Below are 206,040 nucleotides of genomic sequence, written 5' to 3'. Positions count from 1 at the left end.
TTTGCAAGAGTGTGTAAATAGTCGTTCATGATTGGTCGGAAAAGTTACGTCATCACCATAGACACCTTCACCTCGAGGTTCTGCATCCATTTGTTGCAACGAAGATATACCCGTTCAAAATTACCCGTAGCTTTTCGTACATATATTTATATATGTTTGGAATTTGTTAGACATATTTAGCACATAGTATCATATGATCTACTTTGATCGAAGTTTTCTGTGAAGGCATTAATCGATAACATCGCACAGTGAAAGTTTCGTACATAGTGCATCACTGTAGGCCTTTATGTATTATAACGCTGTACACAGTGCAGTGACGGAAATATATCATACTATACACTATACTGTTTTGCGTATATTCACCCAAGACTCGTGAACTCGCGTCGTGAAGCTGCTTTTAGTGTAGGCCTACCCATTCCACGAAACGAATTCTGATTTCAATAGAGCGGCTCACGAATCGTGGATAACGTAAATACGAACCAAAAGAATGTAGCGTATGTATTATAAGTGAGGTCAACATGTAATCCAAGCATTAAAAGTAAAGTTAGGGCGTTTGAAGGGAAACCCCTTAACTAGACTCAATCAAGTGTCAGTGTGTAACTCAGTATATGTCTTCGAACTTCCAAGCGATGGTCATTATTGATGCTGACGTCACGAGCAATCTGATTGGCTGAAAACTCCGTAATTGCAAACCTGTTTGGGAAAAACATTCGCATCCCGGGTCCCGTGAATAACAATACAACAAATTAGCAGACGGCACTAGTAAATTATTACTATGTAATTGCTTCTACTATCGCTTCCTAAGAATTACTAAGTGAAACTACAGTCCACTGCGACATTTTCGACGATTTTGCACCCAAATGCGGGACGCGATATATCACCATTTCGAGTAATTTATGTCAACTTTATCACTTTAGTTTAGTCAAACACGATATAGTGTTTGTATTACGCGTCGGTATATTCTTGCCATACACAGAAAGCGCCACCACTTTATGAGTGGCTTCAGTATGTGTCGCATGACGCAGTGACGGAGCTAGGGGTATTGGCCAGAGGGGCGAGAACGGGGCGCTTTCGACACTATATAAGCGGAGCGCCACCACATGTTGGCGCGGAGCGTACAGAAATTGTTGGATTAAAGATACTCCCTAGATCGCCGGAAATGACCCTTTCCGGGCCTTGCTAATTTGCAGATAAACGAAGAATTAATAAGTGGCATTCGTACAACGAAAGTGCCGATAAATTAAAGACCGCCGTTAGAGCATTTTGTCAGAAAATTACACCAACAAAATGTGACAAATGTCAATAGGTAGATGAGAGCGCAATAAAATAGTCAATAATCGCAAATAAGTAAAAAGTGGTAAAAAGCTGAAAAGGGCGCCAGCAGTCCATTTGAGTCCGTCAGGGGGGAGGGGCATCCGCCCCTCTAACTATATGGCCGCTCCGCCACTTGCATGACGTTATTCTATCCTATCAATTTATATGCATCAAACACAGAACTTTGAAAGTCACATGCATGCATTGAACTGAAATATCATATACAGATTCTCAGATCTTATGCAAATGGCCGCCTTAAAACATATGTCAACTAGCTCTGTGCTACAATTTACAAGTTGTAAGCGTCGATATATACTTAAATCTGGAAGTCACGCTACACAGTAAGAAACGTACCAATCACGAAGTGTCATATGACGTGCTCCCAGGCGATACTAACATACTATTTCACCATCTGTAAGTTCGAATTGATGAGTTCCGTAGAAAACAGAACGCCATGATCACCTTAACGGACATTTACGGCAAATTTGAGAATAATTGCTTATAGGTTGGACGATAATGATGTTGAGATTTAATTGATCTGTGTCAGAAATGCATGGACCCTGGCTACCATTCGAACATTGTCAGGTTCTTATAGATTTCGTACGGCGGTCACTCCTATCATGTTATCTTGTCGCGTGAAACAACGGCAAGGAGACTTTTGTTGCTAAGGAACAACGATCCTGTCGTCGGCTTCTCCTGTATGGTAGACCATACGGGAAATAATTGCTGATTTAATGTCCAAACGAATTAAAATCATTACCGTACCGGTATTAATTTGATTTAATACCGGCATTAATTCTCAGCCAATCACCATGCAGCTACATATGCCGGTATTAAATATAATTAATACCGGCATTAAATATAAGTAATACCGGCATTAAATAGAATTAATACTGGTAAGAATTTTAATTCGTACGGACCTTTAATCAGCAATTATTTCTCGTATGGCCTACCATACTCGTGTCTATGTACAATTTGTACAGTTCTGATGAGCTATTTGCAGTTCGATTGTTTGAAAGAAAATGTTGACAGTTGCAATTTCGGCATTGCGGTAAACATTGCAAAAATGTACCACTTGGCTACACTCCGTAACAACTTCACCGGGAAGGGTAGCTATAAGATCATAACGTTAGTTGTTATATAATACACATACAATGAGTACTATAAGAGATGAGTGACATGTGTAGCCCTGGGTCGGGGTCGCGGAAGGCGGGGGGGGGGGGTGTCTGACTCGATTTTATTACCACTGAAGCTTGTTCATTATTGTTTTTCATGATGTGCATCTCCCTAACCACAAGTGAACTATTCAGATTAATCCACATCGCACTTCATAGTCAAGTAGATAAAGGAAACAATATGAAATGATCTTATCAAATTTATAATAGGCTTATTGATTTAACCTTTATAACGAGTACAAAGATCAAGTTGACAGCCAATGCTAACCAGCAGCAGAATATAGCTTGTAGAACATTCAAGTTATCATGCTGATACTAAGTATACAGGTTGGATGGGAATGCCATGCTCTATTCCTGCTGGTAGCTGGATCTGTAACCAGTAGGTGTTAAGACATCAGACCTGTTCAGCTAGCTTGGTTCAACCATACCCTTCAGCCTAGGAGTCGATTGAAGGTGAGTAAAGCAAGTATAGAAGATACGTATCGCAATGTTCCATGTTTTAAGGTAGGCTATCTAGCTGCACACTTAAAATACAATCATTTGAATATAACCATATATAGTCGACTCCACATTCACTGAAGTCTGAGAATAATGAGCGACGAAGTACCGTCACTGATTTGACTCGATCTGTACCGTTCCGTAGGCAACACTCATCTTCGTAGTATATATACGTACATATATATTTATATATATATATATATATATATATATATATATATATATATATATATATATATATATATATATATATATATATATATATATATTTGTATTGTATTGAATTTGACGTCATTTCTTTGTTCGAGCCAAATGATAAAGCGTCTCTAAAACTGAAAGCACCATCTGCCCTTGGCAAATATAGTCTAGAACAAAGTAGCATAATGCTAACACAGTGAATAGTCTTTTGAGCTGCTTCTGATATGAAAACCGAATTCTTGGTATATGTTCTTTAATGCCGAATAATTCTGCCATGTGTATGAGCTTTCCATCTTTAAAGTGTAATTTCTCTCAAATTACGGTATCGACGAATGAAATTGAAATATAACGATGCAGTTCGGGTAGACGACACTCGTGCAGTAGTTATACCTATACACAAGGCTGAATGCTTGAACAAGTCTTAATATAGAGCTGCATATGTTTGTATTATCAATGCTTGCCTTCATTTATTACAATGCTTATTTTTGAAAAAGATATGGGTTTTCTGAATGCTGAAAGCACCTAGTATGACCTAACAGTGGCTCCAGTGTCAAAGTTGCTTACACTTTCACCTTGAAAAGTTACCAGTACCTCGAAATCGTATTGCCTTCGTTAAATGCCATCATTACGTCGCATATTGACGAAATGGCAGTCCCCACAGATCTTCCAAAGTGAAGCAAGTTTTTCCTACGGTACGGTACGGTTAAAACAAGGGGAAGTTTTACATCACAAAAAATATTTATCACTGAAGGTAACTATAGTTTACTTCTCGGTTAAAGGATAGACAGAATTTAGTGTTGCCATGTAGTAGTCTAAAACAGAAAGAACAACGAAAGATAACAGAAGCAGTGTTCCTATAGAGATGTGTATTACATCTGAGAAATTGACCTAAATTAAGGTATGTCTATAATTACTCCAACCACTTTAATTGATGAGCCTTAGATGTTCAAATGGTTATTATTCAAAATGGTCGTGTAGATTTACACCCTAGGCTGATAACAATTTTGTTAATGTTCTAGAAAGTATAAAAATTAAGTGCATAATGACACCCTTTAAAAGTTGCACTTTGATCGTTCATAGACATGGCTAGGCTTCAAATGTCAATATGATTTCGGATATTCATTTTCGATGTACACAATAACAAACTATAGACGGTATATGTCATCATTTATGAGCGATTTGTTTGATCGTATCGAATTATATGTGCATTAATAACTTTGTAAACATTCTCAACTGTCTATAATTTTATGTTTTCTATTCTGAATCCTTGCTTATTTGCTTTATATAAACTCCAGTTTTACAGCCTTAGTAGCGCCGAACACATCTAACTTGTCACGCGATCACTCAACAGACTTTTAAAGGTTAGACAGAGTCATGAATCGCACTAAGACACATCATTGACAGTTCCAAGCAAGGGCCAGATTCCGTAATTAATAATGACAAACTTTTGACAAAATATATTAAGAATGTACGAACAGTTAGATGAAACATTACTTAAGTTAAAGCACGTTGCTATATATATAGGCTTTGTAACCTTTTGGTACCAAAAATTCATTTATTTCCTAGTTTCGGTCACAAATACATGTACACCTCTGCTGTAACATACAATACACGAATATTTATTTGTTTATTTAAAAGTTACGAATATTGATAAATACTACCATGTTATGGGAAATTTGAAATCAAAGTTTGAATTTTGCAAGAGGTATTCCAGACATTGCAACACTTACCTTAAAGAGGAAATAAACTACATCAGTAACACCACTGTCGATGTTGTGTCGAAGTTGCGCAAAAGCATAAGTACCAACAAAAAGATGATTATCCTCGACATGAGTACAAACACAAAAATGATTATCCTCGGGATGAGTACCAACACAAGATGATTATCCGCGGTAGGAGTACCAACATAAATGTGATTATCCTCGGTGGGAGTACCAACACAAATATGATTTACCTCTGTAGAGAGTACCAACACGAGATGATTATCCTCGGTATGAGTTCCAACACAAAGATGATTATCCTCGGTATGAGTACCAACACACAGATGATTTTACTCGGTATGAGTACCAACACACAGATGATTTTACTCGGTATGAGTACCAACACAAGATGATTATCCTCGGTATGAGTACCAACACAAAGATGGTTATCCTCGGTATGAGTAAAAACACAAATGTGATTATCCTCGGTATGAGTACCAACACAAAGATGATTATCCTCGGTATGAGTACCAACACAAAGATGATTATCTTCGGTATGAGTACCAACACACAGATGATTTTACTCGGTATGAGTACCAACACAAGATGATTATCCTCGGTATGAGTACCAACACACAGATGATTTTACTCGGTATGAGTACCAACACAAGATGATTATCCTCGGTATGAATATCAACACAAATGTAATTATGCTCGTAATTATGCACGTCTATGGAACGCCCTGGCACCAGCACTTTGTCTTTTGCCCACCTTTGATTGTTTTAAATCCCAACTTGAAACTAATCTATACATCATGTACTTAAATGACTGATCTTGTTTATATATATTTTAACATTGTTTATATTGGTTTCAGTAACTAAATGATTTATTGATTTATTTTCTGATTTTGCTTTGACTATACTTTATAATTCTGTATGAATCTTATATTTGTACTTCTTAATATTTACAATAGTCTATGTAAAGTGCTTTGAGATATTCTTTAATGGTATTCCGTCGGCCTTTTGGATAAGATCATGTGTAGTACCTGTTCCCTTTCGAGGGGAACCTGACGATGATCACACAGTCACAGTCCCGATGCAAGGGGACTGTTGCTGAGAGCGGATCAGTCCTTTGGTAGTTTGGTTGTCGTGCCCAGGTTCTTTCCTGGGCGACTTTTCCTTAAAAAAGTATTCCCTCTGCAGGTGTAATTGTACTCGAACTTTGGGCTTTGTAGTTTCGTACTTGTACTCGGGGCTTCGTACTCCTGCTCAGGACTGTTTACTTTTGTATAATCAGGATATTGTACTCACACTACAATTCTGATCCACTCTATTTATGTAGTTATCAATATAATCATCTTCCACTTGAATGTGTAAACATTTTGGAATACTCATTTAATACAAATTATATATCATTAGTCCCAGCCGCCTAACAGCGGCACTGTGATCATGTTATCGTGACAATGGTATTCATTTGCGCAGTATCTCAATATATAGGCCAACGTGTGCATATTTTAGGCATTTGCTTAGCACCAATACATATAAGGGCAAAATGCAGAAATCTAATACTAAGGGTGCTATAGAAGCCTAGCAACCAATTAATTTACTAATATCGAATATATGATCATCTTACTATTTCCGTCTCATCAGACTCAAGTTACGGGTATCCATTACAATGTTACACTTTCCTTAAAGTTTGAGTTATCTAGATATCGACCAATTCTAAATTGCTATGGTCAGCTAATAGATACGGTATACGTAACAAAAATTGTTTGTATACGTGAACACATAGAATGTTTACCAGTCTATATGGATCTATGCTCATAAATTGACTGAACAAAATAAACATAGTATGACATGAAGTTATGGACAGTTCAATGTGGTCTCCCTTAGAATTGATTCTTAGATCACTTTCAATACCCTTCTTGAAATCTCATCTAAGCAAGTTTGTTGCAATTATCTTAGCTAAGAGGAAAGACCGTAAACCACTTTCTCTTTAGCAATGTTGTCCTTCGAATATGTCTTCTCTCAAAACTGAGTGGACCACTTTATGAAGTCATTTCTGTTTGATGTGTACATGAGTTTAGTTTAACACGTTCATATTGTGGCCTTGTAAATTATAGAATATATTTGTGTGATGTCTAAAGGAGTTTAGTTTAACACGTACATAGTGTGCACTTGTAAATTAAAGAATATTTCTGTTTGATGCCTACAGGAGTGTAGTTTAACACGTACATAGTGTGCACTTGTTTGTGTTTGATATGTACAGGAGTGTAGTTTAACACGTACATAGTGTGGCCTTGTAAATTATAGAATATTTTTGTGTGATGTCTAAAGGAGTTTCGTGAAGAGCATTGCACGAGTAGATTCTTTTGTGATCAGCTTCTTTTTGACCAACTTTGTTGAAAACAAAAGGCAGACTTCGGAAAGTTTGAGCAAATCAAAAAGTAGCCAGATTTGTTTCAAATGACGAGATCATTATTGAATTCTTACATATTTTCTGTTTGATTTATTAGTTAACAGCGACATGAATATTTGTAACTCGTTTCTTTTTTACACCATCAAAGAGTGCAGCCAGGATCTACGAGTATTGTCATGAATGACCGTGGCCGTTCTGTGCCAATGACGAATAATTTAAAATGTCAGTTAAAGGCATTTTGCGTTGATTCCATTATGTGACCACGGTGTTTATACCACAGAATGACTTTCTGCCTCATAAGATCTTGCCGAATTAATACCCCTTTCAACGCGTAATTGACTACAAACAAAATATTGGATGCAATTAATTTTACATTGCTTGTTTTCTATCTGATGAAGTGACCTATACTAGTTGTAGAATAGACGTAGAAGCTCAGCCACTTTTACGATTACTATAAACTATAAAGGGGGTATTGACATTATACCTGATCTAATAGCTGTTTTCAAAATTGGATTTGTGTCAAAAGTCACCTTTGAACTATTTGATGCTATATGGTCATAATTTCCATTGTTCATATTAAACATACATATTGCGTGAGTTGTCAATAAGGATATGATTAATACCTTTACATTAGTTTATGTAATGTATTTACTTTTCTTACCCAAATTTCAGACAGAAAGAAAGATAACTGCTCAGAGGATAATTTATGGTGGAAATATCATTTCAAGACGACTATTTTCAGGACATTAGATCTACCACAGAGCTCGCCTTGCCCGAAGGTAACGACGCAAAGATGTCAGACCAAACGGCATACGAAGATACCGGAAACAATGACAGCTATTCACCTTTACACAATAACAACGAGATCGCTCCGACGGAAACTTCTCGGGACGATGTAATAGACGAGGGACAAAAACGTCAAAATGAAGACGACAACATATCTGTCTCGTCCGGTGTTGACGTCACTGGTTCGTCTGGCGAATCATTACTCTGTGTTCATTCAAAAAATGAAAGAAATCAGGAAATATTGCAAAGTGGATCCTGTGATTCGTTGCTGAGCGCAGGTAACTCTTCCGAAGAACAACTCCAAAAACATGATCACGCCATCACTAGTCCAAGGGATTCATCCCCGCTGTCTCAGTTTCATCTTGCTACATCAACAGTACGTAGCGCAGACAATTCTAAAGAAAGTCAGGAAGACAACAATCCGAAACACGACGAGATCTTGTTTCGACCAACGAGGAATGCCGCTGAGCGTGATGATCGACTCGTCTCTGAAGCTTCTACACATTACAGCTCACGTGACTCCCTACTAAGTTGCGATTCTCATGAGGTTAGCCGCATAAATAGCGCCAGTGCGCGGGAAACTTTGAGTGGGATTGACAATCTCGCTGCAGCACAAGTTAGTTCTCGTGAATCTCTTCTGAGCGATGATTCCTTATGCTTTGTGAAGGATACCCGTACCGACGGTCATGATGATATCACGCATGCGCAAACATTTGTGAAGACCCCGGATTGTTCGCCCAAAATACGACGAAGGAGCTACGATGATTTGATGATGAAATCAACCTACTTTACAAGAGACGCACAATTCACCAAGAGACGCAAGGAACGATGGAGCAGAACTAAGCGGCCATTGTCACTGCAGTTATCAAGTTCTTATGGAGCGCCCTCGTCTTGTCTGCTGTACTCCGAGATCTACTTCCATTCGCCAGCGGATAATGACGCGTGTCGAAGCGTGCAAGACTCACCGAAATGCTGTGACGGCCATTTACTGGACGTGAAAACACTATTTGGATTAACCAAGGGAAACCCTGACGGACACAATTTACTAGCGCTGCAAATACACTTAGCACGCGGTATCATCGGTAAGAAGGAAGTTATCCGCGAATTTCTCAGATTAGGCGGATTAAAGCTTATTTTCACTATACTGGAAGATATTCATAATGGCAAAGCTCACGAGAGTTTGTGCAAGGATTTAGCTTCCCATCTACACAATGAATGTCACTTGACGCCGAATCAAGAAATCTTTCTCCGTGGGAACTCGTGTGATTGTATCATTCGGATCGTAATGGATTCTAAAGGTGGACTGGATTATATCGCAGAGGACCCAGAGTTTGCGGAGAAATTGAGTACCGGTGAGTATAATGTGAATTAATGTAACAGGATCGAAATATTGCAGTTTACTGGATGTAGACAAGTCGGTCCTTTACTTAAACTGGATTCCTGACATCTTATTGCTTTGGATGTGTATCTAGAAAGACAGAGTATCTGAATGTTTGGGTTTACTTTTTGTTGCGTAGAGGGGGGTATGGTGTGAGTGTGGGGGGGGGTGGTGGTTGGCCACGTGACTCTGGAGGACAAATGGCAATTTTATTAAGAGTAAAGGACATGTATTTGCACTGTGCATGTGGAATTTCGGACAGGTATGCATATGAGACATGTATGAAAGTGATAGGATTCGAGTGTGTAGAGGGGGGGGGGGGTGGGGGGGGGGGTGGGGGTGGGTATGAGGTGGGATAAATTCCCAATCATTTCTGTTATAAGAATACCGCAAACAATCAAGTGATCACGTTAATATCCTTTCCCCAATCATATCTTTACTTCTCGCGTCTCCTCCGAACAGGGAGCTGTTCCAGCCCCATGCTCCAAAGAATCTTAACGAGAAAACATGTCCCATTCCAAAATGGTTTGGTGTTAGTCAACCATGTCATATTAGTGCCAAATGTTCAAATACAACGCGGGACAATATTCTTGTTGTATCATGTAATAGTACCACACATTGTATGCGATCTATCACAATATCCACACCCCGGATAATGATATCATGGTGAACGACAACCCGTACCTTATTGTTCTACTGACAATTATCTAAACGCATAAGTTCTTATCAAGAGGCTCTTTAAGCTGCCGCTGTTTTTTTAACATGTACCATGCATGTACTTGATTAGGTATATTTTAATTTAGGCCGATGACGTCATAAATGAAGTCATCAGCGGGTAAGTAACGGGAATACCTGTATTTGCTGTTGGTGTTGTTCAGTAAAGGACCATTGTAAATAAATCGTGGGAAATATCTCCAAAAATCAGTGAAGTCCCCGAATATGCTATAAACTCAAATAATGGTCACCCAAGTTTAAACTTTTTCGTGGCACCCTCACACCATGATGGCACCCTCACACCATTTTCCGACAAAAAGTATTTAATCGTCCTTCAAAATTTCTCTAATCGGGAATAAATTGAAGGACCAGGATCTTCAGGAATGTTAGCATGCAAATGTGGGTAAGGATATAGGGGTTAGGGAGCGTAGAGGAGGTTGAGGCGATGGGCAATACTAATGCACTTAAATATGCGTCACGGTGGATCGGAATAGTCGACCTAACTTTGGCCAGTAGCATGATGGTATCAAGAACATACTGTAAAAGGTCATTTCATTTGATATACATTTATGTAGGTATGTTTCTTGAAAATAACAGAGGCTGAATTAACAGTTTACTGATCAGGACAAGAAGCGAACTTTAGTTGTGAAAGGTGTAGTTGCGTATTACATAATGTTATTACCCATTCTTTTTGACGAGTACTGTTGTGGAAATAAAGAAAATGAAGAAGTGTCAACTTCTTTACAATTGAAGTTTATCTTCATTTGGGCAGGGGGGGGGGGGGGGTGGTGTACTTAGGAACTGGACGAACCACATTTTCGGCGGGTGCAAGACAGACACATATATGTCTAACCCCACAATATCCTCTCACATCTTCCTCTTAATTCCTCTGCCTTTCATCTTTTATGGTAAAATGTCATTTAGAATTGTAATTACAGCAGGAAATTTCATCTGTATGACCAGCAATTAAAATAATCAGACAGATATTGAGTTCCGTGAAATAATAATCTGGTATTTAAATAGCTGATAAAACAAGCGACAGTAGACAAATATAATTATAATAATAATCCGTTTTATCATTAATTTTAGTATTCAGTCTTTCAATTCAGGGGCGTGCATGTAAATAACAATGAGTTATACATACATTGTGAAGCTAATCCATACACACACATAAGGCGGGATATATAGCGTATCCATACACACATATAAGGCTGGGATATATAGCGTATCCATACACACATATAAGGCGGGGACATATAGCGTATCCATACACACACATAAGGCGGGATATATAGCGTATCCTTACACACATATAAGGCGGGGATATATAGCGTATCCATACACACATATAAGGCGGTGATATATAGCGTATCCATACACACATATAAGGCGGGGATATATAGCTAATCCATACACACACATAAGGCGGGATATATAGCGTATCCATACACACACATAAGGCGGGATATATAGCGTATCCATACACACACATAAGGCGGGATATATAGCGGCTCCATACACACATATAAGGCGGGGATATATAGCGTATCCATACACATACATAAGGCTGGGATATATAGCGTATCCATACACACATATAAGGCTGGGATATATAGCGTATCCATACACACATATAAGGCTGGGATATATAGCGTATCCATACACACATATAAGGCGGGGATATATAGCGTATCCATACACACATATAAGGCGGGGATATATAGCTAATCCATACACACATATAAGGCGGGGATATATAGCTAATCCATGCACACACATAAGGCGGTGATATATAGCGTATCCATACACACACATAAGGCTGGGATATATAGCGTATCCATACACACACATAAGGCTGGGATATATAGCGTATCCATACACACATATAAGGCGGGATATATAGCATATCCATACACACACATAAGGCGGGGATATATAGCGTATCCATACACACATATAAGGCGGGGATATATAGCGTATCCATACACACATATAAGGCGGGGATATATAGCGTATCCATACACACATATAAGGCGGTGATATATAGCTAATCCATACACACATATAAGGCGGGGATATATAGCGTATCCATACACACATATAAGGCGGATATATAGCGTATCCATACACACATATAAGGCGGGGATATAAAGCGTATCCATACACACATATAAGGCGGGGATATATAGCTAATCCATACACACATATAAGGCGGGATATATAGCGTATCCATACACACACATAAGGCGGGGATATATAGCGTATCCATACACACATATAAGGCGGGGATATATAGCGTATCCATACACACATATAAGGCGGGGATATATAGCGTATCCATACACACATATAAGGCGGGGATATATAGCGTATCCATACACACATATAAGGCTGGGATATATAGCGTATCCATACACACATATAAGGCGGGGATATATAGCGTATCCATACACACATATAAGGCGGGGATATATAGCGTATCCATACACACATATAAGGCGGGGATATATAGCTAATCCATACACACATATAAGGCGGGGATATATAACGTATCCTTACACACATATAAGGCGGTGATATATAGCTAATCCATACACACACATAAGGCGGTGATATATAGCGTATCCATACACACACATAAGGCTGGGATATATAGCTAATCCATACACACACATAAGGCGGTGATATATAGCGTATCCATACACACACATAAGGCTGGGATATATAGCGTATCCATACACACACATAAGGCTGGGATATATAGCGTATCCATACACACATATAAGGCTGGGATATATAGCTAATCCATACACACATATAAGGCGGGATATATAGCTAATCCATACACACACATAAGGCGGGATATATAGCGTATCCATACACACATATAAGGCGGGGATATATAGCGTATCCATACACACACATAAGGCGGGATATATAGCGTACCTTTAAAGCAGCATTTTGCGTCCTTTTCTATGATTTTTCTCAACCTCACTGATTCCACTTTGCCATAACGACATGCATAACTAGCTAATCTATTTATATTTTACTTCAAATGGTGGCATAAAAGTCGAAAAAATTGCAACTTTCAACTTTGTTGTTCTCCAAGATATTTTCCGTTGGGAACCCAATAAACCTCGCCCATAATATGAATATTTAAACACTACGAACGTCATTGACAGATACGTAATATAACACCACGCTTGATTTGTGTACAGTCTATATGGCAGTTGTACCAGGGAGTTGCATAACAACTCCCTGGTACAACCAACGCGAAGTCTTGAATCTATTTTTAGCAACGGCTCATAACTAAACCTGCATCTCTGATTGGTTGAATTCAAACTAGTGGGTTTGGCGGAATTGTATGCGATTAATTTTAACTGTGAAATTTGTCGAGGACACTCTTCTCATTTATCGACATAAATCGTTAATTACTCGCTAATTAACGCTCTTGGCAGGGTGAAACTTGGATGGTATCTTAGATTGCTGTTTTATGATTGATACATGTAAAAAAATCGATGCACATGTTAAAAAAGTGGAAAAAAGCGACCCAACGCAAAATGCTGCTTTAAAGGTAGACAATGGATATAATGAACACAGATCAATACGGTAATTATAGACCGATGTTAGTAAATAGCCTAACACAGAAGTGTAAACGTCCTATACTGTAGGTAGTTTTCGATTACATTGTTACCTCGAGTATTCCCAGCTGAAGGTTAATAACCTGATACAAACCAGTCCTCATGGAATGTGTAGGCCTATATAGCTAACTGGATTATTGTAAATTGTTCTCAACAACTGTACTTAGTGGAAATTCGACTAGTGGCAAGTGTGTTTTGTGCAGTGTGGACCGCTCATTTTGAGAGTGGCTGGTAAAAAGTTGTAAACTTTTAAGGTTCACGGAACCAACCGATGGGACAGGTTGGTGTGATGTAGGGAGACGAAGAAAGGGGTGGGCACTCTTCTTCAGCTAAGGTATCATTAGACTCTTGACTCCACAAATTCCCACTGTTAACGACCTTCTGAGAACATGTCGCTGTTCTTTAAGATTCGAATCACTCTCTATTTTAGGTTCCCGGACAATTCCCCCCTGGACGATTTCCCCCCGGACGATTACCCCCCGGACGATTCCCCCTCGGACAATTGCCCCCCGGACAATTCCCAACCCTGACAATTGCCCCCCGGACAATTCCCACCCGGACGATTCCCCCTCGGACAATTGCCCCCCGGACAATTCCCAACCCTGACAATTGCCCCCCGGACAATTCCCACCCGGACAATTGCCAACCCTGACAATTGCCCCCCGGACAATTCCCACTCCGGACAATTCCCACCCATGACAATTGCCCCCCGGACAATTTCCCCCCGGACAATTTCCCCCCGGACAATCCCCTTCCTCGGAAACTTGGACGATTGATTGACAGCCGATGTAGGCGGGGTTAAGGCTATTATTCCAGTAAAAATGAGGGTGTGCAACAAGAGATTTCAGTTTTGGTTTCGATGACAATCGTAACCTATGCATTCCTGCGGGCGGAGAGTGCGTATGCGTGTGTTGGGGGGGGGGGGGTGTAACGCCTCGCTTGTAAATACGATATCTCAGGAAGTGAAGCTTTGACCAATCTAATATTGGTGTATATGAGTAACACATTGGGTAGAAGAACCCTTTTGTTTTGTGGGTAGGTCAAAGATCATTTTGAGTCACCAGGGGCCAAATAGTAAAAACCTTGTAAAGACGATATCTCAAGGATGTAAGCTTAAACCAATATCATATTTAAGTTCGTGAGTAGGGGACCACATTTAGGAGCAAAAGCCTCTAGTTTAATGTGGAGGTCAAAGGTCATTTGGGTTCACCAGGGGTCAAATAGTGTAAACCTTGTAAACACGATATCTCAAGAAGGGAATGTTGAACGAATCTCATATTTAGTATGTAGTTGTTACACGTTCAGTACAATATTTTATTGAGATCAAAGGTCATTTTGAGTCGCCAGACGCCAAGTTGTGGAAACCTTGTTTACAAGCTACAGTATCTCCCACCGACCAGCCTATCAGATAACATGTGCGTTACGCCTCGTACGAATAGGGGGCTATTGGCATTGGAAATGAGCTTATGGGCATCCGTAGAATCTAAAACTCAAAAACTGTAAACTCCAACATACTTGCATTTGCTTAAACCTGCCGCTTGGAAGCCTTACTTTGCGTGCAAAAGGTGTACCATTACTTTAAATAATTCAGACAACAGAGGATAGTTGTGGCCTTCCTGGATTACAAGCTGGGATAGGGGACCAAATGGAATATTTTTGCCACTGACTTGAGACTTGAGTTGAGCCCACTCTTTTTGAATTTCCTCCTTTATTTTTTCAAGCCATCTGGGTTGTTCTGATCATTTAGCAGCAAAGTACTACAATGATCAGCCACCCTCCCAATTTCTTCAACACCCCCGATGAATTCAAAGTTTCGTCTTTTCTTGCTGGCCATAATAAGGGTCAACAATTTGGTAACAGAACTGAAAGTTTGTGGACAAAAGCCGAAGCTATGCCTCATATTACTGACTTGTGAATTAGGATACAATGTTTTATTGACATGTCAGGTAGGCCTTTCTATTCTGTGCAAAATATATATTCTGTAAGAAATATATATATGCTGAACAAAGTACGGAGCTCTGTAAGTGCCAACTGAGATGTTGGTGTTTCAGTAACTTCAGTGAACAGCTTATTCACTATATTGGCAATAAGTGTGCAAGTACAATGCACTTTCTTGCTCAGAACCGAAATGCAGTTCAAAGTTAGTGGTTTTGCGACATCACATTGCATATGATATTAGATTACTGTATCTAGCCGGCTTAACAGTCCCATTAACATATCATATAACCAGGGAGCTGTTAGAGTAGCAGCTCCCTGGTATAACATAGGTAACATATACGTATAACAGCAGTACTGCAATCATGGCGTCCAGATATAGCGCGTTAGTAGGATAGTTGGTAGTGTGATGTTAACGTTAGACTACTCTAAACAGCATACTTATTACTTACACTAGGCTAAGACTTAGCATATATTCCACTATTTACTCTTCTCTAACCACAGTCTTTCAATAATTTGTTGCACTTCTGCAAGGACTCTATACATCAACGGAAAGAAAGTGGATGTGAAGAAAACAGCAATATGATGAATAAGCTGGTCACTGAAGTTACTGAACAGCAAAACATCTCAGTTGGCACTTACAGAGCACCGTACTTTGTTTAGCATATATATTTTTCTTAAAGAATATATATTTTTTGCACAGAATAGAACTTTGTTATTAGAGAAAATATTTCCTACAAAGAATAAAAATTTATTTTTGTACAGACAAAAACTTTTTCTATAGAATATATATATTTTCTGTCACAGAATTTATATATTTTGTTAGTGAAAAATATTTTTCGGTCAGAGAATTGACATACTTTTTGAAAAGGATATATATATTTCTTTAGAGAATACCTTTTTTTTCTCTTAGAGAATAAATATATTCTTGGCAGAGAAAAAATATTTTTTGTGTTAGAGAATATATATTTTTGACAGAATATTTACTATAAGAGAATATATATTTTTGCACAGAATACATATTTGTTATTAAGAAAATACTTTCTGTACGCCTGGAGAATATATAAATATATACTTTAAGGGAATAAATATAATTTTCAGGGAATATATATGTGTAAACAAATATGTCTAAAATGTATTTTTGAAGTTAACCATGTATGTATTTCGCAAGTACAGCATATATATATTTGTACGTATATATTCCGCTTTCTCGCGCCATAGCAATTGTCCGGAGGGGGGGGGGGGGGGGAATCGTCCGGGGGGAAATTGTCCGGGAGGGTTATTGACCGGGGGGTAATTGTCCGGGGGGAAGTCGTCCGGGATGGGAATTGTCCGGGGGGGAATTGTCTGGGGTGGGAACTGTCCGGGGTGGGAATTGTCTGGGTGGGAATTGTCCGGGGGGTAATTGTCCAGGGGGGAGTTGTCTGGGGGGTAATTGTCCGGGGGGTAATTGTCCAGGGGGGAGTTGTCCGGTCACCCTATTTTAATGTCCTTCACAGAGAGCAGGCATGAAGAGGGTGTGGTTGTACGGTTTCCACTTATTGAATACTGAACGTTTTGAAGTAGTGATTGAAAGAGCATGGGTTTGCGAACTGTATAGCTTCATGCGAATGTGAGAGGATCCTTGGACATTGTACAGTAGGCTATGGTTATGTATACGTTCAGTACGTTCTATAGCTGCGTACGTCTGTGATAGGATCCTTTGACAGTATACAGGACAGGCTATAGTTGTGTAGACGTTGAATACGGCGTTCTGTAAAGCTACGTACGTATGTGAGAGCATCCTTTGGGTGGGTAGGGAGACATTGGGACAATACAGGTTAAATGGTTTGCAACTTAGCTGTGTTTAATTAATAGTCGGAACATGTTTATCGTAAAACCGGGGAGCTGTTTACACTCCGCATGGGCATAGCCGTACTGACTCTAGCTGATGAGGCTACGTGACTTATGGTCACATTGTATTCGGAAACATACGAGAAATCGTTATTGATCGTTGTAACTGAGGGATTATCACCTGCACTGAATCATGTTTTACAAACCATGTCAACGTCACATACGATGAAACTTAAGGCAAGACGACTATTAAATTTATCAACAAATCCCTATGTTTGCCCCATGAAAAGATAATATATTGTTTCAAAGATTTTACAATTTCGGCGCTTTATGGGTACTGGTAAATAAAGAGGAATGCAAAAGGGAGAAAAATACCCAAACGGATTTTAATTTGCTTCAAAAATCTAAAATGGCAGTTTTTAACACCTGCGGGAATTCTTTTACAATTAAGCTGTCCTCGTGAAATGTTTTGCCCATGCAAAACATTTATAGATGAGAATATGTGGCTTATACTACAATCATTGTGATATTCTTAGTATAATGAGGGAAATAGCCTAAACTATGTACGGTACAATGGGTGAAGCTAGGACAAGGTTAGCATGGATGGGGTTATATGGTTTACTATAAAGAAGATCCAGAGTCGCATTTACTTAAACTAAATGATTGTCAGGACTAGTGTTACCATATTGTACCGATTTTAAAGGTAAAGTTGTGTTCGGTTTATTCAAAATGAAAACTCTTTTGAATAAGTGTATTATTCCTTTGGGACATCATAAGTTTGAGCCAGTTCGCTGGTAAGATCAGTGGACCTGCTGCATGATCGCCCGTCCCTATAATTGATGTCAGCCGTAGACGTTGGCATGCATATTGTTTTTATTGTGCAGCGAATCAGTTTGTACAAATGAAAGGTTTAGTTTTTCGGAACATGTCTTGAATGTAATATATTTTAAAATATTGCCTAATATATTTAATTATCTCAAATGTTGAATTTTGATATGCTAGACAATGGTAGGGGAATTGAAAAAGGGATACACATGTTATTGGAAGATGTTACGCTTTCAACCAGCATATCTAAGATATACATTCGCACGCTAACAATTTGGTCGGTAAAATGACAACAATGGAGTTTCTCAGTTAAAGCGTGTAACCTTTGGACATATAATCACAGCACACCATGTTAAGTGAGCGAGTAGCGAAATACACCAGTTGTGTGTCAGCCTCAGAACAATGGTTTGTTGTTCTTTCTGGTTTCATAATCATCAGTTGTTTTATAGAATCTCCCAAGTACAATTTATGTGTCATAGTTATGCAAACAGAACGACGATTGAACGAATCAAGTGTGATATTAGAAGCTGAATTCTTATGTTCATAACTAACATTATATAATACAACAAACTTACAAATTATTTTCTATTCACGATATTGAAAGGGCATACTATAGACTTCATTGCGGGAGACACTACACGTATTCATGTTGCAAACGTTAAAAAATCAAGTATTTACGTCACGAGATAAAGAAACTAAAGAAACTATGATATCCATTTGGTTTTTCTTTAAATAGGCCTAATTTTTCTTCTTCTTACCAAATGGTCACCATCCACTCCTTAATTGTGAAGACAGGACACAAGCAACCGATAACAAATTACCAGAAGTATTTGAAATTATTTATTAATTGTCGGTTGGTTAATATTCACTTTTTCATATTTCACTTGAAACTGTTACAGTTTTGTTCGCCTTAAGGATAACCCACCGTCCTAGTCAGACTGTCCAAATTCGTTTCCGCTATTTTTATTGTAACTCTCTCTTTAGCTTTCTTCTCGATGACCTTTTGTCGTTCATATTTTCCAAAGAATGACAAAGTTAACTGAAAGCTATGCTATTTAACACAATTGGAACTTCCATGCAAGCTTTGTGTTAAGAATTGTGTTACAGTTCTAAACGCCGAAAAATCCAAAACCTAATCTGACCTCCTTCGGGAGTGGATGCTTTAGAGTGCATTCATCTCTCCCTGTTAGTTTTGAATCCGTTCCCAGGCGGGCTAATATTCTGTTAAACGTGCAGATAATACACAATTAAAGACTGCATGTACGTAAGGTTAACTTTTTCAGTAATTGTTTATGGAAAGAGTAATTTGGTTATGGGTGTTTGACTAAGTAAATGCTGTTTTCTGTTCATTTAAATATAGGCTACGGCAATCTTGCATGTTACGAAGAAGTCAGTAGCCTGACACTCAACGAGTAGGGGTAAAAACTGAATCAATTTTGAATCCGTTAATATAACATCGTTTAGTTACACTTAATAAACTTCATTGTGAATCAAACTCCTGTTCCGATGAACTATGTGGTATATATGACATACTCCTTGATTGGACTATGTATACGTGGCTCGATTAACTACGGTTTCATGTTTGAAATGTTTACGGAATATATAATACTATCTGGCAACATTATTTGCCAAATAGCAACGGTAATGAAATAAAAATAATACTAAAGAAACCATTAATACCATTAACAAAGAAACCATTGTCCGGGATAGCACATGGTTGCTCTTATACCGATGGCAGCCACTGGCGGATCCAGGGCCTTTGTTTGGGAGGGGCCAAAGTGGCATTAGAGTGATATGGGGGAGGGTTCTAAGGGGAGGCGGTGCCCCCCCTCCCCTTTGGAAAATTTTCTATTGCTGAACGCCCTTAGATGCAATTTGGTGCGATAAAAGTGTACAATGGTGATGTTAATTTACTTCTAAAAAAAATGTTTCCCAGGTGCAATTTTCTAAAATATTTATAAAACAAAGTTGGGATCATCTTTCTCAAGAAATTTTATTTCTCATAGGTTATAAATTTCTTACAACCAGCCTGTAACTGCAAAATGGTGTTAAACTGTAAATCCTCATGCTCATACATTTACATAGCTCCCAACTCTTGAGAAGGCAAATGCTGGTCCATGCCACGAATCCATGCCCCCTCCCCCTTTTGAATTATTTGGAATCCTGGTGATGCCTACATGTAAAATGGTGGCACTTAGAAAAGCTTTTGTCACCCAAAATTTTCTGAGAAATATGCATTTTTTTGTGTGTAACATCAATAAATTGAATAGTAGGTGATAATTCATTTTTTCCCGTGGCATGAAAATGTTCGCTGCTCGCCCCAATGAAAAGAAATATAGGCTAATTTGAGGTTCAAATGATGCTGTAAAGGAGGTTTTATACTCTATTATGCTAAATGCTAAAGATATGATGGTTGCTCAGTCAAAATTTGATGCAATTTTTTTTATGTATATACTTGACAATTACAATGCGGTTTTTTCGGACGCTTGTGCGGGTCAGCGGGTTTGGGTGTTAGTATGCGGGTCTAATTCCCGCGAATTGCGGGTCAGTTGGGAGCTCTGCATTTAATTTTAAACCAGAAAACGAAAAGGTTTAGACTAGTCTACCACTGCTATTCCTCCCGATGTTTTTAATTTCCAATCATATGATTTAGCGGATATTCGGAAACACTTTTTGGCTCACCTTTGGGGGGGGGGCATGGCCCCCCTTGCCCCCCCCCCTTGGATCCGCCAGTGATGGCAGCATGTCAGTGTTAATAAGCTTCAAGGTGAAGGTAACGAATGCAGATATAGAGTTGAGTTCCATACAAATGGTGTCAGCACTGCGACCATAGACAATCATGATTCTAGAAAGCCGATCTTTCTACTTGATTATCGTTCGTTTTATTTCAGTACGTTTCAGAATTATTTCTGAAGGTACACTGGAGCCAGTCTGGTTTTTTGACCTCCATGTAAACATGGGTGTGTGTCTGCGATATGAGCAAACGTAGAAGGTATGAAGAGGTACGTAGAGGAATGGAGAGGTATGGAGAGGTACGGAGAAGAATGGAGAGGTATGGAGAGGAATGGAGAGTTATGGAGCGGTATGGAGCGGTATGGAGAGGAATGGAGAGGTACGGAGAAGAATGGAGGGGTATGGAGAGGTATGGAGAGGACGTTTAAGTCTATACTGGATGATAACCACATATCTCCATGGTAACGGTGCATGATCATAGATCAGCTCGATCGTTGCATGGTAGAAAGGTTTCAGTTCCAATCGCCTTTATACAACTCTAGTACTTTATCAGGTCAGCGCAATAGAAGTTTTATTTTCAATGACCTTAGTTACTTACGATGAATGACTCGGCTGCTAGAATAAATTACTAGAAAGTTTAAACATTCATGTATTAGCCCCATACACTATCAGCTTCACTGGTTACGTGTGGAGCAGAGTGTTATCTTTAAGGTACACTACTTATTTTCAAGCACTTACTTCTGACTCTCCTCCCATCAGTGAGCTCGTGCATCCACATGAACCGTCCAAAGTCTCTGTAGTAACCTCCTCGGCATTCCTGAAATAACTCGATTGCTCTTTCAGTAAATTTTGCCCACTTCACTGGAATTCCCTGCCTTTTTCTACTTGTAACATATGACTCTGATGCAGCTTTAAATCCAAATTGAAGAAATTCGTTTTTATCCAGGTGTTTTATTACTTTGCAGGTTCATGTTTTGTCTTCGTGAATCGAATTGTATTTAGAACTCAACACTTGAAGTGTATTTGTATTATTATTATTATTGTAACTGTCGCTGTTGCTATAAATGTTGCCATCACCACTACCACTACAACTACCACCATCGCCACCATCACTTCCACCACTACCATTACTACCACTACCGCTACCACAACCACGACTACCACCATCACTTACACTACCACTACCGCTACCGCTAACACCACCACTACCATCACTACCACTACCATCACTACCACTACCGCTATCACAACCACCAACACCACTGCCATTACTACCACTACCCATACCACCACCTACCACTAACACTTCCGCTACTACCACTACCACTATCACCACTACCAATACCACCACAACCACCAGCCCCGCCATCACCACTACCATCACCACCAACAATACCACCACCGCTACCACCACCGCTACCACTGCCACGACCGCACCACTACTCTCCTACACATAAAGGGGTTAAGTACTATCCGTTGTGTACTATCTCCCGTACCCGATTGCTCCTTATTACAGAAAACATTTAAAAAATAATATTTACTCGTGTCCTGCAAGGCGTTTCCCAAAACTGCTCCAGCTCCCTGCCCAAATGAAGGAAACGACTGAATTACAGCTTCCGTCGAGGTTTGTGCCTTATTGTTTCAACGTATTCATAATCGCAAATTACGTAACATGTTCTTAAAGTAAAACTCAATCATTTAAATTTTCTGTGTAATTAAGTATTCCTGTTCTGACTGATCGAGATCGTATACAGCAAATACAAAAACATATATTTATATAAATAGGTGATAGGACTGCATTCCAAGGGAGAACATTGATTGAGGGCGTTGTGGTCAAGTGGTTAAGGCAGTGGACTTGTGATCTAAGGATTACAGGTTCGAGCCCTGGCCAGATCATTGCGTTGTGTCCTTGGGCAAGGCGCTTTATCTCCATTGCCTCTCTTCACCCAGGTGTATAAATGGGGACCTGCGAGGTAACTTGTAAATATAGTTGTTTGCGCCGGTTTGTGGCTGCACCCTATGGGAAGTCCCCCGGGGGACACGTGGCTGTGGTGCACTGTGGTGCCCCAGGAGAGATTGATTGAATTGTGCACACTTTGGTGTGTGGGTGTGACAAGTTACCAATGACCAGGGGTTAATAATAATCAGTTGCGCCTTGAGCACCCTGTAGGGTGGATATGTGCGCATTATAAATCTCTGTTATTATTATTATTATTATTATTATTATTATTAAATTCATCGAAATTTCGACTTTATAAATTTCGGCTATAATCTGGAATATTTCAAAGTTTGTCTCAGATCTTTCCACTATTTTACAAAACAAACTATCTTTTGACTCCAAAATCGAAATTTCTACTTCTTATCCCATCAGTTTCGACTAAGTTATGTCAAATTAACTATCGCCAAAAATATTTGTTTCTGGAACATTTCGACTGTTTGTGTCAAAGTATCGACGTTGTTCGTTGAAATGTCAGTGGCGATGTTTTCTCGAAATTTCGACTTTTTATCTTCAAAATGATATCCTTTTTTAGTTGCATATTTTACTTAAATTGTTACTTTTTTACGATGAAATTCCCGCATAAACTACACAAATTCTTGAGGCTTAGAGGTATATGACAATTGATAAGTCATAGACCATGTATGAAGAAAGTTGATTGCAGTATACCTTACAGGATTGGATTACTTATTCTTGTAACAGAAAAAAGGATAAAAATGTCAGTATTTCAATATAGCAACACACTGTAAAGTTCCCCTGGTATCTAGTGTAAATCAATTGGTGATTCGAAATCTCCATTGGAACGAAAGACCCGGGAGTTACCCTAAAGGTAGGATTTAGGTTCATTGTGCTTACACAGAATCATCAAAGGAGGTCGAAAAATAATGTAGGTCGAGAGATTATGAGGAGATTATCATAAGTTCTTTCAAAATATTTAAAGAATAGACGTGGAAAGCAAAGTGGTTAAAACTTGGCGGGATGGGAATAAGTACCTGTATCTATTGCTTTATAAACTGCTGATGTCAATTATTTCAGCTCTTGAGTTCTTCTTATGTCCTTGGATTATGAAGTGGATGATATCGGTGACTTGTATGGTCTTTCCATTCTCCCTGTGTGTGGTATTGTTTATATTGTTTGAACGATGAATCAGGCTGACCAAAACCACTATTGTGTAAACTTCCATTAGTTATACTGCTATATCGGTCAACCGTAACCAGTGGGACTGTCACGCTACCCTCTATTTTACTAAGTGCTATATTGAACACCATTTAACCTTCCCGTGACCTACATGTATGAAAACATTCTATCGATAGTTAATCTGCTAATTGTTTTTGAAATAATATTGTACTGCCTTCAAACTGGTTGTACAAGTTCGAATTGAGAACACCGGGTGTGCTATCGATCTACTTACTGTACCCAACGAACGCCGTACCAAAATGTCACCTTCTGGATTTGATGCCGACATCACTTCCTTTGTAGAATATATGAAGGGCTCATATGATTGTGCAATATCTCCACACCCTCATCACTCCCAAACTCCTCCTTACGATATTTAGACAATCTGATTCCCTGGTTGACAAGATAGAAATAGCAAAGACATAACTTTAATTATTAATCCTTATGGCTGTCACATGGCTACCACATACCTGCACTTTACATAGCCACTTGAATCCGGGGCTTGATGTGACGTAGTAACAGATCGCTTAACTACCTATTACTTCGATTATCCTAATTTACTTCGAAGAAAACCAGAAACGATTGGCCACTTGCGCGCTAATGCACAGCACTGCACACACAGCGAGTGTCAGCTGTCCTGTAGTAGTGAATATTAAGGCCTATGCATAACGTATATTACATCAGATATTAATGCATGCTTGGCGAATTGCTTTTCTGTTTATAGCCTACGTGCGGTATAGCTATATGGTTCATAGTCCTGGCAACATGAAAACGTTTTCCAGATTGTTATACTTTCAGGATAATTTATGAAACACAGATAATATCCACATCGTTCCCTTGTTGATTATAAATTTCGAATCTTCCCAACAGGCAATCAAAATTGAAAACTTTCGTAGAATCCTCTCTCACATTTGTTACATCGCAAAAGGTTGTGCTGAACATGTTTGCTTTTACCTTGATAATTAGACTTCACAATTTACTGGAGTTGGTAGAGGGAAAACAGAGAGAGAGAGAGAGAGAGAAAGAATTATTACTTCAAGAAATGTTCCTCTTTAAGATCCTTTAAGCTACAGTCACGAAATCTCTTCTCGTATATACCGGTGTACCTATAGCTGTAACCATGATGTAATCACACATCCCTGCTGTAACATTTCAGCTATTTCCTACTCACATCGTGGATTTATTCTTCAAGATACATACGATTGACAGACAGGTTTTTTCATATCATGTAACCATGATGCCACAATCAACAGAGTCCAGGATTGCTAACGTGTCTCATTTATACTTTCCAATACAAAGTATTAAAAACCAAATGGTAGCTTATAGCAAGTTGCTTCCATCAAACATCAACTTAATTATTGTGATATTTGCGGAGCTTAGATAGAGTTTTTGAAACATCTCTTGTCAGCTCTCTTCTGTCACGGAAAGACTGAAACTAACTCGCAATTTGATCTTTGGGGAATATCATGCAAATCGAAATTCGAAGATAAATTGTTTTTCTTAATTGACACCGACACAGCGACAGACCGTTGAGAAAATCGAAGGAAAACATTGCTACATGACATTAGGGAAAGGACAACATGCTACATGACAATAAGGAAAGGACGACATTGCTACATGACAATAGGGAAAGGACGACATTGCTACACGAAAATACAGAAAGGACGGCATTGCTACATGGCAATAGGGGAAGGACAACATTGCTACATGACAATAGGGAAAGGGCGACATTGCTACATGACAATAGGGAAAGGACGACATTGCTACACGAAAATACAGAAAGGACGACATTGCTACATGACAATAGGGAAACGACGACGACATTGCTACACGACAATAGGGAAAGGACGACTTTGCTATATGACAATAAGGAATGGACGACATTGCTACACGACAATACCGAAAGGACGACATTGCTACACGACAATACCGAAAGGACAACATTGCTACATGACATTAAGAAAGGACGACATTGCTACATGACAATACCGAAAGGACGACATTGCTACATGACAATAGGGAAACGACGACGACATTGCTACATGACAATAAGGAATAGACGACATTGCTACACGACAATAAGGAAAGGACGGCATTGCTACATGACATTAGGGAAAGGACGACATTGCTACATGACAATACCGAAAGGACGACATTGCTACATGACAATAGGGAAACGACGACGACTTTGCTATATGACAATAAGGAATGGACGACATTGCTACATGACAATAAGGAAAGGACGGCATTGCTATACATGACAATAAGGAAAGGACGGCATTGCTACATGACAATAGGGAAAGGACGACATTGCTACATGACAATAGGGAAAGGACAACGACATTATTGATTGATATTTTACCGATAAGACGATAAAGGGAGATTCAAAGCTACGTGAAAGCTCTTTAGTGTAATACGAAATATACGAAATATACGAAATATATATAATTGAAGGTGAAAAATGTAACACAGAATGAATGATATATCTAAATATTTATTCTGAAGGTCATAATTTTCTGTGCTTCTTCCTGGAGTGATACCACTAAGAGTGTATATAGGGGCAGGAGTAACACTTATAGTATACAAGGCTATAGACGTATGGGTGAGGTAGGGAGAATGGCTTCTGCTTCACTTAGAACTCAAAACATTGAGAGTATTAAACCTATAATAAGATACCCACAAATAGCGATTGTTGTACATATTGAGGCAAAGTACACAACTGTTAGTATGTGTTTTTGACATGTAATGGCACTGTGTTCAATGAGTAAATGCACATTTCCACTATTTTGTTGTTGTTGACTAAATAGATTTGGGAAATATTATCATAATCATTTCGAAATTTGATAGTGTTATCAGTTGAGTCAAGTTTATTTACAGAGCCTGTTTACACTTGACCCACATCGCACTCGGAGCTCCGAGTTCACTGCGTGAAACTTCCCTAGTGTGAACGCTCTTATGCCAGATCTAAATATAATCCATCACCATTTAGCAGCACTGAAAACTACAATGTAGCTTTTCGTTTTCTTCTTGTCTCTCTGTCTGGTTATTTGTCTGTATGTTTGTCTGCCAGTTTCTATGTCCGTCTATCTCAATATGAAGTTTATTCGAACACAATACACGAATAGTAAAAATATACGCATGCAGATATAGTTCATATGTACCAAACAGTAAAAACAAACAGCCCTGTCTCCATATTGGTGTACTTTCTCTGCGGGACCTCACATTGGCCTGTTCAGTGAGTTAGAAGTCTGCGTAATGTGCCAGCTATATTGATGGCAATATGGGTTCCAATTTCCTTCATCAGTGACGGAACCTCGTCTCATCGTTTATAATTTCTCTAAGGCTATCCCGTCGACACCCTTATCATTTCACCAGAGACAGGCCGCTGTCTAGTCTCGCAAATGTGTTTTTGAGACGAGTATCTGAAAGAAAGTGTATACGGATTAAGCAAGTCATGCGTGCTGTTAGGTGTATTGGAAACGAGACATATAGTGGAAGAAAATCTAATTCAACATTTCTTTGTGGTTATAATTATCTTTCTTGTCAGATTTAAGTATGCATAGATGATTTCGAAATATTAAACACAAACACGATTATGTTTAACCTTCTAATAGAATAATGCACTGGACAAAGGAAAGTTCCAAATAGTCAAGCAGTCGTATTATTCAGTTGAATGAATGGTTTCAACATTATCATATCTGATAGAATCTTAACTCATAAAGAAAATGTGTTTGTGTTTGAATTAGTGTTCGTTTCGTTGGATTTACATGCATGTGCCACATAGCAGTTACGGAACTTACCGTGCATGCATGTGTTTAACCAGGGAGTTATCATAACAACTCCCTGGTTTAACTGTTACATAATTACATGTATGCCTTTCATAGTCACGTACCTTGCATGTATGTGTTTAACTGTTACATAATTACATGTAAGCCTTAAGCAGTCGCATACCTTGCTTGCATGAGTTTAATTGTTACATAATTACATGTATGCATTAAGTAGTTACGTACCTTGCATGCATGTTTTTAACTGTTACATAATTACATGTATGCCTTTAATAGTCACGTACCTTGCATGCAAGTGTTTACCTTGCATGCAAGTGCTTAATTGTTACATAATTGCATGTAAGCTTTAGTAGTCGCGTACCTTGCATGCAAGTGTTTAACTGTTACATAATTACATGTATGCCTTTAATAGTCACGTACCTTGCATGTAAGTGTGTAACTGTTACATAATTACTTGTATATGCTTTTAGCAGTCGCGTACCTTGCTTGTATGTGTTTAACTGTTACATAATTGCATGTATGCCTTTAGTAGTCGCGTACCTTGCATGCAAGTGTTTAACTGTTACATAATTACATGTATGCCTTTAATAGTCACGTACCTTGCATGTAAGTGTGTAACTGTTACATAATTACTTGTATATGCTTTTAGCAGTCGCGTACCTTGCTTGCATGTGTTTAACTGTTACATAATTACATGTATGCCTTTAGTAGTTACGTACCTTGCTTGCATGTGTTTAACAGATACATAATTACATTTATGCCTTTAATAGTTACGTCTCAAAATGTCCCGGCCTGTCGATAGAATAGGCAACGTAAATGTTCCGCGACACAACAATATTTGTACACTTTACATACCACAAGCAATCGAGGGAGTAAATTTATTCGAAATACACATTAGTCAGTAGTGAACAGATAACATTAGGCAGGAGGGTCGTTTAAAACATACTTTCTTGTCTAAACCTACTTATTTTTTTTTGTATCTAATTGGAAACATCTTAAGTGAGAAAGATACCCTCCTTGATTTAAGCTACTGGCAATATTGTGCGGTGGTATTACATTGCAGTGACTGGTTACCGATTAACCTGTACAGTATGGTCACAGACAGGAACAACGCATGCGCAGATGCTATCTCCGATCTAGGTTATTGTTTAGGCACTGTGGCAATTAACAGAAGCCTGCATAGGAGGAGTTGAAGAAAATTCAAAATTTCCCCTACTGATTTAGTTACGACCGGAACCCTTGTAGTGGAAGGGTCAATGGTGAATAAATGATATTTTTGCAGCCATGGGTATTCCACTCCCAAATAGGGGGTTCTTGGGGTGCATACCCTTATTAGCGGTCTTGTTTTCTCGGCTGAGTTTACAAACCCCCAACTAAAACATTTTCCCCGACTGAACCATACCCCAAGACTGAACCATTTCCCCAGACTGACGATGGGAGGTGGGGCCATGCCCCCCTCCCCAACCCTATACGCACGCCATATAGGGAATTAACCAAATGTCTATCTATATTGAAATATTCCCTAACGTCCCTTTAAAGCCACTCTGATAAAAGGGAGGAAAGGAAAATGATAAGGAGTTCAGCGCGCCACCTGCCATGCTTTTAGGAAGCACAACTAATCTTTAGGGACCATTAATATTAAACTCGAGACACTGGATAGGACAAAGAGAAGGAATACTAGTGACTTGCAAGGATGCTATGTCGATAGAGAGGTGTGCAATATATATTATGTGCTGCCTTCATTAACAATGCATGGTTGAAGTACTGCTGCTATCGAGTTCCAGACGATGCGATCATGTTTGTGATATGTATTCAGGTCGTTATCACATTCAGCTTTGAAGGGAACTTCCTTGGAATCGTGAATAATTAATAGGTGGAACATATATCAGAAAATCAAATAAACTAGATCTCTGTGCGATGGTATTGTAGTTTGGTCCGACTTGGTTCGTCTAACGAGAGAAATTGACCAGAATAATTGTCACTATTTATACAAGATAAAACAAATTGCTCACCTCATCAGCGAGGCGCGTAATCCCCAGTAGGATTAACATAGTTGTGTCCGAGGATTGCGACAAATTAGGAATATCTCAAGTGAAATGTGAAAACGGCTGATTGGCTAAGAACAAAGAACCTTCCGTTAATTCTAAAACATGCAAGTGTTTGAGTTTTTTCGCAATTTTTTTAAACGTGCAGAGTATTACTCCAAACAAGACTACAATTTATCAACTCCACGACACCCGAGATTTCTAAGGTACATCTTAGACTTATTCACCAAAAATGAAGCGATAATGCATGAATTTGAATAAAAGGTGAAATTAGCTGATCATTATTATCTTTAACAGTTAATGAAAATAAATGCTTCAGCCCTGATCCTCAAATGTAAAGTATGCACAGTTATGTGTACATCTAGTTATAGGCCTACGGTCGGAATTTGCTGCTATGGGGTATGGTTCCTTTCAAGGTGTAATATAACCATTTGTTGCAATTTAATGTAACAAATTAGAATGAACTATACGACGATGACGATCGAGGGGAAATATTTTACGTGCATAAATAATGCAAATGAGGTGTCTTTTGTTGTGTCCTGCATGGAGAGTATAGGAAGGTGGTCGGTAAAACAGGAATTAAGTGAGCTGGTATTTGATTGGCATAAGGATATATCCCTATCCGTTTCACTCCACAAACATGGAGGAAAGGTTTCATTTGCCTTCCCTCTCCCTTTATTTAGGAAGACAGGGAATTTAATGTTTGGTCTTGTATTGTTTGAAAGCAATGTTTTTCCATCCTGAAAAGTTCTGACACAATATGAAAACATTTCATTTAAATTTAGAATTCAGACAATGGACTATGTGCTGTCTATGAAATACCGAACTATTTATTGTTATTATATCGAACGTATACTTAATTTTGTACAAATTATTGCTTGGCACATTTTCATGTTATTCTCAAATCGTTCGATAGAGAGACAGTAGTTGTTGGGTTATTTGGAAGAAAACAAACAACGTGCCCTTCATTGGCATGAATGCTGTCTGCAGAAACTCGGGATGAATATTAACAAGCGTCATTTTTAAAGGTTATATGCAAGGTCTGTGACGTCACATTACTTGCCTAATGAAACAGTCAAAATAATGCTCATACTACAGAAGGAATTCAACACAACAAACCAACTGGAAATTTAATGAGACAAATTTTGTTCGTCGAAGGACACCTATATGCTGACTCGGTAAATATAACTCATAGTTAAATGATATGCGCTGCACAACCTGTCCAAATGTGGGAAACGAAAAGAAGAAGGATAAAAATAGTAAAGGAAGAAAGAACGAAAAGAGACATAGTGGAAGACAGAGAAAGAGACAGGGACGCGAGATGGAGTTTTGTAAGATGCAGTGCACGGGGTTTCAAGTCATTTGTAAACTGATTAACCGACTTTATGACACTTGTTAGGCTTATTAAGATTGGTTATTCATGTTAGCGCGCCGGTGTAGGTTAAACGCTAAACGTCATGGAAATACCTTTCTACTGGACTTACCAATCTAAAGACAAGTGCACGAAGGAGGGGTGGGTAGATTCTCAGTATATTTAGAAGTAAACATCACCCTGCATCCACACATGACTGATCATTTGCACACATACCAAACATAACAAACATATACAGGATTATAACTTCTAGCACCATAAGCAAGACACTAGTAAACTCAGAAACATATATCTAAGGGATGTTTCAAAAGAGAAAAGAAAATCAACCCGAGCAAATAAACTAAGAGATACAACACCACGCCAAACATAATCCATTAAAGGTATATTCCGATGGCTGAGGTTGGTTGCTTAAAACCATTTTCTTAATGACATTTGCAGCATCTGTAGGTCAAAATCAAACCGTCATAGCTTTATGTCTGGCGAGGATATGATTGTTGATATTACATCTGACAAGAACAGAGTGAATTGTCATTCATGGCAATTCAGCTGGAAATGTTTTTGTTCCCTTTATAAACTTGAAATCATTTATCCACAGTGGAAATTAATATTTTTGATGAAATTCTAAATTGGTTGGGGAGCATTCCACATGGATTTCAAGGGTTACTGTACAAGAATACTATAACATTTACTAGCATATACGTTTATGATATCATAGACCACCTACTGTAGGGAAGAACGAAGGGTTTAGCCTGCAGGCAAATAAGGTTACATTTAATAAATCACATCTCGAGTTAGGGACAAGGTATGATAAAGATAGGTCACATATAAGAAATCACACAGACCACCTACTGTAGGGAAGAACGAAGGGCTTAGCCTGCAGGCAAATAAGGTTACATGTAAGAAATCACATCTCGAGTTAGGGACAAGGTATGATAAAGATAGGTCACATATAAGAAATCACACAGACCACCTACTGTAGGGAAGAACGAAGGGTTTAGCCTGCAGGCAAAATAGGTTACATTTAATAAATCACATCTCGAGTTAGGGACAAGGTATGATAAAGATAGGTCACATATAAGAAATCACACAGACCACCTACTGTAGGGAAGAACGAAGGGTTTAGCCTGCAGGCAAAATAGGTTACATTTAATAAATCACATCTCGAGTTAGGGACAAGGTATGATAAAGATAGGTCACATATAAGAAATCACACAGACCACCTACTGTAGGGAAGAACGAAGGGTTTAGCCTGCAGGCAAAATAGGTTACATTTAATAAATCACATCTCGAGTTAGGGACAAGGTATGATAAAGATAGGTCACATATAAGAAATCACACAGACCACCTACTATAGGGAACAACGAAGGGTTTAGCATGCAGGCAAAATAGGTTACATTTAAGAAATCACATCTCGAGTTAGGGACAAGGTATGATAAAGATAGGTTACATGTAAGAAATCCCATCTCGAGTTAGGGACAAGGTATGATAAAGATAGGTCACATATAAGAAATCACACAGACCACCTACTGTAGGGAAGAACGAAGGGTTTAGCCTCCAGGCAAGTAAGGTTACATTTAAGAAATCACTCCCGAGTTAGGGACAAGGTATGATAAAGATAGGTCACATATAAGAAATCACACAGACCACCTACTGTAGGGAACAACGAAGGGTTTAGCATGCAGGCAAAATAGGTTACATTTAAGAAATCACATCTCGAGTTAGGGACAAGGTATGATAAAGATAGGTTACATGTAAGAAATCACATCTCTAGTTTAGGACAAGGTATGATAAAGATAGGTTACATTTAAGAAATCACATCTCTAGTTTAGGACAAGGTATGATAAAGATAGGTTACATGTAAGAAATCACATCTCTAGTTTAGGACAAGGTAAGATAAAGATAGGTTACATGTAAGAAATCACATCTCTAGTTAAGGGCAAAGTATGATAAAGATAGGTTACATTTAAGAAATCACATCTCTAGTTTAGGACAAGGTATGATACAGGGGAATTCCAGTAGCATTGTAGTATCTTAGATTGTCCGCCACAGCCTGATAACCTTTTAAAACTAATCTTTATTATCAGGATTTACATCGTGTGAACAAGCATGAAAACCTCGATATTAAGCTGAAAAAATTTAATTACTTATCTTATGATATGAGGTCAATTAATTGGTCACAGCGTAAAGTTCAAGTTAGCAAATTTCCTTTACAAGAGGTGCACACTGTATGCAGTGTCTGCCCGTTATAACAATGTAATGATGTAATACATGCAAACGTATCCGTAACTTGCACACATAATTAAATAAAAAAGGCACCATAAATTGTTTTACAAAGCCGTCTAATTTTATGTTTTGGTATAAGATGCCTTACCTACCCTCCATATACCCTCCATAGTATACACAGTGGTTCGGTATATGATGCCTCACCCACCCTCCATATGATATCTGGTGGTTTGGTCTATGATGCCTCACCTACCCTCCATATGCTATCTGGTAGGTTGGTATGATGCCTCACCTACCCTTCATATGATATATGGTGGTTTGGTCTATGATGCCTCACCTACCCTCCATATGATATCTGGTAGTTTGGTATGATGCCTCACCTACCCTTCATATGATATCTGGTGGTTTGGTCTATGATGCCTCACCTACCCTCCATATTATATCCAGTGGTTTGGTATATGGATGCCTCACCTACCCTCCATATGATATCCAGTGGTTTGGTATATGATGCCTCACCTACCCTTCATATGATATATGGTGGTTTGGTATATGATGCCTCACCTACCCTCCATATGATATCTGGTAGTTTGGTACATGATGCCTCACCTACCCTCCATATTATATCCAGTGGTTTGGTATATGGATGCCTCACCTACCCTCCATAGGATATCCAGTGGTTTGGTCTATGATGCCTCACCTATCCTCCATATGATATCTGGTGGTTTGGTATATGATGCCTCACCTCCCCTCCATATGATTTATGGTGGCTTGGTATGATGCCTCACCTACCCTCCATAGGATTTACAGTGGTTTGGTATATGATGCCTCACCTACCCTCCATATGATATCTGGTATTTTGGTATATGATGCCTCACCTCCCCTCCATATGATTTATGGTGGCTTGGTATGATGCCTCACCTACCCTCCAGAGGATATACAGTGGTTTGGTCTATGATGCCTCACCTACCCTCCATATGATATACAGTGGTTTGGTATATGATGCCTTACCTACCCTCCATATGATATCTGGTGGTTTGGTATATGATGCCTCACCTACCCTCCATATGATTTATGGTGGCTTGGTATGATGCCTCACCTACCCTCCATAGGATTTACAGTGGTTTGGTATATGATGCCTCACCTACCCTCCATATGATATCTGGTATTTTGGTATATGATGCCTCACCTCCCCTCCATATGATTTATGGTGGCTTGGTATGATGCCTCACCTACCCTCCAGAGGATATCCAGTGGTTTGGTCTATGATGCCTCACCTACCCTCCATATGATATACAGTGGTTTGGTATATGATGCCTCACCTACCCTCCATATGCTATCTGGTAGTTTGGTATATGATGCCTTACCTACCCTCCATATGATATCTGGTGGTTTGGTATATGATGCCTTACCTACCCTTCATATGATATCTGGTAGTTTGGTATATGATGCCTCACCTACCCTCCATATGCTATCTGGTAGTTTGGTATATGATGCCTCACCTACCCTTCATATGATATCTGAAGGTTTGGTATATGATGCCTTAAATACCCTCCATATGCTATCTGGTGGTTTGGTATATGATGCCTTACCTACCCTCCATATGCTATCTGGAAGTTTGGTATATGATGCCTCACCTACCCTTCATATGATATCTGGTGGTTTGGTTTATGATGCCTCACCTACCCTCCATATTATATCCAGTGGTTTGGTATATGATGCCTCACCTACCCTCCATATGATATACAGTGGTTTGGTATATGATGCCTCACCTACCCTCCATATGATATCTGGTGGTTTGGTATGATGCCTCACCTACCCTCCATATTATATCCAGTGGTTTGGTATATGATGCCTCACCTCCTCTCCATATGATATCTGGTAGTTTGGTATATGATGCCTCACCTACCCTCCATAGGATATACAGTGGTTTGGTCTATGATGCCTCACCCACCCTCCATATTATATCCAGTGGTTTGGTATATGATGCCTCACCTCCTCTCCATATGATATCTGGTGGTTTGGTATATGATGCCTCACCTCCTCTCCATATGATATCTGGTAGTTTGGTATATGATGCCTCACCCCCCCCCCTCCATATGATATCTGGTGGTTTGGTCTATGATGCATTACCTACCCTCCATATGATATCTGGTGGTTTGGTATATGATGCCTCACCTACCCTCCATAGGATATACAGTGGTTTGGTCTATGATGCCTCACCCACCCTCCATATTATATCCAGTGGTTTGGTATATGATGCCTCACCTCCTCTCCATATGATATCTGGTGGTTTGGTATATGATGCCTCACCTCCTCTCCATATGATATCTGGTAGTTTGGTATATGATGCCTCACCCCCCCCCCCCCCCCTCCATATGATATCTGGTGGTTTGGTCTATGATGCATTACCTACCCTCCATATGCTATCTGGTGGTTTGGTATATGATGCCTTAATTACCCTCCATATGCTATCTGGTGGTTTGGTCTATGATGCCTCACCTCCTCTCCATATGCTATCTGGTGGTTTGGTATATGATGCCTCACCTACCCTCCATAGGATATACAGTGGTTTGGTCTATGATGCCTCACCCACCCTCCATATTATATCCAGTGGTTTGGTATATGATGCCTCACCTCCTCTCCATATGATATCTGGTGGTTTGGTATATGATGCCTCACCTCCTCTCCATATGATATCTGGTAGTTTGGTATATGATGCCTCACCCCCCCCCTCCATATGATATCTGGTGGTTTGGTCTATGATGCATTACCTACCCTCCATATGATATCTGGTGGTTTGGTATATGATGCCTCACCTACCCTCCATAGGATATACAGTGGTTTGGTCTATGATGCCTCACCCACCCTCCATATTATATCCAGTGGTTTGGTATATGATGCCTCACCTCCTCTCCATATGATATCTGGTGGTTTGGTATATGATGCCTCACCTCCTCTCCATATGATATCTGGTAGTTTGGTATATGATGCCTCACCCCCCCCCCCCTCCATATGATATCTGGTGGTTTGGTCTATGATGCATTACCTACCCTCCATATGATATCTGGTGGTTTGGTATATGATGCCTCACCTACCCTCCATATGATATCTGGTGGTTTGGTATATGATGCCTCACCTCCTCTCCATATGCTATCTGGTAGTTTGGTATATGATGCCTCACCTACCCTCCATATGATATCTGGTGGTTTGGTCTATGATGCCTCACCTACCCTTCAAAATGATATCTGGTGGTTTGGTCTATGATGCCTCACCTATACCCTCCATATTATATCCAGTGGTTTGGTATATGATGCCTCACCTACCCTCCATATGATTTCCATTGTCTGGTATATCATCATATTTGCAAGTTTACCCAACATAACAGTTTAAAATTGACCAGTCACCTCTTTGTGAACCGTAGGCTTCGTTATGTTAGATGGGAATATTGCCCTTTGAATAATTATTTGTATTAAAATGAACAGTCTTCTTTCTCATAAATAAAAGTAGACTCAGTCCCATCATTACTGTAAGCCTGTAATATGCCTAAATAGAGTTGCTTATGATGAACAAATGCCCCTAAACAACTGAACAAATGATCTTATTCCATTTGGGACATATGTTCTTATGATCGTTCATATACAGGCACGACTGAAGATTTTATTCTTGAATATTATTGTTTTTCTTTATTCATGACACTATTTTTGGTTTCCTTGATAGAGAAAATAAATACCCATTTTATTTCATTATACAAGCCTATACAAGTAATAAATCATATTATGGGGTACAAGGGTTGAACTTAAAAAGTTGGACAAATGGCTGCCCTGACATCATTTCCTAAATGATCTCCAAATTCCTTGTTCTTGCTCACAAGTTTTTATGCACTGCTTGGCAGACTGTCATAAGTATGGTTTGGTTTGCTATGACTTTAAGCGATGCGTCTTGTTTCTTACATATTCGTTACAGTAATGACATCATTACTTGCGTTGCCCATCGTCATTTCTTCAATCGAAAGCAGGTTACATTATTTACAAATCTATCCGTATTTTACTCGTAAGCACGATTAAGTTATCTTTGACTATGTAATGTATAGAGCAGGCATTCAGAAAAGTCAATATCTCACTATGCCTAGAAGTTGAGCTATAGGCATATACAGGGTAGGCGGGTAGGGTCAGTGCTGAAAGGGTTAACATACCCGATTAATGCAAAGCTGGGCCGGAATGAAGTCTATCGCGGGCGGCATTAGACCAACAACCCGCTTATTGAGAACCCATTGTTTATGGAAGCATTTATGTATCGGCATGTATTCAGATAAGACACAAGGTTCAGATGTCATATTAATACATATCCCTTAAAAACATATCCAAGCATAAGATAGCAACTCTCTGGTATATCATTCTCAACCAAACGTCTTGTTTCAGGCGGAAAGACATTAAAAAGCTTGATTTGAGATGAATGTCTTCAACCAAATCTACAACAAGTTCATACACCGTATTCCAGTACCACCAAAAACAATAACGAATATTTTATTGATGGCAACACAGCCGATTACTGCAGTTTAATGGCGTTCAATTTGAATTCTTAATTTAATTTTATATTGAAATTCTGTATTCCTGACAGTATCCCAGTAGTATATATTGCATGCATGCTACAATACGGCAAATCCTACCCTCATATTATCTGATGATTTCTTTGCGATACTACTTACTGTACTGTGTAAATTTAGAAACACTACCGCATCGTTTGCAGACAAGCAGTTAAAATTTCAAACACACACTACTAGTTAATATTCGCGGATTGGCGTTCCATAACCAATGAATACCTGTACAATTATAACTGCACGTTTCTTCGAAACAAGTATTTATTCAACTCATACTTAATGACTTCAGGCAACATTTCAGTTCTTATTTGTCATAATAGAAGAGTAAACAGTCGTGTGGTATTTTTGTATAACTATTCTGGTTTTCAAGTATACTAAATATCTGGAATGATCCTTTTATGACTATGTTGGTGATGCCGTGTATTAATGCCAGTGTTAATTGGTTCTAATAACTCAACCAAACTATGTTCATATACAGGTTATAATGCCACTGTTATAATTGATTATAATAACTCAACAAAACTATGTTCGTGTACAGGTAATACTGCCACTGTTAATTGATTCTCCACTCTAAAAACAACCAGGTGAAATTTCACCAGGAGCTGCGTTTATATCATCCTTCATATCCTGCTTGTTTTCACAAGGTTTCCTGGTGAAGGAGATGTTAACAATGTCCTTGTAGAAATAACCAGGAAATACTGGTTAAATTTCTTGGTTAGATTTTACCATTTATCTGAAAAATATCAATGGGTATTTCACCTCATTCCTGGTTAAATTTTAACATTCAAACATTCAAATTGTGGACAAGGCAAACATAGATTATGACAAAACATAACTAATGTTAGTGAAATTTTATTTGTGTCTCCTTACTTTGGAATTTTTAGTAAATGAACATTCGCAAATAGTTAAATTTATTCCTCAAATATTTATAAGATGAATTTCTATAAGAATTGCAAATACTGAAGTCAACATTTCGAGGCTCTGATTGCTTGAAGTATCACAGGGACTACCAAGACCTTGTTCAGAACTTTTGAACAAGAAAACAAACTCACATGAACAGTTTTTACTACGGAACAAGAATTGAACAAAGTTGACTTAATTATAGGTCACGTGCTATGATTGTACTAGGGCAAATGGACCCTTTATCTGTCTCCTAAACAAACATGATGAAAGCCTCTCTCTCAATTACCTTTATGTTACGACAAAAGCCAGCCCTGTAGCAGTAGCTACTTTTCTTTAAACTAGATAGGATGTCTTATAAGATCTCAATTCACATTGTTGTTGATAAGGATGACCTATTACCAAATTTTTTCTTTAAATTTAATTATTTATTACCAAAAGTTTTTAAATTCCTTTTTTTCATCAGTTCCGGTTGTAGAAAAGGAATAAATTGCATTAGTCTGTCTTTTATAGCAAGTGCAGTAACAGGCTTTGTTGTCAGCCAATAAAACATCACGATTTTCATGGTGGTTTTCCTCTGATATTTTCCGACGAACATGGAGACTTTCGTTTACACAGCCTGTGTTCATGAACTTGACATACCAATTGCATAAAAGGCGAAGGTCAAATGAGTAAAAGTGCAGTACACGATAGTCGCTTGGAGCAAAATGAGTAAATAGTGTTACTTAAACCACTTCAAACACCAAAGGGTATGATATCGGTTCAAACGTTGCTTTGTTTCTTGTCATTTTACAGTACATAAAGTTATGACCACTATAAGATCTCTGTCAAAGCGATTTCTCTTCATTTTAGACAAGTTTGTTTTGCTCTGCAAAGTCCTGTCACTTCTATCTAACACCCCAGTAAATTAATTGTTCAATTTACCAACATATCCCAACTGGTTCCAATTTACCAATAATCAGTGGGCTATCAGGGAACGAGAATGCCCGCCGTATCGTGTTTCACTATGATTTATATTTGTCGTCATCACCCCATCCGATGGTTATATTAAGGGAACGAGAATGCCTCTCGTATTGTGTTTGACTATTTTTTTTTTTTTTTTATATCTGTCGTCATCACCCCATCCGATGGTTATATTAAGGGAACAAGAATGCCTCTCGTATTGTGTTTGACTATTTTTTTTTTATATCTGTCGTCATCACCCCATCCGATGGCTATAGCACTAAGGTAACGAGGATACCCCCTCTTATCGTATTTGACTAGTTTTATATCTGTCGTCATCACCCCATCCGATGGCTATACCACTAAGGTAACGAGGATACCCCCTCTTATCGTGTTTGACTATGTTTTATATATGTTGTGATCACCCCATCCGATGGCTATACCACTAAGGGAACGAGAATGCCCCTCGTATCGTGTTTGACTATTTTTTATATATGTTGTGATCACACCATCCGATGGCTATACCAAACTAAGGGAACGAGAATGCCTCTCGTATTGTGCTTGACTATTTTTTATATATGTTGTGATCACACCATCCGATGGCTATACCACTAAGGGAACGAGAATGCCTCTCGTATTGTGCTTGACTATTTTTTATATATGTTGTGATCACACCATCCGATGGCTATACCACTAAGGGAACGAGAATGCCCCTCGTATCGTGTTTGACTATTTTTTATATATGTTGTGATCACACCATCCGATGGCTATACCAAACTAAGGGAACGAGAATGCCTCTCGTATTGTGCTTGACTATTTTTTATATATGTTGTGATCACACCATCCGATGGCTATACCACTAAGGGAACGAGAATGCCCCTCGTATCGTGTTTGACTATTTTTTATATATGTTGTGATCACACCATCCGATGGCTATACCAAACTAAGGGAACGAGAATGCCTCTCGTATTGTGCTTGACTATTTTTTATATATGTTGTGATCACACCATCCGATGGCTATACCACTAAGGGAACGAGAATGCCCCTCGTATCGTGTTTGACTATTTTTTATATATGTTGTCATCACACCATCCGATGGCTATACCAAACTAAGGGAACGAGAATGCCTCTCGTATTGTGCTTGACTTTTTTTTATATATGTTGTGATCACACCATCCGATGGCTATACCACTAAGGGAACGAGAATGCCCCTCTTATCGTGTTTGACTATGTTTTATATCTGTCGTCATCAACCCATCCGATGGCTATACCAAACTAAGGGAACGAGAATGCCCCTCGTATTGTGTTTGACTATTTTTTATATATGTTGTGATCACACCATCCGATGGCTATACCACTAAGGGAACGAGAATGCCCCTCGTATCGTGTTTGACTATTTTTTATATATGTTGTGATCACACCATCCGATGGCTATACCACTAAGGGAACGAGAATGCCCCTCGTATCGTGTATGACTATTTTTTATATCTGTCGTCATCACACCATCCGATGGCTATACCACTAAGGGAACGAGAATGCCCCTCGTATTGTGCTTGACTATTTTTTATATATGTTGTGATCACACCATCCGATGGCTATACCAAACTAAGGGAACGAGAATGCCTCTCGTATTGTGTTTTTATTATGTTTTATATCTGTCTACTCTTGATTCTCTTTCACAACTGTATGATTTCATGCTTAATCATCATTTCATAGTTTAGCATTTGTTGCAGGGCGGCAAACTTTTATTATTTGAACAGTTGGGTAAACAAAGAGAAAAGACCTTTAAACTTCCTCATCTATCCTCGACTACTTCAGAACGTTGAACTCTACCAAAAACATATAACCGGAAATATTGAATATGCACTTTATTCTGTACTCATATGATATATCTATGATATTTAAAAGGCTAAACGCAATACAATATTTTGTTCTAATGGCAATTGACAGGGGATTATGTAGCTACTGCCTACGGTGTTCTGGCAAGTTTTGATGACAAACACGCACGTTTTTAAACAAGGCACATAACTCCCATTCTGCTTGGGTTGTTTTACATGTATGTGTCTAGCAGTAGTTGTCATAACTCCCGCCCTGCACTTGACGATGTGTCAAATTATTTTTATCCATAGTAAATTATTAAATATCTCTGTACCCATTACCTTTACCATGCTTTGAATATGAACATGATTGCCCTGAAAAAAAATAGTGCAAACAAAATGACTGGTCATAAGGTGGACAAACCATTAACGAAATTCTCTGTAATTGTTAGGAACCAAAGTCTTGCTACGCCATTAGTCATTTTACTTTTTGCCTTGATTCTCTTCAGTTTTGTTTTGTGGCTCACATTATGTATGCAGTACTTCACAAGCACGGTCTTACATACCTAATACCTATATCACAGTCACATAACAAAAGGCGCTGGCTAAAATAGTTAGACATTGTTTCAGTTAAGTGACAAAATGAGTTGTTCTTCATGTTCCTTTTAATGCCCAACTATTTTATTGAGTAATATAGTATGTATCTTCACTTGAAAGTATATACGTATTGTTTGAATAAATCAATCTAGCCGTCGTGTTATTTGTTCTAATATCACTATTAAAGCACAGTGGAGATACGTAATAATTGTTCCAAGAAAGGTACTAAACAAACACTCAAACAATGCAACCTATATATTGTTTCTTTCAATTTTGAAATGATCAGATATTCCGTTATACTGATTTACATAGTTACCCTTTATGACAAGATAGCTCTAGTCTTTTGGCGTTTTTTGATTTCCTTTTTTAAGTTCCTTCAAGTCAACAAAAGTTACAAACTGTTTTGATATTTTTTCATATAATATGTTGATATCATGTATGTATTCATTTGATTAATGATCTCCGGCATTGCGAGAATGGCTGTCAACACGAAACATATTATGTAGTCATGCACCTAATAGGACCAACAGTCCCAACTTTATCTCCGGAAAAGGAGTTATGCAAATACATCTGCTGAACATTTGTGACCAACATTGTGCCAAGATTAATTATCTCGTTACACCCTCCCTCCTCTTCTTTAATGGATATCGAGCTTTTATTCTACTGATGATCATTTGTGTTACGTTATCTTATAATGCGGTCATTCGTATTCATTGTTACCAAATAATTTGTTGATAGAAACTCAACAAAAACAAAAATGAAAGAAATATGGGAGAGAAATGGATATAAAGTGAGTAAACTGGAATATCTGTAAAGCTTTACAGGTTGAGTTCCGCTGGTTATGTTTTGAGGGCGTCTGGTCGGGTATACAGGCCACGGAGTCGTCCAGTTTAATCATCTATCGAAAAATCATTAGTATAACTTACCTAACCTTTCGATATTCACAAAATAATATCTTGGTTTGAGAGCATAGAAACTTTGTGACTGAGATCTGATCTGCCTGAAAACCTGACCAGTGAACCTCCCACGGAAACATAAACGCCACTAATTGCGTCCGACTCACGTTCATAGCTGACTTGGGATGGCCCTGTCGGTGTCGGAAAATGCCAGAGGCGGAAAGAACGCAAGGACTAGGAAGCAGTTTGAGCTTGAGAACACGTAGGAACGAAATGTATATGGACACCTTGGTATATAATAGAAGATCAAGTCTATTGTGTTTTCTGTTAGGTTAAACCTTTTATTGTGTTACTGCATTGCAAGTTATTCCTTGTTGCGTGCGTATTGATTTGTGATACTAACGATTAACACCCAAGGGAAGCCAATGCGTATTTGCGAAATTTAAATCCCTCACGTATGGGAACTTGGATTAAAGCAAGTACTGTAGTTGGATGTCGTTCCTCATAAACACTTTACATTTGATGTGTTGTTGTTATTCGATATTTAAATTAATATATCTAGTTTTAATATAATAACTAGTGAATTTGGTTGGATGCTACAGAGTGCGCCCATGAACCATACTCCGCTACTTTTTATCACGGCATTAAACCTATACTTTGCCATGTATTTTAACTATAGTTCCACTGTATCATAGCATGGAGGTAACCTCCATGATCATATGAAGTAAACTACTCCTTGCATACCAAGGAGTCTCAATTAATTTTCTAAACTATAGTTCAAGTGAACCAAACTTGAAGTAAAATGCACACCAATATAGATTGAGGAATGGATAGGGTAGGTCGTTAGGGTGCTCAATCCACATACATTGGGGACGGGATCCGACGGAAGGTAGTTCGTCATATATTCGTATTATTTTCTCAATTCCCCATTTCAAATGCACGGAGGCAGGGGGTGGGGAGCCGGGGAGGGGTAGATGTGGCGGAGGATTTCTTAGCGGTGACTGTAACCGCCATTTTAAATCCCACTGCCCATTCCCTGCATCCCTCAGTTCTGGGCACTTAGAATTCCAAGTTACAATGACTGTAGGCTTATGTGCAGCATGTCTCTATGACTCTTGTATATGTCTATATGTAGAATCGAGTCCATCGTACGGTTTACCATGGAAATATCATACAGAAGTATGTTTCTATAGACAAGCAGTCATTTATCTTTTGATGAATTATATATCAATGCTTTCCTCCTAATGGTGTACGAACACATTATCTGTTTAAGTTTCCTTATCTACCAATTTTTCATTAATGTCATTTGGGCATGGAAGGTTCAAGGACCAAAAACGTGAGGGGGCAAAGTTTGAGAAACAAAGCCATTTCAACCACGCCCTCTATTTGAACTGGATTGTTGAATACATACTAGGTCTGGTATTAAGACTAACAATAAATAAACGAGTATAATACTCACAGTGTTTAATTTGAAGATGAGATTCTGGAGGGTCTGGTACTGCACATGTCTGTATCTAGAACACGTATTTCTATAGGCAAACAGTCATTAATCTTGTTATCATGTATGCTCATGTTAATATACTTTGAGAAAATATGTCAACCCAGGGACAATGATGTCCTTCCTCTCCACGGCCCTGCTTCTGTGCTGCATTGGTAATCCTATATTAATATTGTCGTTCTATTGCTCATGTCCCCTTCCCGTGATCCTTCATTCCATGTAAGGTAAACTGCATGGGACCAATAAAATAATGACATGTGAGAGAGATGGAAGTGGATACAAGACTGACTGCAGATATAGAGGAAACAAAATAATGTTTTGTGCCCTCGTATTTGCCATTTTCGACAGCATTTATCCTTTTTACATCTTTTCCTAATATATGTGATATTAAAGAAAGAAAACACGGTTGTTATAGTTTACACCAGTGAGTGTGTTTTTTGGTGTCTTCATTTTAAAAGTAAAGCAGAAGGGAAACCAACCATAATTCGTAGCTTATTTAAATATTTTCAAGGTGAAAGTAAACATTGCTGAGTGTTTACAATGAACCAATGCCAGCATATGGTCACCATACATTTTAACCCCCTATTATAGAAAACAAACATTTGAATACACAGAGTGACCATTAATCATGCAAAATTGTCTCCCAAATTAGAATAAGATTTTCCTTAGATGGTTGAGAAAGTGTTTCATCGCAAATATTTCTATCATGTAGACACTGGCAATGGTCGGGTTTTCTTCTCGTGGTTGTTTCGTATTGTGTTTCCTAACATTGGCCACTAGTGACGGGTGTTCCAGTCCTCATAGCTCACCACTCATCACTTATTTAATTCCAGCCTCGCTTTTACCTGTTAAAAAGTCTTCATAACATCGCTTTTAGAAAGCGTTCCAAGCCAGAGGTCAAAACCATTTTTCATGGATGGGAACACACATGATCTGAAATTGTTTAGTTCCTTTCTTTGGTGGGTAAACATATATCAATGGTGAGAGCAAAAGATCACTTTAGTTTACGTCCCTTGGGCGATCAGTCTATTCATGTAGCTGGAATAGAACGAACAATGTCGGTTCGTAGTCCCCTAACACATCAATTTATTTTGTTGTAGACATAGGCTAATGGCTTGGCAGTACTTTTGGAGTTACGTTTAAGGTGGATCAGTATTTACCTTCATTATAGTTACATGTAAAGTGGTTTATGGAACGCCAAAAGGTTTACCAAATTGACCTTAGAAAATATATGTTAACAATAATTTACATACTTAAAGATTTAGTAATGGATGTGGCATGCTGTTTCTGTAGCATGCTACTCTGTGTTTGTATATGTACAGTGCGCTATACGAACATGCCTTATCACAGACAGGTTTGGCATTGGAGGGGCGGGTAGGTGGGTGTGGTGGAATCATAACCAACATTCAATAATGTTGAAATTACCGATGTGGGCCACGGGGGTGGGGTGGGCCACGGTTGGTCCTTTGTGTCGCGTGTGCAATACATAGGATGCACTCCTTACGAGTGAAGTCGTAGTCTCTTCCATTGAAGATCCTTAATATAGGGAAGTAATACGGTAGTTAGGGTTGGCAGAAAGGCTAATTTTGCTGTTTCTGTATTCTTTGGTGACAGTTTATGCACGGGAAGGGGTGTGAAATTGTGCGTGTGTGTGTGTTTTTTTTTTTGGGGGGGGGGAGGATTAAACGTATAACATATATAATTTTTACGTTTTTATTGAATAAACAAAATTGCAATAAAAATGTATTAATTTTAACGACCCAAGCTGTCCTTGCACACAAACAGTATGGTTGGGTGTATAGGCACCTTTGGGTGTATAGGCACACCTTTTGTCTACCTAAAGAGTTTGCTTGCAAACATGTTAGCTACACCGAACTTTGCTAGTCGTTATGAAATATAGACAAACACGATTTTTGTGTTTCTTTAGAGTTGTTTTACATATTTTTATCTTACGATTTTTTTTATCAACTCTGCAGGTTTAGATACCGATTGTGAGGCCGTGAAACGACAAGTATTTGAATTGCTATCTGCTCTGTGCCTTTATTCTACGAAAGGATTACACCGTGCACTGGAGTTACTTGCTCAATATAAGGTTAGTTCTCATCAAGTGTTGTACACAACTTCATAATCTACATGTCTTTCCTGACAGGACGTCTTTTCTATTCCGAAGAAATAAAGAAATCGTTTTTATTTTTATTTTTATGGGAACTCGGAAAATACTTTTATGTACTAACTCATCATTACACTATTGACATGATCACATAAAGGGATATGCATTTAGTGGAGTATTTCAGTTGTAACGTTGGTTATTCGTACAATGGTCAATAAACATGACTTTCACATCGTCACACAGTGTCGAAATCAAAAGTGACATTTCTTAAAAAGTAAGCTTTTACTTTTCGCCGAAGTCGTGCTGTGTTAAAGAGAATGGCAACGCTCCACGTGTGTGTTGGGATTGACAAGTTTACCAAACTGCATGCAAAAAAGTTGAATGCTGAATGAAAATATTTTAAGCAACAACGTGTGTCTCAAATATACACTTGTTCAGAAACTGAGCTAAGATTTTAGCCTGGGCAGGAAAACTAAACACGTTGATCCCACCTCGACCTCAGTGCCCTAACAGGGATGCGCCCACGCTGGGCGGCACTGGGCGGCCCCGCCCAGCACTAAAAATTACCGCCCAGCACTGTCTTAAAAATCGTGAATCCCGAACAGCACTAGTTTCATCTAAATTCCCGACATTTCTAACAATATATTTCACTACAAAAAGCTAGCAAAACTAATGTATGCACTTATAAAGCTACACAAGTGCCAGCATTTGGCATCTGAGCACCTTCCAAAATCGAAAAATTTCTCAAAGGGGAGGGGGACACCCCCTCCCCTTAGATCCCTCCCCAGGACGGCGATCAGAATACCCGGCACTCATGAAATCCTGGCCACATCCGTGCCCTTATAAATGGTATACTGAATTCTTGCTATTCCTCTGTATACACACCAGTCCCATTATATATGGTGTGCTGAATTCATGCTGTTCCTCTCTATACATTGATCCACTCTCAACTCCAGTCCTCAAGATGATGTTATGTAGCTTAAAATTAACCTTCATCACAAATACGTACATAGAGCTGTTATCTTATTTCATGTCCCTATACGCCCTGCATCTTCCCGTTCGACCTTATTTTAGACTCAGTGCTAAAAAGACGAATAACACAGGTGTGCAACATTTGATACTTTAAAGTGTAAAAAGTCTCCCGTGTACTTCCCGGTGTTCCAAACGAAAATATTTCCAGGCTTGAAGAGGATTAAATTTCGGAAGACGATTTCCTGTATCGCATACCGGCGTAAAGTGTCTTTAAAGTGACATTTACAACGCGGCTATATATGTACATGCAATCATAATGTTCTGACTAAGCCTGTACATATATTCTGATTTCGGCATTCATTCTTGTTCTATACAGTTTTACTATAACTAACAAACTCTATTCATACCGGAAATAAACATTACTTGGTAAAATATTGCTTAAGCTCTTCCACCTTCTTCTGCCAAATATGGAGAGAAAATAATTACAGGTGGCGGATAGTGTGGGCTTTAAGCTTTAAATAAATCATTAATGAATGAGATATTTTCTTCACAAACACCTCATCTTGTGCGGTTTATTTCGCTAGTTACTCCATCCAGATAGCTGAAAATGATTATTTTCATGATATGGGCTAGTTTGACGGATTGATTTCAAGCATGACAGGTATGTCTTTTATTCAGGGATATCGAGGCCAGGTCGGACCCAGCCCTGGGACAAATATCTTTAGTTTCTTCTTAAGCACATTAAGAAAATTAGAATACATACTTCTACATTCCATACTACCTCGGGCCCCAAGCCCTGCGGGAGATCGGCTGAAGATAGCAAATATTCATACCATGATCGTTTATATTGAATCTAGACGCTTAAATGTCAGTCTAGTATATACTGTCCCAGCCTTGTGTCCGTTAGGCTCATTGTGTAATATTTCCATGATTTCACATGTGAATTTACAACATGCTTATAACTCACATTCTCAGCTGTACACGCAGCATACATCAACAGGTTATTTCATACTCTATATTAACCCAACTTATACAAAACCATGATCACAAATTGAAACGTGCAAGAAAAGTTACATCATTATGTATATTTAAAACACTCAAAACAATTTAAAATACATTCTAGAAAGATTAAATGAATCAATGAATGTTTGTTAGTATTGCATAATGATATCCATTATCTAGTTTTGCACACGATCCGGAATTGAATTGAAGTAATCTTCTGTTCGTCTGTTAATTTCCACTAATTAAATATTGTCACATACGAACTGCGAACAATACAGAATCTCGTCAAGACTAGTTGACCACATAACATTTCACATATCTACTTCTAATTATTGTTATTAATACATCGATCTCACGATCTTTTCGTATGCAATATATCAAGGGAAATAATCGTGGCAAGTTATCCGACGCCAAAACCTTCAGGGTATTTTTTAGCGATTTTCGTTGACGCGTTTGGTGAAAGCTGAAACGGATTTTAGTTATTTAAACTGGCGGGAAGTCTATATTCATTGGAATGAACTGCAAGATATAAAAATTCGATACAAATCATTACACATGATTATATCTTATTGGTTGAAACTTAAAACTCTGCATCTTAATTGACGTGCCGAAGGAGACAATCAAGTTTGGAAGCGTTACAGTGGTACAGGCTGTTGAAACGTCGAACCGGATATTTCTAATATCGTGAAAAGAACGAACGATTCTGATTAAAATGTTTTTGAGACTGTTTCCTGTAACATTTGCATATATTATTTCGTGCATAAAAATACTGCTTTATAGGTAAACAAGTGAACAAGGAGGTAAACCAGATTTAATGTTTATTCTTTATATAAACGATGTTACTATGTTCAACATAACTGAACTAAATTTTCATTAAAGTCCTGAAATTGGAGACCTATCTTAAACGATTACGCTGAATGAAAGTACTCGAAATGAGATTCCCAACGTATTATCTTTGTAGACAGTTTGTGGAGGAAAGAGAAGGGCAGTTTGATCATTTAAAGTTTTTATCATTTGTTCATTTAAAGGTTAAGAGACATTTGTCAGTTATGACGTCAGAGTACTCTTCGTAGAAATATTCCAATCTTTATGTTATTATTGTATCGCCCATACTGATATATGTATAATGAGATCCATGTACGCGCGCAATTGCCATAATAATTCTTGTATATGATTTTACTTGTTCATGAAATACTTGGTACGGTATTAAACATTCCTGCAAACGATAGTATTACTGTTTCTACTTCACATCAATTCACCTTGCCATGTTACATGTATTACATTTAAGCATAGTAATGAAGTAATATCTTGGCAAGGTACATTGAAATGGTGTAGTGGACTATATCAATTGAAGGTACATTAAAATGGTGTGGTGGACTAGATCAATTGAAGGTACATTGAAATGGTGTGGTGGACTAGATCAATTGAAGGTACATTGAAATGGTGTGGTGGACTATATCTATTGAAGGTACATTGAAATGGTGTGATGGGCTATATCTATTGAAGGTACATTGAAATGGTGTGGTGGGCTAGATCAATTGAAGGTACATTTAAATGATGTGGTGGGCTATATCTATTGAAGGTATATGAAATGGTGTGGTGGACTATATCAATTGAAGGTACATTGAAATGGTGTGGTAGACTATATCTATTGAAGGTACATTGAAATGGTGTGGTGAACTATATCAATTGAAGGTACATTGAAATGGTGTGATGGGCTAGATCAATTGAAGGTACATTGAAATGGTGTGGTGGACTAGATCTATTGGCTGACATCCAGACAGTCATTCAGACGTTTCAATTCGTCTTAATGACATTGAACATTTACCAAAATACATACGGCTAAATTTATCAATAGCGCCAACACTTCCTTGTGCGGCTTCTCGATAATAAATGCAGGTACATATGATGTAACATGTATGTTTTTTTTTTCCTGGCACGCTTTGGAGGTCATAATAAATAAAATATAGTTTCTGTTAAACGTTTTTGTCCAGTTTTGTCAAGCCTTCTCCACGATGTAGTACTTCCGCACCTTTGTTAACAGTATCAATCTTGTTTATTAATGCGCGCACGACGGGTTAAAGTTAACAATTATGAAGACCTGTTCTGCTTAAATCATGTGGTAAATAGGCAGAACAATAACCTATAATGCCTGGTTTCGCCATTAGAACATCTTGACTCTTAGATAGAATATCTCTCCGGATCCTCCCCCTAATTTGACGATATTAGTCATGTTCTTGTTTCAGTTAAATGGTCTTAAATGTTTATTGCACTTTTAAGAATGATATTTCAACTTTAAAGGCCACCAGTATTGACCCAATAATTAAGCATGCTAAAATTTGTTAATAGTCTAGAAAAGTTCATAGGTGGTTCTGAATATCGAAATAATTTTCAGAAGTTGGGGAGTGGCGTTGGGGAGTGGCTAATTAGACTATATAATGTTTCGGTGATGAAAATACTTGAAAGTGTATGGTTAAATGCTTGTCGAAGTTGGAGCTTGATTGGCTGTTAATTGGCTTTCTAGCTTTAAATGTGACGTCATACACTATGAACAGAAGTACAAACTAACAATAGCTGCCTCGCACAATATGGTCAGTTTTATCACTTACTTTTACTTGGAACAAGAAACGTAATTTCAACCCATTTGTCTCTAGCTTGATTGCATGTTAATTGCAATTCCAGCAAAACAATTCCTTTGCTCTCTGTCACGCTGTTCTCATTATAGTATTGGTGACTTATTTATAGATAAGCACATTCATGCCACACTTTGCTCTCTGTCACGCTGTTCTCATTCTAGTATTGGTCACTTATTCATAGATAAGCACATTCATGCCACACTTTGCTCTCTGTCACGCTGTTCTCATTCTAGTATTGGTGACTTATTTATAGATAAGCACATTCATGCCACACTTTGCTCTCTGTCACGCTGTTCTCATTCTAGTATTGGTGACTTATTCATAGATAAGCACATTCATGCCACACTTTGCTCTCTGTCACGCTGTTCTCATTCTAGTATTGGTGACTTATTCATAGATAAGCACATTCATGCCACACTTTGCTCTCTGTCACGCTGTTCTCATTCTAGTATTGGTGACTTATTCATAGATAAGCACATTCATGCCACACTTTGCTCTCTGTCACGCTGTTTTCACTCTAGTATTGGTCACTTATTCATAGATAAGCACATTCATGCCACACTTTGCTCTCTGTCACGCTGTTCTCATTCTAGTATTGGTGACTTATTCATAGATATCACGCTGTTCTCATTCTAGTGTTGGTGACTTATTCATAGATAAGCACATTCATGCCACACTTTGCTCTCTGTCACGCTGTTCTCATTCTAGTGTTGGTGACTTATTCATAGATAAGCACATTCATGCCACACTTTGCTCTCTGTCACGCTGTTCTCACTCTAGTGTTGGTGACTTATTCATAGATAAGCACATTCATGCCACACTTTGCTCTCTGTCAAGCTGTTCTCACTCTAGTGTTGGTGACTTATTCATAGATAAGCACATTCATGCCACACTTTGCTCTCTGTCAAGCTGTTCTCATTCTAGTGTTGGTGACTTATTCATAGATAAGCACATTCATGCCACACTTTGCTCTCTGTCACGCTGTTCTCATTCTAGTCTTGGTGACTTATTCATAGATAAGCACATTCATGCCACACTTTGCTCTCTGTCACGCTGTTCTCATTCTAGTCTTGGTGACTTATTCATAGATAAGCACATTCATGCCACACTTTGCTCTCTGTCACGCTGTTCTCATTCTAGTGTTGGTGACTTATTCATAGATAAGCACATTCATGCCACACTTTGCTCTCTGTCACGCTGTTCCCACTCTAGTATTGGTGACTTATTCATAGATAAGCACATTCATGCCACACTTTGCTCTCTGTCACGCTGTTCCCACTCTAGTATTGGTGACTTATTCATAGATAAGCACATTGATGCCACACTTTGCTCTCTGTCACGCTGTTCTCACTCTAGTATTGGTGACTTATTCATAGATAAGCACATCCATGCCACACTTTGCTCTCTGTCACGCTGTTCCCACTCTAGTGTTGGTGACTTATTCATAGATAAGCACATCCATGCCACACGTTGCTCTCTGTAACGCTGTTCCCACTCTAGTGTTGGTGACTTATTCATAGATAAGCACATCCATGCCACACTTTGCTCTCTGTCACGCTGTTCTCATTCTAGTGTTGGTGACTTATTCATAGATAAGCACATTCATGCCACACTTTGCTCTCTGTCACGCTGTTCTCATCCTAGTGTTGGTGACTTATTCATAGATAAGCACATTCATGCCACACTTTGCTCTCTGTCACGCTGTTCTCATTCTAGTGTTGGTGACTTATTCATAGATAAGCACATTCATGCCACACTTTGCTCTCTGTCACGCTGTTTTCACTCTAGTGTTGGTCACTTATTTATAGATAAGCACATTCATGCCACACTTTGCTCTCTGTCACGCTGTTCTCATTCTAGTGTTGGTGACTTATTCATAGATAAGCACATTCATGCCACACTTTGCTCTCTGCCACGCTGTTCTCATTCTAGTGTTGGTGACTTATTCATAGATAAGCACATTCATGCCACACTTTGCTCTCTGTAACGCTGTTCTCATTCTAGTGTTGGTGACTTATTCATAGATAAGCACATTCATGCCACACTTTGCTCTCTGTAACGCTGTTCTCATTCTAGTGTTGGTGACTTATTCATAGATAAGCACATTCATGCCACACTTTGCTCTCTGTCACGCTGTTCTCATTCTAGTGTTGGTGACTTATTCATAGATAAGCACATTCATGCCACACTTTGCTCTCTGTCACGCTGTTCTCATTCTAGTATTGGTGACTTATTCATAGATAAGCACATTCATGCCACACTTTGCTCTCTGTCACGCTGTTCTCATTCTAGTGTTGGTGACTTATTCATAGATAAGCACATTCATGCCACACTTTGCTCTCTGTCAAGCTGTTCTCACTCTAGTATTGGTCACTTATTTATAGATAAGCACATTCATGCCACACTTTGCTCTCTGTCACGCTGTTCTCATTCTAGTATTGGTGACTTATTCATAGATAAACACATTCATGCCACACTTTGCTCTCTGTAACGCTGTTCTCATTCTAGTGTTGGTGACTTATTCATAGATAAGCACATTCATGCCACACTTTGCTCTCTGTAACGCTGTTCTCATTCTAGTGTTGGTGACTTATTCATAGATAAGCACATTCATGCCACACTTTGCTCTCTGCCACGCTGTTCTCATTCTAGTCTTGGTGACTTATTCATAGATAAGCACATTCATGCCACACTTTGCTCTCTGTCACGCTGTTCTCATTCTAGTGTTGGTGACTTATTCATAGATAAGCACATTCATGCCACACTTTGCTCTCTGTAACGCTGTTCTCATTCTAGTATTGGTGACTTATTCATAGATAAGCACATTCATGCCACACTTTGCTCTCTGTCACGCTGTTCTCATTCTAGTGTTGGTGACTTATTCATAGATAAGCACATTCATGCCACACTTTGCTCTCTGTCACGCTGTTCTCATTCTAGTGTTGGTGACTTATTCATAGATAAGCACATTCATGCCACACTTTGCTCTCTGTCAAGCTGTTCTCACTCTAGTATTGGTCACTTATTTATAGATAAGCACATTCATGCCACACTTTGCTCTCTGTCACGCTGTTCTCATTCTAGTATTGGTGACTTATTCATAGATAAACACATTCATGCCACACTTTGCTCTCTGTAACGCTGTTCTCATTCTAGTGTTGGTGACTTATTCATAGATAAGCACATTCATGCCACACTTTGCTCTCTGTAACGCTGTTCTCATTCTAGTATTGGTGACTTATTCATAGATAAGCACATTCATGCTACACTTTGCTCTCTGTCACGCTGTTCTCATTCTAGTATTGGTGACTTATTCATAGATAAGCACATTCATGCCACACTTTGCTCTCTGTCACGCTGTTCTCATTCTAGTCTTGGTGACTTATTCATAGATAAGCACATTCATGCCACACTTTGCTCTCTGTCACGCTGTTCTCATTCTAGTCTTGGTGACTTATTCATAGATAAGCACATTCATGCCACACTTTGCTCTCTGTCACGCTGTTCTCATTCTAGTCTTGGTGACTTATTCATAGATAAGCACATTCATGCCACACTTTGCTCTCTGCCACGCTGTTCTCATTCTAGTCTTGGTGACTTATTCATAGATAAGCACATTCATGCCACACTTTGCTCTCTGTCACGCTGTTCTCATTCTAGTGTTGGTGACTTATTCATAGATAAGCACATTCATGCCACACTTTGCTCTCTGTAACGCTGTTCTCATTCTAGTATTGGTGACTTATTCATAGATAAGCACATTCATGCCACACTTTGCTCTCTGTCACGCTGTTCTCATTCTAGTGTTGGTGACTTATTCATAGATAAGCACATTCATGCCACACTTTGCTCTCTGTCACGCTGTTCTCATTCTAGTGTTGGTGACTTATTCATAGATAAGCACATTCATGCCACACTTTGCTCTCTGTCAAGCTGTTCTCACTCTAGTATTGGTCACTTATTTATAGATAAGCACATTCATGCCACACTTTGCTCTCTGTCACGCTGTTCTCATTCTAGTATTGGTGACTTATTCATAGATAAACACATTCATGCCACACTTTGCTCTCTGTAACGCTGTTCTCATTCTAGTGTTGGTGACTTATTCATAGATAAGCACATTCATGCCACACTTTGCTCTCTGTAACGCTGTTCTCATTCTAGTATTGGTGACTTATTCATAGATAAGCACATTCATGCTACACTTTGCTCTCTGTCACGCTGTTCTCATTCTAGTATTGGTGACTTATTCATAGATAAGCACATTCATGCCACACTTTGCTCTCTGTCACGCTGTTCTCATTCTAGTCTTGGTGACTTATTCATAGATAAGCACATTCATGCCACACTTTGCTCTCTGTCAAGCTGTTCTCATTCTAGTATTGGTCACTTATTTATAGATAAGCACATTCATGCCACACTTTGCTCTCTGTCACGCTGTTCTCATTCTAGTATTGGTCACTTATTCATAGATAAACACATTCATGCCACACTTTGCTCTCTGTCACGCTGTTCTCATTCTAGTGTTGGTGACTTATTCATAGATAAGCACATTCATGCCACACTTTGCTCTCTGTCACGCTGTTCTCATTCTAGTATTGGTCACTTATTCATAGATAAGCACATTCATGCCACACTTTGCTCTCTGTCACGCTGTTCTCATTCTAGTATTGGTGACTTATTCATAGATAAGCACATTCATGCCACACTTTGCTCTCTGTCACGCTGTTTTCACTCTAGTATTGGTCACTTATTCATAGATAAGCACATTCATGCCACACTTTGCTCTCTGTCACGCTGTTCTCACTCTAGTATTGGTGACTTATTCCTAGATAAGCACATTCATGACACACTTTGCTTTTCAACACGACGAAGAGGTTCAACTCACTAATTGTAGTAGAAACTGCTTTACTCTTCTTGACAGAAAGCTATACTATACTGCCTATTATCGGCAACCGAGTTGAGATATAAGGTATAGGATTATTTCGTGTGTATATAGTGCCATACCTTAAACAATACGCTACAAGTGATCCTTGTAATCATACGCCCCTCTTCTAAACCCCTAATCATTTCAACATACCCCCGGGTTACTTCTTAATAAGAAGGAAACCTTCCGCCCCTCGAAATGGAAAGCAACTTATGTTATATATTATATGAAATGTTGAGCAAAGCGTGAATAATTCGCCACATTTTGTATCCCCAAAGGACAAGGATTTGCCGACCCACCTGTCTTGCGTCTGCTGGATAGGATACTGACAGGCCTATACTATATGATATTATTGAATAGATGACATATTTTAAAGTTGAACATTTTACGAAGGATCAGTCGGTAGGTCTATTCGATCATGGTTCGTTATTTACGGCGGCAGATAAAGCAGCTTTAGAGAAAGACATGCGGGGATAGAGGAGAATTTAAAGAAATGCGGGGATAGAGAGAATTAAACAGACGGACGAGTGAACGAGCTTTGTCCAGGTTTATATTAAAAATGGAAGGGCTATGTTATGTGTTTTATGTTCTTTATTCCGTCTAAAGGATAAATATTAATGGTCATAACAGTTTTATTAAAGGATAACATAAGGCAGCCTACTTTAATTATGGACATGTCCAACAAAACATTGAAAAACCTAGAGCGTGCCGGCTGGAGGGGGGGGGGGGGGTGGAAGGGGTATAGGGGTCAAGTTTTCTATATATATTCCGTATTTCAAACTATTCAACTATTAAACTTACGAGATGTTCGGAAATTAATGCTCCTTAGCGACTACAGTGATGATGATGTCCGCTCTTCAGCCCAGGGCGAAATGTTAATGGTAATCCATTGTTTATGAATTATAGTTCTAAATTGTTAATAACCCAACCTAAAACAAGTTCAGTTATCTTCGTACAACAACGGAACGCAAACTTTGAATGCATTGTAAACATGTCGTGCTCTGTGTTGCTTCTGCAAAACTCGTCTAATAATCTGATATGTAAGCTCCTGCATGTGATTCATGAGCCTGCGATGCTTCAATCATTTCTCAATTTAAAAACATAAATGTAAAACTTGTGGCAGCTATGGTTCAAACGATCTACACACCATTATAAACAGCTATCATTCAAATCATATTGTAACCGCAAAAGGTTTTTGATGAATCTAATTATATTACAAAATCGTTATATTTATCTAGAATATGTACTAATAAATCAAAACACTTTCACATATTCAGTTTGTTTTAGTTGTTATCCCTATGACCTATCCCTTTGACCAATTGTGACGTCATAGAACTAGTAGCTGAAAGTGCCAGTTATATTGAAGTTGATAAAAGAAACATTACAAAAGAAAATATATAGATATACAGCAGAGCTTTAAAATATTCTCCATGACGACGATCATGATGTATAATAAATTACTGATGAAGTTTGATCCGAAAATTGATTTCATTTGCCTGCTTTGTATTGATTCTAACATTTCATCTAAAGCCTTTCCAACTAGAAACTTCTTTTAAGCTACTTTTTGACCTTTGCTAAGAACACAATTTTGATGGTAATGTATTGTTAGATTGATGCTCACGCAGCTTGAAGAGCGATTTTCTCTGATGAGAGTTGGAGGTGTTTCCAAAAGTGCCGAGAGAAATGAGATGGCTGCAAAAGCGTTCTGTTTTCCTAACCTCTAACAATAATCAAAACAGATTTTAAATTCCATGTACAATGCCCATACATTTAAACTTGTTAGAGCTGCTTCAATCTTTCCAAAGTATTCACATGCAAGTTGAAACCAGACAGGTACATCACTTAGTGAGATTAATAAAATTTATGTCTTGGAGGTTTGATTGACTTATCGTGATATCGGATGATAATTGGCTGTTTCCTTTAGTATATTTGGTGTTGGTGTGTAGTGTATTCTATGGAGGGTGTGGGAGAGGGGGGGGGGGTTGGGGTGGGAGGTGGTATTGTAAACTGATGTAAAGTCTCTGCGGGTATTCTATACCAGTGAATGTCTCTAGTTTGATTGACTTATCGTGATATCGGATGATAATTGGCTGTTTCCTTTAGTATATTTGGTGTTGGTGTGTAGTGTATTCTATGGAGGGTGTGGGAGAGGGGGGGGGGGTTGGGGTGGGAGGTGGGATTGTAAACTGATGTAAAGTCTCTGCGGGTATTCTATACCAGTGAATGTCTCTAGTTTGATTGACTTATCGTGATATCGGATGATAATTTGCTGGCTTCTTTAGTATATTTGGTGCTGGTGTGTAGTGTATTTCTATGGAGGGGTGGGTGGGGGGGGGGGTAGAGGTGATATTATAAACTATTGTAGAACCTCTCCGGGTATTCTATACCAGTGAATGTCTCTAGTTTGATTGACTTATTATGATAACGGATGGTAATTTGGTGGTTTCTTTAGTATATTTGGTGCTGGTGTGTAGTGCATTCTATGGAGGGGTGTGGAAGGGTGGGGGTTGGGGGGAGGGGTGTGAGGGGTGGTATTTTAAACTGATGTAAAATCTCTGCGGGTAAATGTGAATGTCTCTAGTTTGATTGACTTATCGTGATATCGGATGATAATTTGCTGGCTTCTTTAGTATATTTGTTGCTGGTGTGTAGTGTATTTCTATGGAGGGTGCGTGGGGGGGGGGGGGGGGAGGTGGTATTGTAAACTAGTGGAAAACTTCTGCGGGTATTCTATAACAGTGAATGTCTCTAATGTTTTCTATGGAGGGTGGAGGGGGTGGTATTGTAAACTAGTTGGACACTTCTGCAGGTATCCTATACCAGTGAATCTCTCTAGCCGTCAGAAACAAAAACCCAGAATGTCGCAATAGCACTTAACTTTGAAAGTATCTTTCATTATAAGAAATTTTTCAACAGAAAATATTACTAGTGTAGTTTCCAAATTCAAAAATTAAAGCATAACTAGGTGATTACTTACCATAATTGTTGGGAAAACCTGCATATGTTGTAATTGGATTATGGAATTATGAAATGGAAGACTATTTAGATGCCATCACCAACAAGATATAATAACAAATATATATATATTGTGTATTGTCGCTAAAAATGTCCTCTCTTTAGACAGACGGTTTTTTACATTAAATGCATTTCAATGTGTTACCGTACTTTATGCGTAGTCTTATTGTTAATTTAAAGAAGAACTATGGCGTAGGCCCTCAACAAGGCAGAAAGAAAAACACCAACAACCATCAAAGGATTATCCCATAAAGACGGATAAATTCTCTATTCTGCTCTATTCGTAAGCAATAATATGGCCACCCACTGCTTTAGTAACAGTAGTTGCGTATAAGCTAGGAGCCAGAGTTACATGTTTAGAGTAGTTTAAGGAAAACTGTGGCTCGTGCGATAGATTGTTGCAACTAGTATGTACATCATTTTTAACTCAAACAAATGACTTTAAAAGTTTGATGAATGTATCTGGTAACATATAATTGAGTGACGTCATTATATTGCATTAAAAGTCAAGAGACACATATGAACAACATTGTCCTAATCACTCTAATAGGTATTAGAAATTATGAAAATAGCTGCGAATTATGCACATTGATGATGTAAAGGGAGTTACTGCCTAATTTTCTGTTAGGTTATTCCTTTGTTCTTACAACCTTCGTTTTAAGGACACTGAACACAGGTTTGTTGCCTAAGGCGATATTTTGAAATATATTATTATCTCATTGAAAAGAGGAACATCACATTATTTATGTGATATATGTGGGCTTGTAACGAGGGATTAACTTATTAAGGGCTAAAATAAGAAATTGTGATGAGCGCAACACTACACGTCATTGTTTGCACACATTTTGATGGGTTTCCCGGATTTATTAAAACTTCAAAATTTCAACAGATTTTGAATGAGATTATCACACTCAATAACTGTACTGAATATGGGGCAGATTGGCTAGGTGTCTGTAGAACTTTAACGTTGAAGTATTAACGTTTTACTAATACTCATTCATTGATAGGCAATAATAAATTACCACAAAATAAACCACTATACTAAACTGGAATACTACTGGATGATTCATACGGCATATCCCTTCACGGGACAAATATATACATGACAACTTACTCCTGGATGGTATTTACTGATTCATTATAGACTGACATGCTTAGTTCATGTCACCGTGAAATCTTGTTAAACCAAAGGTTGTCATATAATCATAATGTTGTGGTACACGCATAGGTGGTCATCCAATTGTACTTGACCATTAGTTACAACAAATGACCTCTGATCTACACAGAAACATAGGGTATGTGTACTCAGTAAAGTGGACTTACTGGAGGTATCGTAAATAGCCGTTTACAAGCTTTTTAAGTGACTTTAAATGACCTCAAATAACCTTTGACCTCCACAGAAAATGTGTCAAAGAATCCATAAACCTGTTAGCATTCTGGTGAGTACCGTAATAATTGGTATGCAGGTACTAAATTGTCAAGCAACTGACGCGGCAAGCTACTGTCATAAACTCCAGAAGGTGGATTTACACTTCGAGCGCTGCACTCGATGACGAATGAGTTTCACACAGCAGACAACTGACATCATGATACTACATTTAAAAAGAATCTAGGCAACAGAGAATTTGTAAGCATTCCCGCACTGTTAAGTTTTCTTATATTCGGTGTTTGGCCAGGTAGACCCTCCCCTATTTATACACACATCAATCGCAAAAGTAAGACCTTTTCTTAAGTTTGTGGTTGAGGAAATCATGAGTTTTCCTGTCGCATTAATCTTGTTTCCAATTGTTGAATTTTAATGAAATAGCAGAGATTTCGGCTTAATACCCATTTTGAAGGACGTGTTGTCGGAAAGTTTACTTTTCAGTATAATATAGCCTACAAAGTCAGCGCTGGGTTTGCTTTGATCTATTCTGTAGTTCGAAGGACATTAGTAACCAGCTCCTAATTAATACGATGATCTGAAAATTCGGTTTCCTTATAACTTGTCACTCGTGACAGAAGAATGACTTCTGGGGAATCGCTGAAGGATTTCATTCGAGCTTTTGTTAAGATTCAGATGAGCCAACAGTTGTTGAGATTTTTGGCCGATTCACCAACTCATGCTATCACATTTGATTGACTTTACTTTCGAAAATATTAGCAAAAAAAAAAACAAAACAAACAAGCAGTCTAACGCTTTAAAAGGAAGAATGAGGAAAGGGGATTACCTTAAAAACGAAAAGGAAAGAAAAGAATAAAGAGGAACAGGAGGGTTGGTTAAGTCTCAATTGAAGAGTTCTTAAAGAATAGAAGTAATTACCGATCGGCGAATTGAAAGTCATGATGTGATTACGAGAGAGTTAAACGAGCTTTGGATGATTGGTTGAATAGTGAATCGATTGGATGATTCTGAGTGTCCTCAATCTGAGTGTCCTCTGAGATGATTCTGAGATGATTCTGAGTGTCCTCAATCTGTTATTAGATTGACGTCTCATTTCTCGGCACCAATTTAATGGTCTTTGAAAGTAAATTGTCAACACTATGTTGTTGTGTTCCTTCTTGTTGTGTGGTTTTTATTTGAAGAAAAATATTTTTCTTGAACAAAACTGTTTGGGAGTTAGGTGGAAATGTCAAAATGTCTGTATAGGGTAAGGAGTACCTTCAGTCAATCGCTTCTGTCTATGAAAGATCTCTTGAAGAGGATCAATTTAACTATATTTGCTTGATTGCTAACGTGTCTGCATCGGTTAACGCTATTTGGTTCACCTTAATTGGTATTTAGATCAGTCGAGCTATAGCAGATGATGGCATGATGCTGCTATACAGACAACGGCTTTACTATGATAGAAACCCCTCCCCAATATGGAAGAGGGGGTGGGGTGGGTGAGGGGTGGGAGGGGTGGGAGGGGTGGGGGAGGCGGGTTATATAGCTTTAGGACATGACGGTCGTGCTTGAGATAACTTGAACAGCTACAAAGTTAATGTTTACATCCTTACACAGTAAGAATACATATAAGTGCAGTTCGCATTCTATCTTGCTGTATGTATATTAAAGCTTTCAATCTTTCTATCTTAGCTGTATGTATATTAAAGCTTTCAATCTTAGATAAGAAGATAATTTTACACAACAACTGTACGACTTTGAGAATTAGAATGTGAAGGAATCTCCGATAACGTAATTCTTCATCTCAGACACATCTCATCCGGGAGAGCAATCCTGTAACCTAGCAATTTTCAATCTAGTTAGATTGGTCATTGATTGGAACATCGATTTAAAATATAATTGATAATATTGACAATTTTAAATCCATCAGAGTGATAGAGGTCCGATAACGATTTTTCGTTGATCAATAGACGGCGCCATTGAAAAGGTTCGACCAAGCGAAATCACAATGAAAATCTCAACATATGCGTAACTCAGCTGTACAGCTGCACGCCGAACTATAGACAGTTGGCAAGGGTTGAAATATTAAAATTGATCTCAAATTGAGGAAACGAACAAGCGTCTAAAATAATAGAAAGTCACAACGGTATTGTATTAGTCGTTGCTTTACACATGAAGTACATTTCAAAAAACAAACCATTTTTTTCTCTCTTTAGTTGTAGATCAAATAATTTTCGTTCTGTTCGTCTCGAAATATATATTTAGCTAGATCTTTATTTATAGTGATATTTTATTCGGTCACGTTTCGAATAAAAAAATCAAGACACAAATTGACAACTCTTTATTGACCTACTGAGTTACAACACGAGACATCCTAAGAGGCAACGAGCACAGTGTGGACAGGCATAAATTCCATATATTGAAAATTTAAATCAATTAAGTTTATAGGAGAAATGTTTATGTATAACTCAATTCTTGTTTGTTTTATCTGGTGTTTATCTGTGTTTATCTGGCATATTTGAAGAAGTTTAATCTGACTTTACCTCCCATTATTCGAAAAACAATTTTTTAGTATTCTAGAAATGCGATATTAACAATGCAATAACGACATATATACGCAGAGCTAAGAGCTAATTGTAACCAAGTATTTTATTTCGTCTTTTGTGTATAGGCTAAGCAGCCTACCATTCAGTTGTAAACAATTGAACATACCATACTGAATAAGCGTGCTTTAGCCTTTTATTAGAGGTTAGAACTAGTCAAGTAGACCTCACAGATTGGAATAAATTGTGTCACTTAACACTATGTAGAGCTAAGAAAAAAATGAATCATATCCCACTCCTGTGGCAGGAAAATGTGTACCCACTAACTCTAATGAAATATTAAAATAAATTATTTCTAGATCAAATGAAAATCACAAAGTATCTATTTGCCAGCATTTTGACCTAGAGCTTTATGAAGGCTGCTTCGGTCTGTATATACCTTCGATTCTTTGTTGTAGACTTTAATTATAATTCTGGTTCATTTCATTCCCTGGGGGGGCTAATCTGGAAAACTTTCTTGCAATGTTTGACAGATCTAGATCAAGAAATCTGTACAATTCCTCTTCGTAATATGATTCATTCAATTTGTATTTTTATAAAAAAATAATAAAAAAATAATAATAATAAAAAACACTGTCGTTAATTTCGTGGAATAGATAATATTTCATTGAATTGTGTTTAAGGAGTCTGGTATAAGATAAAATGTTTTTTATTCTTTTAAGCCCAGAAGACAAGTACTTAACTTAATGTGTCTTTTAAGATATTTCTTTGAGGTCAATGAAATTAAAGTTTGGATGAGCTTATTGCAGACTATGACAAACCTCGACAGTCACGTGGCCGGTAGGTCTGAGTACACGCCATTATCTTATCATAGACGACTGTTGTCCTATTGATCGACTCAGTTAAAAACATGTTCTTGTTTTAGCTGATTCGTATTATTGTTGACAATTGAATATATATATTATTTTTAAAATATCAGAGATATTTGTGATTACGATTGAGTGGAACTATGGTTGATTGAGCTGTTTATGTGCAGAATAATGTCAGTGAATGCGGACATTTTGTGGTAAACCACGGTTCATTACAGATTGCATTACAGATGCTGAATGTCTTGCACTAAAGTATAGTATTGTTATTGTTACAAAATCAATGTAAGAGATGAACACTCAGACCACTTATAATAGTAAAGTATACTGGATGATTAACTGACGATTGCTTTACGATTACTTGACAATTAACGGATGATTAATTAAGGTTTACCTGACGATGTATTTAGTATAATTAACGATTGATTCAAGACTTATTAACGATTAAAATAACCATTACCTGGCAATGTATTGACGATTACATTAGTTGATATAGCACAAGTAAATAAAAAAAATAAAAAACACACTAATACCAGAGAATCTTTTGCATCGTCCGAATTGAAACTTCATTAGTTGTGTTAAGGATCTTCAGTATATCTTGGGATTATCAGGGGCCCGACCCCGGGGTGAGACCATGTCACCCAGTAATTCGTGATCCCTCATTATAGTGACCTAGTATAAACTAATCAGAGTTTTTTTAATGGAACAATTGAAGATCATACTCGTGTTCAGACCACATCACTTCCCCTACTTGACGTATAGCAATGGCCACGTGATCATAATGGAGCTAGCGTATGTCAAGTACACTATCACATGTTTCAAGTGTATTATTGAAAACTTCTTTTTGCATAATGCAAATATGTAAATGAAACATAGACGTCCAAAGAACATTCATCCGCTCATGTTATCTTCCTTAGACGTAATCGAGATATCAAACTAATTCAATCATGGATTGTGAATGATCAATTATTTTAAGTTTTTTGCTTTGCCATTTACCACTAAACACGCACCTCTATCCCCATAGGCAAATTTAATCAAGTTCTTTCTATGTTTGTAAGCGTCCGGTTATGGGAAAGCTGCGGTGAGTTATTTTATTTGCTTACACGAAAGCTTAGAATGCAAGGGAATGAATATATACGTGAATTGTGAGAGCATAGTGATATAGAACGTCAAACTACAAAGGGCCTTGCCTGAAGTACATGAATAATGGCTTAGCTGATGGGGGGGGGGGGGGGGGAGAGGGGCGTTGGGGTGTTGTCTCCACTGCTTAATATATTTACCTATATTTGTCTCCGTATTCGTCTGGCATAGTTTAGTACGTGACTTATGTAACATCATTCTTTAGTTACCGACCTTGTTAGTCGTCCGACATGATAGTACGTGACTTATGTAACTATATTCCTTAGTTACAGAGCTTGGTATTCGTCTGACTTGGTAGTACGTGACTTCATGTAACCCCATCCCTTAGTTACAGAGCTTGGTAGTCGTCTGACATGATAGTACGTGACTTATGTAACTATATTCCTTAGTTACCGAGCTTGGTATTCGTCTGACTTGGTAGTACGTGACTTCATGTAACCCCATCCCTTAGTTACAGAGCTTGGTAGTCGTCTGACATGATAGTACGTGACTTATGTAACTATATTCCTTAGTTACCGAGCTTGGTATTCGTCTGACTTGGTAGTACGTGACTTCATGTAACCCCATCCCTTAGTTACAGAGCTTGGTAGTCGTCTGACATGATAGTACGTGACTTCATGTATAACCTCATCCCTTAGTTACAGAGCTTGGTATTCGTCTGACATGGTAGTATACCAAATTATCAGTTCACATCTGTCTTTTTATTTGGAAAGATCTTGAATACTTATATGTGCATATATTTACGTACTTAGCAGATAATGGTGTCTTTGATAGGACAGTTAGGCCTATACATCATTACGAAGCCAAGGGAATGTCTTGAACGTTCCTATACGTCCTTTGTAAAAATCGTCATCTACCTGGAATGAAAGTAGTTACAATGATTATAGTCTAGCCAAATAGACTGGCTTCAAAGACGAGAGAAGAATTGACGATGCATTTCAACTGCTTTGTATACAATGCAATGACCTTGCGTTTAGTTGGGAAAGAAGAGGGCAAATGAAGAAGAGAAGAATCTAAAGAATAGAAAAGAAAAGAGAAGTAAGGTTTACATCAATGTAGTCATTAACAATATTAACGTATATGAAAATTGATGTTCCATTAGTTTCATGGTTATTTTAAAGCAGGTGGCCTATTAAGGTTCTTATTCTGGTCAATTTCCTATGACATAGGCTAATGCGATTTTTTTTTCCTTTACAAATTCTTATCGACTTCCATAACCAACTGCACAAAATCCATCCCCGCTGGCTTTCGTTTCAGCATCTCCGCACCTAGAACCAAGTCAGGTCATTAAATGTATGTCCCCGAGCTCCATCCACTCTCATTTGAGGTCTTAAGAATACCCTCTTGAGAATACACTTCTTCCATGTCCCCTTATTCATACTGGTTTCAGGTGCTGTATCCCCGCCCACCTCCTCGTCATATCTGTGTCGTCTTAAAAGTCTCACAACTTTGTGGCGATTGATATTGTTAGTAGCTACACTCGCACTCGTAGATCGGTACTCGCACTCGTGGATTTGTACTCGACATATTCATACTAATCGCATTAGTTCTCGGGGCATTTGTAATCTATAAACTAGTACAAGTTTAACTATTTGTTCTCGCGCACGGAAGTCCTAAATGCTGCTTTAACCCAGGGAGTGTTTGTTTATATTTTTCATCTGATCAATGTTGTGTTGTCTTTTTGTGTGACATTTGATACTGAATGAAACCACGATCGCTGATTAGAAAAAAAAAGAGAAACATTTTGCAAGTGACAACTAACAGCACGTTTCTGCCATGGAAGTATTACTTCCATACTAAGGCCATGGAAGTACTACTGCCATACTGAGACCATGGAAGTATTTCTTCCATACTGAGACCATGGAAGTATTATTCCCATACTGAGACCATGGAAATATTACTTTCATACAGCCATGGACGTATTACTTTCATACTGATACCATGGAAGTATTACTTCCATACTAAGGCCATGGAAGTACTACTGCCATACTGAGACCATGGAAGTATTACTTCCATACTGAGACCATGGAAGTATTATTCCCATACTGAGACCATGGAAGTATTACTTCCATACTGAGACCATGGAAGTATTACTTCCATCTGAGACCATGGAAGCATTATTCCCATACTGAGACCATGGAAGTATTACTTTCATACAGCCATGGACGTATTACTTTCATACTGATACCATGGCAGCATTACTTCCATACTGATACCATGGAAGTATTACTTTCATACAGCCATGGAAGTATTACTTCCATACTGAGACCATGGAAGTACTACTCCCATTCTGAGACCATGGAAGTATTACTTCCATACTGAGACAAGAGGAAGTATTACTTACATACTGGGACCATGGAAGTATTACTTCCATACTGCCATGGTCGTATTACTTCCACACTGAGACCATGGAAGTATTACTTCCATACTGGGACCATGGAAGTTTTACTTCCATACGGCGACCATGGAAGTATTATTCCCATACTGAGACCATGGAAGTATTACTTCCATACTGAGACAAGAGGAAGTATTACTTACATACTGGGACCATGGAAGTATTACTTCCATACTGCCATGGTCGTATTACTTCCACACTGAGACCATGGAAGTATTACTTCCATACTGAGACCATGGAAGTATTACTTCCATGCTGAGACCATGGAAGTATTACTTCCATACTGGGACCATGGAAGTATTTCTTCCATACCGAGAACATTAATCTACATCCATGATGCTGATACATTCGAGTCGATGTATAACTTTCCGCTTTCGTAAGCAGTCTGTGACGTAAAGACGCCTGAAGTCATATTACCATTAAATGATTACATTGTCTGGCATATTCTTAATCTATGCTAGTTACTGCTTGGCACAACTCTTGCATGATACAGTGTATGGCTAATTACCCACCATCACCGGCAGATGATGTAGGCCTATATATACTTCTGTTGAATTTAACGCAAAACAAATGTGATCCTTGTATACGCGAAGTCAATTCAGCATGTAAACTAATTGGTCAAACCCAAACTTCCCCACACGGAGGACCTATGGCAAAAGATTCGGGGCATGAATGGATTATTTTAATGCCTTCTTCTACACACCAGAAAAAAACCCCAAAGAGATGTGAAAGTAATTGCGCATTGATTCTTGCTGAATATTGTAGCTACATCGCTCGGAAAAATCTCTACCACTCCCCAGACAAGGGCGGCGGAACCGGGGGGGGGGGCACAGGGCTCACGTGCCCCCCCACTTTTCCTCAGGTTAAAAATGTGCCCTTTTTCTACATAAAAATTGAGGTGTCTCAAGTTAGCAAGAGGCCAGGGAACCAGAATGAACACTCGGGAAGGGCCGTTTCCAGCCATCTGAGGGGTTTGTAAAACCAAAAAATTGGGGTCGTTGATGGAGTGATGTGTATACGCAAATAAGATAATACAATAAGAGTTAAAAAGGCTACTAAATATAAGGCTGCATCAGTCCAATCGAATTTCTGCAAAGTGCCCTTTGATGTCGGTGCCCCCCCCCCCAGATTAAAAGTGCTTCCGCCGCCCTTGTCCCCAGAGGTGCAGCGTCTGCCACCCTAAAATGTTTGCAGAAAATCAAGTGTTACTTTTCATCTGATAGGTAAACATATGTAATGTCGGAACCGCTTTCCTTTCAACAGGTTTAGTAGAATAATTAACAACTATTCAAGAGAAAACATGTTTTACTTACATTCATGTATTTGTTATCCTTGCACAATTCTACGCTCTATAAGTTAAGTTTACATTTCTGCACATTGGCTTTTATGTAATCATTTCACTTCATTTCTACTTTTTGTTTTGTTATGGCAAACAGGAATCGTGCAAGAAAAGCAACCGATTTGATCTTATTGTAGAAGAATTAGGAAAAGCCGAAGATGCTACTTATAAATCCAGCTTAGTTGCCTTTACGAATCATATTTTACAAGCTACAGAAGACATCCAGGAACGGATCAAGCTGAGGAACGAGTTAACAGGTAAGGAAAAACAAGACTTAACAGGTAAGGATATCTAAGTTGAGGAACGAGTTAACAGCTGAGGATATCTTGATTGGCTTCAGCTGTTATACCTGATATGACGTCATAATCTAGCACTTAGCCAACCCCATGCAGCTTGTTCAAGCTCTTGAAACTTTGTATTCCTTTCTCTCAAATGAGTTGTTGATTATTTATTGCAAGGAGATTATTGTAAGAAATCCAACAAAAATACGGTCGCTGTATTCTCTATTAAGATAAACGTACAGCGCCATATATTAAACGTATATAGCGCCATCCACTAAACAGGCGCTTTGAATACTCTAATTCCATGGAATTGCTGAAGTATTCTCAATAAAACATTGCATAAGCAATTTAATCCTGAAATATGGGGAGAAAACAGTACCAGGTAGATAAATAAATGGATTAAATTCCATCAGCGATTCGCACAACCGCGAAGGTTAAAACCAAACAACATACTATATCCCACACATGCTTCACTAGCCCCGGGTGAATGATTGGTCTCCTCAATAAAACTCCCATCCCCACACATGCTTCACTAGCCCCGGGTGAATGATTGGTCTCCTCAATAAAACTCCCATCCCCACACATGCTTCACTAGCCCCGGGTGAATGATTGGTCTCCTCAATAAAACTCCCATCCCCACACATGCTTCACTAGCCCCGGGTGAATGATTGGTCTCCTCAATAAAACTCCCATCCCCACACATGCTTCACTAGCCCCGGGTGAATGATTGGTCTCCTCAATAAAACTCCCATCCCCACACATGCTTCACTAGCCCCGGGTGAATGATTGGTCTCCTCAATAAAACTCCCATCCTGCGTTAGGAAGAACCATTTTAGTCGACGAGAGTACATCAATACGCCAAACCTTCTAGCATACCTTGCGTGTTATCGTCGATCGTTTACAAACACTTCTTTCTCGCTGTTTTAATTCCGTTAACCATACTCTATAACGATACTCATAAAGAAGCTTGATAGAGAATAGGATGTACGTGATATTTACACTGCTCGTAAATGCTTTTCTCCCCACAAAAATGTCTGTCCGTGTTCGTTACTGACTACATTCATTTGGGTTCAATAGGGTTCGATTTAGGGATGGGTTTTGCTCTGTTTGTTTTCACTTCTTCTTTTTCTGGAAGTTTCAATCTAATTTTGTTCTTTTGTTGACAGGTTTGAGTCTTCTGGACATATTTTCTAAATTGCGGTAAGTCAACGTATTTACGTTATTACTCTCTTAAATAGGGTCATAATCGACCATAATCGGATCATAAAGGGTCATAATCGACCAAAGTAACCACAAAACGTCTTTTAACGAAAACCTGCTCGGGCTATGAGTTGTGGTACGCAATCTTGTAAATAAACAGTTTGCGAATTTATGGCTAAAGTTATATCCATGGATTCTATAGAGGGGGACATAACATGAACACTTTAAGTTTGTTGCTTGTCCTTAGTCTTATGCTCCGATAATTTATGAGGGGTAGATTGACAACTTATCTCGTATCGCCTTGGCACTTTTAATTTTTTTTACGGTATTCCTCCAACCTAGAGATTTGATACCTGGTGCCTGCCCCCCTAACCTTACTCTCCTTCTCACACGTAACGGTAGAACATCCACTTAAAGTATGACTTTAGTCACACTATTTGTCTTGCTATGTTATAGTTAAAAAAAAACACACAAATGAGTGCTGGTAATGTTTCGATATTTATTCCGACTTGCAAGATATTCACTTACCCTAATCTCTGAAATAATCCTTCAAGACTAATTAATGATGACGTCAGTTCTTCAATGTAGGCATTAATTTTATGTTAATCTCTTGTTTTATAAAGTATAATAACTCAACCAAAACATGTTCTGTTAACTTTATTTGAGTAACATGGCATCCTTGGATGACATTAAACACCATTTGCTTTCGACAAACCTGTACTACTCTGCAAATATATCATTAAATGTTTTTGTCGCATCTGAAGAACTGACCTAAATTGGTTTCTGTAGTTAGAGGGCATGATGTTTCGATTCTAGCAGGATCTTCTTCACAGGCTGACCGTAGCCTCTGAAGAAGATATGTTAGAATCGAAACGTCAGGCCCTGTAACTTGTACATATTTGCCAACATAGGCTTTTTCCAGTAGATTTTTCACTTTTTGCTAATAGTCTTTGTATTTGACTATGTAGTCCAGTCACTTTTTTTGATGAACCTCAGATGATTAAAGGGTCATGGATTTGTGCAGAGTGTTTCATGATTCCATGAATTGTTAATATTTTTTTGCTGTTGGGGTATAGGGGTGATAAGAAATATAGAGAATTACTAGATATTCATGAAATGCAATTATTTCTTTTTTTATTGCTTATATGTGCATATATTTACGTATTAAGCAGATAATGGTGTCTTTGTTGGGATAGTTAGGCCTATTCATCATTACTAAGCAAAGGAAGTGCCTTTAACACTCCTCTATGTCCTTTGTAAAAAATCTTCATACATGGAGTGAAAGTAGTTACAATGAATCACAGTCTGGCTTCAAAAACGAGAGAAGAATTGATGATGCATTTCAACTGCTTTGTATACAATGAAGTGACCTTGCGTTTAGTTGGGAAAGAAGAGGGCAAAGGAAAAAGAGAAGAATCTAAAGAATAGAAAAGAAAAGAGAAGAAAAGGTTAACATTAATGTAGTCATTAACAATATTAACGTATATGAAAATTGATGTTCCATTAGTTTCATGGTTATTTTAAAAGCAGTATAGGCTTATTTCGGTTCTTATTCTGGTCAATTAAACAATTGCGCTTTACACAAAGGTCCGCGGTCGCTTAAAATATGTTAACTTACGAATAATTTACCGCGAACTAACCTACATGGATGCGTGTTGGGTAACCATGGTAACGTAATTGCCTAGTGTATGTTATTAAATAGGTTGTATTGCAGAGACCACAAGACAGTTACAACCTATAAGACGTCGGAAAGAGATTTCAATAGAAACTCGATAATTCCATAACTTGAACATATCATGAAAATGAAAATTGTATTTGATTTTATTGGAGGAGCATAAGAACTATTGGGAAGAACCGAATTCGGATTATGAATTTCAAGATTACAAGTCCTGCTTTATTTCCAGGAATAAAACACAGAAGCACAAATACTTGTTTGAATCCCGTTTTAGCCGTAGTTGCTCTTTCGTAAAGACCTTTGGAAACTTTCAATGGATTAATGAACCTAATTTGTCGGGAAGTACAGATGAACATTTTTAATTAAGCATCCTTTAATTGCTTTATCATCCCCGCACAGTGGCTTTGTTTTATTCTTACGAAGGCTGAAACTGAACTTTGATTTATACAAGAGAGCAGTAGCTTTCCATATTGTTTCAAATCTTCCATTGACCTATATAGATCTATGGGTTCCTTTTTTTCTCAAGAAATCAAAGCTTTTGTGTAGCCTATGCACACAGGCGGATCCTGCAAAGGGAAGCAACTTCAATTACACTCTTGTCATAGGACATTTGTTGCATTTCTCATAAACCATGAGGATATAGGAAACAATTGATTTGACTTCTTGCTAATGGTTATAGATTGACATTGACAGACATGGACGCATTCATTGGATTAACATGAAACATATGGGAACATGATGCCCTGCTGTGATTAAGTTCAACCGAATCAGTGCAAAAAGTATTCATAATTCTAATCTTTTTCGGCAAAATCGTTCAGATCTTATTTTTGTACAACCAACGCGACCATATTTTCCGTAATTTGGTAGGGCTGCTGCGGTTTTGAGTTGCGGAGTTAATGTCATCGTTCAGAGCCGTATATAGAGAGAGTTTGGCCAACCATGTAACCGATTTGGATTGGTCGAGAGGGAAAACGCCCACACAGGGTGGTAAAATAGGTCCACTTGAAAACTTTATAGCAGACGACACGCATACTCACAGTGTATAGACTATCGTTTGTGTACACGAAAAAAGTACGAAATTATGAAAGAAATGGTGCTGGGGATGCTGCGATCGGTCAGAACATGGATATTGTTGTTTGATTATCCGACTGACCATAAAAGAAGAGGAATTTTTTGGAAGTAGAAAGAACAAGATGGAGATCTAATGAAAAAAAGTCTGTGTAGCCTAGGCCCATACTACTACTAGCCATAGGCCCTAGTGTAATACGAGTAATGTACAAGCAATGCGAGAATTTTACGTTCAGACTGGTTTCTGTAATTACATGCAAGGCTATTCTCTCTCGTTTTACGATCCACAAATTCGATTTCATTATGCCAGCTCTCCTAATCATAGGCATGGCAGTTTCAGTCGCACATACAGTTATCCTAATTCCTAGTTATTGTATGCCTAGGCTATGCCTAGCCTAAAAAAGTATCACTTTTAGTTTAATGTAAAAGGGTGGGCTAGCCTCTAGGCATCACGTAAAGCCCTAATCCTTAGTTAAGCCCGAAGCATAAGTTAAGCCTGGGCTAAGTTAGACCTGGACCATTCTTGCTATAACTACAACTGTTATAGCACATTACATAATATGGCACAGTATAAGGCCCAATTAAACTAGGTCTAAGGAAAACAAAGTAGCCTAGGCCTAAACTAGTTAGGCTAGGTCTATACTCATTGGCAACTTATGGGTTGTGTACACATACAGGCCTAATTATAGAGACCCTTTTAGTATGCCATAAACAAGTGCCCAAATGGTTAAATGATCTTGGTTTGTGTTAATTGTCAGCATTCACCTAGCCTTTTTAGGCTAACATGAATTCAGCCTAATTTTTTCTTCTTCAAAAGTATAGCCTAGGCCTTGGTTTAATTTGGATGCAGTCAACTATCATTTATCAAAGTTGCGACAGTACCTCCTTATTCCCTTAATTGACACCCACATTGACGATTGAAGTTAAAAAAATCTTTTTAAATTATCTTTAGACAGTAAATTTTAACTCCCTGAATTTCAGGACTTTTTTTACAAATCAAAGGTGACATGTGCTCTGAAGAAAAACTCCTAACATAAAAAGCCACAGTTAGCAGACTGTGATAATGACAAACCTGGTGAGTGACTACTAGACTGAAATCCAGTTCCTGCAACCACAGCAATAAAGTCTTTGTTTTAATCAATGCACTTGTGTGTTTGAAACTTTCAAATGGACACTCATTGGCAGTTGGTTAAGATATAAGGTTTTACCTTCATCATGGAGAGTTGAAGGGAATCTGCCTCATCATCTGAATAATGGACTCAAGGATAGCAACAAATCATGATTGGATAATGATTTTGAACAAGTAAATATCTGGCAATTTGAAAGTTTGTATTATTTTTTTACATATTATTTAAGCTGTTTAGCTCACACACAAGCAAATGATCAAGTGACAACAACCGATGCAGTATATTTAAAGGTATTGAAGACTTGCCCTAAACCGCATGCCGCGCTCTGAAAAAGTTTACTTTCCGTTGCTTGCAAGTGAAGTTTTTTTGTGTCGCTACAAAAGGCAGGTCTACAGTAATGAAACCTGATACCTTGTTATCTTTTATCTAGACCTGAGATGTCCACGCTGCTATATGCACTGTGTTGTGGGTATTGACTGTGATGTTTGTATTGACTGTACACTAATGTCTATTTACAGATGGTAGCAAGCTGTATGTGTATTTTCTGGGATCAATGGTGGTCTCTAACACTTCTGTTACACCGCATTCGAAACTAGGTCAGATAACCGGCATGAGACGTTTCTTTGTGCGGGAGTCTCCACACCCTTTAAGGAGAAGTATTTATATCCCATTAATAGAGAAAGAATTATGTTTCAATTGGTAGCATGCAACTTAAAATTTTGCAAACATTAGATACAATCAAACAATAACAAGGTTCATTTACAAGGTAATCTACTGCCCTTTATTTCACATTAGTCTGTCACATCAGAAGGTCACAGCTTTCAATAATTATACAAACAAATTCCCTTGATGGGTGCTTCGTTAGATTCCTGCAATTTTCAAGTTTATCAATGTAATAAGTTCTGAATGTGGCAATGTGGAGAAGCTTTGGGATAATCTGTGGATAAAACTGCCAGACTATCAACAAGATTCCACATCCATGCAACTCCAACTGCTTCCTTCACCTCCTTGCAGATGTACCACATGTCCCAAAAAAAGTCAGCATTGGTTAATGTAATTAAAATCTGGCTTCCTCCTGAGCTGGCAAATACACATGAATTGTCAAGTACAGAGGTCAGTGTGAAACCACTGAAAGATCTTCTCAGCTTTCAAGAAAACAAAGACTTGAAGCCAAATTGACAGAGGCCACACTGATACCATTCCACTCTCATAAGATGAAGGTATCACACACACTTCATTTTGCTTCTGCGATGCAGTGCCTGGTAGCCTGTGAGGGTCACCCAATGGATGTTTTAACAACTGCCTGGTTTATAGAGCTCTGCAACAAATAATTCATCCTGATGTCTAGTCGTCATCCTGTCATGGCCTTGAGCAAGTTGAACCCACTTCAACACAAAGCAGCTATTGAATTCTGGTCTAGGTACTGTCAAATCCACATCACCATCATTGCTGGTTCCAGCTATGCTGACCACGATAAAAGAGTACAATGAGGGTTTTTTAATTCACCCAACAGAGCTTGCATTCCAGTACCTTTGGGCAGCTGAAAAGATATTCAGAAATTGTTATATATGAGTGTGTTTGTATGCATGCATATGTGTGATTTTCTTGCTTTACAGAACAGCTCCATTTTGATAAGCTATGTAACGTGGAAACCTGCCAATCATATGTTTGAAATAGGACAGGCTGAAACGATTCTTAAATGAAAAGCTTAACGACTTCTTGCATTTTTATACATCACTGTTCAGGTAAGGCCAGTAAGGGCAGTATGAAGAATAAGTAACAATTAATAATTATCATTATGGCCATTTGCTGTCTGCATAATAACAAACTGAATGATGTCATCAGCCCTGTGCTCAGTTGACAACACTGACAAGTAGGCACACTATGTCAGTGTGATCCATGAAACCTTATTAAGGACATGACCATATAGTATATATGTTAATGGAAAATACATAAGCTACAACATACACCAGTATTCAGTTGTTGCGGGGTTTTTTTTCTCGACAGACCCATTCAATCTGTTGCACCTACTATAGCCTAGTACTACATTCCTGAGAAATTAACACCACAATATCAGTCTTAGGTTTGCCCACAGACTCCCAACTATTGCTAACTCCTACACTCAAGTATATAGTTTAGTTTAGTAGAAAAAAAGACCAGGAGAGACATTCAAGTCCCCATTAAGGACCCTAAGGCTATATGAGAGGAATAAAACCGCAGACATCAAATGTCATACCCAATTACAATGCTTAATGTACTCATCCAAAGTATTCTTAAACCCATTCACGCTACTTGCAATTCAACCTTCTCAGGCAAACCATTCCATCCATTCACAACCCTTGCATAAGTTGTATTAGACTTTAGAGAAAAAGTTATGCTGAATATTAATCCTACTATGTAACTTCTGGAGTTTAATACAATGACCTCTGGTACAACTACTTTTTGGCAAACCTGAAAAGATCAGTGAAGCATAAATTGTCATTTTATGTGTAGGCCTACTTTATTTAATTGAAGGATCTATTAATGTAGGCCTGATGCTATAGTTGTGCGTCTGTAATCTAGCCTAGCCAGGACTGTGATGTGTGCTTTTCGTTTGTATGACCAAAGTAGGACTAGTAGTATGAGGCGTAAAATAAAACAAGTGTAATGACAGGTTTTCAGCTAGTTTTCTATGCATTTCAGGTGTGAAGATAAACGTTAATGTCATTAACTAACGCATACTCTAATTCATTACCTGATATCCATTTTGCTCCTCGTATGCCTGTCAAAATCTGACATTCTGAGTCGCTTCGTTTGTTCGCAACGAGCACAGTGTGCAAAGCTGCTATATATTGTGTGTGGTGTTTTTCGTGTTTCGCGCAACTGGTAACGACAACTGGACCTATTTTGATGCCCATGGTTTGCGTGTGACGTCACAAATCGCCAGTTGGCCAAACTCTCTCTATATACGGCTCTGTCATCGTTCATATAACAGCCCCCTCTATATACAAACAACGTCACATCGATACTTGCAGGGAAGTTCCAAACACCTGAAAAGAAAACTGTTGCCTGCAGACTTAACACTTGTGAAGTCAAATTAAATGACTTTCTTAAACTTTACACCTCATTGGACTTGGGAATTTACCAAGTACGCTGCACTTGTCAAGGTGTTTTCCTTCTTAATAACCTACAAAGTTCTTTTTCGAGTGAGCGAAAAGCAGCAAGTTTAATGTTTGCAGACGGTCATAGAATACAACAGACTTTATATACCCTACTGCATTGGAGGTTCATGATGGGTAGTGTATGGAATGGGGGGATAGAAGTAGGAGGGAAGAATAAGGGGGAAGCTATGGTGACGTCAGAGAGACTTTATGCTAAGTCGATCTTGCCCTGCGTAGTGTCGTCGCTGTGAGGTACTGCTTATATAAAACCCATTTTTTCAACTTGTATAAGTTAATAATATGTATAATGTGTAATATATGAAAATGTACAGACACATTCAATTTGCCGAAGACTTTTGTATCATTCAACGGTCACTCTGCAAATGGTAACAAATCTCGCGTTAGACATCAATGATTGGTCAAGGAATTTATCTAGTGAAATTTCATGGCCTTTATACTGTAATCATTCAGCATCCAGCTCTAATTTCAGCATGTTTTAAAATGTCACTTCTAGGAGCAGTAAATCACTCTATTGGGACCAGACAGCACGATTTATTAATGTAAAATTGCTATAGGCTACATCAAATATCTATTAAATATATCCAGCTTAGATTTCAAATATTGTGTGAAAATGAAGATTGTTAAATATTCGAAAGTTAATTTAGGATTTCATATAGGCCTACATTCAGATGGTGAGATACATGAATTTTCTTTTGACAATTCTGGTTTTATTCAATTAAGAATACATAGTCTCAATTATCAAGGTATCAATTTGCGATTAATTACTTGTGTATATTGCGAAAGGATTTTTGCGTTTGTAAGTGTCTTCCATTTACCATCAGATTGGAGGGGTTCTGCGCTATGTATATATGTAGTTGATATTAAGTCCATGGGTTCGAAAGCAGTCAAGATAGATCACTGTTATTCCTCGTCCCAATCGAACATTTCTACTATTGCTTGCTGATGTATTTAAATTACCTTAGCAGTCAGTGAAGATATAAAACATATAAACTGAAAGCATTTACGAACCTGACTGGTTTCGGAACGAAACTCTACTAGTATTCGAACCCGAACGGTCGCTCTATGCCGATTTATATTATATAAGTTATTTCACCGGAAGTATTGTACCAAAGGAATATTGATGTCAGTGCCCGTCACTATGAGCTTATAACTTTGTTGTCCCCGAGCAAAATGATTTTCATGGATAGTTATAAATTCTCAAATGAAAACAAGCACGGCGGAGGAAAGTGACTTTGCTTACGTGCAAGTTTTAGTTTGGCTATTCAAAGGCAATTCAGGTTTCACTTTTAACCCAGTAACCATTCGTATTGGGTCTTTAAATATCTCCAGATATTAAGTGATTTGATTAGCTAACCTTGAATGATAACCATGGCGACAGTGTAATACTAAACAGTGAGGTAAACATAGGTAGAAGATAGGTACTGCCACCATTTTCATTGTGTATGGTGCGCCCATACAAATAGGTGACCTAAGGTACATAAGAATGTCAACATGGTAACAATTAATCGACAAATTGACACTTAATCAAATTCAGCGTAAGTAAATGAAAAACAAGTTAGGTGAGCCATATTTGTATTTGTTAGACGGCCGTCTATCAAACGTGTCAAACACAGAGGGTCGAGTGTGCTTGAGTTCATCGGACCCAGCATGCAGAAAGTTGTGGTTGTAGAAGGTGTTACCCTGACGTATAAAGTGATAGAAATCGCGTCTTGTGAACTTTCAATAGAAACCTATAAACAGAAAGGAGGGGAGGGGGTTCTGACATGCTCAGTTTTAAACAGAACGTAAATCACCTATAACATCTACAACTTTCATTGTTTAGCTTATATTTATAAGTGTTGTACTTGTTCTGTTTTGTCCGTTTTGGGAAATTAAGAAAATCAACAGCAATAAACCGACAGAAAAAGTACAGACAATTTGAAGAGAGCAGCGAACGCTTTGGTTAGAACGTGATAATGATTGACACTTTGTTGGTTGTGATAATATAACCATTATCTTGCTGGGGGATGGGGGGGGGGTGTTCCGGTCAGCGGCCATTGTAGTCCGCGAAGTCAGAGATCACACCCAGTTTCAATCGATGCAATCCAGAAATAGATAGGGAAGGTATTCTCGCTTTTTTCACTTAAAGTGTAGACCTGTTAGTAAATCAACAACAAACTGACATGGAAGTTGTAAACGATTTGAATTAAGCCCGGCAAAAACCAAAATCGTTTGTCACGAACTACGGAGTACATACATTATGATGACATGATAATGAATGTAACATTCTGGTGGAAGAGAGTGTAAGGGGCTGGGGGGGGGTGGGGTGGGAGGTAAGAGTTGGATCAGCTGTTCGACACTGCATGGAGATGTAACGTTTAGTTTACCAGCTTTATTTCTCTTTTGTGTGACTTTTCTTAGCAAACTACTTCCGCATTAGGATAGGCCCAGTTATATATTCCATGCTTTTGATGTTTTGTGTCTAGCCCCCATGCTTTTGATGTTTTGTATCTAGCCTTTTACAATGCAATCCACAGGGATGGTATAGGTGCAGGGAGTCGTTATGTTCCATAACAACTCCCTGGTAGGTGGAGGAAGTGAAATATCCCCACTTGCTTGTGATGGGTTCCCATCTTTAATTAATCCCTTGCTGAAACACTCTGTAGGCTAGCTACGTATGACCAGGGAGTTGCCAGGGCCCCTGGTATAACAAAATATAGTGTTTGTACCCTGTTTAGCGGCATGTATTACACGGCGTTTGCATTGTGTCCAAAAAAAATTCTCTTTCACCATACTCATAGTTTACATATTTATATTAGGTTCGTAAGACTCAATATGGATTATTTGAATAATCCCCATTTTCGTGACTTGTAGATGCTGACGGTAGGCTTTTGTGTATATTATAATGCATACGTGATGTTAACATTGTACCCGATTAAATATTAACAGAGAGCTGTTTATTTAACAGCAATAACCATATGGAAATGTCAACTATAGTCTATCCTTTGTATGTCAAATTAGCAGCTGCCACCTCTACACGTGTCAACACGTATCATTATTCTTTGGGCTTCTCAATTACCGTGTTAGGATTTCGATTGGAGCCGAGTTGCCAATCCTAACTTTAAGTCAATTGTAACACTGTGGCAAAGGTATCATTGCAATATCAAAGGAAAGTCGGAGCCAAGACTAGGGACATGGGTGAGAGGGTGGAATCATTACTAAATCTAGGCTTTTACGATTCTGACTAGGTATATCCCTCTCATGACTGAAAATAAAGCAATTTCACTTAACATTTATAACACTTTGACAGAACCCCCCCCCCCTGCCCTATAAACAGGGTAACCCCCAATACAGAGGTCATTATAGCATTTGAAGAAACCTGCTCGTAAGTCCAAAAGTGGTGAGCAATGAACAAGCTTAAGTATATTTGCTGTCCAGCATGCTGTAAACAATTCATCTGTGGGGTACTTCGAGTAAAGGAGGAATCCCTGTACTGGTCTGTGCTTCACAATACGCCTCACTACGTCGACTCTTATTTCCTCTTTTCAAATACGCCTCACTATGCCAGGTCCACTAATATTTGCTCCTGTTAAATACCCTGATTTAAATATAAGGAAGAGTGGGGTTCCCTACCGGCATACTATCGGCAATATCATGGAATCGAGGAAACGTGAAATATCATAAAAGATCAGCGAAACTGAACCTCGATTTAAGTATGCTGTGATCGTGTGGATAAGGGCAGTGACGTCAGCAGTTGAATAAACATCACCAGAGGGAGATCAAACCCTCGCTGGATTAAAGGCATCGGTTTGATCAGGCCGATATAATTGTTAGTTTCAAAACGAATTTCTACCGCGTATACCTGGTACCTTTCCTTCCATGTACCTTCGAAGTCAGGAAGCTCTAGGAGATTATACATAAGAGGGAGAGGCAGGGGAGGGTGAGGGGGAGGGGCGGGTGGGGTTTGAGGGATCATCAGGTAAATCACTATTGCATTAGCATGCATATACTGGATTGGAAATAACTTTATCAAACTAAGGTTTATGATCCCTCCCATGTTATCATAATTGCCCGATAGACAAAGGTTTATGATCCCTCCGATGTTACCATGATTTAACGATAGACTAAGGTTTATGATCCCTCCCATATTACTATAATTGCCCGACAGACAAAGGTTTATGATCCCTCCCATATTACCATGATTTCCCGATAGACTAAGGTTTATGATCCCTCCCATATTACTATGATTGCCCGATAGATTAAGGTTTATGATCCCTGCCATGTTATTGTGATTGCCCGATAGACTAAGGTTCATGATCCCTCCGATGTTACCATGATTTCCCGATAGACTAATATTTATGATCCCACCCATATTACTATGATTTACCGATAGACTAAGATTTATGATCCCTCCCATATTACTATGATTGCTTGATATACAAAGGTTTATGATCCCTCCGATGTTACCATGATTTCCCGATAGACTAATATTTATGATCCCACCCATATTACTATGATTTACCGATAGACTAAGATTTATGATCCCTCCCATATTACTATGATTGCTTGATATACAAAGGTTTATGATCCCTCCGATGTTACCATGATTTACCGATAGACTAAGGTTAATGATCACTCCCATATTACTATGATTGCCCGATAGACTAAAATTTATGATCCCTCCGATGTTACCATGATTTACCGATAGACTAAGGTTTATGATCCCTCCCATATTACTATGATTTACCGATAGACTAAGATTTATGATCCCTCCCATATTACTATGATTGCTTGATATACAAAGGTTTATGATCCCTCCGATGTTACCGTGATTTACCGATAGACTAAGGTTAATGATCACTCCCATATTACTATGATTGCCCGATAGACTAAAATTTATGATCCCTCCGATGTTACCATGATTTACCGATAGACTAAGGTTTATGATCCCTCCCATATTACTATGATTGCCCGATAGACTAAGATTTATGACCCCTCACATATTACTAAGATTACCCGATAGACAAAGGTTTATGATCCCTCCGATGTTACCAAGATTTCCCGAAGGACTAAGGTTTATGATCCCTCCCATATTACTATGATTGCCCGATAGACTAAGATTTATGATCCCTCACATATTACTAAGATTGCCCGATAGACAAAGGTTTATGATCCCTCCGATGTTATCATGATTTTCCGATAGACTAAGGTTTATGATCCCTCCCATATTACTATGATTGCCCAATAGACTAAAATTTATGATCCCTCCCATGTTACCATGATTTCCCGATAGACTAAGGTTTTTGATCCCTCCCATATTACTATGATTACCCGATAGACTAAGATTTATGATCCCTCACATATTACTAAGATTACCCGATAGACAAAGGTTTATGATCCCTTCGATGTTACCATGATTTACCGATAGACTAAGGTTTATGATCCCTCCCATATTACTATGATTGCCCGATATACTAAGATTTATGATCCCTCCCATATTACTATGATTGCCCGACACACTAAAATTTATGATCCCTCACATATTACTATGATTGCCCGACAAAGGTTTATGATCCCTCCGATGTTACCATGATTTCCCGATAGACAAAGGTTTATGATCCCTCCGATGTTACCATGATGTACCGATAGACTAAGGTTTTTGATCCCTCCCATATTACTAAGATTGCCCGACAAAGGTTTATGATCCCTCCGACGTTACCATGATTTCCCGATAGACAAAGGTTTATGATCCCTCCGATGTTACCATGATGTACCGATAGACTAAAATTTATGATCCCTCCCATATCACTATGATTGCCCGACAAAGGTTTATGATCCCTCCGATGTTACCATGATTTCCCGATAGACAAAGGTTTATGATCCCTCCGATGTTACCATGATGTACCGATAGACTAAAATTTATGATCCCTCCCATATCACTATGATTGCCCGACAAAGGTTTATGATCCCTCCGATGTTACCATGATTTCCCGATAGACTAAGGTTAATGATTCCTACCATATTACTATGATTGCCCGATAGACTAAGGTTTATGATCCCTCCCATATTACTATGATTGCCCGATAGACTAAGGTTAATGATCCCTCCCATATTACTATGATTGCCCGATAGATTAAGGTTGATGATCCCTGCCATGTTATTGTGATTGCCCGATAGATTAAGGTTGATGATCCCTCCGATGTTACCATGATTTCCCGATAGACTAAGGTTAATGATCCCTCCCATATTACTATGATTTCCCGATAGACTAAGGTTTTTGATCCCTCAAATATTATAGCATATACCATATATATGATATTATATACACAGAAACGAACCGTAACTCTCGCATATAGTTCAATTCCCTAACATTATGCATACATACTTACAAAGGCCAGTATACTCTTGTGGATGCTCCGGTCCTATATCACTGTATGCTTACAGGTTTTCAAACTCCGAGCATACATGTTTTGTTTTTAAATTGTATTATCTTTATTATATAAGGAATCCATTTTCGTTCCTGCATTCCCAGCCTATTTAACTCCCTCATCAACACATGTCGGGACATTCATTGGTTTTATACTCTATGAAATCCATGATTAACAACAAAGTAAGGACAAACGTATCACTATTTATCTGTTTTTAGAATCAATCGAAAGTTACTCATCCATAGCTCAACTGATTTCGTTAATTTTCTATTGTTTCACAGTGTGATTCATAGAAAGTAACATTTGGTGATGAGAGCGTAAATCAATTATTAACTCTCGTATGCGATGATAAATTTCATTAACAAAATCACGCTTTGTCTAGAGTTTCAATCAAAAGTTTTAGGCTTTTTATAACATACATATACTCATAGCTGGTATAATATGCTGTATATATAATTATGATCAAATTAATTTCCGCGGGTTTTGTTGTTAACTAGGTGGGTTAGACTAAAGAAAGAATCTACCCGCGAAAACGGAAAAAGAGGGCTTGTCGTGTTTGAATATATGAACACAACGATGCAGTGAACTGCTAGACCATTGGTGAGTCATACATGCGTAGGCGCTCCAGACGAACTGTATCGAAATGATATATACATAGCCCTCAAAGAAAATTACTTGCGGTTATTACAAATAATATCAAAGAATGTTCTTAATGTGAATATACCAAGCTACCTATCAGGTTACCCACTAAGTAAACCATCGTAGCGTCAAGCATTATTCGATGTTCAGAGTAAGCAAGACGGGGTACGAGCAAAGTTTCAATTTAATGTAAGTTCACGCTGTTCTAATATTTGGTCGAAGAAACAGTTTTTTTCGTGAGTAATATTGTATACGCTTGCGCGTGAAACTCGAAAAGTTGTTTTCATAAGTGAATGTATCGGAGACAACAATTTAATGTAAGAGAGAAAAGGGAGTTAAAAGGGAGGGAAGCAAGTGAGAAAATTCGCACATGAAATCAAGCAAACTGTGCTAAAAACAAGTTTAGTAACGGGTTGAGTTTATACGCGGTGCTAGGTAACCATATAGGCATGTGCACTCCATATACAAGTTATTATATTCTGCAGTCTAGTGAACCCCTTACACAAATATTTGAAGATTACGAGTTTCCCTGCTGTGTCTGTGAAGTTTGACAGTTCAAGTTTATCACCACCTCCCACAAACAGTATGAACGCGTGTGAGCTTGTCACGCAGTATTGACGTATACGTCAACCAAATATCAGCGTTCGGGAAGAAAATATGCAATATTACTAAATGCATCGTAAAACTATTACTATGTTATCTAAATGCATCGTTTAAATATTATTTTGATTAACACTCCTAAGGGTTTATAAACCTACTGGAATTTTGGTATACCAAATGCAAACTGGTATTTACCCTGTGTCTTTATTAATTCCGACAGCGAGGGAGGGGGGAGGGGGGTAGCCCCTAAACATTTTTATTGCAGTGATATTCATGCTGGCGTGGTGCCGCAACATGGGACGGTTTTTCAACACCCTTGAACATTTATAGGCCTCCCCATATTATTCCAAGACACTGAGGATTGTTCAAAGAGGCAATTAAATGTATCAATATGGGAGGTTGAAATTTGATTATTAGTAACCATTATTTGAGTTCTAGCATATAATTTAATCCTGCCATGTACATGAAGTTCTTTCTGTACAGCTCGTTGTCTAAATATTATTATCATAAGTTCAGTGGGTAATATTTTGATCTGAAGTTCTTTCTGTACAGCTCGTTGTCTAAATATTATTATCATAAGTTCAGAGGGTAATATTCTGTGGGTTCAGTGGGTAAAGTTCAGTGGGTAATATTTTGATCTGTTCAAGGTGCTGCTGTAAAGGCTTCTCAAGACGATACACTGCGAATTCACCTTCTTACCATAAATAACAAATATAAACAACCGCTACACTGATGCGCTTACTGAAATACGGGTACGAGAAAAGCAAGTATGATAATTTTAACAAGTTAAGAGACCCTGGTCTCTGTATTAAATTTAAATCACCTATATTTCTCATAGGCGTACGGGACCATTTCAGTTTGGAGGGTCAGAAACTTTTGTGCCCGAAAGTTCCCGTGACACTATCTAAGCGGAGCGCCACCATCAGTTGGCGCGTAGCCTACAAGAATTTTTTTGGCAAAAAATGCCTCCCAGATTGCCGGAAATGGCACTTCTGAGGCCTTGCAAGTTGAAAAAGATTCGGGCAAATATATATATATATATATATATATATATTTTTTTTTCCTCTTAGGCTGCCCGAATTTTTCAGAACTTTTGCCCGAATTTCTTGTCCTCTGGAAATTTGGGGGCAGTCTACCCCCTGCCCCCCTTCAACCCGCCTCGTAGCCCTATGGACTTGTTCTCCTCCACTTTCCCATCGGTCCCACTTCCGCCACCCATCTATCATGGAGATATACTAGTGCAATGGCCAACAACAATACCACGAACAATTTGATGGGGCTACCTGCGACCCATTTTTCATGCTGCTTATTATAGACGTTCGAATTGAGACTTCTCCGTGTATACGATTATTGCTTTCAAAGCTTACTTTATTTTAGCATCTCATTTTACCATCTAGCAATATGGAAGCAGTGCACCCTTTCAAAGTCCCTGCAGTATATACCTGAATCCATACAGGCCCACATAGATCATGTGAGATGGCTTTATACATGATGAACGTTTAGATACCATATAAGCAAACATTTACAGTTAGGAACAGAAATCCACAACTATGGTAGAGAATTTCAATGAAAACGCTGAGTGCTTTTCCAGGAGCCACTAAAACTACAGTCAACATTGAAGGTTTGAAAGGCATAAATGCGTTTAATATTCATATTTGTTTTGCTGACAATCAATAAACAGAGTTACTATTCGTCCATACTTCCAGTTATGTATATCTATGAGTCATAATTCGAAATGCATTTGATAGGCGAACAAAATCGATTACATATTACAGCATAATTGTCATCATATTACGTCACATCACCAGCTTACCGTCAGCATAGGTTGCTACATGGTGTTTGTAGATCAAACCTATACAAAACACGCGCAAACGATGCAGTGGCAATTTTCTCTGTACATTTTCCAATTGTATGCGTTAATTCATTCATAATATATATTTACGTACATGTTTATATAGTCTCATATGTTATTACTGATTTCGGTTGAAACAGTTTGTAGTGTAGTTCTGTATACAACTGAACGTGGCTGTTGAAGCTTTTATCCGCCCTTCTAATTCTTTGACTGAATTCAATGAAGCATGTACGGTACTGTTAAGGGTCGTGAACCTTCGTGACGTCACACATATAAGTTGAGTTGGCGCCAGCCGCCATTCACCTTTAGGTTGAATATTAAAAGCATGAGTGGTTGCAGACAAAATTCTTGACAATGGATAATCCGGAGAAATCTTAACCGTCATTTTTCTGAACTAACAACTGACTCACTGCCTATACTTGAACACACAGAAGAGTGATTTTATAGCAGCGGTTTGCTTGCCTAAGACTTCTGTCTGTTTGGACCTTGGAATCTTGAAATTCAAGAGAGACTGCCTACATTGTCATGCTAATTCTAACTCAATGAATCATTGATACACAAAAGAGGTGGTATTCTGCATGAAAGAGTAATTAATTAGGTCGGTAAATAACGGTGGTTTAGATTATTTAGACAACTGAGGAAGTTTCCTCAGAAATGACCCAACTAAGACGATGACTTTATTTACGTTGGCTTTAAAACTTTACCGGTTTCTTTTTTAATTGAAACGGTATTTTTTAAGACAGGTGCTTATAACAGGGATGTGTGACTTTAGGTGCGTTAATAGCACATCCCCGCTTAAAACCACCCACCAACGACTTTCGTCAAAATTGTGTGCTCTACAGTGATGGGAAAAGCACTGCCATGCAACTTCTGGTGACCGCGGAGGTAACCGCAACCATACCAGGACGCTGTCACGGAATCCAATACTTGAAATGTAAAACAGTGACAGCATTGAACTGTCACGGAACTTCCTGATCTCACATAGTTGTCTATGGTGATATAACTGAAATATTAAAATATTATAAATATTAATATATAATATTAATATAATATTAATTTTAAAGGAATTGTCTGGTGGAAGATTTTGATACATTGTCTTTGTAGTTATTATTTTTCTCTTTCTAACCATGTAAAAATTGTCCCCATTCGACGTTTTCTTCTTGTAGAAATCTGGTTTTCAAATTCACCAGTTTCTCACCAAAAGTACCGTTTGTTCGAACGCTTCAATATGGTGATTGACGTAGTGGTTGCAGATAGGCAAAACAGGCGACTTGAAGTTAGCACTCCCAATTCCGCAGCAAATAAACTCACGTGTAAGCACATTGGATTGCCTCATATATATAACGTACATACTCGCGAACGTATATACTACGATGCTCAGTTGGTGTACTTGTATAGCGTTACACATAGTACACTCACAATCAAACCACAGTTCATTAACTGTTCTTCGAAATCGCTGAAATAAAATTCACGGATCAAATTAACAGTAAAAGGAAACTTGTAAAGTATTCGTTAAACCGAAAGATGAAACTTGGCGGAATCGATGTCATCGCAGAACTGTCCGATTGTAAACGTTAGAGTAGGCTATACACGCGAACATTCTTCGCGCTGGAGCTGGATACCGCGATGTGTAAACAACGAAGAGCCTGCTGTTAAAACTTATCTTGTGTTTCACAAAGACCACGAAACCACCGATCTACTACATATATGGCGGCTTAAGGAGTTTTTTAAATCTTATCTAATTTATAAGAAATTTCACCGGAAATTATTGAAGAAATTGATCGAATCGTTGTCAGAGCAGAATGTAGCACTGAGAAGCTTAGGCTTCGCAGAACTGTCCGATTGTCAACGTTTGAGTATAGCCTACATGCGAACATTTTTCGCGTTGGAGCTGGATAGCGCGATGTATAGCCTGAACAACTCAGAGTCTGCTGTTAAATTTACCTTGTGTTACACAAAGACCACGGAACCACCGATCAAGTACATGGCGGCTTAAGGAGTTTTTGAAAACATATCTAATTTTAAAGAAATTTCACCGGAAATTAAGGAAGAAATTTATCTGTATACAAACGCTGTTTTTGTTGTGATTACCGTATAGGTACTGTGCGGAGGGTGGGTTATGACGCAATCTGCTATGGCAGAGCTGACGTCACGTATTGTACTGTTCAAATCATTTTTGAAATGTCTATCCATAACGATTAAAAAATCGTTTCTCTGTCAAACGCAACATTAGCGTTCTCATACTTTGACAACATGTTTGGAAAATTATTTACTATTTTTTAAGCTAACTTCTTTGGGCCACCAGACAATCCTTTTAAGTGAGCATATAGTATCAGCAGGATGTCATAGGATCAGACATGCCACATAAAGTCATGTGTTCAACTTAGCAGGAAATGTCCGAGCACTGCTATATGTGTATATATATATATATATATATATATATATATATATATATATATATATATATATATATATATATATATATAAATATATATATATATATATATATATATATATATATATATATATATATATATATATATATATATATACATATATATATATATATATATACGATTCATTCATAAGCGGGGATGTGCTATTAACGCATTTTCGATTTTATACCCAGCTGTACACGGTGTGTACTTCTATGCAGTGTGTACTAGGCCATAATATCCAACTGATGCACGGACAACCCTACATAATATATTTACGTTAACACACACACAGCCTGAAGTCAATACACCAAACAGTAAGTTCAGGGTTCAAGTACAGTGTACTGGTAGATGAGGATATTTCGTGAAACACGAACGTAAACAGTCGCTGTTATTTTATTAGTTTTAGAAGGTACTTCAGCGACCCTTCAATAATATGGTCGATATCATCATTTTGTATCCTCAAGGTATTTTCCTAGAGATTTCACATTCCGTCATAGTCATGTACACGTCTGTACTATAGGTACTCATGTCGTCAAATCACTAGTGTAACATTCCTTTACATAACACCTTAAATGATCACTCGTGGTACACTTGATTCATTTCTCAGTGAGGGAAAGAAGAAGAGCCATTAGATATTGTGCACGTGTTCAGAGGGTTTACGATGCAGTAATAATGGACTGACATAGTCAATTACAACACACATACAAGGGGTCGTGTTCTATTACCTCTCCACTGAAAATAATGTATTGTTGTTGAGCTTAACAAAGCCCACAACGATTTGGGTATGTAATAGATTCAACACCTGATACTACCAATCATGTGATATATCATTTGACAATCTTTCAGCCTCATCCATCTTTGAATCATGAAAAAGTGACAATAATCGACAAACCGTCAATACTATGAGTAATATATCACATACCAACCTGTTGACTAGGTGTAGCTAAATCATAACAGTGAAACAGCAGTGGAGAATGAAAACCCCATGGTACGCGCAGAATGCAGTGAGCATATTCTGTATGTCGTCGTCATCAACAGCCCCTCTAGCGGTGTAACAACAACTACCTGCTTATGTGGTAGCTCGTGCGCGCTCATGAACTAATTTGTACGAGTGAAATTGCAGGGGGAGGGTAGGGAGAAGGTGGGGAGGAGAGAGGTGGACGGGAGGGATGAAGAACAGAAAGAAAGGTGTTGATAGAGTTAAAGTTTGCTTGTTTGAGGTTAAATAAAGAGTTGTTGATTCACCTTACAATAAGTGTGTTGCCAACTAAGTAGTAATGCTATACGTCAATAAAGAATCGCTATATTGTATTGTTATCTGCACATTGTTTTCTGATTCTGGGCGTATAAATATGCGTCCGACTGGAGAGAGGTAGGGTGGGAAAGGGAGAAGGATAGTTTAAATGGAGAATTGTGAACAAGAAGGTATTTGTTAACTATTTATATTCCATTTGAAAATACTAACTGTCCCGATTCTTTTCCTTTTACCCGTTATATTAGTCATGATTTTATGATACGATAATACAGCAGGCTCTCATGTCTTTCGGAAAGTGTCGCATTTTAAGCTATTTTTTTTTTTTTGCATTGGAACCTGAATTTCGGGATTGGGGAGGATATGATTTGAAACTACTTTGAACTACGCTGGTTAATGTTTGAGACATGAATAAAACATATTAATGTAAGCTTGCTCCATTGTGTCATGTTTCGCCATAATCTGGCATAATGTTACATGCGTAGTGCAGTTAAAGGGTTTACTGTATTCATGTATAGGTTATTTGAATCAGGCATAATCTGGCATAATGTTACATGCGTAGTGCAGTTGAAGGGTTCACTGTATTCATATAGGTTATCTGAATCAGGCATAATCTGGCATAATGTTACATGCGTAGTGCAGTTAAAGGCTTTACTGTATTCAAGTATACGTTATTTGAATCAGGCCACCGAAATCGTGCCTACGAAATGTTGTAAAAAAAGCTTGACAATGAATAATTATAGTATTACATTAGATATGTGATACATATCGCGCCGATAGTGACTGGAATATATTTTATAGTAAGCGTTGCCATGACGTAATGTTTGAAATGTATCCCGAGTAGCTCCTTCATTTAACCCAATATATCTTGATCCACTGTTGCAACCCAGGGTCCCCTACACTTAGAAGAGGAGGGGTTGAATGGCCCCACTAAAATTTTCCCACCAACGACATTCATATGAGCGTGTGCCGTCTGTGTCTTCCACAAATTAGACCTTCGTTAAATAGACCTTGATAATGTAGGCCTCCATAATAGAGGGCTTCCTTAGGAAGGCGTTATGGAGACGAGAATTCGCATTTCTCACGCATAATTTTCCAGACTCCCTCGTCGCCTGCCTTAATCTCACCAGTCCTAATTTTCGTGCGCAGAGTCTGACAGACAGTGTTGTAGGCCAATCGGCAGATAGCTGAAATCTCTTTTGTTGAAATCGATGATTAAGGTATACTTCATTCCCTTTAATTGAATAAAACGTTAGCTGTTACTCCCAAATAAAAAGTACGTTCAATTCCAAAAACTGGTCAAGGACTCAAAAACCATAAAAAGGTTATGTTCTCTATATTGGAATTACCCACTCGAGTTGTCTCAATTTGATTTTGTTGAAGCAGTAGTTTTAACACCATGGGATTACTTTAATTAAGAGGTAAATCTAAGTTGTGGTTTGTGGTTCTTTGCATTAGTCGTTTTCACTACCTTGGCTTTATCAATGATCGTGAGTGCGACCACTTCAAACAACAAATGACAAGAAAGCCAGATCTTAATATTTTGGTCTTTAATTACAAAAATGCAGTTTTCTTAAATTTATTATTTTGATAAAAGTTTAATTAATACACTGATTTGAGGTATACAACTTCTAATCATAGACCCGTTATAATCTCAGTAGAACAAAGTAACCACATGCTATGGCTGAAAAATTGAGTCAGCATTTGTAAGGGTGATTCTAGTTCGGTTTATAAAACATTTAAATTATTCCGTTATACATTTCCAATCATTATCAATCCCGATTTGCATAATGGTATGGCTTCATCACTGATGCTCCAATCGTACTTGGTGGTGTTGAATGCAGTTGGATGGAGTTTGATGGGTGGGTAAAGGAGTTCCTTTCTCCTTCCAGGGGTGAATGGAACTAAAGAAACATCAACACCATCCATATACCACTTTCTATTGCTCTAGATGTACGTACCATTCAAGTTCCCCTGTGTATTACATTGTATACAACTTATTCATAAATAAATAAAGCCCCCCCCCCACGGGAAATGGTATTGGTCGAAGATTTGTCCAAACTGAAATAGCCCAATCATTTAAATTTCGTTAATTTAATTAGTTTGATAGCAAATATCATAAGCATTGAGGTTGTGGGGGGCCATCTAATCTGTAGATTCGAATAAATTGAACACGATGCTCCGAAGCAATTCACAGGTGTTAGCTTTTTTTATATTTTTATTCCAATAGGAAAAGCTCATAAAGCAGGGTTTCCCTAAACTTATCCCCCCACGAAGGCCCCTGTGCATGTCAGAGTTGTCCACGAACCCCCAACTTTTCGTCATTATTATACTATAATACGCATAACAATGCTTCGTAAAAGGTCAAGTTCATAGTGTAATACTGTAATGGAAAAAAGGGGTCTGTCCATAGGTACGACTTTTGTAGATCACTAAATTATATGATATATCAGATTTTAGTTAAACAAAAAGTACTCCAGTTTTGACTTTCAGAAACGTCTCACGAACCCCATGGGATGGACTCACGCACCCCTGGGGGTTCATGCTTCCCAGTTATGGAACCCCTGCCCTAAAGCTTATCCACCCGATGAACCTTGATCTGTACATGGGTTATTTCAAATTGCGGCAGAAACTAGCACCATTTAAACCTTGGCTTGGAACCAAGTAATATGTCACACAGTATGTAGCAGTACTGGGTGTAGTGGACCGGATCGGGTGCAGGGGTACTGGCAGTTTGAAGCAGTACTGAATGTAGTGGCCAGGGTCGGTTGCAGGTGTATTGGACGGTGGATAAAGATAGTTTAAATATAATTTTCATTTTCCTTCCCTTGCCACTAGTTACACCATTCGGTGGAAGCGAATTCGTACTACAAAGCGCTATAGCGCCAAGCTTCAAATAGAGACGTGCATTTTGCATTTTGTGACCGTTGTCTGTTTGTTCAATGAATAACGCGCAGGCGTTGACTGTGTATATTCTATGCATAGAAATTGAACTAGGGTTCTATGGAATGAAGACAATACGTTTGGTTCGATTGAGTCTAACTCACTATAGAATACAACACCGCGAGGAGAGAGCCGTCAATTAGAGCGCCCTGCGTGGAAATAATAATCGGAATATTCACAGAATATCGTGAGTATGTTATTAACTTTTTTTCAAGACAGAATAGTCAATTACGTCTTTTCATAAAGAGAGAAGAGTTTCAAGAGAGAACATCAATACAGTAATGAGTGTTCAAAGATGCTTCACTTACAGTTCAATTTACAAATTTAAGGCAACGTTGTATGTATATTAGATCCTCCTGCAAGCAGGAACTCGCGAAGAAGCCTCATAGGCTTATCAAAGCCTCAAGCTGACCGAAGTCAGTCTCTTACATTCATATTTAACGTCCATAATTATGAATTGTTAATTGTCAACAACTCTGTAACTGGACGACATAGCCTACATTAATCTGGGAGTGACTCGAACCGGGGACCTTATGACTGAAAGGCACCGGCGTTGGGAAATATGTTTTGCAATCTTTATATTTTCAAACATTCATAAATTTGTATTTGGTTCTTTTTGCTCATGGCTTATGGTGTATAGTTGAGATAATTATGTTTTCCTTTTATATCGCAGTTTGTGAAATATGAAGGTACATACTTTGTGACGACTGCTGTTAATTTAAGTTTAAAGTATAAGTAATCAACAGTTTATCTAAGTTCATTTCAGTTTTACATAATATCTTAATGAGTAGATTTATAGAAATAAGTACAACTTATTGCCAAGAGCGTTGTGAGATTGGTTTCACGATTTCCGTCTTTGGCCTACAGCTACTTACCCTTTGTACCATACACAGGGAGTGAATGCACCTGTGTACTGCTATGTACATATGTACAGTATAAACCAAACAGTAAAGGGATAGCATCTTTTGTGAACGATTCAATTGTGTTTCTTTTCATGCACAATAGTATATTATACTGCGGAGCTTAACTGCTGTCGTGTTAGGGTCTGTATGTACTACTTTATTCATGGTACGACAATCGCTTGTGTGTTGTTAGTTGATGGTCAGGCGAGGACCGCTTAAACTGAGCTAGGTCTCCCAACATATTTATATTAATTCAATGCATAGCTGGGCTTTCGAGCAAATTGAATAATATTACATGATATTCACGTTTGATGTAGTTGTAAGTAGAAAGTTCCTTCTTTTGGCCAGAAGTATTTGGCCACTGACCGATCAATTCACAAATGACAGGTCAATTGGTTTATGCATAACAATGTAACTGTGGTATAGAGAAAGAAATAGAATAATAGATAATCCTTAAGCTCTATGTTTAGAGCTTCTAGAGCTGATATATCTTTTGTTATGTTCGGTCTGTTAACTTGGTTAAGTACATGAGGTCTTAAACCTTCACTCACTCAGACAGGAAAAAAGTCAAGTCTGCGTTAAGTGTCAGGCAAAGTTTATCACCCAAACACATCAGTATATAGTTCGCGCTGAATCAGTATTCGTAACCAAGGTAACCGATTCTCAGCAAACCTCTAGCTATTCATTCTTATCATACAAGTTATCTATGATCTTAATGCTTCATCCGTTTTGTCAATTCAATGAATATAAATATTTCGTTTGAGAAATCTACTGGTAAAGTTTATGTATTTAGACTTTACTTCTATGTAATAGTGTCGGAAATCTCAGCAGCTTAAACAAGTTCAATTATCTCGTACTATCATATCACAAACACTTCCCGCCCACACCGTCAGACAATAGTAAAGGAAGTAAACGTGTGTCTACCGATAACAGAACGCATTTCTAGGGGAGGGGGTTGCTGGTCCCTATATAATTCGAAGACTCACTAGTCAGCCTACAGTAATTAAGAAGCGGTTACCTGCTTCGACCTTAAACTCACATGGTGTTTTCATATAGAACACAAAAACAGTAATCGTTGTGCACAATACTTCTCTTTATGGCCTGGCATCATATGTCACGTAGCCTATATGATGCAAGTATCAAACATTCACTATTGCAGGATGGTGTATATATAACACTAATCGAAGAACGAATGGACAAACTAGTTTGATTTGTGGGAATGAATACTGCCTGTGATTACGGTATCGCAAGGAAAATGGAAGCATTGTTCAAACCATACATTTGATCCTTGATAGTACGGTTATGAGCAGACATTTGTCTCTATATCGTATTTTATGGGTCATGGCTCCTACAGAACAGCGCCTTTTAACGATAATTATGTAACACGTGATAGTTGGTTTATTATGAGCAATTAGTTGATGCAAGGGTTCCCTATACAATTATACCACCGATCTTTAGAGTGTTCTAACGTTGTAGTTGCTTCTAACGTTGTAGGTATAGTTCTAACGTTGAATGTAGTTCTAACGTTGCAAGTGGTTCCAACGGTAGTTCTAACGTCGTAGGTGGTTCTATAACGTTGTAGGTAGTTCTAACGTTGTAGGTAGTTCTAACGTTGTAGGTGGTTCTAACGTTGTAGGTGGTTCTAACGTTGTAGGTGGTTCTAACGTTGTAGGTGGTTCTAACGTTGTAGGTGGTTCTAACGTTGTAGGTGGTTCTAACGTCTAAGCTGCAATTATTGACCATTGAGGAGTCTAAAATTTCTCAGAAAATTTCGGAGAATGTGAAATTATTATTATATAACTTTTCACATGAGGACCATTAGTTGACAACTTATATGAAGTGGTGATTACGGTGTTCTTTTTAGGGGTGGGGGGGGCATAAACGTTGAAGAGAACGATACATTTGAATCGGGTTCCGGTTGAAAGAACGTTTTTTTTCTATTTATTCTCTGTGTGGTGATGAATAAGACAAATAAGACAGGTCAGTTATTCATCGGGACAGAACTGAGAATGTCAAACTTACAAATACTAGAGAAAGTCTACCAGTCTCATTGAATCGACCTCGTGACCTATCCTTGTTAGGTAACTTTATCATTGTTGTTACGTAGACATTGTACTAAACGTATATTATTATTATCCTCGTCTTATACATGTTTTATGTGATGAAGTAATCAACAGCCTACATCGTGTTTCATAACTGATCATTTGTTCGTTCGAGTTTATTGTACAACTTTCAGGAATTTTTGAGGGCTTCTTAATGGATCACATATACTCATAGTTTAAAAGAACCGTCTGTTTGGTAAATTTGCTGCTATGAGTAGGGAGCAAACGAACACCGGCGTTGCATGTTATAGGAATGAAAGGGGAAGTATTTCATTCATTAGGCAGTTTAAAGGGGATTCCCTATCGTTGGTAAACATGACCCATACAGTAACACGTATAGTAACTTAACAGTACTGTAGCAGCGTATAGTGTATGACTGCTCGTAGGCACGCCAAGCAGGACTCGGAACTACTGTAAGTGGTTGGTGTGTTTTCTTCCCCTCATTAATGCGTCATACTTCCTACATTTATATCGCAACCGTCAATGAAGAAAAGAGAAAGGTAAACAAAAATCGTAGTATTCCTAATTAATATGAGCCATTATATTTGTCCTCATCGTACACAATGCATGGAAGTAAAACATCTGTTTACCTCCATGACAATACACGCATACAATGACCTCGTGTAGCCAACGATCTAAATATAGATCATGACATCAAGTTTACTTTGTAAATATTGTTAGATAACGCTGGTTTATTGTGGACTGAATGACTAGCGTCGAGTTGGGCGTTCACATATATTCACCTTTTCATATTAAATTGTCCATTTTCGCTCCTCTAGACTGGAAGATGATGACTCATTTTGCTGTTATAACTAAATGAAAAAGAAAATGATAAGATTAAAATGAATCTAGCATTGAGATATGGTTTCGTGTAGAGAACTCGCTTTGGCATTGTATATGTTCTGTACGTATATATCATACATGGTTTTTCGACTATTATAATATGGTAGGTGTGGTAAATAGGTTGGTAGGTAGCAAATCGTCTGCTGCTGTGATGTTAGACTTAGGTATATTGCTGGTAATAGTGGAGACATTTAAGTATTACGTAATCAGCACCTACATAATGAAAGGCCTTAACATTATATTTGGTAATATTCGTTTTTTAATATATATTGTCTGCTGTGATTTACCGAGTCACCTTACTACGATAGTATAGATGCATAGGCTTGATAAGAACTTTGGAATGCATTAGTAAAACGCATACAATATACGTTACTGGATTGATACTGTGTGTACATGGTCACATGATCTTATTATTAGTGCATTGCAAATTTATTCTTAATTACATTATATAAAAATACACAGATCATCCAGCACGAAATACAAATGAACAAGCAACGAAAACGGTGTAAAACTAATGTCATATTGGTATCGTCCTGGATAAAACTGAACCATGTAGCGACTCCTTTATGTGCAAACCAAATCTCTCTACATCTGTCAATATCGTGTATTGAATCACAATAAACCTACAGGCCTCTAAACTTTCTTTTGGACTTATAAGTTGAACCGGTGCTTAGTTTTTTTTTGTTTAACCCAAATAGTGAAAATCACTTCATGCACAGACGATCCTATCCTTATGCTGAGGTTTTGGTATATCATGGAGGTAAAAACTGTTTTTACCTCCATGGTTATACACTCGCTTGATTTCGTTAAATCTCAGCTGGATAATGTTGATATAGGCCTTAGGGATCTTAATACCGAACAGACACATGTGAGGCATGCTGCATGTTTGCGAAAAGACATACAACAGACCCCCCCCCCCCACCTCCCCACTTCGTTGAGTGAAACTGAGCCTTCAATTAACAAAAGGTAGTGTTATTAAATCTATTATATATATATATATATATATATATATATACATATTCATATACATACATAAATTATTAGTATCATCATCATTAGTATTACAAGTATCATCATCATTTACATATGAATCGCCGCTCATATGGATGCATAATGATAATACATCTCTATAACAATATTTATAGAAAGCAAAGATTCCTTTGATTCAGCAGTGTCCTTTCATATTCCTACTTCTAAAACTGGAACAAGTATCAGGTGCATACGAATCCTGTAGTTGGTAGTTTTAGACCCCTTCTTGGCTTCTAGTCTCCCTGTAGGCTGTTCTAATTTTGTCACCACGAGCAACTAGCAGCTAGTGCACCTGGGCTCTCTACCAACATCATGTAGATTGTAAGCACACAATTGAATGCACCTGTATGGCTGTTTATATAGGAACACATGTTGGGGTGCTGTGGGAAATCCTCTACTTACAAATTGACGTAACAGTTTAAGTATTATAACTGCTCATACCATTACCAACGCCCAAGGGCTCTTGTCGATAACGAATTAAGAACGCCTGCGAATCAAGTTTGTGTGAAAAATAATTTGACATTTGTGTCAGCTCCCTGCTCCGACAAAGCCCTGGGCCCGCTACAGGCGCATGGGTTTCTCAGTTTGCCAGTCTATTTAAAGCTTTTCTATTTCAAGTGTGTCTTGTTTCTGCACGGGATACAAATGACCAGAAGATTAAGCCCAAACAAGGGACCCTGCAGGAATATATGAAGAAAATTAAAAATAACATACTGTAAGTCTCTCTGACTCTTTCGTCTGTAATGATAGGGCCTATATGCACTATAAGTTTCAAGGCATATTCTAGTGAGGTCATTTCATTGAGTTCATTGGTGAAAAATGTCCTTGTTTTCATTGTCAACGATTGCAGCAGTACTGTTGTTGGTGTGGATATTGTTTATATTATTGTTGTTGTTATAAGGTGACGTAACACAATAATGGACTCTTCATAGTATATATATGATACTCAACTGCATCTGCAGTAAAATGTACAGCCTCCGCGTGTATGGCAAGCCATGTGGGACAAACACTGCATAATATATCCGCGTATTAATTCGAATATATACGCGTATTAATTCGAATATATGTGTTATAGCCTACATGTGTAAAGTTTCGCTTTTTGAAGCGATCTCGCGAGCCCGCCAAAACATTTATCGTTGGCATATGTACACAGCAAGAGCGGAAATGGGTTTTTTTTTCGTGTAACTCTAATTAATCCGTGCATATATTGGATTTAATCCCCATATTTATTTTATTTAATACGTGTATATATTCGAATTAATACGTGTATATATTCGAATCAATACGTGTATATATTCGAATTAATACGTGTATATATTCGAATTAATACGTGTATATATTCGAATTAATACGCGGATATATTTAAGCCATATGATTGGCTAATAATATATACGCTTATATATTCGAATTAATACGCGTATATATATATATTCGAATTAATACGCGGATATATTATGCAGTGTTTGTCCCACATGGCTTGCCATACGCATGTGCACAGTGTAGGGATGCACCGGATCCAAATTTTTGGATCCGGCCGGAACCGGATTTTGCCGGATAGTATACATGAAATCCGGCCGGATTTTATCCGGCCGGAACCGGATTTTTTCATTACACAAAAGAAAATCATTAATAAGAAGTAGAAGTATGAAACAAGGAGCAAATCTAAGGTGAGGTATACGCATATTATAAAAAAGGTGAAATTAAGACCCCATAAATGAGATTAAATATGACTTGAAGTGGTGAAATCTACATTCTTTAATAAAATAACTACAATATAATTGTTGACAAGCTTGATAGAGAATGTAAATTTGTTTGCTGGAAAAATACTGTAACTACCTATGAAGTTTGTTTTAAAATGGGAAGCGACATTTCACAAATCTCATACTTTATACTGAATAAAAAGATTTTTTAATTGTTGTAGTAACACTACTATCAGGATTTAGAATTGTTTTTTATTATTCATTATTGGGTAACAAATTTTTACACTGCAATGTTATCTGTAAAAAAAAGAAGAAAAGCATTGTATCTTTCCAGAAGTGGAAGAAACTTCTTATCTATCTTTTATCTATCCTTTTAAATGGAATTGAATGTTCATTAGAACACTTAATGATTTAGGTTTTTCATGAACTTTTAGGAACTTTCATGGTGACAAGAGATATCTTTTTCTGTGAGAAAATTAGATACTGTTTTTTCTGTGACTGGCACCCCATTTGGTGGAAACTCTTCTAGTCCATTGCTTCATCTATTTATAAAAGTGCCAAGATTACAATTTGCATATTGCCATGACCACAAACAATGAGTAACAATTGACAGCTTTCTAGACAGGAAATGGACTGTAGTGGTCCACAAAAAGATCCATTGTTTTGACTTCTTAAGGTCCTAATGCACATGTTTGGATTTTGGACATTTCATTTCATGCAAGTGTTTCTCTCTGACCATATAAGAGATTGTTTCACACATAAAAATTCAGAGAAAACATGAATGCCAACAATAATGGGAAAGTAAAGATTCAATGGAACAGTATTTTGACTGATAAGTATATGGTCTATTTTAACTGCACAATATTAAACTGATGAAGGCTGCAAGAAATGATTTCACTGCAAACTGTATTTGTTGTGTATAGCTTCATGTTGTATTATAACAGCAGTCGTATTATTTTGGTTGATCTTTAGAAACAGTGGGTCAGACCATTGAGAAAATTAAATTAAACATGTTAAACCTAATTTTTCCTTACTTTGAATGTTTTTATTAATTTTTGGAAATAGTTTACATTGATTTAAGTAAATACCAACACTATTTAAGGCATAATTCAGGCCAGATTTTGAAAAAGATCCGGCCGGATTTTGAAAAATATCCGGCCGGAACCGGAACCGGATAATTTCTCACTATCCGGCCGGATAGTCCGGCCGGACTGGATATCCGGTGCATCCCTAGCACAGTGAATTCGTACAGTCAATGTACAGCCTCCGCGTGTGCACAGTGAATTCGTACAATCAATGTACAGCCTCCGCGTGTGCCAAGTGAATTCGTACAGTCAATGTACAGCCTCCGCGTGTGCACAGTGAATTCGTACAGTCAATGTACAGCCTCCGCGTGTGCACAGTGAATTCGTACAGTCACTGTACAACAGGGTTGTCCAACCTTTTGCAGAGGAGGGCCACATGGAATGATTATGATGAAGGAGGGGTCCGCATGAACCCTACGCTCGATTTTTTGCCCAAAGCCCAAGGCAACAAAATGTGAGCACTGCGCGCGGAGCGCACTGAAATATTATCCTTCCTGATAAAACAGATGAATAAAGTTCAGCCGCCCCCGCCCCCCCCCCCGTCCGCTGAGAGAGTGTTACACAAACTGACCTGTATGCAGTTTTTTGGACCCAGAAGGTTCGAATGATTGATTATGTAGCTTCAAATTGTTATCTATAAATCTGCTCACTAAAATTTTGCACCGTAGAGCATCTCTGGCGGGCCGGACGCAACCCTGCGGCGGGCCGGACTGTGGCCCGCGGGCCGTAGGTTGGACAACCCTGATGTACAACCTCCGCGTGTGCACAGTGAATTCGTACAGTCAATGTACAGCCTCCGCGTGTGCACAGTGAATTCGTACAGTCAATGTACAACCTCCGCGTGTGCACAGTGAATTCGTACAGTCAATGTACAACCTCCGCGTGTGCACAGTGAATTCGTGCAGTAAGTGTACAGCCTCCACGTGTGCACAGTGAATTCGTACAGTTAATGTATAGCCTCTGCTTGTGCACAGTGAATTCATTAGTGATCATATTTGATCGAACGACATGAATTGCGAAAGAAAATGACGCCATGCTTCCCTTTGTTGATTCCATTAGTGTAACATAGCACATGGTACATATTGTCTTTCAATCCAACCCAACTTACAAACATGGTTACGATAAATATGGGGAGCTGGAATCCTTGTAGCTCCCAGTGATCACAGACTGAAAGATATCCTACGTGTGTCGTGTTACCAGTTCAATGCGAGGCTCTGTTCTCGTCTGTTCGTTGCCTTGGGGGAAAACAAATGAGAAGTACCCCTTATCGGGGGGGGGGGCTGTCAGAATATAATTCTATATTCTCTCATTTCCGCCACGCGCACACATATACATAAAGCGATAACTTGAAAAAACGAAGAGTCAAATTAATAACAACAAAAACGATAGAACACAACCACTGTTCGCAAACGATGTGCCTTCTTAAGGAAATGAGGAAGTGCTTTAAAATCACACTTTTCATAACAACCATATTTGCCATATACTTCAGTTTCATGCCTTGTCCTTCAAGTAACACCACGAATAGAGTATGTCTAACAGCCATGGGCCAAAGAAAATAATAACTGCGGGTCAAAATGTTAACATATAGAAACAGTGGGTCAATATACACTCCATAAGTTGAATGTCTCGAGTTTTGATAGAAAGTAGAAATTTATACTACTTGGTGTCACCGTCATCTTAGTTTCTGTGACGTAAAGTATCTTCGAGCATTTTCCTAGTGCAAAGATCTGTCTCGTTCTATAGATGTCTGGAATAATTCAGAGACAGAGAGAAAGAGAACATACGATTCATCCGAACAGAATTTGAATAAAGATTGAATCTTGTATGAATTGAAACAGCTGTATGTACATTAGTACAGCGTGCGCACGGGATTTGGTTCCTACCGTCTATAGCTTATGATCAGCCAGTTACGCTGTATACATATTGAATTATATTCCATATTAGTTGTGGGATAATGGTGGGGATAAGAAAGGGATGGGGGGAATAGTGGGATGTGGAAAGAGTAAAACAAGATCGATGGTGCCATTGGATAAGGTATCGGAACAGAGTATTCGTCGTACAGGCGTATATTATTAATTTTTCGTGTATGTTGTGATGAGTGTAGGCCTATGCTAGATGGGGAATGCTAATAAATTGTACCGACAGTAACTTTGATAGGATCATATATAAAAAACTCAACAAAACGTATGGAAAGAAACAATTACTCGGATTTAAGGGAATAAAGTAGAATGCTTTCTTGAATATTGACTAACTCCACAGCATGTTTATATACTTCGCGAGGGAAGGTGTAAAAGAGAGTTGACTATTAAACCTGTTAAGTAGACCCAAGAGTATAATACAGATTGTAGTACATTGTACTAAACAAGAGGGCCTGCCAGGAGTAAAAGAATGTCTTATTGTCTTTACTGTACAGTTCGGTACTTACTAGAGCTCAAAAATATCCTTATAAGAATTTGGTTTCTTTAATAATACCTTTCCATGGTCATTCAAGAAGATGTTGGTTCGCCATTCCATCTATTTGATCAAATCAGGAAGATGCTTGTAGGCTTTCTTCACCAATCAAGATAATAGCTTGATCTCTTTCGTCCCAAACTACGATTTCATATACGTATACGACATCCAGAAACCATCTCGGCATTGACCGTTTAATCATTGAAATAAGACTTCCAAGAAACTTCTGTGACAAACGCAGACATGAAACTACGAATTCATATTTTATACTGTATTTTGCATATATTCCGAAACAACCTTACGAGAAAATCTGTACCAACATATTTTGCAATATGTATTAGTCTTTATTAGAGTGGGTAAATTGTCTGTTTATCATCTTCGTGCCCTTTAGTAGGGAACTGTGGGGTCACCGGGGTGTTTGTCTCGATTTTTGATATGCCCCGATTCCTCTCTAAATCTCCTCGCGGTTTATTTCCATATTCACAAAGGTTTGTCACTTGTCAGTTGAAAATAGAAATTAGGTTTGCTTCCCAAGTGCCAATGTGATGGTAGTATTCGTCTGTAATACTCATAAAATATTTATGCAAGAAGCAAGAATGGTATCGTTCATTTTACTTTAGAGGTGTGTTTAAAGAGAAAACTTAGAAACCGAACTAAACCTATCCTTTGAGTTTTGCACATTCCAATATAAAGTAGCTCAGTATGTTTATAGCCTACTAGGTATTGGAATGCCTTGACTGAGCCATTTCATGTGTTTTCCATTGTTTGTTTTAAACAGGGTATGTTCCTGTTTAATAACGCTGCTTTTTGGTTTAAAAACCGGCCTCTTGCTTTCATCTTCTTTCTATCACGTTCTTCAAATTTGACACAAATAAAGCACGCAGTATCGGAAATGCCCATAGGATAAAACCGGAAATGCCCATAGGATAAAAAACTGAAGAACAAGACGAGGAGGGTGTGCTTTTTAAGATCTAAATATTTTCACGATCCTTCGATGTTGATCGTTTTTTCTCGTCGCTTTTCTCAACAGAAAAGACGATTCCATCGACGAAGAACTAATCAGCCAGCTCGATAATTTCCTGGAGCAGAAATTAGCAGATGAGGAACAGTATTCATCCGATTTGAATAACCCGGTGGATGTGTTTAACTGCGTCTGGAAACAGGTGAGAACTATGATCTATGGGACGCCGAACTGAACATTTGCACTGAATCGTGCGGCATGGCGTTATTGTTAATCATCTCACGTCTCATTGCATAATATGGTAATGTGATACGCAACAGCCAATAGAACGTCAGCATTGACGTTTCAGCGATAGTTAAGAGCTCTATATGAATCTGTTCTGAGGACAAACAGAACTTTAAGGCGTTTTATTAGATACACTCGATAGACTGCAGCATATCTTGTACATCGTAGAACAATATTATATGGACATTGCGCCCACCCCCCTCCCCCCATCTTTCCTAACCATCCTTTCATTCCGAAATGGATGTAGAAATAACTCTAAAACATTGCTAATTTGAAGGATTTTTATTTTCAAATGCAGCAAAATGCTCGACTTCTTTTTATATTCTTGCTATCTAAAACACCAAATGTGATTAAAATGGCTCGTGTTTGACGATTAAGCGAAGAAATGATAATTGCAAAATCTTGTCAAAATGTTAAATTGTTGCGTGTAGTAATTAATGTTAACCAGATTTCATCTTGGAGATATGTTTCATTGGTTATTTTTCAAACTCTCCCGCCAGTGCAGCATATATCATAGCCTGCAGCTTTATAGTCCCAATTGTAAGACTGGGTGCGTAATGTAGTAGATTTAAATATTCATATACTGTAGCTATAGTCACCAAGGTCTTTGCTCGCAGCTAAACTAAGTGTAGGACTTCCGAGGTTGAACTAAATTCACTTTACCAAAGGTTGAGTGGGGAAACATGTGCAATTACCCTTAAAAGACGGGCACTTGAATGAAGAGGAACCTCTTCATTTAGGCCATACAAATTATAATATACTTTACCATCAATGAAGCATTTAACCAATTTAAAGATGGGTTATATGTCTACATTGAAGCTATAGTGGCTTTTGAAAGTATTTCCATATATACTGGTATATACTTCTTATACTACGTATAGTAAATATGATTCTCTATGTTACTATAATTGAACAATATATTAGTTTGATACTTATTTGGTAAAATATTTAAACAACATCCATCAGTATCGCGTGAACATTTCTGGAACTTTCGAAATACTCGTAACCGGGAAGCTGCTATTTAGCTAGACAGCTTCCATAGGTCAAGCACACAGACCAAGTACCTCCTCAAAAACAACTAAAACTAAAACGTGAAAAGGGTATTTCTTCTAAAAAAGTTGAACTTTGTTGGGGAGTTCTTTCTCCTATAGTCACGGGAGATAACCCATCAAACTTTTCGTTCACTGTGGATTTTCGACAAAGTCTATAGTTGTATACTTTCTCTCAGTCGCACAATAGGTATTAACTGGCCTTCCAGGAATACCATATCCCATTCGTAACGTTGGCATTTCTGTTATAATAGACTCCTTGTGAAGTATGAAACAGGATCCTCTATGAATGTTGTAGACTGCAAAGGTCATAAACAGATTTTCGTTTTTGGCCTCGGGTACTCCTGATTTATTTTCTCACCTTTTAGAATTGCTTTGCCCTTTTTTGTCAATACTCTCTCTCATATTTGCTTAGCAATCTTTAGTTAAGCTTTATATGATGGTATGGCCGGCCGTTTGTAACTATAAACAGAGTATTGTTGCCGGTCTTTATTCACACATGTAATTGTATTGTTAAGTCTAATTGACCAGAATGGGATATATTTGTCCTTTGATGAAGGTGTTTGCGTTTGACAGCTCTGTCAATCGTTATGTCATTCTAGGTCATATTTTTGCATTCTTTCTCTATTTGTGGCTAATGCTAGACCACAGGTGTAGAATTCCGCAACCGTTATCCCCTGATTGTATCTGTACGGCATTGCTATATGACGAAATATTGACCATAGAAACCTAGAAAACTACCACCCTTGTACCATCACTTTCAAGTTAGATTTTAGGTAACAAAGCTCTTTCATTTTTTTATAACGTGGTCTCTCATTTATAATCCAAAAATCAGTGTATTACTGATTTAATGGCGGCGTTTTGAAGGTGTGGTAAGGAGTGCATACAGACGTTTCGAGGGTATAGGATTGTAAATGTTACCCATTACAAATATTACTGTAACACTGCAGTTCGTTATAGTTTAAACTTGTTCATTGTCTTTCAAAAAAAGGAGCAAATGTTTCTGAATAACATTGTCCATGGTGACGTCATCGGGGAGTGGATAGGTCTTGGGAAGGATTGGGTACTTGCGGGAAGGGAAATGGTAGAGGTAATGTCGAATTGATAAACGGATTTCAGTATTTGCAATCTCAGTTCTTTATACTCACGCAGTTAGACTATTTTAGATTTTTTCTTCTCGGTCAAAAAAGGTAAAAACCGTGGTTGTGAGAGGAGTTTGTGAAACACAAACCACTGCTTTACTGGCATTTGCGTGGTATATAATGGAACTAATTTAATGACACATAAAATGTGATAGATATGCCAAAATGACCACAAAGGGTCGAAAGAAAAACAGGGAAGGAACAATATCTCTTAGTACGGTATTGATAATGTTGTAGCAATCATTGATTTCATTAGTTTTTCATACATAAACTGAGCAAAACAATTCTCAATTAAATTTGGTATCATTAAGTGATGCATTCTTCTGCTGTAACTTTAATGTCCCTTTAGCACACTTTTCATCAATGTAAATTTCAGTTAAAAGTAAACCGCGGTAGTAGCACAAGTCCAAACAACATGTGTACCCCATTGGATTAAAGAAAGCAGCTCAGTGCAACAGAAACTGCGTGGAACCCACTGTTTTGTTGTTTTATCTGACCCGCAAATATTGTAACTTCCTTTCCTACCAAGTTGGGTTTAGATTCGTTATCATTTCCTTCGTTCTATTGTGACCGCTCTTAAAAAATAGGGAGTTCCCTGATTCAAGCATATATACGTAGCTGCAAACTTTAACCACAGGAAGTCTACCAGCAAATAATAGAGGCGAATTTCAAGTAAATAATTTGTATTAACCGTTTGTTCAGTCGAAGCCGTAAACCCTTGCATGAAGGTTATGTATTTGCGCAACAAAGGTTTGCGTGGTTAGCTGCTCAATGAAGAACAGGTGCGGACAGTATCTCCATGGTACTGTGCAAGGTTCCTCGTGTCTCGCAGAACACGCAGAACTTCTGAGCAACATCTCTTGTAATGTAACCCACCCGGGACCCTGGACAGGTTTGAAATGAGATGGGTAGAGTGGGTGTGGGGGAATCTGACTTGCATTCAGTGACGTTGCCCGTTTGATAATCACTGTTGTAAATGTCCATTTGTCCCGGTGTCAGGGGTTTTATTTCTATGAGAGAATCAATAATGAATACGTCACTGCTGGAACTATTCGATTCCGGCGATAACGAGCCCATTGACTCGATGATTTTACCGTGGTCTCATTAATATATCTGTTGCCACAATGATGATTTGTTAGAAATTCAATGTTATTTGCGATGGAAGGGGACAGAGTGTTAGTCAACATTGATATAAAAAAAAATTCAATTTAAGGTTGCGTATTATGTTTCCCTAAGCATCATGCATTTTTTTCAAAGTAATCCTGTTTATTTATTTAACAGATTTGTGAAACTCCATTCGCCGCAACTTTCTTAGCGATACTTCAGCATCTGCTTGTGATCGATCCGAAGGACCCCCTCAGTGACGTCATTTGGAAGACAAGTGAAAAACTCGTGCACCAGTGCGTCCTCATAGAGAGACGGGATACCGTTGAGCGTTTGATGCTATTAGGAGATCGAGAATTGTCAAAAAGTCTTGCCGCATCAAGTCGGACAGGGTTGTCAAGTCGGACAGGGTTGTCAAGGTCACACAGTTTAAACGAGCATCGTAGCTCAGAACAAAATGGCGCTGAACCTCGTTCTCGTCGTCGCAGAGCCTCCAGAGTTAACAGTCTCAAATTGAAAAAGAATCCAACAGCGTTGCAGATGAGCCATGGAGGTGATACAGTAAAGAACAATGAAGGTGCAATAAACAATAACAATAATAACATGGGAGCTACTGACGCACAACAACATGTTCCTGAGACTACTATGACGTCACATTCAGCACTGTCTACTGGTCCAATACCCGTGGATGAAAACGATGAAAATCATGACATACCAACCACTTCTAAACCTGCAGCAAATTCTACTCCAGTACTAACACCTTCAGTGCCAGCATCTTTGCCTCCACCTTCGTTACCCGGACCTGCGAGTTTAAATGGACCGATTCCTCTACCATTAGCAGGCATACCACCACCCCCACCACCACCCCCACCACCACCTCCTCCCCCCGGGTCAGGTCCTCCTCCACCTCCTCCACCCCCTCCTCTCCCAGGTGGTCCACCTCCTCCCCCTCCTGCGCCAGGCATGCCACCGCCACCAGGGGTGACGAAACCAGCATTCGGTGATTCGGCAGCAATTCCAAAAGTAAAACCAAAGTCGCGAATGAAGACGTTAAATTGGAGCAAACTTTCCGCGCAGAAGGTAATGCAGAACAGAGATAACATCTGGAGTAAAGTACATCAGGTAAGTCCAAGTCATTTTGGACATGAAACAAGAGTTCAGTAAAACTGACAATATTCTATATGATATGTGGCAGATTTAACATAATAAATGTTGCCAATGTTCCTTAATAGCATATACTTATGTAATTGAGGAATTTCAGACTTTCAGAGCACCTTCGTACTGTATGCTTTGCCTTTTTCGCGAATGTAAACGTCAAATGACCAACCACATATGATGATCATCTGAGAGAATCTACAAAAATGCTGCTTAGTGCTGTCGTACGCATGGATGTAGGCTACCTCTTACTAGTAATACATTTTAAGTGAACCTTTTGGCGTTCCATAAACAAATATACATATTTTGATGGATAATTATTTTCCTAGGTACACACAGGAAATCTTGAGAGCGGCGGTGGTTGTCAACAAGGTTGCTTATCCATCGATCTGTTATTTTACTTCTTTATATAAACTATTATGAGGTTTAGAACATGCGGTACTAGAAGGGGAACTTGAAAGCAGTGTATACGTTGTAGATATCAAAGGACACAGTACTAATATTATTACTTTGATTACTTTATTAATAGGCGTACAATTCCATAACCGTTTGAGGAATCTTTCACACCGTCTAAATTCTAACCATCTTTATAACACCTCATTCGAACGCGGTCATTTTTGTTCGTATTTTGAGATTGATCCATGGAAGAAACATCGTCTATCTACTCCCTCCACTCGCCCCACTCCCTTCCCCACCCCACCAAAACGACGTTTATGTGCATTGTGCACGTTACATACATCATAAGCATATTAGTCTTGTTTTGCTTGCACGCATGTAACTATCCACTGATCTGTTATCGATAACAGCTCCCTGCTGTATCAACGTACCTGCTCTATACAGACGTATTTCTATTGCATACCTTAATGTTCTTCAATAATTTATGTCGCGTTGTGTAATCCGTCCTTGAGGAAGCTTTCAACAGTTCGTCTGTCTTGAATTTGTCTGTCACTATGAGCTCAAGCCAGTTAATAACACATTTACAAATCTAAAACAGTGACATGCGTAGGTTCATGTTTTATTTATAACTTTCTGTTTACCTATAGGAATAATAACCGGCTGCCTTCGTATGTGAATCTCGTTTGGTATATTTTTTCCAACTGCTTTGTCAGATTGCACTGTGATTACAAAAATAAAATGTTTGAATAATATATTACTGTGACCAATAAGGTCATGATCGTTAACGTTTAACCATTACTTACTATAAACACTGTATAATTTGTTTCTAACAACTTAATTCTTTTAGTACGGTGTGACTTAGCATGAACCGAGAGGGTCTCGATTTCTCTTACACAATAACTCAGGATTTAGGCCTGAGCCAAGAATTTCCACCGATAATTCAAATGATAAAATATTATTCAAAATCTTTTCAAAGGTGGTACGGGAATGGATAAGGATGGGATTGAGGGAGAAATGTTAAGTCCGCAATACGCCTCGTTTTTGTCATTCTATTCATTGACCGTGTTAGTCTGTATTGACAACGGCATATTTTAGTAAAATAATATCTCTTGTGAAAGACATGAGACTAGAACTTTATACATGGGATGGGCTAAATAATGGTCGCTTCTAAGCCGATTCGAAAACGGAAATCAGACCGAAGAATATACATACATGTCATTTCCGGAAGGCATTTCTGTTTATCTAATTCTCCAATGTTGACGGTCTGTTAACAAGTACAACCATGGAGGTGAAACAGATCGTGTGACGTTACCTTACAGTGTTGCCATGACTCAGCTCAAATACTATTCCGCGTCATGTACCATTCCCAGCCTATATGCGTGCTATGGTGCTGCATCATCCCGTACACATTGTGTTGTTCTGTCCTCACTTCATATAGCATGCAACTATCGTGTGGTAATACTGTCAAATAAGGGGGGGGGGGGTGGAAGATATGGATGCCAATAATTTCAGAAGCATAGTTCAACAAAACTCAACAAAAGTCTGACTCCTACCTCCCCTCCGCTTCGCTAGCCGATCTCAAACCTATTCGAGATCACTAAGAAAGAAAAAGAAAGAGAGATAATACTCTCCTAGCCTACATTTGTCAATCATGAGTGACTTTATCAAAAAATATCCAAAAGATTCTACCGACGGTCGTTATTTCTTAACTAAATGTAAAAGTTAGCATACTGTGGCACAATGCATGTGATAGCCTACATGTGACACTTCCAGATGAAATGGAGATGGTGGGGTATCGGTGGAGAGGAATGGAACAGTGATGGTGGTACGACGGAAAGTGTTTAATTCAAGTAGAATGGAGTCAATGGACCAACTACTTTGCATTGATAAATTTAAAAGCGTCCCTTACCCCCGACCCATGCTGTATACTATAGTAGTCAGTGCTAACCACCAGCTGTATGGAAACATATATATATATATAAATACATACACACACACACATATATATATATATATATATATATATATATATATATATATATATATACGATAATTCGTAGGCAGCATTTTTATTTCTCCTTTAACGAATCTGTTCGAAAAAATGTATGGGATGTGAAACGCAAATAAGTCAAACACATACTGTAGTTACTTGATGATGAAACACAATCCCTTTGTCAATCACACAACAAATAAGGGTGACGAATCACCCATAGCAACCATCTGCGCACGTGATACAGCTGCCTCATGTCAGGGTTTCATTGGAGAAGCTTCAAGTTAATGCTCTTCTATAGTATAGCATAAAACTTCATTTCACGCTTTGGTCATTTCGTCGTAGTCCTAGCGCGGTTTTAAAGAAATGTCACGTGACTGGAACATCCGTTACTATTGGTTTCCGTGTTTGATGATTAGTTATTCCGACACCATTCAGACTGACACATTGACACAAAGTAAGAAAACCTCTTCAAACCATGTTCATGTTTGTCTGAAAGACTAACCAATGACGGACCTCGAGCAGTTATTCGCTCTTTGGAGAACACTGCGGTGCCACATTAGAGCAAAGCACTAAGTTATTCATACTCAAAAGTTAACGTCAGTCACTTAGTGTATGCATGGAGCTATAGCTCCATGGTTTGTGTAAGCATGGAAGTTCCATATTGTTAGCAACTGCAATTGTTACCTGTACGGAAAATACCATGAGACGAATATACAGTACCAAGTTGAACATAACTGTGTCCTCCACTGAGTGGCTAGGGTGCTTGCATGATGTTGATACAGAAGGCGTCGAGAATGGATGGATACTAAAACAATAAACACAGCCTAATTATGCTTTACCTATCTATGTATTACCTATCTATGTATTAAATCCGCTTCAAGATATCCTGACATTCTTACTATTCCTCCGCCATGCATTCCGCTTCTGCATCGAAACCACAGCAAATTATTGACATTTTAAGCGGACGCTTGTTAGCTTAATCTCTCTACAATAACCTTTACTTAGCTATATATTTATATTTTACTAAATACAAATACAAATGCTTTTAAAAACCTTCTTCGACTGTATAACCAATACGGTCCGAAATGAATGATGTTTTCATTCATCGTTTGAAAAAAAAACTCACTAAGAATTCGAACTTTTGCTGAAGGACTGTTAATTACATACCCTTGACCGGCGACGATGGGACTTTCTTAGACGAGTCTTATTCTAGCTAACCCGGTGTCATTTTAGCAAGAGATCAATATCATGACCATCTGACTCTATGATCGTAGAGTTGGTACTTTATATTATTGATTGAGATGTTGGCTGGCCAAAGTCATTTATATGTTCGTAATTTTTGGGAGTCAATGAAGGCTGAGGGTTGTCGGAGTGGAAGTGGGGGAGAGTGGTCATATACGTCATTCGTAAAAAATTGTAGACAGTGTTGAACTCGAAAGAAGTCCAGACAAAAACAGGTTTACATTAACAACGCATAATGAGCTTACATGATTTGCTGGTTTGTTCTTTTAACACTTTAACAGGTTAAAGCAGCATTTTGCGTCCTTTTCTATGATTTTCTCAACCTCACTGACCCACTATGCCATAACGACATACATAACTAGCTTATCTATTTAAATCGTACTTCAAATGGTGGCATCAAAGTCGAAAAATTTGCAACTTTCAACTTTGTTTTTCTCCAAGATATTATCCGTTGGGATCCCAATAAACCTCGCCCACAATATGAATATTTTAACACTACAACGTCATTGACCAATACGTAATACAACACCATTCTTGAGTTGTGTACAGTCTATATGCAGTTGTACCAAGGAGTTCCATAACAACTCCCTGGTTGTACCAACGCAAAGTCTTGAATCTATTTTTAGCAACGGCTCATAACTAAACCTGCATCTCTGATTGGTTGAATTCAAACTAGTGGGTTTGGGGGAACTGTATGCGATTAATTTAAATGTGGAATTTGTCGTGGACACTTTTCTCATTATCTGCAAATATCCTTAATTACTCGCCAATTAACGTTGTTGGCAGGGAAAAACTTGGCTAATATCTTAATGTGCTGTTTTGTGATCGATATATGTAAAAAACTCGATAGACATGTCAAAAAAGTAGAAAACGGCGACCAAACGCAAAATGCTGCTTTAAGGTGTACCAATAGGGATGAGAAGGGGCAGAGGAGAAAACGAGCAATTTGGAGAAATGACCCGTTTCCCCGCTCCCTTCATCTTATGCTTTTATCTCCCTTTCATCGCAACTTCCTTTCATCTTCCTCTCGCCTTTCTCCAATCATTGCCTCTCCCCCTTACTTCTTTACACTTTCCCCTTACACTAACCTTCCTCACACCTCCCCTCTCTCATAGCTCCCCTCCCTCAAAACTCCCTTACCCTGTACCCCTCACGCTCTTAACCGACGCGGTATTTTAGTCATCATTTTGGTATACACAATGAATGTTCAGCACGACAAAGATCTTTTCATGACTGCAGTGTGATGTCACTTTTAAATGTCAAGAGCCGAGTGAAAGATCGAATACTTATTTGTTATCCAATTCGGTTCAGTCTCGACGAAGATATATACCGACTAAGCTGCATCGACTGTTTCTCTAGATTTCCGTGATTAATGTACACACACATAATGTAGTTTCCTCTACGGATTGCAATTCATCCATGATTCATCTGAAGGCTAATTAAATCTATCTAAAATAACATTCATTGAAACTGAAGTTAAAGGCCACAAAAACGCCGAAAAGAACAATTGTTACATCATTTGAAATGTTAAAAACATCTATAATGGATTAAAAATTGTAATGAGCTACAAAAGTCTCCGATCCATAGGAATGGAGGAATGCTTACTTTTTGAGTAATACCTGAAGAAAACAAGGATTGTCTCTCGTCTGTCTGTTTGTACACTGATATGGAAATATAAATTACATTTGAAGGAGCAGAATCACTTTAACCTAAGTGAGTTCAACTGCCAGCATGTCGCAAAATCATGAGAATTATATGAACATTTCTCGAGTAAAACCTCGGAGAACGCCAGCAATAATTAACCGATGACTTTATCCTGAATCTACATTGAACCAATTTGTATCGTGTTGTCAATTCTCTCTTTCTCAGATTTCAAGTAAATTTGACGCAAACTGGGACGAGATGGAGCAAATGTTTTGTCAACAGAATCTGGCACAGAGCAAACGGAAGCAGGGTAAGAAGGACGAATCCAAAAAGAAGAGGGACTCGCAAGAGGTAAACAACACTTCCATAAACAAATATAAATTTACCAATGACGTCATAGAGGAGCAAACTGTAAATCAATCAAATCAGAAGTTAAATTGCTTACACTTGGCCAATGTGCGTTGGTCAAATTGTCTGTTTTGCGTCAAATTGTTTATACGTAAGATATTCGCTTTGAAGGTTCAATCTTAATAATTTTCTCGATGAGGTTTAAACCATAGATTTGATGTTCAAAACGTTCTTTGGCTGGCCATAAAAAGAGGTGAGATAATTCAAGTGTATGTGACTATTTTTGGGCTTTTTAGCATATTTATGCTAATAAATATGACCTGTAGAGACTGCGTAGTGTGTGGGATAACAGTGTTTCGTTTACTAAACGCGGGAATTAAATGCATTAGCACATGCGTAAATACACGTATCAACTTGTGTGTTGCTTCAGTCAATACAATTATCAAATTAAAGTTTGTAATTTGTCCTTCAAATGTTAATCAATTTACCAAATCGTTGTCCAATTTTAATATTATTTTAGCATTGAACTCAAATTTCACCAGCATAATATTAACAAACGCTGTTTCATATTATGGTCGTCCCACTAATAATCATGGAGAAATACGGAATTCATGTTACCTTAGGTGATACTATGTCCTTCCTTAAACAAGGGAATATGTTTTGAATAACATTTCCCTATTCTAGTAAGCTAAATAAGCTAATTTGCTAACTTAAGAATAAAATGGAAATATTCTATATCACTAATACGTTTTCAATCCAACAGTCTAACCTGATTGGTAAGTTCTAGCTGTAGACCGGAACATTTGAACATATTTATTGGATTTAACATGCCAAATAGATGAGGCAGCCAGCCTGTTGGTTTTAAACCTGGAAATAGTCAACACTTTTCTAATATGTGTCACAGAAAAATCGACATGCTACAATTCTTTCGACTGAGGAAAGATTGAAGTAATTAATGCATAGAAAACTCAGTATTGTAATGATGAATTTTAAACCAAGCTTTAATTTCGAGATAAACTAGGCCAAACACGCATACTCGAAGTGTATTGACTGAGGCAATGATACACGTGATCATATCTTTGGCACGTGGTCTGACACCATTGTTACTAAACAGCTGACTGGTCCCATATCTATTGATTGACTGGCTATTTGACAGAGAACCATACTTTCATGCATTCTCTGAGGAGACCTATTCGCTCATCCTCCACACCATCGTGCATTCTATGCGGAGACCTATTCTCTCATCCTCCATACCGCCGTGCATACTCCGAGGAGACCTATTCGCTCATCCTCCATACCACTATGAGGAGACCTATTCTCTCATCCTCCATACCACTCTGAGGAGACCTATTCTCTCATCCTCCATACCGCCGTGCATACTCTGAGGAGACCTATTCTCTCATCCTCCATACCGCCGTGCATACTCCGAGGAGACCTATTCGCTCATCCTCCATACCACTATGAGGAGACCTATTCTCTCATCCTCCATACCACTATGAGGAGACCTATTCTCTCATCCTCCATACCACTTTGAAGAGACCTATTCCCTCATCCTCCATACCGCCGTGCATACTCTGAGGAGACCTATTCTCTCATCCTCCATACCGCCGTGCATACTCTGAGGAGACCTACAATGTTTTCTAATTGCTGAGTCATACTAGACACACCCGCTTGCAATCTTTCTATCTTCATCTTTACATATTAGTTACCGTTCATATTCGGATTTGCGTGTATAGAGAAATTGTCATTATTAAAGCAAAGACAGACATGTGTCGAATTCCTAGTAAATGCATTGACACGGACGACTCGACATGGGTGTGGTGTTGTGAAGTATTAAACAATGTATCATCATATCAAATTAAAATATAAACCTCTTGAAGAGCTGACTTTTTAATACTTGTTTTGAGTATACCAACATACTGAACGACATTATTATTAGTAATGAACTAGAGCAAGCAATTCGCACGATAAAAGCATATAATGCGGTACCTTTTTGGATATTTTCTATGGAGATATGAGCTGGACTTGCAAACAGACGATACAAAATAAATAGGCTTACAATCGTTTTAATTCCATTCGCTATGCTTGAACGTGTACCATGTCAGTGTAAAAGATAGTTTGTCTGCCTCAGCCTATACATAGACGACAACACCATTATATATTGTATATATACATTTACCAAGTCACGCTATACATATACACGCTAGTCATTTTAATTGCCATTGTGATGATAGTCCACACAATTTACGTTATCGTGCTTTTACGCATGATTGATCCTTAATAAATAATTGGTTGTATTGCGGTTTTCCTTCTCCAAGGTTATTGTAGGTTTCTTGTTTTCGACGACTTATACAAGGGTTAGAATAAAGGACGACTTTAGGTAGAATTATTTAACTGATATGTTTGTTATATTAAAAAAAACGAAAAAACAAAGGGGAACCTTTGAGTAACAGTAGCCTAATGTTTCTATAGCTGTTCAACTTTTCAAGATAATCACCTTTAAAATATGCTTAACCTCTGAAATACTCCGTTAAAGCTACATAATGTTAATCCATTGTTTAATCAATTCTAATAACTCAAACCAAACCATATTCTTTTAACTTCATACAAACAGCAGAGCATCCTTGGCTGACATTTAATACCATTTGTCCTTAATCAATATGAAACATATTATAAAACACACCATTGTCCTAGATAAATATGTAACATATCATAAAACACACCATTGTCCTAGATAAATATGTAACATATTATAAATCATACCATTTGAGGACATTAGAGTCTTTTCCTTTCCCCGTTGACTTTTGTGTTGCGTCTGAGGAACTGACCTAATGTTCTTTGTATTGGACTAATGTGCCATCTGGCTGAGTGCTTTAACATGCCAGGGTCTTTAAGGCTCTTTATAAAAACTCTAACCTCAACCAATAGAGGGCGTTGCTCCGTTTCGTCACGAAATCGAACCAATAGCACTTTCTTTTACTGCGGAGTATTGTTCAAGATAATGAACACCAAACGCTGTTCTTTTTCTCCGGTGGTTTCAATGGATATATTTATCATCTACAATGTCGATGGAAAGGGGGACTGGGGTTGAGATTGGATCAAGTTTGGTTTTCGTAAACAGACTCTATCCTATTTGTCTTCTTAAAAGATATCATGTACATTATCGAGGAGGTGCTGTCTGCACAATCAGGACGTAATAAATCGATCTATCGGTTCTCCCAACCCTCTATATGTTTAACTAAAAACCAACAATAAAAATCATTGCAACGTGTTATATCAAAAGAAGTACATTGGTTGATCATCGATAAAATAATATATAGATGTATAGATGTTTTTATTTTAAAGAAGAATACAATTCTCCTCGTAAATAGATACTTCAGGGTGCGTATCATGCATATATTATCATGAATCGGCCATTAAGGGCTCCTTGTATAAATTGTATTCCATTTATAGCATGATACATTTCAAGCTCTCAAATTAAAATACATTAATTGATTTGTTTCGCCTTAGTTTCTAGTTTATTTCAAGGTATTCGAGATTAAATATACACAATTTTAATCCTTCCATTATTTTTGTTTTTCTCCGCAGTTGAATCTTCTGGATAGCCGGAGAAGCCTCAACGTTTCTATTTTGTTAAATCAGTTTAAAGGTGGAAATGTAGTTACACTTATCCAGGATATGAAGAGCCATGATATTGGTCTTGAAAATCTCAAAAGTCTGTTAAAGGCTTTACCAACAACAGATGAGGTAACTTAAAATAATTTCACTGTTTTATAATGTTTTAATGTTTTTTCTTTGGAACTAAGCTCTTGGTCTTCGTAAACTAAGTTTGATAATTTTACCACTCGATTAGCCTGTGATATCATACTTAAAAGAGAAAGCAAACACGCAATAAACCCAATCCAAAGAAGCACTGAACAAAACATAGGGTATTTCATTTCATTTAAAAAAATGGTATAGCAATATGGCTGATTGTAGTTTTCAATAGACATTGTATATTCATTTGTATGCTAGCACATGCATAAGTAATGCGGGCATTCAAGGTATTATAATGAATCATCACGCCACATAGCCAACAAACCAGCAACTTTTATCACTTGTAATACATTACTTGGTTTGGAAAGTAAATCCAGTTACTGTTATTTTGTAATAAACTTAAACTGTGTTTTGATAAAATTAGACAATTTCTCTAACCACTCTTCAGTGTACTCCTGCTTTATCGAGTGTCCATACAATAGTTACATGTATGGTAGAACAACTATTGTATTTTTGCTTTGCGCCAGTTAACAGTAAAACAAAAAGACCCTGCTAAGAACTATCTATATATCTTAAAGGCCATCAGTACTGGCCCAAGCATCCTTGAAGTCCTCAGTTTGAACAACGAAAGCATTCTCAGACATTAGAAATGAGTTAAAGCAAAATGTTTTGAGAATGTCATATAACACCTTTGAGTTTTGAACATGTAGAACCAATACTCGTCTTTCCAGTCTTTCCAATGGGGTAGGGGTGCAAGGGTGAGTGTCAATGTCAATTCCAATGACAATTCCAATGTCTACATTTATGTATAGGAGAGGAAGTGGTTAGACAATCTGTTTCAGAAGGGCAAACTGATAGTTAAAAACTCACAATAAGTCGCAGCCACACAGTGGAATGTTACTATGGATTGGTAATTAGCACTTTATATAAAGCCGTGGTCGATAACACGTAATCTTTTCAACTCTTTTGGTTTGTTTTGGTCAAAGGGTCAACTTAATTCGTGTCTATAAACACGATATTGTTCGCAAAGATGAACATATAAAGAAACAGAAACATGGTGTTGCTGCGTCAGGATGATAAAGTATATATATGAAGAAAGCCGGAGAGCTTGAGCCGTGACCCCCCCCCCCCCAACATTACATTTATTTTCCTTTTGTTTTATCATATACTTCATGAATAGATCGACGCCTTACAGTCATTTGATGGTGACAAGGACAAGCTTGGTCAAGCGGAGAGATTTTATCTTCAACTTATTCAAATACCAGAGTAAGTTTAAGCCTCATCCTTGAGGGATGATATCCCATAGATATTCATCCTTCTGACATTTTCTAAAATAATTTGTAGCTAGTATCCTTTAACAAAACTGACATTTTACTTACTATTAATAACAGTTGGCTCATTTCGAATGGATTGCTCCCCATGCATCCGGACATCAAACCACATGGGGTATTTTGAGGGAAGAAATTGATTAACTTCGTTTTTGCGTCTCCTCTGTTATTTTTGTGTTCGGTCAATTTTGACGATCGTTGTGTTATCTTGGTAGAAAATATGGTATGCTTGGAGAAGCTTTAGCTATTGAAATCAATAATGTTGTTTTAACATTTTCTACTTCATTCGCGAAGAAGCTGACAAGGTAATCTCCACTATTTCACGACGATTTGTTTCTTTCAAGGATAGATCCTGCTGAAGATTCTCTTCAAATTATGTTAAAGGAACATTACGTTTCACCAGATGTTATTTAAGATTGAATCGAACAGCAGTCATGATTCGCAGTGTGTCTTGAATGGAAACAAAAGTGACATTTTAAAAATGCGGTTCGATATTAAAATCCCTTGATAATATACGTCATTTATTAGGCTGCATGGTAAAGTTTCAATTCAAAGTGAAAATATGAAATGTCATTACTACTAGATATATCGAATAATTTCCGAAATTAATGCAGTCAATTTTTATCCGAAACAAGTTTTTCTCTTTTAATTATATGTAGTTTTATCATTCAACCACATGCGGATACGTCAATCTATACTTCGATTTGAATTAATGTTTATTATATAGTTGGTAACATGCTTAGTGTACAACATCTTGGCATGTCAAATTCCTAAACTTGCAAAGGTTAACCCATATTCCACTTGCCATCAGTTCACTTGCCATCTTGCCATTCCACTTGCCATGCCACATTCCACTTGCCATCAGTTAAATAACTAATGCAAAGTATGATATCCTTCAAGAACCTTAAAATAAATTAAAGATAAGCTTTTTCAGCTAATTGTATAATCACAACTCCTTTTCGATTCTAGTATGCAAATTGGGATATATGCTAAGATACATATGTCAATGAATTATTTTTATACAAGTCTAATAACCTATAGTTATATAGTTTGTGCTTATGTATTTGCTTTTGCCGGAGACGTTGCCAGCTCAACCAGTTAATTAATTCGCACAGATATTAATATCAAGGTCCTCGCCTCAATTGAAATATAATACTTATTAATTCACACAGATATTAATATCTGGCACTCGCCTTAATTGAAATATAATACTAATTAATTAGCCCATATATTAATATCAAGGCCCTAGCCTCAATTGAAATATAATACTAATTAATTCACACAGATATTAATATCTGGCACTCGCCTCAATTTAAATATAATACTAATTAATTAGCCCATATATTAATATCAAGGCCCTCGCCTCAATTGAAATATAATACTAATTAAGTTTCACATGTATTTGTATCTAGGCCCTCGCCTCAATTTAAATATAATCTAACAAATTCGCACAGATATTAGTATCTAAGCCCTCACCTCAATTCAAATATAATCTAATTCGCACAGATTATAGTATTTAAGCCCTCGCCTCAAATAAAATATAATCTAACTAATTCGCACAGATTATAGTATCTAAGCCCTCACCTCAATTAAAATATAATCTAATAAATTCGCATTTATATTAGTAACCAGGCCCCCACCTCAATTTAAATATAATCCAAATTTACTTCACGACGAGTGAAACGACATAGATCAATTTTATGTGAACATACCGGTATTTGAAAACCGAAGATATGTGAAAATATAATATTTATTTAAATAAATTCTAACTTAATATAACTCTCTGATTATGGCCAATTTCTCCTTCCGAAAACTAATATAATAATACAACCTTGCTAATTTAGCCATCAAGGTACTATGTTGACTGTTATTTTTATGAATACAGTTTAATTTTCATGAATTATATTTTGCATTGACAGCTACAAACTCAGAGTGGAGAGCATGTGTCTGAAACAAGAGTTTTCTGACTCGATGGAATACGTTGTCCCTAATCTGGAATGCCTTATCCATGCAGCCTCTGGTAGGTATATGCCATATTCACTTTATTCTTTTAAGTACAAACATTTCATTGAGTTTAGGCGTTTGTACCTTTTGACTTTCTTCCTGAACCCGAGAACTTTACCAAACAAAACCTAATGTGCACCTGATTACGCATACACAGTAGACTTGTTTACTCATTTCAGGTAATTGATTTAAACGAACACGACAAGACAAAAGGAAATTATCCTTAACTATTGAAGTAATCATTTCCACAATTCCTGTCTGTTTTTATGTAAGGAAGGAAGCATCCCCATGTCAACAATGACTTAGTTCCAACGGTAACCAATAGCTTGGAGCGGACATAACTGTTAACTTGGAATGTTGTTATTATAGAAATGTTTTTGATCATCTCATGTATAAGTTGTATGATAGAACTGTATACAGGACATGTCTGTTGTATTGCTGTTATATACCGGTTACTGTTCTTTTTACCATCACTACAAGGTTGTAGAGTTAATGCGGACATTTACTATCTCTTTTTTTATTGTTGCGTAACTTTTAGTAATATTGTACTGTTGTAGTACTTAAATGCAGCGATCTGCGACTCAGTAAAGATATATATGCTAAAAGCAGATATATCTACTCTACACAAAGCATACATTATGCAATGGTTACTTTATGTTTAAATCATACATTGGCCTCACTACCGTAAGAGGGATATAATTCCAAGAGTTTGATTATTCAATGGCCTCTAATTATTCTCAAGTGTCTTGCTAGAAGTCATGAATTCCTATCGAGACTGAGTACTTGTATGGAAGGAGCGAATATATTGAAAGGAAGAAACATTATGAGGAATCACCCAATAACGGGAAGGCAAACCAATTGTAATCTAACAAGACATTTCCACAGGATAAATTATATAATTACTCTATATTCGTGAAAGGTAGAGTCATACCACCATCAACCGCATTGGTAATAAATAAACGCATTTACATATTAAGATATACAGACACATTATATATATATATATGTACACACATATATATATATATACACACATATATATACACACACACACACACATATATATATATATATATATATATATATATATATATATATATATATAAACCATGATTGGTCTCTAGAGTAAGGTAAAATGTTTATCTATATCTTAATGTGTAATTGCATTTATTTATTATTAAAATATTTACATATGTAACAACTCAAATTACTGTTTATCTTATTTAACAGAAATCTTAAAATCCTCCTCTCTGAAAGAAATCCTTTACCTTGTTCTACTCGCGGGAAATTTTCTGAATGCAGTAAGTATAACATTCCTAGGTCACTTCAGTTGTTTTTTAAGCCTCCTCTTAGAAGTCAAAGGTCAAGAATGAATGTGGTATAATATAATTATGACCATCATTTTGTGCGGAGGTGGTAAAGTGGACTCCGTCGTGCATGCTGAAAGAAGGATTACCTTAATTAGACCAGTAACACTTTTTTGAAAACATCCAGTACACTTTCAATTTGCATGTAGCGACTAAGATAAGGTCATTTGAAGGCTTTATATCTCCAAACAGTATGTACGTTTGCTCAACATGTAGATGCAGGTGAAATAACACTAGTCCACATTTTATTTGTAGAATGTTGTTCAAATATTTTGTAATTAAATGCAGAGAAACCGAGAAAAGAAGAGCAAATCCTCCCCGTTAGTGTCCGATATAAGGACGTATAGACAAATATGATACATATTTAATAATTATTTTGCATTTGTACATTTTCCAGGGTGGATACGCAGGGAACGCGATTGGTTTCAAGTTAAACTCCCTTTTAAAGCTGGCAGAAACCAGGGCAAATAAACCACGAATGACTTTGCTTCATTATGTAGTGACGGTAAGAATGTCTATTTCGATGTTTTACTGTTTACATTTAAAGTCAACAGTACTGACCCCTAATATGCTAGAAAGTCACATAATGGTATACCTGTAGTTTTCGTAAAGAATGAAGTAAACAAATATTTTAGCTTGGTTAAAAGTGGAATTGCCTCAGGTTTCGACAACATCTCGTGGTGGGTTTTCAAATATTGTTCTGATGAACTGTCAAGTATTTTTGCAACTATTTTTAATAGAAGCATTAATGAGAGTCTGATTCCATCTTCGTGGAAACATGCTAAAACAACGCCTGTTCCTAAAACAGGTAATCCCATTTCAGTTAAAGACTATAGACCTATAGATATTTCAAGTATTGGTTTTAACTGCATGCAGAAAATTCTACCCCCATACGTAATGCAGTCTATCATTGAACATGGAGACAAAAATCAATTTGCCTACAAAAAGGGAGTTTCATGCACTGATGCCATACTTACTCTTGTACATGACATCGTTTCGGGGCTTAATCAGAAAGACACAACACTGTCAAAAGTCCTTTTCTTAGATTTTTCTAGCGCATTTAATACGGTATTGCCTAATCGCCTAATTCAAGATCTATGTAGCTTTATTGAAGAACCATGGCTTATTCATTGGCTTGCAAACTTTGTACAAGGCTGGTCTAGGCAAGTTAAATTACAGAAGGGATTTTCTTCTAAGTCGAGTATTGAAATTGGCGTTCCTCAAGGGGGTCCTTTATCGGCTCTACTTTTCACCATTTACACGGATGAGATACGCTCAGGTTCCAACTGCAATGTTATTAAATATGCAGATGATACTGCTGTTTCCTGCAGAATCAGTAAAAGCACACACAGTAAAGATCAAGATGAATATCAGAACTTTATTTCTAGAATTGTTAGCTTGTGTGAGCAGAAAAATCTAATTTTGAATCCAAATAAATCAAAAGAAATCTTGTTTGAAAATATAAATGTTAAGCACAATGTTAAAGAACAGAGAACTATAATTCAGGGCTCGTGCGTTGAACGTACCTCTTGCACTATGTATCTAGGAGTGTGCATTGACGATAAGTTAACTTTTACAAATCATATCTCGAAAATGTTAGCTAAAGTGTATTATATTGTTTCGACATTAGCATTCACTGTTCCATACTTTTCCAGTTTTACAATAGAAAGGGTGTTCGCGGCGTCTGTCTTGCCGATCCTAGTATATGCGGTTCCAGTATGGTACCATTTTGTGCACGTTAAAGATAAGAGAAGAATAAGAAGTTTTCTTAAATTTTGTTCAAAAGTTTTCAGGCTTAATTATGAGAATCTTGTACATAAAGTCAATGAATCTGCTAGGAATGAATTTATACGAGTTGTCAAAAATATTCAAACTTCTAACGAACATCCTCTACATTACAAGCTCAACTCTCTGTGCAATAGGACTAATTTTTACAATTTGAGAAATCCAAATATTACGCCATCTTTTAGAATTATACTCTTTAAGAACTCGTTTATTTACAGAGCAGCCATTTTTGTACAAAACGGCTCCTTAGATCCTTTATTGTAGCTTTTTGATAATGTTTTAGAATTTTACTATTTAAGAACTCGTTTTATGTACAGAGCAGCCTTTTTTGTAAACTGGTAAAGACAGCTTCCTAGATCCTTTGTTGTAGCTTCTTGATAATTTTGATAACTTTTAAAACGCTTTTTATGTTTTCACTATTAACTTAGTCTCATAAACTTTTATGTGTCTTAACCTGTATTTTGATGTTTGTATATTGTTATATTTTTATCCTATTTATAAATTTCTCTGTAAATTTATACTGGAATAAAGAAATGAATGAATGAATGAATGGTCACCCATGTTGCCCCATAATATGCTACAAAGTCAGATATTGAACACCCACGTCGGCCCATAATATTCTACAAAGTCTGCTATTGAACCACCCGAACCGAATTGTACAGTTGCTTATAATAGCGGTTTCGATTTGAATATATTGCGCATTTATATGCATCTGTGTTATAACATGCTAACACGTGTTATGCTAGAGGCACATTTTATTGCGGCCTGTGTTAAAAAATATATATATATATATAAAAAAATAAAAAAATATAAAAATATTTTATATTATATAAATATATAAAAAATATAATATCACTACGATTTACTGTATTGTATCTTTAACATATGTAGCACTCGCATGCTCCCAAAACATAACACGTGTTAGTGTGTTATAACACCCTGGCATATAAATGCATAATATGCTACACGTTAAGAACAAATATAAGCTCACACCTTTTCGGATTGAACACCCAAGTTGGCCTCTAATATGCTACAAAGTCAGATATTGATCACCAATGTTGGCCCATAATATGCTAGAAAGTCAGATATTGATAACCCATGTTTGCCTCTAATATGCTAGAAAGTCAGATATTGATCACCCATGCTGGCCCGTAATATGCTAGATTAATTTCAGTTAATCGATTAGTATAAGATGTAATGTAACGACACTGTAGGATAGGTACAGTTTAGATACACCTAAACCACACGTCACACATGAACACACGTGTAGAACTGCTCTTGAGACGTGAAAGATTTTGTTGGAAACCAGTTCAGACATTAGTTTAAGTACAACCGTCAACTCAAAACACTGTTCAATTCTTAGATTATTGATAATGATCAAATGGTTTCAAACGCCGTGTATAGTACGTTTTCTTTGGCTGGAGGGAAGTCTTTCCAAACTTAATCGTCAGTTTGTTCATTATTTGCACTCAACTAAACAGCATAAGTAGAGGGCGCCATATGGAGAGTGCGGCATGAACTGAACATTGAAATGAAGCTGCAGAAAGAAAGAAATAATAAAGAAAAAATTTCATATGAATTATGTAACTTTCGTAATAGTAAATGAAAAAATGACAAAAATCTTGGAAAACTTACGAAAGTACCGAATAGCGAAACACGATGCTTCTGTTGCTTCATTTGTTTTTGACAGGAAAGTATAGTAAAGTATATTACTTATAATGTTTATAACCAGAATATGATCTAATGTGAATACACTACTTAGGTTACGAATCAGCAAATACAATTTACTTGAATTAAAGTTCTCTCGTGGCAATGGCATGCATAAGATCCAACATGTGAGGTAAACGACCGGTATACTTCTAGTAAGCTGACTAATGACACCGACAGGAATGCAATATTGTTGAATATTTCAATAGTAATTACGGCAGGCTGTATTCTACGTAGGTTTACATGGTCATGACATCGAACTAGAAGACTCTGTGGTATTTGTGTCAGATCTAGGGATTAATGCAAGTGAAAACTGTGTGTCCGGATAGGGCCGAGAGAAGGGCTGCAATATTTTTGGAACATCGATAATTTTCTGCAACCTGTGTTTATCTATCTACTTTTTTTTGCAAGGCACGTCATTGCTGCCGGATCAAATAGCGCATCCTCGAAGTCTCGTCCTCTCATTGATACGATAAATGTATATAGATCAGATATCTGTTTTATATCGACATTGATGTGATACGTTTTCTTCTATTAATTATCTAGATGGCGAAAGAGAAAGATAAATCTCTGACGAAGTTCACTGATGAACTCGTCCATTTAGACGAATCAGTAAGGTAACTTATTTGATAATATTTTGTCGTAACACTTTATGTTATTTGTAAAATATTCTACCGCTATTGGCAGAATGATTCGATTTTAATAAAGTTTGCCTGGAAAATTACTTTGCATAGGGTCTAAGAAGTATTTCCAAGGCAGCCGATCATTGGTTTGATCATGTGTAGGTAGTATCATGGTTCGGACTCCCTCAAAGGAAGTATGCTACATGCAAGCAAATATCTTAATATAAGTCTAAATATAATAAAACTGTTAGCAAGCTGCTTATCCACTAGAGAGCCTGTGTAAGAGAATATATAAAAGTAAGTTGGCCTGACCTTTCGATCCCAACAGGATCTTCTTCAAAGGCTAAATGGCAAGCCTTTGAAGAAGATCTTGCTAGGATCGAAACGTCAGGCTAACTTACGTTTACACATTAATATAAGTTTTTCTAAAATCCAATCCTGGTCACGAATAATGCGTATTTAATAGTTTTAAAGTTATAGAAGGAGAAGCAAATCTAACCGTTTTCATATTAATGTGTGATAAAGATGCACGTAATTGAAAAGGAACGTCCCTCAGGGACTACAAATAATTAGTTTTGAGTTGATGTTTGTTGAAAAGAAAAGAAAGCAAATTTAAGAGATGTCATTTCCTGATTGCAACTATGGCAACACAAGTTTAAAGAAATATCAGCTCCCCTGAAAAGAGGGTTGAAACAAGGTATTTCAAAAAAGAAACAGTGGTCGACGAATGCAAAAATGGATTTGGCACTTTACAGTGATTGCTTTATTTCGCGTTTTTAAAGCTTTACATGTGTTTTTACCATTCCTGCAGATATTCAATTGATCAGCTGAAAGAGGATGTAGCTGTACTGGAAGAAAAAGTGAAAAGCATCTCGGTAGCTGCAGAGAACATTGATAGTGAATTCAAGGTTGAGGTTGAAAGAATAGCACAGGTACATATTATCCATATAAAGGAAATGTCGACAAACTAATTCGAGCAACTTATGTGGTATTGTAGGCTTTGAAGAAGACAATCCAAAGAGGTGTATGTGTGTGAAGGGTGGGGCAGTGGAGAGGGTGTGGGAGTAGGGGGTTCTTATCCCTTCTGAGTGTCCCCTTAAACAAAACATAAACACACGCAAACAGCAAAACAAAAACCCGTCTTGTTTCAAGAATCGTGATAATTTTATAAAAAGTTGTTGATACTTGAAATCCAGTTTTGTTAAATTAAGTAATAATAAATTTATGTTTTCTAATTCATGATAAAACTCCTTCCTTCTTCATACCTGTAAAATGTCTTGCTGTTCCATAGTTGTCAATTGCCAATGACACTTGTCGTAGTACTTGTTCTGACTGTTCTGACTGGCAAGTTGCACACATAGACTGAGATGCTCTTTCGTTTCATGTTTCCTGCAGGCTGCGAAGGATGACCTGTCTGACGTGAAAGAAATGTTTAATGATGTTGAAAAGCTCCGTACTCAACTAGCCGATTACTTCTGCGAAGATTCGTCTACATTTCAACTAGAAGAATGTCTTCTCATCTTCAGATCTTTTTGTGAAAAATTTAAATGTGCTACGAAGGTACTTTTTGTTGCCCCGTTTTATTTTTCGTTTACAAGACATTTTATAAAACAAAGAAGGTCTGACAGATGTTCTGCGAAGATGAAATCATTATGATGAGTGCTAACTAATATCACCTACAATATTTCGCATTGACCAAACAATAGTCTAATGGGCCCTAGCCAATTTGCCCCATATTCAGTACAATTTTTGTGTGTGATAATCTCATTCAAAATCTTTAAATTTTTTTCGAAATTATCTTGTCGTTTTCAAGATATACAAATTTGACGTTTTGATAAATCTGAGGCAACTCATTAAATATGTACAAACTATGACGTAGAGTGTTACACTCATCAAAATTTCTTATTTTTAGCCCTAAATAAGTTAACCTCTAAATACAATTGTTGTCCGTAGGCCCTTAAGAATCATGCTATCAAGGCATATAATGCAGTAACCGAATCAAACAAGAACTTCATCTGTATTCTTCTGATACACATGACCAGAATAGTATCAAATTTGATCATGTTTTAAACAAGAAATGTTCAAATAATATATTATATATTAGCAAGTCATGTCTTATTTTCTACATATCTATTTGTTGCTAGGAAAATGAAGATAGGCGTAAACAGGAAGAGAAAATGGAATTGCGTCGTCAACAACGTGAACAAAACCGTTCCTTCCGTTTAAGAGATTCTGAAGCCAATGCTCAATTCCACCGACGGAATAGCATGCCATCTCATTTAATTACCAAAGATAAATCCGAGATCGAAAGATTAGTCGTGAACTATCACACTGGATTTCAAGGTACTGACAAGGATGGTAATATGGAATCAATCCCATCTCAACGGGAAGATGCTACAGGGTCGAGCTTACAAAGGACTTCACATAACTTTGATAAAAGCCTTGACGCTATTACTGAGGATCACCGTAAATTAAATGACAATAGTGGAGAAGTCAGTGACAGTGGCAGGAATTCCCCATCAACACCAACTCACCGACAAGGAAGCTTCGTTAGTTCTCATGATCAAGCTGGATTAATGGAAATACTGAACGCCACTGCAGACGGCGAGCAATCAATGTTCAAGAGATCAGGCCTTCGCAAAAGTGGCAGCAGAAGATCTAACAACATGGGAAAGAAGTTACTCTTGTCAAACAGTACTCGGGAGCGTTCCGAGCCTAATACACCCGTGGCCTCCCGGTCTAACTCACCTGTTCAATCTCCACTACCCAGTCCCTCCCACAACGCGTCCAAGGGTAACTTTGACTTCCTAAAAAGAGGATCATTGCCGCATGGGCGGAAAGTCAAAATGGACGAAAGAAAGAGACATTCTTATGGAGGAAAAGCTACTGTCATTTCACCATTAGCGAATGAATTGCTTGAAAGGAATGAACAGAAAGATAATTCAGGTAAAATGCCATCCCCTTTACAGTTGTCTGTATCTCCGCCTGGTGAAATGAAAATAGAAAGAGACTCTATCCAAGAACATCATAAGCCTACATCCCTCATGGAAATACCTGCATCTCCGAGCATTAGGCCTGAAGTACAGATAAGAGATAACGACGACCTTTGTCGATATAGTAGCACAGTATCTCTCTCCAACAGACCTGAACAAATTGTTGTGCAAGATGAGAATTCTCCAGTAAGTACAGCGTTACCTGTTCTATCGCCAAAAATGATCACTGAAAAGCCCACCAGTGTTGAGCTATCTAGCTACAGTGAAAGCGTGGACAACAATTATAACTTAACTACTGAAAATAAAGATGGACGAAATTCTCGGAGGAGAAATGATACCGTTTATCAAGATCGACCATCTAATATATTCTTGGATCAATCGTTTCTATTTGGTGCCGTGAAGGGCGAGGACTGGGAAACATTTGAAGAAAAGTTGGATCATGATAGGAAGGTTATCGAAACCATAATGGTTGGAACTCCCCCGAGGGGACGGAAACGTGGTTTGGCTGGTTTAGCAGACCTCAAGGTAAGTAACTGGATGAACTTTGTTGCACTCTTAAATATCATGACTATTGAAAGAAGGTAAGCATTTGTCGTGTCGTTAGCTGTCAGAATTAAAACAAATTGTATTGATTCCGAATCAATTACAACCTGTAACATCCAGTGATAATACAAGGTATAACCAAACCATTGTTTAGTAGATGTTACGATGCCTTCACCAAACATAAAGTTGGTCGATAATCACCAGTGTAAATTCTTATTGTGAGGAAAAGCCTTACTGTCAATAAATCGAATTAGACCGGCACGTGTCGTTGGACGTATCGTTGGACGTGTCGTTGAACTCAGAATCAGGTGTTGTCGCATAATTATGTTCTTCTCATTGAAATAGACATAACCCCTGGATTCGTTATAATTGAGCTGAACAGGGTGCAATAAACAGTTCAATACTTGTAATACGCTCAAACTGCTCAAGAAAAAGTATATATTGTAACTTTCGATAATCATTTTTGTCACTATTTGACATTGATTGATTTTGCTACATTTTATAGTTAACTGGGCGTCTGTTTATCTATTGTACACTCCATCTGTTTTCAGGTCTTGTCATGCATTTCCCCTAAATTGTTACTTTGTCAGTTGTTCGTTTGTTTTTTTCGAGGGCCTTGTGCTAGACTAACTACGGCTAAGCAAGTAACCATATTTCAAATAAAATAAATAAGCAGGTTCAAATGAAGATTTTTTTATATTTTCAAATTCAACTGCCAAGCTGTATCTCAGACTTTCCTATAGAGAATTCTGTACTATATGTATTCGTTTTTCTGCACTAATTAATTTCTTGCTTCCTTTCTTCTAGGAACGTCAGCTATCAATTGACAATGAAAATGAAGATGAAGATAATATGTGGGAATCCATCGATGTGCAGAATATCCGTACACGAGGGACAATTGTGGACATGAAAAGTGACATGCAAAAGAGGCACGAATCTGTAACGCAAGTAGACGACATTAACAGCCCGGATATATTAGAAGATTTAGAAGGCCAAGAAAACTTAGAGGAGTTTGGTGAAAGAAGTGAGAAAAGAAGCAATGTAGATGAGCTAACTGAAAGTACAATGCCTTTAGATACAAACAGCTGTGAAAAGAATGATGCAATCATGAATGGAGACGATGAAACTGAAGCAAATTACGGTATCGATTCTAATGTCACCTTAGACGAAGACGAAATCGAACTGGAAGCATGTCAATCTTCAGATATGGATGTTTCTGTTGAGGAAACTACCGTTCATGTTCCTCAACCTTCTTCTCTAAATGTTAACGATATACATGAACAATCATCTTCATCAATTGAACCAACCGAACAAAAGGAGCTTGCAACAGCCGAGGAAGGAGACAGTGGTGAAAAAGTTCGTAAAATTTCTTCTCATAAAATGCCAACTAGAGGGAAAGCAGTTCAGGCTAAAGTATCAGGGGAAAGACGAACAGTAAATGATCCTCAGCGACCTCGCGGTGTGAAAGCAGTTTCTGGAATTTCTGCGTCAGCTAAGAAAGATCCAAAGTCTACAGGAAAGACACGCGGTGCTCTTAATTCCCCTAAATCCATGCGGCATGGTGTTCTGTCCAAATCTTTTTCTTCTGGCAATGTGAACTCAAGAGATCGTAGTGGATCGTCTGCTAGTAGTGCCTCGACAGTATCTCAGAAAAGTATGTCTTCATCTGCATCACAACGCAGTGAATCTAAAGTTGCGAGCAAAACGACACTTAATAATCCCAAGAAAGGTTCAAGCAAAGGACTTAAGTCTACCAAATCTGTCAAACCTAATAATTCTTCAAAACCGACACCGAATGGGACTAATTCATCTAAGACGATCGGCTTGCGTCGTTCTTTATCCAACGTTAGCTCAAATTCGAAAGGTCCTTCACAAAATGGAGAGAGTAATTTCAAACGTAACACTCCGTCACGAAATACTATTGCTACGACCGGGAAGACTCGTGAAACATTGTCACACAGAGCTCCTGCTACTAAATCGTCAAGTAAACCGTCCAATGCCTCCCAGAGACAAGTCTTTAATGGATCGATGAAGAAGTCGCAAACGAGACCACAGCAAGGCAAACTCTATTCCAAGTCTTCTCAGAGTTCAGATACAAACAGTCTCGAATCAGAAGCAAGCATTGACAAATCAGTAAAGAATAAAAAAACTTCGTCGTATGTTCGTACGAGGAAGACACCAACATCGAACACTTCACGAAATTTCGAACCTAGTCCAAAAGGGTCTGCAACATCTGTGAAGTCAGTAAGCAAACAAATGGCAAATATTTCTTCCGTCAGCAAACAAAGAGAAACAAAGTTACGTAACATTACAGGCAAAAAGAAAACCCCTCGTTTACCCGGGAAAACTTTACCCTCTAACAATCCAATTAAAGATTCTAAACAGGGAACGAACGGTTTAAGCAAACCGGGAGAACCCATTTTAAAATCTAATGAGGACAACTCTGATGAGAAAACTCCAAAAGTTTCCATGCATTCTGCAACGCATGAGGTACACTCCACTCCAAATGAAACTACTCCAGTAAAGCGGGCAACCAAATCTGGTCCCGTACATACTGCGTCAGAAACGCCTAAGAAAATGCCTCTTGGGGGAACCATTGACAAACACGACACACGACAAGAAGAAAGTGTATTTAACAGATCAAGGATTGGTAACTTATCGTTGCCTTCAGAATCCCGCAGTGCCTCGAGAAGGAAGGGAAGCACGCCCTCCATTCCAACAACAAGTAACCCAATCTTTAGCCGTTCTAGAAATGCGTCTCTGCCTGCTGAGTATCGAAAGACCGATGGCGTCACTCTCAGAAAAAAAGGGGAAAAGAAAGGTGCCTTGAGCAAGATATACAAACGGTTTAGTTGGAGGGGATCTTCAGATCACGGTCTCAAAAGCTCACCAATTAGAGAAGAAACTGTCACTGAAAGTCAACGAACCGTTGTTAAGAAAACAAAAAAAGTGACAAAAACACACAAAGATCCAAAATCAGGAAAGACCGTTCCCAGTAAAAGCAGTAGTTTAGAGGAAACTAAACCCCAAAAGACCACTTCATCGAGATTGAAACTATTTGGTAAGAGTAAATGAAGCTTCAAAACAATCAACCAATTGTATGACATTACAGTTGTTAATGATTGCATGTTAATGAGCAGAAGGCTATAGTGTTTCCTCGCTTCAAATAGAGTGATGTGATTCTTACAGTCATTGATTGTTTCCTGGTGAGTGCCTTACAGGTAACAGTTGTCTACAAGAAGTCATGACAGTTTTATGAGGCGATCGCTAACGGCAATGTTGATCATAATAGTTTGACTACCAGTGTCTTTTAAGTATTTAAAAGCCTCAGCTTTAAATGTTGCAATAATTATTCTTTTGCTAAAAATATCCGAACCAAACACCATTTAGTAAAATATTATGGCGATGATTGAGTTAATCAGCTAATATTCTGCAAGGCTAAGTAATAGTAAGCAATAATTCCTTTCCATGTGTGAATTTTCAATAATTAACTAATGCGCCTTCATCAAGTCCGTTGAAACCTTGTCTGAATTGCGTTTTTAATATAATGTTTGCATTCCACTCTTTGTACGTTCCAAAAAGTGATGCAGTCGTTGCTTAAATTCTTGCTGCTGAAGTAAGTAAATAAGAGACTACTTTGAATAACAAAGAGCTAGCCTGCACTGGTATGATGGTTGTTCTTTATCCGACTTGACACGTGTATCCACTTCCGAGGAAAGGTGGGTTGGGGAAGGGGCGGGGGTGTTCGTAAGCGGATAGCTAGCGTTTGCTTTTCCATATTGATACTTGCGAACTTGTCCAGGAAGAATATTTTTGCGCAATTTTGGCAATAAATTGTATCCTGGACACACGTATCTGGTGTGACAAGTAATAGGAACTTTTTGAAAAGATTGTGTATTACTATTACATATCCTGTATGTTTTATTTTTCTTTGACCTTTGGTAACGTTTCTGTTCACATGGTGTAAAGTGTCAATTCTACAAATTGTTAGCTGAGAAGCCATTCGGCCATCTATTCATTATCTATTTATTTGGTTGAAGAGTTTAGTTGTGGTACATACGGTACTGCAAATAAAGCAAGTCATTCTTAATGATCAATACTGTTATTAGCTTAAACAACTAATACGATTAAACAAAAGTTTTACTTGTTATATTTTGTTAATTCTTTGACAAATACGTATTTTTAACTTTTATGTATCCTTAAAAACTATAATGATGAATTTGACAAGTCGGTGGATTTTTAAAAACGTAGGATGTCTAACTTTCAGTTAAGTCCGTCGATGTTTTTGGAGGAGAGTGAAGGTGGCATCCTAAATATGCCAAAGGAGAGCTATCCTGTTCTGAAACGTTTCAATTTGTGCAATGACAAAGAAGGTATTACACACATTTCATCGATCCATTATTACAATAACTTGCAATTGTGATTGCAGTAATTCTCTGTTTAGTGTCTTTGGAAGGATTTGAACAGCACGGTGTGAAATCTGTCGGAAAAGATACTATGGAGTAACACTTACAGATACACCAACTACAGTTACTTAATATGATGAATTTAAGTAGGTTAGGTTTCCAGAATATTTGCAGTATAATGATCACTGTTTATATTCACTTTTTAACCATACGTTGGAATCCTGAGTGAGTTAGTCTACGGGTGTGAGTTAGTCTACCGGTGTGAGTTAGTCAACTGGTGTAAGTTAGTCTTTGTTTGCATCCGTTTGGAATGATTGTAGTCTCAGAAGAGAGTTCAATCAGTCATCAGAGGGTTAACAAATTGGAAACAGTACAGTGCGTTGCCAGGACCGGCAGATAGGTGACGATTCCTCGCCCGTTATAATGGCAAAAAAACCCCATCTTCGGCCAACATGACCAAACATTAAAGAGATATATCTAGCATTTACAGGTATAAAGGTTTGTATAGCATGTATTTTCTTCCTAAAACTGCTTAAGTAGTGTAAACGCGATGGACATAACATTCACTTTGCTGAATATCTGGCCTAGCTAATTTTGACACATTGATTTGTATTTCCCCGACGTGTGCATATGTCTGTTGAATCCGAAATCTATCTCATCTCTTGGTATATAGGATATGAGATATCTGTTGCCCTTTCATTACTATATTTGTGATATTTTTAATTTAAAATACGAATACGTTGCGTTTGATTGCTTTGCACAATGTGTAAAGATACAGGTTGAGTAATGCTCTGTGTACGAACTTGGTTTAACCTTATATAAGATAATCTGGATTCATTTTCAGGAGTGTTGTTTTATGATCATCTGTTTTAAATTGCACAGTTCGAAAGAGCTCTTATGTGATTGAGTAAAATCTTACTACGTCATCTAGCTTTCATGTTTGTACTGCTTTTGAGTTTCTTAAATTTTATTTTGTACTTAACTTTTCTTTTAGTTTTACAGTCAATAACCGTTCTTTCTGTTATAATCATTGTATTCTAAGTTAACAACATTTTCCTTTTCTTATCACAAAATATATTTCAATTTAGTTGTTGCATTGTCATGTAAGGATCCTATCGTTCTTGTATGTCTCATTTTTGTACAGTCATTCATAATATGCTCCTAGTAGTTATCATGTGATATAGGTTATATTGAGAACTGGACGGCTCAAAAAGTGGAGTTCATATGTACCGCACTGTTTGTAACATTTAGGTACATAGACTCATAGAAAAAATTATAGGTAATTGACCATTGTATTTGTGAGTCACTACATAGCTACTACTATAAGACATAGTATGTTGAGAGACCTAGTGCTTCCACTGTATTTGTGAGTCACTACATAGCTACTACTAAGACATAGTAAGTAAAGAAACCCACTACTTCTATTGTATTTGTGAGCTATTACATAGCTACTTCTAAGACATAGTATGTAGCGAGACCTAGTACTTCCACTGTATTTGTGAGTCACTACATAGCTACTACCAAGACATAGTATGTAGAGAGACATAGTACTTCCACTGTATTAAAAGGTATGTGCGTTATAAAACATTACCTGTATATTGTATAGAACTGTCTATTGTAATATATAATGCTTATCTTTAGAATGGACTCAGCTCATTTGGTCAGAAGTTGGAATTGGATAGATATGTGATGTCATAATTCGACTTTGATACTAGTTTTGACATGTAGTGCCCCATATGAAAGAAATCAGGGAACCGATAACATCAACATACCAGCTTCTGTAACTACAAATATATACTAAAACATATTGATAGTGAAGAACAGTTGAGGAATCTTTGTATCTGCGGTACATTATATTTACGATTTAATCTAATTAGCTTTGCGTTATAAAAGTTCAGTTATTAATACAAAATTACATTTATCCAAATATCTTACTGTGAAGTCAGATGTGCATATAGATATTTCTTACAACTACTGCCATAATGTTTTAATATGACAATGTTTTGTTTTTAGAAGATTTTCAATATATTACTGTAGAGCTGTCGATTCTGTTTCGTAAGATATTCTGAAATGTACATTGTATTTATAAAGTCATCTTTTTTATGAAAAAAATATTTTAAGTACAAAAATATATACCCACGACAAATCAAAAAAACTTCTCCAGAATGTTGTTTTATGTGTTGAGACTTTTCATATGTAAGTATATCTTCTTTGGGAGGCTGGTGCGACCTTAGGTTATAAAAAACTAGGCATTTCTGAAGATTCCCGCTCATACCCCGGCCATCATTGTTTGCTATTATGAAGCTATGGCAAAGGTTTTGCTTGTAACATTTCCGTCTATTAAAGAACGATACGAGAGAGACGAGAGACTAGTCAATGCATTGCAATCAAGTCGGGAATGGTAGCAACGAGAGCGAGGGGGAACGTGGACGGGGAAGACATTTTATTACTGGGAGGGAAACTTCAACATTCGGGTGAGCAAACTTTCTGTATGAAGGGTAGACTACATACGTTGATTATTCACTAACATGGAACGAATTATATGAGATATGAAGAATAAAGGAGAAAGGGGAAGGGGGGGGGGAGGGAGAAAGGGAGTTGTTTTCGTGAATGAAGAAGTTTGGAGATCACTCTAGCTAAGATTCAATCCTTTTGTATGAAATTCTGGTTACGACAATTGTCAATTGTCAAGCTAACATATTGAATGCATCCATGCGTAGCAAAACACGTTTACAAAGAAAATACTTCTTACCCGAAAACGATGGAGAAAACGTGGACTTCACTGGAGTAAATTCCAGTGCTACCTGTTTTTCATAAAAAGGTTCTTTGAGATGTAGTGAAGCATGGACGTTCAAATTTTGCACTGATGACGAAGCACGGCCAGACAATTATATCGATAATTGTTTACCAAAGGGCATCCAAATTGAACCTGCCTCAAAAGTGTGCAAAACAATTGATATATTTACAACACCTTACGTTCATATTTTTTGTTTTACGCTTCAACAGTTAAACAGTTTTCCGTCTATTTCAACTTCAAACTAAATCTGTATTCATACGGTATGTTTGTGCAGAAGGTTTAAAACCTAAAAGCTGTACTTTATCAGACGATATGTTGGAAGCCAATATCAAATCTCTTTTGATCCTTATGTGGATTTTGCTTGTATGTTTCGTAATCGCTTCAGAAGGTAAGGTGCTTGTTCCATCGATATTTGTGTACTATATTTATATATGTATATCGTGTATTAATGAAGTATAAATGTGTTTATGTCATCTTACATATATGGTAGTGGATTGGGAAGAGACGCAAAAGGAATACCATCAACTGACTTATCATTGACTATTATTGAGAAATGGATGTTCCTTCATTGGATAATCATTGTGTGCAGACGTGTATAAATACGACTGTATATATCCGAATACCAAACACTTTGAATAGTAAGTAGTATTGATTACCACGTACTGTCCGGTGTTTTGGGGGACTGGGGTGGGGAGTGGATTAAGTTGTTTCGTTTTCCTGCACAAGCTGTTAGGTGACTTTTTTTTTCTCAAAACTACTGAGTTGTGATGAGTATCACATATTACCAAGAACAGAGTAGGCTACCACCTATACCTGGTTCGGAGTACCGTACTACATATGTGTACGAGTGTTTGAGGATCCGAGTAACGAATAGATACGGTGCTTTCAGTCGAACATTTTCTGCGTACCTTTCCCTCGAGAAATAAATAGCATTTTTAATTAGCAGCCAATGTATGACAATTTTTAAGAAAGTCATCTGAAAAATAGCTACGGCAAAGAAAATAAAACAACCCCAGTCGCCTTGTATCGAGATTGTGACCGCGTGATCATGACGATACTGTGCAAAGGGAAGGGAATATATACTACTCCATAGCTAATGGTTACATAAATGCAGTTTCCCTTTTATAGCGTCATTAGATCTAGAACAGCATTCTTTTCTTTCAAAGTCTTGCGGAAAGAATTGCCAAGGTATCTAATATATACCGTTATTATACATTAATGGATAATTTATACATGGTGGACTTTTCAGGTCCATCTGGGGAGGCTCGATATCGTTCACTGTCGTTGCACAATGTTTGACCACATATTCTGGTGTGTTTTCATATGCTAATTACAATTCTCGGTTTTGGAGGTTCGGGAAGTGTTATGTTAAGAGTAAACAGCAGTTTAAGGCGGACTCATTTAGTCCGCTTTGCGTTGTTAGGACTTCTCCCGCCGCAGCGATTTTTCATTAAAGAGCTAATCAAAATCCTTATTGTGTATCATGTGATATGTCAGCTGATACAGAAACTGCTCGGCTCCGCGTGATGTATATGCACAGACTGTATGTAGGTAACGTTTGTACGTGTTTACAATTCGTCTGCATAACATACTGCATAACAAGAGAACGATGAGCTGAAAGTCTATCGAAATTTACAGCCAACAGTTGGCAAACCGAAGTCAAATGTGCCGAGATATGAAGCAGTATTAAAGGTGACAACTTTCCATGCCTAGACGGTGCTTCAGTGATTCAATACACGAACGATGAAGGTAAGTCTAGGCCTGTTACTACTACTCATATTAGAGCATCACTGCAATACTGTGACAAGAAATATACATAACTTCCTCAAGTGATATGAATGCCAATTATGATAATTAAGGACAAGGCTCTTCAATACCATAATACTAGTTTGCCTTAGACTAGAAGTGATTTACGTAGTACCCGTGAAGGATAGATCGACAGCTACTATATACTGGTATATGCTATTTTTAATACCATTTATTTCATGTTTTACTTGTCATGAAACAAAGAAAAGAAATCAACACCAGTGTAGGTTCGATAGGCAGACTAACGTTAGGCCTATCAATATTCAATGTCGGCCTAGGCCTATGGTCTAGCCTCGAGTCTTGGATTAATTTGTCGAAACAGGGCCTAACTAAGTATGTATCTATGGCTGCTGGTAGTACACGGCACACTTCTTCTTCTTCTTACGGTTGCAGAAGCCCATAGGGCATAAGCGCAACGGGGAGATAGACAGCACTAGCGGCACGCCAGACGACACCTAAATGTGTCGATGCTCTGCGCGCACACCTGCTCATCATGTAGCTTATTCCAGCCAACAATGACAGAGGAGAAAAAAAGAATGCTTATACTGGGGGGGGGGGGGGGGTCTTACAATGAATGTACTTAAGGGCTTTACTATTATTGTTGACTTGATTCCTAATTATGTTATCCGCCGCACAATCTTTAAACTGCGTAGGCTTGATCGTCTCCTAGTGGGAAGGGCATTGAGGTATTGATCCTGTTGAATAGCTTGGAATTGGTCATTCATAATCTTGTCGAGAGTACATAGTTTATCAGTTTTCCTACGGTTTTCAAGTGTTCTAGTTCTAGTTATTCGAGTAGTCTAGTCATAAACCCTTCCTCTCGGGAAGACACGAACAAATGTAGCGTGTAATGTAGCTCGTATACAGGCCACTAAGTATAAAGGCCTAGGCATTGCTACAGTATTGCCTAGTCTCAGATCCCTTCTTGTATTTTGTACACCAACAAAGCGAGTTAGCATTTGTAAGTTTCCAGCTATTTAGCATCAGTATGGCACTCAATTTAGTACCACCTATTATTACAGCTCTTTAAAAATTTGGAAAAAATATTTTATATCAAAGCATCTTGCTTGGTTAATTTTACTCTGATGCATGTATGGTCAGAACTTCTTTTAGTATGGAAAATCCTGTCAAGTAGGGATGCAAGTGTTCTCAAACCTTTGTAGTGTGTGGGTTTGTAACTATGCCCTACGAAGCTCATGGCACCAGACTTACATTGAAATAAATGGAATATCAGATGGCTTATTAGTCAGTTGAGTTCCAGTGTAGACAATTAATGTGAACCACAGTGTGATCGACAAGACAATTCAAACTACTGTATCAACCAAACAAATTTGGTTTTAATTTGTTGCAGATAAAAGTGCAGGCCCATCGGCGCCAAAGAAAAAGATATTTACGGTGCTTCCTCTCCAGAGATTTCTCTGACACAACAAAAACTTGTGGAAAATCAGGACTCAAGTTTTCGAAAGGAAGAAGATCTGGTAGCGGGCAGACAGAACAGCTGTCTCAGTGTCTAACACAAGGTGCTGGAAAACGGCTCAAAGAAGCTGCTGAACAGAGATGTGATGAAAGGATGAAAATGCTATTGGCCAAGACATTCTGTTTACACATTACAGAGGAAGACTACTTCTTCTTAAGCAAGTGGCAATGAGTGTTGGTCATGTTGACAGTGACGAGGAAGTCATATAACTCAGAAAGGATTGTTTGTGTAACCAAAGCATAACCTGGTTAATGTTTTGTTGTTTTTATGTTGATCATTTTTTTCATTTTCCAATTTTGTTTTATTCATTTGACAATGAATAAATTACTTTGGTTGATTGAGGTTTTCCCCAAAGTTTTACTTTTTGCTACTTCTACAGGGCAACAGTTTGTGGTCAGGTGGCCCTGTGTGACCTTTGCCTTTTTTAAACATAGCAAATGTCTTTTGTTGTCCTTGTTTTCTAGGAATACATGTACTGGCTCCAGCCTCTATCAATTTTGAGAACTGTGGGAAAAATAAACAGTTTAATAGCTATTTTGTTTTGGTAGGAATATTCTTGGTGATGGATGTGTATCTACAAATTTATTTAAGGACACTGATGGGACCCATTTATAAGTTTAGATTCGGGTTAAGTTATGTGTCTGGTAATTCCTTAGGAACTTAATTGACAGCTGATAGGTCAATGGACCCCGAATACCAAGGAGTGAAGAGCAAGCTGTTCTAGAGCCGTCCAGAGAGCCAACCTACCTCAGAGACGTCCCCCAACAGAGTGAACCTGCCCCGGAAGTAACCCAAGGAAGCAATTATATTTCGCGACTTTGTATTTGGTTGACCCGCGCAGCGATTGTGTTTTTATTTCGTTTGGACTTTTAAGCATTTTATTTTCCAATAAGTTCAGGGGATTTCTTATTAGACGTAACAGCTCTGATAAGATCTTTAAGTTACCCATTTATATAATTTAAATTTTTCTTTAAGTTTAAGGCCCCATTGGTTTTAATACAAGATTCATGTGCATTGTAAACCTTCTATTTTCTTTATGTTTATTTGTGTGAGCGTTACGCCTTTTCAAGTTGTTCACACGATCTCAGAGTCATCCGTTCCTACTCTCATGGGAAGGTGATACTTGTAATTTTCCAAAACCTAAAAATATATATTTTTGCCTGGTCACTGCGTTTTTGACCAGCTAATTTGCGTTAAAGGTGAGTCTCGAGGCAGACTTCAGGAGACGGACAGTGTTTAAAAATGCAATTATTCAGATTATGTTTAACACAACATAAATTTGTTGTTTTCGAAAAATAACACTGCTTTAAGAATCAAACAACTCTTAAAATATTCTTCGGACATTCCTCTATTACTTCAGCCAACACATCCAGGTTTAATTATTTTATCATCTTGCTGTGACAAGGAACTGCTCTGTTTAATTGTCGTACAGTACAACGTATAAGAATGAAATTTTTTTTATTTTATTGTTTACTCTTTTCATGAAACCTCTCTTAGCACCCAACAACCGTAAAATGTCTTCAGACGTTCCTATATAGCTTTCAACCAACATTACCTGGTCCTAAATACTGTTAGTGCAAGAACATTTAAATTATGTTATTATCTTGCTGTGACAAGAAACTGCTCTTTTTTCATTATCGTACACGTATAAGAGTGACGTCATGTGTATATTGTTTACTCGTAAAATAACACCTCTCCTAGCACCCAACAACTCTTTACATATCATTTTGATATCCCTCCATTACTTGAAACCAACACATCCTGTTTCTAAATAAGTGCAAGAACATTTAAATTGTGTCGTTTGATGTTGCTGTTACAAGGAACTCCTGAGTTTAATTGTCAGTGACATCATTTGTTTGTTGTTTACTTGAAAAATAACACCTCTCCAAACATCCAATATCGCGAAAAATGTTTCCAGGACATCCATTTACAACTTCCAACCAACAAACCTTGGTACTAAATATGTGCAACGAACTCGTTTTTATTAAGCCTGCCCAGATGGACTATGACGACATATGTTTATTGTTTACTCGTAAAGTATTGCCTCTTTTAGCATCCAACAACTCTTCCAGTATTCTTAGGACATTTCTCCACATCATTCAACCAACAAACCTGGTTCCAAATAGGTCTAGTAAAATTTTAAAACTATTACCATGTTGCTGTGAATAGTCGTTGATGATTTTTAGTTTAGCCCACACTTCATAGTGAGGTAATTTGTTGTTTACCCGCAAGATAACATCTCTCCAAGCATCCAGCAACTCCTAAGATAATCTCAGGACATCCCTCTATACCTGTCAACAAAAACATCTTGGTTCTTATAAGTTCAAATGCATTTTAATGCCATTTTCATGTTGCTGTGACAAGGAATTGCTTTGTTGTAGTTGTCGTACACCGTATAAGAGTGACGTCATTTGTTTGTTGTTTACTCGAAAAATAACACCTCTCCAATCATTCAAGATCGCGAAAAATGTTCACAGGACATCCCTCTACAACTTCCAACCAAGAAACCTTGGTACTAAAAATGTGCAACGAAACTAGTATTTTTTAAGCACTTTTTGAAGCCTGCTCGATGGACTAGACATATACTTTGAAAGTCATTTTTGGAATGCCCTCTTATGTTAAAAGTTAAAGTGTAAAGAAATTAGTATCATGCAAAAGATATTTCGCTTACCGTGTAAATACCGAAAAGTTAGCGCTAACATTTGTAGCCTTGAATTTGTGTTGCTGTTTTGTGTAAATTTGACATCTGTAACCTTTTAGTGTAAAGAAGTGATAGATACGGTACGTGTAAGACGAGATACCGTACATATATTTCTTGTGCGAGTTGAAGAGGTTCGTTGCGAGATTGCTGGCTTCCCTTATAACATAGCCTAACTGAACACAAACAGAAAAGTCCACGCTGCTATCACGAGGACCACAAAGCGAGTACATTTCTAGTGCAATATTCACTTCATAGTCAAGGAGTTACCATTTTCGCCCGGCACTACAAAATCGTCACTATATGTATTGTAGGCCAATTGTCAAAATCCGCCCACCCAGTAGCTCCTCCCCTCTTCTTACCGACCTCCCTTAGAAGCTACCTTAGGGAATTAAGACTAGATATTGCAGACGAATCTAGTATGAAGTTATGGCCAAGGTTTTGCTTGTGTCATTTCCATCTGGTAATAACCAACATTTCTTTAGATGCGAAAAACAGAGGAAGAATAAGAATAAGAAAAACAAGTTAATATAAGGACGGAGAAGACGAGACGCTAGTCAATTAAATACAATACAGGGAAAATGTCAGCATTCAGGGTGAGCAAACTTTTCGTAAGAAGGGTAGACTATATACGTTGAATATTCACTTACATGGAACGAATTATATGGGATATGAAGAATAAAGTAGATGTTGACCAGTAACTTGAGCAGAGGAAGGGTGTTATGGCTGGGTGAACAAGTTTTATATGTATGTTAGTGGATTGGGAATACCATCAACTGACTTTTGTTGACTATTATTGAGAAATGGATGTTCGTTCATTGGGACTAACCATTGTGTGCAGATTTGTATAAAGTCGAAAATGTTAGTATTACTATCACAATATGCAAATATATACTGCACATGAAAATTAGCTAACCAAAATGTGTATGTAATAGAAATGGTTTTGAAATGAATTTTCACGAAGGTTCTTATTCCGCGATCTTTGCAGATAATGTGGGCTTTGGTCAAATTGGGTAGAAATAAATTGTTCTGCTGTTTGTAAGACAAGATTTGGAGTTTTAGTATATCTTTACACAGGCAAAAACAAATAACTTTTATTCATTCAAATATCTTCTCGGCTTATTTCCATCATGTAAGGGCTACCACCCCACCTTTGTTTAGTTATGATTTCAAATATCTCCAAACATTTCGTAATTAAACAACACTTTTCGTAATTAACACAAACACTTGCACATATGTTAGTTGTTTCTCCCACCCAGTTAATTTAGCTTGCCCATTACCCACCGAGTAAATTACTTGCCCACAAATTCTCGTTTTAATATCAGAGATATGCATAGAAACCAGAATTAAGATATTCCAAACCATCTCAAGTATGGGAATTAGTAAATAGTCCAATGCATGTCAAGTTATCGTTAACATTTTCGCGATAAGTGAAGTTGACGGTAACTATAGCTATGATATCAGGGGCGTTAATGCTAAGGGGCAGAGGTCAATACCCCGCAACAGCTAAAATAGTGGTTAAAAGTGTGTTGCCCTCACCCAGGATGCATAAACAAAACAATAAATACGATACTTCGAATAGTTGCTTCAAATTGAAAAGCAGTAAGCCTACATGTTAAACAAAACTAATACATCAGTAGAGAAAAACACTTCGAATCAGCTTGTACAAAGGTAATATACCTTGTGCCGCTGGCAAAACGTGACTTTGTGTTTATTGTTTACAAATACATATTTGATCGTATTCATGAAATCAAGGAGGGCAAGGCAATCATATGATCAATGTCTCACTTCACCTACCTCATAATCCGTTTAATTTAAGATGAACGCCAACATTTTGCCAGAAAACCCAGAAAAGGTATAGAGACAATAGACAGAAGTATAAAATGGGGGAAATTATGAGTTAAACACTGTCGAAATTTACATGTAAAGGAGGCCAATATCCATATTTTTCTTACATTCTTACATTTCTTACACCAAAATTCTACATTTGATTTCACACGAATCCAAGAAAAAAGTTGAAGAAATCAGAATTCTTGTACTCAAATGTTGAGAAAATCATAACAAATTTCAGGAAAACGTTTAAGTAAAATTGTCTACATTTGGAGGTAAAATGTTGAATTTACATCTCTAATCTGAGCTACAGTAGCATCTAAAACTGTTGAGTCCTGCTGGGAAAGCCCCAAACTGGCTAGGATTTCACTCCCAAACTTTGTGGTTGCTTCCTACGCCATTGAGTGGTTTTTCTTTCTTGAAATATGCGGTAGTACAGAAATTGCCATTGAGTTGTTTTTCTTCCTTGAAATATACGGTAGTACAGAAAGAGCGACTACACAACCAACTTATGTATGTGTTTGATGACGTATATATGCATGCATTTATGGTGTTTGCGTTGGTATGTTTGCTTCTCCAATTCTGAAAACGGATCGACACCCTGTTTGATACAGCATTATTTTTTAAATTTATAATATATTACAAATTAAATGGAAATATTAGTCGAAAAAGGACCTGATTTCCCCATTTTTGTCGATATAAATAGAATATAAGTTGTGCTTCTATGAACGTTGTTGCAATCCCTATTATATGTTTTATCGAACATAAATAAGAAAAAAAATCAATGTTGTTCATCCCGTTAATTAGAAAATATCCACTGGATGGGCAAAAAACACCCGGTAAAGTATTCATATTTACTTCACTGACTTTTACAAACTGTGTTAATAAGCCGATTTCTCCAACACGATGAAAATAACTTGTAACAGGGTAGAAAAACGTTGACCAGGTAATTACAAAAGAAAAGGAAAAAGTCATGACTTCCGGATAGAGTACAGTCCTATGTTTTTTATTTTGTATGTATAGAATGTGGTCGACGCAGACGGCGTAGCCCACCCCCTGACACAACCGGTCCGACTGCTGACAGATGCCCTTCTTCACAGCGTTCGATCATAGCTGACTGGCGGCAGACTAGCAAACGTGTTTTTTGGGAAAATCCTCAAGTAAGCGACCCCTCGGGGATATCAAGGTGGGTATATTATGCTTAGGTTTTACACATTCCTTCAAGTGACTTCAAACAGTTGGGGACAGGCATGGACATCTTGGGTTTTAATGATGATGCGTAGTCAAATAAGAAAATTATGTAACTTATTTACATATCTATATGTAATGATGTATGGGGGGGGGGGGGTAAAGGCATGGGGAACGTATTATGTATCATTACCACATGTATAGGGTCAAACTACTTCAAACATTGTGCCTTTTTTGTAGCACATATGCTGGTGCGATGCAAGACTGCTTGATTCGATGAAATATAGTCGGATAATTCTTATCACGGGGTGTACTTATGCTGGGAGAAGATCACATCTTGGTGTCATCATTTCTTCGAATATAAAGTTTGTTCCGTTTGGCCAATTGGTATGAATGTATCTGGTGAAAACACAGTGCACGAGTTAAATCATGATACCATCATCTTGATGTGAAGCTTTAACCCACAGAGGCAAAATCTTCTTACAAAAATACATTTTGAAGGAGTTTATTATGTACAAAATGAATTATTGTGTGTAATCTGATTCGTCATGGGCTGTCAATCATTGCAATGTTTTACAATTTTATTCGTTTATAACCTATTTTGATCAATTTCGCATGGAGTAGTAATTAAGTACTGATGAAGATCTATAACTTTTATGTCATATGAAATCTTCATCAATATTTTAAATATTTCGATTATATTGTTTTATTTATGATATTTTGTCCACTCATTGATGCTTGCATCGTGCAACGTGCACTGTTCCATTACATTAGAAAGTATATTGCAATCAAAAAGTGATATTCATCTCTTGCTGAAAACGAAATAAATACATTTCTTATTTATTTATTTATTTATTTATTTATTTATTTATTTATTTATTTATTTATTTATTTATTTATTTATTTATTTATAGTCTTGTAATAACCCGTGGACAAGCTTCTGGCAGTGAATTCACCTGCGACGGATCGTCAACCTACGTGACTTACGACGCAACTGATACACGAGGAAACCGAAGAACCAATATTTGTTGTTTCTACATCAGGTGTAAAAGTAAGTTACTTGAAAGCTTCGCATATGTATATTCTGATGCAATGAATTTTCGCTAATATTCTAACTAACAATTAGTCGTATTTGAATTCAACCTGGTTACAGTGTGAGCCAAGCACGGACTGACAGGTAGATTGACCATTTAAAATAGGTTATAAAATAATAAAAGTAACTAGGGTCTGGAGGAATCAATAACGTCGCCAAAAATGTCCTAACTAGAAACATTGAGAGAGAGAGAGAGAGGGGGGGGGGAGGGTTGGCTGGGAAAAGGGAAACTTACCACTTGGCAGGTAACGATTTCATAGATGAAGAATCCCTTGAGGTATGTAGGGGACAAGCAGTGTCAAAGTTAGATATCTGAACATTTGCAAACTTCTCTCATTGACACATAGTGTCGTTGTGAATGATACAGGTTGTTCAAGGGATTTCACCCCAAAGCTTGCTGAGGGAAGGGGAGGCGGTGCAAGCTTCTTCAGAAGCACGCAAGTTGTTGACACGCGCTGATAAAATGGAACATAATGATATGCTTATGTTGATGTTTCCAATGGTTGCCATGCCCACCAATCGTTCAACGATAAAGGCATTAGTACCAAGTTGAATCCGACACACCAGTTTATTTTGTTGTTTCGTAATATTCATGCCTTTGTGTGTGTCTTCACTAGGATTGACATATGATAACTCTTTCCATTCCCTCTCCTTTGTTCGTCACTGCCTATTGAATCATCGGAAAACATTTAACTGTCAAAGCTGAAAAAATCGAAAGAAGTCGAATTAATATAAATGTTCACCATTTATAACCTTTTTTCATACACAGCTACCACATGTGGCGCAATCACCGCTATAGCCAACGGCAATGTAGCTTGTTCCCATGATAATATTTACGGCTCCATTTGTTCATTTGAATGTTCGAATGGGTACGAATTAAGTGGCGCTACCTCCATCGTATGCGATCGTGAAGGAGACTCTAGCATCAACGGATTTTGGAGCGCGAACCCTCCAAGTTGCAGACGTAAGCTTATTATTTTACTATACATCATAATCCTGCCAGTCCCGAGTTCATTTCCATAATCAGTCAATCCCGCAATTCCTTTTTTTGTCGTTGGAATTTTTGGGGTGTAGGTGGGGTATAATTAATCTGAAACAGAAACAAAGAAATCAATTGTTTTACATTTTTGCCTGTAAGCCTCCTGCTTTCCCTTTTAATTGGCACAATACGTTTTGTGCCGTTAAAATTGCTCGTTCCATGCGTTCCATAAATATTAAACCCTCTCCGAATATTCAATGGAGATAATGATAATGCTCCAATTTTTACAAACTCTATGAAGTGTTTCGTTTCTTGCACGAAGAAGCATCTAATTAGGTACACTACAAAACACACTACAAACTTGGCTATAGCAGGGACAAGGTTCAACATTGGTAAGGAACATGTGCCATAGGACCTAGTATGGCGCTGTAAGAGCCGTTTTCTGATTTTCTAATATCATTAAAAAGCCAACATTTTTTTTCACAAAAGTAGCGTCTCAACATGTTGAATTTCGGATAACATGCATAACACGTGTAGTACGTTTTATAATGTAAGGTTACTATATACGTCAGCACTGTGAAGAATGACAACAAGTAGAATGGGTCACGGTACATAGGGTGAAAATGTGATTGGAAACGTCCGTTGTGACATGGATGTAGCAAGGTTCTCGAGCCAAAGTGATGGTGATAAGAGTAACGCTCAACGCAACCATTTGCCTGATCTATTGTATTATGATTAACAAGCGTTATTCCTTGATAACAAAAAAGAGAAAGGAAAGGTTCTTTCAGAATATGTGAACAGTAAGTTGTGAACAGTTAGCTTCAGCATTCAATACGTCCATAGCATGCACCTGGTATGTACACTTTACTACCATGTTGTTAATGAACTAGTCGGGCATTCTCATGTACTAAATGTTCGGGAAAGCTTATTTTAACTGGCCAAATTATAAGAGAAACTGAAATTTAACTAACGAAGAGGTACAAAAATGCAGTCGAATTAATCTTGTGGGCCCTGAAATATTGGCACAGGGCTAAATATTAGTGATACCCCATTAAAAAAAATATGCATTCCAAAAACCATGTTAGAAGCGTCACTTGACAGGTAGTTCAAGTTGCTGCTTGAGTTTGAATCGTCGACATGATATGTTACTACGGCCATTGTACCTGCCTATTCGGCTTCTCATACTTATCAAAGTCCTATTGGTCTCAAGCTTCCATTGGCATATTTTTCACTGAAGGGTTATATATAAACGTATATTAAGTTGCAAATAAAGCTCGTTAAGGTTGAATAAAATTTAAGGCCTATTGACCTGCGCTGCCAGATTCGTTTCCAATTTGTCAGCAAATGGAAACCTTCAATCTGAAACAACGTGGGTAACCAATTTACCCAACACTATCCAGCCACTTTCGGGTTAAGGATTGCACCAAAACAAGCACGAAACTTTCACCAATTAACTGCCAAAAAGTAATACGTATCCAGAATTGGGCAAAATATTTCTCCAAGTGTCCAGTATTGTAAAGAATTTGTATAATATTCAGTATGTCTTACTTCACATTATGTGTGTTATGTATACCATCCTTTCTATTTTATGAAATTTATATCAGCTGTTCTCTGTCCGATGCTGGAGGAATTGGTCAACGGTAGAATTGAATGCACCAATAGAAACGAGTACCAGAGCAGATGTTACTACATTTGTGATAATGACTACAAGATAGCTGGAGGCAACTCTGGCATAAGAGTATGCTTGTGGCAAGACTTCTGGAGTGTAGAAGCACCTGCATGTGTGGGTAAGCTTGTAACTCTTTCCTTCGATCACGTGAGAAACGGGCGACATGCAATAACCGCCAAAACATGTCTACATGTCCTTCACTTTCGTTGTAATATCTGAAACTTGGAAGGACGAAAAACAAGATGAAAAATGTCATCGACATTTATAAATAATTTGGTGTTCATTTGGGAGGAGCCATGATCAGGCATTACCATATATATGTGGATTTTTGTCTCGTTGCAATCAACGATCATAATCAAAACACCTCAACATTATTGGTGTTGCTTTTAATATAGTTCAGGTTGGTCATTGCTTTCAACAACACCATATTTACTTCATCGTGAGAACATCAACATTCAAGTCTAATCAGAGAACGAATTGAGATATGTTGTGTATCCTTAAAGTAGCCACAAAACCTTAGAAACAAGAATAGAAAATATAATAAATCTTTCCTTTGCTGAGGCAGAAGGTTGATCCCACATATCTGTCAGTATCTTTGTACACCACATAAATCAATGTATACGATGGCCAATGCATATGTGTAGTATATGCATACTGTCTTTTACAGACGCCTTACCGCCTGAAATAACCTGTCCCGAGCCACTGATAATAATATCAGACGGAACCGGAATGGCTAGATATGTGACTTGGGCAGATGCTACCGCAGTGGATAACACAGAGGGTGCTGTAACAGTCGAACAGTTCGAAGGACCTACTCTCGGTACAGACTTGACTGTAGGCTTTTACACAATCATGTATAAGGCCAGTGATTCATTCAGCAATGAGGCGACATGCTCTTTTTTGTTAACAGTGAAACGTAAGTATTTGATATTGAGTAAGTATATTTTCAATGGTCAAATGTCTGTTCATCAATTTATAGAACTTAATGTGTTAGTGTCACGCCTGCATTGTATTTTAGCATTCCTTGTGGGTGGAAATTTCCACCGGGCAGCCTAGGCCTTTGCAAATTGTTCATTTCTGCTTTCGAGTAATGTATGCAAATTCCAGGAGGTGAACAATGGGGAGACGGGTTCTTCTCGGGTAATGTATGTAGATCCGAGCAAGTGCATAATGGGAAACGGGTCCATCGGAATTCGTAGATTGTGCTTTGGCGGGTAAGGGCAGGGGTCAACTTAAGGTCGCTATATAAGGATTGGGGTGTGGTTGGATGAGGCATTCTGTGTGAGTCTCACCACCGTCCGGTCTTCGCCGTCTTATCCCTCGGCTTCTGTGTGTTAGCCGTTATCCAGGCTTCTTTGTATGAGCCTAGGCTTCTTTGTATGAGCCTAAAGACTGGGAACGTTGATATTTTGTGGCGTTGCGTTTTAGCCTGAGCCATATCAGCGTATCCTGAGGATTACTGTGTGTATCCGTTCTTGTCTTATTCGACGAAATCATTTTGGACACATTTCTGTGTATATGTACACCGCAAAGGGCCGTTTTACTGTGTGTTACGTCCCTGGCCGTTTGACCAAGTTAATCCGGGATTTACTAATAGGACGATCCCGTAAGTTGATTTTTTGTCCGTATTACGCATTTAAGTGGTATCTGTATTTTTGATCGCACAGTAGGGTTTGTGCAGAAATTAATGTATTGTATTTGAAGGAGTCCTCGATCTATGGCTCGCAATTCAGTCAGTTTGTTAAAATGTTTATCCATGCTTAGGCATACGAATTTGTAATTGTTTAGGGTCAAATGCGTTTAAAGCATTTAAGGTATTTTTGGGTCGTATAAGTGTGTGCGAATTATAAGTTCGCCTTAGTGCCTTTGGTTGGGTTGATTGATTTTGTATATTATCATATGTAGTGGAACGGGTAGTTATCGCCAATTTGAGGGCGTTCTAACCATGCTATGTTTCCAAACATCGGGCTGCCGCCATTTTGTTATTGTGATATGTAGTATCGAGTAGCTATTATGTGTTTCATTGTAAGGGTTGACACGGAGGTTCTTGGTATTATTTGGTAAATAGTGACACCATATTGGTTGTGTGTTGCTTGCTGACTTTACGTCAGATAGGGGCTTTTGACGTCATAGTTTGACAATATTCGGTGGTGTAGATATAAGTATAGCCATGTGTTTGCCATTTGGCGCATGCCTGAGAGTAGTTTTGTTGTGTTTTTGTCATATAGGGTTGCAGTGTTGGGGCCCGACGGCTACGCTGGTGTGAGGGGCTCGCCGTACCGTCTGGAGCTTCCTGCAGGGTACCAGCCGGAAGAAATCTAAGCGATAGAGAAGAAATCTAAGCGATAGGGAAAAATTAAGCGATAGGGCAAATCCTTAGTAGAGTTGTTTGGAAGGGTTGGTCGGGTTAGCGAATGCTAACCGACGTGTGTATTTTTGTGTTGGGTATTTATATGTTTCTTTTGTCGAGACCAAAAAGTCATTGGTCGTGTTGTAAATAAATTGTATGTATCATTTCGCAAAATTCTTGGTGGTCTGTCATTTATTTATGTCATTCGTCTCGGGTGTCGAACGCTAAGCAGATTGAGACGTGTCCAGGTGGGGGATTACTCCTTTACTTGTGACAGTTAGTAACATGAATATATCTTGCTATGTAATATACTCGAACACAACATTCGATGCTATTTTCTTGCAATATTTTTGCATGAGAGATGGTATTTCTCCACAAGCTAGCAGGCTCATGATGTGATGTATACGCAAGGCAAAAATTTCACGAGAAGTACAATTGATGGTTATACAAGTTTGGTATAATTTGAAATCAGCGTTTGTTCCTCCCGATGTTCGCAGAAATTGAAACATGTCAAATTGCAGAACCCTATTTTTTTTTGTTATTTAGTCATACGTTGCCCACCCATTTACGGAACCGACGCTCAGACCGTTCGATGTACCAATGAGTTCAATTTAGACTCTGAGTGTCGATTTACTTGTGCCATTGGTTACTTTTTGACCAACTCAAACACCGTACGTTGTCAAAACGATGAATCCGTTGCCATATGGGACACAGAGAGACCGTCCTGCGAAGGTGAGTCATAAATATACATGTTGATTTTATTTTGATTGACTGTTGGTTTGCTGTATTGGTACTTTTATATTAGTTTACGATAACGTAAAAAAGACATTGGCTTAGCTTATCTTAGGATACAAATCATTCCCAGCCTTGATATTTATGATTGATTCCGGTAGAAGTGGCATCCTCACAATAATTCTCCGCAGATTTGAATTGCAATCAAGAGCGTTATAGCAAATCCCTGCATATGCATTGTGTTGTTTCTCACAGTGCGCTTCTAAGCCATGAAGCGCTTCCTGGAGTAATGTTACATCATGATCAGGATGTTAGCTGTACTGAATAGCATTAATATTTCTAACGGCAACGATCGAGTGCACTATTTTTGTTTATTTATCAGTGAGATGTTAGAGACGGAGAAGCAACGTTCTCTCCAGATATAACAAATTAATTACGTCTGCTTGAGAGTTAGTTAATTTCTAGCATTTTTTAGTTGTGTGATTGTGAGCTCTTATCGTTTCCCTAGAAACAATCTATGGTTACCCTTCCCAAAAGATGCTGAAGTTTCTAAGTCTAGAATATCCTCAAATAATGACATGGTATTCAACAATTCTGGGAAGTGATGTCCATAGTAAAGAATCTAGATAACTATGTGACTGCGGCACTTTACGGCACAACCTTCAAATTAATGGGGTGGTTCTAATCCGGTTATATTAGTATTGTATCAGTATAGAATCAAGGCAATAGCAAAATTATTTTATGTTAACTCATTTATTTGTTTCTGATTACAGGCGGCAACGAACCTTCCTTCAAAAGGCTATATATACACATGCATTTTGCTTTAATTTTTTTTTTGTAGTTCAAGCACATCAAAATTAACTCAGTTGTTCATGCTAACATTGACGTAAGAAGTATAAGATACATTACAAATGTGTATCATCCGATGAACTGTCTATGAACATTTATCTCTCATTGATGTTTTCTTGCTGTTCGTTTGTTCTTACGCTTTCCAATTCAACTTATCTCTGCAGTGATAACTTGCCCTTCACTGCCTGTCCCGGTGAACGGACGTTTTCGAGACCAGATTTCTGAGTGCCCTGTGTCCTATGGATCGTGGTGTTTCTTTGAGTGTAATGACGGATACAATTTGATTGGAAGCAGAGCAAGGCGGTGCTTGGTTCAACCAGGAGAAATGACTGGTTTCTGGGACGGAGATGAAACACTGTGCATGAGTACGAGTTTATGTTCTTCAAAGAAGCTCAGTAGCTTAGGGACGGCGAAGAGAAAGGTGGCTATGTAGAAAAAAAAGTTGTCGGCGCAGTAGGCCAGGATAGTTTGATACTTTAGTGCCAATACATAAGTTCAAAGTGAGCGAGATATCCTGACTCACGAACAGCTCACATGGCTCTAATGTGAACATGCTATTAAACAACACTCACAATTTTACATGCAAAAAGGGGTTTGATAATAAGCATCAACATACCATCATTTAGTCCGTGTTTCTGTACTACGTATGTATTTTTGAACTGACAAGGTGGGGGAGGGGTGTGTAAATGCACTTTGACACCTGCGTGTACCCAAAATACTTTGAGAGCATTAAACGTTTTAGAGAATTAAATCATCTGACACTTTTTATGATGTTATTCCCTATAACTTTTACACATTTTCGATTTCACACCTAAAGCGGTTACGTGCCCTAATCCTTTTGTGGCAGCAGCTGCATTTATCACAAACGAAGAAGAATGTCAGAAAACTGCACAGGTTCCGGCAGGAACCATTTGTATGTACGACTGTATAGAGGGATATCTCGTGGTGGGATCACCTGCCATAGAATGCACAGATCGTGGATTTTGGAACGAAAGTGCACCTAGATGTGATAGTAAGTTATACTCAAATTGTATTGCTTCTTCTTTGAAATTGATGGATACATTCCACTTTTTACATTTTGGTGAGATGATTGTGGAAACAGGTACGAGGAAAATAAGAGTCTTCTTGTTTAGGTGAATTCAATCATTATTCGGAGGGATATTTGATGATGCAGATAATTGCGCCAGTAGGTTCGGTTTGCAATTTCTTTTACAACAAATATTGTGTTGTTGCTCATATTCACACATTACACATAGTAAAAATATTAACTTGCAAGTCAAGACTATTAGACTGCTCTCCGTATTTAAAGTGATACTGACTACACCGTTGAAAATCCCAACTTGGTAAGACAATTGGTTATCACTAAAACGATGCGATGGGAAATAGTTTTACCTTTAAAGTAACTAGATAGGGAAGAAGAACAGGGCGCGTGAGAAGGCCAGTTAGGACGAAGAAGCTGTGCCGGGAGATTAAACGTTCTCTAAACGTGATATCACGGAGTCCGGACAACAGCACTAACAAAGATAAAGTCATTGGTTGAGTATCTATAGAATGACACAGTGTATGATAAGAGAAACGGACGCAAAAATGAACGGTAAGACAAAAGCAAAATAAAGGGTATTACATAGTTAATTTCTGTCATATCCGCACAGAATTGGTAGCCAACATCCACATAGTGTGGAAGTTTCTGGAGGAGAGTTGAGTTGGAAAGGGTGCACGGAGAGGATAATGTAGTCAAAGAAGTGTTTAAATCAAACTGTGAATTGTTACGTTTGTACAGTTTTGAGATGCAGTGGTGCTAATCTTCCAGCCCCAGAAAACGGTTATAAGAGTGGATGTCCTCATTCAGAGGAGGCTTATGGCACAGAGTGTATTCTCGGGTGTGACGTAGGTTTCTCACCAATGGAGAGCACACGTGTAACGTGCCTTGGAGATTCAAATGGTACAGTTTACTGGAGTGACACAACACCAACATGCGAGAGTAAGTGGTAAAATTCTCAAGCCAGGTAGATTTGTGCTATAGAAACCTATTGAGGGTATCAATAACATGAAGTGGAAACTGAAATTTCACAGCGGTGTAATGTGACTTGAATTGGTTAACGACACTTAAGGGACGCTAAATGCCGGTCTCGGGAACATGAATTTGCGCGACCACTTCATGCCTGCCTCGTAATTCTCTGAGCAATCATCGCAATAAGAAGATTTGATTTAAGCCGGTGTTCATTCACGATCATTATATGGATATTGTTTCAATAAGTTAGCATTGGCTTCCTAACCATTGAGATATACAGTACTAAACTAAGTATCATAGACTATGAAGGTTATATTATAAAACATCTGATTCAACCAGACAGAATGATATATCATGATATGATATTTTTTGGGTTTGCTTAATAAGTAGTTCAATATAAAAAATGACCCCAAAAAAAAGTGAGACGGGAGTAGCGCAGGGAAACCTTAACACGACATCGTGGTTTTACCCTTTAAACATGCCTCTCATATGAAATGTCGCTTGTGAATATTGGAGGATGGGGGCAGGTGTGTTAGCGAAAATGTCATCACCAGGAACCACGTGCGAGAAACGATGGCAACATGTGTTAGAACTTACATTAGTCTTGCATACGTTATCGTGAAAGGTTCGGTGTCGGTCACTTTTATTGTTGTTTTCCCCTTCTCATATCTGATTACTTTATCGCTGCAAAATGACCATTTTATTTTTTTCATGAAGCATAGAATGAATAATTGATACTTGGCTTGCATATTTTCAGCTTTCAAACATTTCAAGAGTAACAATGAAGTATTACTTCTCCCTGCAGACATTACATGTCCACCGATAGACCCTCCTGATAATGGCAACTATACCATTTGCTCACTGAGAGATCAACCTGTTACCTCGCCAGACCAACCCCAAAATTACCAAACAATCTGCACAACTACCTGCACTAATGGCTTTACTGCATCAGGATCACACAGTCGAGTTTGCCAGATTAATGGGCAGTGGGACGGTGTTCCCTTGGTGTGTGTGGGTAAGATTAGCATAAGTGTTGTGTAAAGAAAACGTGCATTTTCACATAATCATCTATGTACTCTGTAATGTCAATTCCAGTTCGAATGGTCACTCAACCTAGAGGAGACTCGGTCGAAGAGAAGTATATATTTTAAAGTTGCACTGAGGTCATACACATTTCATTCTATACTTACTGATATGTTAGTGTGTTATTGTACTTACTGTAATTTCTTGGACGTCTCTCCTTGCAGATGAAGACCCACCTATTATCGTTGTTCCGCCTGATCCTGTGAAATTTGCTGGGCCCTTGGAGTTAAATGTGGTCGTCGACTATAGTGAATGGGAAGACGATATTGTTAGTATATTATCTATATATATATATATCTATCTATCTATATATATATATATATATATATATATATATATATATATATATATATATATATATATATATATATATATATGAGCTCTATCATTTACCAATTATTACTGCTTTTACCAATTACACTATCACGGCAATCACCCATTAATATAAACAAAAACCGCTAACATTCAACATGTCACCACGTTACATATGTTGCACCTTATTCTATTTTTAATCGGACTTTATGCAAGACCAAAGCCATTAAGCTTTCTATATTTTTACCGAATTGTAACCAAAACGTCTTCCAGTAATGGGGTGCATTTTAACCCCAAACATCAAAAGTTTGTTAGCATGTTTGTTTTATTAACCAAAGGAGAGTGCGTATTGTTAATCACTACAATATGGGAAATTATCAAAGAAACAAAACATAAGCAAATTATGCAAAACGAGTAACAGAAAGCAGCAAACTTTGATATTCTTGGAGATCAAACTTTTACATATTAAAATCAATGGGATTAACCTTTGCACGTATTTGTTACTCAAAATAGATTGAGAGTGCGATTGATGCTAGTCCCCCAGTTGTGCTGCACCTGTCAAGTATTAATGGTGTCGCTGTCACTGGAGGCAGGACAACCGTCTTCCAAGAAGGTAACCATGTTCTGGGGTATACTTCCACAGATCAAGCAGGCAACGAAAACAGATTTTCTCTTCAGTTAACTGTGAAAGGTAGTTATTGGTACATTCGAATTGTGTTCTCTTGTTTTTAAAAATGCAGTCCCAAAAAGTGGATAAACATAACATTTTACTGCCACTATAATATGATATTTTAGTTTTGAACAAAGACATCAACAGAAAATAGGTTCTATTTAATAATATTTAATTATAAAATAAGTAATCTTCAGCCTTTTGACAGAGGGCGCTGTCGTATCGATCCTAACAGTGCCGTAAATACGGCCCTGGTTCCGAATGCGCAGTTTCTATTCCTACTACAGATATCGAAGTAGTGTGTATATCGCTGCAACATATCTCACTCTATGTGCTAGTTAAAAAAAAAAATATGTTACCAAAAGATCTCATCTTCACCAGTACGAGAAGAATCGCAGGTATAAGTCAAGTTTATTTCAGTTCAGAGACTTGCATACAATATTATGGAGACACTCAAACTCAGAATTCAGTTTAGCGGACTTGATTTAAATTATCAAAAAGGAGAGGTATTCTGATAGTTTGACGACCAAATGTGTGTAACATTGTTCAACGAACGGTGCTCGACATTTCGTTTCCAAATTGTGTCAATCGAATATGTCACACCATGTGTGAATTAGGAAATGAGCCCAGAATTGTCCGTCTGAGATTCCGTAAAAAATTCTCAGTGATTTCAGAGACTGTCGCTAGAGAAGTTTCTCGGAACAAGGAAGAAATGATATAACAGCGCCCTGTTGATTTACGGCGTGGTTGGATCCCAATTGATGTGTCATCTCAATGACCTTTCGCATTGCCCCTATAAGAACAATAAAACTGATGGTGTGAATGTTATTTAGTTACACGGTAATGATTTTGTACGGGTGTACATGCAGTCAATATCCAAGTGGTAGAGTAATGTTTTCTTACAAAAGTGGCAATTTACTAGACAATCTTACAAACGATTTGATAAGGTTTAAAAATGTAATTTTCTAACGATCTGATTATCAATTGTAAAAGCATAACAGAGTGACCTGGTACAAAGTAAGCCAAGTATTTTCTCTAACTTTACCCAGTGTAGACTTACAAATATCAAATGTACTATTGATAATAGCGAGAACACACATGTTTATGTGTTAACATGATGTGATATGATATTGCTTCAGTACGTACAAAGGGTCTGTAAAGTCTCCTCAAATCGCATTTATTTAGAAACAAAAAACTGTTGCCATATTGTGTTTATTAATACAATTGATATATCCAGACACATGGATAGGTTGGAATGTTTCTTGTACATTCTTGTTCAACTCACATTATCATGGTAACTACACTCCTTTGTCTTGTTTTTGTTCAGTAATACGTTGTCAAGCACTACCTCTGCCACATGAGGGTGTAGCGGACCCTGTAGTAGGTTCTGACGATTGTAATGTAGGTGCAGTTCTCGGTTCCACCTGTAAAATCTCTTGCGACGATGGTTTCCATCTTTCATCTGATGAAGCGTATTTCACCTGTATGGCTCGGAGTGCTTTCAATACGCTAGGCGAGTGGGTCGGGGAAAGCTCTCAGATTGAGTGTTTTCGTAAGTATGCATCATTAGCTATTTTATAAATGTTGTATTTGATAAGAAGGCAAAATGTTACACATCATACGTTGTTTGATCAACAGCCAATCAGTGTAATCTGACTACGGTCATCAATGGCTATATTTCTGGCTGTTCTGGAGTCACTGTCGATTTTGATACCACCTGTCAGTTCATCTGCCAGGAAGGATACAAAGATGAAGATGGTAGGAAACGACAAGCGAGGAGATGCTTAGAGGATGGGTCATGGACCGAAAAGGAACTTCAATGTCAGGGTCAGTAGCCTTTACTAACTATGTTTAATATAGCCTTAATTGTTACAAAGGATGAAGAAGCAATTGATCGGATGACATTGTAAACAGGTTGCAAATATCTTACACAATGAAACCACTTTTTTTCCCGTTACAGTCACCCAGTGTCCAGGACCATTAGATTTGGCGGATGGGGTGGTCATTCCTTCGGAAGTCTGTGAAAATGACGTGTTTATTCCATTTAATACCAGATGTTCCTTCCTGTGTGTTTCGGGATTTGTAAAAGAAGGCCCTTCATCTAGCGTTTGTCTTGACGATGGTTCATGGTCTACGAGGAATGCTTCCACCAATTGTGAAGGTAAAAATCCATCCGCTACCTGAATTGTTAACATTAAGATGGCATACCAAAAAAAAAAAGATTCTCAAAGAAATAACAAGTAAATTGCAATGCAATTGCTTAATGTAGGAAATGAAAAAGGCTAATTCTACACACACATGTAACTTTCACATGATATAATTTGGAAAGTATCACATATTCTTCTAGAAGTACTAAACACTTGATAAATCCATCAAATATGCAAGAATGTTTACGAATTACTAGTTAGAACATATTTTAAGCAGCATTACCAACTCCTTAAGCTTTCTTTCACAGATATTCAAGCTCCATATTTCACATCGGATTGCCCTCAATATATTGAGGAAATTGCAGAGGAAGATCAAAGGTCAAAGGTTATTAATTATCTCCCTCCATCAGCAACGGACAATTCTGGGAACGTTACTGTAACGAGGTACACATTGAAACAGTAAATGAAGTGATTAGTCATATTTGCAAAGCTGAGAATGGACATATACACTGCGAAAATACACTCTACGTGAAATGTCTCTTCTACTTCTATATAAACTTGTGTGAAAGTAAGTTGGCCTAACGTTTCGATCCTAGCAGGATCTTCTTCAAAGGCTAAATGACAAGCTGACACATTCTCCTACACAGGTTCCATAGTGGATAAGCAGTTTGCTAACAGTTTTAATTTATTTCCATTTCTGTCTAGCTTGTCATCTCTTTTATACCGCAGGAGAAGATAATATGTTAGTTGGGGATAAGGTTACCGAAATGTGGATAGGATATTTGATGGTTATTCAGAAGGGACTCATAGGTCTTTGGTTAATACATAGGAAAGAAGAGGGTGATTAATGGTTGTTCTAAATGGACCCCATGCTAAAACATCATTAGATGGATAACCTCAAGGAGGTCTTTACAGAACAAATTGCCTAGATGTGTTTACGCATAACAAGTTGCTGTTATACATACCAATTAGTTTAATGTTAAATAATCAGCCAACTATTATTGCAAGGGCTAATGATATTAATTCTCTAAAGATTGCGAAAGCCATGCCCAGGCTGTTTGTTATTATTTTCTGCCATAATTCCAGATTCAGAGGGCCGGAGCCTAATACTCTGTTTTCTGAAGGACATCATGTATCGACCTATAGAGCAGTGGATTTGTCCGGTAATGCTGCTCAATGCGACGTCAATATAATTTTGACAGGTAAATATGCCTACTTTGGACTGATAGGTGCGGATTTACGATAATGCATTTCGCGTTCAGCCTTTCAAAACGTTGTTGGTATCATTCTGCTCAATAAAGTGAAAATTTCTCAGACTCGATTCGTCCCCATCATAAGTGATATCTTACATGGGCTGACTATATCTGTGGTTAGTATGGATGTTTTGTTGGCCCTACCGGAACAACTATTGTGAAATAACCATAACACTGAAAACACTGAAGATTGTATTCAGAACCAGTCTATGAGAGATCTGTTTTCGTAACCTTGACAACTGTTGAAGTAATCGTGTTTTACTTTTCGCGTGGACATTAAAGTGTGAACGGAGAAGGGAAGTCCGATTACTTGCGCTAGAAAGTATCCCTGGGCCTAAAGTCCAAAACCTCTCATTATTATTACTTATCATTCACTTAACATAACTTGACGCTGCAAATGTAATAAGGCAATTCGTGTTCCACTTTATTTGTTACTAACCATCTCCGCGTTAGTTCTGTATCTGGTTTGCGGTTGCTTGAAAAGCATGTGTCGGTTCTCCGTGTTTGATTCGGTTTTAGTCAACTGTATCTTAAAGGTTTATGAATGTTAACGAGCATTGAGTCATTGGAGTCAATGCTGTATTTCTGAAGTAATTAGAGCCCATTACAAGCAGTCGCATATTTATCATAGCTTTTCTGTTTTATTACTCGACAGTTAAAAGATGCACAGTTCCTCAGGCACCGATTAGCGGTTCCCTGGTTCAATGTGACTGGATTTATGGTGCCACTTGTGAATATCAATGTAATAGTGGTTATGAACTATTCGGATCTTCTCAAAGACGTTGCGAAATTGATGACAATCTTTTGCCATATTGGGATGTACCTTCACCGACATGTGAAGGTAGGCAAGTGACAGTGTGTGTAAAATTGTTTACTTAAGAGCAAAACCAAATGTATACTTTAACTACACAATTGGATGTGGGTCTTAGTTTTCTTGATAAGAGAGGATGGCAGCTGATGCAAACTCAGGTCAGACCAATTGGCTGATTTGAATCACAGCTTAACATGAGAACAACGACCTGATGGTACTTGCTATGCACATGTCAGGCTATATTTTCACGGTGTTTTAGCATGTAATTTTACGAGTGAAACTTAATTTTGTTCTTTGTCAGCTGTCAAGTGTCCGGCATTGAATACCAATGATAACGTCATTAAGTCGGGGTGCGTTGATGACGTGGAGGAAGGTTTCGGCACAGTCTGCTCTCTTTACTGCCCATTTGGTTTCAGTTCTAACGGGAGCAGTATTTCAAGATGTCAGTCAGATGGAACCTGGGATGTAAACGATTTCACCTGTCAGGGTCAGTAGACTCCACGCAACCCTTTAAATATTGAGTGGAAATAGGAGAGGAGTGAAGTAAATTCGCCACACTCGGTTCAGGGTTTCCTGGGAATCGGCAAGGGTTTTGCGTTGTTTTCGGTCATCATATAGATATCGCCCATCCTAGTGCACTATGAGCGCATCTGTAGGATTTTAGGTATATTGGGAAAGACGAGCAAGTAGGCATTGACCTTGAATTAGGTCAGTGGAGGTGCAGTACTAACCTGTTACAACTTTTGTAAGTCGGTTGATGTGAGTGCAAGTATAGAATGGAAAACAGTTAAGCATCGTCAATGGCGGTAAATACCAAAACCAGTAAGTTTTGGAGTGTTTAAAGATTTGAGCCATATTGCTATTTTAGTAGAGAGGTAAAGGCTAAAATATTACTTTTTGGTTCGTTTCAGGGAACATCCGTCGTTCTTATGGTTAATGAGTAGTTTGCAAACTTAACGCCTTTTTCTTACAAAATTAGGCAAGCTTGAGCTTTAAGCTCCTTTGGTTACGTGACGTTGGCGTTTTAAATAAATAAATTAATGCATTGCACACATATAATCTTTGCCATCTTACTTGTGTCTGAAGTTATACTACCCCACCAGGTTTCAGTTCAGTGCTTCATGGGGCGTGAGGAGGGCAACAATTTTCCACTAATTTTCCACTAATTTTGCGAAATCTGGTCGACGGAGTACAATATATCTTCCCCAAAACACTACGTGTAGAGAAGAGATAATAATGCAAAATTGTCTGGTCCCAACTCTTACATCTGATATTAGTATGGGTGCTAGCAGGCCATGGTCACGTGACTGCTTATTTCTTATATAGTCCATGTTCATCTGGTTTTCTATCACTTTAGAAAGCAGATGCCCACGACTTCAGGTTCCTGACGATGCTACGGTCATACCGCCCAGCTGTCAAGATGACCCTTCGTTCGGAGACTGGTGTGTGTTTAGTTGTCCTCAAGGTTTCCAAATATTTCCTTTGAACCTTGAATCTGTATTTTGTAGAGCTGACGGTTCATGGACCAGCGATGTATCTGGTGCATCATGCAAAGGTATTGTATATCATAAGTTCACGTCGCTTCACGTCACGTCTCTTCGTTCGGATAAGGAAACGTATGATCGACGAAAAATAAACTAAATAAAAATAATATAAAAATATATAAAAATAATCAAATTAATGATTATGAAACGGGTTCTACACACGAAATAAATCAATAAAAACATTAGACTATTATTAAGCTGTCGTTATTAGTCAGACAATATTTATGAATGCTTTTGTACACAGATTATCAACCTCCGCATTTCACAAATTGTCCTAAGGACCACACAATCTACTTAGAAATTGCGGCGTCGAATACTTACGTCAACTGGAATCTAAACGTCACTGACAACTCAGGAGTTACCACCAACAGCAACTGCGACATTGACCATCAACGTTTGCCAATTGGTTTCTACCTGGTGACGTGTTCAGCTTCTGATGAAGCAGGGAATTATGCTTACTGCTCATTTGCTGTGACAGTAAAAGGTAAGAGAAATCACAGAGACATTCATGGAAAATACAGAATTACGACATCCGCGGAAATGTCGCACTGAATTGGTGTACAAATACAGTACTGAACTCGACATAATGAAAATGGATATTAAATTCTTTCCCAACTTTCCCAAGCCATTTACTTCAGTAACCCGTTGCCAATAGTTTTTCTTTGTAATTCTGAGATACTAACTATAACACGGAGAAGTATTCATGTTTATGTACCGATAAATCTTGAGTGAACATGGCATATTGATTTTCACGTGCTGGTTTGAGGAAATGTTCCCATGATCGGAAGTGTACTAGCTGTTTCCTGTCTGTAACTTAGTCAAGCATATTCAAGTTCCTTACCTTCTTATTTGATTCTATTTTAGCATACAGATGTCCTGTGTTACTGCCTCCTCCATTGGCACAAATCATTGGACCTTGTGTCAATTTCTACGGAGTGACTTGTACCATCGAATGTCTCTCTGGCTTCACAATTGAAGGCTCAGAAATAGCTACATGTCAGAGAAATGAGCTCACTGGTGAAATGTACTGGGAATACAGTGAAGCTGCTCCTTATTGCAGAGGTAGGCCGACGGGAGACTTTGTGCAGTTACGGCTGAGCTCGGCTGGAGGTGGGGTCGGTGCGGTTGGGGGGGGGGTTAAAATGTTATGTCCTGGGTTCCAATATCTTTTCATAACTAGGGAAAAGCTAAAAGCAACATAGAGTGAAAATGTGAAGAAACGCTTCAAGCGCTCAAGTTTTCATAGACAATTTAAAATATTTGGCACTTTTTCTTCGACTTGGAATTTTCATAGAAGCTGAAGTTAGGTGTCGCATTGTGTCATTAGGATTAATTGTAATAGTATCATAGACATTTAGTGAAATATATGGTTTTTAAATGAAAGTAAGGCAGTGTATAGTCTCGAAAATGATATAGAATTTGTTTTTTAGGTCCCATTTGTTAGTGATATAAGTTTTTTTGTCTGATTCGAGATTCATGACATCATTTTTATCAAAATTATTGCACTTTCTTTCGCTTTATATCTTTATTTCAAGTAATTACCTGCCCGCCAATAACTGATGCACATATAGGAACAGAGTTTGGTAGCGTGTATCCAAGCATTTGCCAACAACCAGATGTCATACCACCAGGAAGTACATGCACCTTATACTGCACCCATCAATTTACCCTGCAATCTGCAATTACGGTATTGACATGCCTACCCGACGAAACCTGGGATCATGATTTGGACAATCTTAACATGCAATGCATAGGTAAGACGCATTCCTCTATAGACACTGTCGTCTTAAATAAGGATGTTGTCATGCTTACAATCTGGATTTGCTGTCATCAGCATCAATGGCATCTTCTATAGATTTTACCTTCATAAATAATGGACATATCTGGGAAATTTTAGAAAATGGAAAATAGCAAAGACATTTATAGCTAGCACGGGATTTGAACTTCTGGGCTACAAGCTACAGGCCCAGCGCTCTGCCAACTGAACTATTCAGCTGGGGAAGCCAGTCAGAATCAACAGTACCATACAGTTCTGGATATAAATTTCTTTGCTATCTTTCCATCGATTTTATGTTCACAAACCCTTCGAGTATTCATTTCAAGTGGCTGAATAGCTTGTTTGCGATCATTTGAAGGAAAAAAAGGATTGTTAACCGGAGAACCTCTGCGACAAACACCCATTAGCTTGCTTCAACTGACAAGTACAATGTGTGGCCCTGGAACTATTGACAGGGTATGCTTCGCTCAAGGGAGATATGCATCATATTCTATCGCATATGAGTAATTTAAGATTTCGCGGGTCCCACCACAAGAGAGAAAAATGAAATTGCTTTGCTTTGTCAATTAACAGATGACATCAGTCCTGTAATTGTGTCTTGTCCGCCCGACTTCCATGTGGTCTTGACTCAGGAAAGCCCCTTGGCGGTTGTTACTTTCATTGAACCAACTGCAACGGATAACTCCAATGAGCCTCTCCGAAAGGAGACGTCGCCGCCAAATCTTCAATCTCCATATACCAGCAGAACTGATACAGTCCTTTCTTGTACATTCTATGACGGAGCGAATAATCATGTCACTTGCACATTTAGGATCATTGTTGAAGGTAACACTCAATTGCTTTACAAAGTATTTTAGTTACTATCAACATCAAATCAACATTACATCCTATCGGCTGAAAGCTCAAATCAGAAAGAATAATAGGGACCAAGCAAATTCTTTATATTGTTCATTTCAGAATTCAATCATTATGATTATGATGATTTCTCATGAAGGAAATTGCATATCTTTAGAGACATATGTGTTCATTAGTACAAACACAATGAAGCCATATCTTAATCAGCTGGAATTAAAGATTTTGCGTTAACCAATTTATTTATTGTTTGTCCCTCTTCATATGCTAAAATATAAAACCTCACTCCAACAAGAACTTCTGGAAACAATTTCAAACCAAATGTGTTCTATAGAACCCTGTTGGTTAGAGACATTATCCCATAGAATTAACAACTTTCATCACCGTCTGTCGTCTGCATTAAACAAATAACACATGTTCCCTGAATAAAGTAATAACGTTCTACCCATGTTTGGCAGATAATATCTACCCGGTGTTAGAATACTGTCCAGATGACATCGACATTGTGACCTCAACATCCAAAACAGTCGTGGAGTGGTTGCAGCCGAACTTCACTGTGCCATCAAATGACGATCTGGAGACTCATTGTAACTTTCAATCTGGGGATGAGTTCTCTTTTGGAACTTATCATGTCCAGTGCGTTGCCACTAATCCAACGAATTCAAAGTCGACAACATGCAATTTTGACGTCTCTTTGGAGCGTAAGTTGTCTGGTGTTTTAAATATTGTTAAAGAGTCTGATAAATGGTAGCAAAACGTTCCAATGATGTTTAAGAATGTTATAAGTAGACATACACCGCTTTATCACAAAGTAAAGATGGATAAAAAAAAATGGTTACATGACTTATATTGTGAAGGTTTTAATTTACAAACATAAACATGTACTCAGTAAAGATATTTAAACTTAATTCCTTTAGCTATATAGGGGCAACTAGTATAGATGCAGCAAATATGAAGAATGAAAACTACATTGGAAGTATTACAACGGAAGAGAGTATAAAATATTATGCTCTACTCCATCACTTTAGGCCTTAATTCAGTAATTTTAGGATAGGTTTCACAGAATTCAAATGTTAAACCAGAATTAGACAGAAGAACGGACATTCTACATTTGGATTCTTTCTTTGACAAATTTCTTGAGGACTAAATAAGACAATAAGTTAAAGAAGATTGTTTAATACCATTTTAATCTCATCATATAGCGGTAACCTGTGTGGATTTGCGTCCTCCTGATAATGGAGGTCTTGCTTGTGATCTGTGGTTGTATAGTACACTTTGTATTCAGTTCTGTCTCGAAGGATGGGATATACCAAGAACTATGGAACGAGGATACGATGGTGAATTCTTGTGTGGCTTATCCGGAATGTGGATCCCACCGAAAGTCTATGACTGTTCAGGTAAACAATTGAGATTGTTGGTACTACCGCAGCAAGCATTGTTCAATAAAAGTTTAATTAGTTTATCAACATGAACATTTTATATTTTATATTCAAATATTATCATTTTTTATGAATAAGTTTGATATATTCTGAAAATGTGTGGTTTACCGGTCATATGATCAATGAACATTACATGCAGTATTAAGAAGATAGACGTTTCATGGTTCAAATTTAAACCGCAATGTGTCATCTTAGATGATAGCATACTGTACCATGAACAACCAAACAACTTAATGTTACTTTTTTTAAACTATCTTTCATAAATCTTGAAGAATGGGTGAATTTAGCGTCGGGTTTACTTTTACTAAATCATATACGAAGTAATATTATAGCAAATATATAACCTGCTTCTGTATGACTTTATATACTTGAAACAAACACTTGGATGGAAACATGAAGAACGAGCTATTATGTTATAATTTGCAAGAATTATCATCAGTCTATGTTTCTATTTCTTTTGTAGAAACGGCCCGTCCTGGTAGGATGCGACTACCCAACGAGCTTCACTATGTTTCTGGTAATTGTGAGAGTTCAGAGACACAGCAACAAATTGCTATCAACTTCCTAGAACTGATTGAAATGGACGTACCACTTTTTGACACCTTTTGTCGTACTAATCAAAACTGCACGGTTTCGAACGTTGAGGTTATCTGCGGAAACGTAACTGAAGGATCAAGAAGAATACGTTCTGCAGCTCCCATCTCCAAATATCGAGAATGGAAGAGGAATAGTACTGGTTTCAAACAACGACAACTGAGAATACTTTCTCGAGAGCAAAACACAGTTTTTAAAAGACACCGCAGAAGTTTAGAACAGTTCGAAATCAAAATTAAATTTGATCTTCTGCTGGACATATTGGAGGTGGAATCGGATGAGGAATTTAACGAGGAAGTGTACACTGCGGAAGATTCGCTATATGGTTTGTCTGACGAAATAGCTTATCGGGCAGAATCTGGAGAGCTCTCACCAGAGGTGAATATGAATTTAAGTAATGCTATAGAAGAAATAATAACCACTTTGGTCAATATTGCGGAACACTTTTTTTGCCTTGTTTGTGCAGTAACCTTGGTGTGAGTGGTAGGGCCGATTGACTGCACGACGTCTCAGAAGATGACGACGACGACGATGATGACGACGATGACGACGACGATGACGACGACGATGACGACGACGATGACGACGATGATGACGACGATGGCGACGATGATGGCGACGACGACGACGACGACGACGAGGATGACGATGACGATATTATTATTATTATTATTATTATCATTATTATCTTTATTATGATTATCATTATCATCATTATTATCATTATTATCATTATTATCGTTATTATCATTATTATCGTTATTATCGTTATTTTCGTTATTTTCGTTATTTTCGTTACAATCTTTATTATCTTTAATATCGTTATTATCGTTTTTATCGTTTGTATCGTTATTATCGTCATTATCGTCATTATCGTTATTATCGTCATTATCGTCATTATCGTCATTATCGTCACTATCGTCATTATCGTTATTATCGTCATAATCGTTATTTTCGTTATTATCGTTATTTTCGTTATTTTCGCTTTTTTCGTTACTATCGTTATTATCGTTACTATCATTATTATCATTTTTATCATTACTTTCATTATTATTCACATGTTCATTATGTTCATAATTATTTTTATTATTATTGTTATTATTACTATTATTATTATCATTATGTTCTCAGGTTGATGGGTTGGATCTCACAATACATGACGTGGTATACTACTATATCAGTGCCGTTTGCGAAACAGGGTTTGCCAGTGATCCTTTGTACCTTACATGTGGTACGTAAATAAATTGTTAGTCCTCGGAACAGCTAAGTGACCATCGTCTTGAGAAACTTTGGACTGGAATGATTTGGAATAATAATATATATCATGCTCCGAAGTTTTAATACAGTAGTCCAATACTCCTCTCCTATCCCACCGCCATTATCCTTTCGATCATTGCATGTATTCAATTAATCAAGACACATTCCGCTGACATTTTTAGTAGCATTGTCTTGTTGATATTGAATTAATCCATCAGTATTTTGCCAAACGTCATACAATTCCTAAGCTTCTTTCTTTGAAACTGAATGATAGGCGGTTAAATTAGCCATCTCTGTGAAGAAGAATTCTCGGAAAATGTTACATTTCGTGATAAACTCTTTCTAGTTGTGATCTTTTTCTTCTTAATGATACTTGGAGCTACATTAGTCATCATCGCATATTAATTTACTTCATTTTTGTAGGTGCTTGCCCGAGAGGAACATTTGATAACGAGGAAGAAGACATCTGCACACCTTGCCCAATCGGCACTTATCAAAACGAAACTGAGCAGACCAGCTGTACATTCTGCCCAGAGGGAATGTCTACTTTGCATGAAGGCTCCATAAATATCACAGAATGCCTTGGTAGTTACTTTTTAATCTCTTTAGGTGTTTCCGATGTAGTTCGCTGGAATTGACATCTCGACTGTCAGTTGTTAGCTTTTCCCTTGCTGTATTTTGCCATGTGCCTTGAAATGTGCCCATAAATGACATTTGGTTTGTCCTAATTTATTTATATCATATCTTTACGGTAAGCCCCTTACATGGGGCATCTTCCAATCATCTCATTCAACCAATACGTTCAAGTGATCAACCAAATCAAGAACTTCGCCGTCACACGTTTCTAAGAAGTATAGAGTCAGTGATTGTGCACCTTCGGTACTTTACAAAATGAATGATTTATTCACAAGATTGGCGATTGAGACTCAGCTTCTGACTTTGACCTTAGCTACCATGCAAACAACAACATAGTTAATTAAGTACTTGAAATACTCATTCTTTATGGCTGTGAAAGTTACAAGTCAATTCAATGTTTCCCTCTTGGTGCTATAGCAAAAAATCCCTTCTTATTTTGACCTTTGAATTCTTCCCTCTCACCCGTGTAACGAAGGCAACATCATACTAGATATACTTACTGTACCTGCGATGGTTGCAAGTCAGTTCAATCGTTCTCTTTGGAGTTATAGCAGAAATTCTTAACTCAGGTACAAGTGTATGCTTAATCTGTTTACTATTAAATACGCGCATAGTGAACGCATGCACGCGTTCACTGCACACATACAGGTGTATAGTCTCACGCGCATAGGTGTCCCCTGTTCCAAATGGAAGGATTCGTGAAGTGTCTTTTGCATTGTGATAGAAATGGGCTTGTCTAAGCAAGGTTTCTTTCATTTGGGCATAGTCCTTATATTGGGGAGTGTTCGGAAATCAAGAAAAAAGTTACGGTCGGTTAGTTTACACTATGAAGATTACATACATGTATATGTACTTTGCCGATCGAAGCTTGCTGTTAGCGGTTCATTTCTATAATCCTATTGTTTTTTCAACAGCCAAACATGCCTTAGAAAACCATCACGTTCTCTATGAATGACTTTGTTTCTTTCACTTAAGTTAAAGTTCATTCATATTAAGAAGACAGTTTTAGAAACATACAAACGAATGTACTTGTCACGCCTGCATTGTATTTTAGCATTCCTTGTGGTTGGAAATTTCCACCGGGCAGCCTAGGCCTTTGCAAATTGTTCATTTCTGCTTTCGAGTAATGTATGCAAATTCCAGGAGGTGAACAATGGGGAGACGGGTTCTTCTCGGGTAATGTATGTAGATCCGAGCAAGTGCATAATGGGAAACGGGTCCATCGGAATTCGTAGATTGTGCTTTGGCGGGTAAGGGCAGGGGTCAACTTAAGGTCGCTATATAAGGATTGGGGTGTGGTTGGATGAGGCATTCTGTGTGAGTCTCACCACCGTCCGGTCTTCGCCGTCTTATTCCTCGGCTTCTGTGTGTTAGCCGTTATCCAGGCTTCTTTGCATGAGCCTAGGCTTCTTTGTATGAGCCTAACGACTGGGAACGTTGATATTTTGTGGCGTTGCGTTTTAGCCTAAGCCATATCAGCGTATCCTGAGGATTACTGTGTGTATCCGTTCTTGTCTTATTCGACGAAATCATTTTGGACACATTTCTGTGTATATGTACACCGCAAAGGGCCGTTTTACTGTGTGTTACGTCCCTGGCCGTTTGACCAAGTTAATCCGGGATTTACTAATAGGACGATCCCGATTTTTTTTGTCCGTATTACGCATTTAATTGGTATCTGTATTGTTGATCGCACAGTAGGGTTGTGGAGAAATGAATGTATTGTATTTCGAAGAGTCCTCGATCTATGGCTCGCAATTCAGTCAGTTTTGTAAAATGTTTATCCATGCTTAGGCATACGAATTTGTAATTGTTTAGGGTCAAATGCGTTGAAAGCATTTAAGGTATTTTGAGGTCGTATAAGTGTGTACGAATTATAAGTTCGCCTTAGTGCCTTTGGTTGGGTTGATTGATTTTGTATATTATCATATGTAGTGGAACGGGTAGTTATCGTCAATTTGAGGGCGTTCTAACCATGTTCTGTTTCCAAACATCGGGCTGCCGCCATTTTGTTGTTGTGTCATATAGTATCGAGTAGCTATTATGTGTTTCATGGTAAGGGTTGACCCGGAGGTTCTTGGTATTATTTGGTAAATAGTGACACCATATTGGTTGTGTGTTGCTTGCTGACTTTACGTCAGATAGGGGCTCTTGACGTCATAGTTTGACAATATTCGTTGGTATAGATATAAGTATAGCCATGTGTTTGCCATTTGGCGCATGCCTGTGAGTAGTTTTGTTGTGTTTTTGTCATATAGGGTTGCAGTGTTGGGGCCCGACGGCTACGCTGGTGTGAGGGGCTCGCCGTACCGTCTGGAGCTTCCTGCAGGGTACCAGCCGGAAGAAATCTAGCGATAGAGAAGAAATCTAAGCGATAGAGAAGAAATCTAAGCGATAGAGAAGAAGTCTAAGCGATAGGGAAGAATTAAGCGATAGGGTAGATCCTTAGTAGAGTTATTTGGAAGGGTTGGTCGGGTTAGCGAATGCTAACCGACGTGTGTATTTTTTGTGTTGGGTATTTATGTTTCTTTTGTCGAGACCAAAAAGTCATTGGTCGAGTTGTAAATAAATTATATGTTTCATTTCGCAAAATTCTTGGTGGTCTGTCATTTATTTATGTCATTCGTCTCGGGTGTCGAACGCTAAGCAGATTGAGACGTGTCCAGGTGGGGGATTACTCCTTTACTTGTGACACTACTGTATAATATTACTGCTACAGTACAATAAACAAGCGCTGTAAAGTTCATGTCTGTACTGTAATATTTCGTCCTCTATATAGGAGAGATTAGATAATAATGAAGGGAAGTTGTAAATGGCACAACATTATGCAGGTAATGATGTTAAACGTGTACAATCACAGATGTTTGATAATTTGGTTATATTGTTCTATATGAACCAATTGACACCATCAAACATCAAGGTCAACCTATCACGTGACCACTTTATCCTTATTGTCTTAAGCCTGATCGACCTGATCGATATAATTTCAGACTTTTGCGAAGTTGGAACGAACTCTCCTACAGGGTTAACTCCTTGCTTAGATTGTGATGTTGCGTCTTATCAACCAGAAATCGGTGCTTTGGAGTGCCTTCCGTGTCCAGAGGGTACCATGTGTCGGGCAAACAGATCTCATTCAGTCCAACAATGTATCAGTGAGTCTCGTTTCTATTACCATGGTTAGGTTTATATCGCTTAATTCGGCGTTTAGTTTTCAATGTCTGTGTGCTGCCCTTATGCAGTGTTTTGACATATCCAATAGTATACCAATCAAACAAACAAAGTTTACTGTTACGAACGACCACATAATTGCCCTTTAAGTCTTTTTGCCTTGAAATAATATTCCTATCCCTTACACGTCTGCCAAAGATTTTCACATACGTGAGAAACCTTGCAAATTTGTAATGGTATAGATTTAAACTTTCATCTTTTCTGTTTTCTGAATGGTTGGAATGGTAAATATTGCGAGTTAAATGTGTAAGCAGTTATATGTGATGTGATCTTTATATGCACCGATTATTATTACACTTGAGAAAATGTATTAAATCTTCCAGAATATTATTATTGTTAGTTGTAATAAATGCTTTCCTTCAGGTCAATGTCCTCCGGGGATGTACTCAGCAACCGGTTTGATACCATGTTTACCTTGTACTATCCATACTTATCAACCCTCCAGAGGAGAGACTTTCTGCCGGGCCTGCCCAGATGGTTACATCTCACCAGAAGAAGGAGCCAATAGACGCCAGGACTGTTCAGGTATCTATATATTTGTGTGCATGGAATTAGAAGTAATCTGAAGTCCAATCAATAATGGCGCATTTAAAGACATACCAACTTAGCATTAGCCTACTAAGTTCATTTAATATATGGACATTGTTTATATATGGTCATGCCAATGTGTACATTACAGTATTTGGTCTGCTAAGCAAGAAATATTGTACTATTACCTAAGCTAAGCGATATTGCTGTTATGGTAAAGCGTCATTGTACTACCACTAGTTTTATGTCTGTATATTTTGAATATCAGAGACGTTTTGATGGGCTTGAAAAAATCCTAGTCTTGTTTAGAGTAGTCCATACAAATCGTACTTACATGTAGCAGATGTTTGTGATGGTTTTGTTAAGCTTTTAAACCAAATGTAATTAAAGGACAGCTTGTTTTGTCCATCTAAACATTTTCAGTCTGCCCAGAATGCACGTAATAACATGTAGGAACACGAGATAATTACGCAAAGGTTACTAGCATTCTTGCTCTGGACGTTCGCATTGAAATTGTTCGGGTTTGTATGGTTTCGTGTCTCGATTCTAAATTAAGGAAATAGTGTGTTTGTTCAGTCTTTGAATTCGACTTTGAGTGCTCTTTACAAGGATTCATATAGACTATTCTTTATATGTGGTATATTCAGTCTAATCTTCTGAACCCTTTGTTATGAAAACTATGATCGATTTTACTTACATTTCCCTCCATGTAGTCCTAACAGGTCAAGCCCTTTGTGATATGAGTCCGTGTATCAATGGGGGAACATGTGTGCCGGGACTGGATAACTTCGATTGTTCTTGTAAAGAACATTACGCCGGTAGGGTGTGCGAAATTCATAATGGCGAGTGTGCTCTCGATTGCTTAAACAATGGAACTTGCCTGGAGTCAATTTCAGGTTTCTTCTGTCAGTGTTCTGAATTGTTCACAGGTATGAAGCAAAATAATCTTAAAATCGCTCAAATTGGGAAAGTATTAACTATAAGCTGGTTCATGTATTACAATTGTCAAGAAAAACCTTTTTGGAGGGATTTCAATATCGTTTATATGCCATAAAATTAGTTTTGCACTGTGTATTGTTACCCTTCAAGAATGGCTTTATACCGGGATTAATTATTCATACTTTACAGGCCAACATATTACAAAACAAAATCTTGAAAATTTGTAATCTTTATAAGCTCTGCTGGCTTCCAAGATAAAATATTCACAGATAAATATATTGAACACTCTTTAATTAATGTTATGAGGCCGTTAGTTTCTTCGTTTGGACCTGATTTACATTAACACACTGTATAAAATCACTAGCCAGAATAATATAACTTCATGGCAGAGCACCCTTGTATGAAATCTAACGCGATTTGTATGAAAACAATGCCATGCATCGCAGGAATGTTACATAAGGCTATATTTTAGTTTGGGTGCTAGACTAAGACATCCTATCGACGATCCTCCTCTAAAATCTTATAGAAAATAATCCTTACTAGTAGAAGTGTTACACGGTTTGTAATGATATGAACATTAAATGCTCAGTTATACACTTAGTAGGTAGATTTCTTTCGTAAACTGTCTCTACGATATAATCTTCTGAGTCAAAAACCACGTATGTGAGTTTTATCCTTAATCGTTTCCTTCGCAGGCCATGACTGCTCCATTCCAGTTGACAACTGCATATCTGATCCCTGTGCAAATAATGGTACCTGCATCAGTCAAGATGGTGGTTACTTCTGCTACTGTACTCGGTTATACCGTGGAGTACACTGTGAAGAGAGAATTGACCACTGTGAGCCGGATCCGTGCGCGCATGGTCGTTGCATCAATCACGCCAAAGACCAATGTATATGTGATGCTGGTTACACTGGTGAATTTTGTGATGTACGCTCTTTCAATTATACCTGATCATTCTTGCATTCTTAACTTAAAAGCAGTTCGCTTACCAGTGTACACCTCCTATCGCGTTAGTAAGACATGACTGCATTTTTGTTTTTACTTGTTCCTAACTTTTCTGTTTTCTAAATCACATCAGTTTTGTAACAGTATGTGAGGCTTTATCTCAAAGGCTCAACAAAGAGTATTTACAAGACAAATAAATTTGCCTACAATATTTATTTTTAAGTTTTTATTGGTGCGTGTGTGTGATAAACGCAGTTAGTTAATTACAGTAACTCACAGCACCATATGGAGTAAAAAAATGCATATTATTCCTACCCGATTTATGAACCACATGAGAGATAGAGAGTCATCTTTCTCAATTCATGGGTACGGAAAAGACCGAAAGTCCGACATTAGTATGCACGCGTTGACACCTGTCTTTATAAATGCCTAACCTTATTCTGTCACACAGATGGAGATAAATGAGTGTTCTTCAGAACCGTGTTTCAATGAGGGTTTCTGTGTTGATCTCGAGAATGACTTTGCGTGTTCATGTTTGAACGGTTTCATGGGTGACCTCTGCGAGATTGACGTTGACCTATGTCAGAACCAACCTTGTCCTGAGTATGCCACATGTGTAGATTTAGACACCAGATATGTCTGTGTTTGTCCTGCAGGTAATTATTTAAGCCTCATGATGTCGAATTAAGTAATATAAATATGCACAAACCGATTCCATCTGGACTGCCGAGATCAAAGCTTTGAGTTTTGATGGCTTGCTTTTGATCATATTATTGTGATTAGGTATTTCTTTGCTCGCAGAAATTGAAAAAAAAGGATCACTTATTGCATTAAATACGGGCTGTGTATTTGCAGCAGTTTTCAAGCTGATGGGTTGCGGACACGGCGTAGCTTTTCATAGTGTGTGATCTTTAAATAGAACCATCGATCAAATTAATACATGTGTTACAGTTATCCAGTTAAGAATTCAATGTATAACATCCAATATATGTAAATATATATATATAAATATATATATATATATATAAATAAATATATATATATATATATACATATATATTTATATATTAATAATACATATATATATAATATATATGTTTATATATATATGTATATATATATATATATATATATATATATATATACATGCAATTACTATGAGGGTGCACTAGTATTGAAAAAGTAAATGAATTATTACATCATAAGAGAGTTGTAGAATATGAAATACACATGTCATTATTTCCGGAAAACCGTTTGACGTCGAGCCCAAAATCTGGTTTGTAAGATTAAATTTCGCAATCGAGCATGTTTAAATAAATTCCTAAAAAAAATACATATCAAACCACAATATAATTAAACAGTACTGTAGAAATGCTTGCAAATTCAGATCATCATACACTGTTAGTTTTAATCTGTCTGTTTCCCTATCAAGGTAAGACCGGAAGCCATTGTGAGGAAGAAGTAACACCATGTAAAAGCCAACCATGTCAAAATGGAGGTACTTGCCTGAACGAAGGCATGCTTGGCGAAGTCAGGTCGATGGAGTTCAGCTATCGTTGTGAATGTGTAGCAGGTTACACTGGTGTCAACTGTCAGTTGGATGTGAATGAATGTGACAGCCAACCATGTAGCAATAATGGTACATGTTATGATCTTAGCAACAGCTACACATGTCAGTGTCCTCCTGGATTTAAAGGTACGTTGTAGACAGGGAATAATACCAATATAGCTGTATTTTGATGCAAGGATGAAAGTTTACTTTTCATGTGTCAAGAAGTAAATACAATTAAGGATATTGCGCAAAGGCAACCCAGATGTTGATAGTTCAAGCTTTGGATACCACGCTTCTGCAAAGCTTAGTGTTAGGTTGAGGTTGCATAATACCTTAGACATATGTGATTATGGTAAATTGCTCACTTTAAAGTTTTGTTTATTATAGAAAGACAGCGAAATGCTTGATATTCATAACTTTCAAGCTTATTATGAATATGAAAGATCTGGTCACAAAAGGAATACCTCTTTTAAGTACAGCTATTTTAGAGGATAAATACTTTCATCAATCTGTAATAATATAGAGAATACTACCGGTTCCCGGAAAGGCATCTACTACGCTTTGAAGTATCGGTGACACTTTATCTGTAGTAAACCATGCATTAAGAAGGCCAAAATGTGGGATTTTTTCTTTGTATGTGATTAATATACCCAAATAATAAGGCGTCCGAGAAAAGTAGAATGTTTCGTATAATTAATTGCAAACTTATTTTGATATAATTTCTATAAATTTTATGAAAACTGTTCTAGCACTGTTGGTGATACTCTGATTTACCTATTATTTTGCTAAATTTATAATAGATATGGAATAATTTGTCTTTTTTTTCAATTTTGCTTTTTGATGATATTTTAGGTTCCCAATGTGAGTCTGTTGAAGATCCATGCGTAAGCTCACCATGTTTCAATGGAGGCACCTGCGTTGTTACAGAGGTGATTGGGCAGTTTAAATGTCAATGCACCAGAGACTACGACGGAAGTCGATGTCAAGATATCATCCAATGGTGTATTAATTCTACCTGTGTGAATGGAGGAAGTTGTTCAGATGATCAGGTTATCAGTACTTGCGATTGTCCGAACGGATTTAGAGGTACAGTAGCATTGATTAAACGTTATGCTGCTAGCTTCAACTTCGCTGTAGCTGGCAAGCTGGCACGGGACATAAGTGACTGTAAACAGGATCATCGTAAAATCCGATATCAGCTTCCCTTCTGTAGAGTGCTTTTCTCATCATATGGTGTAACGTTTCATAGTGTGAAATACAGTGATTTCAAGTATTTTAACATTGTCATGTGGTTTATGACATTTTCTTTATACCAGCTATATATAATGTCCATAAGATAGGTTAGAATGAATGGATGGATGTCGCATGATTTACAATCCGGATAAGAGTCCGAATAGTACTCTGCAGGGCTTAAGGAAGTTAATAACAGTCTTTGCTGTAATGTAATGTAAGGTTTTACTTATTCTTTAGGCTTTGCAGATTGCAAATGTACAAGTATTACATAGGAAATGCATTATTACACGATTTGCCGTTTATGTGCAAGTATGTCAAGTTTCATCAATGTACTGTGTATGTACCGACGTACCTGGTACTCATCAACTTCATTTGGGAGATCGAATTTCTCATTTTAGATCTTTTGTAAGCACACTGCTTCCGTTACTTTATAACCCTCCGGCACGAAAACATATCATGATACATTCCATGTTTCTTACCTGCCATAGGTACATATTGTGAAACAAAGGTTAACCCTTGCAGTCCCAATCCATGTCTTAACAATGGAGAATGCACTGAAATTGGAGATGGAACATTCATCTGTTCATGTATGTCTGGTTATGATGGGTCCCATTGCGAGAATCGGCTTCCTTTTTGTCATTCCAGTCCATGTGAAAATAACGGTACTTGCGTAGAAGCACGAGGTGGATCATATTGTATGTGTGATACTGCCCATGAGGTAAGACGTAACAGCGATTTGAAGATTTGACAGGCTTATTTGTATTTGCAACATGCAAATGAATTTGAACCTAGCATATTTCATTAATATCATAAAAAAGGTCTAAACATCCCGCAAAGGGTGTTGTCCTGTATCACCCGATGCTAATAGCTCGTACACATTACGAACAAAAAGTAGTAATAACGAATGCAAGGTTTTGGGACATGATCCGTAGTTACTGTACCAACCAATGAGTGCCAGTTCTTTAATACGCGATTCTAACATGAAGTCGTATCTAGACGTTTTATGCTATAAGTTGGCCTATGGATATTTTCGAACGTGGTCTTTCTTCGTTCTCGGCATAACAAATTGGCGTATTTAAAGAGAGGTGTGAACTACAATCAAGCGGTGCCTGCATCCTTTACTTCAAATACATAGCTGGTACAGTAACTACTGGTGCCAGCTGTAACGCCACTTTTCATGTCCCACAACCGTGTATCAGTAATTACTACTTTGTGGTCGTAACACGGTAACATGTGTTACAGGTGGCACCGGTAGTTACTGTACTAGCTATGAGTACAGGCTGCATGTATGCAACATTGAACCCTTAATAATCATAGCTTTTCACACAAATTTCCGCAAACTTATATATTAACCTTGTATAATTTAACATATAACAGAACTGGGTGTGGATTGATTTGTTTTAGGCAAGATAAGAACGGCGTATCGTAGTGGCTTGGAATGGGAATTTGAAAGTACTTAGTTAAGGAAAAACGTAATTTTATATAAATCATGAAGAAAATTGGTTCTCTTGTTTTTATAATTTTGGCTTATATAGTCAAATATTCGTTTCATTAAGAGGACAAGACCCCAATAGTTCGTATACTATTTTCCATCAGCCAAGTTAAATCTTCTCGTCTTTAATCCTCCTCTGCTTACTGTTGTAAACATGTATTCGTCCTATAGGTGGTAATACTTCAGGCAGATGATGTCACCCTCAAAACCCTCTCCTATTGGTTCATTGCCACATGTGTAATGTTCCACCGAACTAACTTAGTTATTAGTTTTGAAAATCGTTTTTTTTTCAGAATATTATACCTTTTACAGAAAACCCTTCATATAATTATTAAAAAGACTACAACGTTTGATTTTCTTCTCGATTGTATCTACTTTTCCTTCAGGGGCAATTTTGTGAACTTGTTAAAGACGTCTGCCTCAGACACAAATGCGTTCATGGTCACTGCATGCGGAGAGATGATGCCCACTATGACTGTGTTTGTGATGAGGGTTATCATGGTAGATATTGTGGCATAGAAATCGATGAATGCACATCGAATCCTTGCGCCCATAGTACGGTATGTGACGATCTGGTTGGTGGTTTTAGGTGAGAAATTCTTCCCTCTTTGTTTTTGAAAGTTAGCAAAGCAGCCGTTTCTAAAGCAATTTCAGGTTATTTTTCAGACTGATTGAAGCGCATATAATAGAATAACTAAAATAGAAACCCAAATATGGCAGTCAAGAAAAAGACCCGTACACACCAACGATGCGAAGGAAATGTATAACGAAAAGAGACAAACAACATTAGAGAAAATTATATATTGCAGCATAGAAATTAATGTTGTGCCTGATAACATAATATAAACATGTTAATAAACATGTTGCATAATCGGTTTTACAATATAAAACATCTTTAACAATAATCTGTTCGTATATTTAGTGGTTGGACTTAATTAGCATAACAAAATTAAAGACGAGTCGTGTTTGTCAAAACCATAAAGAACAAATATAAAACTTATTTAAATCCAATCTGCCAATGTTTGTTATCACTTTATAAGTTCCCATGAGCTATAGAATTGCTTTCATGTTAATGTTTCGTCACCCAAACATAATTTAGTTAAGATGAAGACCTTATAAATATTCTTGGAGAGCTAAAAATCACAAAATTACAACTTTCTTAATATTTTATTTCCAGATGTACTTGTGAGAGTGGATGGGAAGGAGAACTCTGTGACATTAGTCTGAATGATTGCATTGATCACGGATGTGTCAATGGAGCTACGTGCGTTGATGGGATGGAAACTTACTCGTGTATCTGTCCTACAGGTGACATCCTCTGCTGTTATCTTAGATTGCTTTATATAGCTTCAGAAACCATTACTTGTAGTTATTATGCTTCGTTACGGAAGGCGTTGAATTTTTTTCTACGATATAAACAATAGTTACAGTTATCGTAGTATTGTGTTCAGTCATCTAACAACATATAAATTGGGTTGCCTTTGAAAAAGAGGGAAAGCTTTGCCTTAGTTGCAGAAGATTCGATTAGGATCGAAATGTCAGACCTTCTAACTGATGCATTTACTTACAAATACCTTTTACAGTCGATAGGCAGTTTGCTAAAAAAAATTGGTTTATCTCTTTGATCTTTTAAATTGTCGATCTTCCAGAAGTAATTGACGAGAACCTTAAGCAGCCTATTTTCTTGTGTTAATTCTTTCAATTTGAGAAATGTGACTTGACATTAGTTATAAAGATATCATCCCTATGTACGGCAGATCATTTGTATACATAGTTTTATACAGTTTTCTGGCATATCTATTAGGCAGTTATGGACTATATCTTACAACATTAATTTAGACATGGCAAACACGTGTTCATGGCCAAATAGATGTGTGTTGAATACAACTTATAAGTTGATACCGATAATATCGAGTAATACTGACAATCACAATCACAACCACAACCACAAAAATCAAAGCAATGAGGATGTAACATGCATAACTTTATAATGAAATATGTATGTAGTTATGAAAAGACTATTGAAGTTGTACCCGTGTATCGGTTGCACGAATTTGTTCTAAGTTGTTCATGACACATTTCAAACATGCATTCATCCATACAGCTACATTCACCGAATACTGTATACTGTTGCTTTTAGCACATTGTGAGAATAGGGCCGTCAATCAAATATCTTGTTTTTTAATCTTCTGAAGGATTTACTGGCTCCCTCTGTAACGTTAATATTGACGATTGCCTGAATAAGCCCTGCCAAGGATTTGCTCAATGTATCGATGGTATTAACGAATATACATGCGAATGTCCCCTAAATAGATGGGGGACAAAATGTCAAGTGTTGAAGAATCCATGTCAGCCGAATCCATGTATGCACGGAGGACACTGTATCAACATCGGAATATTTGGAATATTTGGCCCTTTTTTCTGTGCTTGTCCTGATGGCGCAACTGGTAGCAGATGCGAGATTAACATAGATGATTGTGTGGATAACAGATGTGTTAATGGTGCTCCCTGTGTTGACCAGGTTAGATTTACACACATATATTTATATATATAAATATATATATATATATATATATATATATATATATATATATATATATATATTTATATATATATATATATATATTTATTTATTTATTTATATATTTATTTATTTATTTATATATATATTTATATATATATGACGTCATGTACCTGCTAAAATCCTGAGTCAAGACATTCTGTGACGAAAGGATATTTATGGATGATGTACACTTGTTTATGTATTGCAGAATGACGTTTAGCTTGTGTACTGTAAAAATGAAATTAATAAGGAATCTACTTATCATTCTTCATGTGGATGTAACTGTTGTTCCCTTGTAAAAAGGTCACCGGTCAGTATGTGTAATGTTCCTTCATAAACAATATATGTTTTGTTTCCACAATATATGTTTCGGTATGAGTTGTCCACAATAATTAAACACGTACATTTTAAGTTTCTAATTTCAGCAACTGCTAAATAGTTTGTTGGGAGGTTGTTTAATGGTTAATATCTTCAACAAACAGGTTGGATCATACTCTTGTTTCTGTCCCACTGGATTTATTGGCACTTTTTGTGAGGATACGGTTAGTCCTTGCATTGCACAGCCTTGTCAAAATGGAGGATCTTGTGTTGAGGAAGATGGACTTGCCATCTGCTCCTGTCTTGATGGTAAGTTGTGTTCGTGGAACATATAGTGGATTGACAGGCTTTTGTTTCTGGGTGGCTATTGGTGATTCTCTCCCGAAAAGAGAGATATAATATATTATATTTTGTTGTCTTCTGTCTAAATGGGAATTGGCAATGATATTAAAATCAGTTGGATGTATAATGGATAATGGTCACATCTATTGATTAAACATAGGGTACAAGTGCGTTACTTGTTGTTGAAATAGACCACTCAAAATTTTCATGGATAATGGGCGCTAGGTTACACTTTGACAAGTATGTTTATAAATTGTTTTGTGAGTTCCGTACAATTTACTTAATGCTACGTGGCACCTTACCAAATTTATTCATTATTGAATATCCACAAATAAACTTTGAGATGTTCCTTTAAGAATTACATTAGAATTTGAAGGAAGTTTATTATATTCTTCTTTTCATTACGGGAACTGCATTTGTATCTGCTTTTTATAAGTAGCTGGTAAGATATTCAGGTGCGTATCCAGGGGGGGGGGGCGTTGGGGGCGCGCGCCCCCCGGGTAAGGAAAAGAGGAGAGAAAAAAAGAGAAGTAAAAAGGGAAAAGGAGGGGGAAAAAGAAAAGGAGGAGAGGAAGGAAGGGAAAAGAAAAAGAAAAAAGAGAGAAAAAGGAGAAAAGGAGGGAGTAGAAGATAGCCAAGGCCTCGGGAAGAGAAAGAGGAACAGTCATAGTTAAAGCGCTGATCCCTATTATACACACAGGGTAGCCAGTGACAGATCAAGGATTACGGAGGGGGTGTGCGCCTCACCCTACCCCTTACACCGACATCTCCATTTTTGACGTTTCTATTTTTCCTCTCTCACTAATGTATCTATATAAATACTATATATGGTTTATCATAACGCCTGTGTGTGTATGGACGCCTTAAACAATTGTACAATTGTGCTATATGGAACCAACTGTGGCTGGTCTTGAACTCGACCGAGTCGAGTTCAAGAACATGACGCATTTTGGGAAGGGGGCGACCGCCCCCCCCCCCCCGAGCAAATTTTCTTTATGACATCGCTAGTAATTTCAAAATATACAATGCTTAGATGCAACATACAAGGCCTGGAAAGTGTCATTTCCAGCGATCTGGGAGGCATTTTCAGCCAAAATTTTTAATGTTCGCTTCGCGCCAAGTCATGGTGGCGCTTCGCTTAGATATTTTGCTTACAGGCTTCGCCCCTCCCTTGGCAATTACTCGCTACACGCCTGTTCGAATTTGTAAAGCAAAGAGCATATATAACATCATATCAGTGAGCAATGCATGCATGTTCCACGATGAACAGCCTCAAAAACTGTCTATGTGTGTAGTCAAAGGCGTAGGAGCCCAATTGGATTTGGGGGCTGTAATGACTTGCCCGAAAAAAAGCCAAAATTTTTCGCGCGCAAAGCGCGCGTTTAGCATACCGATGCCAATATCATATAAGCAAGCATCGGTCATTACATTGCATGGCATAGTGTACCTTACGGTCCGTGAAAGTCGCACATTATACCGCCGGATGCTAATGTAAACAACCAAATGTCTTATGTAGATGGAGATAAAGCATACAGATCCATTTATGTCAAAACTCTCTTTTACAGTAGTAATGTCGGCCAAGCTTAGACCTTTATTTTAATTACCAAGGAGATCATTTTTAAGCTATTCATTGCTATTTATTTTTCTTTCAGTAAGTGCCCGACAAAGTGGAAAAAATTTGGTTGCGGGGGGGGGGGGGGGGCTGCAGCCCCCGCCTCCTACGGGACCTACGCCTATGTGTGTAATGTTCGGTTTCGATATACCTGATATCGGAAATATCTGCTATTTTTCGTTTCCTTCAACCAAGTTTTATAAAAGCCATTATAAGAGGTTGCAATATTTCTACACCAATAAATTAACTGTGTCGGAATTTTCCAAAATTTCCTCACCAACATTCTTCATCATACTTTCCTCTACTCGTGCAATTTTGACCTGTCTGTTAGGGGTTCAAGGAGGTTTTTCTATATTGCTTGTCCATAGATTGAATTTTGTTCAACATTATGGATATGTTTTGAAGTGATTTTATTCACGAGAAATTTGAATTTTCAAATTCTCAACAAATAATGGGCTTAAAACCTTGAAAAGTGGGGCTTTCGGATATTGTGGGCCGTGACGTAGAACCACCTACAAAAGCAATGATCCATAGGACATGCAATGAGGTCGAACATGGTGTGTGACTGGTGACAATCTTCAAAAAGGTTATGGATGGAAAAAAAACTTTTGGGAAATACTTGGTTATCAGGCAAAAGTGTACATCTGCTTGGTCATTTTCAAGCCCGATAAGTGCCATTTCCGGTGATCTGGGGGGTATCAAAACCAGAAATTTTCTTGTACGCTCCGCGCCAACCGATGGTGGCGCTCCGCTTAGATAGTACTTCGCGCCCCCCGGGTTAGAAAATCCTGGATACGCGCCTGATATTAATACTACATGATACCACCCAAGAAGCTCTATTTGTTTTATCATTCGGTTTATAGCAACAAATTGTATATTGATCATTTAATATCCGTTCACCTAACCCCACTCCCTCCCAACTCCTTGCCCAATCACTACCAAAGGTAGATAACATAATGCATATTAAAAAAATACATCATCTCCTGGTAAGAACTGCCACTTTCAGTTCAATTTTTTCATATGCAGAGACTTCGCAGATTTGCTATGAAGGTAACGTAGGCGAAGTTCTAAGACGTATATAATGACAGATATATAACAACAACAAAATAGAAAAAGAATTATGTTGTCTTAAATAATCTGACTGTTGGTAAGTGTTATTAAAATAGAGTGTTTAAAAATATTGAGTTTATTTCTCCTTATGATATTTTTCAATTATTTTTCGCCTATTTCGTACAGGTTATGTTGGATCTAGGTGTGAGTTAGATGAAGACGATTGTATTCCCAATCCGTGTAGTAATGGAGGATCTTGTCTTGATGATATTAATGAGTTCACATGTAATTGCATCGCTGGTTATACGTAAGTAGTTCTTAAACTTCATATGTTTCGAGTCAGCCGCGTTTCCTTTGTCTAGAGAAATTGATTTAAATGCTGTTATTCAAAACACGCCTAACGGAAACCCTTTGTGGAAATTTGACCTACCGCAACGCACCGCCAAGAAAGAAAGAAAAATTTACCCTTAACAACTAAGAGACCAAAGAACATAAAATGTTGCTACAACTAACACTGTCAACATAGTGATGCACATTGTGTGTAATAAATACTAGAATCATGGAAAGCCAAATCTTTGGGCCGACATTTTGTGAAGGAAAATTATCGTTTAAAGAGGCAAGGTGTCATACCTATTCTAGCTGTTAAAGAGTAGGTAGAAAATATAAAGACTGACACTGTTTCAAAATAATAAAAGTCTACATGTTAACTTGTTTTATCTCGATTTCATTTTTAAAACAGCGGACAAACATGTGATGAAAATATCGATGACTGTCACGATAATGAATGTGAGAATGGTGCAACATGCGTTGATGGGTTGGACGGATATAGTTGTAATTGTCAACATGGTTTCCATGGTGATTATTGCCAGCTAAGTAAGTCATAGCAGATATGTTTTGGTCAGTTATTAAGATTTCTAATTTACACTGTATCTTAAATTTGATACAAAGGTAAAAATAGATTGATTTAGTTGAGGCAGAGGACAATTGTTTTACTCAGTACGTGATATCTACCTGAAGTTATTCTTGTGAAGACAGTTTCAAGAGGCAACGGAAATTGTTAATCGTCGTTTCAAATAATTGAGCCTTGAATGAAGCAATGAAATTCATAATTATATAAAAATAAGTTTAATGTACCAATAGATGGGCAACACTTGCTTACCCCCCCCCCCCCCACCTTTTCTTCCGCATATTCTGAATATTACTTAAAAAAAAACTGAAATGATATTTCTGCTCAAGTGTTTTGTTTAACACGTTTGGATCTAGTTATGAATACCCAAAGAGCGTATCGGAGACATTAAATGCGTAATTGTATACTGAATGTATTGAATTAGTTCTCTAACTGATTTTATTTCTATAATAATTTCGAATACAAATTACAAACATTCAAGTACTTACTTAACTGGATCAGATTGGTAAACATCCTATTAATCATATAATTCATCCACTGCATTTAACACGTAACAAGTATCGGACTTGCCACCCCCCCCTCACCATACGTTCCTCTTAGCCACGTGTTTCGGATGAATCATTTTTCTCTTTTTTTATTGTATTGTGCCGTTTGCACAATTTCCTTCATTTCGCACAGTCATTGTATTTCCAAATTTGTTTACAGAATTTCATGGTGACTTTGACCTTGAGTTAAATTTGGATTACTCTACCATAGATGTTATCCTGGTACAACCACGCCCAGTTTTTAATTTCACTGTTTCCATTTGGCTAAGATCGAATGTAATACATAATCTGGTCATCCTGGAGTACGTACAAGACGGACAATACTCACCTCTTGCTATAACAGCTACCACAAGTCAAATATTAGTTAATCTTTTTGGGTAATTTAACCATTCTCTTTCTTTACGTTATTGTCGTCCTATAATGTATTTTTGTCAACTTTGATAACATTGATTCATGAATCTGTTTGATTATTTTTTCCTTGTTTCCTCCCAAATTAAGTACTAAGTTATAAAACACCCACATATAAACAATTTTTTCCGCTTCAGGTATATTTTTATCATTTCAGATGATTAACGTATGTTTTCATTTAGGGTAGTTTATCTCCTTGGAAGTGGGAGTTAACCTACACGAATATAGCTTTTCTTTTGTATTGCCTTGGGACTATATTTAGTTATTACATTTCATATACATTATATTTGACTATGGTTGTTATATTCATGCTAGGACTAGTAAAATACACGTCCGTGCATGCTCTAACACTTCAATACTAACATATATGTACGTAGGACCAACCTACGTGACACATTATGTAATAGACCGCTAACCATGGCAGGGCTGATAACCAATTACGTGATAGATTTGTTATCTGCGTGAAATTATTCTGCAAAGCTTGGAGTAAGGCACGATGTTTTATATATAGTCACCAACCAATTGTTCTTTAAAAGTAGTCTTCGAATGTTATATATCTGTTATTTACTTTCTCAATAGTGGTGTGTTTGGAATTTATGGAACTGTTTTAGACGAAAAATGGCATCACTTTGCCTTAACCTGGAAACCTTACTGTTTACATGTTTACCTCGATGGTCATGATACTATGTTTGATGAATTGAGCGATAACTTCGATATTCGTCCCATCTTCAATCAGTATGGTAGATTCGTGCTTGGACGTTACGATGGAAATGGTACGTTAAAAGTTTACTTATTTATTAAAAAACCAGACAACAGAATGGATTCCATACGAACAATCGCTTTCAAACATTTGTACTACTTTGCTTGCAATTTAAGAAAGCAAGGTGTTCGCAATTTGATTATGATGAATGAAGTACAAACTACATTTGCTGGTTTCAGTACTCAAGAAGTGCGGAATGTTGCAAACCGTTGATGAGCTGCACCGTACTTGCATGGAAGACTTTTAGACAGTCGTCCTCCATGTAACTGTAGGAAGACTACAGCATGTAAGCATGCTTACGTATGGTAACTGTCAGAAATGTGTAACATACTTGATTATTTTTGCACATACATTGTCTGATACTAAAATATTATTGATCATTTCTGCATGTTATTTGTTTGTTACTTTCTGGAATGTTTCTGTATGTTTATCTTAAAAATAAACTTGAATATTTGTGCATGTAAACTGTCTAATACCTTTAACTAATCTGAATGTTCTAAATGTAAGCTTTTTAAAAACTGTACCATATATGTAATCACATGCAAGGGCGTAGGAACCGGGGGGCTGGGGGCGCCAGCCCCCCCCAGTGAAAAATGTGGGGGGCGGAAGTATCATTCCGCCCCCCGGTTCGCAAGTCAGAAAACCCCTTTTTCATTTCCAAATGAGAAAAAAATCTCATTTGGAGCACCAAATTGCATCTAAGGCCAGGTGAAAATACAAAATTAAGTTAACAAAATGGAGTGGATGTTGAAGTGTGCTATATTGCACCAAATTGCATCTGAGGCCACCTGGAAATGCAAAAAAAATCCAAAGGGGAGGGGGACACTCCCTCCCCTTAGACCCCTCCCCCAGGCCGGCCATCAGTCTTCAGCCCCCCCCCCCCACTCAAAAGTACCTTCCTACGCCACTGATCACATGATTAATATATGTAGGAATCCCAGCTTCTTCCTCCATTTGATGCTAGATGAATGACTTCATAAGGTATGGAAACAATGCAACATAGTGAATGGATGAAAGATAGATAAGCAATCACCTTTTGTAATGAAGTAGTGATGTTGTCATTGAATTATTTTATTCAGGCAAGTGAGAGTATCGAGAACAGTTCAGATATGTAACGCAGCTGCAGAACTTGTTTCACTTACTATTGCATTGGTTTTTGTTCAGCTATCATGTTATCTTCATAAAAATGCAAGGTTTGTCTTCTTGATTCTGTTTGTAGTACTTTAGGACTTTATTCAGTTATTGTTCGTCCTCAGGATCACCGTCCCGGTCGGACTTCACAAGGACCTTCAGTAGTGTAAACATTTGGCAATATGTGTTAGATAAATTGCTGATTCAGGAAATGGCCAACAATTGTTCTCATAATGCACGGGGAGATATTCTCATTTCACACGATCTGTTAGCAAGCATCGACGAAAGTGTAGGTGTAATAACACCCTCCCAATGTGAAGGTTCGTGTACTGTTTCACTTACAAAACTATCAGATTTCTTTCTTTATTGTTTAACTATTGGCTACTTATGATTGGTATCAATTCAGAACTTGGTGGAGAAATTCACTGTCCTACCAAAGGTTTTTTTTTTAATTTAAGAAAAGTTTATTCTTGCAAACAAGTCGCATAGCGAGGAAATTCTGAATGCAGATCACATTGTCAGATAGGCTATTATTTCTAATGTACCAAATTTTTAGGGCAATTGCAAAACAATGTTGTTGTAGGAAAGTACATCTTCGGAAGTATATCAGCCGTAATAACATCACAGGGTGTATCTGATCAAACATTAGTTTACATTCAATCAACAATAGCCTATCTACAGAAAGTAGCCAGATATTGCGACTTTATACTTCTGTTTTGGTTTACTTTTATTTATAGCATTTAATGACTGTGCGTCCTATCCATGCTCCCCTGAATCAACCTGCATCGACAGTTACCATGGATACACCTGCCTCTGTCCGCCATATCTCATAGGAACAACATGTCATGAGGACGTTATTGACTGTACAGAAGATTCTTGTGCTGCGGGGGCCACGTGTATTGACGGCCGGGGTAGTTTTACATGTATGTGTCCGGAAAACGTTAGTGGTTCTTCTTGTGAAATTTCTGTTGGTAAGTAACAATAGAAAATATAATCTCTCCTCTTAGTATAAGTTAACATCGTTATTGAGACTAGCATGCCGCGTTGAGTTCCGTTGAGATGGGATCAACTGTGCAGTATTTTTGTTGTTATGTGTTTTCAAAATTGAACAGTCCTTTTTTTTCATAAACTAAGCCTATGAATTTTTCTATTTCAGTTTACCTTGATGTATTTTTAGTAGCAGTTAACTGCAGGGCACATGCACAAATTTTGTGAAGAATAGTTAGCGTGACTAGTCTAGTTATATATTTATCACGATTTTTATTTATTTTATCAAGTTTGATTCTTGTAAAAAGTATAAGTTACAAATAAACACGTATTATCGATTTAAATCTAAAATTCTCTCTCACTTAAACTAAAGTTGCTCCTTATTCTGAAAGCGACCATTGTGTAAAGTTTATTGTAAGCAAGTAGAAAATCTCCTTAAAAGTATTCACGACAGCGAAAATCATTTTTTGCTTTAGTCGATGGCCAGTGGGGTGAGTGGTCAGTTTGGACAGATTGTAGCAGATCATGTGGCGGAGGCAGCATGACACGAGTTCGTTTTTGCAGCAGTCCTGCCCCTTCTAATGGCGGCTTACCATGTGACGGGGAAGACGTGCAGACGACAACATGCAATCTCCATCCTTGTCCAGGTGATAAATTCGTTTTCAAAACTGCAAATTATTCATAGGTCGTATTTACGTACAGGGATATTCCACATCAAAGATATCATCATACTAGAACATCTGACAAATATATATATTTTCAATTCTCCATCTCTACTCGACTAGAAGCATACCCTATTTCTTTATTGATTATTTGATATATATAAAACTCAACGGTTGCACGCTTTGGAGTAACCTTTTAGAAGAATGTTGGGACATTGTCATACGTGTGATTATCCTACAACTACACAGCATTGTTTAATCGCTTATGTGTGTGGTTTTCGTTAAGAGGTTGACAAGTGACTATTGCGTTTACACTCATATAACTTTGAACGTTAATGTATTTAAGTATAAGGTTTCTAGAACAAGATATAATATCAATAACATGTGTTACTAGCTGACAGTTGTTTTGTTGGCAAGGATTTGAATACTTGTCTTCATTCCCAAATTTAATATTTATGGTAAATTTAATTACTTGTCTACAGACACAACAACTATCATAAACACATCGATAGTTTGGTAATTTAGTTTATACGTAGCAGGCAAGTTCAGATACACAAATATCTTCTTCAGTCATTTAGGGTTTAAACAATCCCCAGTATTCACGTGTCTAGATTTAAGTCTGCGCAAAGATGTCGAAATCGCAACTTATGATGTTCAGATTGATTTTTCAATCAGGTTAAACTCAATTTTCTTCACAGAGTGAGCTCTCTTAAAATGTATTATTACATGTAGTACGAGCTGACTACAGTGTTAGAGCTACAATGTCATGAACGTGCTGATTGGTACAATTCATTTCACTCATATGTGATTCAAGACGCGCCCAAAGAGCGAATTCTCTCTGTTGGAATGAAAGAGGATAGTAAGCCACATACTATGTACACTGGTTTTTAATACACGTACTCTCCATTGTATAGTTCTATGCATCAAACGTTACTCACTTTACCCACAGCGTGCAAGCCTATACCTCAGTTTGAAAATGGCTACTTACGCTGTAACACTACAGAAGACTGGGAATATTTCTGCATCCATCAGTGTAACGAGGGTTTTGTTGCCAGCGTGCCTCCTCTCGAGAGCTACCACTGTGGTGTTTCTTTACAGTACCTGTGGAATGTGGAAACTCCGGACAACCCCTCTATGAGAGTATCTAGTTGTATCAGTAAGTTCATCGATGTAAAATAAATAAAATTATTATATCCCATTTTAACCCTGAATATATTATTAGTCGAAATAATGGACCATATTTCTGTAAGGTCTACGAAGTTATCAAAGTAACACCCAAGAAGAAGGTGGAAACGAAATAAAATTGAAAGCCAACACATGTTCACATAGGCTTATACATTAAATATTCTTTCGATTTGTGTTAACTTGCAGGACCAGTGTCACCGTCTGAAGTCATGGTTGAGTACTCAGGTAAATACACAGACTTATCCTGTACCACAGAGAACCGAGATAACGTGATAGAGGAGATAACCAGAGGCTCGAATCTGGTATTAAATAGAGTATGCCAACCGGGTACCGAATGCTATTTTGATGCTGTCCATGTGGAAGGTTGCCCCATGGACGATGAGATTGTTCAAGGGACCGAAGTCACCAAAGCAGTGACGTTTATAGTCAACTATGATCCTGAATTAGGTACGTATGCAAATATAACTATTGGAGATCATTCACAAAAAGATCATAAAATACACCCTCTTTTTGTATTGATTGAACGAGTTAATGACTAATTGATGGAAGTAAATCGATGCCCAACATTTTTCGCCAGTTATTAGTTTTAGTCACAAATACATATTAATTGAATCGAATTAGTCAAACCAATTGAATAACCATTGTTATAATCTATTTTGTAATGGACTTCTGGCGCTTGAAGGCCAGATTCATTTTTGTGGCTTGCAGTGCATCAGTATCTTGTCACGCATTGTCTATCATCTAATATTTATCATCTATTGTTTATCATTTATTGACCATTTCTTTTACCATAACAGAGACAGAATCACCAAGCGAGACAGATATAGCGCCGATTATTATGCGTTTAGTCGATGAGGATATAGATCAAGGTGGCGCTTTAATATCTATTTCTGGCCAGATACATCATCTGAATACCACCACTGTAAATGTTGAGGGAACACCACTCTGTCCGCCGGGTACTTACATCAACGGCCAAACATTGCTTTGTGGTCAGTTTTCCACTGTCATATATACATTACCCTGATTAGCCAAGATTATTACGAATAAAACTGAGAAATTGTTTAAGCTGTCAGAAGAATGTCCAGTAATGCAAGAAACCGCTTATTAACGTAAATGATAACTATAAATAAGCAATGAAAACCCAGTAGGTCTGTCTTATTCGCATGGTGGTTGCAATGGATATGTGTGGCTTTGTATTTATTATATGTAAAACCACGGTGGTTGCAATGGATATATGTGGACTTGCAGTTAATCTGTTTAAGTCCTTGTTGGGCCTGTAAAGCCTCCGTTATATGGTGGACAAGTCTTCCTGATTTGTATTGTCCATGATATAAACAGTTTCATCTAGCCACAGGGAGGGGGGGGGGGGTAGGGTAAGTATGACACAGCGGTGGTCTAATAGGCAATGCAAATCCAAGTTCTTTTTCATCTTTACAGATCAATGTTGTAAATCTGTTCCAGTGTTTTGAATTCGATGCCTCATTTCTTATACATTATATGTCTCTTTTCTCTTTGTGCTTTAGTACCCTGTGAGCGTGGTTCATTTTGGAAGGATCAGTCCTGTTTCTTCTGCCCAGCTGGTTCTTACCAACCAGATGTGGGAACAACATTCTGTATTGAATGTCCCCCGAGTACAACCAGCCATATTGGTGCTATTACTCTAGAGGAGTGCACCATGACGGATATATAAGTAAAAGTATTGCTATTCTTATTCTCCTTCCTTTTAATTTTGGTTTGTGGTTTTGTCTTTCCTTTTATCAGTATATCAAGAACTTACATAAAGTTGCGAATCTGCAAAGGGAGTCGTTTTGGCTTGTAATGTTTAAACTTCTTAAGAATACCTCCAAAGTGTTCTTTTGTTTTTGTCTTTTTGTTGCTTTGCATAGGTATTAACGTTTTCTTTTGTTTAAACAAGTAGGTATCTCACATTTTAAGTAGATAGATATTTTGTCGTGGTTTTCAAGTAACCGAATTCTTCTTATATGGCAATACAATTTCGGCGTGCTAATGTTAGACAGTTCAGCATTACTTTGGTTTGATGTGATATATTAGGATATAGCATAATCATGGGCTCATGAAGTCCACTCTGTTACTTCCAGGACACTGTATTTGCTGTATGTTTCTATTGTTTACCACATAACAAAACATACTTTCTTTTAAATTGATTCAGACTAGACACCGCGTATTCGGAATCTGTATTAATTGAAATTGAGGTTTGGTCTTACCATTCGTATATCTCATGAAATTGACAATTGTGTTATCCTGGAGTGCTAACATCCATCAGTCTAGCAATAGATCTCATTTATTAACATTTGTATAATATAATTTATTAATTACTTTTAAGCAGCTTTGTGTATTACATAAATATATTACGGGAGACATTATAATTGAACAAACCAAGACGCTATGAAAAAGCAAATGAGAACTGTGTCCATTTTCAATTGTATCTGTCGTCATTTATTGCAAATAGTATTTTTTTTTTCTGGAATGAACGAATTTCTACAGATGTGTTAATTCGAATATTGTTAAGATTTGACCATAGGTTACTGAATGTCGACAATTTCGGTAGAGCCAGGTACCACGCTTTGTACCCATAAGTCACTTTGATTGCCCTACACCTTATTTGGTATGGGTCTCCTATCTGCCACAACATAGCTTATTCCCACTAGTTACGGCTTCGACCTTTCTGTGACCCACTTCATAGATCTAGATTCTCTAGTAAATGACATTACCAGACGTTTTGCTTAGATAGGGTGGGATGACATCGGGAAAGAACGGTCGTGACCCTCGATGGGGAGCTCGGTGAGCGGGAGGGGCGGGGGGGGGGTTATGCTTCGATAGAAGGACACAACTTTTAATCAACAGCCTCTCTTAGGATCAACAAACAAATGGCCCTTATAAACGGCAGAGACAACATTAGGATGAATCTTCTGTACTACACTACACTCCGGTAATGTCGACATTACTCCAAGCATTACAAGTATATCATCCGGGCCTTCAACGGAGATATAGGCGCCAGGAAACTGGGAAATGGCGATAGTCTCGATCCGATTGAACAGACATAGGCCCTTTGACCATTAACATATAACTTTTTTATTTGGGATCAGGGTTGTAAAATAATTAATAGACTTTTTTTCAGAAAGAGATAAAAATCTTTCTAGAGGATTAACTTTACCTTCCCTCCTCCACATACACGCCTAAGAAAGCATCACTATCAATGTTTTTTTTTTCATTTTCAAAACACCGCCAATCACAAAATGTATTCCACACTTTCTTCTGTTAAAATGATAAATGGCGAATACGAATTACTCGTCTGAAGGTCGGTAACCAATATCGTTACCAGGATAATTTGTAGAAGATACTAGCCCATTAGTCTTTGTCACTATAGGGTTTAAGTAAGCATTCTATATTCGGACCCCATTGAGACGCAAAGTAGTATCCAACCTGAAAGGATCATCACAGTCATTGCGAATGCCTTCCATCGATTACAACTTCTGAGATCACATAGAATATTAATATTTTTAAAATTAATTACATAACAGACGCTCAACAGCCCTGGCAACGTTAATGTTCATAGCACAGTTCGATACTACTGATATATAAACCTAATACGTAATTTGTAGAATAGACTAAGCTTATGATGGTACTTTCATATACTTTCATAATGAAAACTTGGACCGAGGGAACTCAATATAGATTTTGTGCACCTCTTCTCATATATCAAAAATACTTGGCCTATTTGCAATATGGCACCTTTTCCGCTACTTAATTGTTTAACAGGGACGTCCTATATACATCTCTTTATTCCTATTGAGACAATTTACTCTTTGAGAGTGTTCAAGACTTTCTTCACTCTTCCTTTAAGAGTGAAATCCTACACAATTTATCTTTATTTCGCGTGGAGCCACTCTTCGTGAAGAGTTGAAGTCACTCTTGAAAAAGGCAATCACCCTGGACGTTGAATTGTGTGCTAAACACAACCAGAGAGCAAAATTACAATGTGGTTTCAATGATGCTACATGAATAATCGTATATGAATGTGACACACTAGGCTAGAGGGTATGGCAAGGATGAACACCATACTTCAATCTAAGTAGTACAGCAAAAGCATTGAGATATGACAAATAATATTCACATTGGCAGTTTATGACCGATATTTTGTTGTATTCAACATCCAGATTGATCTCTACCAAAGACAACAGGGTTCTTCTACTCAATGTGATACACATACAAGCCGTACATTAGGCGAATTTTACCCCCTGGTCCCCAAAATTTTGCAACAGTTAATCGACAGTTGGTCGAAACTTCCTGATTCATATCTACGGATGCCCTAAAGCTAATTTCTAATAACCAGTAGCCTCTCATATTATGATGAGGTGCAACGCACATGTCATCTAATAGGCTGGTCGGTGGGAGATAAGGTAGACTATTTGACCCCTGGTGATCCCAAAAGAGCTTTGACCTCCTTTAAAATCACTAGGCTTCTTTTTTCAATGTGTACCTACACACGAAATATGAGATTGGTCCAAGCTTCCCTTCTTGAGATATCGTGTTTACAAGCAAGGCGTCACACACACCCGCACGCCCATACACTCATCCGCCTGCATGTCTACAAAGTCTACGATTATCATCGAAACCAAAAAGAACAAAATGTCGTGTCACATAGTCCGTAACTTTCGTAACAGTAAATTTAAAATAAAAACGACAAAAATCTTGGAAGAACTTACGACTTATATAAAAAAAAAACGTCCCTCAGTGACTAAAAATAATTTCAATCCGATTGGGATATTTCGTATAAGAAACAATGGTCGACGAATACAGAAATGGATGTAGCACTTTACATTGATTGTTACATTTTGCCGCTTTTATTCTCTCATTCATAGTACTATAATCAAATTTTGTCATACTTTTAAATGTGTTTTTAACATTCCTGCAAGTATTCAATTGACCATCTGAAAGAGAACGTAGCTGTACTGGAGGAAAGGTGAACAGCATCTCGGTAGCTGCACTCCTAAAACAAAATATACAGGTTAAGTACAATATTACTTAACCACAAAGTAACATAAGGACTCCAAAACTTCTAAGTAAATTTGACCTAACCACTGATAGGTAAACGTTTACATGTAATTGGGGGTAGGACATTACGTTAATCTCGTGAAATTTCCCTTTAAAAACGTCGCAAATATGACACGTTACATACTACAAAATAAAGATATCAGAAAACAACAGTTCTTGTTTCGCTGATATAGGACATTTATAAGGAATAAACCAGGGAAAATATATTTATCCAGCTATGTGATACAGCATTGTAAGAGATTCTTTTGAAGATGCTGGTCTGAAAAGTATTAAAATTTAAGCTGAAATGCACAATTGAGAGGAATTCCATATTCTAATGATGAATATAACAATAATAATTATGATAATGATGATGACGACGACGACGACGATGATGATGATCATGATGATGATGATGATTATGATGATGATGATGATCATGATGATGATGATGATGATGATGATCATGATGATGATGATCATGATGATCATGATGATCATGATGATGATCATGATGATGATCATGATGATGATCATGATGATGATGATCATGATGATAATGATGATCATGATCATGATGATGATGATGATAATGATGATGATGATCATGATGATGATGATGATGATCATGATGATGATGATGATCATGATGATGATGATGATCATGATGATGATCATGATCATGATGATGATGATGATGATGATGATGATGATGATGATGATGATGATGATGATGATGATGCTGATGATGATCATCATGATGATGATCATGATGATGATGATGATGATGATGATGATCATGATGATGATGATCATGATGATGATGATCATGAAGATGATGATGATCATGATGATGATGATGATGATGATGATGATGATGATGATGATGATGATGATGATGATGATCATGATCATGATCATGATCATGATCATGATGATCATGATCATGATGATCATGATCATGATGATCATGATGATGATGATGATCATGATCATGACCATGATGATAATGATGATCATGATGATGATGATGATCATGATGATGATGATCATGATCATGATGATGATGATCATAATGATGATCATGATGATGATCATAATGATGATCATGATGATGATCATGATGATGATCATGATGATCATGATGATGATCATGATGATCATGATGATGATCATGATGATCATGATGACATCATTGAAAATCATTTGAAATCATTGTCCCATTTTAAAGAACAACGTGGTTGCTCAATACAACGGCTGTTAAATTTAATATAAGCATGTTGGCAGATCTAAGTAGTACAAACCAATGCGCTAGCATAACCTGCCGAGTAGATGGTCTAGGCAAATGTAATGAACACCTATCAATGGTACCCATGTATACGTGGGATAGAATTTATAATCCCATTCAGCTTTGTAAAAGCAAAGCTTGGACAATAAAATTTAGCAATATTAGCAGTATACGACGAGGCCTACCAGACATGTACTACAAATCCCTGACATACAGCACATTTGAATTAAAACACTTCTTTTACCAAACTACTTCATTATTAATCTTGATGAAGCTGTTGTTCCAGATAATCTGTTCACCGTAATTCGATACCGGGGTTTCATAGGTAAGATTGCTCCAAGCATAACAGCAGTTGCTAATATACTCGTTTTTTACCTTCCTAGAAATATCATTTCCCTTAAAATTACAACTAAATAGAAAATCCTTACCAACGTTTTTCACTAAAAAGTCGAAAAGGACTTTCCAATGGCCAACAGTGTGATCTGTATATTTTTTAATCCAAGTAATTTCATACTTTTCATAAATTCGTGCACGTTGATCATATTTAAGCCACCTTCTTCCTGTACAAGGCTGCATTAACATTTTCCACTTTATCTTTTGCCTTTTCCTCTCCAAATGAATTTAAACAGTAAACTGTTTAATTCCTTAAAAGGAATCTGGTGGGTTAGGCAGAACAGAGAAGAGGAAAACAAGTGGTGACAAAGCAAATCTTTTTATGATAACAATTTTGCCATATGGAGTCAGATCACGAGGAGATCACAAATTCGGGACACTTTTCAAACGTGACAGTTTTTGTAAATAATTTAAGGGGAAAAGGTCACATCTTTTACTTGTAAGTTTTATAAAGAAAACCTTAATAGGACCATCTGTAAAGGGAATATTATAGGCACTCTGACCATGAACATTCTGATTATGAGCACCGATAGGAAGAATGGTTGACTTTTCGAAGTTGACCTTCAGACAAGAAGCTTGTTTAAATTCGGTTAGGATCTCAACAACTCTCTTTAAAGAACAATTTTCACTGTCCAGCAAAATAGTTGTATCATCTGCAAACATAGACACTTAAATGTTAACATTGCCTACTGGAAGTCCGACATAAATACGGTCAGCACGCAATTTCAAAGCCACAATTTCTGCACACAACACGAAAAGGTATGGACTGCAGGGGCAACCTTGGCGCATCCCCCTTTTAACCAGGGAATAACTCAGAGGAGACCCCGTGATTCAAAACGTAAGCCGTACAGTTTTGCATATATATCTGAACCTAATGCATAATGCTATCCCCAAAATTAAAAAAGCTGCAGTGTATGGTACAAATTAACACTGTCGAAGGTATTTTCAAAGTCAACGAAGAGAATATAACCAGGCATATTTCTATCCTTTGCATACTGTATAACATCTAAGATCAGCCGAATATTTTCTCCTATATATCGGTTTTTAAGAAAAACAGTTTGATCAAGATGGACAACATGTGGAAAGACCTCATCGAGTCTTGCAGAAATACAAGAAGCAGAATGTTATAATCTACATTTAAAAGGGAGATTGGTCTCCAATTACTAATTTTCTTAATGTCTTTACCATCTTTAGGAAGTAAAGTAATACAGCTCTGACTTGCTCCGAAGAAAGTTTACTTATCAAATAACCCGAGTTCAACGACAAAACAAAGAAAGACTTAATTTCTGGCCAAAAATATTTGTAAAACTCAATTGGCAGAACATCGCCGCCAGGTACCTCACCAGAAGCCATACTTTTAAGCCCATTCCAAAATTCCTCCTCAGTCAAAGCACTTTAACAATTATTTCTTGAAACGTCGTTCAAACCCGGAACATGAAGAGACACAGTAAACGTATTATCCAAGCTAGCATTATTACATGTAGCATACAAACTTTAGTTAAAAGTCCGCTCATCGTTTTTAATTACACGGATATCGGTAAACTCAGTCCCATTGTCATCGACTAAAATTTTAGTTGATTTACGCTCACTATTTCGCTTCTCTAAATTAGGAGGTACTGTGTATTCCGCTCACCTTTTTCAATCCATCTCGCTCTAGAGCGTATCTGTAGTTTAAGGGACGACGTGGGATTGAAATTGTATTCAGTTTCTAAAGAAATAATAACCTTTTGCAGCGTTTGTTCCTTCGTTCTAACAAAACAAGATTTTTCTGTAGAGTATTTCTTAGACCAGGAACGTATGAGAAATTTTAAATATTCCCCAAAATTTTGTGGATTAGTTACATCTAGATCCCATTCTGCCAAAGCATCAGATACAAACTTACGAAATCCATCTAACTCTACATCTTTTAATAGGGAAGTGTTTAACTTCCAAAACCCCCACCTCTCTTAGAAGTTGAAGCATGCACGAATCTTAAAAATTAACGCATTATGATCGGACTGAATGGTTGATAAAGTATAACAGTCATTACAAAAAGGTAACAAGTTGGCCGACACAAGAAAAAAGTCTAACCTACAACTAAGTCCATCAACAATACTTGAGAACCACGTGAAAAGATACTTATTTGGGTTCCACTCCCTAAATACATCAACTAAATTAAAATATTGTATGCAGTCAAAGAGTACTTCTCTCGCTCTAAAATGTTTTCTTCTTGTGCGTCCCGTCTTGTCGAGATCAAGATCCAGAACTAAGTTAAAATCACCGTCCAATATAATGTTTATGCAAGTAAAGTTGGACGCTAGGCACCTATATATATTGCTAAAAAAGCCAGATCATCCCTATTGGGGGCATAATAATAATGGCAATAATAACAACAATGATAACAATAACAACAAAATTAATATCAACAATAATAAAAAATACAACAACAACAAATGATAATATTAAATAATCAGCAGTTATTTTTACAACGCTTAAGCCTTGAGATAGTTCTCAAATCAAAGGAATTAACTGCCTTGGTTGTATCATCTATCTGCTGGGATGATGTTCAGAATAGACAGGTCCAATGACATATCTCGTCTATAGTTTCACAATGTTTTGTTCTAGTGGATAATCCAATTAACGAAAGAAGCTTTTAAGTTCAGAGTTGAGGTCATGCATCATTGTGAAGCAAACAATCTATAACACTGAAAAAATGAAAGCATTTAAAACAAAATGGAAGAATATGGAATGATAATTAATGTATCAATGTATCAATTACACATCATTTTATTAAAGAAGCTTGCATACCAATAACACAATTATAAGTACAACATGTGATTAAGTGCAGATTCCCTCGACAATGCAATATATGAATATGCTAGGAAAATTTAAGTATTAGAATATCAACGAAATAAACAAAGCAATAATCATTCAAGGGAACATTTTAATCATGTGATAAAAGCATGATTTCTTTAAACTGTGACAACCAGTGACATCAATTTTGAGTGGACAACTTGAACTTAAAAGGCATAGCTGGTGTTTTTTTGACATCCTCTAATCCGTTCAAACTTATATTACATTGAATATTTACACTAGTACGGTACCTTTCCATTGATGTATGACACATTGTATTATTTTCTTTTGGGACTCGGTAGTACTTGAAAATACCTAGAACCCAAGGAATTGCTCTTTTTGAAAAAAATTCCTATAGGCGCTCACGTACATGCGGGTCACCCTGTGACGTACAAGTTGCGGAGTCGGTTGAGGAAACCTTTCGATCAAGCTATTCACTTCAGCACAAACACTACGCCGATACGACACTCTGTCATACTGTTGAATCAACATGCCAACGAGTTGTGTCGTAGGAGGTTACAAAAACACTTCTGAAAACCGAAATTTAATATTCTTTTCGATAAACGTCGCAGGCTTAAGATTAAGTAGCACCGGCAATGACTTTCTCGCTCCCGGGGTTTCCCATCGTCTGCAGGCAAATATATGTTCAGCGCACTTCGACACAGACACGTATTATAGGCAGTATCGTCTAGGCAGAGGCCCTCTAACCGTACAGCAGTGTTCGATTTTTCCGGTATCGCATCGCAAAATGCGATCCAAAACGACAAACTTGCGAGACGTTTCCAAATCAGCATCGCACATTGTGCCGATTTGTGCGATACAAATTCCTAGTCAGATTTGGGAGCAAACACTCAAACCTTAACTTACGAACTGTCGATCACAATGTAGAAGTTATAATTTATTGAGTTTATACTCAATGTACAACTTATTCACTTGACCGTATAGCGAAAAAAAAAACCTGAAAAAATATTATCCTACCATAGTTAAGTGTAAAGCAAATAGCCTAACCACCTCGGCGGTTACGGATCTCACGTAACTAAACTCCCTGGCAACGTGCCAAAAAAATGTTAACAAACAGGTTTTACACAGGGGATGAGCTCACAGTTGTTGGGAAGGTACCTGGGCAAATTCGCAGCACATGTACCGTGGTACAGTAGTTGGGTATAGGGTTAAATACTGCAGTTGTAAAAATGTACGCAACACATTGTTAGGCAGTCTAGAAACGGGGCTTTGCTGAACGTTGTTTGTTTCATAATATCGGAAGTTTGTAAGTTGCACTTTTTAAAGATTGAAAGACAGATTAAATCTCTTTTCATTTTATAACATAATATAGCTACTTTAACTTGTCATTTTAAAATTTTCATCAGTTTCGTGACAATTTAAATAAAAAAGTTGTCAGTATTTTGCATCCTCAACTGCGAATTTTTTCGTCGCCAGACATCGCAAAAAAATGACAACAATTTTCGGGGGCTTTCGCCCCCAGGATCCCCACGAGGGGTTCTAACCCATGACCCCACCATAGCCCTAAGACGGGCCCCTGGACACCACGTCTTTATGCTCGCACGTTACGCGTGCTAGGCAGGCGAACACCGGCGGGAAATCGGCAGTGTGTTCGCGGGAAATTGAACAAGGTTTTCCAACACTGCTGAACTGTGCAGTTACTGTATGCATCATGTTCAAGGTTTTCACGGAGGCATTTGAGGAAATGAATGGTTAGTACAGTGTATATATGCTGCACTAATGCTGTGTGTAGGCCAAGGTTCACGAAGGTCATTGATTATATTCGCGCGCCGTAGACGTGTTTTTAGATGTTACGGAGAGTCAGGTTTCCATGGATATTAATCGAAAATGAATCTGAGTTTAACTGACGCTAAAGAAATGGATCGTCTTGGGCAGATTAACAAATCATTGCAAGTATAAATAAGTACAGGTAGCTCTGCTGTTAAAAAGAAAAGTTCAATATCGGTTTGCTGTTATCGGCAATTAGGCAAAATTTTACCGATACCGATATGCTGCCGATATTGCAAATATCGGCCGATACCGATATTGAAAACGATTATCGTAGCAACACTAGTATAAATAATAATAATAAACAAACATTTTGTAGTTAATACATTGATCGCCAACATTTGGTCCGTTTTGTGGTAATTTCAAAACTGCTATTCAATATTGGGGAACTGCTATGCAACAAAAATATTGTATAGCAATTGTCGAAATTTGTTGCTATGCAATTTTTTGGCCATAAGTCGAACACTGCCGTACAGTCTCCCCTAATGTGGATATATGCCTACACTCATTGGTCACAATTGCCCCGTTATTATAATTTGCATATTCAATT

At 37.7% G+C, this 206,040-nt stretch overlaps 2 protein-coding genes and 1 long non-coding RNA gene across 3 annotated transcripts; 2 read left to right on the top strand and 1 right to left on the bottom strand.

The window, feature by feature from the left end:
* The first annotated feature begins 2,803 nt into the window (after positions 1-2,803).
* Positions 2,804-137,179, top strand: LOC139980109 (uncharacterized). The gene is made up of 18 exons (XM_071991495.1): positions 2,804-2,942; positions 7,976-9,441; positions 46,969-47,084; positions 69,401-69,560; positions 70,751-70,784; positions 105,089-105,221; positions 108,777-109,721; positions 115,255-115,380; positions 118,966-119,124; positions 120,314-120,399; positions 122,381-122,481; positions 123,696-123,766; positions 124,230-124,337; positions 127,871-127,941; positions 128,759-128,879; positions 129,343-129,507; positions 130,092-131,465; positions 132,291-137,179. The coding sequence occupies exons 2-18, from the start codon at positions 8,010-8,012 to the stop codon at positions 134,556-134,558; spliced, it is 7,470 nt and encodes a 2,489-aa protein (XP_071847596.1). The 5' UTR covers positions 2,804-2,942; positions 7,976-8,009; the 3' UTR covers positions 134,559-137,179.
* On the bottom strand, positions 75,409-77,608 carry LOC139980116 (uncharacterized). Its single transcript, XR_011797454.1, has 2 exons — positions 77,389-77,608; positions 75,409-76,194 (listed from the first exon to the last, which is right to left on the bottom strand). It is a non-coding gene; the product is annotated as an uncharacterized lncRNA (long non-coding RNA).
* Positions 137,180-138,939: 1,760 nt separating the features above from the next.
* LOC139980106 (uncharacterized) lies at positions 138,940-196,062 on the top strand. The gene is made up of 53 exons (XM_071991483.1): positions 138,940-139,074; positions 147,521-147,683; positions 148,600-148,736; positions 149,548-149,742; positions 151,362-151,544; positions 152,094-152,342; positions 154,323-154,508; positions 155,522-155,722; positions 156,175-156,369; positions 157,138-157,338; positions 158,174-158,383; positions 158,616-158,719; positions 159,277-159,454; positions 160,761-160,985; positions 161,072-161,260; positions 161,394-161,594; positions 161,889-162,024; positions 162,667-162,782; positions 163,489-163,674; positions 163,946-164,131; positions 165,002-165,199; positions 165,433-165,672; positions 166,053-166,250; positions 166,724-166,942; positions 167,539-167,790; positions 168,276-168,518; positions 169,020-169,214; positions 169,720-170,228; positions 170,982-171,081; positions 171,531-171,692; positions 174,734-174,895; positions 175,335-175,496; positions 176,213-176,428; positions 177,134-177,369; positions 177,839-178,043; positions 178,820-179,083; positions 179,792-180,025; positions 180,661-180,890; positions 182,051-182,253; positions 182,842-182,972; positions 183,860-184,185; positions 184,710-184,854; positions 187,736-187,856; positions 188,289-188,422; positions 189,162-189,378; positions 189,989-190,182; positions 191,426-191,620; positions 192,038-192,271; positions 192,764-192,934; positions 193,899-194,105; positions 194,321-194,581; positions 194,932-195,123; positions 195,658-196,062. The coding sequence occupies exons 1-53, from the start codon at positions 138,999-139,001 to the stop codon at positions 195,822-195,824; spliced, it is 10,440 nt and encodes a 3,479-aa protein (XP_071847584.1). The 5' UTR covers positions 138,940-138,998; the 3' UTR covers positions 195,825-196,062.
* The last annotated feature ends 9,978 nt before the right edge of the window (positions 196,063-206,040 follow it).

Source organism: Apostichopus japonicus, chromosome 14, assembly GCF_037975245.1.
Source record: "Apostichopus japonicus isolate 1M-3 chromosome 14, ASM3797524v1, whole genome shotgun sequence".
Taxonomy (NCBI): Eukaryota; Metazoa; Echinodermata; class Holothuroidea; order Aspidochirotida; family Stichopodidae; genus Apostichopus; species Apostichopus japonicus.
The sequence above is the reverse complement of the archived record's forward strand: the minus strand, read 5'-3'. Positions and strand labels throughout refer to the sequence as shown.

What these genes read in the sequence shown, in the direction of transcription:
- LOC139980109 (XM_071991495.1), top strand. Translation starts at nt 8,010, where the DNA reads ATGGTGGAAATATCATTTCAAGACGACTATTTTCAGGACATTAGATCT. An exon ending in TTAACTGCGTCTGGAAACAG is followed by an intron (nt 105,222 to 108,776) that starts GTGAGAACTATG and finishes TTTATTTAACAG; the next exon opens with ATTTGTGAAACTCCATTCGC. An exon ending in CCTTATCCATGCAGCCTCTG is followed by an intron (nt 122,482 to 123,695) that starts GTAGGTATATGC and finishes CTTATTTAACAG; the next exon opens with AAATCTTAAAATCCTCCTCT.
- LOC139980106 (XM_071991483.1), top strand. Translation starts at nt 138,999, where the DNA reads ATGTTGGAAGCCAATATCAAATCTCTTTTGATCCTTATGTGGATTTTG. An exon ending in AGATGAAACACTGTGCATGA is followed by an intron (nt 155,723 to 156,174) that starts GTACGAGTTTAT and finishes TCACACCTAAAG; the next exon opens with CGGTTACGTGCCCTAATCCT. An exon ending in ATTTAGGATCATTGTTGAAG is followed by an intron (nt 167,791 to 168,275) that starts GTAACACTCAAT and finishes CATGTTTGGCAG; the next exon opens with ATAATATCTACCCGGTGTTA.